The sequence below is a fragment of the Acipenser ruthenus genome, chromosome 11 (genome assembly GCF_902713425.1).
Source record: "Acipenser ruthenus chromosome 11, fAciRut3.2 maternal haplotype, whole genome shotgun sequence".
Taxonomy (NCBI): Eukaryota; Metazoa; Chordata; class Actinopteri; order Acipenseriformes; family Acipenseridae; genus Acipenser; species Acipenser ruthenus.
This window is the reverse complement of record NC_081199.1, coordinates 14,998,212-15,286,569: the sequence shown is the minus strand read 5'-3', so window position 1 is coordinate 15,286,569 and position 288,358 is coordinate 14,998,212. Positions and strand designations below refer to the sequence as shown.

At 42.8% G+C, this 288,358-nt stretch overlaps 1 non-coding gene across 1 annotated transcript; it reads right to left on the bottom strand.

Moving 5' to 3' along the window:
• Positions 1 to 753: 753 nt before the first annotated feature.
• On the bottom strand, positions 754 to 835 carry trnas-gcu (transfer RNA serine (anticodon GCU)). The gene has a single exon. It is a non-coding gene; the product is annotated as a tRNA-Ser (tRNA).
• Positions 836 to 288,358: the final 287,523 nt, after the last annotated feature.

Genomic DNA, 288,358 nt, shown 5'->3' with positions numbered 1-288,358 from the left:
CTGTCCTACTGCCGAGAATCCTCCCTCGCGATGGCTTGGGTACACTGTTCCCATACCTTGATGGTTATTTTCGACTTGAAAGGGAACGATAGGTTGCGGATGCAACCCCGGTTCCCTGAAAGAAAAAATAACCATCAAGCCGCGAGGTCGCTCTGGAAGCCTTCACGGCCTGAAGAGCAAAAGAGGAAGAGAGTCTCTGCGTGCTGCGTATAATAAGCTCTCAGGGGGGCGGGCTTACATGGCAGCTCACGCAGAGGCCTATCGGCAGCTTTGCTATAAAAGCTCAGCCAATCCCTACTGCCTGACGGCAATATCCTATACCTTGATGGTTATTTTCTCTTTCAGGGAACCAGGGTTGCATCCGCAACCTATCGTTTTCAAGTGTTTCAGATTAATTTCAGAAATGTCACACGCTTAATTTTAGTCGTGCATTGTAGTAGAGAATGACAGTAGCGCCAATGTCCCTGATACATTTCATTTCACATGTCTCTGACACGCATGTCATTGCGTGCTGCAGGGTGCCGTGGCTTAGATGGTTAAAGCGCAGAGATCTTGGGTTCAAATCCCAGCGGTGCCTTTGGTTATATTTTTTTTCAGCACCTCAAAGTTTAGGCTGTGTTTGTGTTACATTTTGTTACTGTTGGGAAGCATCTCCAACACAGACCAATACTGTGCTATAGTCGCAGGATAAACACTTTTGTCAAAAGAAAAGAGAACGAGAAACAGTAATAAAATAAAAATAAAAAAAAGCTGTGATGAGGATGGGATTCGAACCCACGCATGCAGAACACAATGGATTAGCAGTCCATCGCATTAACCACTCGACCACCTCGTCCCGTGAGCAATTGTTAGACCCCAGAACGCAGGCAGAGATTTGCTACAGTACAGCACATGGTTATTGAGCATACATTAGTGTTACAAAGTCGATTCAGATGTTTAGATAAATTAGGTCATGTGCTACAGTATACAATAATGTATATATGTGTATGTCAGTATTCAGTTTTTATGTCAGTATTCATACACCTTTGTCTTTATGCTTGTTTTTAATTCTAATGACTGCTTTATCTATTGAAACATAGAAGTCAAAGGAAATCCTGTCCTAATGCTAACAGACTTGTTGTCTTGTGTTCCTCAACATGCCTTCCTTTGAGAAAGGGGTGGAGCAGTGGGAGGTATGCAGTCGGGCTGCAGGAAAAGCACTCTTCAGTTTTACTCACAAGCCTGAGCAGATAAGAGGAGGCTGTGCGCAATCTGTGTGTTCACAATGAAGGAAGGAAGACAATAAGCAAGTTGTGTGTTCTGTTTTCATTTGTCTCATCATTGGTGAGCACATGTTATGGATTTAGATACTTTTGAAGAAATTCCCTCCAGGTTTTTCATATTACACATGTATTGTTATTTGAAGATAGATGTTTAATATTTCCTTGTTAAAGTTTTATAGCATCATTTCAACTAATATGACATTTTCTTTCTTTTGTTTTCAGGTATAGCAAATGGGGACTCAGTGACTCAGCCTCAGACTTCAGTTCCAGTAAAAGAAGATGAGAACACTACAATTCATTGTCAATATGAGACAACAGGCTCTCCGAACCTCTTTTGGTACATTCAGGAACGTAACAAAGCTCCACAACACATGCTTGGTTTATACTCCTCTACAGAGTCAAGATTTAAAGAGCGTTTCTCTGCATCTCATGACAAGAGTGAGAAGACCTTTAATCTGACTCTCTCTGCAGCTGTGCTGTCTGACTCTGCCACATACTTCTGTGCTCTGAGTCCCACACTGTGTCAGTCTGTATCTCACTCCATACAAAAACATCCTTCTACACTAGATTCCCCTGAGACAGATGGAAACACAGCTTGTGTCTGATAGTAAACTCTACCACAGGGCAGCAGTGACCCTTTCTATTCCACATTACAGGACATAGTTACTTTGCACAGTTCAGGTTTCAGGATTCAGATTATGAGAGGAATTTACACACCTATGACTGTACAGAATTATTTCATGCAATGTTCAAGGCAGAAGATACGTTTTGTAGAGTCTACAAGTCTATTCCAAACAGGTGAGTTTTGAGGAGGTGTCGGAAGTGCTGATGCTCATAGGCAATTGATTCAACCACTGAGGGGCAAGACAGGAAAAGGAGCGAACTTGAGGAGTAGAGCACCTGAGGAAAGGCATGACCAGCTGACCAGAACAGGAGGAACGGAGAGGGCAAGAGGGATAGAGGGAGAGACGAGAGATTGAACAGAGAGGACAAGAGGGATAGAGGGAGAGATGAGAGATTGAACAGAGAGGGCAAGAGGGATAGAGGGAGAGACGAGAGATTGAACAGAGAGGGCAAGAGGGATAGAGGGAGAGACGAGAGATTGAACAGAGAGGGCGATAGGGATAGAGGGAGAGACAAGAGATTGAACAGAGAGGGTGAGAGGGGATATAGGGAGAGATGAGAGATTGAACAGAGAGGGCAAGAGGGATAGAGGGACAGACGAGAGATTGAACAGAGAGGGCGATAGGGATGAGAGATTGAACAGAGAGGGCAAGAGGGATAGAGGGAGAGACGAGAGATTGAACAGAGAGGGCAAGAGGGATAGAGGAAGAGACGAGAGATTGAACAGAGAGGGCAAGAGGGATAGAGGGAGAGACGAGAGATTGAACAGAGAGGGTGAGAGGGGATATAGGGAGAGATGAGAGATTGAACAGAGAGGGCAAGAGGGATAGAGGGAGAGACGAGAGATTGAACAGATAGGGCAAAAGGGATAGAGGGAGAGACGAGAGATTGAACAGAGAGGGCAAGAGGGATAGAGGGAGAGACGAGAGTTTGAACAGAGAGGGTGAGAGGGGATATAGGGAGAGATGAGAGATTTAACACAGAGGGCAAGAGGGATAGAGGGAGAGACGAGAGATTGAACAGAGAGGGCAAGAGGGATAGAGAGAGAGACGAGAGATTGAACAGAGGGTGAGAGGGGATATAGGGAGAGATGAGAGATTGAACAGAGAGGGCAAGAGGGATAGAGGGAGAGACGAGAGATTGAACAGAGGGCAAGAGGGAGAGACGAGAGATTGGAGGTAGGAAGGAACAGATTGTTGAAGAGAGCGGTGGTACATTTGATAAGGGCAGGGATAGGCAGCCAATGTAGAGGACGAGAGAGAGGAGTAGCATGAGAGAAGCGAAGCAGAGAAAATATAAAGTGAGCAGCAGCATTCTGAATAAGTCAAAGTGAATGGCACAAGCAGAGAGGCCAGCTGGAATAGAGTAGCAGTAGTCCAATCTCAACAGATCTTCATCAAACACAATATTTAATTCAGCCTCTTTAACACAATCAAAGCACCCAAAAGTGTTAAACTTGTGATGTCCCATAAGTCCAAGGGCACCATAAACTCACCACATGTGCAGTTTGCATTGTTACACCTCTGAAACAAGAAGCACAATGCCATGACTCCACACCGCTGTGACAGAAGGGGGGCTGTTGAAAAGAAGACACTTAAATGTCATGAACTGAGAAACTAAACATACATTACATTTGCAAGCCATGTTTTGCCCTACAGAACACATTTAGAAATTCTGAAGCAGATCCTTTCAGAGATTTCCTGTTCAGTTCTATTTCAGTGGAAGGAAACAACTGTGGTGCTTTGCTGCCACCTAGTGGATTAAATAAACATCATCTTCCATCTTCATTTCTGTGATCAATTTTTTATTAGAACATGAAACAACAATACAACAATAAAGTGTATTTCTTTCATCTTAGAAATATTTTATAAACTAGTATTGGTGGCAGAGCTTTCAGTTACAGGCCCCTAAATTATGGAACGATTTGCCCATTTCTGTTGCAGCTTTTAAAATAAGACTGAAGACACATTTTTATAATCTTTGTTATCTTAAAATGATCGTTTTCTTTTATCGTCTCTGGTTTTATTGTTTCACTCCTCTTGTTTTTATTGATATGGTTTATCCTCTTATTTATGCATTTAATTGCATTGCATTCTTATTGTTTTATTGATCTCGTTTTTATTTACTTCTGTTTTATCTATTCATTTATGCATTTACTCTCCTGCTCATGTATTTTCATTTACTGTGATTACACTATGTAACACAATTTTTGTTCCTGGGTAGTAAGTGTTATTTCCTAATTGCTTATGCCTCAAAAGTACAGAAAATGGCTATTATTCCCCACAAACTTTGCTTTTGTGACCAGGACAGTGATATTTTGAAATTTACCTATTTCCAATGAGAAAACGGGCGAATTTGTGTCTTTTCGTTCACATAAAGTCAGAAAAAAACAACATATGAATCCAAATTAACATGTATTTATACTAAAGTAATACAAAAATGACTACAAAAGATTTAGAAGTGAGTAGTTTTTCGAGATTTACGATTATACTGTAAATCACTTTCACGAATCAGCCCCCAAATGTAGTCTCCCATCATGTTCTCGTTATACTGTCCTTGGTAGCGGCGTTCAAAGTCCAGTATATCCTGGTGGAAGCGCTCGCCTTGCTCCTCCGAATACGCTCCCATGTTCTCCTTGAATTTATCAAGATGAGCATCAAGGATATGGACTTTGAGGGACATCCTACAGCCCATTGTGCCGTAGTTCTTCACCAGAGTCTCAACCAGCTCCACATAGTTTTCGGCCTTGTGATTGCCCAGGAAGCCCCGAACCACTGCGACAAAGCTGTTCCAAGCCACTTTCTCCTTACTAGTGAGCTTCTTGGGGAATTCATTGCACTCCAGGATCTTCTTTATCTGTGGTCCGACGAAGACACCGGCTTTGGCCTTTGCCTCAGACAGCTTAGGGAAGAAGTCTTGAAGGTACTTGAAGGCTGCCGACTCCTTATCTAGAGCTCTGACAAATTGTTTCATAAGGCCCAATTTGATGTGCAGTGGTGGCATCAGCACCTTCCGGGGGTCCACCAGTGGCTCCCACTTGACGTTGTTCCTCCCCACAGAGAACTCGGTCCGCTGTGGCCAGTCCCGCCTGTGGTAGTGCGCCTTGGTGTCCCTCCTGTCCCAAAGGCAAAGATAGCAGGGAAACTTGGTAAAACCGCCTTGGAGACCCATCAGGAATGCCACCATTTTGAAGTCTCCTATGACCTTGATGCCATCTCAGAAAAATGCAGATATGTATCCACTTAGGCAGCTGGAACTAAACTGAACTGGTGGGCTTAAAGCCCCTGTATTTATACTACTATTTATATTACTGGAAAGTTCTAGAAAGTTCTAGAAGTTACTCCAAGTTTACTAGGCACTGAATCTATCTGGAATTTTCTGGAAAATAGGTAAATTTCAAAATATCACTGTCCTGGTCACAAAAGCAAAGTTTGTGGGGAATAATAGCCATTTTCTATACTTTTGAGGCATAAGCAATTAGGAAATAACACTTACTACCCAGGAACCAAAAAAAAAAAAAAATTTGTTACACGGTGTTATTGTATTTCCTGCTTGTCTTTTCTGTTTTAGCCATGTAAAGCGCTTGGAGGCATTGCTTTGTGAAAGGCGCTATATTAAATAAAGGTTGATTGATTGATTGATTGATTGATTGATTGATTGAACAATACAATACAAAAGAAAATTCCCCATGTTCTCCATTCCCGATTATAGTGAGACATCTTCCTGTAGGGGGCGACATTGTAACAAGCACACTGTGAAAGTACTGTGACACGCCGACAGATCTGTGAGGAGACTCAGGGAGAGACTTGAATAGTTTCAGTCCTCTGTAAAAAGAACATTGCTAAGCATTGCTGGAGGGTGAACACACTGTTGAACTGTATATAATGACTTGTAATATTCTGTTTATTGTGACTATACTACCTTGGATTGGTAAGATATTTCATGTATATTTTTATTTATTTAATAATTGATTTGTTTCATTTCTGAGCATTCTTTCTTTTCAGGTTTCATCGCTGCAGACATGGTGACTCAGTCTCCCGACAATCTGAACGTTACGAGGGGAAAACAACTGAACTTGGCTGCTGTTACAGCACTAGTAGCAATTCACTTGACTTTTTCTGGTACATACAATACCCAAATGATTCTCCAAGGTACATGCTTCAAAGGGATCTGTTTGGTTACAAGAATAATGCTGTCAGATTCAAACAGCGATTTAACGCCACTGTCGACAAAACATCCCAAACCGTCCCTTTAACAATCCAGCAGACAGAGCTGTGTGACTCTGCCGTGTACTGCTGTGCGCTGAGGCCCACAGTGACAATGAACAACTGCAGAGCCTCACAAACACACAGCAGACATATGATGTACTGGTTCATTTGTTTACAAATATATAACTAATAACTAGGGGTTCTGATTTTAGGGTTTTACCCAAAAGCTTATCTCTGCATTTGGGTTAAACCCAAAAACCCCCCAAATAGGCAGGACTGTATATGAATAAACGCATGCGCAATAGTCTATGATTTAAATGCAATCATCTTTATCTTTATATAACGTCTTTCATAGTGGACCACCATCACAGAGCACTTTACAGAGGTAGGATGTGTAAACAGCTGTTTTAACGTCAATGTGTTAAAATTCTCATTGAAATAGTAACTCATTTGTAAATAAGACAGGAAACACAGCTCTGAATCTTCACTGCACACTGGTGGAGGGGTTACTGTACTGCACTGGCACAATAAGAAGCTGCTTCACAGCTCTGAATCTTCACTGCACACTGGTGGGAGGGGTTACTGTACTGCACTGTCACAATAAGAAGCTGCTTCACAGCTGCTTTAATCTGTTTTTCTTTCTGATCACTCCAACAGCCCCCATCATGAGCACAGAGTCTGGATTCTTATACCTCCTGATAAACACACTGGTTTATTTACACTGTGAGTATCTGAGGATTTATTACTGTTCATTTCCCCTGTACCAGGTTCTGTACATTTGTATCTAGGACTTGTCATTATGTCAAAATACTGCTCAATTCTGATATAAAGGTAATATGCATGTAATACGTAATTACCAATATCATTATACTATGACATATGAGATGTGAAAGAAACCAGACAAAATGTACAGGAAATTCCACAGCTGACTCTTCAAGTTGTCTCTTCTTTTTAAACGTGTTTCTGCAGGTGTGAGATCTCAGGCTCAAGTATCTCAGACAGCACCATCACTGACTGTGAGTGAAGGGGAGACTGCAACCCTTCACTGCAACTACACAGCTTCTGCTGTCAGGAGTCTTCAGTGGTACAGACAGAGGCCAAACAGAAGCCCAGAGAATGTGATGATCTTGGTTTCAGACCCAATGAAAGACTCACAGTTCAGTGGGTCGCTGGACAAGGGGAAGAGCTCTGGGGTTTTTAATGTGAGCAATTCACAAGCAGAAGACTCTGTGACCTATTACTGTGCAGTGGAGGCACAGTGTTTGAAAGCTGTGAGAGGACCTGACAGAAACACAGAGTGGAGTTAACAGAACTGAACAGCCTGCATCTGGTGGATCTGCACATGAAACAGGACAACAGCCCTTTAATTGGACATTAGACTCTACTGACATACATTCTGTAAAAAAAAAAGTAAATAATAATAAAAAACATGTTCATTTAAATTGTTTATACAACTATTTGCTATTAGCATGGTTTGGTAATTTGCTTGAAAGACTCAGACAATGCTTAAATGTTCAGACAATGTTTGCTATTTTTGAAAGGTTTATAGTGTATTCTGTGTTCAATAAACCCAGCTGTTGAGGCTGCATTTGTAGACACAGTGAATCTTCTTGTCTGCCTCTGAGTGCAGCACTGCCCTGTCTGGCTGCTAGGCTTCTCTTTACCATTGTTCCTTGCTACTGTTTAAGTCATCTTGTTCTGGGACTAGTTATCTCATTCACTGTCTATTATTAACACATTGTGTTTGATTTTTGTATTCCTACTATCTCTTCTTAAATAAAAGCATCACCCATATTATTAAATGCATATCCCATAGCCCATCCCTTTGTTTCTTACACAACACAATGAGAGAAGGGAGTCTTGATGTCTATTTATTTATTGATTGATTTATTATTATCCAGTCTGCTATTTCTCCTCATCCTTCCCCTTTGCAATATTCCATTTGGCCGGATACAGTGCGATTAAACCCATCATACACTGTCCCATGTGATTACAGTGCAATTAAACCCATCATACACTGCCCCATGTGGATACAGTGCGATTAAACCCATCATACACTGTCTGATGTGATTACAGTGCAATTAAACCCATCATACACTGTCCGATGTGATTACAGTGCGATTAAACCCATCATACACTGTCCCATGTGATTACAGTGCGATTAAACCCATCACACACTGTCCCATGTGATTACAGTGCGATTAAACCCATCATACACTGTCCCATGTGATTACAGTGCGATTAAACCCATCATACACTGTCCCATGTGGATACAGTGCGATTAAACCCATCATACACTGTCTGATGTGATTACAGTGCGATTAAACCCATCATACACTGTCCCATGTGGATACAGTGTGATTAAACCCATCATACACTGTCTGATGTGATTACAGTGCGATTAAACCCATCATACACTGTCTGATGTGATTACAGTGCAATTAAACCCATCATACACTGTCCCATGTGATTACAGTGTGATTAAACCCATCATACACTGTCTGATGTGATTACAGTGCGATTAAACCCATCATACACTGTCTGATGTGATTACAGTGTGATTAAACCCATCATACACTGTCCCATGTGATTACAGTGCGATTAAACCCATCATACACTGTCTGATGTGATTACAGTGCAATTAAACCCATCATACACTGTCCCATGTGATTACAGTGTGATTAAACCCATCATACACTGTCTGATGTGATTACAGTGCGATTAAACCCATCATACACTGTCTGATGTGATTACAGTGTGATTAAACCCATCATACACTGTCCCATGTGATTACAGTGCGATTAAACCCATCATACACTGTCCCATGTGGATACAGTGTGATTAAACCCATCATACACTGTCCCATGTGATTGCAGTGTGATTAAACCCATCATACACTGTCCCATGTGGATACAGTGTGATTAAACCCACCATACACTGTCCCATGTGATTACAGTGTGATTAAACCCATCATACACTGTCCCATGTGGATACAGTGTGATTAAACCCATCATACACTGTCCCATGTGATTACAGTGTGATTAAACCCATCATACACTGTCCCATGTGGATACAGTGTGATTAAACCCATCATACACTGTCTGATGTGATTACAGTGCGATTAAACCCATCATACACTGTCCCATGTGGATACAGTGTGATTAAACCCATCATACACTGTCTGATGTGATTACAGTGCAATTAAACCCATCATACACTGTCCCATGTGGATACAGTGTGATTAAACCCATCATACACTGTCCCATGTGATTACAGTGTGATTGAACCCATCATACACTGTCCCATGTGGATACAGTGCGATTAAACCCATCATACACTGTCTGATGTGATTACAGTGCAATTAAACCCATCATACACTGTCCCATGTGATTACAGTGCGATTAAACCCATCATACACTGTCTGATGTGATTACAGTGTGATTAAACCCATCATACACTGTCCCATGTGATTACAGTGCGATTAAACCCATCATACACTGTCCCATGTGGATACAGTGTGATTAAACCCATCATACACTGTCTGATGTGATTACAGTGTGATTAAACCCATCATACACTGTCTGATGTGATTACAGTGTGATTAAACCCATCATACACTGTCCCATGTGATTACAGTGCGATTAAACCCATCATACACTGTCCCATGTGGATACAGTGTGATTAAACCCATCATACACTGTCCCATGTGATTACAGTGTGATTGAACCCATCATACACTGTCCCATGTGGATACAGTGCGATTAAACCCATCATACACTGTCTGATGTGATTACAGTGTGATTAAACCCATCATACACTGTCCCATGTGATTACAGTGCGATTAAACCCATCATACACTGTCCCATGTGGATACAGTGTGATTAAACCCATCATACACTGTCTGATGTGATTACAGTGTGATTAAACCCATCATACACTGTCCCATGTGATTACAGTGTGATTAAACCCATCATACACTGTCCCATGTGATTACAGTGCGATTAAACCCATCATACACTGTCCCATGTGGATACAGTGTGATTAAACCCATCATACACTGTCCCATGTGATTACAGTGTGATTGAACCCATCATACACTGTCCCATGTGGATACAGTGCGATTAAACCCATCATACACTGTCCCATGTGATTACTCACATTTTTTCAGTCGCCTCGGGCAGCGAGTATATGATACTCCGAGATGCGATTTGGATTGAGTCGGTCGATCGATTTCAGTCGGCTCACAAGGTTTAAACTTGTTTAAGTGTGATACCCAAATTGTTTCTCAAATGACCGCATGGGACAGTGTATGACAGCCTATAATGATGCGAATGATTGCATGCAATTGGTCTCGATGGGACGGAAAGTGCGTGTCTCGGCCTTCAAACCTTAAGTTCTTAGTGCATACTCAATGATCTTCTGAGCTCTGTGCAATACTAATACACAATCAATGATATTCTGAGCTCTGTGCAATACTAATACATAATCAATGATCTTCTGAGCTCTGTGCAATACTAATACATAATCAATGATCCAGTGGGGGACACTGCTGTTGTACCCTTGAGCAAGGTACTTTACCTAGATTGCTCCAGTAAAAACCCAACTGTATAAATGGGTAATTGTATGTAAAATAATGTGATATAATGTATAATGTGAGATCTTGTAACAATTGTAAGTCGCCCTGGATAAGGGCGTCTGCTAAGAAATAAATAATAAATAATAATAATCATCGAGCTCTGTGCAATACTAATACATAATCAATGATATTCTGAGCTCTGTGCAATACTAATACATAATCAATGATCTTCTGAGCTCTGTGCAATACTAATACATAATCAATGATCTTCTGAGCTCTGTGCAATACTAATACATAATCAATGATCTTCTGAGCTCTGTGCAATACTAATACATAATCAATGATCTTCTAAGCTCTGTGCAATACTAATACATAATCAATGATCTTCCCAGCTCTGTGCAATACTAATACATAATCAATGATCTTCTGAGCTCTGTGCAATACTAATACATAGTCAATGATCTTCCCAGCTCTGTGCAATACTAATACACAATCAATGATCTTCTGAGCTCTGTGCAATACTAATACATAATCAATGATCTTCTAAGCTCTGTGCAATACTAATACATAATCAATGATCTTCCCAGCTCTGTGCAATACTAATACATAATCAATGATCTTCTGAGCTCTGTGCAATACTAATACATAGTCAATGATCTTCCCAGCTCTGTGCAATACTAATACATAGTCAATGATCTTCTGAGCTCTGTGCAATACTAATACATAATCAATGATCTTCTAAGCTCTGTGCAATACTAATACATAATCAATGATCTTCCCAGCTCTGTGCAATACTAATACATAATCAATGATCTTCCCAGCTCTGTGCAATACTAATACATAATCAATGATCTTCTGAGCTCTGTGCAATACTAATACATAATCAATCATCTTCTGAGCTCTGTGCAATACTAATACATAATCAATGATCTTCTAAGCTCTGTGCAATACTAATACATAATCAATGATCTTCTGAGCTCTGTGCAATACTAATACATAGTCAATGATCTTCCCAGCTCTGTGCAATACTAATACATAGTCAATGATCTTCTGAGCTCTGTGCAATACTAATACATAATCAATGATCTTCTAAGCTCTGTGCAATACTAATACATAATCAATGATCTTCCCAGCTCTGTGCGATACTAATACATAATCAATGATCTTCCCAGCTCTGTGCAATACTAATACATAATCAATGATCTTCTGAGCTCTGTGCAATACTAATACATAATCATTGATCTTCTGAGCTCTGTGCAATACTAATACATAATCAATGATCTTCTAAGCTCTGTGCAATACTAATACATAATCAATGATCTTCTGAGCTCTGTGCAATACTAATACATAATCAATGATCTTCTGAGCTCTGTGCAATACACATTGGATTCCCATTAACACTTTCCTCCCATCAGCTTAGATACAATCTTTGAGAAACGGTTTGCCGGAATAGTTTGTCAGCGTGGAGAACAACCTTAAGAGGAACTAGAACAGAACCACAGACAACTCTGCAAAAAGACAGAATTCAAGAGAAATGAGTCTCTGGGTTAATAGCATGGGGAAGGCAGATTGATACAGTATATTACTCAGAAGGTTTTTACTCCTTGTCACCCCCGGTCAGAAACAGATGTGTGAACAGCAGTGTGGAGCACAGTAGTGGTCAGGGCTCTGCACTCCTGACCGGAGGGTCATGGGTACATATCCCAGGTGGGGACCCTGCTGCTGTACCTTTCAGCAAGGTACTTTACCTAGGCTACTCCAGTAAAAAAACACAGCTGTATAAATGGGTACCAGAATTTGTATGTAAACATAATGTGATTGTTTTGTAACAATTGTACTGTAAGTCACCCTGGATTATTATTATTATTATTATTTATTTCTTAGCAGACGCCCTTATCCAGGGCGACTTACAATCGTAAGCAAATACATTTCAAGTGTTACAATACAAGTAATACAATAATAACATGAGCAGTCACTCCCACCACAGGATGACTGACAGGCATTGCCAAAGGGTATAGAGAGGCTCTTCACTGCTCTGGTTTGACACTTCAGTGTAGGAGAGAGGGCAGTCACAGCTACTTCAACCTGCACACAATGATGCTTCAAGGAGGAAAGGCTCACCTAGTCAATATCATACTGGTGTGTGTCGTAGGTAAGTAGACATAACATGATGGAACACAGGGGCTTTCTGGTTCATTTAAACATTACCTTTCTATTTTCAACTAACAATAGAACTGCTCTGTTATTTTGAAATGTACATTTTACAAAGTAAAGAGTTATTGTTCTCTCCAATTAATTCTTCTGGTGTTATTGTTAAAAAAAAAAAAAAAAAAAACATGATGTAAAATTGTAGGAAATATCATTTTGTTTGTTTATTTATTTATTTATTTATCTATTTATTTATTTATTTATTTATTTATTTTTTACTACTAATAATTATATTTCTTCAATATTTCATTCTATTGTTTATCAGGTATGACACAAGGAGACGCAGTCCATCAATTACCTTCAATTCACTTGACAGAAAATGAGAAAAGAATATTATTTTGCCAGTATGAAACTTCAGGCAGCACGGACCTCTTCTGGTACATCCAGGAACACAATAAAGCTCCAGAGCGCTTGCTCAATGAGTACCTAAATGATAATCCAATATTTAAAGAGCGTTTCTCTGCATCTCATGACAAGAGTGAGAAGACCTTTAATCTGACTCTCTCTGCAGCTGTGCTGTCTGACTCTGCCACATACTTCTGTGCTCTGAGGCCCACACTGTGTCAGTCTGTATCTCACCTATACAAAAACTTCATGCTGCTTCCTCTTGTACTGGACTATAATCCAGCAAGGCACCCTTATAGCAAGACACCCTTATTGCGATTTATACACACTTACTAATCATATTAATGTTACACTCATTTAATCACACCATGTGTCTGTATCAAGTAGGACACGTTATGTCCTTGCTGACAGTGATGTTGTAAACACCAAATAATACACCCGTATCCCCATGCATTTCTAATCAATGTCAGGCTATTTAGTTTCTGCATTCAAACCTGACTCTCGGTTGCCATGCCATGGGTGACTTCTGTCACCTTTAGCTTCCTTATACTTTACTGTGAAAAGGAGGTGTACCGATATTTAGGAATGACTAGAGAAGGGAGGAGGAGTCACTCACAACTCGAGAAGGAGGGGCGCGCGCCTCAAAGAGGAGTGAGGGGTGACAAGAGGAGTGTTGTGTGCAAAGAGGCGTTTTTTTGACAGATTGCTCTTGGACGTCATCTTGCTCTGGCAGTAAAAGAGTTAAAGGAACAATTCTTTATTACAATATACATGTGGTCTTGTGTTGCTTTTTAATTGTATATTTCTGTACACTGTATTCTAAACTATAACCACTAGATGGCAGAAGACAACAAGTTTTGATACACAGAGCAATTGTAAAAGTTACAAATAATAATGATAAGCATAACAGCACAACGACTGTCATTATTATTGTATTGCCAATGTATTGTTATTGTTCTATACTTTTAATAGTGCATGAGGCAAATAGGGTACAAATCTAAATTGTTCAAACATCAATTTTTCTTTTTGAAATCCCTGTAGAACTGCATTACTAATTTTTATATAATTATGTCCCAGATTTCCATCTTTTCACACAACTTTTTTTAATTGCCTTCAGTAATTTAGTAATGCAAATGAATTATGACAAAGTGTGTTTATAGTGTCACTGAATGTATGAAGAAATGCACATTTATGTAGCACCTTTCTGCCATCCCCAATGAGGCCAAGTTACTTTGCTCCAGTTCAACAAGCGATTGTACAGTGAAGTGCAGATCTCTTCATTTTAAAATACTGTAATTGTGAAGATTTCATGGAGTGGTTCAAGTTTAAATATTTGTTTGTAAAGTCACACTTTATTGAACAGACCATCTGGGACATTGTATCCACTCTTGTGATCGTAGCTACTGTGTGTAGCATACACTGGTCAACTGTAAGAGAAAACAGTGCTTGTACTTTTTCAAGATATACATTCTGTACAACATAAACAATACTTCTAAATGGAAATGAAGTGCCCAACTCACAGGAAGTAACAACAACAGAAACTGCTCATCAAATGATCTGCTCGTGCCTCAGGCTGTGGTGATTGGATGAGGGAAAGGGGCGTGTCTTCTACGCTGATGAAGTGAAGCACTCTTATGAGCTCTACATCATTCCCTCAGTAGATGCTGGTTGGTTGAACACAAACTTAAACACTGACTGTGTTATTTCTGAACTGAAGAACGCTGATCACAATGGTTCTCGTTGTCTTGTTTAGTCTTTATTTTGGTAATTATTTATTTACAATGCATTATTTTCCTATTCCATACTCTGTGATGCTCCCAGTGAACTGCTCCTAACCACTGTGCTTCATTTCCAGGGCTGAGTTATGGAGATGAGGTGCGTCCATGGAAGGATCTCTAAACATCTGAGGAGACCCAGGAAACCAAGATCTACTGCAATTACTCTCTGTCGAACAACGCATACACTGAGTATCTGTTCTGGTACCAGCAGACACCAGGGAGGAATCTCAGATATATTCTCCATCGCTATAAAGCAAGTGGTGGCAGTGAGGAGCTCAGATCTGAAGAATCTGACAGAAGGTTTATAGGACACTTGAATACTTCAACAAAGATGACTTATTTGTCAATCTCAAACACACAGCTGTCTGACTCTGCACTCTACTACTGTGCACTGGAGACCACAGTGATGCTGATTAAAGTGCAGCTGCTTTCAAAAACCTCTGTGGAAACCCTACGAATCACACCTCTGTGTGCAGAAAAGCCGTGGATGTTCATGTTTATGCCATGTCTAGAAGCAGATCTTTACCAAGCAATGAAAACTTTCATTCCCTGGGCATGCTTCAATCTGGTCAACACTCACATTGTGTTGCCAGTCAGATGGGTGTTCATCAATCCGCAATACCCCCCACTCCCCCAGCCTCCCACCCCTCCATTACAGCAACTGTCAGCGTGACCCAAATTACCCTGAGGGGGCTTGCTGTGAGCGAAACCACCTTGCAAAACAGAAACAAAATCAACTGCAAACTGTAGACAACATGTCACTATATTACAAACAAAGAAATGCAGCGTACATTATTCTATTATACATCCATTATCAGGCAATGATTCAGCAGGGACAAGGCCAAAGTGACCAAAGTAAGAGCGCTAAGAAAAATGCTAAACATCAAACAGGGTCATTTTAATGAACACAGTTGTAGATCTTGAAGGGAAATAGTTCCCATTTACCAATAAAGAATCAAACTTAAGGACAAAGTCTAATTAAAGGAAAGATTATCATCAAAATAAATACAGCCACGTATCCAAATCATTAATAATGAACCGCAGCAGTATTCCTGACAGGGTTGTCATACCCTCTGCAGTGTAGCAATCCCTTTGAGGTCCTTGAGGTCCTTGCTTAATAGCTAGAAATAACCAATAGAAGTCAGGTTTAGATTTCCGTAACTTATTGTCTTTATAGTTATACCAGGAATCAACAATTGAAAATGTGTAAACCTGACGGGTCACAAACAGAAAGACCTTTCCACTTCCATCCACTGAAGGTACGAAAAATAGTAAGCCGGACAAAGATTAGTTCATTGGTACAGATGTTACGTAGAATTCAGTGCCCATGGAAATCAGTTTCCCTGCTTATTGTACTGCATGCAATCAGGTGGTCTGGAGATTCATCTTCTGCACTTTCGCCAGGGTTTGTTTGGGCCGAATCCCAAACACCTTTTTTTTCTAAGGTTAAGGTGAGGGTGAGGGTGAGGGTTAGTCTATATGCGGCCGATTACGCGACACACACACACACACACACACACACACAAACAAACAAAAACAAAAAAACGAGGGATCAATAGACAAAAACGTATCCTGAAACCGTTGAGCAAAAAAGAAATTCAGGATTGCTGAAAGACAGACACTCCCCCACCTTGATTTTCAAGACAGCTGAAAAAAGACAAATCTAAACAAACATGTTTTTTTCCCCACACTGCATTATGTCAAAGTGCAAATTGAATCATATGCCAAATGATTATGGGACAGTTAAGTATATTTCAACTGCCCCTAAGCTGCATAAAACAAAAAAAAATCAACATTGACCAATCTTCTGTTAATTTCTGAAGCCAATGGGCTTCAGTCCTGACATATTTTTCTCCCAACAGCAGCACAAATTTCTGTGGTGTCATACCATAATAGGACTGTAGATGTCACTATTACTATGGTTGTATTTACTAGTATAGCCTGAATTACAGAGAGGTACTGGACTGCCATGACTGTTGCTGTTTGGGTTCAGGTTGCTCTGCTAGTAACCCTAAAATGTCTCCTTCAACTCCCCCTGCACATGAAGTTCACAGTTGAAAAGACCACAGTGTGGATTGATCCCATGAATCACACCTACATTAGCTGTTGATCAGTGATATTGGTTTGATTAAGATCATAAGAAAGGATTGCAAACCAGAGGCAGCTGTAAAGCTCAGCCTGTTCATTTTGCTGTAGCAGCTTGTTAAATTAAAAAAAAAAAACTAATCAAATTGTTTCTTAAAAGATCTTACTTTAACACAGTTTTTGCAATTAATATGTGTGTGTGTGTGTGTGTGTGTGTGTGTGTGTGTGTGTGTGTGTGTGTGCGTGCGTGTCCGTGCGTGCGTCTGTGCGTGCGTCCGTGCGTGTGTGTGTTATTATGAAGAATTATGAATTGCCTCAAATGTTAAACGTTCGCACTCATTATACACACTGAACAGTCAGCGCTAAATCTATATTTAAAGTGAACTTGACAATTGAACTGATAGTCGATGTAAACTGTACTTTCTTCCTGTAGGAGGAGACACTGCATGAAACATTCCTCTCCATTTCTGAAATACATTAACCAATAATAAGATATGAAATACATTAACCAATAGAAAGCAGAACTCATCCACTCGACATGCGCCTTCCAGCCCCCTGAAACAATCATTACTAAATGGTTTAACCCAAGCGTAGGCTATTTACAGCAGCGGCACTAAAGAATATGGGACAGGGCCTTCTGCTCATCGCTGCTACTGCATTGATTTTTGATATGCATTTACTTATTCACACATTTAGCGCGTTTTTATTTTACTGTCGTTAGAAAGTACATTGAAATCATCGATATATTCATTTATTTTCAGGATGCAGCACGGAAGACTCGGTGACTCAGTCTCCAATCAAACTGAACGTTGTTGAAGGACACGCGTTGAATCTAAACTGTTGCTATGATACAGCGTCTTCAACCCCGTACCACTTCTGGTGTATTCAACACCTGACTGGATCTCCCGAGAATATGATTCGTATAGTTTTATAGGTAACAAGGATAATGCTGATGAATACGGGAAAAGATGTGACGCCACTCTCAACACAACTTCCCAAACCGTCCCTTTAACAATCCAGCAGACAGAGCGGTGTGACTCTGCCGTGCACTGCTGTGCGCTGAGGCCCACTGTGACAATGAACAACTGCAGAGCCTCACAAACACAGAGCAGACAGAGGCCGAGGGGCGTCAGCTCGACTGCTTGATAAACTACACGAGATAACCAGACTTAATAAAGGAGATTTAAAAATAAATCAGAATGAACAACACTGCCCTCCCTCCGTACATCAGCTATTACCAGCGTCCCGAATCAGAATGAACAACACTGCCCTCCCCCCGTACATCAGCTATTACCAGCGTCCCGAATCAGAATGAACAACACTGCCCTCCCCCCGTACATCAGCTATTACCAGCGTCCCGAATCAGAATGAACAACACTGCCCTCCCCCCGTACATCAGCTATTACCAGCGTCCCGAATCAGAATGAACAACACTGCCCTCCCCCCGTACATCAGCTATTACCAGCGTCCCGAATCAGAATGAACAACACTGCCCTCATGTATGTATGTATGTACAGTATGTATGTATTTATGCATCAACTACCTTTCCCCAAGTTAAACGTTTTTCTGGGTTTTGTCCCACTTGAGATCTTAATAACCCAATTGAACAAATTACCCAACTGAACTAAGTATTTACCAATTGATCAAATTGAACTCACTTTATCCCTGAAATCTTTGCAATCATCAACTGTAAAGCACATTGAACATAAATAAATAAATGTCTAGCTGAGGAATATGATCAATAAAATGAATTGACATCTTAAGCTGTAATGAAAACGAGAAGACCCTGCGGCTCTCGATACAGCTACACTGCGGTCTGGCGTTTCTGTCACACAGTGAATTACAGAACTGTACTGGCGTCTCTTGCTGTTCTAGCGGAGCTGTCCACAAGTGGATGGTTCTGAAAGCATTCGAAACGTTACTGGATCTCACTGAACATATTGGGGAGCACCAGGAAATAGGAACGACTAAAGGGATCAATTATGCATTTCCCATTTAAATTGAGCATGACACAAGCTATTACACACTGACATATTCAGATATGACGTAATAAACCAAGAATCCGAATATACTGATTTAATAACACCGTAAAAATAATACTAATAATTATCTAGCATTTTCCTTAACAAGAATGCGAAATGTACTACGTGATGAAACTGTCACTTACAAGTACACGTATTAATGTATTTATCTATTTCTTTTAGAACTGCTGTCTTTTTTGTTCTAATTCACTAATCGTGTTCTGCTCTAATAAATAAATACATAAATAACAGATACAAATACAAATAGTGAACAATGTAAAATGTCAGGTTACACAAGATGGAAGATCTTCCCAAGGGGGGCGCTAGTGTAACATTGATACGGGTTCTGATAAGCAGGTGAAATGACATCACATCATGTAGAAACTTCTGATGACAGTATAAGAGGTAACAAGGCACTCTGAGGGTTTAAATCTTCTGAAAAGAGTTCACTGCTGCATGACGCTGAAACATTGTGCTACGCTAGCATGGCATATACACGGAGCATTCTCATTATCTGTGCTATAGTTTGTTTTGGTATGTATATGTATGTATGTATGTATGTGTGTGTGTATTTGTGTATGTATGTATGTATGTATTTGTTTATTATTGCTGTTTGTTTTGTTTGTTTTAAAAATATTTTTTTTTCTTTATTTGTTTTCCAGAATGCAGAGCAGAAGACACGGTGACTCAGACTCCAGGCAATATGAGCGCTGTTGAAGGACAATCAGTTACACTCCACTGTAAATACAGTACTAGCAGTTCTTCGCAGTATCTATTCTGGTACATACAGTACCCGAATGATTTCCCGAGGTATGTGCTGAGAAGAGATACTTTTGGAGCACGAGAGAACGCTGATGAATTCAAAGGCAGATTTGATGCATTTCTCAACAAAACTCTAAAAACCGTCCCTTTAACAATCCAGCAGACAGAGCTGTCTGACTCTACCGTGTATTACTGTGCGCTGAGACCCACAGTGACAATGAGATATTGAAGAGCTTCACAAAAACACAGCACCCCGAGAATACACGGAGACACTTTACATCAAAAGGAATATGAAAAATGGTTTTATATAGAAACGTTTTTTTTTTTAACTTGGTGGTGATTCTTTCGTTTTATTATCCTTATTATCATAAAGATCACATTTCACAATAATATATTTCTAACAGTTTTTACAAAAAATACTGTATCAGTAGAATTCCTTCCTGTGTGTTAGAGGATCTTTATTATGAGTTACACACAGAAACACTTTGATATCAGAAGAAAAAAAAAATAAACAAACTTTTTTTTTTATCTTGTTAGTGATGAGTTCTTCCGTTTTCATAGTAATATAAAATACAAATATATAAATACATGCATACATACATACATACAATACTAATCAATATACTGCCAACATTGGCAAAATGACACAATTCAACAATTAAGCAATCAAAAAGACTATCTCTAATTATGTCATGCTTAAGAGGAGGCTGTGTGGTCCAGTGGTTAAAGAAAAGGGCTTGTAACCAGGAGGTCCCCGGTTCAAATCTCACCTCAGCCACTGACTCAATGTATGACCCTGAGCAAGTCACTTAACCTCCTTGTGCTCCGTCTTTCGGGTGAGACGTAATTGTAAGTGACTCTGCAGCTGATGCATAGTTCACACACCCTAGTCTCTGTAAGTCGCCTTGGATAAAGGCGTCTACTAAATAAACAAATAATAATAATAATAATTTGTTTTGCCTCTCCGTCATTCCGTTATCCTTTACTCGTTAACAACTTGATCAGTGTTTTCTTATACAATACTGCTGTGAAACAAGTCACCTCTGATCATGAACATATAACAGTGTTTAAGAGGGAGTGCGTGTGTGTAACCGTGTTATGTGTGTTCACAAAGGAAATGATACGTCAATCTCTATGACTATGACAGAGCGGGGTGTGTACTGGAGCTTCATATGTTACCATGACACGAATATTCAGTGCAGTCCGTTAAAGAAGAGAAGCCACGACTGCAGAAGAACAACATGGAACAAACACTTCGCGCGCTGGTGCATATTATTACACTGTTCTGCTGTTTAATAGGTAATCTTCTTTTTAAATTAACAATTTATTTCACATAAGTGTGTGTTTATTTATTAAAATATATTTAAACACACGGTTTATAATGACACTATTTTTCTTTCTTTCTTTCTTTCTTTCTTTCTTTCTTTCTTTCTTTCTTTCTTTCTTTAGAAATCACACAGGGACAGTTCGTGAATCAATCTGAATCCTCAGTCACAGTAAAAGAGAAGGAAAATGCAACTTTACTCTGTTCTTATAAAGAACCTCCCGCAAATTTCTACATGTTCTCGTACATTCAAACTGGCAGCCAAGCTCCGTGTGCAATTTACAGTGAGCTGGTTGGTGACAGCAACTTTCCTTCAAAGTTGCAAAACCGTCTTTCTGCATCTCACGACAAGACAGGAAAAACATTTCATCTCAGCATCAGTTCAGCGGATCTTTCAGACTCTTCAGTTTATTTCTGTGCGCTGCAGCCCACAGCGAGAGAATCTGCACCAAGCGCCATACAATACCCTCACTGCCACTTCCAGCATGACTTTACTGTTTACTTAAAATAACAATACATGCACTTAAAACGCGTAGAATAACATCTTCACCACAAGTTTATTTATTTATGGTATTATAATAATTAACAATCATGGCATGGTGCTAAATAAACACACGTACACGTTTCAATATGGAGCGAGGTAACCAGTGGTGTACCACAGGGATCAGTATTAGGTCCTCTGCTATTCCTAATCTACATTAATGATTTAGATTCTGGTATAGTAAGCAAACTTGTTAAATTTGCAGACGACACAAAAATAGGAGGAGTGGCAAATACTGTTGCAGCAGCAAAGGTCATTCAAAATGATCTAGACAGCATTCAGAACTGGGCAGACACATGGCAAATGACATTTAATAGAGAAAAGTGTACGGTACTGCACGCAGGCAATAAAAATGTGCATTTTAAATATCATATGGGAGATACTGAAATTGAAGAAGGAATTATGAAAAAGACCTAGGAGTTTATGTTGACTCAGAAATGTCCTCATCTAGACAATGTGGGGAAGCTATAAAAAAGGCCAACAAGATGCTCAGATATATTGTGGAAAGTGTTGAATTTAAATCAAGGGAAGTAATGGTAAAACTTTACAATGCATTAGTAAGACCTCTTCTAGAATATTGTGTTCAGTTCTGGTCACCTCGTTACAAAAAGGATATTGCTGCTCTAGAAAGAGTGCAAAGAAGAGCAACCAGAATGATCCCGGGTTTAAAAGGCATGTCGTTTGCAGACAGGATAAAAGAATTTAATCTATTCAGTCTTGAACAAAGAAGACTACGCGATGATCTGATTCAAGCATTCAAAATCCTAAAAGGTATAGACAATGTCGACCCAGGGGACTTTTTCGACCTGAAAAAAGAAACAAGGACCAGGGGTCACAAATGTAGATTAGATAAAGGGGCATTCAGAACAGAAAATAGGAGGCACTTTTTCACACAGAGAATTGTGAGGGTCTGGAACCAACTCCCCAGAAACCCTGGGATCCTTCAAGAAGCTGCTTATGTTTATTTATGTTCTAACACAGTATACCTATAGCCCGTTTTACCCATTCCCATGCCACCGTATTCAAACAGATACTACTATGCACCATGTACACCTGAGCCCAAACACCAGCCTAGCGCTATTCATTAAGTTGTTTGTAATCCCTAAAAAAAGTTTATATCATATTCTTTCACTATTTATAGACACAGACACTATGTTTGCATGAGGGTAAATCTGAGCTGTAAGTCTCCCTCCAGACTAGAGAGGGCGCCAGGTAAAAGAAGGTCATGTGACTTTGCCAGGGCTGGCCGGCATCATAGGAAGGGCGGAAACGGAAGTCAGACATCTTGGTGAAGTCGGAGGTTGCAGTACTTTTGGATGATATGCGAGCCTACAGCAGCAAGCGATGGTGAAGAGGCGATGGTGACCCCAAAGTCAAAATTGCAAAAGATGACAGCAGAGGACAATCACGGGGCCTACCTGCTCACTTCTGAACACTTTTGAATACCCCAATGTAACTTCTTCAGAAACTAACACTAGAATACATTTGAAATTCACATCTATTTTCTTTGAATGTCCCTCTGCAATGTTTGACTGTAGAGTCCAATGTTGGTACCCATGCATTCCATATTGAGTGTCCTTCGTAATTGTAAATGTTGGTGCTGTATAATGAAGTAAAGTGATGAAGCAAACTCCCAATCAATGCTGAGTTTTATTAAACAGATAAAAGGCTGATAAAGAAAACAAAAAAAGAACAAATATCATGTACTGGTGGTTAATAGTCTAGATTGCCAATGGGGAATGTGATTGTAAAGCTTCCATAAATACAAAATAATATGAATAATCCAATCTCAATAGTTACTTTTTATTCTTGATTAACAGGTATCTTTGTCTTGATCTGGTTATACCACATAACCCCTGTCTGCTCCTCCAATCATGTGAGCTGAATGAGTGACACGTTCAGAGCTGCACGTGACCACAGAGCATGTTTGTTCTGCAGCATCATCACTGTTACTGGCACTTCAGATTCATTTCCAGCACAGGAGCTTCACTGAAGCCTTCGAGCGGCTCTAACCAGACGATACTTACTCTTGAGTATTAAAAGACAAGCAGCATGTTTAAAAGGCAAAGCTACTGCTGGGCAACTGCAGCATGTCTGCCATGTAAGTATAGATCAAAAAGAAAGACAAAACCTCACACATTAAAGACACACTCAGATGGATGCATGCAATCTACTTGCCATGATAGAATTGTGTTCTTGTCTCTTTCAGTGCTGATACTTGGAAACACAATTCAATCAGAACACTCAGAGGTCTCTGTTGAAGAAGGATCTTCAGTAACTCTGAAGTGCACTTACTCAACCACTGATAATGGAGCATATTTATACTGGTACAGACAGTTTCCTAACAGGGCTCCTCAATACATGGTGATGAGAGGAGCTGGAACATCGAGAACAGTGAAGACTGAGAGTGGATTATTCACAGAGAGACACTCAGCAGGTGCTGATAAGGAATCTACAAACCTGACAATCTCCAGACTGGAAGCAGGCAATGCAGCGGCTTATCACTGTGCACAGCTGAACAGAAACTCACCTCACCCTCTACTGCCAGCTGACACAGACACACACAATGTATCTCTGAATGCACTGCATGCAGCCAAATAGAAGCAATCATGAATACAGGTCAATATTTGACATATAATGCATTGTTTCCCAGTCTACCAAATTCTATCTATATATAAATTGGGTGAATTATTAAAGGAAGCCTCACAATTCATAATGTTGCCTGAATTACCTTATTGATGCTTTCTCAATCCATTGTATACAACATGATATCAAACGTTAGTTAATTAGCTATTTTCCCACTAAATATCACGCAAACATACTAATAATCATTATTATATGCTCTCCTATTTAGGCTCTTTGCTTATGAATTTATATCAACTTGCACTCATAGACTAGCAATGATGCACTCAAATTTGAACCACTAGATGGCAGTGTTTACACACAAACTTGATTTGTATTTCTTCAGTGTCTCAGTATGATTCCTCACACAGCCATCCCCTCTGTAGACCCAGGAGCTCTATGCTGGTGAGACTCTGGAGTACAAAGGCCAGCCCAGCAGGAGTCCATAAACCAGCAGAGTTACTGTCATGAGATGAAGTGAAGAAGTCCTTCCTCATTATACCTCCCTGCCCCAATTCAGTGCTCCCTGTAGGATCCCTGGAGCAGACCAGCAACTGGGCACAGCCAGGACTCAACCCTGCCCTGCCCTGACTGAACCCCTCCCCTGTGCACCATGTGCACTTTACTCTATCAAGTGAACACTTCTCTTTCTTTTTCATTGCAGAGCAGCTGATCAAATATATCCACACCACACTTTGAATAGGAAAACGGTAACTATGAACCATACAACATCATTTACATTTTCACAGAACTCATTTAATAATACTGGTACTAGAGGAAACTTTGATAAAACTTTTCAACAGGAAGTGAGTGGCAATGTTCTATTTAAACAACAACAACAATAAAACCAATAAATGTTCTAACTATTGATGATGAGATGTTAGTTTTCATATCATCAAACCAGTGGTTCCCTGTGCTTCAGACAGATCAGCCAATCACTGCCTCATTGTGAGGTGACGTTGTGCATGGCTTTACCCACAGCTCAGGCTGTCTGTCTGTCACAAGCACTTCTACCACTGGATGGAACAATTCAAGAATGATTAACATGTGTGGATCTTTTCTTCTGCTTGTCTTTAGTCTGGGTGAGTGATATTCACAAACACACTGGAGATGCACCATTGAAAACAGGGTCTCAATGGGGGCTAGCACAGAGACATCATTATTATTGAGAAACACAAGAATCATTCTTTACTCTTCTTTTCTTACAGCTGTCTATGGAGATTCACAGATTCATCAGACTCCACGTGTTTATTCAATTGAAGGAGAGACCATTGAAATGAACTGCAATCACAGTGTTACTAACTACCAGAGCATGCAGTGGTATAAACAGCCACATGGTCAAAACCCAGGCATAATACTGACTGCTTACAATACAAATGAAACCTCGGGACGATTCAACATGACTGTGAATAAAGAGAAGCTCTCCAGCACTCTAACCATCAGTGCTGTTGAGCTGCTGGATTGTGAAGCTGTGTATTATTGTGCAGTGAGAGCACAGTGAGAGAGGGAGTGGAGACACCTGCACAATATCCTGCTCTCAGGGGCAGCACCACTCAGCTGCACATGTGCTTTATGTTATATAATGTAACTTTGGGGCAGGACTGTAGCATTGAAAATGATGTACAAAAGTTAATATTGATCAATTTGTGTATACCATGAATCAGAAACAGATGCACATATTTAACATTCATTATTGATAAATATGAACTGTATATATGTAATAATCTAGAGCTTTCAAACCCCAGTTCCCATCTCAAATAGACTGCACTGTGCATAATATACACCGCTGTAGAGCCTGTGTCTCATCTCAATAATATTACAAACATTTCATCCAACAGTAGACATGATACAAGCTTCATCACCAACACATTATATATAGGCTTAAGATGATTATCCATTAAACATATTACTGTAGCTGCAAGTAAATGTAACCTTGTGATAATGAAGCTGACTGGAGCAAAGATAGCCAATCATGAGAGTGTTGTTTTGTAGTGACAACGAGGGTCTATGAGAATGATCTTATACTCGTGACATGAAGAATAATGTCCTTGATTTCAATATCAGTCATTTCATTTGAAAAGCATTATAGATTCCTGTGACAAAGACGGCCAGAGTGGGTTGCGTCAGACCAGAAAGGAATTCAAACACAGACAGAGACAGTGGTTGTGATGAGCTGAGTGCAATGGCTGCACTCAGCGTTTATTAACAAATAAAAGGTTTGAAAACAGCACAAAACAGGACACGGCACTTGACGCCAAAATAAACAGACAGACAAAACGACTAAACACTTAACAAACGGTGCACGGAGACAAACAAACACGGTGAGTACAAAACACTTATAATTATTATTATCACTTATTTTAACTCCTTTCTCTCTCACCCGTTCTCCTCTTCCGAACACCCAACCCCGAGTGACTAAAAATGTGCCTATTTATACTGTTGTGCTGGGATTCAATTACTAATTAATTATTCACTTGAATCCCAGCACGTGAATTAATTCTGTGCAACCCCGTGCTCACATATTACATTTAACCAGCACGTGAAGTGATTTGTGCCCTCCTCGTGCCTAAATACAAATCTACACTTTTTAAATACACGTGAAACACAGACCCGTTTATATCCCGTGTACCAATCTATACACCAACATTAACACACGCACGCAACATACAACACATAACACACAAAATACACACAGGGGCGGGCACTTTGCCACATATACCCCCCCTGTGCAAAGCACACATGGCCTCAACGGCCACCTCCCCCCTTAAATACCCAGCAGTCCAGGCCAAAGTCTCGGGCTGGGAAGGGAGGCTTCAGTGGGCCCATGGCTGGAAATGCTGTCAGCTCCCCTGCCGGTAGTGGCACGGCTGACAGCATGCTGGTCCCGTCCTGCAGCGAAAAAGCTGCGGGGGCAGGTGGTCCCTCGACCTCCCCCTTCTTCGTAGCCGGCAGCTCCCTCCTGTGGGGCTCCGGCCACAAGAACTCCTGCAGCGAAACTGCTGCTGGGGAAAGTGGTCTCCAGACCTCGTCCCCCTTCTTCGTGGCCGGCAGCTCCCCTTTCTGGGGCTCCGGCCACCGTACTCCCTGTGGAGGTACGGGCAGCAGAGGCAGCTCCTGCTCCTCTGCTCCGGGCGGTGGCGGAAGCAGAGGCAGCTCCAGCTCCTCTGCTCCTGGCGGTGGTGGAGGCAGAGGCAGCTCCAGCTCCTCTGCTCCTGGCGGGGGTGGAGGCAGAGGCAGCTCCAGCTCCTCTGCTCCTGGCGGTGGTGGAGGCAGAGGCAGCTCCAGCTCCTCTGCTCCTGGCGGTGGTGGAGGCAGAGGCAGCTCCAGCTCCTCTGCTCCTGGCGGCGCTGGCTCCCTCCGCTGTGGCGGCTGGGCTGGTGCGCGCCGTGCTGCCCTCATCAGCATGAATAGAGGCTGCTGGGGAACACCAGCCTCCTGCCCCTCTCCCCCCCAAAAATTTTCAGGGGGTTGAGCCTGTAACTCCTCCCCTTCCGGCTCTTGGGGCTGAACCAGCAGGCATTTTCCCTCTGCTGGTGGCTTGGGTCCCAGGGCTGTGGAAGCCCCGACTTGCCTCCCTTTGGGCTGTGGACGCACCGACTCCTCCCTTTTGGGCTGTGGATGCACCGACTCCTCCCTTTTGGGCTGTGGACCCCCCGACTCCTCCCTGTTGGGCTGTGGATGCCCCGACTCCTCCCTGTTGGGCTGTGGACGCCCCGACTCCTCCCTGTTGGGCTGTGGACGCCCCGACTCCTCCCTTTTGGGCTGTGGACGTTCGGGCTCCCCCCACTCAGGCGTAGGACGTTCGGGCTCCTCCCACTCAGGCGTAGGACGTTCGGGCTCCTCCCACACAGGTGTAGGACGTTCGGGCTCCTCCCACTCAGGCGTAGGACATTCGGGCTCCTCCCACTTGGGCTGTGGAGGCAAAACCAGCAGGCATTCACCCTCTGCTGGTGGAGATGGGGACAGCAGGTACTCACCCTCTGCTGGTGGAGATGGGGACAGCAGGTACTCCTCTGCTGGTGGTCCTGCTACCTGGGCTGCTGTTCCGTTTATGGTTGCCTCCAGGTAGCTGAGGACAAACTCCACACCTTCCTCCAAGGTGTTTGGGGTGTGTTCCTCCTGATATGCCTCCCATCTCTCACTGTCCATCATCCACAGGGCCCGGACGACTATGGGTAGAGACTGGGCCTCCAGCCCAGCATTCTCCAGGAACCAGCCCCGCAGTTTGATGGCGTCTTCTGCCATTGACTTTTTTTTTTTTTTTTTTTCCCAAAACAATATTTGTAATCCTTTATTTTTTTATTTATTTATTTATTTATTTATTTATTTATTTTTAATCCAGACCCCTCCTGGTCTGACGCTTGGAGGCGCGGCTATCCCACGAAGACACCACGTGTCACAAAGACGGCCAGAGTGGGTTGCGTCAGACCAGAAAGGAATTCAAACACAGACAGAGACAGTGGTTGTGATGAGCTGAGTGCAATGGCTGCACTCAGCGTTTATTAACAAATAAAAGGTTTGAAAACAGCACAAAACAGGACACGGCACTTGACGCCAAAATAAACAGACAGACAAAACGACTAAACACTTAACAAACGGTGCACGGAGACAAACAAACACGGTGAGTACAAAACACTTATAATTATTATTATCACTTATTTTAACTCCTTTCTCTCTCACCCGTTCTCCTCTTCCGAACACCCAACCCCGAGTGACTAAAAATGTGCCTATTTATACTGTTGTGCTGGGATTCAATTACTAATTAATTATTCACTTGAATCCCAGCACGTGAATTAATTCTGTGCAACCCCGTGCTCACATATTACATTTAACCAGCACGTGAAGTGATTTGTGCCCTCCTCGTGCCTAAATACAAATCTACACTTTTTAAATACACGTGAAACACAGACCCGTTTATATCCCGTGTACCAATCTATACACCAACATTAACACACGCACACAACATACAACACATAACACACAAAATACACACAGGGGCGGGCACTTTGCCACAATTCCCTATCACTACAATAAACAGCTGAATCTAGAACAAGGGGGGTGCTTTGTAACCACAAGTTGCTGCAGCACATATACTTTGAAGAACAGGAAATAGCTGTGACATAAGAACATAAGAACATAATAAAGTTTACAAACGAGAGGAGGCCATTCAGCCCATCTTGCTCGCTTGGTTGTTAGTAGCTTATTGATCCCAGAATCTCATCAAGCAGCTTCTTGAAGGATCCCAGGGTGCCAGCTTCAACAACATTACTGGGGAGTTGGTTCCAGACCCTCACAATTCTCTGTGTAAAAAAGTGCCTCCTATTTTCTGTTCTGAATGCCCCTTTATCTAATCTCCATTTGTGACCCCTGATCCTTGTTTCTTTTTTCAGGTCAAAGAAGTCCCCTGGGTCGACATTGTCTATACCTTTTAGGATTTTGAATGTTTGAATCAGATCGCCGCGTAGTCTTCTTTGTTCAAGACTGAATAGATTCAATTCTTTTAGCCTGTCTGCATACAACATGCCTTTGAAACCCGGGATAATTCTGGTTGCTCTTCTTTGCACTCTTTCTACAGCAGCAATATCCTTTTTGTAACGAGGTGACCAGAACTGAACACAATATTTTAGATGAGGTCTTACTAATGCATTGTAAAGTTTTAACATTACTTCCCTTGATTTAAATTCAACACTTCTCACAATATATCCGAGCATCTTGTTGGCCTTTTCCACCACTGTGGATTCATTCACGTGATCTCAAGGGTAGGCGGGTTCAGTATGAAGAGAAACTTTCATATCCATTCTCTTTTGTTCCTTTCTTCAAATGCACACGACTTACTCTAGAGTACTAATATGACAAGACTGAGATGTTTCATTCTTTGCTTGATTCTATCAGGTGTGTTCTTCCAAGGAGCCATGATTATGATTATTATTTATTTATTAGCAGACAACCTTATCCAGGGCGACTTACAGTCGTAAACAAAAAATACATTTCAAGAATCACAGTAGAAGTATTAATAAAGAGCAAGATAAAATACAATGACTTCAGTTCAAGTAAGTACAAGTATATGACAAAATACGAATCAATATCGGAGCAGATAACACAGTGTCAGTGATAGTTACCTCAGGATACGATTAAATGCAAAATACTACAGATTGAATAACACTTGTGGCAGATTACAGTACAGTGCTCTGAAGTACAGGATTAAATGCAGTAAAATAGGGGGCAGTTAAGGAAGAGTGAAAGTGTCCAGAGGGAAAATAGGAGTTCTACAGGTGCTGTCTGAAGAAGTGAGTCTTGAGGAGGTGCCAAAAGGTGGGCAGTCCTGACATATGTAGGAAGGTCATTCCACCACTGTGGGGTGAGGGTGGAGAAGGAGCGGGCTCTGGAGGCAGGGGAGCGTAGAGGAGGCACAGACAGTCTTCTAGTGCAGGAGGAGCAGAGAGGTCGAGTGGGGGTATAGGGAGAGTTGAAGGTCTGGAGGTAGTCTGGTCAAAGCATCTGTAGGCGAGTACAAGAGTCTTGAACTGGATAGAAGCAGTGATCAGGAGCCAGTGGAGTGAGCAGAGCAGTGGAGTTGAGTGGGAGAAGCGAGGAAGAGAGAACACCAGGCGAGCAGCGGAGTTCTGGATGAGCTGGAGCGGACGGGTGGCGGACGCAGGGAGGACAGCCAGGAGGGAGTTGCAGTAGCCTAGGCGGGAGAGTACCAGGACGTGGGCAAGGAGCTCGGTGGTGCAGTTGGACCCTTGGGGGACTCCTCTTGAGAGAGGGAGAGGTGTGGAGGTTGCTCCACGCTAGGTTACCTGGTAAGTGCGGTTGGAGAGGTAGGAGGAGAACCAAGCCAGAGCAGTGCCAGAGATTCCCAGGTCACCGAGAGAGGATAGTAGAATAGAGTGATCGACAGTGTCAAAGGCAGCAGAGAGGTCGAGGAGAATTAGGACAGAGGAGAGAGAGGCAGCTCGGGCACACTTAAGTGAGTTAGTGACAGACAGGAGGGCGGTTTCAGTGGAGTGAGCAGAGCGGAAGCCAGATTGGAGAGGGTCGAGCAGAGAGTGGTTGGACAGGAAAGTAGAGAGCTGGCGGTGTACAGTCCGCTCGAGGGTTTTGGAGAGGAAGGTTAGGAGGGAGACAGGACGGTAGCTCTGGAGGGAGGTAGGGTTGAGGGTAGGTTTTTTGAGGAGGGGAGTGATAGAGGCTTGTTTGAAGGCAGAGGGAAAGAGACCAGAAAGGAAAGAGGTGTTGAGAAGGGAGGAGATGAAGGGAAGTAGAGCAGGAGCAGCAGCTTGAAAGAGGTGAGTGGGGAGGGGGTCCAGGGCACACGTGGTGGGTTTGTGTCCCTGGAGCAGGGAGGAGAGGTCAGAGTCTGAGAGGGGCGAGAAGGTGCAGAAGGAGGGTGAGGTAGTAGGGGATGCAGTGGGTGTATGAGTTGGTGCGGGAGGGGGTGCAGGGGAGGGAGAGGTGTTAAAGAGTTTGCGGATATCTGAGATTTTAGAAGAGAAGAAAGAGGCAAAGTTATCAGAGGAGATAGAGGAGGGAGGAGGAGGGGGAGGGTTTAGGAGGGAGGAGAAGGTAGAGAATCATTTACGTGGGTTGTTAGTGGAGGCTTGGATTATAGATTGGAAATAAGAACATTTAGCAGAGGAGAGAGTAGAGGAGAAGGAGGAGAGAAGGAGCGGTAGAGGTCTATGGGCAGCAGGGAGATTGGTTCTCTTCCATTTTTCAGCAGATCGCAGTGTGGTTCTTGCTGAGCGGAGCACAGAGGACAGCCAGGGTTGGGGAGGGGAGGGGCGAGCAGGTTGGGAGGTGAGGGGACAGAGGGAGTCGAGGGAGGAGAAGAGGGTGGAGGTAGCAGAGTCTACAGAGAGTTGGGAGAATGAGTTGATAGGAGGGATGTGAGAGAGAGCAGTGGAGGCAAGGACAGAGGGGGAGAGAGAGCGGAGGTTACGGCAAGAGGTGACAGTGGGGGTAGGAGGAGCAGGAAGAGATGGGAGAGACAGAGAAAAAGAGATTAAATAGTGATCAGAGAGGTCCAGGGGGGGGTGACAGAGAGGGTGGAGGGGCAGCAGGCCCTGGAGAAGGTGAGGTCCAGTTGACAGCCAGCTTTGTGGGTAGGAGGGGATGGAGAGAGACAGAAGTTGAAGGAGTGAAGGAGAGGGAGGAATCCGGCAGAGTGGCTGGGGTTGAAGAGATGGATATTGAAATCACCTAACAGGACAGCTGGGGTAGACAGAGAGGGGAGGGAGGAGAGTAGATAGTCGAGTTCATCGAGAAAGTGAGCGAGAGGTCCAGGGGGGACGGCGTGAAATTCAAAGGTGTTAACAGAGAGTGAGGAGAGGTCAGTGGGGACAGAAAAGAGTAAGGAGGAAGAAAGGAGAAGACCAGTCCCACCTCCCCGTCCAGTGAGATGTTGAGTATGGGACAGGACGTGGAGAGAGGATAAAGCAGCAGGAGTTACAGTGTTATCAGGAGAGAGCAAGGTTTCAGTGAGAGCAAGGAAATCGAGAGAGATGTGGGTGGCAAAGGCAGAGATGAAATCAGCATTGTTAGCAGAAGAGTGACAGTTCCAGAGTGCACCAGAGGGTGTGCGGGAGGGGGGGAGAGGGGGGAGAGGACGAGAGTGAGAGGACAGAATAACAGGGATGTGAGAGACAGTCATATCAGGACATGCGAGACAAATAGGCACAGTGGCAGTGGGAGCGGTGGGGGGGGGGGGGGGGGAGGGTACAGACCTGGCTAGTAGATGTCTTCTTCCAGAGCGCTGCTAGGTTCGGATCTTTTCCAACAGCCTCTCTATGCAGGCCTCCCCTCGCTGGACTCCGACAGCTAGACTCCCACAGCTAGACTCCCGGCTCTTTTGTTGTGAGGCTCTTTGGTTGACTGGTGCTTCGTGCTAGTACACAAATAGCCTAACTGACTATTATAACAACTAGGTGGATAAAAGCTGTGTGTAAACCAGTCAAATAGCAAATCAACCTCTATTCAATTTAACCACACTCACCTGGTACGAATCAAACACTAGATCACCTAATTAAAACAGCACCTTTATAATGTTACTTAGCTAATGTTATTTACTTGAAGCAGGATCAGTTACCTATCTGTCTCAGACTCTGGTTACCTGTAGACTCTAACAGTAGGAATTCTTTATGTATTTGATGTATGTTTTACTTATATCATCTAAAAAACGTTATATTTGATTTACGGATCTCAAAAGTTCCCGCGGAAAAATGAAAAAGGAGATATTACTATTTGTTTTCAGTATTGCCACAACCTCCGAGGCATACTAGTTACGTCTTATCCTTGACAACCAAACCACGCCCACTCTTGACTGCTCATGAATATGCATAACAGTAGCAGTTTCTGACAGCACTTCGGCGGTAAAGAGCTCTTGTCAGGCCAGGTGAAAACATAGATCGTAGAAATAATAACACGTGTGTGTTAAGGAGGGGTGTCTCTAAATAAATCTAAGTGAATCGTGTTTAAAAATGCAATCATTTTAAAAAGAGAAGGCTTGGAATAGGAAATTAGGCAGATTTTACTTAATACAGATAGGGGATAAGTCGCTCCCGTAACTTTTTGGATTCCCATGATGCATTGGCTCGACAGGGACGGAAGAAAAGGCGGGGTTGACTATCTTGTGTTTATAGAAGATCTTTGGTTTAACCGTGAGATCTGTGCGACGGTTCAAGGCAATCCCACCAGGTGGCGGTGTAGGACAATCATTTGTTCAATGCTCTTTCACAGTCAGCTCCCACTCCCAGCGCTCGACAGAAATCACAGTGTTACTGTGTTACTGTGCAATCCAAACGCAATCCCTGCTTGGATCTGTCTGTGTGTCTGTCTTAAACAGTATTGGAACACAACTCATGACACGAAAGAACAGTGTTCTGGTGCTTCACTGTGTAATGAAGAAGACAGAGCGCAGCGCGGGTTCATGGGTTGTGATTGGACATCAGAGAAACATCCCGACACACCGAAGAAACGCCCACTGATCCGCTCGGTGGTGCGGCTGCAGACTGGCATTTAGTACTGAGCAGAAACCAACAGAACAGAGACACAGAACTAATTCAAACTGAATGAACAGCGATAACCATGCTGTATGCAGGTCTTCTCACTGCAGTCTTCTATTTAACCTTTGGTAAAGATGTATTTTTATTGTAATAACAATTTCGTGGATTCAGCTGCATAACTTTTTTTTTTTTTTGTTCACAGACTGCAGTCGTGGAGATGAAATTATTCAACTCAATGACACAATTACCTCGAAAGTTAGCAGCGACACGAAGATATTCTGCAATTACACCCTGAGCAGTAGCATTAGCAATGAGAATCTGTTCTGGTACAAGCAGACTCCAGGCAGCTCCCCTCGATATCTGCTTCATCGCATGAAAGGTTCCACTGATGAACTCCGATCAGATGAAACTGAGGCCAGGTTTTCCAGTCAGTTGGACACATCGCAGAAGATGACTAGTTTAACAATCGTGAACACGCAGATGTGTGATTCTGAAGTGTACCTGTGTGCGCTGAGTACCACGGTGCTGTCTTTACATTACTGCCTTCTACAATAACACAGCGCATTCAGTGCGCACTAATTAACCCCTTCACTGGAAAAACACACAAACAACATCACGTGTCTGTTTTATTTGTGCTGTTGCGGTTTAAACATCTCAGTTACAATGTGTATGTACAGCATGTTATTATTAGGTACTTAGGAGAGTGAGGGGTTTAAAAAATCAGTCGAATTACAGGAAATATTTGATTAAAAAAAAGTTCAATATAATAAAACTAATGTCTAATTTCTTAAGTTAAATGTAATGTTTTATTAATATTTATGTTATTCGTATTTATTAATTGTATGTATTGTTTAGCTTGTTGCTGTAGTGTTGTTGTTGTGTAGTTTAGAAGCTCACTGTGTTTTGTCAAACAGCACTGCTTGGAATCTTCTTCCAGATTTGAGAGCTTTGATCAACATTACAAGCCACATTACAATGTGCTGTTGGTCCTGTCATATCAAACAGCACTGCTTGGAATCTTCTTCCAGATTTGAGAGCTTTGATCGACATTACAAGCCACATTACAATGTGCTGTTGGTCCTGTCATATCAAACAGCACTGCTAGGTTATAAGCAATACATAAATAAACAAATACATCTTTATTGAGTAAACGTTGTTTGGGCATTTTTTTTAAATATTGTATATATGTATTTACTGTGCTCTCTAATAAAGACCTTTTCACAAACACACATCTAACCCACAATAATAAATATTACATTGTACAGGAAACTCAACATGTACAACATCTAGTAAACAACCAAACAATGCGCACACACCTGCGCTTCAATATGAAGTCAGACAAGGACGTGCTTGATATCAATATAAATGGATTCGATTAAAGTTTAATCACAGGTACGGATATCCGGGGATTCAAAGAGTTTTACACGCTGGGATGTGTTTGCACGTGTTTTATTCAAACGTTATATTAGGTTCATTAAAATATTTTAAATGTCTGTTTAGGATGATTACATACAATATAAGATATTTTCATAAAGCATTTACCACCGTGCAGTTGGTTTGACATTGCCCTTCTTTCTGATCTTTTTAAAATAAACGAATAAATAAAGAAATAATCACTCAGCCTTCGATAAGAGACGCAGCGCTAAACTTCACTGGTAAAGTTACAATACAGACCGGTACTCCCTGCCCTGCCCCTCAGCCCTCGATAAGAGACGCAGCGCTGAACTACACTGGTAAAGTTACAATACAGGCCGGTACTCCTTGCCCTGCTTAACCCTCAGCCCTCGATAAGAGACGCAGCGCTGAACTACACTGGTAAAGTTACAATACAGTCCGGCAATCCCTGTCCTGCTTAACCCTCAGCCCTCGATAAGAGACGCAGCGCTGAACTACACTGGTAAAGTTACAATACAGTCCGGTACATACATGTCATGCGAGAGTGAGATGCGAGATAAATCCCTATACCGTGTCCTGTATTGTGTTTAGAAACTACCCGCATTAAACAGCACACATTGTTCTGTAAACTGCTTGATAAACTCAGTCAATATACCATGACAACAAATAAGCAAAGAATGCATTCAATTCAGAGACATTTTTCAGTTGCGTTTCGTATCTGACACATTCAGAACCGCGGACAGCGTCAACTTTATCCGCATTGAATTTGATCAAGTATCGAAAATACAAACCTTTACTTACTCATATCTAGAGATTACATGGAACAAATAGCTGAATGGAAAAGTATTGCATGTGCCAGGTACCTTTATTCAGCAGAACCCTGCTCACTGCACCTCTCACACAGGTCAGCACAGTGAGCTCTATTCACAGGACCCTGCTCACTGCACCTCTCACACAGGTCAGCACAGTGAGCTCTATTCATAGGACCCTGCTCACTGCACCTCTCACACAGGTCAGCACAGTGAGCTCTATTCATAGGACCCTGCTCACTGCACCTCTCACACAGGTCAGCACAGTGAGCTCTATTCATAGGACCCTGCTCACTGCACCTCTCACACAGGTCAGCACAGTGAGCTCCATTCATCAATGTGTCTGACCCAACATTCCGTATTAAGGGAGGGCTTACATATTTTCCCCGAAGGTTTATGATACATCAAAGCCTTCTTTTCCTTTTTTGACTGCAGTGTCGAGTGTTTTGAGAATACAGAAGGTTTTCAAAACTCCAAAGAAATTCTAAAAAAATGCATGTTTTCCTAGTTTACACATCATTAACTCTGCCAATTAGTAGTTAGCTGTGATTCAACATTGTTTAGTACATTTTAATGGAAACTTTTCCATGACATATTGTCACAGGAGTTTTCCTAAACCCTTCCCAGAGATAATTGATTGACGAGAAAATGACTTTCTGTATCTCGGTTTTTGAAAAAGAAAAAATTATGAATCGCTTGCACTGTTCGAAAGAAACCTACACATTGATGAATGCAGCCCATTGTAACTTCAACACGCCCTCTACAGAATATGCGAGGTACTACTGAGCACTGGTGCTCTCAGTAATTCATTCAGGACCCTGTTCTCATCTGGTTTAAGCCCTTCTTCCAGTGAGTAAATAACGTGTAAACCAAGTGAGAATAGTGCCCTTAAACATCAGCCTGCACAAAATCTGAACTGCAAAGCGCAGCTCAACATCATCCGAATGCAGATGAACTGAACAACCACCAGGTGGCAATGAAGGACAGCAACCACACGGTGTAGGGGAGGGGCACTGGTTTCCATGACATCTCCTCTATAGAAACACATGGTTCACAGTTCCAGCTTCAGATTGCACCAGACAGCAGAGGGAGGTTTGTCGTGTTGAGAATGGAACAAGAACGTACTTGGGTTACTGTGCTACTGTTCTGTTTAAGCATAAGTAGGTCCATGTATACATACTGGTTATGCAATTTGTCAAACATGTGTGTCCAACTATTATACAATATCGTACAAGTAAAATACAGGACTTTCTCTTTTTTTATTAAAACCTTAAAACCAATTGTTCTTTAATCATTATTCGGTGCAAGTATGAAACAGCAGTCACTGTTCTTCATATCTCTTCTGGTATATTCAGGATCCCAATCAAGCCCCACAGCTCATACTGAATGAATATTCTAAGCAGGAGGACAGTCCTCCATGGTTTCGAAATCGTGTTTCTGTATCTCATGACAAGACAGAGAAGACCTTTCATCTTAATATCACTGCAGCTGTGCTGTCTGACTCTGCCACGTACTTCTGTGCTCTGAGGCCCATACTCTGAGAGTCTCTATATCACTTCATACAAAAACCTCCTGCTGCCTGCCGAGTGAACATCTTGTTGGCCTTTTTTATAGCTTCCCCACATTGTCTAGATGAATCTTATTATAGTTTTCATAAGTTTACATATAATAGAAGCCAGGCTTATTGGTCTGTAGTTACCTGGTTAGGTTTTGTCTCCCTTTTTGTGGATCAGTATTACGTTTGCAATTTTCCATTTTGCAATTTTATTTTTTGCTAATCTATGCATTTACTTTCATAATCTATAGATTACTCCACTATGGTCTCGAGAGCTCGTGTATTTTATAGACATTTTCAACGATCAGAAGGAATCTTTATTGCATTCTGAGATGGAACAGACTGGCCGTGAACGAAACAGAGTGATGACGCAATAAAGGCGTGCACTGTGTGGGGGCGGGGCACTGGTTTCATGACATCACTGCTATAGAAACGCATTCTTCACAGTTTCAGCTGCAGATTGAAGCAGACGCTGGAGGGAAGTTTGTCGTTTGAAAGTTTTGACGATGGAACAGGAATGCGCTGTTTTTACTTTGATACTTCTCTGTTTAATCATAGGTAAATAAACTGTTACACAATTAGACACAACTTTTGGCAATGTCTTTCGTGTTACTTTATCTGTAGTCTGTTCCAGCATTTTACAGTTTGTCAACATATAGGCAGCACAACTGTGTTTTTCCTTTGTGGTTGTAATGATTATTAATCTGTCTATTTACTGTAAGGCAACTTGTATCTGCAGTCTTTTTCATTCTAATTTCACAGTGATTATCTTTCTGTCTCCTCTTTTAGAAATGATCCAGGGAGATACAGTGACTCAAACTTCAAATTCAACCCTCGTTAAAGAAACAGGAATCACCGCTATACACTGTAAATATGAAATAGCAGCCGGCGTTGCCCCCAATGCTCTCTCCTGGTACATTCAGGATCCCAATCAAGCCCCACAGCTCATACGCAGTGACTATTCTAAGCAGGAGGACATTCCACCAAGGTTTCGAAATCGTTTCTCTCCATCTCATAACAACGCAGAGAAGACCTTTCATCTGAATATCACTGCGGCTGTGCTGTCTGACTCTGCCACATACTTCTGTGCTCTGAGTCCCACACTGTGGGAGTCTCTATATCACTATACAAAAACCTCCTGCTGCCTGCCGAGTGAGTCTCGCTGGTGAAGATGGCAGTGCAGTCTGTGTTCTGTGTAGAAGCTACTCAGAGACATTCTTCTTAACTATCCCCCTGCACTCTCTTACGGTCTGGTAGTGTAATACTAATACATATTACAACATGTAAATTTGTATGATGTTTGATATTAATAAAAAATGAACTTTCATAGAATTAATTTACAAAGAAACAACAATGTGCTCGATGTTTACATGTATTTAATGCGTTAAAAAAACAAACAACTTTTAATAAGCCTGTACATAAAGCGTTAAAATACATTCATTTTTTAAACGAAATATCTGCACACAACACTTGCAACTCACCATTAACAACTTTGACATTATTTTTAGGAAAACAGCTGCCTTGCCACCTCAGTGTTTTCAGATACTGCGTCAAGATTGATGGATTGTTTTTTGCATCTTATTTCATACGACTGCTAATTTCTAGGCTTCGTTAACTATTATATATTCTTTATTACATTGCAATTCAAATGAACCCCCAATAGGTGGCAGTGTACGGCAATGAATTGTCAGTGTTTGAAGTTCAATATTCACAATCACACAATGCTTCCCTCAATAAACAACAAGGCACATACCAGGCAATAAGGAGATGACAATACATTAATAGCACAGAATGTGAAATACATTCAGAGATACATCCCTTAAGCCCTTTAGCCCAATGCAGTTCCATGTCAGACCAGTTCAGTCCCATGAACAGTGACCAGCGCAGCTCCCTTCTGAAAGCACTCAATGTGAATCTATTGAACCCTCCTAGTATGTTCAGAATGTAGGTACAGCTGGTATGTTTCGGGTCATATTGATCCACTGCAATTTCAAATCAAAATGTGTTCATTAGATAGCTTTTACTCTTTAATGTAAAATATTTTAAATTAATGTAAACTCTTAAAAAAGTGGGTATATACAAACATAGCACATAAAGGGGCTCATGTAAGGATACGGGCAAAGTGATTTGCAGCTGCAAAACACCCATATCGTGTCCAAAATCTGCATTTTCCACACGCAAACCATGTTTAGTGACAACTAAAAATGCGGCGTACAGTGCCTTGCGAAAGTATTCGGCCCCCTTGAACTTTGCGACCTTTTGCCACATTTCAGGCTTCAAACATAAAGATATGAAACTGTAATTTTTTGTGAAGAATCAACAACAAGTGGGACACAATCATGAAGTGGAACGAAATTTATTGGATATTTCAAACTTTTTTAACAAATAAAAAACTGAAAAATTGGGCGTGCAAAATTATTCAGCCCCTTTACTTTCAGTGCAGCAAACTCTCTCCAGAAGTTCAGTGAGGATCTCTGAATGACCCAATGTTGACCTAAATGACTAATGATGATAAATAGAATCCACCTGTGTGTAATCAAGTCTCCGTATAAATGCACCTGCACTGTGATAGTCTCAGAGGTCCGTTTAAAGCGCAGAGAGCATCATGAAGAACAAGGAACACACCAGGCAGGTCCGAGATACTGTTGTGGAGAAGTTTAAAGCCGGATTTGGATACAAAAAGATTTCCCAAGCTTTAAACATCCCAAGGAGCACTGTGCAAGCGATAATATTGAAATGGAAGGAGTATCAGACCACTGCAAATCTACCAAGACCTGGCCGTCCCTCTAAACTTTCAGCTCATACAAGGAGAAGACTGATCAGAGATGCAGCCAAGAGGCCCATGATCACTCTGGATGAACTGCAGAGATCTACAGCTGAGGTGGGAGACTCTGTCCATAGGACAACAATCAGTCGTATACTGCACAAATCTGGCCTTTATGGAAGAGTGGCAAGAAGAAAGCCATTTCTTAAAGATATCCATAAAAAGTGTCGTTTACAGTTTGCCACAAGCCACCTGGGAGACACACCAAACATGTGGAAGATGGTGCTCTGGTCAGATGAAACCAAAATCGAACTTTTTGGCAACAATGCAAAACGTTATGTTTTGCGTAAAAGCAACACAGCTCATCACCTTGAACACACCATCCCCACTGTCAAACATGGTGGTGGCAGCATCATGGTTTGGGCCTGCTTTTCTTCAGCAGGGACAGGGAAGATGGTTAAAATTGATGGGAAGATGGATGGAGCCAAATACAGGACCATTCTGGAAGAAAACCTGATGGAGTCTGCAAAAGACCTGAGACTGGGACGGAGATTTGTCTTCCAACAAGACAATGATCCAAAACATAAAGCAAAATCTACAATGGAATGGTTCACAAATAAACATATCCAGGTGTTAGAATGGCCAAGTCAAAGTCCAGACCTGAATCCAATCGAGAATCTGTGGAAAGAACTGAAAACTGCTGTTCACAAATGCTCTCCATCCAACCTCACTGAGCTCGAGCTGTTTTGCAAGGAGGAATGGGCAAAAATTTCAGTCTCTCGATGTGCAAAACTGATAGAGACATACCCCAAGCGACTTACAGCTGTAATCGCAGCAAAAGGTGGCGCTACAAAGTATTAACTTAAGGGGGCTGAATAATTTTGCACGCCCAATTTTTCAGTTTTTTATTTGTTAAAAAAGTTTGAAATATCCAATAAATTTCGTTCCACTTCATGATTGTGTCCCACTTGTTGTTGATTCTTCACAAAAAATTACAGTTTCATATCTTTATGTTTGAAGCCTGAAATGTGGCAAAAGGTCGCAAAGTTCAAGGGGGCCGAATACTTTCGCAAGGCACTGTATGTAAAGAACGATTTTCACCTGGTGTTCTGCACCCACTATTAAATTAGCACTTTGCCATCATTAATCAATTTAAATTATAGTGAAATGTATTCAAGTGAAGAAACGAGCATGGAATTGGGCAGGGATCTGGAATACTAAGCAGGCGCAAAACATTTTGAGGTTTCTCCTTTAATCAGTACTTTCTGTTTTCTACATGTTAACCACTCCCTAATCCATGTGCATGCATTTCCTTGAATCCCTACTGCATTCACTTTGAGAATTAATCTTTTATGCGGGACTTTGTCAAAAGCTTTCTGGAAATCTAAATAAACCATGTCGTATGCTTTACAATTATCCATTGTCGATGTTGCATCCTCAAAAAATTCAAGCAGGTTAGTTAGACACGAACTCCCTTTCCTAAAACCATGCTGACTGTCTCCCAGGATACTGTTACCATATAGGTAATTTTCCATTTTGGATCGTATTATAGTTTCCATAAGTTTACATATAATAAAAGTCAGGGTTATTGGTCTGTAGTTACCTGGTTCGGGTTTGTCTCCCTTTTTGTGGATCGGTATTACGTTTGCAATTTTCCAGTCTGTCGGTACAATCCTTGAGTCAAGAGACTGTTGCATGGTCTTGGTTAGCGGTTTGTAAATAACTTATTTCATTTCTTTGAGTACTATTTGGAGGATCTCATCCGGCCCAGGGGATTTGTTTATTTTAAGAGCTCCTAGTCCCTTTAACACTTCTGTCTCTGTTATGTTAAAGTTATTTAAAACTGGATAGGAACAGGTCAACATGTGGGGCATGTTGTCCATGTCCTCCTTTGTAAAAACCTGTGAAAAGTAATCATTTAACATATTTGCTATTTTTTTTCTTCATCTATGATTTTGCCATTTGTGTCTCTTAGACATTTAACCTCCTCTTTGAATGTTCTCTTGCTGTTATAATATTGGAAAAACATTTTGGAATTGGTTTTAGCCCCCTTAGCAATATTGATTTCTATCTCTCTCTTGGCCTTTCTAACTTCCTTTTTGACTTGTGTTTGCAGTTTCAAGTACTCTTTCTGTGTACTTTGCTTTTGGTCCCTTTTAAATGCTCTGTAAAGTGCCTTTTTTCGCTGAATTGTTTTTTAATTGATCTATTAAACCATTTTGGCCATTTTGTTTTAGATTGAGATTTGTCTACTTTTGGATTATAATTGTTTTGCGCCTCTAGTACTACATTTAAAAAACAAACAAAAAAAAAAAAACAGCCATCCTTTTTCTGTGGATGTTTTCTCTATTTTACTCCAATCTACTTCTGTTAGTCATGCCTTCATTGTTTGCTTTTCTGAAATTGTAAACCTTAGCTTTAGTCATTACTTTTGGGGTTTTAAAAAACACTTCAAATGAGACCATGTTGTGGTCTGAGTTTGCCAATAGCTCTCCGACCTCTGTTTTACTTATTCTGTCTTCGTTATTTGAAAAGACTAAATTAAGGCATGTCTCCCCTCTAGTCGGTGCCTTGACAAATTGCGTTAGGAAGCAGTCATTTGTCATTTCCACCATTTCAATTTCATCTGTCGTGCTCCCCACCGGGTTCTCCCATTTTATACGGGGGAAGTTGAAATCCCCCATTAGTATGGCTTCTCCTTTTCTACACACATTTCTAATGTCATTGTATAACAGTTTATTTTGCTCGGCATCTGAATTTGGCGGTCTATAGCATGCTCCTATTATTATGCCCTTTGAATTTGTGTCCATTATTCTGACCCATATTGATTCGCCATTGTTTTCTTTGTCCTGATTTAACACCTGGGCTTCAAGACTATTTCTTATGTATAGCACTACCCCTTCGCCTCTTCTGTCCTGCCTGTCTTTCCTATACAGTGTGTACCCACTAATATTATATTCGTCTCCATCACTCTCATACAACCAAGTTTCTGTAACACCTATCACATAGTTACTTGTTAGTGCAGTAGCTTCAAGTTCTAACATTTTGTTTCTGAGACTTCTAGCATTAAGATAAATACATTTAATGGCTGTCTTACCTGAGTTGTTGCCTTTGTTTTGATGTGGCCTCCCTTCTGTTTTTTTGTTGTTTTTCCCCCCTTCCTTTCTAGTTTAAATGCTTCTGCACCTCCTCAAGGATCCTTTCTCCGAGTAGGTTGGCCAAGTGCAAGGATTTTGCCTTGCACTTGGGCAATTGCTGACCCTCCAAAAACATTGCACCTCCTTTTACATGGTGCAAACCACATAGAAGCGAGTAATTAACAGCTGTATAAAAGCACAGACCTGCAGAGACCTGTCATTGGCTTCAGGATGGCTGCTGTTTGCACTTCCTGATGTGGCAACACTTGGCTCTTGTTGAGGACAGAGAAGAGCAAGACGGAGCAGACCCGCATATTCAAACCCAGGGTCACTTTGTTTGTGATGCCAGAGAATGTGGTGGCGCTATCATCTCACTCTGCAGGCCATCCTAGACCTAATAGCTGAATTTCACCTTTTCATCACCTGGTTGACTGTCCTCCTGGTAACACCGAAAGCATTGACTTTCTCCACTGCAGAGGACCACGTGGCCTCTTTGGTAGCATAACTGATGTTGGCTGAGGCTTTTCCAAAAAACTCATGCTGAGACCTCAGCCATAAGGACTCTCAGCTGCTCCTCAGAAAACTTTTTTTTTTCTTTTCCTTGCACCAAGAGGACTTTGCTGCCTTTCCTCTGACATATATATATTTTTGGTGTCTCGTTTGATTTTCGTGCTCCACAAATCTCATACAGCACCTACTGCTCTCTGTACTCTGAACTCACCTCACCTCTGGGCTGTCAGTGCGGCTGCTAAATAGCCCGATACACAGGCAGCGGCCACTGCAACCCTCATTATCATAATTGCAGATCATTATTTGTGTGTGTTGAGTAATTTGCATTGCTCTTAGCTTACATAGCCTGTAGTGCAAAATAATTGCCTGGCCGCTTGTTAATTTGGATTTTGCAGCCGCAACTGTTTGCACAACGCCTATCCTTACATCAGCCACAATGTACAGAAAATGAAAAAAAAAAGATTGCTTGCTTGTTTCTTTTTTCAGTGTCTTATTCTGACGTGACATTGTGCAGGGCTCCACCCACAGCTCAGACTGTCTGTCTGTCACAAGCATTTCTACTTGTGGATGGAACAATTCAAGAATGAGGAACACATGTGGAACTTCTGCTTTGCTTTTGTCTTGGTGAGTGATATTCACAAACACACTTGAGAACAAACAGGTTTTCAATGTCATTATCATTCATAAACAAAGTAATAATGATATCATCTTGTTTTCAACAGGCCAGGATTGCCAGTCAGTCAGCTCATTCTGTGATGCTGCTGCACTGTCCAATAATACATTCTCTGCAATTCAATCACAACAAATAAAACATCATTACAAACACACATACAGCTCTGCAGTATTAGCTATTGCTAGACATATAATCGCAACTTTTTAATTCAAACAACCTCTTTTCAAAATAAACAGTCATGACTAGTCTATGACTAGTTTACAATGGTCCATATGTGTCTCCAGAACGTATATATCAGCAAATGAGTAGAAATTAAACTGTTAAAAGACTTTAAATACTATTAAGTAAATTAATACATTATAGTTTAGAAACTAATTGAATATTCTACTGCACAAAAACATTGACCTTGTATTATCTTTCCCATGAAACCAAGAGGCTTCCATTAGCAAACGTGAAGAACTCAAAGGTTTGGACAGCACCTGGATTGCCACAGTCTGCACTATCAGCTCCTCCTCACTTACCTTCCAATGGAAGCTATTACTGGAGAATGAAAAAGGGATCTTCAATACCACTCAGAATGATTACACATGTCATACAATGGAAAGGAAAGGGTCCATAGAAATACATTTGAATCTACTTATTAATTAATACAATAAAATATTCCATCTCAACCTTCCCTCTCTGTCTCTCGCTCTCTCTGAGTTTAAAAAGGAGCTTCTGTGCTGCTGTGTGTCTGTCTCTGATCACATGACCTTGAGGTAATGTGAGGATGAAAGAACTGTGATGATTGGTGTGAGAGTTACCACAGGAAGTATACTGTGGAATACAAACAAGAGTATTTCATGTCAATCATTTAGAAAGCACAAGACTTCACAAACTATCTAATGATATATTGTTTCCATGTGTTACAATGTTTAAATATTTAGCTGTTTGCCTAATTATGTCAGGTATGTAAAACTTGATAAAAGCAATAGAATGAATTCATGAATTAATGTATTTCATTCACAAGCTTCTCTTTCGTATCAGGTGTGCACAGTGAAGACCAAGTGACTCAAAGCCCTGCTTCACAGCGAGTTTCAGAAGGAGAATCAGTTCAGATAAACTGTCACTATCAGACAAGCAGCTTTGGTGCAATGCAATGGTACAAACAAGCTCCTAACCAGGGTTTAAAATACACCAGCAAAGCCTGGGGCTCAGGAACACATGGAGATGATTCTGGGAAATATAAACCAGCAGTAGATACCTCATCTAAAACTGGCTCCCTGACAATACAGCCTTCAGTGTCTGATTCTGCCATCTACTACTGTGCAATAGAACCAGCACAGTGATACAAAGCAGCGCCCTATCCATACAAAAAACCCTGGAGTGTACAGAGGCTAGTGATTACAATGCTGATGGCATTTCCTGTGACAGCTCTTCTGTGTAGAAGGGGAACCGCAGTGCACAATATAATGTGGTGAGTTCTGGGAAGGTTCATTGGAAAGTGGGTAGGGAGACTGCAGTTAGTCAATGAAGAACTGAAACCTCTTTGACTTGCATCCGGTTAACTGCTAATGAAGGTGTTGATAAAACAAGATGGTAACCACAACTATGAACCGCAGTTACATGATTACATCACATTTACATCACATGTTTCTGTTTCTCTTTGCTGATTGGTTACAGACATTTGACGTTCTAAACCTCTAAGCAGAATATTTCAGAGCAGCATTGTGAAGAGAAAAGCACCAGAATCAACACAGAGACAGAACCTTTCTATTCTGTTCTTAAAGAAATCAGCACTGAGCTAAAATGGATCCATTAATCATGTGTATGTTTATTATCCTGCCAGGTAATTTCAACATAACAAGAATTATTATTATTATTATTATTATTATTATTATTGTGATGACTTGCCCCCACTTAGGTTCGTTGCCCCTTTACAGATTGACCCAGACACAGAAATTGGGGGTTCAGCGCTTCCGCGCACTTTTAGTAATACAACCAATAAACAAAATACAAAACAAAAACAAATACCTAGCTCCTTCGGAGCGCTAACTAAAACTCAGGAACACCTTTACTATCAAGTGGGACGGCTAAGCCGTTTCCCCACAACACAAAACACACAGTATTGCCACCCCTGACGACTGCTTGGAAGCAGAGCACACCTTCCTGCCTCCTTCTAGACAGCAGCCCAGAGCAGACTGACTGCACCTCTTATATACCCTGCACCTGGTCCTAATTTACAATCACTACCAGGTGCAGGGGATCATTAACAATAAAACAATTAAACAATTAAACAATCAAATGTGCATTCTCACATGTTTCTTTCATGCAGGGAGGATTAACCCCCTCCCTGCTGTGTTACATTATTATTATTATTATTATTATTATTATTATTATTATTATTATTATTATTATTATTATTATTATTTCTGCCTGTCTATTAAATGTTCTTTTTCTTCCTCAATGTTCAGTCATGACAAGCGGGGATTCCATCAGTCCTCGACAGACAGCAGAGTCCAGAACAGAAGGAGAGTCAGTAACGCTCCGCTGCTCTTATACTGCAAGTAGCAGCAATGTTTATCTCTACTGGTATCGGCTGAATACAAACCGAGCCCTGGAATACATACTGTATAAAGGAACTGGTTCAGTGAGTAGCTATTCTCACACTGCAGACTTTGCTAAAAGCCGGTTCACTTCTACAGCAGAAAGCTCTTCTACTACAATCACCATTTCCAAACTTGCTCTGCGCGACACAACAATCTATCACTGTGCTCTGAGGATAGCACAGTGTGAAAACTCATTGGGACGCTGTACAAAAACTCTCTCAGCACTAACTGGCACAGGCCCATTACCTGGTAAAAGATGAAAGAAAGTCGTGTTGAACTGCTTCCACACACTATCATTGGCATGAGTCCATTATAAAGGAAGTGGTTTCAGTGCAGGCAAACTGTTTGCATTTTGATTCACTTTCTTCTCTGCACTCTCTGGAAATGTGTTCCCTGTTCATAGAATTGGAATAAGAGAGCAGGTTATGGTGAACCACAATGAACAATATAATATAATAAACACGTGTTTGATACAGGACTTCATTAACATATCAAAGTGCTGTGAAGGCACCGGATGTGAAGACTCCACTGAACACACCCCTGAGCTGAACACTCTGCAAACGCTCCACCTCAATCATTCCCTGACTTGTGATCTTAGTTCTAAGAATAGCAAGAGCAAGAAACTATATATCATGGCTTACCACATCACAATGGATACACAAATAGAATGTGCTGTGCCAGTAAATAAAGAGAACAAACACATCAATCTTATTGCCAACACTGATGATTTTATTTTCTTCAGTTTATTTTCTGTTGTAGTGGAGGGGTTGTTCTCGTGGAAGATATTTTGTCAAGTTATTTTTTCTTCACTTTTCATTCAACCAAATCAGCATGCAAGAACATCTCTGACACTCCACTTTGAAGACAATCCTGACCCCTACAGGCATGACAGTGAAACTACTGCTATTTTTCCTTGTGATCCTTCATTTGAGATAATATATACAGGGGGGCATAGCCCTTTACAATGCAGTGTAAAACATTCACAGAAGAGCAGACAAGCTGTATCAATACAACAATAATGCATTGATCCTTTCATTCAATGTTGTGAGGCTGGGCCCTCACTCGCACTGCAGCCTGTGGACTTGTCTGTGTGACGAGCTGTTAACTGATCACTTGAATACTTACCTGTCCCTGAAAACAAAGATGTAAAGAACTAAAATTAAATATTGTACTTCCCTGTATCACAATGTTCCGCAGCCAGGAATTGTTGTTAAATCGTCAGCTGATGAGAGAAAAGAAAAAAATAGAATTATTGTTAACTTTTCAATTTTGATAATTAGTGTGTTGTTAATTATGTTAAATTGACAAGTGTTTCGGAAATATATATATATATATATATATATATATATATATATATATATATATATATATATATATATATATTCAAGGTTGGAATGCCAAATATAAATAAAGCGTGACTTCACTCAGAGTGAATCAGATTGCGATCAAAATTAGTACCGCATGGAGCTGGACTCACACAATCAACACAATGACATTTTATTATCATTCTACTAATTATAAATAGCAGTATTATTTGGTAAAGTATTCCTGCTTCACACTACAGCTGCTTCAAGTACACATCACTCGTGTCGTTTCATATCATCATGTCTCCAGTGAACACTCCAGTGTGGAATAGTTCTCACCTGCATCATCGGTCACGTGTGCAGCTTCTGTCTCATCTTCCAACACTGCAGTTCTTGAGCTTTCCTCATTCTGCACTCACACAGGCACCGAGCATGGGGCGAGGAAATCAGCAGCGCAGTGTTCTCACTACAACTCTTCTGCTGATTCTGATAGGTGTGTATGCAGGGCTTGGGTTTAATTCAAATACTCGCATTATTCACATAGGAGCACACACATATTCTATATCTTTAACATGGATTTATTGAACTGTATTTCAGAGAGAAGTCTTAGAGATTCAGTGGCACAGTCTCCAGCTGAGATATTGACACCTGAAGGAAATGAAACAATATTTACCTGTCAATATAATAGAACAGACAGCAGCCCTGATCTGTACTGGTATAAACAAAACCCTGAGGAATCTCCTGAATATATACTGCACACCAGCCAGTATCTGAGTGATCCCTCAAGTGAGTTTCCAGCCAGTTTCTCAGATGAGCTGAACCCCAGCAGCCGAACAGTGCCTTTGAGAATACAGCAGTGTGAGCTCACTGACTCTGCAGTGTATTACTGTGCTCTGAGGCCCACAGTCACAGGAACTCTACACCTCACCCTGCAACAACCACCTGCTGCTCTTTGCACTTCAGCATTGCATTGGAAATGTGAATGCTTTAAACTGTGGCAAGCAGCTGTGATATTTAATGTTTTATTGTGTTAAATAAACCTTTCCCAGGCTGCATGGTAAAGCTAACATTGTCTGTGCCTCATTGCAGTATTGCTAAATCTGTAGATACCAATAGAGACAAGAAAACTATTTAAAGCAACATATTGAAGAATGTATTTATTATATTGTTCAGACATGATTGTTCAAGTTGTCTCTTGAATTTGATGCATTTTGACCCATGGAACAATGTTAATTGTACCAAACTGCCACTGGCCTACCCCCTCCAGGTGTTCCATGCTTGGAACGTACATTTCCAAAATCTAGAACACTATAGTTCAGTGATGGTATGATGACATCTACATTCTAGAAAATGAACGTTCCATTCTGGGGTCAAACGTTTTTGTAAGCAGAGCCATTGTAACAAGTATTCAACAGGGGTTATGTTTACAAAGACTATTGTGAGACTATTCATGAAAAGACACAACACTAGATCTGTGTCTCTGATAGTTACACTTCTTAAACACCAGGCATCACATAAAAGGCCATCCCATAAATGAAGTCCCTCCTCAAAATGTTATCCATTTTCTAGGAATACAGCTTGAGTAGAGTTTTGATACTTATAGCACATTAACTCCACTCAGACAACCTGTTAACTAAATATCTTGGTATGGATTATATATGTATTATATTGTTCAAACATGATTCTTCAGTTTGTCTCTTAAACTCGATGCATTTTGACCCATGGGAGGATGGTAGTTCAATGATGGTAAGATGACATCTACATTCTAGAAAATGAACATTCCATTCTGGGGTCAAACGTCTTTGTAAACAGAGCCATTGTAACAAGTATTCAACTGGGGGTTATGTTTACCAAGACTATTGGCACCAGAGAGCAAGTACACATGTGGGCAATAATAATAATACATGTTCTCAGTTTTCCTCTACAGACAGAACTACTCTATGCATTATGTATCTCTCAAATTTCACCCCACGTTTTATTGAAAATATGTTTTATTTTAATGATAGAAAACCTCTTTGTTCTGAATGTTCTAAAGTGCAGTCCAGTAACATTAGACATTAAACTTTTTTTTTTTTTAGATACTCTAGTACATTTTTTTTTGGGCTAGGAACACAGCTAATCCAATAATAATAATAATAATAATAATAATAATAATAATAATAATAATAATAATAATAATAATACTGATGGCCTTTGTCGACCAGTGGGCTCTAAATGGCGTGCTCTGTACTGTGCGTTTAATTTGGGGGCTCCCTATTAATCTAGTCTGTCTGGTACTTGGCAGTCATAACTTTTTTTTTCCTTAGAGATGTTTAGCGAAGGACAAACACAGTGACATTGAAGGGAAAGCAGAGGTGCCTGTCCAGTATGTGATATTGAGAGTAGATACGTGGAGACACAATACACCAAGTTTCAGGTCATGTACAGTGGTTCTTATGCGTTGCAGAATGTACATTATTGTTCTTACTGGATCTGAATATGTACTGTTTCATTTTTGTTTGCTATGAGTCACAGAATGAAATTATGGTTACTTTAATTAAGGGTGAACTGTTTGACAAATGTCTATACTGCCCTCTTGTGGACACGACTATATTGGCAGCCTCATCATCTAAATATTGTACTGTATATTACTGTGTAGAGCAAACACAACCATTGCAACATGTAATGTCAGGCTTACAGTACAGCTGAATAATACAACACCAGACCCAAACTTAATGAAACAGGTGAATGAATAAACCTGCTCATTATTAACTGCTCAGAGTTTATAGTTCTGTAGAGCTGAATAACTGAGTCACAGGAGCAGATTCATGAGGAGGTCTCTCTTCGTGCTGGAGCCACTGACAGGGTGCCCGAAAATTAGGAGGGTGGGGGAGATATGCATCCAGAGCTGCAGCAGGAGGTTCTTCAGGAGCAGGAAGAATGGCTGCAGCCTGGAGCACGAAAAATAAATGTGACTTACCGACTCGGACCGACCGCAGAAAGGGCATGCGGCGTCCGAGTCGGTAACGTGATGCAGGATCTCTCCTGACGCGAGCGCTCCGTGCAGGACCCTCCATCCCAAGTCCCCAGCTCCTCTGGGGACCAGCGGGGTGTATAGATCCTCCCACTGGGGACTCTCGCCCTCCTGGGGTCGGAGGGGCTCCTGCCAAGCGGTGTCTTAGCGGGAGACGAGGGCTGGGAAGTGGAGGGTGTGGAGCGTCATCGCGTACAGGGTCCTCCTCGACGCGGCTCGGAGAGGGGTCGAGGAGAACTGAGAGATCCTGCTCAGGTTGTTCTCGAGGGGAGGCCGAGGGGGGGCTCGTGCCTTGGGTTCGATCAGCAGGACCGGAGAGCAGGGGGTAGGGGGGGAAGTTGGCTCCCTGGTCCTGAGAACTCCCTCGAGATACCTGACAGAGTCTGGGTGAAATGCTGCTTTGCACTCCCGGAGCCCTGGCGACCAGCGACTCGGGAGTCAGCCACTCCGAGCGTTGGTGATCCAGGAGATTCCAGACTCTGGTCACCTTGGCCGAGATCAGCGCGCGCCGCACCGAGGAGGATTCCAACACCTCCGCACCTAGGTGGGGGTTGTGCAGCAGGGGCTCCAGAAGGAGTCCTTCGCTCTCGGTCGGAACGGCGTCTCGGCCGACGTTGAACATGCTGCGGGTCCTGAGTAGGTCCTGGTAAAAGACTGTCGTAGCCCAGGTCGTGCAGCTGGTGCAAAAGGAGGGATGCCAGCGTGCACCACCGCGGGGCCGGGACTGCGTACAGGTATCTCTGCAGGGCCTGGAGGCGGAAGGTGTGCACCTGGCTCCTGATGCACACCAACCCTTGCCCTCCCTCGGCAAGAGAAAGGCACAGAGCCGCCGCAGAGACCCAGTGCTTTCCGGCCCAGAAGAAGTCCATCAGCTTCCTCTGGACCCTGGCCACAAACTCAAGGTGCGGGCTCAGGACGGTGAGTCGATGCCAGAGCATCAACGCCACCAGTTGGTTTATCACCAGAGCCCTGCACCTGAAGGAAAGCAGTTTCAACAGACCGACCACGACCTCAGTCTAGCAACAACTTTATTATTATTATTATTATTATTATTATTATTATTTATTTCTTAGCAGACGCCCTTATCCAGGGCGACTTACAATCGTAAGCAAATACATTTCAAGTCATACAATACAAGTAATACAATAAGAGCAAGAAATACAATAACTTTTGTTCAAGCAAAGTACAAGTGTGACAAACCACAATTCAATAAACAGCAGATAATAGTGATAGTTACATCAGGATATGATTAAATACAAAGTACTACAGGTTAAACACTTGGCAGATTACAGTATTCTGAAGTACAGGATTAAATGCAGTAAAATAGGGGGCAGATAAGAGCAAAATAAAGCACATTTACATGAAGGGTGATAGTGTCCCAGGATACAAACAGAGGAGTTCTACAGGTGCTGTTTGAAGAGGTGAGTCTTAAGGAGGCGCCGGAATGTGGTCAGGGACTGGGCAGTCCTGACATCTGTAGGAAGGTTATTCCACCACTGCGGAGCAAGGGTGGAGAAGGAGCGGGCTCTGGAGGCAGGGGAGCGTAGCGGAGGTAGAGCTAGTCTTCTAGTGCAGGCGGAGCGGAGAGGTTGAGTGGGGGTGTAGGGAGAGATGAGGGTCTGGAGGTAGCTGGGTGCAGTCTGGTCAAGGCATCTGTAGGCTAGTACAAGAGTCTTGAAATGGATGCGAGCAGTGATCGGGAGCCAGTGGAGCGAGCGGAGTAGTGGAGTAGCGTGGGCGAAGCAAGGCAGAGAGAACACCAGGCGGGCAGCAGAGTTCTGAATGAGCTGGAGCGGACGGGTGGCGGACGCAGGGAGGCCAGCCAGGAGGGAGTTGCAGTAGTCTAGGCAGGAGAGTACCAGGGCCTGGACCAGGAGCTGGGTAGCATAGTTGGTGATGAAGGGTCGGATTCTTCAGATGTTGCTCAGGAAGAATCGGCAAGTGCGTGTGTGGCAAAGTGCCCCGCCCCTGTGTGCATTTGTGTGTTGTGTGTATGTTGCGTGTGTAAATGTTGGTGTATAGTCATTGGTACACGGGATATAAACGGGTCTGTGTTTCACGTGTATTTAAAGTGTAGATTTGTATTTAGGCACGAGGAGAGCACAAATCACTTCACGTGCTGGTTAAATGTAATATGTGAGCACGGGGTTGCACAGAATTAATTCACGTGCTGGGATTCAAGTGAATAATTAATTTAGTAATTGAATCCCAGCACAACAGTGTATATAGAGACACGTAGCACTCAGTCGGGGGTTGGGTGTTCGAGAGTGGAGAACGGGTGAGGAGAAGGAGGAAAGTAAAGGAAAGTAAAGTGAAATCTAAAAGTGTTTGTACTCACCGTGTTTGTTTGTCTCTCCGTGCACCGTTTGTTTAGTGTTAGTCCGTTTTGTATGTCTCTTTATTTTGGCGTATAGTGCCGTGTCCCGTGTTTTTGTTGTTGCAAACCTTTTATTTGTTAATAAACGCTGAGTGCAGCCATTGCACTCAGCTCATCACAACCACCGTCTCTGTGTTTGAAATCCTTTCTGGTCTGACGCAACCCACTCTGGCCGTCTTTGTGACACGTGGTGTCAGAAGAGGGATAGCCGCGCCTCCAAGCGTCAGACCAGGAGGGGTCTGGGAAAAAAAAAAAAAAAAAAAAAAAAAAAAGGTCAATGGCAGAAGACGCCATCAAACTGCGGGGCTGGTTCCTAGAAAATGCTGGGCTGGAGGCCCAGTCTCTGCCCATAATCGTCCGGGCCCTGTGGATGATGGACAGTGAGAGATGGGAGGCCTATCAGGAGGAACACACCCCAAACACCTTGGAGGAAGGTGTGGAGTTTCTCCTCAGCTACCTGGAGGCAACGATAAAAGGAACAGCAGCCCAGGTAGCAGGCCCACCAGCAGAGGGTGAATGCCTGCTGTCCCCATCTCCACCAGCAGAGGGTGAGTACCTGCTGTCCCCATCTCCACCAGCAGAGGGTGAATGCCTGCTGGTTTTGCCTCCACAGCCCAAATGGGAGGAGCCTGAGCGTCCACAGCCCAAATGGGAGGAGCCTGAGCGTCCACAGCCCAAACGGGAGGAGCCTGAGCGTCCACAGCCCAAGCGGAAGGAGCCCGAACGTCCTACGCCTGAGTGGGAGGAGCCCGAACGTCCTACGCCTGAGTGGGAGGAGCCCGAACGTCCTACGCCTGAGTGGGAGGAGCCCGAACGTCCTACGCCTGAGTGGGAGGAGCCCGAACGTCCTACGCCTGAGTGGGAGGAGCCCGAACGTCCTACGCCTGAGTGGGAGGAGCCCGAACGTCCTACGCCTGAGTGGGGGGAGCCCGAACGTCCACAGCCCAAGAGGGGGGAGTCGGTGCGTCCACAGCCCAAAAGGGAGGAGTCGGTGCGTCCACAGCCCAAAAGGGAGGAGTCGGTGCGTCCACAGCCCAAAAGGGAGGAGTCGGTGCGTCCACAGCCCAAAAGGGAGGAGTCGGTGCGTCCACAGCCCAAAGGGAGGCAAGTCGGGGCTTCCACAGCTCTGGGACCCAAGCCACCAGCAGAGGGGAAATGCCTGCTGGTTCAGCCCCAAGAGCCGGAAGGGGAGGGGTTACAGGCTCAACCCCCTGAAAATTTTTGGGGGGGAGAAGGGCAGGATGCTGGTGTCCCCCAGCAGCCTCTCGCTATGCTGCTGAAGGCAGCACGGCGTGCACATGCCCAGCCGCCACAGCAGAGGGAGCCAGCACCGCCAGGAGCAGAGGAGCTGGAGCTGCCTCTGCCTCCACCACCTCCAGGAGCAGAGGAGCAGGAGCTGCCTCTGCCTCCGCCACCACCACCGCCAGGAGCAGAGGAGCTGGAGCTGCCTCTGCCTCCACCACCTCCAGGAGCAGAGGAGCAGGAGCTGCCTCTGCCTCCGCCACCACCGCAAGGAGCAGAGGAGCAGGAGCTGCCTCTGCCTCCGCCACCACCACCGCAAGGAGCAGAGGAGCAGGAGCTGCCTCTGCCTCCACCACCGCCCGGAGCAGAGGAGCAGGAGCTGCCTCTGCTGCCCGTACCTCCGCAGGGAGTACGGTGGCCGGAGCCCCAGAAAGGGGAGCTGCCGGCCACGAAGGGGGAGGAGGTCTGGAGACCACCAACCCCAGCAGCAGTTTCGCTGCCGGAGATCGTGGGGGAGGTCCGGAGACCTGCTCCCATTGCAGATTTTTCGCTGCAGGAGTTCTTGTGGCCGGAGCCCCACAGGAGGGAGCTGCCGGCTACGAAGAAGGGGGAGGTCGGGGGACCACCTGCCCCCGCAGCTTTTTCGCTGCAGGACGGGACCAACAGGCTGTCAGCCGTGCCACTACCGGCAGGGGTGCTGACAGCATGGCCAGCCATGGGCCCACTGAAGCCTCCCTTCCCAGCCCGAGACTTTGTCCTGGACTGCTGGGTTTTTAAGGGGGGAGGTGGCCGTTGAGGCCATGTGTGCTGCGCACAAGGGGGGGTATATGTGGCAAAGTGCCCCGCCCCTGTGTGCATTTGTGTGTTGTGTGTATGTTGCGTGTGTAAATGTTGGTGTATAGTCATTGGTACACGGGATATAAACGGGTCTGTGTTTCACGTGTATTTAAAGTGTAGATTTGTATTTAGGCACGAGGAGAGCACAAATCACTTCACGTGCTGGTTAAATGTAATATGTGAGCACGGGGTTGCACAGAATTAATTCACGTGCTGGGATTCAAGTGAATAATTAATTTAGTAATTGAATCCCAGCACAACAGTGTATATAGAGACACGTAGCACTCAGTCGGGGGTTGGGTGTTCGAGAGTGGAGAACGGGTGAGGAGAAGGAGGAAAGTAAAGGAAAGTAAAGTGAAATCTAAAAGTGTTTGTACTCACCGTGTTTGTTTGTCTCTCCGTGCACCGTTTGTTTAGTGTTAGTCCGTTTTGTATGTCTCTTTATTTTGGCGTATAGTGCCGTGTCCCGTGTTTTTGTTGTTGCAAACCTTTTATTTGTTAATAAACGCTGAGTGCAGCCATTGCACTCAGCTCATCACAACCACCGTCTCTGTGTTTGAAATCCTTTCTGGTCTGACGCAACCCACTCTGGCCGTCTTTGTGACAGCGTGCCAGAGTGGAGATTTGCTGGGAATAAGAGAGGCAGGGGTCCAGGGTGACTCCAAGGTTCTTAGCTGAGGAAGAGGGAAAGAGTGTGGTAGATTCCAGAGGAACAGAGATAGAGAGATCAGAGGAGGGGGAGGAGGAGGAGGGAAAGAAAAGGAGGTCAGATTTAGAGAGGTTGAGTTTGAGGTGATGCGAGTGCATCCAGGAGGAAATAGCAGACAGACAGGTAGAGATACGGGAGGAGATGGTGGAGTCAGAGGTGGGGAAGGAGAGGAAAATCTGAGCATCATCAGCATAGAAATGGTATGAGAAACCATAGGATGCGATGAGGGGGCCCAGGGAGCGGGTGTAGAGAGAGAACAGGAGAGGACCCAAGACTGACCCTTGGGGGACTCCAGTTAAGAGAGGGTGAGGTGTGGAGGTTGCTCCACGCCAGGTTACCTGGTAAGTGCGGTTGGAGAGGTAGGAGGAGAACCAGGCCAGAGCAGTGCCAGAGATCCCCAGGTCAGCAAGAGATGATAGTAGAATAGAGTGATCAACAGTGTCAAAGGCAGCAGAGAGGTCGAGGAGAATTAGGACAGAGGAGAGAGAGGCAGCTCGGGCACACTTAAGTGAGTTGGTGACAGACAGGAGGGCGGTTTCAGTGGAGTGAGCAGAGCGGAAGCCAGATTGGAGAGGGTCAAGCAGAGAGTGGTTGGACAGGAAAGCAGAGAGCTGGCGGTGTACAGTCCGCTCGGGGGTTTTGGAGAGGAAGGGTAGGCGGGAGACAGGACGGTAGCTCTGGTGGGAGGTGAGGTCGAGGGTAGGTTTTTTGAGGAGGGGAGTGATAGAGGCTTTTTTGAAGGCAGAGGGAAAGATACCAGAAAGTATAGAGGTGTTGAGGAGGGAGGAGATGAAGGGGAGTAGAGCAGGAGCAGCAGCTTGAAAGAGGTGAGTGGGGAGGGGGTCCAAGGCACACGTGGTGGGTTTGTGACCCTGGAGCAGGGAGGAGAGGTCAGAGTCTGAGAGGGGCAAGAAGGTGGAGAAGGAGGGCGAGTAAGTAGGGGATGTAGTGGGTGTAGGGGTTGGAGCAGGAGGGGGTGCGGGGGAGGGAGAGGTGTTAAAGAGTTTGCGGATATCTGAGATTTTAGAAGAGAAGAAGGAGGCAAAGTCATCAGGGGAGATAGAGGAGGGAGGAGGAGGGGGGAAGGGTTTAGGAGGGAGGAGAAGGTAGAGAATAGTTTACGTGGGTTGTTAGAGGAGGCTTGGATTACAGATTGGAAATAAGCACTTTATCTCCAACTCCACCCAGTTGGCTGCGACCGAGGTCTCCGCGGGGCTCAGGTGGACTCCCAGGTACTTGAAGCTGTCGGCGCTCCACTGGAACTGCTGGAGCTCGACAGGGAGGGAGTCCACCTGCCAGGGATCTTCCAACAACCCGGAGCACTTGTTCCAGTTGATCCTGGCAGAGGAAGCGTCAGAGTATACGCTCTGACAGCTCCGCATCCTCTCCAGGTCAACAGGATCGGAGGCCACCAGGAGCATGTCGTGTCCGACCACCCTCGTGTCCGACGCGCCGAGCGCCAACCCCGTCAGCTTCCTGCGATGGAGGCAGAGGAAGGGCTCAATGCGTACAGTTGTCCGGACAGAGGGCAGCCCTGACGCACTCCTCTGAACTCGAGGGGTGCGATCAGGGATCAGTTGACTTTCAACAGGCACTCGGCAGAGGTGTACAGCATCTGGAACAGGCTGACGAAGTGAGGCCCGAAACTGAATGCTCGCAGGGTTCCGAAGAGATACTCGTGATCCACCCGGTTGAATGCCTTCTCCTGATCCAGCGACAGGAAGGCAGTAGTGCAGGAGGTCCCGAACCAGGAAGATGTTGTTGAAGATCGTCCAGTTTGGGACCGTGTAGGACTGGTCGGGGTGGATCGTGTCAGCCAGCACGGACTTGAGCTTCAGGGAGGCGGCCTTGGCCACGATTTTGTAGTCCGTGCACAGCATCGAGACTGGGCACCAGTTCTTCAGGCAACGGAGATCCCCTTTCTTGGGCAGCAGCGTGATCACCGCCCATCTCATCGAAAGGGGCATCTTCCCGGTCTCGTAGGCTTCCGCCAGGACCCGCACAAAGGTGTCACAGCAAGTCCAAAAACTTCTTGTGGAACTCCATGGTCAGCCCATCGATGCTCGGCGATTTGTTGTAGGGCATCTGACCGAGGGCGTTGGAGAGCTCGGCCAGGGTCAGCTGGCCCTCGAACTTGTCCCGCACGCCCTCACCGACCGTGGGAAGCCCGTCCCAAAGAACCCTGCACGCGTCGGAGTCGACGGGATCCGGAGAGAAGAGGGCAGCGTAGAAGGCCCTGGCCCTCTCATTCACGCTCTCCGGATCCGTCAGAAGGGAGCCGTCGTCCGGCAGGAGGCAGGTGATGTTCTTGCGATCTCCCTTCTTTTTCTCCAACGCGTAGAAGAAGTGTGTGCCGTGGTCCATCTCCCGGAGGAACTGGGACGCGCAAGCGCACAAACGCCCCCCGGGACCGTTGGAGCTGCAGGTCCCCCAGAGTGCTCTTCTTCTCCTCGTACGCGCTCTGCTCGAGTTGGTAGAACCTGTCGATCCGGGACTGAGACACTCGCCCCTCCCTCACCCGGGTGTAGGTGAAGGCGGAGGCGTCTGGGTGTTGCCACCGCCAGATGTCGACCAGAGAGAGCTGAGCGATCAGCCCTCTCAGGGCGGCCGACCCAGTCCGCGGCCTCGAGGGTGCAGTTGAAGTCCCCCCCGAGGACCACAAGCTCATCGGCGCCGATGGTTTTCAAATGGTCCGACATCCGGCGGAAAAGGTGGACCCTCGCCGGACCCGAAGACGGAGCGTACGAGTTCACCAGGTGAACCGTAGCGTCCCTGTCCCGGATCCGGTGGTGCAACAGACAGCCCGGCACGACGTTGACCACATCGAGCACCGTGGGAACTAAGGACCCGGAGAAGACCCACACGAAGATTTGGTGAGGTGGATGAACGACACTCTCCCCCCCCCACTCCAGCAGCCAGTTGGCCTCGGCCTGCGGAGTGGAGTGGGTTTCCTGCAGAAAGCACACAGAGTAACCCCCTATTTTCAGGAAGGAGATTACCTGGGCCCTGCGGAAATGGTCCTTACACCCGTTGATGTTCACGGTCCCGATGTGATACATGATCCTCTGTCAAGGTTAGTTGTTCACACTCACGGGAGATCCTGAGATCTCCCAAAGTTCACCAACTGGTCATGTAACTTTCGGGCAAGAATGTGCACGCTCGTGCCCGAAGTTTTGCTGGCGTGGCTGGCCCTGAGGAAGGATCTCACAGAGTTTAGGATCCTCTGGAAATCCCCCCATTTGTCCAGGGCCAGCTGGACCTTGTCCCTGCGGTGGATGGTGGCCTCCAAGAAATCCAGGAGCTCCGCCGCAGGGATGTCCGGAGAAGGGGCGGACAGACTCTCCGAGCCCACGCTGCACGCGGACTCCGAGTCCTCCTCCTGCTACTCCGGTTCTCCACCGCCCCCCTCGCGACGGAGAAGCACAACGCACTCCCATTGGTGGGTGAGCGTGTTGCATCTGATCTTGATTTTGACAGAGTCTCCCCGCGCCCCACCCCCAGGGGACGTGGCGGGAGAATCTGGCGAAAGGACCCTCGCGGGGACCGTCTGCTGCAGCCGGCCCCTCGATGGTAGAGTCGGGGCCGGCTTCCGAGGTCTTTTGTGTGACGGGGAGGGGATCTACTCGAAGGGCTCCTTCTGCCCTTTCAGGTTCCTCCCTTCCCTTTAGCCCCTCAGTGTGAGCCTCTTCCATGGGCTCCGCCTCTTCTGCGGAGCCCTGGACCACCTCGAGGGATGGATACTTCTCCCCGTCTGTGGCAGCGCGAGGGCCAGGGTCCTCGTTGCCAGTAGAGGGGGGATGCCGAGGTGGTCGCTTTTGTTTTGGGGGACCCTCACCAAGAGGCCGGTATGTGTGCACTTGTGTGCACACGTGGGAAGGTGCGCTTGCGCCTTCCTCTTCCCCCTGATGCTGCCGGAGGCGGTCCCCTGCCTTGTCACGGTGACGGGGAGTTCACCTCCGGCAGCTCCTCTCTTCTCACCCCCGGGGATGAGATGTTTGGTTTTTCGGGCTGCTTTGCCGCCCTGCCTCGCGGGGGGTGCCGTCGAGGGAGTCCCTTTCTCTGGGACTCCCCCTGACGCACCACCAGATGGTGTGGCGGTAGGCTTCGTCGCCCCCTGCTTGGCTGCCCCGGTTGACCTGGCGGCCGCCTTCTTCTTCCGGCGGGCGACCACGGTCCATTCAGCGGCCTTCTCCCCGACGCGCTTTCGGGAGGCGCGGAGGGTCCGGCCTCCTCGGGGGCCTTCTCTCCCTTCCCCCCCCCGGATGTTACTGGGAGGGGGGCGGGTACTTTTTTGCCCCCCACTGCGGGCCTCTTTGAGGGCCCCGGGGGCAAGTTGGACTCGGAGGGGCGAGGTGCGGGCGCTGGTGGCTTTGCGCCCTGCTGGAGCTTGGGGCACCTCTTTTTCTGGTGCCCCAGCTCCTTGCAGTGAAAGCACCGCACCTCCTCCAAGGAAAAAAAGATGACATAGTTGGTCCACTCGAAGGGGACCACGAAGCTACCCTCCACCTTTTCCCGACCAGCCAGGTGGATGGTCACCTGGCGGCGGAATGACAGGACGTGGCGGAGGGCCTGGTCTTTGCAGCCCAGGGGGGTCGGGTGGATGGCCGTTTTAAGTTCCCCCAGGGCTTGCAGATGGGGCGTGAGCAGGGCATCCTCTATAAAAGGTGGCACATTAGACAGGATGACCCTGCTGCCCAGCCCCGTGAGGGGCTCAATGGGGACAAACATGCCCCCCACGCTGAGACCCCTCTCGATCGCAGTGTTCGCGGCAGTCTCAGATTTTAGGAAAAATAAGGCTTTCCCCTACATTTTAGAGGCCGCCATGATTGCTGTTGGTCCCACCGCCTTCGCCATGGCCTTGACGAAGGCCTCGATCGAGAGGGAGTCTCGTAGGAGGCACCTGACCCCGTGCCTCCTGGTGATGTTCTTGAATGGGGGAGCTGCGTTGCTCGCAGCCGCCTTTGCCCATTGTTTGGGGGGCTGTGGTGTTTGCCCACTCATTTTATTCATTTTATGTATTATTTTTATTTATTTTAAGTGTTTGTTTAGTCTATTTTTTATTTTTCTAAATAGAAAAACAAAACACACACACACACACAAGACAGACACACCACTGCACTGCAAACAGTTACCAGCGCAGGGGTACACAAAAAGACAAACAACCACCTACATAATCAAAATTATTTATTTATTTTTAAATAAAGAAATAAAATAAAAATGCACACATGCACCCCTGCACTCCAGTAGCACAGGGGCACAAAATAAAAATAAAAACCAAACAAACAGAAAAAGTTTTTTTTTTTTTTTTTTTTTTAATCAAAACAAAAAGTAGTTTATTTTTTTTAAAACTTGAAAGAAAAATCAAAAATCAAACTAAGGTCAAACAAAGGAGCACACGGCCTGTGCTCCCTGCCTGCCCTCCCCCCACTCTGCACACAGCAGACATGGGGGATTTTTTAAAACAAAATGATTTTTAAACAAAAATCAAAAACAGCTATTTACATAAAAATAATTTTCCTAAAAACACAAAAATATAAGCTTTAAAATAAAATTAACAAATCAATAAAAGAAGTGTTTTAAAAAGAAAGAAAAATCAAAGAAGGAAAAATCTCTCCTGCACTTGCTGACAAGCACAAGTGCAGGGAGAGAAAGAAAAACTAAAAAAAAAAATATTTAAAAATAAAACCACTAAATCAAAATGTTTTAACAAAAAAGGTGCACTATTGCTTTAGATAAACTAAATTGTAAAAAGATTTAAAAAAATAAAGAGTTTAAATAACTGTTTTTAATGTTTTTAATACACAGCTGCAGGAGCTCCACAAATGTGTGACCTGCCAGTAGTCGTAGTAGTACAAAGGTCATCAGTATTATTATTATTATTATTATTATTATTATTATTATTATTATTATTATTATTATAAAATCCCATGTATATTACATTTTTTGTTGATGTACTAACATGGATTATCCTATTCTACACAGAACGTATATATATATATATATATATATATATATATATATATATATATATATATATATAGAACGGGATTGACTAGAGATATTGAGATACTGAGATAATAACTGGCGACTCGATCTTTTAATCAAATCATCCGCAATAGAACTTATTAGCACATAGCCTTCTTCATACGACCACTGACACATGACTCGATTTACTCCTTATCGTGAAGACTTTCATTGGGTAAAACAGCATTCTCCTGCGAGTTAGTCTTCAAGGTGTATATGGTGTATGACGGACCACTGTATAATGTAAAGGGCATACATATTTTTTTTCTTCATGATAAATCAGGATAAATAACTCACACATCATGAAACTTGACTCAAATTATTCCTCAAATTATTGACTCAAATTATTTCAGAAAGTAATAGAATACAAATGGGTGCAATAATCGTATGTACCTTAAAAGAGCATGAGTCTAAAACCACACCAGTTTTGCATGGTTTGTTGTGCCATGAGCAGGAGAATACTGCCATTGTCTCCTAACCGATCCACTGGGAACACCGGGTGTGCTGCAGTCCACAAGATATGACGTCCTGCGCACGAGATGATAAGTCCGCTCACGAGATCCTATGTCGTGCTCACGTATTGTACGTTAATATTTGGAGAAGTGAATTAATGAAGATTGAGCATAGCAGTGCAGAAAAACTAAAACAAAAGCGTTTAATAAAGTAAAATCTCTGATAACGTTTTCATCAACAGTTCTTTATAAATGTTCTAATACAGTTGGATATTTACACAAATAGGGCATAACGTGTTGTAAATACTGATATGTACTATCAGGTTCCTTTGTAAATGCAGTTTACAAAGTTTACATAACATTTGAAGTTTACAGAGTGATGACGCAATAAAGGCGTGCCCTGTGTAGGGGGCGGGGCACTGGATTCCATGACATCACTGCTATAGAAACGCATTCTTCACCGATTCAGCTGCAGATTGAAGCAGACGGTGGAGGGATTTGTCGTTTGAAAGTTTTGAGAATGGAACAACAATATGGTGCATTTATTGTGCTACTTTGCTTAATCATAGGTAGGTTTAGTTGTACTTTAATACAGCAATACATATATAAATACATTTAGTCATATTTTGCAATGCATTTCATGTTACTGTAACTGCTGTCTGTCGTATAAGAAATTTTACATTTCTCAGTAAAAGTACATAAAACATTATCGTTCATCCAGTAGTATGCATGTATGTATGCATGTATGTATGTATGTATGTATGTATGTATGTATGTTTTTGGCTGCATAACTATTATATAATTGAGTTTTTTTGTTTTTTATTTTCCTTAGAAATGACCCAAGCAGACTCAGTGACTCAACATTTCAAATCCATAGTCGTTAAAGAAACACACAACAGCACGATACACTGCCAGTATGAGACAGCAAGCTCTCCGACTCTCTTCTGGTATATCCAGGATCCCAATCAAGCTCCTCAACTCATCCTCGGCGAATTTACGCAAAATGACAACATTCCATTGAGGTTTCGAAATCGTTTCTCGGTATCTCATGACAAGAAGAACGAGAACAAGACCTTTCATCTGAATATCAATGCAGCTGTGCTGTCTGACTCTGCCACGTACTTCTGTGCTCTGAGGCCCACACTGTGAGAGTCTCTATATCACTTCATACAAAAACCTCCTGCTGCCTGCCGAGTGGTGAAGATGGCAGTGCAGCCTGTGTTCTGTGTAGAAGCTACTCAGAGACATTCTTCTTAATTACCCCCCTGCACCCTCTTACGGTCTGGTAGTGTAATACTGATACATATTACAACATGTAGGGGAGACCGGGGTTGGTCGTCACACGGGTTGGTTGTCTCAGTGCTCATAACTATGACACTAGATAGTGCAGGCAGGTGACACGAACACTGAAATGTGTGTTCTATTGTCTGGAACTTAACCATATTGTAATTTGAGGCCAATTCAAAACATAAAGGTTAGCGCATGTTTCATTTTTTTCATACCCAAAGTAAAAAAATATCTTGTTATTTATGTTATAACTCTTAGTAGTATTGGAGTTTGTTTGAACCGATGGCCATGTTAATAGAACCAGATACTGGCTATCTTTTGGTGTAAAAACAAACCCAGTAGGTTCTCCCAGTAGTACTGAGAGAATTAAATTGTCATGTAAAGTCAGGTTGGGGCAGGTTGTCACATAGTTTTGGGGTTGGTTGTCACATGTAAATCCTATAGGAAGAAGTCTTATATTTTTTCTTTCTACTTTTTTTACACCAGCATGTGGGATATGTCACCATATGATGCTTATTTAAGTTATTCACTGTTTGTTCTCCGGTTCTGTGGAGGCTGTGGTATTATTTTGTAGCATGGGTCAACATTTCAAATATATATAGGTCTATATTTTTTATGTTCACATAAAAAGTAAAAATACAACTTTTTTCTGTTATTGTACACAGTAGAAACTGTATGTTATTTTTTTTTTTAAAAAATGTTGCATTATTGTCTACTGTAAAACCAAGAACATACTTTATGACAGCCAACCCCATATCGTGTGACACCCAACCCCAGTATGGGGCAGGTTGTCACAGGTGACCGGCGCATTTTCAACTGTCTAAATATCATATTTGGAATAAAGTTATGCTGAAATAAAAAAAAAAAAAAACATCAATTTGTTCGTGAAGAGTTATTCTTCAATATAACGAGGAACAGAACCTCGCAGAATGTCACCAGATTGAGGAAAATAATAAAGAGTAAAAAGTGTGACAACCAGCCCCGGTCTCCCCTAATTTTTATGATGTTTGCTATTGAACTTTCATAGAATTCATTTACAAAGAAACAACAATGTGTTCGATGTTTACATGTATTTAATGCATAAAAAAAAACAACTTTTAATAAACATGTATATAAAGCGTTAAATAAATTAATTTTTACACGAACTATCTAGTCCCCATATCCAAGTGCTCAATATTCACAATCACACAATGCTTCCCTCATTAAACAACAAGGCACATACCAGGCATTAAGGAGATGACAATACATTAATAGCACAGAATGTGAAATACATTCAGAGATACATCCATTAAAACATTATTAGCACCTCCTCACTTACCTTCCAATGGGAGATATTACTTGAGAATGAAAAAGTGATCTTTAATACCACTCAGAATGATTACACATGTCATACAATGGAAATGAAAGGGTCCATAGAAATACATTTTAATCTACTTATTAATTAATACAATAAAATATTTCATCTCAACCTTCCATCTCTGTCTCTTGCTCTCTCTGAGTTTAAAAAGGAGCTTCTGTGTTGCTGTGTGTCTGTCTCTGATCACATGACCTTGTGGTAATGTGAGGGTGAAAGAACTGTGATGATTGGTGTGAGAGTTACCACAGGAAGTATACTGTGGAATACAAACAAGAGCATTAATGTCAAACATTCAGAAAGCACAAGACTTCACAAACTATCTAATGATATATTGTTTTCATGTGTTACAATGTTTAAATATTTAGTTGTTTGCCTAATTATGTCAGGTACGTAAAACTGAATATAGCAAGATAATGAATTAATTAATTAATGTATTTAATTCACAAGCTTCTCTTTCGTTTCAGGTGCACACAGTCAAGACAAAGTGACTCAAAGCCCTGATTCACAGCAAGTTTCAGAAGGAGAATTAGTTCAGATAATCTGTCGCTATCAGACAAGCAGCTTTTATGCAATGTACTGGTACAAACAAGATCTCAACCAGGCTTTAAAATACACCAGCAAAGCCTGGGGTTCAGGAACACATGCATACGATTCTGGGAAATATAAACCAGCAGTAGATACCTCATCTAAAACTGGCTCCCTGACAATACAGCCTTCAGTTTCTGATTCTGCCATCTATTACTGTGCAATAGAACCAGCACAGTGATACAAATTAGCGCCCTACCCATACAAAAACCCGGGAGTGTACAGAGACAAGTGATTACAATGCTGATGGCATTTCCAGTGACAGCTCTTCTGTGTAGAAGGGTAACCGCAGTGCACATTATAATGTGGTGAGTGCTGGATTTCCTGAGTTCTGGGAAGGTTCATTGAAAAGTGGGTAGTGCGAATGCAGTTAGTCAATGAAGAATTGAAACCTCTTTGACTTGTATCCAGTTAACTGCTAATGAAGGTGTTGATAAAACAAGATGTTAACCACAAGTATGAACCACAGAGTTACATCACATGTTTCTGTTTCTCTTTGCTGATTGGTTACAGACATTTATCATTCAAAACCTCTGAGCAGAATATTTCAGAGCAGCATTGTGAAGAGAAAAGCACCAGAATCAACACAGAGACAAAACCTTTCTATTCTGTTCATAAAGAAATCAGCACTGAGCTAAAATGGATCCATTAATCATGTGTATGTTTATTATCCTGCCAGGTAATTTCAACACAACAAGAAACATTATTATTATTATTATTATTATTATTATTATTATTATTATTATTATTATTATTATTTCTGACTGTCTATTAAATGTTCTTTTTCTTCCTCAATGTTCAGTCATGACAAGCGGGAATTCCATCAGTCCTCAACAGGCAGCAGAGTCCAGAACAGAAGGAGAGTCAGTAACGCTCAGCTGCTCTTATACTGCAAGTAGCAGCAATGTTCTTCTCTACTGGTATCGGCAGAACTCAAACCAAGCCCTGGAATACATACTGCAGAAAGGAGCCCGCTTAAGGAGTAGCTATTCTCACACTGCAGACTTTGCTAAAAGCCGGTTCACTTCTACAGCAGACAGATCTTCTACTACAATCACCATTTCCAAACTTGCTCTGAGTGACACAGCAATCTATCACTGTGCTCTGAAGATAGCACAGTGTGAAAACTCATTGGGACGCTGTACAAAATCTGTCAGCACTAACTGGCACAGGCCCATTACCTGGTAAATGATGAAAGAAAGCTGTGTTGAACTGCTTCCACACACTATCATTGGCATGAGTCCATTATAAAGGAAGTGGTTTCAGTGCAGACAAACTGTTTGCATTTTGATGCTTTTTCTTCTCTGAAATCTTTGAAAACGTGTTCTGTGTTCATAGAAATGAAATTAGAAAGCAGGGTGTGGTTAACCACAATGAACTGTAGAAATATAATGAATACATGCTTGAACAGGGACTTTCTTAATGTGTGAAACCAGAGCAAACATTAGAACTCAATCATTATCTGACATGTTATTATTATTATTATTATTTATTTATTAGCAGACGCCCTTATCCAGGGTGACTTACAATTGTTACAAGATATCACATTATTTTTACATACAATTACCCATTTATACAGTTGGGTTTTTACTGGAGCAATCTAGGTAAAGTACCTTGCTCAAGGGTACAGCAGCAGTGTCTTCCACCAGGGATTGAACCCACAACCCTCTGGTCAAGAGTCCAAAGCCCTAACCACTACTCCACACTGCTGCCCTAAGTATTATAGTTTAAATTATGATTTCACACAAAGACAATGACTTGGTATGTGTGTGGCAGCTTTAGTAATGAATTATGTTGTCTTCTTTTAATGACATTTTCACACAACAGCTTCTCTGTAGCTCCCAGTGATGCTCTGAAACACTCAGCAGTGACCTCTGCAATAATGGGAGAGTGAAAAGCAGATGGGGATAGCGTTTGAATTGATCTCTTTAAAGGACAGAAAGGATGAGACAGAAAGAATGTGGAAATGTTTTTCATTCTAATATATATATAAGGTGGTTAGGGCTCTGGACTCTTGACCGGAGGGTCGTGGGTTCAATCCCCAGTGGGGGACACTGCTGTTGTACCCTTGAGCAAGGTACTTTACCTAGATTGCTCCAGTAAACACCCAACTGTATAAATGGGTAATTGTATGTAAAAATAATGTGATATCTGTATAATGTGAAATAATGTATAATGTGATACCTTGTAACAATTGTAAGTCGCCCTGGATAAGGGCGTCTGCTAAGAAATAAATAATAATAATAATAATTCTAAAGAATAAGATGATCTATGTTCTGGAATGGCCTTCTCAGTCTCCAGATCTTAACTTTATTGAAATGATGTGGACTGATTTAAAAAGAAAGGTAGCAGAACACAATCCAACCAGCCTGTCCAATCTGTAGGAAATCTGCAAGCAGGACTGGTCAAGAATACCATAAGAAAGATCTGAATACCTCGTAAACATGACCCAAATCGACTTAAAGCTGTGATTAATGGTAAAGGTGTCCATACTAGGCATTAAACATGGTGGTGCAATACTTCAGTCACAGAGTGGTTACATTTAAGACATATTGTTTGTTAAACTATATCTATTTGTTCAATGGTACCTCTTCTAAGTTATTTCAACACTCATTCTTACAGGAATATAAAGGTTAAGATGTTCCAGTGCATTTACAAATTGCAGGTACAGGGTGTCAATCCCTGTGTCTACACATGTATAGAATATGTGGATGACTGTGACAAGCAGGCTGTAGTGGATGACGTCAGGCCAGAAAAAAAATCACACAAGCAGTACTTGTGTTGAAACTGAGTCACTGCTGCCCTCAGTATGTTTATTAAACAAACAAAATTAAACGGTTGAACAAAACACAGGACACAGCACTTGAGGCCAAATAAAACACACACACAAAATGGATTAACACTAAACAAACTGGACGAACCGACAAACAAACACGGTGAGTCTAAACACGTATTTAGTTTACGTTTTACTTCCTCCTCTCCACACCCGTTCTCCACTCACCGAACACACAACCCTGAGTGAGTGAAACTTGCATCTATATATACTGTTGTGCTGGGATTCAATTACCAATTAATTATTCACTTGAATCCCAGCACGTGAACTAAATCTGTGCAACCCCGTGCTCACATATTATTAACTACTTTAAATGCACGTGAAGTGAAGTGCAACCCCGGTCCCTAAATACAATTATACATTTTAAATAACTCGTGCTGCACACACCCATTTATATCCCGTGCAGCCATATCTATACGCCAACATTAGCACATGCAACATACAACATAAAACACAAAAATGCAGACAAGGGCGGGGCACATTGCCACAATGACTGTGTAACAGGGCGAGCAGCCCTGTACGTATTTATTTATTTATTTTTAGAACGGGGTTTCCCCCTCCGCCCCTGTTCAGATTATTGTTTTGTGTTTGTTTGTTTTATTATTGTATTTATATTTATTGACGGTGAAGTGCCGTGTGTTTTGTTGTTTTAAAATACATCGTGGGAATGCGTGACTGTCAGCTAGTTATTATTGAATTAGCTGGCAGTCACACATAATAATTGTACCCGTGCAGATTGTGGCCGAGGGGTAATAGAATAATTGCCAACTAGTTAAACCCCTCGGCCACGATATAAAAAGCCTGCAGCTCTCTGCTTTCAGGGTGGAGTACTGAGTGGGTGGAGAGAGGGGGGAGGGGAGAGGGGAGAGGGGAGAGGGGAGAACTAAAAGAAAACATACAGGAACAGTGAAGGCGATTGCCCAGCCTGATCTGTGTAATTTTTGTGTTCGAGATTTGTTTTGTTTGACTGTTTTGTTTTGCTCTGTGAGAACACAGTGTTTTTGTTTAAATATTTTATTTATTTTTGTTTAATAAAAACGGCGCCGCCACGTCTTTATTATTTTGAAATCTGCAGTATTGGTGTCAGTATTTTTACTACCTGCATCTGTCCTGACATCACCGCCCAGCCATCCTGTCACAGACTGATAATTTTTTTTTATTACAATTAATAAAAACCAGCACCACTGCCCCTAATAAATATTACTGTAGTGAACACATTGACAAAGGCTTCCCCAAAATCAAAAGCATGTGTAAAGTTTTAAAATGATCAGTATAGACAACCCAATCAAATGCTTCCTCTTGGACCAGAGAAATAAAACAAACATTGACAATAAACCGTTTAACCACAATTACTTCACTGAAAAACATAATTAAAAAAAAAACAGATCTGTTTGTAATACAGTGAGACTGATCTACATGTCCTAACTGAATTGATCCAGCCTCTCTATTGTCATGCCAAGGTTAGTGAGAAAGCTACATATTCACACACAGAATTGCAATAGGTCACCATATTTTAGGACTAATTTACATCAATCAGCCTTCCTAGGATACAGAGTTACACAAATCAATGGCAGTTCTTCAAAGTAAACTATTTGCTCTGCTTACCAATACAGTTCTATAGGGGCTACACCCCTCGAACACTACAGCACCTTTGAGGTCAATTATATTTAATTTGGGAGTCCTATTAATCCAGCCTGTCTGGGACTTTACTTTTTTCTGTATTGATTTTTTACAGAAGGACTATCACACTGAACCTGAAGGGATTGAGGGGCTTGTCCAGTATGTGACACTGAGATTGAACGTGTGGAGACACAGGACACCACGTTTCAGGACATGTATAGTGGCATCTACACATTAATGCTCTTAATAACTTTGTGTAAGAAATTTCATTTTTGGTTGAGTCTCAATTAGATTATGGTTACTTTTAGTGTAAACTGTTTGACAAATGTCATGCTTCCATCTTGTGGACAAAAATATGTTGACGGCATTTAGGCTTAATATTGAGGAAAACAGCCAGTGTGCTTGTGATTCAATTCTCAGAGTCATGAATCCAGTAAAACATAGATTATTATTATTATTATTATTATTATTATTATTATTATTATTATTATTATTATTATTATTATTAATTCCCATTTTTATGTACTAACATGGTTTATCTTTTTCTTTACCGTATACTGTATGTTAATGATAAATATACCATCTACCTCACCATTACACACAACAATCTACTGACAAATCAAGATGATATTATCCAGTTTGGACAAAAATATATATACTTTAGTCATAGATATATGCAGGCAATAAAAATGTGTATTATAAGTACCATATGGGAGAAATTGAAGAAGGAATCTATGAAAAAGACCTAGGAGTTTATGTTGACTCAGAAATGTCTTCATCTAGACAATGTGGAGAAGCTATCAAAAAGGCCAACAAGATGCTTGGATATATAATGAAAAGTGTTGAATTTAAATCAAGGGAAGTAATGTTAAAACTTGTTCATTTCTGGTCAACTCGCTACAAAAAGGATATTGCTGCTTTAGAAAGAGTGCAAGGAAGAGCAACAAGAATTATCCCGGGTTTAAAAGGCATGTCGTATGCACACAGGCTAAAATAATTGAATCTATTCAGTCTTGAACAAAGAAGACTACAAAGTTATCTGACTCAAGCATTCAAAATTCTAAAAGGTATTGACAATGTCGACCCAGGGGACTTTTTCGACCTGAAAAAAGAAACAAGGACCAGGGGTCACATGTGGAGGTTAGATAAAGGGGCATTCAGAACAGAAAATAGGAGGCACTTTTTTACACAGAGAATTGATGTAAACTGGAACCAATTCCCCAGTAATGTTGTTGAAGCTGACACCCTAGGATCCTTCAAGAAGTTGCTTGATGAGATTCTGGGATCAATAAGCTAATAACAACCAAACGAGCAAGATGGGCTGAATGGCCTCCTCTCATTTGTAAACTTTTTATATTATCTTAATAATTTGAAAGGATGTCTTTAGCAAGCTGTCTCATCACAATCAGATACCTAGTTCTCTTCAAATCTGTTAAAATGCAAGTGGGACAAGCAACCCGGAAATCATGATGCTGCTAAACCAGTTATAACGTATTAATCTGTTATCTACACTCGAAACCGTGTCAAGTATGTACTTTGTACTCTCGTCTATTTATTCTCTGTCATTAGGTGGCAATACAGCACACTCATTCACGGATCACAGATACAGTACACTCATTCACGGATTTTCCTCGTAGCCGGGGTTAAGTCATAAGTCAATGCTGAATGTTGTTTTGATAACCGCAATTCTTCTCCACGTTACACAGGTTCCAGTTCTGCAGCTCAATATTCTGTCACAGAATGGCCCGCGGCATTGCATACACAAGTAGACCAGTCGGTTACAATACACTGTGATTTTACCCTTTCAACAGCTTCCAATAACATCTATCTCTAGTGGTACCGTCAGGACCCGGGAGAGCGGCTCAGATACATTCTCCAGAGGTACAAACTGCCCGGAGTGCCTGAAGATGGGAATAAAGCAGCGGGTGTTGAGGATCGATTCTCGGCTTTTCTTGACGCGCCGAGTAAATACACGCATTTAAACACCAGCAGGATACAGATGCGCGACTCTGCAGTTTTCTATTGCGCTCTGAGTCCTACAGTGAAGTTTGTCGTGTTGATGACAAAGAGACGCCTGTAGTCTGCTGATCGTTCTATTCGATAGAGCCTCCGCTTGTTTGTAAACACTACAGCAAAGCAACAATAACTATATGTAATAAAAGAGAGTTACATTGTATTTATCTGAAGCATATTTAAAGTATAAATAAGAAAACAAACACAAAGGCAAAAGAAAAAAAAAACAGCAATCATGATTATGTTCCTGTGAAGACATTGCTAGTATCGATGAGCTAATAGTTTAAAAGACAGCTGGTTTGAAAGTCTTCTCATCTTTTACTTGTTTTTAAGGACGGTTCAGCACTGCGGACAGCGACCACCGCAGCTCCTTGCTTGGTGCGCGCGCTCTGCATAATCGTCTGTGTGCCCGTCGGGCAGCGTCATAAACATGCACGCATCTTATATGAAAATGATCACATCGCAAATTTAGATTTCCAATTAGAGACCTTTAAGGTCTTCAAAGTTGGTACCTGTGTATATCAGTATTCATCTACTCGTATCTATTAGCAGTGTGGAGTAGTGGTTAGGGCCCTGGACTCTTGACCGGAGGGTCGTGGGTTCAGTCTCACGTGGGGGACACTGCTGCTGTACCCTTGAGCAAGGTACTTTACCTAGCTTGCTCTAGTAAAAACCCAAATGTATAAATGGGTAATTGTATGTAAAAATAATGTGATATCTTGTAACAATTGTAAGTCACCCTGAATAAGGGCGTCGGCTAAGAAATAAATAATAATATCACGGTTACTGTAATTTCATTAACATGCAGTAATCTATTTTGAAATGAAAACTTTCCTGGCACTAAGAATAATGCATGTGAGTTGTGCTCTTTCTAATTTCCAGAGACTGAACTAACTTGAATGAGTGTCTTCTTTACGTCTGATTTCCTTCGTTGTCTCAAAAGCTGGCATATTTTAACGGTATATTCAAATGATCAAAAGGGAACATTGGTTGCATTTATGAGATGTAAAAGACTAGCCATGATCCAAACAGAGTGATGACACAGTATGGGGTTCCACTGTGTAGGAGGCGGGGCACTGGTTTCTATGACATCACTGCTATAGAAACACATTCTTCACAGGTTCAGCGACAGTGTTGACGGTGGAGGTTTGTCGTTTAAAAGTTTTGAGAATGGAAGAGGAATACGCAGTTTTTACATTGATACTGTTCTGTTTAATCATAGGTAAATAAATAGTTATCAATTAAGCAATTGTTTTGACAAGATTTGGCAATATATGTGTTGCTTTTCTTAGCTGTTGTAATGTTTATTTATCAGTGTATTGTTATGCAATGTGTTCCTGCAATCTATTTCCTTCTATTTTCACCCTGATTATCTTTCTGTCTACTCTTTTAGAAATTTCAACTCTCGTTAAAGAATCTCAGGATATCATAATACATTGTAAATATGATATAGCAGCCGGCTATACCCCAAATCTCTTCTGGTACATTCAGGATCCCAATCAAGCCCCGCATCTCATACTCAGTGACTATTCTAAGCAGGAGGACATTCCACCAAGGTTTAAAAATCGTTTCTTTGCATCTCATGACAAGACAGAGAAGACCTTTCATCTGAATATCATTGCGGCTGTGCTGTCTGACTCTGCCACGTACTTCTGTGCTCTGAGTCCCACACTGTGAGAGTCTCTATATCACTTCATACAAAAACCTCCTGCTGCCTGCCGAGTGAGTCTCGCTGGTGAAGATGGCAGTGCAGCCTGTGTGTTTTTTTCCCCACAGTGGTTTCATCTCAGTGGAACAATCAGAAAGATAATAATATGTTAGTACTTCAAAAATGAGAATGGGAATTAAAGCAAAATGATTATATCAATTATTATAGCAATTATTATTATTTCAACGACTATAGCCATTCACTGACTTATCTGAGTTAATACTGAGCTGGTTAATTAATTCTCTATTTCATCAAGTTTGAGTGTTGTGTTGTGCTTTTCAATTACACCTTAAGACTAACATTAAATGCCACAATGTCTGTTTTCCTATCCTCAGTATTACACAGCACTGTATAGAGAATTACAAGCTGGTCTGCTTCATGTTGTCCACAAGATAGCAGCTGACACATTTTAAAAAAGTTCACACTAAAGGTAGGGTAGCAGCTCAAATACTGTACTGTGTATGAACTGCCATTGAATTGTGTCACTCTGTATCCTAGGAAAGGTTTAATAGCAATGATTCATTTTGCCAATAATAATAACAATAATAATAATAATAATATACATATACAGTATATTGATAGTGATCTATAGCAATGATGTGTGCCGATGGTGAAGCTTTCTGAAATGCCTTAGCTAACCAAGTGAGAGACTCCATCACTTCAACTGCATCAAATCAAGTAGGACATGTTGGTCAGGCTCATTGCATTTCAAAGAGGTCTTTTATTCTTCTTTTAAATGAAATAACTGTGGCTAAATGCTTCATTGTCAATGGTGGTTTTACTTCTCCAGTCCAAGTGAAAGCATTTGAATGGGTTGTTTATACTGATCACTTTAAAACTGTCCATGTTTTGGTTTTGGGGAGCCTTCATCAATAGGTTTACCAACAGCGATATATCAGAGCTTTTATTATCTCTATATAGAGGCATTCTGCAGAGCTCTGCTCTGAGAAAAACAGCTTCTTCAGGGGCCTGACAAACATTCCCATCCAAATCAAGCCCCAGAGCTCACACTCAATAATACTGTATCCTCATTCTGTCAAGGTTTCAATAGCGCTTCTCTGCATCTCATGAGAAACTACTCCAAAGAAAGGAGTTTGTATTCTTCTGCATCCCCGGCATCCTCCTGCAGACTCACAGTGTAACACTCATTATTACAAAATGCAACATTTACACGAGATTTACATTAGGGCTGTTTTTATTAAAAATACATTGTTCTAGAATAGGGTTAAAATGTAAGCAGTCTTTTAATGTATGTTTATCTTGATCAATGAATAAAAACAGTTTTAAAAATAATAAATACAATATGTAAAGGATTTAAAACAAATCCATTTTAAAAGGAACTATCCTGCCCCAATACCCACGTACCCACCCCACCTCATCACAGACACCTGCAGGGTATAAAACACAGCAACAAGCAGCACATCACTTCCTGTGCAGAGCGCAGAGCACAGACTGAGAGCCCAGCACACAATGGAGAAGAATCTGCTGCTGCCCATACTCATGGGTGCCTTGCTAAGATGTACAAGCTAAGGGTTTATTTAACTAACCTGCATTGTTTGGGCTCCACACAACTTCTCCTTTGCATGTTGTCTTGTGTCTGTGTCTTCAGATATTTCAGAGGCTTCTTAAGGAAGTGCATGCCTGGGCTATCCATGATTTGTTATGAGAAACTCCTTGAATGGATATAATGTGTTATGTGATTGCATAAGTTTCTATTTAAATTAGATTGTTTCTGAGTGTTGCTTGCAGCCTCCTGCTTGCTGCTGCTGCTTCTCTGCCCTCCTTTTTAACAAGGTATTTAATCTCCTATTTCAAAACACCTTTTTTATCTGCAGCATTTTGCTTCAATCCTTGCAGATTCTTATGGGAAGGAGTCAGTGACATCACTGTCTGCCCATATCAGCACCACTGAGGGAGAAACAGCCACAATACAGTGTGCATACACTGCAAGGAAGGGTGCTGATATTTACCTGCAATTGTACAAGCAGAATGGGAATTCATCTCCACAATATTTGCTACAAACCTATTCCATTGCTGGAGACACAGTCAATACAGACAAGCCTGAAGCCACTGACCCCAGACTGTCTGCTTCTTTAAACCCTGAAGCTAATTCAGCTAACCTCTGTGAACAATGCCAATGCGAGGTACTACTGTGCACTGAAGCCCACAGCGATGCATTCACTGATGAGCCTGAACAAAAATCTAATTATGCAACTTCATGACTCCACCGGCAGATGGCAGTGTTGAACTGTACAAAACTTTCCCCCAATTTAGTATCATGTGAGAGCCGTGCAGTACCATGGAGAGCGACCTGTGTCCCTCCTGCTCAGCGCCAGAGACAAACCGCATCCTCAACTCAAACGAACTTGATTGATCCAAGTGTAGTACCTTCAAAACACTTACGCAATATATATATATATATATATATATATATATATATATATATATATATATATATATATATATATATATATGTTGAACGTATGTTCGAAACACTAACGGCCTCATTCATCATACCGCTTTCGGGTCAGTTAAATATAATTAATGATGTTAGTGGATGGAAATGTATGTACATTAGATCAAAAATACCGCGAGGAAGGTATTTGATATGCAAGCCATTATTCACTAAAGAGTGCTAAAATTTTATGGTCCTCAGCATGTGTTAAAAATACTGTGTTTGGAAACCAGGTGGTATATTCAACATTCAGTAAATAGGGCAGACCACTGGTGATGCTGTGTCACAGAGCAGAAATTCAATTTGGATTTGCAAATAATCGAGAAGAAAGCATTAGTTGATTGATTTAAATGTTAGCCATTTGGCGAAGGTTCAGGGGGCGGGTACTGGGGGACATCTCCCCTTCCTGTCAATTATCTCTGTTTCCTATTTAACCCTAATTCTCTCGCACCCTTTTCATCTAGCGTTTTTGTTTTTTAGACTTGGTCGTGTAGTTTTCTACTCTGCCTGCTGTTTACTACTTAAATATATATATATATATATATATATATATATATATATATATATATATATATATATATATATATATATATATATATATTACTTTCAGTGTTTGTTGTTTAAAAAAAAAAACATTTATTGCTACTTTACTTTCCCTGCAACCTTTCTTTAAACCATTTTGTTTTCTCTATGGTTAGCAGCCCTTTGTCTACTCGGTCCAAACCATCAATGCTCTGCTCAACAAACTGGAAAACCCCACCACCCCTTCAGCGCCAGCCTGTTACCACCCCTCCTGCTCCAGCTTCTGGTATGTCATCCATCATTTCCCATCCTGCTGTTCCACACTGTTTAAACACATTTTCAGTGGCTTTCTGGCTAATGCTTGCAGTGTCTGTGCCTCCACCGTGCATTCCACCCTGCTGTACTAGAAGGCGGCAGCATCCTCCTTCAAACCAGGTCACCGCTCCATCCCTCCACTGTGTGGTGCAAGATCTGCTCTGAATCCCATTCACGCTTCAGCCCTCCCCTCCAGATCCTCATCTGTCGATCTGTACGGCCGCCCCATCAAGTAAGAATTTTAATAATTCCATTTGGGGTGAATCATATCAATCCTGTCCCATTCAACCAGCAATGGATTCTTGCATTCATTGTGTATGCAAAAGACTAACTTCATCTCACCCACCCCGGCAACTCTTTACAAATAATTAGAGCAAACCGTTGCAACTTCAGTGATACAAAAACTGGGGATGTTTGTAAGGTCTACATTTGAACTGCATTTCCCCCTGCAATCTGCAGGTCTCTGTTTTACAATAGCCGTTTAAGATTGCACACAGCTACTGCTACAGCTGTTGGTCCCAACTGAATCACTGGTACTTGAGATGAAAAGGTTGAAAAGCACTGTGCTGTATCATAAGAAAATAAACAAGCATCATTTTAAACCATTTATTGAAAAGCATAACATAGGCTATTTTCATTTATATAAATATTTACCATTTACTTATATATAGTATTTACCTGTTCCATCCATATATATCTATATATATATATATATATACACACACACACACACACAAATGAACAAAATGAACTATTTACACTTTAAAGAAAAAACATGTTTGTTTATACTGTATGTCATTTACATTGTCAGAACGCAAATGTATTAGTCCCAGTTAATTGGGTTCCCTCATGTAATTATACAAACATACCTGCCTAGTCTCCCAATATCAGTCTCCTTCAGCACCCCTCCAACCCCGTTCGATCTCCACATGCTTACTAATAAACACAACCACCCTCACCACTACTACTAATAATAATAATAATCACCCAACTGGACATAAGAATATTCCATCAATTGATGTCATATCAAAAACAAACCTGAAACTGAATTGCATTATTTTATGTACATGATTTATGTATGACAAGTAGAATAGGCCTAAGCATAATCATTAATCTCAGAGTTTGAAGTAGAACAAAGAGTGGCCCACTGACACCTGTATAGATAATATATTTGGTAACAGGAAGCATTGCCACTCCAGATTAATGTACACATGGTGTGTGATGCGAAACTGAGGATTCTCGATGTGCTCGCCAGCTATCCTGGCACAGCACACGACTCCTACATCCTCAGACAGTCCGGGATATATGCAGTTTATGAGACAGGTGTATGTGCATATTATGGAGCAGGTTGGCAAGTCATGTATAATCCGTGTTTCATAGAGTGGTGACAGGAAGCATGGGCAGTTTGCTCAGATTGTCAATGCTTGTCATGTAGGTGATGCTGCTTAGGGGATCAGACCCTGGCTGCTAACACCGCTGTCAGACCCCAGAACGCAGGCAGAGATTTGCTACAGTACAGCACACATGGTTATTGAGCATACATTAGAGTGTTACAAAGTCAATTCAGATGTTTAGATAAATGAGGTGATGTGCTACAGTATATGATAATGTATATATGTGTATGTCAGTATTCAGTTTTTATGTCAGTATTCATACACCTTTGTCTTTATGCTTGTTTTTAATTCTAATGGCTGCTTTATCTATTGAAACATAAAAGTCAGTGGAAAGCCTGTCCTAATGCTAACAGACTTGTTGTCTTGTGTTCCTCAACATGCCTTCCTTTGAGAAAGGGGTGGAGCAGTGGGAGGTATGCAGTCGGGCTGCAGGAAAAGCTCTCTTCAGTTTTACTCACAAGCCTGAGCAGATAAGAGGAGGCTGTGCGCAATCTGTGTGTTCACAATGAAGGAAGGAAGACAAAAGCAAGCTGTGTGTTCTGTTTTCATTTGTCTCATCATTGGTGAGCACATGTTATGGATTTAGATACTTTTGAAGAAATTCCCTCCAGGTGTTTCATATTACACATGTATTGTTATTTGAAGATAGATGTTTAATATTTCCTTGTTAAAGTTTCATAGCATCATTTCAACTAATATGACATTTTCTTTCTTTTTCAGGGATATCAAATGGGGACTCAGTGACTCAGTCTCAGACTTCAGTTCCAGTAAAAGAAGATGAGAACACTACAATTCATTGTCAATATGAGACAACAGGCTCTCTGAACCTCTTCTGGTACATTCAGGAACGTAACAAAGCTCCACAACACATGCTTGGTTTATACTCCTCTACAGATTCAAGATTTAAAGAGCGTTTCTCTGCATCTCATGACAAGAGTGAGAAGGCCTTTAATCTGACTCTCTCTGCAGCTGTGCTGTCTGACTCTGCCACATACTTCTGTGCTCTGAGTCCCACACTGTGTCAGTCTGTATCTCACCCCATACAAAAACTTCCTTCTACACTAGATTCCCCCGAGACAGATGGAAACACAGCTTGTGTCTGATAGTAAACTCTACCACAGGGCAGCAGTGACCCTTTCTATTCCACATTACAGGACATGGTTACTTTGCACAGTTCAGGTTTCAGGATTCAGATTATGAGAGGAATTTACACACCTAAGACTACAGAATTATTTCATGCAAAGTTCAAGGCAGAAGATACGTTTTGTAGAGTCTACAAGTCTATTCCAAACAGGTTAGTTTTGAGGAGGCGTCAGAAGGTGGCAAGACACAGGATAATGAGCGAGCTTGGGAAGTAGAGCACCTGAGGAAAGGCATGACCAGCTGGCCAGCAGAGGAGGAACGGAGAGGGCAAGAGGGATAGAGGGAGAGACGAGAGATTGAACAGAGAGGGCAAGAGGGATAGAGGGAGAGACGAGAGATTGAACAGAGAGGGCAAGATGGATAGAGGGAGAGACGAGAGATTGAACAGAGAGGGTGAGAGGGATAGAGGGAGAGACGAGAGATTGAACAGAGAGGGCAAGATGGATAGAGGGAGAGATGAGAGATTGAACAGAGAGGGCAAGAGGGATAGAGGGAGAGACGAGAGATTGAACAGAGAGGGCAAGATGGATAGAGGGAGAGACGAGAGATTGAACAGAGAGGGCAAGAGGGATAGAGGGAGAGACGAGAGATTGAACAGAGAGGGCAAGATGGATAGAGGGAGAGATGAGAGATTGGAGGAAGGAAGGAACAGAATGTTGAAGAGGGCGGTGGTACATTTGATAAAGGCAGGGATAGGCAGCCAATGTAGAGGATGGGAGAGAGGAGTAGCATGAGAGAAGCGAAGCAGAGAAAATATAAAGTGAGCAGCAGCATTATGAATAAGTCAAAGAGGCTGAATGGCACAAGCAGAGAGGCCAGCTGGAATATCTTTTTTATCTTAAAATGATAGTTTTCTTTTATCGTCTATGGTTTTATTGTTTCACTGATCTTGTTTTTATTGATATGGTTTATCCTCTTATTTATGCATTTAATTGCATTGCATTCTTATTGTTTAATTGATCTTGTTTTTATTTACTTCTGTTTTATCTATTTATTGATGCATTTACTCTCCTGCTCATGTATTTTCATTTACTGTGATTATTGTATTTCCTGCTTGTATTTTCTGTTTTAGTCATGTAAAGTGCTTGGAGGCATTGCTTTGTGAAAGGCACTATATTAAATAAAGGTTGATTGATTGATTGATTGATTGATTGAACAATACAATACAAAAGAAAACTCCCCATGTTCTCCATTCCCGAGTATAGACTGACATCTTCCTGTAGGGGGCGACATTCTAACAAGCACACTGTGAAAGTACTGAGACACGCCGACAGATCTGTGAGGAGACTCAGGGAGAGACTTGAAGAGTTTCAGTCCTCTGTAAAAAGAACATTGCTAAGCATTGCTGGAGGGTGAGCACACTGTTCAACTGTATATAATGGCTTGTAATATTCTGTTTATTGTGAGTATACTACCTTGGATTGGTAAGATATGTCATGTATTTATTTATTTATTTAATAATTGATTTGTTTCATTTCTGACCATTCTTTCTTTTTTTAGGTTGCATCGCTGCAGACATGGTGACTCAGTCTCCCGACAATCTGAACGCTACTGAGGGAAAAACAATTGAACTTGGCTGCCATTACAGCGCTAGTAGCAATTCGCTTGATTTTTTCTGGTACATACTATACCCAAATGATTCTCCAAGGTACATGCTTCAAAGGGATCTGTTTGGTTACAAGAATAATGCTGTTTAACGCCACTGTCGACAAAACTTCCCAAACCGTCCCTTTAACAATCCAGCAGACAGAGCTGTGTGACTCTGCCGTGTACTGCTGTGCGCTGAGGCCCACAGTGACAATGAACAACTGCAGAGCTTCACAAACACACAGCAGACATATGATGTCCTGGTTCATTTGTTTACAAACATATAACTAATAACAAGGGTTCTGATTTTAGTGTTTTACCCCCCCCCCAATCATTCGTATCATTATAATGATGCGAATGATTGCATGCAATTCGTCTCGATGGGACGGAAAGTGCGTGTCTCGGCCTTCAGACCTTAAGTTCTTAGTGCATACTCAATGATCTTCTGAGCTCTGTGCAATACTAATACATAATCAATGATCTTCCCAGATCTGTGCAATACTAATACATAATCAATGATCTTCCCAGATCTGTGCAATACTAATACATAATCAATGATCTTCCCAGCTCTCTGCAATACTAATACATAATCAATGATCTTCTGAGCTCTGTGCAATACTGATACATAATCAATGGTGTTCCCAGCTCTGTGCAATACACATTGGATTCCCATTAACACTTCCTCCCATCAGCTTAGAGACAATCTTTGAGAAGTGGTTTACTGGAATAGTTTGTCAGCGTGGAGAACAACCTTAAGAGGAACTAGAACAGAACCACAGACAACTCTGCAAAAAGACAGAATTCAAGAGAAATGAGTCTCTGGGTTAATAGCATGGGGAAGGCAGATTGATACAGTATATTACTTAGAAGGGTTTTACTCCTTGTCACCCCTGGTCAGAAACAGATGTGTGAACAGCAGTGTGGAGCACAGTAGTGGTCAGGGCTCTGCACTCCTGACCGGAGGGTGATGGGTCAGATGCCAGGTGGGCACCCTGCTGCTGTATCCTTCAGCAAGGTACTTTACCTAGGCTACTCCAGTAAAAAAACAAAGCTGTATAAATGGGTACCAGAATTTGTATGTAAACGTAATGTGATTGTTTTGTAACAATTATACTGTAAGTCGCCCTGGATAAGGGTGTCTGCTAATAAATCTAATAATAATAATACAATAATAACATGAGCAGTCACTCCTACCACAGGATGACTGACAGGCATTGCCAAAGGGTATAGAGAGGCTCTTCACTGCTCTGGTTTGACACTTCAGTGCAGGAGAGAGGGCAGTCACAGCTACTTCAACCTGCACACAATGATGCTTCAAGGAGGAAAGGCTCACCTAGTCAATATCATACTGGTGTGTGTCGTAGGTAAGTAGACATAACATGATGGAACACAGGGGGGTTCTGGTTCATTTAAACATTACCTTTCTATTTTCAACTAACAATAGAACTGCTCTGTTAAGAAAATGAGAAAAGAATATTATTTTGCCAGTATGAAACTTCAGGCAGCCCGGACCTCTTCTGGTACATCCAGGAACACAATAAAGCTCCAGAGCGCTTGCTCAATGAGTACCTCAACGATAATCCAAGATTTAAAGAGCGTTTCTCTGCATCTCATGACAAGAGTGAGAAGACCTTTAATCTGACTCTCTCTGCAGCTGTGCTGTCTGACTCTGCCACATACTTCTGTGCTCTGAAGCCCACACTGTGTCAGTCTGTATCTCACCTATACAAAAACTTCCTTCTGCTTCCTCTTGTACTGGACTATAATCCAGCAAGGCACCCTTATAGCAAGCCACCCTTATAGCAAGACACCCTTATTGCGATTTATACACACTTACTAATCATATTAATGTTACACTCATGTGTCTTTATCAAGTAGGACACGTTATGTCCTTGCTGACAGTGATGTTGTAAACCCCAAATAATACACCCGTATCTCCATGCATTTCTAATCAATGTCAGGCTATTTAGATTCTGCATTCAAACCTGACTCTCGGTTGCCATGCCATGGGTGACTTCTGTCACCTTTAGCTTCCTTATACTTTACTGTGAAAAGGAGGTGTACCGATATTTAGGAATGACTAGAGAAGGGAGGAGGAGTCACTCACAACTCGAGAAGGAGGGGCGCGTGCCTCAAAGAGGAGTGAGGCGTGACAAGAGGAGTGTTGTGTGCGAAAGGGGTGTTTTTTTGACAGATTGCTCTTGGACGTCATCTTGCTCTGGCAGTAAAAGAGTTAAAGGAACAATTCTTTATTACAATATACATGTGGTCTTGTGTTGCTTTTTAATTGCATATTTCTGTACACTGTATTCTAAACTATAACCACTAGATGGCAGAAGACAACAAGTTTTGATACACAGAGCAGAGTAATAGTTACAAATAATAATGATAAGCATAACAGCACAACGACTGTCATTATTATTGAATTGCCAATGTATTGTTATTGTTCTATACTTTTTAATAGTGCATGAGGCAATTAGGGTACAAATCTAAATTGTTCAAATTTATCAATTTTTCTTTTTGAAATCCCTGTAGAACTGCATTACTAATTTTTATATAATGATGTCCCAGATTTCCATCTTTTCACACAACTTAACTTTTTTTAATTGCCTTCAGTAATTTAGTAATGCAAATGAATTATGACAAAGTGTGTTTATAGTGTCACTGAATGTATGAACAAATGCACATTTATGTAGCACCTTTCTGCCATCCCCAATGAGGCCAAGTTACTTTGCTCCAGTTCAACAAGCGATTGTACAGTGAAGTGCAGATCTCTTCATTTTAAAACACTGTAATTGTGAAGATTTCATGAAGTGGTTCAAGTTTAAATATATGTTTGTAAAGTCACACTTTATTGAAGAGACCATCTGGGACATTATATCCACTCTTGTGATCGTAGCTACTGTGTGTAGCATACACTGGTCAACTGTACCAGAAAACAGTGCTTGTGCTTTTTCAAGATATACATTCTGTACAACATAAACAATACTTCTAAATGGAAATGAAATGCCCAACTCACAATAAGTAACAACAACAGAAACTGCTCATCAAATGATCTGCTTTTGCCTCAGGCTGTGGTGATTGGATGAGGGAAAGGGGCGTGTCTTCTACGCTGAAGAAGTGAAGCACTGTTATGAGCTCTACATCATTCCCTCAGTAGATGCTGACTGGTTGAACACAAACCTAAACACTGTCTGTGTTCTTTCTGAACTGAAGAACGCTGATCACAATGGTTCTCATTGTCTTGTTTAGTCTTTATTTTGGTAATTATTTATTTACAATGCATTATTTTCCTATTCCATACGCTGTGATGCTCCCAGTGAACTGCTCCTAACCACTGTGCTTCATTTCCAGGGCTGAGTTATGGAGATGAGGTGCGTCCATGGAAGGATCTCCAAACATCTGAGGAAACCCAGGAAACCAAGATCTACTGCAATTACTCTCTGTCGAACAACGCATACACTGAGTATCTGTTCTGGTACCAGCAGACACCAGGGAGGAATCCCAGATATATTCTCCATCGCTATAAAGCAAGTGGTGGCAGTGAGGAGCTCAGATCTGAAGAATCTGACAGAAGGTTTATTGGACACTTGAATACTTCAACAAAGATGACTTATTTGTCAATCTCAAACACACAGCTGTCTGACTCCGCACTCTACTACTGTGCACTGGGGACCAAAGTGATGCTGATTAAAGTGCAGCTGCTTACAAAAACCTCTGTGGAAACCCTATGAATCACACCTCTGTGTGCAGAAAAGCCGTGGATGTTCATGCTTATGCCATGTCTAGAAGCAGATCTTTACCAATCAATGAAAACTGTCATTCCCTGGGCATGCTTCAATCTGGTCAACACTCACATTGCGTTGCCAGTCAGGTGGGTGTTCATCAATCCGCAATACCCCCCCCCCCCCCCCCCCCCCCAATACAACAACTGTCAGCGTGACCCAAATTACCCTGAGGGGGCTTGCTGTGAGCGAAACCATCTTGCAAAACAGAAACAAAATCAACTGCAAACTGTAGACAACATGTCACTATATTACAAACAAAGAAATGCAGCGTACATTATTCTATTATACATCCATTACCAGGCAATGATTCAGCAGGGACAAGGACAAAGTGACCGAAGTAAGAGCTCTAAGAAAAATGCTAAACATCAAACAGGGTCATTTTAATGAACACGGTAGTAGATCTTGAAGGGAAATAGTTTCCATTTACCAATAAAGTCTCAAACTTAAGGACTATGTCTCTAATTAGAGGAAAGATTATCATCAACTATAACATTAGTACCACAGATAGTAATATAGAGTGTATTAATAAATACAGCCACGTATCCAAATCATTAATAATGACCCGCAGCAGTATTCCTTACAGGGTTATCATACCCTCTGCAGTGTAGTGATCCCTTTGAGGTCCTTGCGTAATAACTAGATCAATATCAAATAACCAATAGAAGCCATGTTTAGATTTCCCTAACTTACTGTCTTTATAGTTATATCAGGAAACAACAAGTGAAAATGTGCAAACCTGACGGGTCACAAACAGAAAGACCTTTCCACTTCCATCCACTGAAGGTATGAAAAATAGTAAGCCGGAGCAAAGCTAGTTCATCGGCACAGATGTTAGGTAGAGTTCAGTGCCCATGGAAATCAGTTTCCCTGCTTATTGTACTGCATGCAATCAGGTGGTCTGGAGATTCGTCTTCCGCACTTTCGCCAGGGTTTGTTTGGGCCGAATCCCGAGGTGAACCCTTTTTTTCCTAAGGTTAAGGTGAGGGTGAGGGTGAGGGCGAGGGCGAGGGTGAGGGTGAGGGTGAGGGTGAGGGTGAGGTTGAGGGTTAGTCTATATGCGGCAGATTACGCGACACACACACACACACACACACACACACACACACTCACACACTCACACACACACTCACACACACACAGTCACACACACACACACACACACACACACACACACTCACACACACACACACACACACTCACACACACACACTCACACACACACACTCACACACACACACACACTCACACACACACACACACTCACACACACACACACACTCACACACACACACACACACGCGCACACACACACTCTCACACACACACACACACACTCACACACACACACACACACACACACACACACACACACACACACACACACAACAGGGATCAATAGACACCAACGTATCCTGAAACCGTTGAGCAAAAAAGAAAGCGGCCTCATCAGGATTGCTGAAAGACAGACGCTCCCCACCAGGGTTGATTTTCAAGACAGCTGAAAAAAGACAAATCTAAACAAACATGTTTAACCCCACAATGCATTATGTCGAAGTGCAAATTGAATCATATTAAAATTGAATATCTTCTGGCAAATGATTATGGGACAGTTAAGTATATTTCAACTGCCCCAAAGCTACATAAAACAAAAAATCAACATTGACCAATCTTCTGTTAATTTCTGAAGCCAATGTGCTTCAGTACTGACATATTTTTCTCCCAACAGCAGCACACATTTCTGTGGTGTCATACCATAAAAGGACTGTAGATGTCACTATTACTATGGTTGTATTTACTAGTATAGCCTGAATTACAGAGGTACTGGGCTGCCATGACTGTTGCTGTTTGTGTTCAGGTTGCTCTGCTAGTAACCCTAACATGTCTCCTTCAACTCCCCCTACACATGAAGCTCACAGCTGAAAAGACAACAGTGTGGATTGATCCCATGAATCACACCTACATTAGCTGTTGATCAGTGATATTGGTTTGAACTAATCAAACTGTTTCTTAAAGGATCTTACTTTAACACAGCTTTTGCAATTAACATATATGTGTGTGTGTGTGTGCGTGCGTGCGTGTGTGCGTGTATGGGTGCGTGTGTGTGTGTATGTGTGTGTGTGTGTGTGTGCGTGTGCGTGTCCCTGCGTGCGTGCGTCCGTGCGTGTGTGTTATTATGAAGAATTATGAATTGGCTCAAATGATAAACAATCGCACTCATTATACACACTGAACAGTCAGCGCTAACTCTATATTTAAAGTGAACTTGACAATTGAACTGATAGTGAATGTAAACTGTACTTTCTTCCTGTAGGAAGAGACACTGCATGAAACATTCCTCTCCATTTCTGAGTTTTTACTGGAGCAATCTAGGTAAAAGTACCTTGCTCAAGGGTACAGCAGCAGCAGCAGTGTCCCCCACCTGAGATTGAACCCATGACCCTCCGGTCAAGAGTCCAGAGCCCTAACCACTACTCCACACTGCTGCCCGTCTATATGTGACTTTGAAGCAACGTCATATTTTAGCTGAATGTTGGTTGCGTCAGACAACCAAAATATAACCAAGATTCAACGGCAATTTAGAAACATAGCAACAACATCTATATCTGATGTTAAAAATACAAACCCTCACATATAGTGTCTTCGGGAAGCATTTGTTGTGTGATTTGTCATATGTGATGTCATACATATGAATAACGGTGCAGAGTTAAGGTTGTGTGTCAAATACATTAACCAATAATAAGATATGAAATACATTAACCAATAATAAGATATGAAATACATTAACCAATAGAAAGCAGAACTCATCCACTCGACATGCGCCTTCCAGCCCCCTGAAACAATCATTACTAAATGGTTTAACCCAAGCGTAGGCTATTACAGAAGCGGCACTACAGAACATGGAACAGGGCCTTCTGCTCATCGCTGCTACTGCATTAATCTTTGCTATGCATTTACTTATTCACACATTTAGCGCGTTTTTATTTTATTGTCGTTAGAAAGTACATTGAAATCATCTATATATTCATTTATCTTCAGGATGCAGCGCGGAAGACTCGGTGACTCAGTCTCCAATCAAACTGAAAGTTGTTGAAGGACACGCGTTGAATCTAAACTGTTGCTATGATACAGCGTCTTCAACCCCGTACCTCTTCTGGTATATTCAACACCTGAATGGATCGTCCAAGAAAATGATTCGTAGAGTTTTATAGGTAACAAGGATAATGCTGATGGATACAGGAAAAGATGTGACGCCACTCTCAACACAACTTCCCAAACCGTCCCTTTAACAATCCAGCAGACAGAGCTGTGTGACTCTGCCGTGTACTGCTGTGCGCTGAGGCCCACAGTGACAATGAACAACTGCAGACCCTCACAAACACACAGCAGACAGAGGCCGAGGGGCGCCAGCTCGACTGTTTGATCAACTACACGAGATAACCAGACTTAATAAAGGAGGTTTAAAAGTAAATCAGAATGAACAACACTGCCCTCCCCCCGTACATCAGCTATTACCAGCGTCCCGAATCAGAATGAACAACACTGCCCTCCCCCCGTACATCAGCTATTACCAGCGTCCCGAATCAGAATCAACAACACTGCCCCCCCCGTACATCAGCTATTACCAGCGTCCCGAATCAGAATGAACAACACTGCCCTCCCCCGTACATCAGCTATTACCAGCGTCCCGAATCAGAATGAACAACACTGCCCTCCCCCCGTAAATCAGCTATTACCAGCGTCCCGAATCAGAATGAACAACACTGCCTCCCCCCGTACATCAGCTATTACCAGCATCCCGAATCAGAATGAACAACACTGCCCTCACCCCGTACATCAGCTATTACCAGCGTCCCGAATCAGAATGAACAACACTGCCCTCCCCCGTACATCAGCTATTACCAGCGTCCTGAATCAGAATGAACAACACTGCCCTCCCCCCGTACTTCAGCTATTACCAGTGTCCCGAATCAGAATGAACAACACTGCCCTCACCCCGTACATCAGCTATTACCAGCGTCCCTAATCAGAATGAACAACACTGCCCTCCCCCTGTAAATCAGCTATTACCAGCGTCCCGAATCAGTATGAACAACACTGCCCTCCCCCCGTACATCAGCTATTTCCAGCGTCCCGGGAGACCGAAGTTCGCACCGCACCTAGTTTGACTTTTAGTGTGTATGTATAAACTATTTGCTCTGAGGTAAGAGTATTTATGTATTTATTCATCGACTGTCTTTCCCCACGGTTCTATAAAACCATGTGTTCTAAGAGTGTAAACAGTCTTCTGGGTTTTGTCCCACTTGAGATCTTAATAACCCAATTGAACAAATTACCCAACTGAACTAAGTTCACCAATTGATCCCATTGAACACACTTTATCCCTGAAATCTTTGCAATCATCAACTGTAAACACATTGAACATAAATAAATAAATAAATATCTAGCTGAGGAATATGATCAATAAAATGAATTGACATCTTAAGCTGTAATGAAAACGAGAAGACCCTGCGGCTCTCGATACAGCTACACTACGGTCTGGCGTTTCTGTCACACAATGAATTCCAGAACTGTACTGGCGTCTCTTGCTGTTCTAGCGGAGCTGTCCACAAGTGGATGGTTCTGAAAGCATTCGAAACGTTACTGGATCTCCCCTGAACATATTGGGGAGCACCACGAAGGAGGAAAGACTAAAGGGATCCGTTATGTATTGCTCATTTAAATTGCAGCATGACACACGCTATTACACACTGACATATTCAGATATGATGTAATAAACCAAGAATCAGAATATACTGGTTTAATAACATAAACATAAAATAATAATAATAATAATAATAATAATAATAATAATAATAATAATAATAATAATAATAATAATAATAATTAACTAGCATTTTCCTTAACAAGAATGCAAAATATACTATGGTGATGAAACTTTCTCTAATAAGTACACGTATTAATGTAGTTGTGTATTTATTGTCTGTGTTGTAAAACGCAGACCTTGTTTTCTCTCGGTTTCTTTATTATTGTCTGCGTTGTAAAACGCAGATATTGTTTTCTCTCGGTTTCTTTATTATTATTATTATTCCAGTTTCTGACTAAAATTCTGCATGCATCTCCTCCTAGAGCTTTGAACTGATCAACTCAAAACTTCGCACAAGTACTGCACTCTATCTCTTTTGAGTTGCTATTACTTTTGGTGGTGATCGGACTGTTGGATTTGGGGGTAACAGGTCATGACCCCCAAAAATTAAACAGTTAATAACTCCTTTTAGGAGCAAGATAGGGTCATAGTTACAATTGAACATGTATAAAACCTATTGGTTCTCTAAAAGTCAGCGTGGGTTCCGTTCACCTGGGACCTTCACAGAGCCAGATATGGACAATTTGCCATTTCTGAAATGACCGCTAAATATTGGACATCTTCTCCTCCTACAGTTTTCAACAGATCAACTCGATTTTTTTTCGCTCAGCTCTTCCAATGTGTTTGACTTTAGTTGGTATTAATTTTTGTAGTGATCGGATTTGAAATGTGGGCGCAGTGCCCTGAAAAATGCCACATTCCAACTTTCTCTGTCTGCCCTCTGGTGGCCAAATCTTGTAACTGCAGATTTGACAATACAGTGCTCCTGAAACACTGCAGATAGTCATGTTTACAAAAGAACCTGTATAGAAAACCAAGTATGCCATATCCAATAAATGACGTTGACCTGTCGTGTTTTACAACGCAGACAAAGTTTCTCCAGAAACTTCCATTCTAGTTATTATTATTATTATTATTATTATTATTCCATTTTCCAACAAAATTCCGCACGCATCTCCTCCTAGAGCTTTGAACTGATCAACTCAAAACTTTGCACAACTACTGCACTCAATCTCACTTGAGTTGCTATTACTTTTGGTGGCGATCGGACTGGTGGATTTGGGGGTAACAGGTCATGACCCCCAAAAATTAAACGGCTTATAACTCCTTTTAAGAGCAAGATAGGGTCATAGTTACAATTGAACATGTATAGAAACCCATTGGTTCTCTAAAAGTCACCATGGGATTCGTTGACCGTTGACCTTCCCAGAGCTAGATATGGACATTTATCTGTTTCAAGAATGACAGCTAAAAACTGGACAGCTCCTACTCCTACAGTTTTCATCCGATCAACTCGATTTCTTCACTCCACTCTTCCAATATGTTTGAATTTAGTTGCTATTAATTTTTGTGGTAATAACTCCTTTTAGGAGCAAGATAGGGTCATAGTTACAATAGAACATGTATAGAAACGTATTTATTCTCTATCACTATACGCAAGATTCCTTGACCTTCGACCTTTCCAGAGCCAGATATGTACATTTGGCTGTTTCAAGAATGACAGCTAAAAACTGGACAGCTCCTACTCCTACAGTTTTCAACCAATCAACTCGATTCTTTCGCTCAGCTCTTCCAAAATGTTTGAATTTGGTTGGCATTAATTTTTGTAGTGATCGGATTTGAAATGTGGGCGCAGTGCCCAGAAAAATGCCAAATTCCAACTTTCTCTGTCTGCCCTCTGGTGGCCAAATCTTGTAACTGCAAATTTGACAGTATAATGCTCCTTAAACACTGCAGATAGTCATGTTAACTATAGAACCTGTATAGAAAACCAAGTATGCCATATCCAAAAAATGACCTTGACCTGTCGTGTTTTACAACGCACACGAAGTTTCTCCAGAAACTTCCATTCTAGTTATTACACTATGTAACCCAATTTTTGTTCCTGGGTAGTAAGTGTTATTTCCTAATTGCTTATGCCTCAAAAGTATAGAAAATGGCTATTATTCCCCACAAACTTTGCTTTTGTGACCAGGACAGTGATATTTTGAAATTTACCTATTTCCAATGAGAAAACGGGCAAATTTGTGTCTTTTCGTTCACATAAAGTCAGAAAAAAACAACATATGAATCCAAATTAACATGTATTTATACTAAAGTAATACAAAAATGAATACAAAAGATTTAGAAGTGAGTAGTTTTTCGAGATTTACGATTATACTGTAAATCACTTTCACGAATCAGCCCCCAAATGTAGTCTCCCATCATGTTCTCGTTATACTGTCCTTGGTAGCGGCGTTCAAAGTCCAGTATAATCTGGTGGAAGCGCTCACCTTGCTCCTCCGAGTACGCTCCCATGTTCTCCTTGAATTTATCAAGATGAGCATCAAGGATATGGACTTTGAGGGACATCCTACAGCCTATTGTGCCGTAGTTCTTCACCAGAGTCTCAACCAGCTCCACATAGTTTTCGGCCTTGTGATTGCCCAGGAAGCCCCGAACCACTGCGACAAAGCTGTTCCAAGCCGCTTTCTCCTTACTAGTGACCTTCTTGGGGAATTCATTGCAAAATACTGCAGATAAGCTCATATGTAGTATTGGACATGTATAAGAAACCAACTAACAGCTTTCTAGAAATGTTTTGGACTTTGACCTTTGACCTCTCATGGTCAAACTGGACAATAGACTGTTTTAACAGCTGGTATCTCCTTAAATACTGCACATATGCTCATATATACTATTGGACACTTATAGGAAACCAACTAAGAGCTTTCTAAAAATGTGTTGGACTTTGACCTTTGACCTCTCGTTCATGGTCAAACTGGACAATAGACTGCATTTACAGCTTCAATTTCCCTAAATACTGCAAATAGGCTCATATATACTATTGGACACTTATAGGAAATCAACTAAGAGTTTTCTAAAAACGTGTTGGACTTTGACCTTTGACCTCTCATGGTCAAACTGGACAATACAGCTGTTATCTCCTTAAATACAGCACATATGCTCATATATACTATTCTACACTTATATGAAACCAACTAAGAGCTTTGTAAAAATGTATTGGACTTTGACCTTTGACCTCTCGTTATTCGCCAAACTGGACAATAGACTGCATTTACAGCTTATACCTCTTTAAATACTGCACACAGGCTCATATGTACTATTGCAAACTTATAGGAAACCAACTAAGAGCTTTCTAAACATGTCTTGGACTTTGACCTTTGACCTCTCGTTCATGGTCAAACTGGACTATAGACTTTTTTAACAGATTACATTTCCTTAAATACTGCACATATGCTCATAAGCACAATTGGACATGTATAAGACACCATTAAGACCTTTCTCAAAATGTTTTGGACTTTGAGCTTTAGCCTCTCGTTTAAAGTCAAATGCTAAATAACAGGATATGAATGCTTATGAAACAAATTTCTCTATTGAAACCACTTCTACCGCATTATTAAAATTACACGCTCTCCCAAACAACTTACAACGCAGACGAAGTTTCTTTAGAAACTTCCATTCTAGTTATTATTATTATTATTATTATTATTATTATTATTATTATTATTATTATTATTATTCCAGTTTCCAACAAAATTCTGCACGCATCTCCTCCTAGAGCTTTGAACTGATCAACTCAAAACTTTGCACAACTACTGCACTCAATCTCACTTGAGCTGCTATTACTTTTGGTGGCGATCGGACTGGTGGATTTGGGGGTAACAGGTCATGACCCCCAAAAATCAAACAGCTTATAACTCCTTTTAAGAGCAAGATAGGGTCATAGTTACAATTGAACATGTATAGAAACCCATTGGTTCCCTAAAATTCAACGTGAGATTTGTTGACCTTTGACCTTCCCAGAGCTAGATATGGACATTTATCTGTTTCAAGAATGACAGCTAAAAACTGGACAGCTCCTACTCCTACAGTTTTCATCCGATCAACTCGATTTCTTCGCTTCGCTCTTACAATATGTTTGAATTTAGTTGCTATTAATTTTTGTGGTGATCGGATTTGAAATGTGGGCGCAGTGCCCACAAAAATGCCACATTCCAACTTTCTCGGTCTGCACGCATCTCCTCCTAGAGCTTTAAACTAATCAACTCAAAACTTCGCACAAGTACTGCACTCTATCTCTTTTGAGTTGCTATTACTTTTGGTGGTGATCGGACTGTTGGATTTGGGGGTAACAGGTAATGACCCCCCAAAATTACACAGCTTATAACTCCTTTTAGGAGCAAGATAGGGTCATAGTTACAATTGAACATGTATAGAAACCTATTGGTTCTCTATCACTATCCTTGAGTTTCGTTGACCTACGACCTTCCCAGAGCCAGATATGGACATTTGGCTCTTTCAAGAATGACAGCTAAAAACTGGACAGCTCCTACTCCTACAGTTTTCAACCAATTAACACGATTCTTTTGCTCAGCTCTTCCAATATGTTTGAATTTGGTTGGTATTAAATTTTTTAGTGATCGGATTTGAAATGTAGGCGCAGTGCCCAGAAAAATGCCATATTCCAACTTTCTCTTTCTGCCCTCTAGTGGCCAAAACTTGTAACTGCAGATTTGACAGTATAGTGCTCCTTAAACACTGCAGATAGTCATGTTTACTATAGAACCTGTAACGAAAACCAAGTATGCCATATGCACAAATGACCATGACCTGTTGTGTTTTACAACGCAGACAAAGTTTCTCCAGAAACTTCCATTCTAGTTTTACAACTGCTGTCTTTTCAAGTGCACTAATCGTCTTCTGCTCTAATAAATAAATACATAAATAACAGTTAGCCTGTTTGTCTGAACTTACTGTGACATGAACGAAAAACAAATACAACTAGAGTTGCGAGCAACTTATACGGCTTCCAAGCAATCGTGAAATTTAAGCGCATTGGTTATTATAGATGAAACGTTATCATCACAACTGTAACGTATACCCAAGATTCACGTCAATCGGCCAAAGGGTTCATGAGGAGTTGTCGTTTAAGCGTTTCACGCAAAATCCAACATAACTGCCACACCATGTGACCGATCAATTTTTCCTGAAGTAGAATCAGTTGTGGACATGAGCGCACTATGTACAAAAATGTTCACAGCTGTACTATTTACCGTTCATGAGAAGAAAACTTTTGCATATTGTCCAAACTTTTCATTAAATCCAAGATGGCTGCCACACCATGTGACCAAAGGCCACCATATTGACCACGACACAACATCCCATAGTCCTCTACATCCGTGTCAAATTTCGTGCTTTTTGGTGCAGCCGATAAGACGTTATAGGCAGCTTTATAGCCAGTTGCGTATGTTGATGATGTCATGCAGCGTGGACGCCATGATTTTCACAGTAGCAACTTCCCTTGAACAAGCGTAACAGATGACCATACTGAGATGTTTTATTCCAATTTTTGTTTCAATCGGATAAGCGGTTTCAGAGAAGAAGATGTTTGAATTTTGATAATTTCATATTTTTATGTCATTAATCGATGTGGTTGCCAAACCACATAACCAATCAGCTTCATATTAACAACAGTTAATCATGGACTATCCCTCAACATGTATAGCAATTTTCAGAACTCTGCAGTAAGCGGTTTCCGATACATAGGCGTTTTAACAAATCCCGCAAAATCCAATATGGCTGCCAAACCATGTGACTTGCGCAAGTTTGGACACCAGACCTGTTATCTGCATAGCTACCTACCTACATACCCGATTTCATAAGCCTGCGATGAGGTCTTGGAAGAAAGAATAATAATAATAATAATAATAATAATAATAATAATAATAATAATAATAATAATAATAATAATAATAATAATCATCTTAACAGAAACAATAGGCTTCCCCAGCCTGTGGCTTGGAAGCCATCCTAACAAAAACAATAGGCTTCCCCAGCCTACGGCTTGGAAGCCTAAACAGTGAACATTGTAAAATGTCAGGTTTACAGATGATGGAAGATCTTCCTACAGGAGGCGCTAGTGTAACATCGATACGGGTTCTGATCAAAGGAATATGTCAAATTGTTTTATATAGAAACGCTTTTTTTTAACTTGGTGGTGGTGTGTTCTTTCGTTTTATTATCCTTATTATCATAAATATCACATTTCACAATAATATATTTCTAACAGTTTTTACAAAAGATACTGTATCAGTAGAATTCCTTCCTGTGTGTTAGAGGATCTTTATTATGAGTTACACACACACACACTTTGATATCAGAAGAAAAAAAATTAAACACACTTTTATTTTTCTTTTTTTATCTTGTTAGTGGTGAGTTCTTCCGTTTTAATATTTTATTATCATAAAGACCACATTTCACAGTAATATATTTCAATCAGTATTTAAATAAATAAAGATGTATAAATACATACATACATACATACAATACTAATCAATATACTGCCAACATTGGCAAAATGACACAATTCAGCAATTAAACATGATCGATGTTCTTCTCAAAACTATCAAAAAGACTATATCTAATTATCAAGATCAATTTGGTTTGCCTCTCCGTCATTCCGTTATCCTTTACTCGTTAACACCTTGATCAGTGTTTTCTTCTACAATACTGCTGTGAAACAAGTCACCTCTGATCATGAACATATAACAGTGTTTAAGAGGGAGTGCGTGTGTGTAACCGTGTTATGTGTGTTCACAAAGGAAATGAAACGTCAGTCTCTATGACTATGACACAGCGGGGTGTGTTCTGGAGCTTCATATGTTACCATGACACGGATATTCAGTTCAGTCCGTTAAAGAAGAGAAGCCACGACTGCAGAAGAACAACATGGAACAAACACTGCGCGCGCTGGTGCATATTATTACACTGTTCTGCTGTTTAATAGGTAATCGTCATTTTAAATTAACAATTTATTTCACATACGTGTGTGTTTATTTATTAAAATATATTTAAACACACGGTTTATAATGACACTGTTTTTCTTTCTTTCTTTCTTTCTTTCTTTCTTTCTTTCTTTCTTTCTTTAGAAATCACACAGGGACAGTTCGTGAATCAATCTGAATCCTCAGTCACAGTAAAAGAGAAGGAAAATGCAACGTTACCCTGTTCTTATAAAGACCCTCCCACAATTTTCTACATGTTCTGGTACATTCAAACTGGCAGCCAAGCTCCGTGTGCAATTTACAGTGAGCTGGTTGGTGACAGCAACCTTCCTTCAAAGTTACAAAACCGTATTTCTGCATCTCACGACAAGACAGGAAAAACATTTCATCTCATCATCAGTTCAGTGGATCTTTCAGACTCTTCAGTTTTCTTCTGTGCGCTGCAGCCCACAGCGAGAGAATCTGCAGCAAGCTCCATACAATAACCTCACTGCCACTTCCCGCATGGCTTTACTGTTTACTTAAAATAACAATACATGCGCTTAAAACGCTCAGGATAACATCTTCACCACAAGTTTATTTATTTATGGTATTATAATAAATAACAATCATGACATGGTGCTAAATAAACACACGTACACGTTTCAAAATGGAGCGAGGTAACCAGTAGTGTACCACAGGGATCAGTATTAGGTCCTCTGCTATTCCTAATCTACATTAATGATTTAGATTCTGGTATAGTAAGCAAACTTGTTAAATTTGCAGACGACACAAAAATAGGAGGCGTGGCAAATAGTGTTGCAGCAGCAAAGTTCATTCAAAGACACATGGCAAATGACATTTAATAGAGAAAAATGTAAGGTACTGCACACAGGCAATAAAAATATGCATTATACATATCATATGGGAGATACTGAAGTTGGAGGAGGAATCTATGAAAATACCTAGGAGTTTATGCTGACTCAGAAATGTCTTCATCTAGACAATGTGTGGCTGTGTGGTCCAGTGGTTAAAGAAAAGAGCTTGTAACCAGGAGGTCCCTGGTTCAAATCCCACCTCAGCCACTGACTCATTGTGTGACCCTGAGCAAGTCACTTAACCTCCTTGTGCTCCGTCTTTCGGGTGAGACGTAGTTGTAAGTGACTCTGCAGCTGATGCATAGTTCACACGCCCTAGTCTCTGTAAGTCACCTTGGATAAAGGTGTCTGCTAAATAAACAAATAATAACAATGTGGGGAAGCTATAAAAAAGGCCAACAAGATGCTCGGATATATTGTGACAAGTGTTGAATTTAAATCAAAGGAAGTAATGTTAAAACTTTACAATGCATTAGTAAGACCTAACCTAGAATATCGTGTTCAGTTCTGGTCACCTCCTTACAAAAAGGATATTGCTGCTCTAGAGAGAGTGCAAAGAAGAGCAACCAGAATTATCCTGGGTTTAAAAGGCATGTTGTATGCAGTCAGGCTAAAAGAATTAAATCTATTCAGTCTTGAACAAAGAAGACTACGCGGCGATCTCATTCAAAATTCTAAAAGCTATAGACAATGTCGACCCAGGGGACTTTTTTGACCTGAAAAAAGAAACAAGGACCAGGGGTCACAAATGGAGATTAGATAAAGGGGCATTCAGAACAGAAAATAGGAGGCACTTTTTTACACAGGGTCTGGAACCAACTCCCCAGTAATGTTGAAGCTGACACCCTGGGATCCTTCAAGAAGCTGCTTATGTTTATTTATGTTCTAACACAGTATACCTATATCCTGTTTTACCCATTCCCATGCCGCCGTATTCAAACAGATACTACTATGCACCATGTACACCTGAGCCCAAACACCAGCCTAGCGCTATTCATTAAGTTGTTTGTAATCCCTAAAGAAAGTTTGTATCATATTCTCTCACTATTTATAGACACAGACACTACGCTTGCACACCCATCTTTTTATAGTAAACCCTGCAAAAATCAAACAAACTCTCCTTGTTTCCACACCATGTGTTTCACAAGCAGGCCACCATGAGGGAGTGGTCACGTGGGGTGGCTGTATCATTTACACTCACTGCCGGCAGATGGCTCGAAATAAATTGATCAGAGACATAGTCAAAACATTAGGCATGCCAAAATCAACTGGCACATCATTAAGAAGAAAGAAAGCACTAGTGACTCAGCAATGGCAAACAACCTGGTAGACCAAGGAAGACCACTATAGTGGATGACTGAAGAATACTTTCAATGGTGAAGAAAAACCCCTTAAAAACAGTCTAACAGATCAGGAACACTCTCCAGGAGGTAGGCATAGATGTGTCAAAGACTACCATACGCAGAAGAGTACACCAGCAGAATTTCAGAGGGGACACCATAAGATGCAAACCACTAATAAGCCTCAAGAACAGAACGGCCAGGTTACAGTTTGCTAAAAAGTACCTAAAAGAGCCTGTAGAGTTCTGGATCAAAGTCTTATGGACAGATGAGACGAAGATTAACCTGTACCAGAGTGATGGAAAGAGGAAAGGAACTGCCCATGATCCAAAGTATACCACCTCATCTGTGAAACATGGTGGAGGTAGTGTTATAGCTTGGGCATGTATGGCTGCAACTGGAACTGGCTCACTTGTCTTCATTGATGATGTGACTGCTGACGGCAGCAGCAGGATGAATTCTGAAGTGTACAGAAACATCTTGTCTGCTCAGATACAACCAAATGCCTCCAAACTCATTGGATGGCGCTTCATCATGCAGCAGGACAATGACCCCAAACACACTGCCATAGCAACCAAGGAGTTTTTCAGGGCCAAAAAGTGGAAAATTCTTGACCTGCCAAGTCAATCACCCGATCTGAATCCAATTGAGCATGCATTTCACATGATGAAGACAAGACTGAAGGCAAAAAGCCCCCGAAACAAGTCACAGACTACAGGAAATTATTGCAAGCAAAGGATATGCAACCAAGTACTAAACATGACTACTTTATTGTACATAATGTTAATCTGTCCAAATACTGTTAATCTGTCCAAAAACGTGCTGTAATTTCTAAACGGTTCATCCGATATGGATGAAAATACCCTCAAATTAAAGCTGACAGTCTGCACTTTAACATAGTCATTGTATCATTTCAAATCCAAAGTGCTGGAATACAGAGCCAAAACAACAAAAAATGTGTCACTGTCCAAATACTTTTGGAGTTCACTATATATATATATATATATATATATATATATATATATATATATATATATATATATATATAGATAGATAGATAGATAGATAGATAGATAGATCGATAGATAGATAGATAGATAGATAGATATATAGTGAACTCCAAAAGTATTTGGACAGTGACACATTTTTTGTCTATATATATTAGCTCAAAGAGCCAGCTGCACAATGTTTCGATATGTTGTACATATCTTTATCAAGGGAGCCTGTGTTTGAATCAATCAAAACATTGGAGGTATTTGTAGGTTTTTGACGGCATGATAACGATTTGTTATTGTTTACATTCAAATCCATGATTTACTCTTACATGATGTAATAGTGTTCCATATATATATATATATATATATTTTTAGTCGTCGCCAATTATTTTTTACCCCGGTTTTCACCCCAATTTAGCTTGCCCAATTATTATCTGTATCCCCGGCTCACCGCTCGCAACCCCCCCGCCGACTCGGGAAACGGAGGCTGGAATACGCGTCCTCCAAAACGTGCTCCTGCCAAGCCGTCATTTTTCGCACTGCAGATCCACAGCAATGCCACCAGATCTATAGTGCCGGAGGACAACACAGATCTGGCGGCTCCGCTGCAGAGCCACAGGCGCCCTATCGGCCACAGGGGTCGCTGATGCGCGGTGAGCTGTGGATTCCCCTGCCGACCTAAGCCCTCCCTACCCGGGCAGCGCTCAGCCAATTGTGCGCCGCCCCCTAGGAACTCCCGGTCACGGTCAGCTGTGACATAGCCTGGATTCGAACCTGCGATCTCCAGGCTATAGGGCACATCCTGCACTCCGCGTGGAGCGCCTTTACCGGATGCGCCACTCAGGAGCCCCTTCATATATTGTTTTACTTCTAACTCGTAATCTGTATTAATTCTAATTAACATTATTTTATATAAACTTATATTTATATTATCATGCAATGCTGGCTCTGAGGATCAGCCTTGATTTGGCCTCCCCAGTGCATCAGCATGCACAACTTTCATGAATTTTATTTATTTATTTATTTAAATTTTATATATTTACTGGATTAATTAGTTCATTCTTTTCTGTTGAGTCCTGCTGGCATAATCGTGTTCAGTCTATTTATCCAATTATTTTCTTTTATTCTTCTATATTTCGCTGTGGCAAAGTGGTTTGCAGTGCGCAGGTGCAGAGGTGATGTGATACGTAACAGAAGACAGACAACAAAGTTTACGGTGCAAACAGATCTTTATTTGTAATCCGTGGTTGTTGCCACTGTAAATAATAATACCAGGCAATGTACAGCAATGTACACAGCAATGTACACAGCAATGTGCACAGCAATGTGCACAGCAATGTACACAGCAATGTGCACAGCAATGTGTATTGCACTGTTCTAAATAAAGGGTTTGCAGACCCAAATAATAAACACAGTGTAAACACACACAGAGACACAGACACGATCACATGTCCAGAGGGAGTGCTGTGTGCACTGGTGAAATACAATTTATTAGTGCACAGTTGTGAAGTGTTGTCCGGGTTGGTGCTGGCCTTAAGTGACAGCTCCCGATACATGTTAGCCGTCTAATAACAACAAACGAGTATAATTAGACACGACAGAACAAACAAACACTAAACACTCACGGGACGTTTTGGTTCTCCTTTTATTGGTTCGCTTGCAACCATAACAAAGGAACAGATCACTTAGCCACAGCCCCTTTTGTATCGTCAGTCATGCCCCCTTGGTTAGCGAGTTTTTCCTCCAATCCGCAGTTGCCACATCGTTTCCCTTCTGGGGCGATGACTTGGTGTACTGTGGCACCGCCCCCTTTTTAGATGGCCAACTTCCCCTTTCCCTGGAATGAATTGTCAGACCATCCAGTCCGGGGCTCTCTGTTCCCTTTACACAGCGCCCTCACAGGTCGGGAGGGAGATTTATTACCAAGATTCATTCTTTCTCTGTCATTGTCTAATTTTAGCTGTTCCAATACCACAGGCTTTAAGTCATTTATGTCCTTGTTCGCTCTTATATATATAAAAAGAAATAATGTTCCTGTCTTCAACTCCAGCTTAAAACTTGAATACAAGTGGCACAAACACAGTGGTTTGTGTATTATTGTATATGGACATTATACATCTTGTGTATAAATGCACGGGATGACATTTATACACAAGATAAGAGGTATAGGAATGATGGGAAATGCTGCTCTGTGATTAGCTGGTTTCTCATATGGGATTTATTAGGTTAAACTCGATTGCAACTATAATGTTTCAACTTATTCTTAACAGTGTGTCACACGGCTGGCTGAGTGGTGCCGTCAGATCCAGGAAATGAATAACACACAGGACAGATGAAATGAAATGATGAAGGCGTTTGCTTGCGCCGGTTTATTATAAATAAAAAGGTTTGAACAAAACACAGGACACGGCACTTTACGACAAAATAAATAGACAAACAAAACGCACAGACACTAACAAACAGGGACGAACACTAAACAAACACTTACCACGTAGCAATTGCTGTTTCACTTTAATTATCTCCTCACTCTCTCCCGTTCTTTCGCCCTGAACACACAACCCCGAGTGAATGAAATGTGCATCTATATACAGTATACTGTTGTGCCAGGATTCAACTACTAATTAATTATTCACTTGAATCCCAGAACGTGAATTAATTATGTGCAACCTCGTGCTCGCATATTAATTACTTTAAATGCACGTGAAGTGATATGCAATCCTCGTGCCTAAATACAATTATACATTTTAAATAACTTGTGCTGCACACACCCATTTATATCCTCTGTACCAACTACAATACACAACATTAACACACGCAACATACAACATATAACACACAAATGCGCACAGGGGCGGGGCACATTGCCACACAGTGGTATCAGCAATATCCCAGACAATCACTGGAATACATTGTTTTGATATTAGAAACGGGAGGGGGGGGGGGGGGTGTGACGGGGAGAGGGTAAATCTGAGCTGCAAGTCTCCCTCCAGACGAGAGAGGGCGCCAGGTAAGAGAAGGTCGTGTGACTTTGCCAGGGCTGGCCGGCATCATAGGAAGGGCGGAAACGGAAGCCGGACATCTTGGTGAAGTTGGAGGTACTGTTGGATGATTCCCGAGCAACTGGCAAGGTGGCGCGAGGTGATTGGCCAATCAGTGCTGAGTTTTATTAAACAGTTACAAGGCTGATAAGAAAGAAAACAAAAAAAGAACAAATGTTATGTATTGGTTGTTAATAGTCTAGATTGCCAATGGGGAATGTGATTGTAAAGCTTCCATAAAAACAAAATAAAATGAATAATCCAATCTCAATAGTTCCTTTTTATTCTTGATTAACAGGTATCTTTGTCTTGATCTGGTTATACCACATAACCCCTGTCTGCTCCTCCAATCATGTGAGCTGAATGAGTGACACGTTCAGAGCTGCACATGACCACAGAGCATGTTTGCTCTGCAGCATCATCACTGTTACTGGCACTTCAGATTCACTTCCAGCACAGGAGCGTCACTGAAGCCTTCGAGCGGCTCTAACCAGACGAAACTTACTCTTGAGTATTAAAAGACAAGCAGCATGTTTATAGAACAAAAAAAAGACAAAACCTCACACATTAAAGACACACTCAGATGGATGCATGAAATCTACTTGCCATGATAGAATTGTATTCTTGTCTCTTTCAGTGATGATACTTGGAAACACAATTCAATCAGAACACTCAGAGGTCTCTGGTGAAGAAGGATCTTCAGTAACTCTGAAGTGCACTTACTCAACCACTGATAATGGAGCATATTTATACTGGTACAGACAGTTTCCTAAAAGTGCTCCTCAATACATGGTGATGAGAGGAGCTGGAACATCGAGAACAGTGAAGACTGAAAGTGGATTATTCACAGAGAGACACTCTGCAGGTGCTGATAAGGAATCTACCAACCTGACAATCTCCAGACTGGAAGCAGGCGATGCAGCGACTTATCACTGTGCACTGCAGCCTCACAGTGCTTCAGTACCACGGCACAGCTGAACAGAAACTCACCTCAGCCTCTACTGCCAGCTGACACAGACACACACAATGTATCTCTGAATGCACTGCATGCAGCCACATAGAAGCAATCATGAATACAGGTCAGTATTTCAAATATAGTGCATTGTTTATCAGTCCATCAAAATCAATCTATATATAAATTGGGTGAATTATTAAAGCAAGCCTCACAATTCATAATGTTGCCTGAATTACCTTATCGATGCCTTCTCAATCCATTGTATACAACATGATATCAAACGTTAGTTAATTAGTTATTTTCCCACTAAATATCAAGCAAACATACTAATAATCATTATTATATGCTCTCCTGTTTAGGCTCTTTACTGTCCAGTAATGATGCACTCAAATTTGAACCACTAGATGGAAGTGTTTACACACAAACTTGATTTGTATTTCTTCATACACCATCATTTACATTTTCACAGAACTCATTTAATAATACTGGTACTAGGGGAAACTTTGTTAAAACTTTTCAACAAGAAGTGAGTGGCAATGTTCTATTTAAACAACAACAATAACAATAAAACCAATATATGTTCTAACTATTGATGATGAGCTGTTAGTTTTCATATCACCAAACCAGTGATTCCCTGTGCTTCAGACAGATCAACCAATCACTGCCTCATTGTGAGGTGACGTTGTGCATGGCTTTACCCACAGCTCAGGCTGTCTGTCTGTCACAAGCACTTCTACCACTGGATGGAACAATTCAAGAATGATTAACATGTGTGGATCTTTTCTTCTGCTTGTCTTTAGTCTGGGTGAGTGATATTCACAAACACACTGGAGATGCACCATTGAAAACAGGGTCTCAATGGGGGCTAGCACAGAGACATCATTATTATTGAGAAACACAAGAATCATTCTTTACTCTTCTTTTCTTACAGCTGTCTATGGAGATTCACAGATTCATCAGACTCCACGTGTTTATTCAATTGAAGGAGAGACCATTGAAATGAACTGTAATCACAGTGTTAAAAACTATGGCAGCATGCAGTGGTATAAACAGCAACATGGTCAAAGTCCTGACATCATACTGTCTGCTTACAATACAAATGAAACCTCGGGACTATTCAACATGACTGTGAATAAAGAGAAGCTCTCCACCACTCTAACCATTAGTGCTGTTGAGCTGCTGGATTGTGAAGCTGTGTATTATTGTGCAGTGAGAGCACAGTGAGAGAGGGAGTGGAGACACCTGCACAATATCCTGCTCTCAGGGGCAGCATCACTCAGCTGCACATGTGCTTTATGATATATAATGTAACTTTGGGGCAGGATTGTAGCATTGAAAATGATGTACCAAAGTTAATATTGAACAATCAGTGTATACCATGAATCAGAAACAGATGCACATATTTAACATTCATTATTGATAAAGATGAACTGTATATATGTAAAGTGAGATACCCGTTCTTTACCACCAGGGGGTGCAGTGTGATTAAGATTAATCACCATTTCCCCATAGAGAGGAGGCAGGATTACACTCATCTTTCAACTACAGGACAGTGTAAAAGCACAACACTTACATGACACTAACTGGTTGTGTCTAAACTCACAAACCCCATGGCTGTAACTGCAGCCTTGCCTCCGGGCATTGGCTTGTGTGAGGATTCATCCACAGTATACAGCACACATGACATTATGTTACTTTTTAATTTGTATTGTAAACATAATCTAGAGCTTTCAAATCCCACTTCCCATCTCGAATAGACTGCACTGTGCATAATATACAGCGCTGCAGAGCCTGTGTTTGCTGTGCGTGTGTCTCATCTCAATAATATTACAAACATTTCATCCAACAGTAGACATGATACAAGCTTCATCACCAACACATTATATATAGGCTTAAGATGATTATCCATTAAACATATTACTGTAGCTGCAAGTAAATGTAACCTTCTGATAATGAAGCTTACTGGAGCAAAGATAGCCAATCATGAGAGTGTTGTTTTGTAGTGACAACGAGGGTCTGTGAGAATGATCTTATACTCGTGACATGAAGAATAATGTCCTTGATTTTAATATCAGTCATTTCATGTGAAAAGCATTATATATTCCCTATCACTACAATAAACAGTTGAATCTAGAACAAGGGGGGTGCTTTGTTACCACAAGTTGCTGCAGCACATATACTTTGAAGAACAGGAAATAGCTGTGACAAACACCACTGTGGATTCATTCACGTGATCTCAAGGGTAGGCTGGTTCAGCATGAAGAGAAACTTTCATAGCCATCCTCATTTGTTTCTTTCTTCAAATGCACACGACTTACTCTAGAGTACTAATATGACAAGACTGAGATGTTTCATTCTTTGCTTGATTCTATCAGGTGTGTTCTTCCAAGGAGCCATGATCATCACTTTGCTTGTTAGTTTGTTTGTGTGTTTCTGATTTATCTGTGTACATTATTTTGTGTTGTTTTGTTTCAGGTGCACACAGTCAAGAGCAGGTGACTCAAAGCCCTGATTCACAGCGAGTTTCAGAAGGAGATTCAATCCGTATAAACTGTCAATATACAACAAGCAGCTTTTATTCAATGCAGTGGTACAAGCAGGAGCCTCACCAGGGTTTAAAATACATAAATCAAGCCACAAGCTCAGGAACACATGGAGACGATTCTGGGAAATATAAACCAGCAGTAGACACCTCATCTAAAACGGGCTCCCTGACAATACAGCCTTCAGTGTCTGATTCTGCCATCTACTACTGTGCAATACAACCAGCACAGTGATACAAAGCAGCACCCTACCCATACAAAAACCCTGGAGTGTACAGAGGCTAGTGATTACAATGCTGATGGCATTTCCAGTGACAGCTCTTCTGTGTAGAAGGGTAACCGCAGTGCACATTATAATGTGGTGAGGGCTGGATTTCCTTTTTAGAGTTCTGGGAAAGTGGGCTGGAGGACTGCACTCAATGAAGAATTGAAACCTCTTTGAGTTGCATACAGTTAACTGCTAATGAAGGTGTTTATTAAACCAGATGGTAACCACAATGATGAAACACAGAGTTTAATATCCTGATGCACCACATTTCCACAGCATGTTTTATGTGTCTGTGTTTGCTGATTGGTTAAAAATATTTGACATACATACCTCTAACCAGATTATTCAGAGCGGCATTGTGGACAGAAACAGAGACTGAAACTTTCTATTCTGTTCTTAATAAAATCAGCTCTAATTAAGAGTTCCTTATTCCAATTCCAATTCCCTTTGAAGTAGATTTCCACAGACTTTACTTTTGAGCAGCTCGTAGTGATTCTTGTAACAGCAAGTGGAATTGATTCAATACATTAGTATTGTAATTATTATATAACTGCATGAGATGCTGACAAGCTGTACAAATGTTTGCTCAATAAAGCCCATGTCATGAAAGGAATTGGGAATGATTCAAAGGGAATGGGCTTTGGGATTGGAAACTGACTTCAAGAGGAATTGAAAAAGGAATTGGAAATGAAAAAGGGATCAACTCCAACCCTGGTATGAAGCACAACTGATACATTTATCATTCTGTGTGTCTAAAATACTGGCAGGTAATTTCATCATAACAAGAAGCATTATATCTACATGGGATTGTGTCATCCTCAATGTTCAGCCACAAGCCTGGATTCATCAGTCCTCAGCAAAGTCTCTAGTGAAGAAGGAGAGTCAGTAACGCTTCTGGATTCAACAGAACTCAACCCGAGCCCCAGAATACACACTGTTTAAAGGAGCCTGCTCATGGAGTAGCTCTACTGATAATCAAGACTTTGCCAATGATGGATTACTTCTACAAAAGACATGGAGACTGATTGATGTTAATGTGAGACCCAGCAACAATGCTGCCACACACCACCTTGTAACAGTCTGTATGTTCAGGAAGGACAGAGAGCTTCTTCGATTGCCTATTATCTCTGCCCAGGATTTGATACAATGTTATAGCAGAACTCTCAGGGAAGGGCTGAAGGAGGCATGACTCCCAGGAATGAGAAAAACAGAGAAAAGATGAACAGAAAGACAATGACTTCAGATGATGTAAAAGTCAAGTTTCTTATATCATTGCCTTACTGTCGACCCAACACATACTGCAGCCGATACACACAGCAGCTGTATTGAAATCTTTTATTCAAGTGTTTGCTCATTGGGTTAGAAATATGTGACGTCTGAAACCACAAATGTAACCACCCACCCAGAGTGGCACCAGCATCAGAATAAACATCTTCACACAGATAGTAACCTTCAATCCTGTCCTCATACAAACAGTGAACTACAATGGCAAAACTAAGAGGATTCTTCATTGCATTCATTACACTGCCAGGTATTATTATTATTATTATTATCTACTGTGTGTCCTTCATCAGCTATTACTTTAAGGTTGCCATTTAATTTATTAGGACTCTTTTATTATTTCAATATGTTCTGTGTCAGACCAGCAGGTAGTAATGTTGTCTCACCAAGAACTGTTTTTGTGGTTATGAGTTGGCTTCAATGACGAGTGTATCTCTGTTTAAATATATTATTATTTATTACTGACTATCTTGTATTTTCATTTTCATGTTCAGCCCTGACAAGAGGGGATTCCATCAGTCCTCAGCAGACAGCAGAGTCCAGAACAGAAGGAGAGTCAGTAACACTCAGCTGCTCTTATACTACAGATAGTGAATACGTTTATCTCTACTGGTATCGGCAGAACTCAAACCAAGCCCTGGAATACATACTGCGGAAAGGAGCCCGCTCATGGAGTAGTGATTCTCACACTGCAGACTTTGCTAAAAGCCGGTTCACTTCTACAGCAGACAGCTCTTCTACTACAATCACTATTTCCAAACTTGCTCTGAGCGACACAGCAATCTATCACTGTGCTCTGAGGATAGCACAGTGTGAAAACTCATTGGGACGCTGTACAAAAACTCTCTCAGCACTAACTGGCACAGGCCCATTACCTGGTAAAAGATGAAAGAAATTCGTGTTGAACTGCTTCCACACATTATCATTGGCATGAGTCCATTATAAAGGAAGTGGTTTCAGTGCAGGCAAACTGTTTGCACTTTAATGCTTTTTCTTCTGTGAAATCTTTAAAAACATGTTCTGTGTTCATAGAAATGAAATTAGAAAGCAGGGTCTGGTTAACCACAATGAACTGTAGAAATATAATGCATACATGCTTGAACAGGGACTTCCTTAATGTGTGAAACCAGAGCAAACATTAGAACTCAATCATTACCTGACATGTGGTCCTAGTTCTAAGTATTATAGTTTAAATGATGTTTTCACACAAAGACACTGTAGACATCTAAAATATAACACTAAAGAAGTGCACCAGTAAGGAAAACAACATATGACAATGACTTGGTATGTGTGTGGCAGCTTTAGTAATGAATTATGTTGTCTTCTTTTAATGACATTTTCACACAACAGCTTCTCTGCAGCTCCCAGTGATGCTCTGAAACACTCAGCAGTGACCTCTGCAATAATGGGAGAGTGAAAAGCAGATGGTGATAGCATTTGAATTGACCTCTTGTGACAGAGATCGAATGAGTCTTGGTGTTAGATCTCCCTCTCGACCTGTTTGGGCACGGTGCACGAGGAACAGAGTACCCTTAATGAAATGGCACGACAATTTATTCCGTAGGGTAGATGGAAGTCGGTCATTTCGGAAGGGGGCGGAGCCATGGCACCCGAGCTCAGTGACCCGGACGGTAAGCGGCGTGGCATCCGAGGACTGGAGGAGCGGATGCGCTCGTTAACCTCGGGGTCATGGGCGAGGGTATAAATAGGGGGCATGGCTTGAGTGATCTGTTCCTTTGTATATGGTTAAACAAACTAACCGAGAAGGAGCCCGTAGCGTGAAGAACTGTGAGTGTTTTCGTGTCTGTGTCTAACCTCTGTGTGTCTTGTGTATTGTTTAGCCACTGAAGGATACTGAGCACGATCCGGAGCTGCAGCCGCAGGCCAGCGACAAAACCGGACTTCACCATTCACGCTTTGCACTATCCGAACTGTCTTTGTTTTCACCACTAGCACTATAATCACGCACTGTCAAAACTGTGTCTGTGTTTTGTGTTTTGTGTGGGTGACTGAACGGGACTTTGGGGTTACGGGTCAAACCCGTGGATTACAAATCAGAAGTGATACACGCCGCTGTATCACTTCCAACACTATTATTATTTGCAGGTTTGCCTTAAGGCTCTGGACATTTATTGAATTAAATAAACACCCTTGCACCTGTACCAACGTTGTCTGTGTGATTACTCTGCACTGCACTCACCTGCACGTCTTTACCACTTTGCCACACCTCTTTAAAGAACAGAAAGGATGAGACAGAAAGAATTTGGAAATGTTTTTCATTCTAAAGAAGAAGATGATCTATGTACTGGAATGGCCTTCTCAGTCTCCAGATCTTAACGTTATTGAAATGCTGTGGACTGATTTAAAAAGAAAGGCAGCAGAACACAATCCAACCAGCCTGTCCAATCTGTAGGAAATCTGCAAGCAGAACTGGTCCAGAATACCATGAGAAAGATCTGAATACCTCGTAAACATGACCCAAATCAACTTAAAGCTGTGATTAATGGTAAAGGTGTCCATACTAGGCATTAAACTTGGTGGTGCAATACTGTATTGACAATGTTGATCCAAGGGACTTTTTCGACCGGAAAAAAGAAACAAGGACCAGGGGTCACAAGTGGAGGTTAGATAAAGGGGCATTCAGAACAGAAAATAGGAGGCACTTTTTTACACAGAGAATCGTGGTAAACTGGAACCAATTCCCCAGTAATGTTGTTGAAGCTGACACCCTGGGATCCTTCAAGAAGTTGCTTGATGAGATTCTGGGATCAATAAGCACAGAAGTGGGATGGATTACGCAACACTGTCGGCGCTGCTGGAGCAGCTGGACAGCAGACGGGAGGTGGAGGAGAGACGGAGAGAGGAGAGGTACACCGCGCTGATCGAGAGGGTCGGGCTGGCAATACCTCCCACAGCGTCAGCGGAACGCAGCTTCGTAGCGCCCAAAGCGAGGACGCACAAAATGACGGTGGAAGATGACCCAGAAGCATACCTGGTGGCATTTGAGCGGCTGGCTACCACCGCTTCATGGCCCCGACAGTTCTGGGCAAGCCAGCTGGGACCCTGCCTGATTGGGGAAGCGCAGGCAGCATACCAGGCGATGGGGGATGACGACGCCGCTCAATATGACCTGGTAAAACTGGCTATTCTCCGCCGTCTGAATATTACGGAGGAAACACACCGAGTGAGGTTCAGGGAGTACAAGAGGTCCCCGAACGTACGCCCCAGGGTGGTCGCGCAGAAGCTCTGTGACCACATAATCCACTGGCTCACCCCGGCGCTAAAAACAACTGCCCAGATGGGGGAGGCCATCGTTATTGAGCAGTTTTGTCATGTGGTCGGCGCCGAGACGCAAGCATGGATACGGCCCCACAACCCCGACACCCTGGAACAGGCAGTAAAACTCGCTGAGGACTTTGAGGACTCCCTGGTATCCGCCCAGACGGGGCTACTCACCCCGCCATCTCAACGGAGTGGCCGAGCCCCACCTCCTCTCTCTGCTCCACCAGCCCCACCACCGGGACCGGTTCAACGACCTCCAAGAGCACCGACCCCAATGGGCGACCTTGCCTCCTCTTCATGGAGACCAAGGTTGGCCCCCAGCTGGGGTAGAGGTGCTACCCCTGCCCCGTTGCCATACCAGCAGCGGGACAGACCATTTAACACTGTACCCTCCTTTCCCCCTACCTGTTTTAGGTGCCGCCAGCCGGGACATCAGGCTAGGTCATGCCCATCTGCGATGGAGTGTGACGTGGCCGTCTGTAATCTGGCATCTGAAGAGGGTAAGCGAGGGAAAAATGGTCGGGAGGGGCCTTGTATTGTTAAAGTGATTTTTGGAAATGTGAAAACCCATGCATTAGTGGACACAGGGTGTGGTCAGACCTTAATTATAGCATCTCTCTTAGGCGGTATGGTGTGGCAGCCACAAGGTCAGGTGGCGATCTCCTGTATCCATGGAGACACGGCAACATACCCCACAGTAAAAGCATATTTATCGGTCGGTCCGATTAAACGTCACCTGGTAGTTGGGGTGGCGGAAAGGCTACCACATCCCGTTATTCTGGGTCGGGACTGGCCCAACTATAAAGATTTGTTGAAATTAAGGGCAGTCCCGGCCATACACGCAAATGTGGCAGAAAAAGTAGAAGGGGAAATGATTGGTAATGTTTTTCCCTTTCAAGTGGAAATGTTCTCTCCTCTGTTCCGGCCGAAAAAAACAAACAAAGAGAGAAGGCTGCGGAAATGGGAGGGAGCGTTAATGAGACAAGGCTGGGGGCTGGTGGGAGCCTGTTATAACGGTGAAAAACGTCAGTCAAAGGGGGTCGGAACGCAGTGTGACCGAGAGGGCGAGGTTACTGGGCCATCAAGGGCAGATGTTACTCCCGCCCCGCTCAAGGTACCGGACATGTGGCACTCAAATGTGAACCTAGTGTGGGAGCAGAAAAATGACCCATCACTGGTGCACATTTGGGGACAGGTCCGGTCCATTGAAGGTAAGGATGTTGAAGGCGCTGGGGCACTAGTATTTCCACACTTCATTATCAAGGGGCAATTACTATATAGGGTAAACCTGGCCACGGGCACAGGACATCCTGTAACACAATTATTGGTTCCCCCGTCTTGTCGACTGGAGGTCATGAGGCTGGCGCATGATATCCCTTTTGCGGGGCACCTCGGGGTTGACAAGACAAGGGAACGGATATTGGCTTGATTTTTTTGGCTAGGTCTTTATAAGGAAGTGTCGAAATATGTAGCCACATGCCCAGACTGCCAGCGAGTAGCGCCGGGTCGAGTGCGCCCCGCCCCTTTGGTCCCACTGCCGATTATTTCCACCCCCTTTGAACGCATCGCAGTGGACATAGTCGGCCCTTTGCTACCTTCTGACTCCGGGTATATGCATATCTTAGTGGTGGTAGATTACGCAACGCGATACCCGGAGGCAGTTCCATTGAGGTCCACTAGTGCTGCTGCGATAGCCAAAGAACTAGTGCAGATTATGGCAAGAGTAGGGATCCCCAACGAGATATTGACTGATCATGGAACTAATTTCTTGTCAAATACGCTACAGCAGGTATATAAATTACTAAAAATACGTCCCATCAGAACGTCGGTTTATCATCCACAGACGGACGGATTGGTGGAACGTTTCAATCAGACTCTAAAGGCGATGCTGAGATGATTTGTGAATCAAGAGCAAAAACATTGGGCATCGCTTCTTCCCTACCTCCTTTTTGCAGTGAGAGAGGTGCCGCAGAGTTCGACAGGGTTCTCCCCCTTCGAGATCTTGTACGGCCGACAGCCTCGCGGCATTCTCGATCTGTTGAGAGAGGGGTGGGAGGAGCACAAAGGCTCGTCCAAAAATGTAGTGCAGCATGTGCTCCTACTTAGAGATCGCCTAGATTTGGTCGGTCGTTTGGCCCAAGACAATCTCAGATCGGCTCAGCATCGACAACAGCAGCATTACAATCAAAATGCATTAATCTGAACTTTTCGGCCTGGAGACAAGATAATGCTGCTACTTCCCTCATCAGAATCCAAACTATGTGCTAAATGGCAAGGGCCATATGAGGTGATTCGGGCTATAGGAAAGGTGAATTACGAAATTAGACAGCCCGATCGCCGTAATAAAAAAGAAATTTATCACATAAATTTATTAAAGCCCTGGCAGGCAAGAGAGGTTTTATTCATAGCCCCAGGTAATATAGAGGATGATTTAGGGCCCGAGCTAGAACCCTCTGGCACAAAGAACATTTCGATGGGGGAACAGTTACTTCCTGATCAGCAACGTGAACTACGCAGGTTAATTGAGGAATTTAGCGATGTTTTTTCTAACACGCCCGGTAGAACTAACCTTGCTGAATATGACATTATCTCTCCCCCAGGTGTCACAGTGCGAGAGAGACCTTACCGGATCCCGGAAAGTCGACGGAGTGGCATTCGCAAAGAGGTATGGGACATGCTCGAACTTGGGGTGATTGAGCCTTCCAGGAGCGAGTGGTGCAGTCCAATTGTGATAGTGGCCAAAAAGGACGGCAGCAACCGCTTCTGCGTTGATTTCCGCAAGGTAAACGCTATTGCCAAGTTTGATGCGTATCCCATGCCTCGGGTCGACGAACTTCTAGATAGACTGGGGACGGCGAGGTTTATTTCCACTCTGGATCTGATGAAGGGATAGTGGCAGATCCCGTTAACTCGTAGTTCTAGAGAGAAAACCGCATTTTCAACACCAGAGGGGCTGTTTCATTTTACAACCATGCCGTTTGGGTTACATGGTGCGCCTGCTGCCTTCCAGAGACTGATGGACCAGGTTTTACACCCACATCGTGAATATGCGGCAGCGTATATTGATGATGTGGTTATTTACAGCTCCACCTGGCGAGAGCTTTTGGCTAGGATCACAGCCGTCCTTCAGTCTCTAAGGGCAGCCCGGCTGACAGCTAACTTGCGAAAATGTGCGTTTGCCAAGAAAGAAACACAATATTTGGGATTTGTAATGGGGAATGGCAGGGTGAAACCCGTTGTCTCCAAGGTCCAGGCCTTGGTAGACGCGGCAATCCCCAAAACCAAGGCTCAAGTGAGGTCGCTACTGGGGTTAGCCGGTTATTACCGCCGCTTTATCCCCGAGTATGCCACAGTGGTTAATCCCTTAGTTGACCTCACCAAAAAGAGCGCACCAAATTCAATTAAATGGTCAGAAGAATGTCAGGGGGCGTTTAATATTGTTAAGCAGAGACTTTGCCAGGCCCCTGCTCTCATTACTCCAGACTTCACTAAGAGATTCATCCTCCACACCGATGCTTCGGATGTCGGTTTGGGTGCAGTCCTGTCTCAAATGGTAGGCGGAGTAGAACACCCTGTTCTGTACATAAGTAAAAAAATGCTCCCTCGGGAGCGCAACTACTCCGTCGTCGAAAAAGAGTGTTTGGCCATTAAATGGGCTACTCACTCTTTAAGATACTACCTGCTGGGACACTCATTTGATCTTGTCACTGACCACGCCCCACTCAAGTGGTTAAGCACAATGAAGGACAGCAATGCCCGGATAACTCGGTGGTATCTGGCATTGCAGCCCTTCATGTACCATATGGTACACCGTGCAGGGAAAGACCACCAAAATGCGGATTATTTTTCCCGGGAGGGGGGAGTAATGGGAAAGGTAGGTTCAGCCGAGTGTTCCTTCGGCTCCACTCTGAGCGGTGGGATATGTGACAGAGATCAAATGAGTCTTGGTGTTAGATCTCCCTCTCGACCTGTGAGGGCACGGTGCACGAGGAACAGAGTACCCTTAATGAAATGGCACGACAATTTATTCCGTAGGGTAGATGGAAGTCGGTCATTTCGGAAGGGGGCGGAGCCATGGCACCCGAGCTCAGTGACCTGGACGGTAAGCGGCGTGGCATCCGAGGACTGGAGGAGCGGATGCGCTCGTTAACCTCGGGGTCATGGGCGAGGGTATAAATAGGGGGCATGGCTTGAGTGATCTGTTCCTTTATATATGGTTAAACAAACTAACCGAGAAGGAGCCCGTAGCGTGAAGAACTGTGAGTGTTTTCGTGTCTGTGTCTAACCTCTGTGTGTCTTGTGTATTGTTTAGCCACTGAAGGATACTGAGCACGATCCGGAGCTGCAGCCGCAGGCCAGCGACAAAACCGGACTTCACCATTCACGCTTTGCACTATCCGAACTGTCTTTGTTTTCACCACTAGCACTATAATCACACACTGTCAAAACTGTGTCTGTGTTTTGTGTTTTGTGTGGGTGACTGAACGGGACTTTGGGGTTACGGGTCAAACCCGTGGATTACAAATCAGAAGTGATACACGCCGCTGTATCACTTCCAACACTATTATTATTTGCAGGTTTGCCTTAAGGCTCTGGACATTTATTGAATTAAATAAACACCCTTGCACCTGTACCAACGTTGTCTGTGTGATTACTCTGCACTGCACTCACCTGCACGTCTTTACCACTTTGCCACACCTCTTTAAAGAACAGAAAGGATGAGACAGAAAGAATTTGGAAATGTTTTTCATTCTAAAGAAGAAGATGATCTATGTACTGGAATGGCCTTCTCAGTCTCCAGATCTTAACGTTATTGAAATGCTGTGGACTGATTTAAAAAGAAAGGCAGCAGAACACAATCCAACCAGCCTGTCCAATCTGTAGGAAATCTGCAAGCAGAACTGGTCCAGAATACCATGAGAAAGATCTGAATACCTCGTAAACATGACCCAAATCAACTTAAAGCTGTGATTAATGGTAAAGGTGTCCATACTAGGCATTAAACTTGGTGGTGCAATACTGTATTGACAATGTTGATCCAAGGGACTTTTTCGACCGGAAAAAAGAAACAAGGACCAGGGGTCACAAGTGGAGGTTAGATAAAGGGGCATTCAGAACAGAAAATAGGAGGCACTTTTTTACACAGAGAATCGTGGTAAACTGGAACCAATTCCCCAGTAATGTTGTTGAAGCTGACATCCTGGGATCCTTCAAGAAGTTGCTTGATGAGATTCTGGGATCAATAAGCTACTAACAACCAAACGAGCAAGATGGGCTGAATGGCCTCCTCTCGTTTGTAAACTATCTTATATTGTTAATAACTTGAAAGGATGTCTTTAGCAAGCTGTCTCATCACAATCCCAGTTCTCTTCAAATCTGTTAAAATGCAAGTGGGACAGGCAACCCGGAAATCATTATGCTGCTAAACCAGTTTTAACGTATTAATCTGTCATCTACACTCGAAACCGTGTCAAGTATTTACTTTGTACGCTCGTCTATTTATTCTCTGCCATTAGGTGGCAATACAGCACACTCATTCAAGGAAGATCACAGAGTTTGCCTCGTAGCCGGGGTTAAGTCAATGCTCAGTGTTGTATTGATAACCGCAATTCTTCTCCTCGTTACACAGGTTCCAGTTCTGCAGCTCAAGACTCTGTCACAGAATGTCCCGTGGCATTGCATACACAAGAAGACCAGTCGGTTACAATACACTGTGATTTTACCCTTTCAACAGCTTCCAATAACATCTATCTCCAGTGGTACCGTCAGGACCCGGGAGAGCGGCTCACATACATTCTCCAGAGGTACACAATGCACGGAGTGCCTGAGGATGGGAATAAAGCAGCGGGTGTTGAGGATCGATTCTCGGCTTTTCTTGACGCGTCGAATAAATACTCGCATTTAAACACCAGCAGGATACAGATGCGCGACTCTGCAGTTTTCTATCGCGCTCTGAGTCCCACAGTGAAGTCTGTCGTGTTGATGACAAAGAGACTCCTGTAGTCTGCTGGTCGTTCTATTCGATAGAGCCTCCGCTTGGTTGTAAACACTACAGCAAAGCAACGATAACTATATGTAATAAAAGAGAGTTACGTTTTATTTCTCTGAAGCAATCTTGATACCCGTATTTAAAGTACAAATAAGAAAACACAAAGACAAAAGAAAAAAAAAACAGCAATCTTGATTATGTTCCTGTGAAGACATTGCCAGTGTCGATGAGCTAATAGTTTAAAAGACAGCTGGTTTGAAAGTCTTCTCATCTTGATGCTTGTTTTCAAGGACGATTCAGCACTACGGACAGCGACGCTCGCAGCTCCTTGCTTGGTGCGCGTGCTCTGCAAATTCGTCTGGGTGCCCGTCGGGCAGCGTCATAAACATACACGCATCTTTTATGAAAATGTTCACATCGCAACTTTAGATTTCCAATTAAAGACGACCTTTATGGTCTTCAAAGCTGGTACCTGTGTATATCACTATTCATCTACTTGTATCTATTAGCACTGTGGAGTAGCGGTTAGGGCTCTGGACTCTTGACCGGAGGGTCGTGGGTTCAATCCCAAGTGGGGACTCTGCTGCTGTACCCTTGAGCAAGGTACTTTACCTAGATTGCTCTAGTAAAAACCCAACTGTATAAATGGGGAATTGTATGTAAAAATAATGTGATATCTTGTCACAATTGTAAGTCGCCATGGATATTTTATTATTTGTTTATTTAGCAGACGCCTTTATCCAAGGCGACTTACAGAGACTCGGGTGTGTGAACTATGCATCAGCTGCAGAGTCACTTACAATTACGTCTCACCCGAAAGACGGAGCACAAGGAGGTTAAGTGACTTGCTCAGGGTCACACAATGAGTCAGTGGCTGAGGCGGGATTTGAACCGGGGACCTTCTGGTTACAAGCCCTTTTCTTTAACCACTGATAAGGGCGTCTACAAAAAAATCAATAATAATAATATCACGGTTACTGTAATTTCATTAACATGCAGCAATCTATTTTGAAATGAAAACTTTCCTGGCACTAAGAATAATGCATGTGAGTTGTGTTCTTTCTAATTTCCCGAGACTGAACTAACTTGAATGAGTGTCTTATTTACGTCTCGTTTCCTTCGTTGTCTCAAAAGCTGGCATATTTTAGCGGTATATTCAGATGATCAAAAGCGAACCTTGGTTTCATTTATGAGATGTAAAAGACTAGCCATGATCCAAACAGAGTGACGACACAGTATGGGGTTCCACTGTATGGGGGCGGGGCACTGGTTTCTATGACATCACTGCTATAGAAACACATTCTTCACAGGTTCAGCGGCAGTGTTGACGGTGGTGGTTTGTCGTTTAAAAGTTTTGAGAATGGGACAGGAAAATGTAGTTTTTACTTTGATACTGTTCTGTTTAATCATAGGTAAATAAATCAATTAAGCAATTGTTTTGACAAGATTTGGCAGTGTCTTTCGTGTTTTTCAACGAATATATATATATATATATATATATATATATATATATATATATATATATATATATGTGTGTGTGTGTGTGTGTGTGTGTATGTGTGTATGTGTGTGTGTGTGTTGCTTTTCTTAGCGGTTGTAATGTTTATTTATCAGTTTATTGTTATGCAATGTGTTCCTGCAATCTATTTCTTTCTATTTTCACCCTGATTATCTTTCTGTCTACTCTTTTAGAAATGACCTGAGCAGACTCAGTGACTCAACCTTCAAATTCAATTGTCCTCAAACAGAGAGAGAGAGCTCCATTATTCAGTGCAAGTATGAAACAGCAGGCACTGCTAAAGGTCTCTTCTGGTACATTCAGGACCCCAAACAAGCCCCACAGCTTTACTGAATGAATATTCTCAGGCAGAGGACATTCCACCAAGGTTTCGAAATCGTTTCTCTGCATCTCATAACAACACAGAGAAGACCTTTCATCTGAATATCACTGCGGCTGTGCTGTCTGACTCTGCCACGTACTTCTGTGCTCTGAGTCCCACACTGTGAGATTCTCTATATCACTTCATACAAAAACCTCCTGCTGCCTGCCGAGTGAGTCTCGCTGGTGAAGATGGCAGTGCAGCCTGTGTTCTGTGTAGAAGCTACTATTGAAAACAGCTCACATTGATCTATACAGTTTCTCTGCGCAACTCTCCTACTCTCTGATGGTGTAATACAAATGTTAATTGCGCAATTACAAATTGCAATCTATATTGAAAAATACTGGGTCAAATCCACAGAGATTTATGTTTTTAAGTCTTTTCCGAATAAGTATTTTGTGAATAACTATATGATGACTGATATCAATTAAATAAAAACATTTCTACATACTTGTTGTTGGTTGTTTGATTTTCCAAGATGCCTTCTGCAAAACTATGGAAATTCAATGGCAAAAACTTCATTAAAATAACGTTAAGGTTTGTTTGCAAATGTCCAAAAGGTTAGGAAATTGCAAGTTAAAGTAGCCACGCAACCTTAACTCTGCACTCTTATGTGTATGTTTCCTGTCACACTTGACATCACATATGACATCACATATGACATGGGCAATGACATCACTAAGCACATGACAAATTCTCCCCGAAGACTGACCATACTGAAGTCATTGTGATTGGTAACATGCTCAGTAACTGCATTATCTTTGCTGTTGAAATGTGCTTTAACCAACAACAGATTTCCATGTACTCAGAAATGTGTAATTCATGTTGAGGTATGTAGTGATAAGTATTTGATGTTTGGAAAGGAGTGCCTGAAAATGGATGGGACCTGCAATATGTGAAACCCTACATGTAAGATAACACTCTCCATTTAATTTCACTCAGAAGACGCAAGTGAAATAGAAAAGGAATCTTCTGTAGTACTGTATGGTGTACTGCTGCTCCATGTATACTGTGGTACACAAAGCAGTGTTTTATGTTTCTTGGAAGCATAAAATCCATGCATTACAATCCACTTCTGCTTTATGTACTTCATTGAACCTCAGAAATCTGTAATTGTACTGTGACAGAAATACAATGAGTTCTGGTGATAAATCTTCCTCCCGACCTGTGAGGGCGCTAAAGAACGGGAGGAGAAGTATCTGGAAGGGCTGGCCTGACAGTTCGTTTCCGGGACCGGGAAGTGGGTCAGCCTGGAAAGAAGCGAGACTCTGTTGTAAGACCGTATTGATTTGACAGGTAAACGAGGGGCAGCTGCAAGTAATAAGGCAGCTGCAACCGTTCACCTAGATATCATGCGGGATTACATATAGGGGCCAGGGTAACGCTGTTCTTTTCCTTCGTTTGGGTTAGCGTTTGGAGAGAGAAGGATCGAGAGAGGAGCTCTAGTTGTTAAAATAAAGGGATAGCATTACGTGTTGTGTTTTGTTGTGTTTGTCTGTGTAATTGTCTGTGTTTTTCACCACCAGACAGTTAAAGCATTACTCCGGAGCTGTCGACAAGGGTCAGCACGGTCCCGGAGCACCACTGCACACCGCACTATCTGTGTTTGCACAAAACCACCATCACAACTGCACGCACCCAGGACTGGTGACCGCCTGTTTGTTTTGTTCGGGACTGTGCCCTGTTTATTGTTATCCCCGTGCGTTACACATTGTTGTGTATCGCCAGGGATTTGTTTATTTTTCGGTCACCAGACCTGGAAAAGAAATAAAGCACCTTTTTTCACTGGAGTACCGTTGTCTGCCTGTCACTCCTGCACCGCATCACCGCTACCTCTGTTCCCCTTACCAGCCACTTTGCCACATGTACCTAAACATTTCAATGGCATAATTGGCTTCCAGCCATAAGATTATGTTAGCAAGAATTCTTACTGAACTGTAAAGTTTGAAAGAAGAATGGGTAAGAGTGCAAAAATAAAATGAATAATAATACTGTAGAAAATGCAGTGACTCCTTTTGCCATGTGAAAAAGAGTAGTTCATACAAGAAAGCCAATGTTGTGGATTCCAATATTAGTTTGGAGAAATATTGCCTGTGGAAGGTCCCAACTAATTAATTAGCTCTACTGTATTCTGAGTTCATTGGTTTTATTTAGAACACTGGTGAAATAATGAGCTTGACAGCAAAGATTGTGGGAATGCAGTTACTGAGCATGTTACCAATCACAATGACTTCCGTATGGTCAGTCTTCGGGGAGAATTTGTCATGTGCTTAGTGATGTCATTGCCCATGTCATTGATGTTGTCATATGTGATGTCAAGTGTGACAGGGAACATACACATAAGGGTGCAGAGTTAAGGTTGCGTGTATATATGTATGTATGTATGTATATATATATATATATATATATATATATATATATATATATATATATATATATATATTCTTCATTTGATTAATTAAAACAAACATTATTTAAATAAATATTTAGCAATATAAAATAGCAATGCATATACATGTGTCTAAAGTGCTTTTTAACAATACATACCCAGCACTCCTGACAGTGAGGAGAGAGATATCTCGATTTTAAAACAATGAAGTTGCTTACAGACTGCATCACATTGCCTCCTGAGTTGTGGATCACTGTAAAGTAGACAGATGGGTTTTGAGAAGTGAACAGAAAACAGAAAAATAAAAAAAATAAAAAATAGTAGACGCTGTTTTCAGTTTCAAACACATTTTCTAGCTATCAGTATACATTATGCTCTTTAGTTCTGCATTTCAGATTTTTCCCGCCAGGGGGCAGTGTAGGACAGTTATTTGTCGCTGTTCTAAGCTCATTATTCATTCAGACTCTCCTGCTCTCCTCCTGTAGAGTTTCCGCTCTCTCAACACTGTTTTCAGCACCCGGGCACTACTAAAACCCCAGCAACAATAGCAGTGACGATAAATCTGGCACAACCAACCTAATGTTCTATTCACTATGAGTCTGTTCATTACATTTCACCTCCCTTTTACTGAGTTACAATCCCTAATTTTTTCAAGAATGGCTGAAATACACAACCTACCAGCTAACATGTCATGTTTTCAGCACCCGGGCACTACGAAAACCCCAGCAAAAATAGCAGTGACGTAAATCTGGCACAACCAACCCCATTTTCTATTCACTCTGAGTCTGTTCATTACATTTCACCCCCTTTTACTGAGTTACAATCCTTATTTTTTTCAGGAATGTATGAAATATACACATGACAGATTTTTACTTACAAAATATATAATATAATAGAAATATAAACAAATATAAAAAAATAAGCAATATAAACAAATATAAATACAATAAGCAATATAAACAAAAATAAAGATAAATACAATAAGGCATTTTTTAGCAGATATTTGAGACTTTTATTTTGAAATACGCTTTCGACCCTCTCCGACTGACTTACCGGAAGTTGCATAATGTTGCCAGCAAATGTTGCTCGCTCCACACAGGTGACTCGCTCTCCTGCAGCTTGCTTTCTAGCACTGCCTGTATGAAAGCAATTCAAGAGCAGCACCAGCATCGCTACAGCATGAAGACATTGTGTTAAATTCCCTTAAATATTTTGCAGATTTATTTCAGGCATTAAGAACACGTTTTCTGCCATGAAGAGCTCATGGAACTTGTAATTGAAATATAATCAGTTAATTTATATCGACAATATTAATACTTAGAAACACCCCTCTCTAGCATTTCTACCAGTTTAATTTCCAGTCAAAGCAGTTCAGTACCCTGGAGAGCGTCCAGCACTCATCTGTGCCAGACACAGATCACAGCAAATGAACACTCCTGCCTTAATACAGGGATCAATGAACCTCTTAACAAGGTGTAGATTGATCTCACGCGTGGATTGGAATCTTACAGGTAGTACATTCTAAACGACTTCTCACAATGTGAATGCATTAGAAAACGGATACAATATAGAACAATATTCATTACAACATAGTTATGGTTTCAGCTTGAAGCCACAGAAGTCAGGACATTTCTTATCAAATAAATGACAATATAATGAACTTCACTGCTGCAGCTTGAAGCCACAGCGTTATTAACACTCGGAGCGATACTGTTGTCCTCACTAGATAATATAAGCCGTGCCTGATCATTAGGGTGTAATATAATGAAAGAATGGTCACGCGTACGTGTGTAGAACTGATTGTCTCAAGTTTCAGCTACTCTGCTTCAGTGGATACCGTGTCCATTATCACTGACATTGAAATCCCAGCAGGAGTCAGGCTGGGGCAACAGTGACTGTACTGAATATATAGAGGATACAGGAAGCATACAGCACATAGAGGATACACCATGGACTCCCGTAGAGTACTGTAGTTATTCTACGAATGAGGACAGAGAATAATAATTACAGTATCTATGGACGTTCCTGGAGTATTTGGTAAAGATCACAGTGCAGCCTGTGTTCTGTGTAGAAACTACCTCGGATAAAACAGCACACGTTCTTCTGTACCTGCTGTCAATTCCTCTGGCAACCTGCTATAGTCTCACTGTGTAATACTAATAGATATTACAATATATAACACTGGCTTAAACTTCTAATTTAAAAACAACGATTTGATGAATGTCTAACTTTATAAAATGGTATGTAAAACATAAAAAAAAGAAAACACAATTATTAAAGGAACTATCTAGCCCCAATATCCACGTGCACACAACACCTCTCACCACATGCACACAACACCTCTCACCACGTGCACAGACACCTGCAGGGTATAAAACACAGCAACAAGCAGCACATCACTTCCTGTGCAGAGCGCAGAGCACAGACTGGGAGCCCCGCGCACAATGGAGAAGAATCTACTGCTACACATACTCATGGGCGCCTTCATACAATGTACGAGATAAGAGTTCATTTAACGAACCTTCACTGGTTGAGCTCTATACAGCTTCTCATTGCATCTCATCTTGTGTCTCTATGAAACTCACATGTTATCTGAAGACATTTCAGATCCTTGTTAAGGACATGGCTGCCTGGCTATATCAGTGAATTGTTATGCGATCCTGTTTGAATGGATGGCGTGTGTTATGTGATTGCCTGGGTTTCTATTCTAATGGGATTGTTTGTGTGTGAGTGTTGTTTGCATCTTACTGCTTGCTTACAGCTTGCTGCTTCTGCTTCTATGGGCTCCCTTGTTAACAAGGTATTTCATCTCCTATTTCAAGACACCTTTTTTAACTGCAGCATTTTGCTTCAATCCTTGCAGATTCTTATGGGAAGGAGTCAGTGACATCACTGTCTGCCCATATCAGCACCACTGATGGAGAAACAGCCACAATACAGTGTGCATACACTGCAACCAAGGGTGCTAGTGTTTACCTGCAATGGTACAAGCAGAATGGGAATACATCTCCACAATATTTACTACAAACCTATTCCCTTGCTGGAGGCAAAGTCAATACAGACAAGCCTGAAGCCACTGACCCCAGACTGTCTGCTTCTTTAAACCCTGAAGCTAATTCAGCTAACCTGACTGTGAACAATGCCAATGCGTTGGACTCTGCGAGGTACTACTGTGCACTGAAGCCCACAGCGATGCATTCACTAATGAGCCTGAACAAAAACCTTTCTACTGCAAGATAATGTGTTGTTAATGCAGTTTCGCTGCAACACCGCTAGATGGCAGTGTAGAACTGCACGTTACTTTTCCACAATGAAGTATCTTGTCAGACCCGTGCAGTGTCACTCTCAGCGACCAGAGTCCCTTCCTGCTCAGCGCTCGACACAAACCACATTCTCCATACAGATGAACTCGACTGATTCCAGTTGCCGATAATTGCTGTCTTTCACAGAACTATCTTTTGTTGTCGTAACAAAGTGTATTGTTTTGATAGGCAATAATAGAAATAAGCAGATGAAGAAAACTAAACATCGAAACGATGGAAACCGAAAGTTAGTTCTTTAACTTGTGTTTTCTTTGTGGTCACGAAAGTTGATTTTTTATTACAATTTATAGACATATTCATCAAAACTAAGTGTGAGATGGCAGAGAGGGGGTTAAAAACCTCTCTGCAGAAAAAACATGTGCGGAATGCACATTTGTCTTGTGTAATTGTTTAATTGTGTTTTGTCAATTGTTTTATTGATTAATCATTACCTGCACCTGGCTTCTATTGAAAATTTGAGCCAGGTGCAGGGCTTAAAAGGAGAGCAGTCAGTCTGCTCTAGGCAGTTGCTGAAGAGGGTAGAAGCCCGACTGTGCTGGTGTGTGGGTACAGTCGTAAAATTAAGGAAAAAAAAAAAAGGTAGAATGAAGCCTTTTTGTGTGTGTGCTGTTTTGTTTTGTTTGTTCTGTTACAGGTAAACAGCTTAGCTGTCCTGTTTTAGTTTAGGTTCCTGTTCTGTTTAGTTATTGCTCAAAGAGAGCTAGGTGTTTGTTTTGTTTATTTTGTTTTTGTGTTTATTAAAAATTGCGCAACCGCGCTTCAAAAATCCATTTGTGTGTTGGGTCAGTGTTTTTAAAGGGGCAACGAACCGAAGTGAGTGTGATCCTTTTACATAAGCTTCTGATATACAAGCTGCTGACATCAAACTTGCGAGCTGAGTGACGACACAATAAAGGCTTGGACCGTGTGGGGGGCGGGGTACTGGTTACCGTGACATTACGTACCAGAGTTCTTTGGTTCTTTGGTACCATGTCACTATGCAGGCTGGCCCGAATTAATTACGAGCAGAAAATACGTCACTAATCATGGAATCTGTGTAGAAGGTAACCGCAGTGCACATTATAATGTGGTGAGAGCTGGATTTCCTGAGCTCTGGGAAGGTTCATTGGAAAGTGGGTAGGGTGACTGCAGTTAGTCAATGAAGAATTGAAACCTCTTTGACTTGCATCCAGTTAACTGCTAATGAAGGTGTTGATAAAACAAGATGGTAACCACAACTATGAACCACAGAGTTACATGATTACATCACATTTACATCACATGTTTCTGTTTCTCTCCTCTGATTGGTTACAGACATTTGACGGTCTAAACCTCTGAGCAGAATATTTCAGAGCAGCATTGTGAACAGAAAGCACCAGAATCAACACAGACACAAAACCTTTATATTCTGTTTATAAAGAAATCAGCACTGAGCTAAAATGGATACATTAATCATGTGTATGTTTATTATCCTGCCAGGTAATTCCAACACAACAAGAAAGATTATTATTATTATTATTATTATTATTATTATTATTTCTGACTGTCTATTAAATGTTCTTTTCCTTCCTCAATGTTCAGTCATGACAAGCGGGGATTCCATCAGTCCTCGACAGACAGCAGTCTCCAGAACAGAAGGAGAGTCAGTAACGCTCCGCTGCTCTTATACTGCAAGTAGCAACAATGTTCTTCTCTACTGGTATCGGCAGAACTCAAACCGAGCCCTGGAATACATACTGCGGAAAGGAGTTGGTTCATGGAGTAGCCTGAGTGACACTGCAGACTTTGCTAAAAGCCGGTTCACTTCTACAGCAGACAGCTCTTCTACTACAATCATCATTTCCAAACTTGCTCTGAGCGACACAGCAATCTATCAATGTGCTCTGAGGGTAGCACAGTGTGAAAACTCATTGGGAGGCTGTACAAAAACTCTCTCAGCACTAACTGGCACAGGCCCATTACCTGGTAAAAGATGAAAGAAAGTCTTGTTGAACTGCTTCCTCACACTATCATTGGCATGAGTCCATTATAAAGGAAGTGGTTTCAGTGCAGGCAAACTGTTTGCATTCTGAGTCACTTTCTTCTCTGCACTCTTTGGAAATGTGTTCCCTGTTCATAGAATTGGAATTAGAGAGCAGGTTATGGTGAACCACAATGAACAATATAATATAATAAACATGTGTTTGATACAGGACTTCATTAACGTATCAAAGTGCTGTGAAGGCACCGGATGTGAAGACTCCACTGAACACACCCCTGAGCTGAACACTCTGCAAACGCTCCACCTCAATCATTCCCTGACTTGTGATCTTAGTTCTAAGAATAACAAGAGCAAGAAACCATATATCATGGCTTACCACATCACAATGGATATACACAAATAGAATGTGCTGTACCAGTAAATAAAGAGAACAAACACTTCAATCTTATTGTCAACACAGATGTTTTTTGTTCTTCAGTTTATTTTCTGTTGTAGTGACGTCACTCAGAGTGAATCAGATTGCGATCAAAATTAGTACCGCATGGAGCTGGACTCACACAATCAACACAATGGCATTTTATTATCAATCTACTAATTACAAATAGCGGTATTATTTGGTAAAGTATTCCTTCTTCACACTGCAGCTGCTTCAAGTACACATCACTCGTGTCGTTTCATATCATCAGAGAAGGAGCGGGCTCTGGAGGCAGGGGAGCGTAGAGGAGGTAAAGCCAGTCTTCTAGTGCAGGCGGAGCGGAGAGGTCGAGTGGGGGTGTAGGGAGAGATGAGGGTCTGGAGGTATCTGGGTGCAGTCTGGTCAAGGCATCTGTAGGCTAGTACAAGAGTCTTGAACTGGATGCGAGCGGTGATCGGTAGCCAGTGGAGTGAGCGGAGTAGTGGAGTTGCGTGGGAGAAGCGAGGCAGAGAGAACACCAGGTGGGCAGCAGAATTCTGGATGAGCTGGATCGTATGAGTGGCGGACGCAGGGAGGCCAGCCAGGAGGGAGTTGCAGTAGTCTAGGCGGGAGAGTACCAAGGCCTGGACCAGGAGCTGGGTGGCGTAGTTGGTGAGGAAGGGTCGGATTCTTCGGATGTTGCTCAGGAAGAATCGGCAAGTGCGTGCCAGAGTGGAGATGTGCTGGGAATAAGAGAGGCAGGGGTCCAGGGTGACTCCGAGGTTCTTAGCGGAGGAAGAGGGAGAGAGTGTGGTAGATTCAAGAGGAACAGAGATAGAGAGATCAGAGGAGGGGGAGGAGGAGGGAAAGAAAAGGAGGTCAGATTTAGAGAGGTTGAGTTTGAGGTGATGCGAGTGCATCCAGGAGGAAATAGCAGACAGACAAGTAGAGATACGGGAGGAGATGGTGGAGTCAGAGGTGGGGAAGGAGAGGAAAATCTGAGCATCATCAGCATAGAAATGGTATGAGAAACCATAGGATGCGATGAGGGGGCCCAGGGAGCGGGTGTAGAGAGAGAACAGGAGAGGACCCAAGACTGACCCTTGGGGGACTCCTGTTAAAAGAGGGTGAGGTGTGGAGGTTGCTCCACGCCAGGTTACCTGGTAAGTGCGGTTGGAGAGGTAGGAGGAGAACCAGGCCAGAGCAGTGCCAGAGATCCCCAGGTCAGCGAGAGATGATAGTAGAATAGAGTGATCAACAGTGTCAAAAGCAGCAGAGAGGTCGAGGAGAATTAGGACAGAGGAGAGAGAGGCAGCTCGGGCAGACTTAAGTGAGTTGGTGACAGACAGGAGGGCGGTTTCAGTGGAGTGAGCAGAGCAGAAGCCAGATTGGAGAGGGTCGAGCAGAGAGTGGTTGGACAGGAAACCAGAGAGCTGGCGGTGTACAGTCCGCTCGAGGGTTTTGGAGAGGAAGGGTAGGAGGGAGACAGGACGGTAGCTCTGGAGGGAGGTGGGGTCGAGGGTAGGTTTTTTGAGGAGGGGAGTGATAGAGGCTTTTTTGAAGGCAGAGGGAAAGAGACCAGAAAGTAGAAAGGTGTTGAGAAGGGAGGAGATGAAGGGAAGTAGAGCAGGAGCAGCAGCTTGAAAGAGGTGAGTGGGGAGGGGGTCCAGGGCACACGTGGTGGGTTTGTGACCCTGGAGCAGGGAGGAGAGGTCAGAGTCTGAGAGGGGCAAGAAGGTGGAGAAGGAGGGTGAGTTAGTAGGGGATGCAGTGGGTGTAGGGGTTGGAACAGGAGGGGGTGCGGGGGAGGGAGAGGTGTTAAAGAGTTTGCGGATATCTGAGATTTTAGAAGAGAAGAAGGAGGCAAAGTCATCAGGGGAGATAGAGGAGGGAAGAGGAGGGGGGGAGGGTTTAGGAGGGAGGAGAAGGTAGAGAATAGTTTACGTGGGTTGTTAGTGGAGGCTTGGATTACAGATTGGAAATAAGTACATTTAGCAGAGGAGAGAGTAGAGGAGAAGGAGGAGAGGAGAGTGCGGTAAAGGTCTAGGGCAGCAGGGAGTTTGGTTCTCTTCCATTTCTTTTCAGCAGATCGCAGTGTGATTCTTGCCGAGCGGAGCGCAGAGGAGAGCCTGGGATGGGGAGGGGAGGGGCGAGCAGGTCAGGAGGTGAGGGGACAGAGGGAGTCGAGGGAGGAGGTGAGGGAGGAGAAGAGGGTGGAGGTAGCAGAGTCTACGGAGAGTTGTGAAAAGGAGTCGATAGGAGGGAGGTGAGAGAGAGCAGTGGAGTCAAGGACAGAGGGGGAGAGAGAGCGGAGGTTACAAGCGAGAGGTGACAGTGGGGGTAGGAGGAGCAGGGAGAGGGGGGAGAGACAGAGAAAAAAAGATGAAATAGTGATCAGAGAGGTCCAGGGGGGTGACAGAGAGGGTGGAGGGGCAGCAGGCCCTGGAGAAGGTGAGGTCCAGTTGATGGCCAGCTTTGTGGGTAGGAGGGGATGGAGAGAGACAGAAGTCGAAGGAGTGAAGGAGAGGGAGGAATCCGGCAGAGTGGCTGGGGTTGGAGAGATGGATGTTGAAGTCACCTAACAGGACAGTTGGGGTAGACAGAGAGGGGAGGGAGGAGAGTAGAAAGTCGAGTTCATCCAGAAAGTGAGCGAGAGGCCCAGGGGGGCGGTACAGTATAATGAGCAGGAGTTGACAGGGAGAGGTTAGTTGGACTGCATGAAATTCAAAGGTATTAACAGAGAGTGAGGAGAGATCGGAGGGGACAGAAAAGAGTAGGGAGGGAGAGAGGAGAAGACCAGTCCCACCTCCCCGTCCAGTGAGACACGGGGTATGGGACAGGACATAGAGAGAGGACAGGGCAGCAGGAGTTACAGTGTTATCAGGGGACAGCCAGGTTTCAGTGAGAGCAAGGAAATCGAGAGAGAGGTGGGAGGCAAAGGCAGAGATGAAATCAGCTTTGTTAGCAGAAGAGTGACAGTTCCAGAGTGCACCAGAGAGTGTGTGGGAGGGGGGGAGAGGCAGAGGGATGAGGTTAGAAGGGTTGGAGGAGCAGCAGCGGAGAGAGGGCAGAGGACGAGGACGAGAGGACAGAACAGGGATGTGAGAGACAGTCATAGCAGGACAGGCAGGACAAAAGGCACAGAAGGAGCAGTGGGGTGGAGGGTACAGACCTGACTAGCAGATGGCTTCTTCCAGAGCGCTGTTAGGTTTGTATCTATTCGACCAGTGTGTCAGCGCAGGCCTCCCCTTGCTGGACTCCCACAGCTAGACTCCCGGCTCTTTTGTTGAGGCTCTTCAGTTTGCTGGCGCTTCTTGCTGGCGCCGAAATAGGCTGCTTGATTAAATGTTACAACTGCTTGGCAAAAGCAGTTGTAACAAAAACAAGGCAAAAACAGTTGTAACAAAAACTTGGCAAAAAAATTATAGGTACAATATCTCGCTGTAGTGCTACATTGTAGGCCATGTGCTGAGATAGACTTGTATACAGCGAGACTCACAGCTCTCATGTGTTGAGATAGACTTGTACACAGCGAGACTCACAACTCTCATGTGTGGAGGTAGACGTGTACACAGCGAGACTCACAACTCTCATGTGTTGAGATAGACGTGTACACAGCGAGACTCACAACTCTCATGTGTTGAGGTAGACGTGTACACAGCGAGACTCACAGTTCTCATGTGTTGAGATAGACTTGTACACAGCGAGACTCACAGTTCTCATGTGTTGAGATAGACTTGTACACAGCGAGACTCACAACTCATGTGTTGAGATAGACTTGTACACAGCGAGACTCACAGCTCTCATGTGTTGAGGTAGACGTGTACACAGCGAGACTCACAGTTCTCATGTGTTGAGATAGACTTGTACACAGCGAGACTCACAACTCATGTGTTGAGATAGACTTGTACACAGCGAGACTCACAGCTCTCATGTGTTGAGGTAGACTTGTACACAGCTAGACTCACAGTTCTCATGTGTTGAGATAGACTTGTACACAGCGAGACTCACAACTCTCATGTGTGGAGGTAGACGTGTACACAGCGAGACTCACAACTCTCATGTGTTGAGATAGACGTGTACACAGCGAGACTCACAACTCTCATGTGTTGAGGTAGACGTGTACACAGCGAGACTCACAGTTCTCATGTGTTGAGATAGACTTGTACACAGCGAGACTCACAGTTCTCATGTGTTGAGATAGACTTGTACACAGCGAGACTCACAACTCATGTGTTGAGATAGACTTGTACACAGCGAGACTCACAGCTCTCATGTGTTGAGGTAGACGTGTACACAGCTAGACTCACAGTTCTCATGTGTTGAGATAGACTTGTACACAGCGAGACTCACAACTCATGTGTTGAGATAGACTTGTACACAGCGAGACTCACAGCTCTCATGTGTTGAGGTAGACTTGTACACAGCTAGACTCACAGTTCTCATGTGTTGAGATAGACTTGTACACAGCGACACTCACAGCTCTCAGACCAATACAACCGCACCCGTCCTGCACGCACAGTGAAGATGAAGATTTAACATCTGCTTGTGTTTTGCTTTTTAATATGTTCAGGTATTGTAGACCTATATTTATATGAACAAATCTTAATACACAATATCATCATTTATTAAGACAGACGTGTTGGGAAGCTGATAGGAAAAATATTGAGCTCAAACGGAATACAGATTTCGAAATGTCACATTTTTCAATTTTTGTCAGTTTTTTGTTAAGTAGGTTATATGGAAAATTACAAAGTGGTATGTAATTCAACTTGTTAAAGTAAAATTATGCAGCAGATTTCATTCGACTTTCTGAAACAAATTGTTAATTGCAAACGTTTTATTGGTCATAGCTGTAGTCATATCTTTTCCCCTTTGCATAAAATAGATTTTTTTTTGCTCTACAGTTAATTCATCCATAAAACACTTAATGTAGTAATATTAAAAAAAAAACTTTTAAAATCCAGCGACCATTTTAAACACACACAAAGCATGTGAAATGAACAGCGGCTAACTTCATTGTAATCCCACTCTTCAGCAGAGTGTCGTTTTTCAGGTTTTATTTTGTTCTGATTAAACCAATTCATGGTTTACGGTTAGTAGATGTCTAGTCACATTTCAGCACCACAGGTGGCTCATGACTGTCTTCCCGCATTGCTCATCTCAGACTTAAAGTTCGCTCAGTGTTAGGCACAAGGCAATTAAACAGTTATTTAAGATACAAAATAAATCTGTATGCCAAAGGCAGGCCAACCGTACAAACTACACAAGGTAGGGACATAATATTTGTATGGCCAAGTCTAAATAGTTTAAGAAATATGTTAACTGCTGTACATATGCTAACTTGGAAAGGGGTGTGTCATTGAGCAAAGTAAAACACAGGTTTAGAAACGAGCCCTTTCATTCCCACCCGTTATCTAGAGAGGGGTTCATCAGACACGAGTGGAGCATGGAGAATGCAATGATGCACCGAGTCCTATACACAGCCCTGCTTCTCTGGGTCTCAACGGGTATTATGATTGATTCAGATACATTATTTACTGCTTCATAAACACGTATTATTAATTGTTTTTTTGTGTTTTCATTTAGAAACATCTCAGGGACAGTCAGTGAGCCAGTCTTCAGTTCTAATAGTAAAAGAAGAAGGAAATACCGCTATACCCTGTTCTTATAAAGACGCTACGCAGCCAAATCTGTTCTGGTATATTCAAAATCACATCCAAGCTCCCCAAATCCTATATTATGAAAACATGGATGCTACAAGTGTTCCAGCAAGTTTCAGAAATCGAATTTCAGTGAAGCATGATAAGGACAAGAAGACATTCGATCTGCAGATAACCCGAGTGCTGCTTTCAGACTCTTCGATGTTCCTCTGTGCGCTGAACCCCACAGTGTGAGAATCTACACACAGCTTCATACAGAAACATCCTGCCAACTTCACATAGCCTGCTACCATGTTTCCACAGCGAGCCTTCAATAGAAAAGATGAATAAACCCTATAGAACAAGGGAGTAGTAATTACCCGATTTCAAAATATTCTTTAAAGCAAATTCAGTTATACAGGACAGGGGAGATCAAGTAAAAACGGACGAAACCCCAAAATCTATACTTCTCTTTGTTAAAAAATATTCCCTGTATCGACCACGACTATAACTTAAAAACAGACCAATTTAATCACTTTAAATGATATTAAGAGCAAGATCGTACCCCGCTGTGAGGCACCCGAGCACGGGCCTCGGTTAAAAATCATACTAATAGTTATTTATTTAGGCTCTTTTACACGTTGCTTTGCCGCAGTTAAAAGCGCATTTCATCCCTCGTTGTGTGTGCGCACATTAATTCCCAAGTCCCGCTGAAATCTCTGGGCTCTTCAGAATCCTTACTGTAGAAATCTTTTTTTCCTCCTTACTGTAGAAATCTTTTATTTATCCCTACACAGGTTCTTTTTGATCCCCGGGATTCCGCACACACAACAACAGTAACAAGTTTAAAATTAAATTAAACCAATGTTATCAATTCTCCACAGGGTTAGGTACACTTTAAAAAAATGCACACAAGGAAGCTTCCACTAAACAAACAAAATACAATACTTAAAAATCCTAATTGGAGCTACGCTCCCGCGGGTTAAAACACTCAATTACTTATCACAACAAATCCAACAAAGAAGACCAGATGCAATACTAATGCAGTTCTTAATTAGTAGTCCAGAATCCTGCAAAGGAATTGAAAAGTTCGAATAATCCAAAGGGGAGGTGTTGCGCTCACCCACACCGTCCCTGCCTCAGATCGTCGTCCTCCAGGAGGCGCCACACCCGCCGGTACCGTTCTCCAATCCACCGCCGACCTAGAGAGGGGAGATCCCAGGAAACCTGGGAAAGGTCAAAAGTAGCTTTCAGGGAGAGGAAATACAGACAAACCAGTTCACAATTCCTCCTCAATACAGTAAAGCTGGTTACTTCCCTTTAGCTGAACTTGCGCCCCTACGTGTCTCCACCTCCACCCACACAGCGATTGTGACGAGCCAGTTCATACTGGTGCAAAGTACGGTCTACTTGGGTCTCCGGTTGGATTCCAATACAATTTGAGCCTACCTGTCGGACGACAGAGTAGCTGCCATTCACAACTGTCTGGCCCTGTTCAACAAGGGGTCACAGTATAATTGGTATTGTGTTAAACTATTGGGTCTGATGGCTGCAGCTTCATCAGCCACCCAACTAGGGTTACTCCACATACACCTGATCCAAGTGTGGCTCAGTGCCTTCAGCTGCACCCCAATTGCGACAGACAAAATCGGCTGATCATGTCTCGCCTATGCTGGGAAGCTCTACGCTGGTGGAGGCAAGACTCTTACCTGAACAAAGGGATAATGATGGGAGTGATACACAACAATTAATTGGTGATGACGGACACATCCAACTCTGGCTGGGGGGCGGTCTAGGCAGGCAGAGGAGTTTGCAGACCCTGGTCGGATCGCGTTATGTACACTTTCCCGCCAATACCGCTGCACCATGCCTTCTTCGAGGAGGTCAGAAGAGACAAGGCGACAGTTCTCCTGGTGGCCCCTAGATGGCCGAGGAGATTCTGGTTTTCAAACCTCTGCTAGCTGCTGCAAGGCCAGCCCTTGGGGATCCTGCTGCACATGGATCTCCTCAGTCATGTGCAAGGCACCCTCTGTCACCCAGGACCAGGCAGACTCCAACTGTGGGTCTGGACCCTGAACGGGACCGTGAGTCTACGTTGAAAGTGTACCTAGCAGCCATATCTGCAAGCCATGTCCCCATTGACTCATTGTCCTGCGTGCTTATATACTAGTGACCTGTTTTTTGAAGGGTGCTCAGTGGCTACGCCCTCCCAGGAGGGCCATTCTCCTCAAATGGAGCCTTGATGTACTGGAGGCTCTCACGAAGGCCCCGTTTGAGCCCATACACTCCATACAGTTGAAGTATCTGTCTATGAAGACAGTCTTCCTCTTGGCTATCACCTCCGAAAAGTGGGTCAGTGAGCTGCAGGCACTGATGGTGCACAGCTCCTGTATGCGTATTTGGGACGATGACAGCAGGGTGTCTCTGCGTACCAACCCTGCTTTCCTCCCCAAGGTGACCACAGCCTTCCACATTAATCAGTCTGTGGAACTGCAGTCCTTCCATCCACCCCGGTTTGCTTCGGAGGAGGATAGGAGATTGAATTTCCTCTGCTCAGTGTGGGCATTGAGGTTTTACGTGGATAAGAAAGAGTTCTGCCTCATACTGACAAGCTCTTTGTCTATCACGGTATACAGACCCTAGGAAAGCCCCTCTCAAAGCAGCATCTGTCACATTGGATTGTGGACACAATCTTGACAGCGTATGATGGTGCTGGGTTGCCCCCACCTGGAAGGGTAGCCGCACACTCCACTAGAGGGTTGGCTACATCTTGGGCCCTCTTCAGAGGGGCCTCGCTGTACGATATTTGTACTGCAGCTAGCTGGGCTAAGCCGCATACTTTCTCCAGGTTCTACCACCTTAATGTGGTAGACCCTGTCCTGCCTTCATTAGGCACAAGGGTACTTGAGGGTGTAAGCTCACACCGCTAACCTCTGGGTTAGACAGTGCTAGTGTGTCCCTCATATGCTGCTGTTCCTTCTCCCTCGCGACTGCTCTGGTATACATTATCCCATACATAATGTCATTCATAATGGCATCCGACCCTTCCTCACCAACTATGCTACCCAGCTCCTGGTCCAGGCCCTGGTACTCTCCCGCCTAGACTACTGCAACTCCCTCCTGGCTGGCCTCCCTGCGTCCGCCACCCGTCCACTCCAGCTCATCCAGAACTCTGCTGCCCGCCTGGTGTTCTCTCTGCCTCACTTCACCCACGCTACTCCACTACTCCGCTCGCTCCACTGGCTCCCGATCACCGCTCGCATCCAGTTCAAGACTCTTGTACTAGCCTACAGATGCCTTGACCAGACTGCACCCAGCTACCTCCAGAACCTCATCTCTCCCTACACCCCCACTCGACCTCTCCGCTCCGCCTGCACTAGAAGACTGGCTCTACCTCCGCTATGCTCCCCTGCCTCCAGAGCCCGCTCCTTCTCCACCCTTGCTCCGCAGTGGTGGAATGACCTTCCTACAGATGTCAGGACTGCCCAGTCCCTGACCACATTCCGGCGCCTCCTTAAGACTCACCTCTTAAAACAGCACCTGTAGAACTCCTCTGTTTGTATCCTGGGACACTATCACCCTTCATTTAAATGTGCTTTATTTTGCTCTTATCTGCCCCCTATTTTACTGCATTTAATCCTGTACTTCAGAATACTGTAATCTGCCAACTGTTTAACCTGTAGTATTTTGTATTTAATCATATCCTGATGTAACTATCACTATTTAATCATATCCTGATGTAACTATCACTATTATCTGCTGTATTATTGAATTGTGGTTTGTCACACTTGAACAAAAGTTATTGTATTTCTTGCTCTTATTGTATTACTTGTATTGCAACACTTGACATGTATTTGCTTACGATTGTAAGTCGCCCTGGATAAGGGCGTCTGCTAAGAAATAAATAAATAATAATAATAATAATAATAATAATAATGTCGTTGGTGGTCATCTTCGAATTGAAATGGAACGTTAGGTTACCAACCGTAACCCTGGTTCACTGAAGGGTTCGATGGAAAAAGAGAAAAGGCTTCCTTAGGATGACAGTTTTTATCCCTCGGTGGGCGGGACCGAATGCATCAGCCCAGGAAGGGGCCTATCGGCAACTCTGGTATAGAGAGCTTAGCGATACCTACCCAATGGGTAGGCATATCCCATACATATTGTTGTTGGTGGTCATCTTCTCTTTCAGGGAACCATGGTTACGGTAAGTAACCTAACGTTCTTCTGCTTGTTCATTTTCCAACGTTTTGAATGTCCTTGTTTACCTAATATATGTATATATATATATACACACTTGTGTTTATACTTGGGGGTGTACAATACAAACTGTTATTACGCACTAACACAACCTTTAAAGACGTTGCTGGAATGTTGTAATTATCTTATATTGTTTCTATAATGTTGTGCGCAGGCAGTTTTTTCATGATTGCATCTGAAGTTTTTGCAGATGTTCGTGTTCTTACATAATAAACACTGAGTCTCAAATAGTTGCCAGTCTCCAATAGGCGCCGGGACTATTGACAAATACTGTAAATAAAAGCGGGGGCGTTTATTTAAAGTTTTATGGTAAGCAAAGGATACATTTAGTCTCATTTGTGTTTCATATCTGACCAGTTCAGGACCGCGGACAGCTTTGACTTTATCCTCGTTGAATTTGATCAATTATCGATAATACAAACATTTATTTACACAGAGATTGGTCAGCACAGTGAGCTCTATTCATAGGACCCTGCTCACTGCACCTCTCACAGAGGTCAGCACAATGAGCTCTATTCACAGGACCCTGCTCACTGCACCTCTCACACAGGTCAGCACAGTGAGCTCTATTCACAGGACCCTGCTCACTGCACCTCTCACACAGGTCAGCACAGTGAGCTCTATTCATCAATGTATCCGACCCAACATTACGTATTAAGGGAGGGCTTACAGATTTTCACCGAAGGTTTATGATACAGTACTGTGCAAAAGTTTTAGGCAGGTGTGAAAAAATGCTGTAAAGTAAGAATGCTTTCAAAAATAGACATGTTAATAGTTTATATTTATCAATTAACAAAATGCAAAGTAAATGAACAGAAGAAAAATCTACATCAAATCAATATTTGGTGTGACCACCCTTTGCCTTCAAAACAGCATCAATTCTTCAAGGTACACTTGCACACAGTTTTTGAAGGAACTCGGCAGGTAGGTTGGCCCAAACATCTTGGAGAACTAACCACAGTTCTTCTGTGGATTTAGGCAGCCTCAGTTGCTTCTCTCTCTTCATGTAATCCCAGACAGACTCGATGATGTTGAGATCAGGGCTCTGTGGGGGCCATACCATCACTTCCAGGACTCCTTGTTCTTCTTTACACTGAAGATAGTTCTTAATGACTTTCGCTGTATGTTTGGGGTCGTTGTCATGCTGCAGAATAAATCTGGGGCCAATCAGATGCCTCCCTGATGGTATTGCATGATGGATAAGTATCTGCCTGTACTTCTCAGCATTGAGGAGACCATTAATTCTGACCAAATCCCCAACTCCATTTGCAGAAATGCAGCCCCAAACTTGCAAGGAACCTCCACCATGCTTCACTGTTGCCTGCAGACACTCATTCGTGTACCGCTCTCCAGCCCTTCGGCGAACAAACTGCCTCATCAGTCCAGAGCACCTGCTGCCATTTTTCTGCACCCCAGTTCCTGTGTTTTCATGCATAGTTGAGTCACTTTGCCTTGTTTCCACGTCGGAGGTATGGCTTTTTGGCCACAAGTCTTCCATGAAGGCCACTTCTGACCAGACGTCTCCGGACAGTAGATGGGTGTACCAGGGTCCCACTGTTTTCTGCCAATTCTGAGCTGATGGCACTGCTGGACATCTTCCGATTGCGAAGGGAAGTAAGCATGATGTGTCTTTCATCTGCTGCAGTAAGTTTCCTTGGCCGACCACTGCGTCTACGGTCCTCAACGTTGCCCGTTTCTTTGTGCTTCTTCAAAAGAGCTTGGACAGCACATCTGGAAACCCCTGTCTGCCTTGAAATTTCTGCCTGGGAGAGACCTTGCTGATGCAGTATAAATACCTTGTGTCTTGTTGCTGTGCTCAGTCTTGCCATGGTGTATGACTTTTGACAGTAAACTGTCTTCAGCAACCTCACCTTGTTAGCTGAGTTTGGCTGTTCCTCACCCAGTTTTATTCCTCCTACACAGCTGTTTCTGTTTCAGTTAATGATTGTGTTTCAACCTACACATTGAATTGATGATCATTAGCACCTGTTTGGTATAATTGTTTAATCATACACCTGACTATATGCCTACAAAATCCCTGACTTTCTGCAAGTGTACCTAGAAGAATTGATGTTGTTTTGAAGGCAAAGGGTGGTCACACCAAATATGGATTTGATTTAGATTTTTCTTCTGTTCACTCACTTTGCATTTAGTTAATTGATAAATATAATCTATTAACATGTCTATTTTTGAAAGCATTCTTACTTTACAGCATTTTTTCACACCTGCCTAAAACTTTTGCACAGTACTGTACATCAAAGCCTTCTTTTCCTTTTTTGACTGCAGTGTCGAGTCTTTTGAGACGAAATACCGAAGGTTTTCAAAACTCCAAAGAATTACTAAAAAAACGCATTTTTCCAAGTTTACACATCATTAACTCTGCCAATTAGTAGGTAGCTGTGATTCATCATTGTTTAGTACATTTTAATGGAAACTTTTCCATGACATATTTTCACAGGAGTTTTCCTAAACCCTTCCCATAGATAATTGATTGACGAGAAAATGACTTTGTGTATCTCTTTTTTTGAAAAAGGAAAAATTATTTTCACTTCGACACGCCCTCTACAGAATATGCGAGGTACTACTGAGCACTGATGCTCTCAGTAATTCATTCAGGGCCCTGTTCTCATCTGGTTTAAGCCCTTCTTCCAGTGAGTAAATAACGCGTAAACCAAGAGAGAATAGGGCCCTTAAACAACCTGAACTGCAACGTGCAGCTCAAAACCATCCGAATGCAGATGGATTACTGTGCTGCTGTTCTGTTTAAGCATAAGTAGGTCCATGTATACATACTGGTTATGCAATTTGTCAAACACGTGTGTCAGTCTATTATACTATATAGTACAAGTAAAATACAGGACTTTCTCTCTTTTTTTAAAAAAACTTAAAATTAAATGGAGTTTAAAGTCTTAGAGGTTAGGAATAAATTGCAAATAGAAATAGTGATTTATATTATACAGTAAACAGTGCAATTGGTTGCAATTGATTATTGGAAAATGCAAAGTGAGTTCAAATCATTGACACACATATAGAAGGGAGTTCACATTATCTATAGGTGTATGTTATCATGTCATGTTTTATATGTTTGTAAGTATGCTTTCATATAATCTTATTCATTATTTTCTGTCTTTTCTTTTAGAAATGACTCAAGCAGACTGAGTGACTCAACATTCAAATTCAATTGTTCTTAAACAGAGAGAGAGCTCCATTATTCAGTGCATGTATGAAACAGCAGGCACTGCTAACGGTCTCTTCTGGTACATTCAGGATCCCGGTCAAGCCCCACAGCTCATACTGAATGAATATTCTAAGGAGGAGGACATTCCACCAAGGTTTTGAAATCGTTTCTCTGTGAGAGACTCTATATCACTTCATACAAAAACCTCCTGCTTCCTGCCGAGTGAGCATCTTGTTGGCCTTTTTTATAGCTTCCCCACATTGTCTAGATGAAGACATTTCTGAGTCAACATAAACTCCTAGATCTTTTTCATAAATTCCTTCTTTAATTTCAGTATCTCCCATATGATATTAATAATGCACATTTGTACTGCCTGCATGCAGTACCTTACACTTCTCTATTAAATGTCATTTGCCATGTGTCTGCCCAGTTCTAAATGCTGTCTAGATCATTTTGAATGACCTTTGCTGCTGCAACAGTGTTTGACGCTCCTCCTACTTTTGTGTCATCTGCAAATTTAACAATTTTGCTTACTATACCAGAATCTAAATCATTAATGTAGATTAGGAATAGCAGAGGACCTAATACTGATCCCTGTGGTACACCACTGGTTACCTCGCTCCATTTTGAGGTTTTTCCTCTAATCGGTACTTTCTGTTTTCTACATGTTAACTGGAATCCCTACTGCATTCAGTTTGAGAATTAATCTTTTATGCTGTTCTTTGTCAAAAGCTTTCTGGAAATCTAAATAAACCATGTTGTATGCTTTGCAATTATCCATTGTTGATGTTTCATCCTCCAAAAATATCAAGCAGGTTAGTTAGACACGATCTCCCTTTCCTAAAACCATGCTGACTGTCTCCCAGGATATTGTTACCATATAGGTAATTTTCCATTTTAGATCTTATTATAGTTTCCATAAGTTTACATATAATAGAAGTCAGGCTTATTGGTCTGTAGTTACCTGGTTCGGTTTTGTCTCCCTTTTTGTGGAACGGTATTACGTTTGCAATTTTCCATTTTGCAATTTTATTTTTTTGCTAATCTATGCATTTACTTTCATAATCTATAGATTACTCTTACATAAAAACCTGAGACATGCTTCAATGTAAATGTGAGTACAATATTTCCAATCCAATTGAAAGCAATGGTCCTCATTACAATAGAATGCTATGACAACACCTCTGTGATACAATGTTGTTTTATACATTCCTTTGTATGGGAGTTGTGTTCTTTTTAACTGTCTGAGACTGAACTAACATTAACGAGGATCTTTCTTTACCTTCAGTTTCCACTGTGGTCTCGAGAGCTTGTGTATTTTATAGACATTTTCAGCTGATCAGAAGGACTCTTTGTTGCATTCTGAGATGGAACAGACTAACAGTGAACGAAACAGAGTGATGACGCAATAAAGGCGTGCACTGTGTAGGGGGCGGGGCACTGGTTTCATGACATCACTGTTATAGAAACGCATTCTTCACAGTTTCAGCTGCAGATTGAAGCAGACGCTGGAGGGAGGTTTGTCGTTTGAAAGTTTTGACAATGGAACAGGAATGCGCTGTTTTAACTTTGATACTTCTCTGTTTAATCATAGGTAAATAAACTGCTACACAATTAGACACAACTTTTGCCTAGATTTTGGCAATGTCTTTCGTGTTACTTTATCTGTAGTCTGTTCCAGCATTTTACAGTTTGTCAACATATAGGCAGCATAACTATGTATTTCCTTTGTGGTTGTAATGATTATTTATCTGTCTATTTACTGTAAGGCAACTTGTATCTGCAGTCTATTTCATTCTAATTTCACAGTGATTATCTTACTGTCGTCTCTTATAGAAATGATCCAGGGAGATACAGTGACTCAACCTTCAAATTCAACCCTCGTTAAAGAAACAGAGAACACCGCTATACACTGTAAATATGATATAGCAGCCGGCTTTGCCCCTGTGTTCTGTTCGCCCTTGACAATAACAAAACGAGATGCACATTACATACACTCACATTTACACACTATACACATCAACAATACATCACACCCGTCACCATAAAAATAATACACATATTTACACTAATAATCCCCCTATTTACATACTCAATACCACAATACTTAGAATAATATATGCAAAATAATACAATAATAATAATAGTAAATAATACAAAGGAGTGGGGCTCCCCGTCACACTCGCCCCCCTAACCCCCCCCCCCACCTTTTGTGTAGCACACATGACCTTAATGGCCACCTCCCCCTTAAAGTTCCAAACATCCTGGGCATAGTCTCGGGTCAAAAACAGAGGCTTCAAGGGTCCCATGGGCGGCACTGTTGCCAGTGGCACCCCTGACAGCTTTCTAGCTGACAGTGGAAATGCTGTCACCCTCCCAGCTGACAGTGGAAATGCTCTGGACACAACAGGTCTTCAGGTTCATCCCCCTCCCCTCTTCCACATGCCCGTACCGATAGTACTCAGTGCACTCAACACTCCTCCTCCTGTTGCAACTGGTGTTGCTGCTGCTTTCGCTGCTTCCTTCGGCTGCTTCTTCCCTTCTTCCTTCTCTGGGTTGCTTCCACCTTCCTCATTCCCTGGAAGACCTTGCCTGGTTGTTGGGCAGGCAGCTGGCCCGGGGCTTCCACTCCTCTGTGGTCATCCCGATTGAAGGCTTCCATGAAGAGGGGGTCTTCCCAGGGGCAGATATCCAGGAGGAGTCCATGCTCCAGGCATGCAAGGCACCACGGAGCTCCTTCAGCTTCTAACTGCCCCTAACGTCCATTCCACCTCTCCATATATTCTTCCATTAAAAAAAAAACACTATTAAAAAAATAGTAAAAATAAAAAACACACCCACACTACTCCTGGTCTGACACGTGGAGGCTCTGTTATCCCACTCTGACAGTATATGTCACAGGACAGCTGTAGTGGGCATGGTCAGACCAGGAAGTAAACACTCAGGAACATTAGTGCAGGGTGCCCAATGAGCCTCAGCGGCGCTCAGTTTATTAAATAAACAAAACAAAACACACTGTTAAACAAAACACAAAACAAACGGCACTTTGGCCAAAACAACAAACACTAATCTAATACAAACAAGTAGTGTGCTGGGGTGACAGGCACACATAGCAATTGCTTATTTTAATTAAACTCACTCTCTTTCTCTCACTCACGACCCTCCAACTCCCAGCTCTGACTCACACACAACTAAAACAAACTGTGCCCTCGTCCCCTTAAATACACCGTGACTATAATTATACAATTACCCTGAATCTCCCAAACCGCACGTGAACTATTATTATTATTATTATTATTATTATTATTATTATTATTATTATTATTATTATTATTATTAGTATTATTTCTTAGCAGACACCTTACCCAGGGCGACTTACAGTTGTATACAAAAAATACATATCAAGAATCACAGTACAATTAAGAGCAAGATACAAAATACTTTAGAGTACTGTAATCTGTCAAGTGTCATTTAATCTGTAGTATTTTGTATTTAATTATATCTTGATGTAACTATCACTAACACTGTTATCTGCTCCGTTATTGAATCGTATTTTGTCATATACTTGTACTTGCTAGAACCAAAGTCATTGCATTTTATCTTGCTCTTAATTGTATTAATACTTGTACTGTGATTCTTGAAATGTATTTTTGTTTACGACTGTAAGTCGCCCTGGATAACAATAACAATAATAATAAAATACAATGACTTCAGTCCTAATAAGAGCAAATACAAAACACAAAATGATTTGATATCGGGGCAGTTCAAGAGCAGATAACAGTGTTGATAGTTACATCAGGGTTAGATACGAGTGTAAGTGAAATACAAAATACTACAGATTGGGTTAAGTGCAGGATTAAATACAGTAAAATAGGGAGGAGATAAGTGCAAGTTAAAGTGCATTAAAGGCAGAGTGCTATATTGTCCAGAAGGGAAGAGTTGAGTTTTACAGGTGTTGTCTGAAGAGGTGTGTCTTGAGGAGGCGCTGGAAGGTGGTCAGGGACTGGGCAGTGTGTGCTTACTCAACGCAGATGTGTGCTTACTCAACGCAGGTGTGTGCTTACTCAACGCAGCACACACACGTGGGATTTCATTCACACACGCATTCTTACAAAGATCAACTAACATGCATTCATTCTCACGTGAACACAGCATTGCAAACAAACACCAGGGAACGGGTTGTTCTGTTTACCCTTGACAATAACAAAACAAGACACACATTACATACACTCACATTTACACTCTATACACACCAACAATACATCACACCCATCACCATCACACCCATCACCATATTCCCATGACAGAATTCCATGACGCTCAGCAACCCACCAGCTCTTCACTGACCCTTTCAGCACAGAGGATAAGATAAGGTCTTCAAAGCTGATACATGTATATCACTATTAATCTACTTGTATCTATTATCATGGGTACCTTCATTAACACTGCAATCTCTTTTTAAAATGGCATTTTCCAGACACCAATATACTGCATGTGAGTTGTGTTCTTTTTAAGTTCCTGAGACTGAACTAACTTGAGTGTCTTCTTTACGTCTCGTTTCCATTCTGGTCTCAAGAGCCTGTACATTCTAATGCTATATTCAGCTGATCAAAGCATTTCTGCATTCATGAGATGTAAAAGACAAGCCATGATCCAAACAGGGTCCCAGGAAACATGTCTGAATTGACCCAATACTGGACCAATGTTGGCAAACTGTTTTTGCGGGCAGGCCAATTTGACAGTATTGGTCCAATTACGTGCCAGAATTGGGTCGGTATAGTTTGCACATGGGCCCAGTACATGGCCCAGTTTGGCTAGGAACTGGCACAGTACTGGTCCATTAACACTAGAACCGCTGAGGGATGTAAGTGGGATTCAAAATTTAAACAACTCTGCGTTTGTGAATGTGATGTGTTTGTGTGTCGTCCGTTTTTTTTAAACGAAAAAAAGAAAAAAAGGACAACCGCATTGCATTTACAAATGCTGAGTCATTTAAATTTTAAACCCAAAACACATCACATTGATGCGCGTGGCGGTTCTAGTGTTAAGAAACACCATTACTGGGTTTAAATTGGTGCCATAATGGATTCATTATGGTAATATGAACACTGCCCCCTACTGGACCATTTCATAACCACAGACATAGTGACAGGATTGAGGGAGACAGAATCAAATCCACTCACAGTGTGTTACAAGGGCAGTGTATTGCCTTCAGTGACCCAAAGGGTGTACAACAATACAGTGGAACATCGCAAATCCGACCATCACATAACCATCCTGATCAATTAACCACCTCGCTAAATAAATAAATAAATAAATATTAAATGTAGACTACGAGAATAATGGCATTGGCAGCAAATGCAGCTTCCGTGATGGAAACAGAAAGAAAGTGTTACAGCAATCATTCTTTTGGTGCGTTCCCCTTTAAGAGAGGCAGGCTGTGTGCGTGTGTCAGTCAGCTGCGTGTAGCAGTGACCTTTTAATACACCAGTCAAGAAATTTTTTTTTGTGCAATGTGTTTATATGATGGAGCGCACACTTGCAGATATGGGCAGTGTGTTGTTGTAGCTTTTAAATACATTTGATTAAACAAAGCAAGCTTCATAAACACAATGCTTACCGGCCATTTGTTTAAAATAGCTGAAACAATATTCAAACCCAGCTGCTTATCAGCTGTTGGCAATATCAAGAAAGAGCACAAAGTACAGTGACAGAGATATTAAGAAAGCAGAACCAGGGAGGCAGGGACTTCTAGAGTTAAGAAAGAAGCTGCAGGTTACTGTACATTAACCGTTTTTTTTTGTATATTTTTTTTTTAAAAGCTTTGCGTGGAGATGGCTTATAGCAAACCACATAGCAACACTGTGTATTTGTAGCCGAATTAATCTCGTTTACATTTACTTACTTTAAAAGCAAAAAATGTCCCCATGTTTAAAGCAGTTTGCATGCTTTTTTTGTTCACTAACCTATTTATGGATGTGTAAATGCTTTTTCTATAGATGTTCGCAAATCCGACTTTTTCACATATCTGCCTAAACCAGTCCACAGGGGGTCGGATATGCGACGTTGTACGGCACAAGTAAAACTCAGGGTGTTCACTCCACAAGCATGACCACAAGCAAGGGTTACCAAACCATCCCCCTGCAGACCCTCAGCACCCAGTGTCCGTGCAAGGACACCCCCTCCCTAGGGCCCCCCTCAGCGTTCCCATTCCCCCATGCCATGTCGCTATTCATACACATATGTGTTTTAACCTCTAATGACTGCTTTATCTATTGAAACATAAAAGTCAATGGAAAGCCTGTCCTAATGCTAACAGACTTGTTGTCTTGTGTTCCTCAACTTGCCTTCCTTTGAGAAAGGGGTGGAGCAGTGGGAGGAATCAGTCAGGCTGCAGGAAAAGCACTCTTCAGTTTTACTCACAAGCCTGATCAGATAAGAGGAGGCTGTGCGCAATCTGTGTGTTCACAATGAAGGAAGGAAGACAAAAGCAAGCTGTGTGTTCTGTTTTCATTTGTCTCATCATTGGTGAGCACATGTTATGGATTTAGATACTTTTGAAAAAATTCCCTCCAGGTTTTTCATATTACACATGTATTGTTATTTGAAGATAGATGTTTAATATTTCCTTGTTAAAGTTTCATAGCATCATTTCAACTAATATGACATTTTCTTTCTTTTGTTTTCAGGTTTATCAAACGGGGACTCAGTGACTCAGTCTCAGACTTCAGTTCCAGTAAAAGAAGATGAGAACACTACAATTCATTGTCAATATGAGGCAACAGGCTCTATAAACCTCTTTTGGTACATTCAGGAACGTAACAAAGCTCCACAACACATGCTTGGTTTATACTCCTCTACAGAGTCAAGATTTAAGGAGCGTTTCTCTGCATCTCATGACAAGACTGAGAAGACCTTTGATCTGACTCTCTCTGCAGCTGTGCTGTCTGACTCTGCCACATACTTCTGTGCTCTGAGTCCCACACTGTGTCAGTCTGTATCTCACCCCATACAAAAACCTCCTTCTACACTAGATTCTCCCGAGACAGATGGAAACACAGCTTGTGTCTGATAGTAAACTCTACCACAGGGCAGCAGTGACCCTTTCTATTCCATCATCCCTGATTTTATAGATTTTTATTTCTATACTTTGTTTCACACATAAGAAAACAATATTAATTTACTTATGGATGCCAACTTGTAGGCGTATTTCACACCATGTATTGGTGACCAATAACAAACATTACTGATGAAAGTTACATTGTATACTGTAGGACACAGATGAAAGATCAGGCACATTTTGAGAGGCAGGTAAAAGGAAATTGTTTCAAAAGGACTATTAGATTAGATTTCTATTACACATCTTTCTACAGCATGTGTGTCTGCATCATATTTCTGTGACCAGGGAAACAAATGTGGCTCAGCACTGACACCTGGTGGATAACAACAGCAACAGCACAGCAACAATAAAACCAGACTTGTCATTTAGAAAATGGTACCCTCTCAGATTGAGTTTTTGAATCACGATATGGAGGGTGTTTTACAGTTATATGTTAACCACAGTTAATGCATGTACCATTTTCTTATGAGTGCTGTACTGCTCTCTAACAGCTATAAATATCATATGGGAGAAATTAGGAGTTTATGTTGACTAAGAAATGTACACATGTATAAATGTAGAGTCATAAATCAGGAGGATGTATTCCAAACCTTTTCCTGGATTCTGTCGATGCCATTGGAAGTTGTTCACTACACCGGTGTAACTGAATGAGAGGCGAACACTCTCTCCCTCTCTCACTTGTTCATCATTTTCACATGATGGAGTAATTGAGTTTGCAAAGCTTCGGCCTGTCGATGTAAAAGACAAGGTATTTTAATTTCAAAACAAGCATTCAAATTGATGGATTTTCTCCACTGAAATGTCTGGGTCTTCAATCAGCTCATGTGTGTTTGATATTTGATTCTGCAGTACAATATGGAATGTGATCAATCACATTATAAACCACTGGAAAGCCAGGCTTTACATGCCAATAGGGGATATGCAAAAATGATTTAAAAAAAAAAAACTATATTGTATTAGCTACGTTTTTCTCAATTTATCTGGTGCTCTGGCAAACTAAATATAACAGGCTGGTTTAATTGTATTCTTCAAATAATCTTAAATAAGTCAATACAAAGTTTCCAGCTTTCTAAAGTGGTATATATGACTCTTCAGGACTTACCTGACAGAAGTGCAATGATAAGGAATGTGATGAGCAACAACATGACTCTGTGAAGGATAGCAACTCCAGTTTGAGTTAAACTAACGACTGCATGTAGATTGATTCCTTCTGTGACTCTCTCTGTTAGGATCATGTCTCACAATACACACAGCAGGCTGGTGCTGTTTCAAAGGAAGTCAGAGACGTGAAGTTAAAGGTGTTTGCATTTGACATCATTGAGCACACTTCAGATAACCCAAACCCTCATGTGACTGCTATACATAAATACAGAACGAATAGGTGCTGTATGTCTAAGCTGATGAAAACACTGTAACCCTAACCCTAACCCTCATGTGACTACTATACATAAATACAGAAAGAATAGGTGCTGTATGTCTAAGCTGATCAAAACACTGTAACCCTAACCCTAACCCTCATGTGACTGCTATACATAAATACAGAACAAATAGGTGCTGTATGTCTAAGCTGATGAAAACACTGTAACCCTAACCCTAACCCTCATGTGACTACTATACATAAATACAGAAAGAATAGGTGCTGTATGTCTAAGCTGATCAAAACACTGTAACCCTAACCCTAACCCTTATCTGACTACTATACATAAATACAGAAAGAATAGGTGCTGTATGTCTAAGCTGATCAAAACACTGTAACCTTAACCCTAACCCTCATCTGACTACTATACATACAGACGTGCTCAAATTTGTTGGTACCCTTACAGCTCATTGAAATAATGCTTCATTCCTCCTGAAAAGTGATGAAATTAAAAGCTATTTTATCATGTATACTTGCATGCCTTTGGTATGTCATAGAATAAAGCAAAGAAGCTGTTTAAAGAGATGAATTATTGCTTATTCTACCAAGATATTCTAAAATGGCCTGGACACATTTGTTGGTACCCCTTAGAAAAGATAATAAATAATTGGATTATAGTGATATTTCAAACTAATTAGTTTCTTTAATTAGCATCACACATGTCTCCAATCTTGTAATCAGTCATTCAGCCTATTTAAATGGAGAAAAGTAGCCACTGTGCTGTTTGGTATCATTGTGTGCACCACACTGAACATGGACCAGAGAAAGCAAAGGAGAGAGTTGTCTGAGGAGATCAGAAAGAAAATAATAGACAAGCATGGTAAAGGTAAAGGCTACAAGACCATCTCCAAGCAGCTTGATGTTCCTGTGACAACAGTTGCAAATATTATTAAGACGTTTAAGGTCCATGGAACTGTAGCCAACCTCCGAACGCGCGGCCGCAAGAGGAAAATCGACCCCAAATTGAACAGAAGGATAGTGCGAATGGTAGAAAAAGAACCAAGGATAACTGCCAAAGAGATACAAGCTGAACTCCAAGGTGAAGGTACGTCAGTTTCTGATCGCACCATGGAAGAAGACCCAGGAGGACTCCACTTTTGACAGAAAAACATAAAAAAGCCAGACTGGAATTTGCTAAAATGCATATTGACAAGCCACAATCCTTCTGGGAGAATGTCCTTTGGACAGATGAGTCAAAACTGGAGCTTTTTGGCAAGTCACATCAGCTCTATGTTCACAGACGAAAAAATGAAGCTTTCAAAGAAAAGAACACCATACCTACAGTGAAACATGGAGGAGGCTCGGTTATGTTTTGGGGCTGTTTTGCTGCGCCTGGCACAAGGTGCCTTGAATCTGTGCAGGGCACAATGAAATCTCAAGACTATCAAGGCATTCTGGAGCGAAACGTACTGCCCAGTGTCAGAAAGCTCTGTCTCAGTCGCAGGTCATGGGTCCTCCAACAGGATAATGACCCAAAACACACAGCTAAAAGCACCCAAGAATGGATAAGAACAAAACATTGGACTATTCTGAAGTGGCCTTCTATGAGTCCTGATCTGAATCCTATCGAACATCTATGGAAAGAGCTGAAACTTGCAGTCTGGAGAAGGCACCCATCAAACCTGAGACAGCTGGAGCAGTTTGCTCAGGAAGAGTGGGCCAAACTACCTGTTAACAGGTGCAGAAGTCTCACTGAGAGCTACAGAAAACGTTTGATTGCAGTGATTGCCTCTAAAGGTTGTGCAACAAAATATTAGGTTAGCGGTCCCATCATTTTTGTCCATGCCATTTTCATTTGTTTTCTTATTTACACTATTATGTTGAATAAAAAATCAAAAGCAAAGTCTGATTTCTATTAAATATGGAATAAACAATGGTGGATGCCAATTACTTTTGTCAGTTTCAAGTTATTTCAGAGAAAATTGTGCATTCTTCGTTTTTTGTGGAGGGGTACCAACAAATTTGAGCACGTCTGTAAATACAGAAAGAATAGGTGCTTTATGTCTAAGCTGATCAAAACATTGTAAAGGTATTTTCCACATACAGGAAAGACCAATCAGAAACTATTACCTGACTACAGCTGAATAGAAGTGTTTGAAAAGTGGTTTTAATAGAAATGTACCACTTTCTGACAACAGCAGAAAACAAAAAATGTTGTGTGCATAAGCTATACATGTAAAGTTAAGAACATAAGAAGAACATAGGAAAGTTTACAGATGAGAGGAGGCCATTCGGCCCATCTTGCTCGTTTGGTTGTTAGTAGCTTATTGATCCCAGAATCTCATCAAGCAGCTTCTTGAAGGATCCCAGGGTGTCAGCTTCAACAACATTACTGGGGAGTTGGTTCCAGACCCTCACAATTCTCTGTGTAAAAAAGTGCCTCCTAATTTCTGTTCTGAATGCCCCTTTATCTAATCTCCATTTATGACCCCTGGTCCTTGTTTCTTTTTACAGGTCAAAAAAGTCCCCTGGGTCGACATTGTCTATACCTTTTAAGATTTTGAATGCTTGAATCAGATCACTGCGTAGTCTTCTTTGTTCAAGACTGAATAGATTAAATTCTTTTAGCCTGTCTGCATACATGCCTTCTAAAGACAGGATAATTCTGGTTGCTCTTCTTTGCACTCTTTCTAGTGCAGCAGTATCCTTTTTGTAACGAGGTGACCAGAACTGAACACAATATTCTAGGTGAGGTCTTACTAATGCATTGTAAAGTTTTAACATTACTTCTCTTGATTTAAATTCAACACTTCTCACAATATATCCAAGCATCATGTTGGCCTTTTTTGTAGCTTCCCCACGTTGTCTAGATGAAGACATTTCTTAGTCAACATAAACTCCTAGGTCTTTTTCATAGATTCCTTCTTCAATGTCAGTACAAATGGGTACAAATGAGCTTACAGCTACACCCCTGCTGGTCATATCATTAATTGCAGTGTTCTAGAATGTATTGCTTTATTTAAATGAAAGAGTAATCATTTCTACCAATTTTGCACTTAATATCCTTGCTTTTTTCCTTGTCTTTAAAATGAACATGCTCTTAAAAAAAGAAAGAAACGACATGCCATGAATTGTGAAGTGGTATTAATATGAAATATTCCTGTATAACTTCAGATACTCCTGTATAGCTTCCCTACAGAACATGCCAACAGTAGTGTGTTTGTCCAGATCTCATCAATAGAGCAGTTACTGTAACAGGAGCTGATTGAGTCCTACAGTTTGAGCACACAATTGTATGACACTGTATAATCATGATGCACAGCCCTCACTAACACCTTTCAGAGACATTCGCCTCTAGAGTACTCTTAACCAATGCTACATCACTGCAGTCCAGGAGGTTTATACCTATATCTAAATCATCAATATCTAAAGGCCTGTAATATTAATGATTAAATGGTTCATTAAGCTAGTTCAGTAACTGAAGGCTCAGACAAAAACCCAATCTGACCACTTATTGTGTATAGAGACTGACACCAAACCACAGGCAACTGAGGAGTAGTGGTTCAGGCTCTGGACCCATTATCACAGGGTCATGGGTTCAAGTCCCCAATAAAGTAATTGAGAGCTCAGCTGGACCAAAACCAGCAGACACAGGGGGTCCCCAGAACCAGGACTGAGATCCACAGCTATAAGCCACTTTGGCTTGTAAAGGACTATAACCTTTATAGTACCGAGAGTTACACCAAAACACAAGCACGTTCATGCATCTCACAAAATAAATGCAGTGAATCCATTCTAACACTAGATGGCAGTGTTTGACTCGTGTAATTAAACAGCGCTAGTTGCACAGCTTGAGAGGTTGCTGCAATGCTCACCTGGGTCTGTGGTCTGTGTGTTTGTGTCTCATCACAGGCTGTCTTCAGAGAGGAGAATCAACACTGCTTATAAACAGAGCTGAGTGAAGATTAGAGAGGACAGCACACTGAACAATGTGTGGAATGTCATCAAGAGCTGTACAAATGTTCTTCATGACAATAATACAACTGGTGTATTTTATATGTAGGTGGATTTGATGTATACCACACTGTATTTTATGTATAGCACACACTGTATATATCTGCACAACCATATGGGACATTTCTAGCTGTTTTCAGTTCTTTCTAATTTTATTCTATGCTTCTCTTGCTAGGTAACACAAAGCCTGTTGAAATCGATCAGCCCATCACTGTATTTTCATACACAGGAGAGAAGACTGCCCTGAGATGTAACCACAGCATTGCAAACTTTCAGAATATGTACTGGTATCTACAGCGACCCAGTAAGACACCTGAAGTTCTGATTTACGGATACATTTCGGCTGAACCTAAGGGCCGTTTCTCAATGGTTTTCTACAGAGATAATCGCTCAACTGAACTTCACATCAGTAACACTGAGATGGCAGATGCTGTGATGTATTACTGTGCTGTGGAGCCCACAGTGGGGAAGACTGTGAGTGCCTCAATACAAAAACACAGTGAAGTGTTCACACCCAGTTAAACAGGATACTGTCAAAGAGCTGATCTGTATTAGATGAAAGGTGCTTCAATAACGTTCCCTTTCTTTACATGGAAAACAATTCAAGCAGCAAGTCTACAAAATGGTTCAATTGCAATATATAAAATGTATGTCATGATTGTTTTATATAAAATGTATGTCATGATTGTTTTACACACACACACACACACACACACGCACACACACACACACACACACACACACACACACACACACACAAACTAACAAACCAAAAAAGCAGTTCCTTATCCGACTAGACATATATATGCTTCCTGTGTTCCTTCTTATTCTGCTTTATTAAATATATAACAGAATGGTTTGAAGATCTGTTCTCTAGTTTCCAGAGGCCTCCAGGATGGATTCCATCAGGCCCCGGCGATTTGTTCATTTTAGGTGATGCTAGTTCCCTCAGTACTTCGTTCTCTTTTATAACACACTCTGGTAGCGATGTTTGTGTGTTTTCTGTTACTTTAGGACTGAATGTGGATGTAAAGCTTCCATAAATACAAAATAATATGAATAATCCAATCTCAATAGTTCCTTTTTATTCTTGATTAACAGGTATCTTTGTCTTGATCTGGTTATACCACATAACACCTGTCTGCTCCTCCAATCATGTGAGTTGAATGAGTGACACATTCAGAGCTGCACGTGACCACAGAGCATGTTTGTTCTGTTTGTTCTGCAGCATCATCACTGTTACTGGCACTTCAGATTCACTTCCAGCACAGGAGCTTCACTGAAGCCTGCGGCTCTAACCAGACGATACTTACTCTTGAGTATCAAAAGACAAGCAGCATGTTTAAAAGGCAAATCTACTGCTGGGCAACTGCAGCATGTCTGCCATGTAAGTATAGAACAAAAAGAAAGACAAAGCCTTACACATTAAAGACACACTCAGATGGATGCATGCAATCTACTTGCCATGATAGAATTGTATTCTTGTCTCTTTCAGTGCTGATACTTGGAAACACAATTCAATCAGAACACTCAGAGGTCTCTGGTGAAGAAGGATCTTCAGTAACTCTGAAGTGCACTTACTCAACCACTGATAATGGAGCATATTTATACTGGTACAGACAGTTTCCTAACAGGGCTCCTCAATACATGGTGATGAGAGGAGCTGGAACATCGAGAACAGTGAAGACTGAGAGTGGATTATTCGCAGAGAGACACTCAGCAGGTGCTGATAAGGAATCTACCAACCTGACAATCTCCAGACTGGAAGCAGGCGATGCAGCGACTTATCACTGTGCACTGCAGCCTCACAGTGCTTCAGTACCATGGCACAGCTGAACAGAAACTCACCTCACCCTCTACTGCCAGCTGACACAGACACACACAATGTATCTCTGAATGCACTGCATGCAGCCATATAGAAGCAATCATGAATACAGGTCAGTATTTCAAAAATAATGCATTGTTTCTCAATCTATCAAAATCAATCTATATATAAATTGGGTGAATTATTAAAGCAAGCCTCACAATTCATAATGTTGCCTGAATTACCTTATTGATGCCTTCTCAATCCATTGTATACAACATGATATCAAACATTAGTTAATTAGTTATTTTCCCACTAAATATCAAGCAAATATACTAATAATTATTATTATATGCTCTCCTATTTAGGCTCTTTGCTTATGAATTTATATCAAATTGCACTCATAGACTAGCAATGATGCACTCAAATTTGAACCTCTAGATGGCAGTGTTTACACACAAACTTGATTTGTATTTCTTCAGAGTCTCAGTATGATTCCTCACACAGCCATCCCCTCTGCAGACCCAGGAGCTCTATGCTGGTGAGACTCTGGAGTACAAAGGCCAGCCCAGCGGGAGTGCATAAACCAGCAGAGTCATGAGATGAAGTGAAGAAGTCCTTCCTGATTATACCTCCCTGCCCCAATTCAGTGCTCCCTGTAGGATCCCTGGAGCAGACCAGCAACTGGGCACAGCCAGGACTCAACCCTGCCCTGCCCTGACTGAACCCCTCCCCTGCGCACCATGTGCACTTTACTCTATCAAGTGAACACTTCTCTTTCTTTTTCATTGCAGAGCAGCTGATCAAATATATCCACACCACAATTTGAATGGGAAAAAGGGTAACTATGAGCCACACCATCATTTACATTTTCACAGAACTCATTTAATAATACTGATACTAGAGGAAACTTTGATAAAACTTTTCAACAAGAAGTGAGTGGCAATGTTCTATTTAAACAACAACAATAAAACCAATATATGTTCTAACTATTGATGATGAGCTGTTAGTTTTCATATCACCAAACCAGTAGTTCCCTGTGCTTCAGACAGATCAGCCAATCACTGCCTCATTGTGAGGTGATGTTGTGCATGGCTTTACCCACAGCTCAGGCTGTCTGTCCGTCACAAGCACTTCTACCACTGGATGGAACAATTCAAGAATGATTAACATGAGTGGATCTTTTCTTCTGCTTGTCTTTAGTCTGGGTGAGTGAGTGATATTCACAAACACACTGGAGATGCACCATTGAAAACAGGGTCTCAATGGGGGCTGGCACAGAGACATCATTATTATTGAGAAACACAAGAATCATTCTTAACTCTTCTTTTCTTACAGCTGTCTATGGAGATTCACAGATTCATCAGACTCTACGTGTTTATTCAATTGAAGGAGAGACCATTGAAATGAACTGTAATCACAGTGATACTAACTACTAGAGCATGCAGTGGTATAAACAGCAACATGGTCAAAGTCCTGACATCATACTGTCTGCTTACATTACAAATGAAACCTTGGGACGATTCAACATGACTGTGAATAAAGAGAAGCTCTCCACCACTCTAACCATCAGTGCTGTTGAGCTGCTGGATTGTGAAGCTGTGTATTATTGTGCAGTGAGAGCACAGTGCGAGAGAGAGTGGAGACACCTGCACAATATCCTGCTCTCAGGGGCAGCACCACTCAGCTGCACATGTGCTTTATGTTACATAATGTAACTTTGGGGCAGGATTGTAGCATTGAAAATGATGTACAAAAGTTAGTATTGATCAATCAGTGTATGCCATGAATCAGAAACAGATGCACATATTTAACATTCATTATTGATAAAGATGAACTGTATATATGTAACGTGAGATACCCGTTCTTTACCACCAGGGGGTGCAGTGTGATTAAGATTAATCACCATTTCCCCATAGAGGGGAGGCAGGATTACACTCATCTTTCAACTACAGGACAGTGTAAAAGCACAACACTTACTTGACACTAACTGGGTTGTGTCTAAACTCACAAACCCCATGGCTGTAACTGCAGCCTTGCCTTCGGGCATTGGCTTGTGAGAGGATTCATCCACAGTATACAGCACACATGACATTAGTATATAGTAATTAAGACTATTTTCTAAACTCTCCTGCTCGCCTACAATGCCCTTCATCACACAGGTCTGAGTACCTCAACCTACTGACCTGCTATGTCCCTGCCTGCAGGCTGAGGTCCTCCGACTCTGGCCTGCTTGTTGTCCCCAAGCAAAAGTGCACCACACTTGGAGAGCGCTTGTTTAGCTTCATGGCTCTGACTCTTTGGAACTCTCTCCCATCTTTGGTGCGTGATGCTCCCACTGTCGCTTGCTTGTCCCACCTGTTCTCTCTTGCGTTCCATGCTCTATGCGTGATATCTTCTATTAGCTGCTGTGTTGCTGCTACTATTTCATGTTGTATGCACTTTCCAATGTATTTAATGTACTATTTCATGTACAGTGCTGAGAAAAAGTTTGTGTACCCCAATGATAATTATGGAAATTCCATAGTTTTACCATGATAGCCTTATTGATAGCCTTTCTTAAATATCCAATAGGGTTTATATTAACCAATTCATGTCTTTTGAAACAAAATGATGTATGAATTAGACAAACAATGAGTAATTAAGATTCAGGGTATGTGAAAATGTAAGTGAACCCCTGGTTTTATCAGCTCCGTTAAGGGGATAATTAGAATCAGGTGTTTAAATAATTACATAGATCTTCAGGGGTGAGTTTGGGAGGCCCCACACTATATAAAGATCAGAAACTTTGTGAGTTTCCTGTGGAACTCGACTTTGCTCAATCACCCTCTGGCACAGTTCTTTTCTCCGTTACACCCAAATAGAGGCTTGGTCTCTGTGCTTTACAAATATTTTATTATTTGTATAACAGACCCCCTACCAATTACCAGCATATGGAATAGAGAGTTAGCAAAATCTGATTTTACTCCAGACTGGGAACAAAATATGCGATAATATTTTTACATCCTCAAGAAATATGGCACATCAATTAATAGATTTTAAATTTGCCCATAGAGCTTATGCAACACCACACAGAAGATAACAAATGAAAATATTGGGAGACCCCCTCTGTCATGGGTGTACACGGGGTGCAGTTGGCACTTATCTTCATATGTTCTGGGAGTTCCCCAAGGCCCAGCCCCTCTGGAAATTTGTAGTGTTAGTACTGTCTGGTCTGATTGATGTTCAGGTGCCGTTGTGCCGAGGAGTACTCCTTCTGGGTGACGATTCGCAACTTGAAATTCACAGAATGTCAAAACGCTTGTTTGTTGCTGGATTGACTCAACGGCAGTTGATGTCATAGCTGAGCACATTCTCAACAGGGTTTCCCATTAGGCAAATTGCTCTACACACTGCTTTAGTATATATTGTATTAATTTCTGTATGTCTGTATGCAATTGTTTATTTATTTTTGTCGTCATTTATTTTATTTTATTTTTTTCGTTTCTTACTGTGTGTTTTTTTTACAATTGTGTCTATGTTCTTTGTCATTATGCTAATATTGAAACAATAAAAAATTGTTCACAAAAAAAACTATCAGAAAAAGACTGAACAAGAATGGTGTTCATGGAAGGATAGCCAGGAGGAAACCACTGCTCTCTAAAAAGAACATTGCTGCCCATCTGAAGGTCGCCAAAGAGCACATAGATGATCCACAAGACTTCTGGAACAATGTTCTATGAACAGACGAGTCAAAGGTAGAAATTTTTGGCCTCAATGAGAAACGTTATGTTTGGCGAAAACCAAACACTGCGTTCGAGCAGAAGAACCTCATCCCAACCGTCAAGCATGGTGGTGGGTGTGTGATGGTTTGGCGCTGCTTGGCTGCCTCAGGACCTGGACGGCTTGCCATCATTGACACAACCATGAATTCTGCATTGTATCAGAAGATTCTAGAGGAGAATGTCAGGCCATCCGTCCGTGAGCTGAAGCTGAACCGAAAGTGGGTCATGCAGCAAGACAATGATCCTAAACATACAAGCAGATCTACAAAAGAATGGCTGCAGAAGAAGAAATTCTGCATTTTAGAATGGCCAAGTCAAAGTCCAGACCTAAACCCCATCAAAATGTTGTGGCAGGACCTGAAGCGAGCTGTCCATGCAAGGAAGCCCTCAAATGTCACCGAGTTGAAGCAGTTCTGTAAGGAGGAATGGGCCAAAATTCCTCAAAACCGATGTGAGAGACTGACCAACAGTTACAGGAAACGCTTAGTTGAAGTCATTGCTGCTCAAGGGTGTGCCACCAGTTACTGAATCTAAAGGTTCACATACTTTTTCACAGATGGATATTGAATGTTGAATCATTTGTGGATAAATAAATGTTGAAAAAGTATCATGTTTTTGTGTCATTTGTTTAATCATGTTATCTTTATCTATTATTAGGACTTAGATTAAGATCTAATAATATTTTAGGTTTGAAATATGTGAAATATGTGAAAATCCTAAGGGGTTCACAAACTTTTTCTCGGCACTGTTTTATGCTGCTATCATGTATTGTGCACTTTCCACTGTATTTAATGTATTATCTATTTTTTTTATTACTGTATATCATGTATTATGAATTTCTCTGTATTTAAAGTATTATGGATTTTCTTGTTGTTACTGCATCTTGTAAAGCACTTTGTGATGGTGGTCCACTATGAAAGGCACTATTTAAAAAAAAGATTGATTGATTGTTACTTTTTAATTTGTACTGTAAACATAATCTGGAGCTTTCAAACCCCAGTTCCCATCTCGAATAGACTGCACTGTGCATAATACACAGCGCTGCAGAGCCTGTGTTTGCTGTGCGTGTGTCTCATCTCAATAATATTACAAACATTTCATCCAACAGTAGACATGATACAAGCTTCATCACCAACACATTATATATAGGTTTAAGATGATTATCCATTAAACATATTACTGTAGCTGCAAGTAAATGTATCCTTGTGATAATGAAGCTTACTGGAGCAAAGATAGCCAATCATGAGAGTGTTGTTTTGTATGACAACGAGGGTCTGTGAGAATGATCTTATACTCGTGACATGAAGAATAATGTCCTTGATTTTAATATCAGTCATTTCATTTGAAAAGCATTATAGATTCCCTATCACTACAATAAACAGCTGAATCTAGAACAAGGGGGGTGCTTTGTTACCACAAGTTGCTGCAGCACATATAGTTTCATTTCCTGATGCACCACATTTACACAGCATGTTTTATGTTTCTCTGTTTGCTGATTGGTTCAGAATATTTGACATACAATACCTCTAACCAGATTATTCAGAGCAGCATTGTGGATAGAAACAGAGACTGAAACTTTCTATTCTGTTCTTAATGAAATCAGCACTAATTAAGAGTTCCTTATTCCAATTCCAATTCCCTTTGAAGTAGATTTCCACAGACTCTACATCTGAGCAGCTCGTGGTCATTCTTGTAACAGCAAGTGGAATTGATTCAATACATTAATATTGTAATTATTATGTAACTGCATGAGATGCTGACAAGCTGTACAAATGTTTGCTCAATAAAGCCCATGTCATGAAAGGAATTGGGATTGATTCAAAGGGAATGGGCTTTGGGATTGGAAACTGACTTCAAGAAGAATTGAAAACGGAATTGGAAATGAAAAAGGGATCAACTCCAACCCTGGTATGAAGCACAACTGATACATTTATCATTCTGTGAGTCTAAAATGCTGGCAGCTAATTTCATCATAACAAGAAGCATTCTATCAACATGGGATTGTGTCCTCCTCAATGTTCAGCCACAACAAGCCTGGATTCATCAGTCCTCAGCAGACAGGAGTCTCTGGTGAAGAAGGAGAGTCAGTAACACTTCTGGATTCAACAGAACTCAAACCGAGCCCCAGAATACACACTGTTTAAAGAAGCCTGCTCATGGAGTATCTCTACTGATAATCAAGACTTTGCCAATGATGGTTTACTTCTACAAAAGACATGGAGATTGATTGATGTTAATGTGAGACCCAGCAACAATGCTGCCTCACAGCACCTTGTAACAGTCAGTATTTTCAGGTAGGACAGAGAGCTTCTTTGATTGCCTATTATCTGTGCCCAGAATTTGATACAATGTTATAGCAGAACTCCCAGGGAAGGGCTGAAGGAGGCATTTCTCCCAGGAATGAGAAAAACAGAGAAATGATGATCAGAAAGACAATGACTTCAGATGATGTAAAAGCCAAGTTTCTTATAGCATTGCCTTACTGTCGACTCAACACATATTGCAGCCGAAACACACAGCAGCTGTATTGAAATCTTTTATTAAAGTGTTTGCTCATTGGGTTAGAAATATGTGACGTCTGAAACCACAAATGTAACCACCCACCCAGAGTGGCACCAGCATCAGAATAAACATCTTCACACAGATAGTAACCTTCAATCCTGTCCTCATACAAACAGTGAACTACAATGGCAAAACTAAGAGGATTCTTCATTGCATTCATTACACTGCCAGGTGTTATTATTATTATTATTATTATTATTATTATTATTATTATTATTATTATTATTATCTACTGTCTGTCCTTCATCAGCTATTCCTTTAAGATTGTCAGTTAATTTATTAAGTATTTCAATATGTTCTGTGTCAGACCAGCAGGTAATAATGTTGTCTCACCAGGAACTGTTTTTGTGGTTATGAGTTGGCTTCAATGACAAGTGTATCTCTGTTTAAATATACTATTATTTATTATTGACTATCTTGTATTTTCATTTTCCTCCTCAATGTTCAGCCCTGACAAGAGGGGATTCCATCAGTCCTCAGCAGACAGCAGAGTCCAGAGCAGAAGGAGAACGCTCAGCTGCTCTTATACTGCAGATAAAACATTTGGCTCTACTGGTATCGGCAGAACTCAAACCAAGCCCTGGAATACATACTGCTCAAAGGAGCCAGATCATGGAGTAGTGATTCTCACACTGCAGACTTTGCTAAAAGCCGATTCACTTCTACAGCAGACAGCTCTTCTACTACAATCACCATTTCCAAACTTGCTCTGAGTGACGCAGCAATCTATCACTGTGCTCTGAGGATAGCACAGTGTGAAAACTCATTGGGACGCTGTACAAAAACTCTCTCAGCACTAACTGGCACAGGCCCATTACCTTGTAAAAGATGAAAGAAAGTCGTGTTGAACTGCTTCCACACACTATCATTGGCATGAGTCCATTATAAAGGAAGTGGTTTCAATGCAGGCAAACTGTTTGCATTTTGATGCTTTTTCTTCTGTGAAATCTTTGAAAACGTGATCTGTGTTCATAGAAATGAAATAAGAAAGCAGGGTCTGGTTAACCACAATGAACTGTAGAAATATAATGAATACATACTTGAACAGGGACTTCCTTAATGTGTGAAACCAGAGCAAACTTTAGAACTCAATCATTACCTGACATGTGGTCCTAGTTCTAAGTATTATAGTTTAAATGATGTTTTCACACAAAGACACTGTAGAAATCTAAAATATAACACTAAAGAACTGCAACAGTAAGGAAAACAACATATGACAATGACTTGGTATGTGGGTGCCAGCTTTAGTAGTTAATTATGTTGTCTTCTTTCAATGACATTTTCACACAACAGCTTCTCTGTAGCTCCCAGTGATGCTCTGAAACACTCAGCAGTGACCTCTGCAATAATGGGAGTGTGAAAAGCAGATATGGATAGCGTTTGTATTGATCTCTTTAAAGGACGGAAAGGATGAGACAGAAAGAATGTGGAAATGTTTTCCATTCTAAAGAAGAAGATGATCTATGTTCTGGAATAGCATTCTCAGTCTCCAGATCTTAACTTTATTGAAATGCTGTGGACTGATTTAAAAAGAAAGGTAGCAGAACACAATCCAACCAGCCTGTCCAATCTGTAGGAAATCTGCAAGCAGGACTGGTCCAGAATACCATAAGAAAGATCTGAATACCTCATAAACATGACCCAAATCAACTTAAAGCTGTGATTAATGGTAAAGGTGTCCATACTAGGCATTAAACATGGTGGTGCAATACCTCAGTCACAGAGTGGTTACATTTAAGACATATTGTTTGTTAAACTATATCTATTTGTTCAATGGTACCTCTTCTAAGTTATTTCAACACTCATCCTTACAGGAATATAAAGGTTAAGATGTTCCAGTGCATTTACTAATTACAGGTACAGGGTGTCAATCCCTGTGTCTACACATGTACAGAATATGTGGATGAATGATAATTATTTTTATTGCAATTAATACAAACCAGCACCACTGCCTCTAATAAATATTACTGTAGTGAACACATTGACAAAGGCTTCCCCAAAATCAAAAGCATGTGTAAAGTTTTAAAATGATCAGTATAAACAACCCAATCAAATGCTTCCTCTTGGACCAGAGAAATAAAACACACATTGACAATAAACCATTTAGACACAGTTACTTCACTGAAAAACATAATTAAGAAAAAAAAGATCTGTTTGTAATACAGTGAGACTGAACTACATGTCCTAACTGAATTGATCCAGTCTCTCGATTGTCACGCCAAGGTTAGTGAGAAAGCTACATATTCACACACACAATTGCAATAGGTCACCATATTTTAGGACTAATTTACATCAATCACCCTTCCTAGGATACAGAGTTACACAAATGAATGGCAGTTCTTCCATAGTAAACTATTTGTTCTGCTTACCAATACAGTTCTATAGGGGCCACACCCCTTGAACACTACAGCACCTTTGATGTCAGTTATAGGGGCTTGTCCAGTATGTGACACTGAGATTCAACGTGTGGAGACACAGTGCACCACGTTTCCAGACATGTATAGTGGGGTCTACAGGTAGTGGACAAAAAAATGGAAACACCAATGTAAAGTCACTTAATAGGGTTTTGGTCCACTATGGTATCCTGCTCTGTGGAGTTCTCGGGGAACCATTTTTGATGAAACTGGCTGCTCGCGCCCCAGGTTGAAATTTGCAGTCAATTGATCTGCAGTTGCTCGCCTGTTTTGCCTTGTGCTTTGAATTAATGCATGGATATCACAATCCTGGAGTATGCGCTTCCACCCACTGTTGTCCTTTGCTGATGATGTCTTTCACTTGGAGTTCCATGCCGACATCACCTTAGACACCGTTGCTCATGAAACATCAGCAAGTTGAGCTGTCTTGGTCACTGAAGCTCCTGCCAAACACGCCCCAACAATCACCCCTCTTCCAAAGTCACTGAGGTCTCCTCTTGCAGCCATGCTAGCCATAATTATAGGCAACCAGGCCTATCCAGCATATTTATACATGACCCTAAGCATGCTGGGATGTTATTTGCTTAATTAATGCATGAGCCACACCTGTGTGGAAGCCCTTGCTTTCAATATACTTGGTGTCCCTCATTTACCCAGGTGTTTCCATTGTTTTGTCCACTACTTGTATGTGTTGCTGCATCCAAATTAATAACTTTGTGTAAGAAATTTCATTTTTGGTTGAGTCTCATAATTAAATTATGGTTACTTTTAGTGTAAACTGTTTGAAAAAATGTCATGCTTCCATCTTGTGGACAACAATATGTTGACAGCATATAAATTTAATATTGAGGAAAACAGCAAGTGTGCTTGTGATTCAATTATCAGAGTTCCGAATCCAGTAAAACAGAGATTATTATTATTATTATTATTATTATTATTATTATTATTATTATTATTATTATTATTATTATTATTTATTTATTTATTTATTTATTTATTTATTTATTTATTTACTAACATGGATTATCCTTTTCTGTACTGTATAATGTATATTAATGATAAATATACCATCTACCTCATCATTACACACAACAATCTACTGACAAATCAAGAGGATATTACCCAGTTTGAACAAATATATATACTTTAGTCATAGATATTTCACAGAATGATATGTTGAATTTCTCGCAGTCAGTCTCCTGCAAGAGGGACAGGCAACCCCGAAATAACGATGCTGCTAAACCAGTCATATAGAAATAAGTCATATCTACACTCGAAAGTGTATCGTATTTACATTAGTACGAACGTTTATATATTCTCAGCAACTAGGTGGCAATTCAGCACACTCATTCAAGGAAGATCACGGAGCTTTCCTCGTATCAGTTGTTAAGACGGCATAACTCTGGACCCCACCCAGTAGGTAGAATGCCTGGTTTAAATAGACACTATCCAACTCTATTCTGTGTCGTTCACTGCGCCGGTTGAGTTGTGTACTGTGACTGCATACATGGATCTGCTTCTTTTTCTATGCATAATAACTGGAATTATAGTCACCCTGTCTCATTATAGTGCAGCATTAGAATACACCTAGAGTCCATTAAAAAAGTCAATGCTGAATGTTGTTTTGATAACCGCAGATCTTCTCCCAGTTACACAGGTTCCAGTTCTGCAGCTCAAGACTCTGTCACAGAATGTCCCGCGGCATTGCATACACAAGACGACCAGTCGGTTACAATACACTGTGATTTTACCCTTTCAACAGCTTCCAATAACATCTATCTTCAGTGGTACCGTCAGGACCCGGGAGAGCGGCTCACATACATTCTCCAGAGGTACAAACTGCCCGGAGTACCTGAGGATGGGAATAAAGCAGTGGCTGTTGAGGATCGCTTCTCGGCTTTTCTTGACGCGTCGAGTAAATACACGCATTAAACACCAGCAGGATACAGATGCGAGACTCTGCAGTTTTCTATTGCGCTCTGAGTCCCAAAGTGAAGTTTGTCGTGTTGATGACAAACAGACTCCTGTAGTCTGCTGGTCGTTCTATTCGACAGAGCCTCCGCTTGTTTGTAAACACTACAGCAAAGCAACGATAACTATATGTAATAAAAGAGAGTTACATTTTATTTCTTTGAAGCAATCTTGATACCCGTATTTAAAGTATAAATAAGAAAACACAAAGAAAAAAGAAAAAAAAGCAGCAATCTTGATTATGTTGCTGTGAAGACATTGCCATTATCGATGAGCTAATAGTTTTAAAGACAGCTGGTTTGAAAGTCTTCTCATCTTGTTGCTTGTTTTCAAGGACGATTCAGCACTGCGGACAGCGACGCTCGCAGCTCCTTGCTTGGTGCGCGCGCTTTGCATATTTGTCTGGGTCCGTCGGGCAGCGTCATAAACATACACGCATCTTATATGAAAATGTCCACATCACAATTTTAGATTTCCAATTAAAGAAGAGGCCTTTAAGGTCTTCAAAGCTGGTACCTGTGTATATCACTATTCATCTACTCGTATCTATTATCACGGTTACTGTAATTTCATTAACACGCAGCAATCTATTTTGAAATGAAAACTTTCCTGGCACAAAGTATAATGCATGTGAGTTGTGTTGTTTTTAATTTCCCGAGTCTCAACTAACTTGAATGAATGTCTTCTTTACGTCTCGTTTCCTTCGTTGTCAAAAGCTGGTATATTTTAACGGTATATTCAAATGATCAAAAGCGAACCTTGGTTTCATTTATGGGATGTAGAAGACTAGCCATGATCCAAACAGAGTGACGATACAGTATGGGGTTCCACTGTGTAGGAGGCGGGGCACTGGTTTCTATGACATCACTGCTATAGAAACACATTCTTCACAGGTTCAGCGGCAGTGTTGACGGTGGAGGTTTGTCGTTTAAAAGTTTTGAGAATGGGACAGGAAAACGCAGTTTTTACTTTGATACTGTTCTGTTTAATCATAGGTAAATGAATCAATTAAGCAATTGTTTTGACAAGATTTGGCAATATATGTGTTGCTTTTCTTAGAGGTTGTAATGTTTATTTATCAGTTTATTGTGTTCCTGCAATCTATTTCCTTCTATTTTCACCCTGATTATCTTTCTGTCTGCTCTTTTAGAAATTACCCGGGGAGATACAGTGACTCAACCTTCGATTTCAACTCTCGTTAAAGAATCTCAGGATATGATAATACATTGTAGATATGATATAGCAGCCGGCTATACCCCAAATCTCTTCTGGTACATTCAGGATCGCAATCAAGCCCCACAGCTCATACTCAGTGACTATTCTAAGCAGGAGGACATTCCACCAAGGTTTAAAAATCGTTTCTCTGTATCTCATAACAACACAGAGAAGACCTTTCATCTGAATATCACTGCGGCTGTGCTGTCTGACTCTGCCACATACTTCTGTGTTCTGAGTCCCACACTGTGAGAGTCTCTATATCACTTCATACAAAAACCTCCTGCTGCCTGCCGAGTGAGTCTCGCTGGTGAAGATGGCAGTGCAGCCTGTGTGTTTTTTTCCCCACAGTGGTTTCATCTCAGTGGAACAATCAGAAAGATAATAATATGTTAGTACTTCAAAAATGAGAATGGGAATTAAAGCAAAATGATTATATCAATTATTATATCAATTATTATTATTATTATTATTTCAATGACTATAGCCATTCACTGACTTATCTGATTTAATAATGGGCTGGTTAATTAATTCTCTGTTTCATCAAGTTTGAGTGTTGTGTTGTGATTTTCAATTACACCTTAAGCCTAACATTAAATGCCACAATGTCTGTTTTCCTATCCTCAGTATTACACAGCACTGTATAGAGAATTACAAGCCGGTCAGCTTCATGTTGTCCACAAGATAGCAGCTTACACATTTTAAAAAAGTTCACACTAAAGGTAGGGTAGCAGCTCAAATGCTGTACTGTGTATGAACTGCCATTGAATTGTGTCACTCTGTATCCTAGGAAAGGTTTAATAGCAATGATTCATTTTACCAATAATAATAACAATAATAATAATAATAATAATATACATATACAGTATATTGATAGTGATCTATAGCAATGATGTGTGCTGATGGTGAAGCTTTCTGAAATGCCTTAGCTAACCAAGTGAGAGACTCCATCACTTCAACTGCATCAAATCAAGTAGGACATGTAGGTCAGGCTCATTGCATTTCAAAGAGGTCTTTTATTCTTCTTTTAAATGAAATAACTGTGGCTAAATGCTTCATTGTCAATGGTGGTTTTACCTCTAGAGTCCAAGTGAAAGCATTTGAATGGGTTGTTTATACTGATCACTTTAACACTGTCCATGTTTTGGTTTTGGGGAGCCTTCATCAACAGCGATATATCATAGCTTTTATTATCTCTATATAGAGGCATTGTGCAGAGCTCTGCTCTGAGAAAAACAGTTTCTTCAGGGGCCTGACAAACATTCCCATCCAAATCAAGCCCCAGAGCTCACACTCAATAATACTGTATCCTCATTCTGTCAAGGTTTCAATAGCGCTTCTCTGCATCTCATGAGAAACTAATCCAAAGAAAGGAGTTTGTATTCTTCTGCATCCCCGGCATCCTCCACAGACTCACAGTATAACACTCATTATTACAAAATGCAACATTTACACGAGATTTACATTAGGATTGCTTTTATTAAAAAGACATTGTTCTAGAATAGGGTTAAAATGTAAGCAGTCTTTTAATGTATGTTTATCTTGATCAATGAATTAAAACAGTCTTAAAAATAATAAATACAATATGTAAAGGATTTAAAACAAATCCATTTTAAAAGGAACTATCCTGCCCCAATACCCACGTACCCACCCCACCTCATCACAGACACCTGCAGGGTATAAAACACAGCAACAAGCAGCACATCACTTCCTGTGCAGAGTGCAGAGCACAGACTGAGAGCTCAGCACACAATGGAGAAGAATCTGCTGCTGCCCATACTCATGGGTGCCTTGCTAAGATGTACGAGCTAAGGGTTTATTTAACTAACCTGCACTGGTTGATCTCCACACAACTTCTCCTTTGCATGTTGTCTTGTGTCTGTATCTTCAGATATTTCAGAGGCTTCTTAAGGAAGTGCATGCCTGGGCTATCCATGATTTGTTATGAGAAACTCCTTGAATGGATATAATGTGTTATGTGATTGCATAAGTTTCTATTTCTGAGTGTTGCTTGCAGCCTCCTGCTTGCTGCTGCTGCTTCTCTGCCCCCCTTGTTAACAAGGTATTTAATCTCCTATTTCAAGACACCTTTTTTAACTGCAGCATTTTGCTTCAATCCTTGCAGATTCTTATGGGAAGGAGTCAGTGACATCACTGTCTGCAGATATCAGCACCACTGAAGGAGAAACAGCCACAATACAGTGTGCATACACTGAAGCCAAGGGTGCTGATATTTACCTGCAATGGTACAAGCAGAATGGGAATTCATCTCCACAATATTTACTACAAACCTATTCCATTGCTGAAGGCACAGTCGATACAGACAAGCCTGAAGCCACTGACCCCAGACTGTCTGCTTCTTTAAACCCTGAAGCTAATTCAGCTAACCTGACTGTGAACAATGCCAATGCGCTGGACTCGGCGAGGTACGACTGTGCACTGAAGCCCAAAGCTATGCATTCACTGATGAGCCTGAACAAAAATCTAATTACACAACTTCATGACTCCACCGGCAGATGGCAGTGTTGAACTGTACGAAACTTTCCCCCAATTTAGTATTATGTGCGAGCCGTGCAGTACAATTGAGAGCGACCTGCATCCCTCCTGCTCAGCGCCAGAGACAAACCGCATCCTCAACTCAAACGAACTTGATTGATCTAGGTGTAGTACCTTCAAAACACTTACACAACTCTTTCACAACTCTTTGAGCTAATATATATATATATATATATATATATATATATATATATATATATATATATATATATATATATATGTTGAACGTATGTTCGAAACACTAACGGCCTTATTCATCGTACCGCTTTCGGGTCAGTTAAATATAATTAATGATGTTAGTGGATGGAAATGTATGTACATTAGATAAAAAAAAACGCGAGTAAGGTATTTGATATGCAAGCCATTAGTCACTAAAGAGTGCTAAAATTTTATGGTCCTCAGCATGTGTTAAAAATACTGTGTTTGGAAACCAGGTGGTATATTCAACATTCAGTAAATAGGGCAGACCACTGGTGATGCTGTGTCACAGAGCAGAAATTCAATTTGGATTTGCAAATAATCGAGAAGAAAGCATTAGTTGATTGATTTAAATGTTAGCCATTTGGCGAAGGTTCAGGGGGCGGGTACTGGGGGGCATCTCCCCTTCCTGTCAATTATCTCTGTTTCCTATTTAACCCTAATTCTCTCGCACCCTTTTCATCTAACGTTTTTGTTTTTTAGACTTGGTCGTGTAGTTTTCTACTCTGCCTGCTGTTTACTACTTAAAAAAAAAAATATATTACTTTCAGTGTTTGTTGTTTAAAAAAACAAACATTTATTGCTACTTTACTTTCTCTGCAACCTTTCTTTAAACCATTTTGTTTTCTCTATGGTTAGCAGCCCTTTGTCTACTCTGGGAAAACCCCACCACCCCTTCAGCGCCAGCCTGTTACCACCCCTCCTGCTCCAGCTTCTGGTATGTCATCCATCTTTTCCCATCCTGCTGTTCCACACTGTTTAACCACAGCTTTCTGGCTAATGCTTGCAGTGTCTGTGCCTCCACCGTGCATTCCACCCTGTTGTACTAGAAGGCGGCAGCATCCTCCTTCAAACCAGGTCACCGCTCCATCCCTCCACTGTATGGTGCAAGATCTGCTCCGAATCCCATTCACACTTCAGCCCTCCCCTCCAGATCCTCATCTGTCGATCTATACAGCCGCCCCATCAAGTAAGAATTTTAATAATTCCATTTGGGGTGTTCGAGCCTGCAGATTTCTACACATGTGCAGCTTCTGCAGCGACGCCCACTCAAAACTAATCTGTCTTCTCTCTTCTAAATAATAGTCGATCTTTCTAATGGTCTCCACTCCCATGAATGCCCCTGCCCTCGCCGAAGCACTTCAACCCCACCTCCTACCTCATCGACAGACTTTCTAACAGGTTCTTCACCGCTCTCTCTGAAATTCCTGCTTCTTCATTTTCAGAACCTCCGCTCTGCCCTTTCCGAGTCTCAGGTCATCAGTTCACTCATTCAATCCAAACTTGACAAAGGCTTCATAGCCGACCCCTTCTCAGCACTCCCTTTCACCAAATTTCGCATTAACCCCATCGGTGCTGCCACCTGGAAATATTCAGGAAAAAAAATCGCCTCATCATTGATCTCTCAGCACCCAGGGGCTCCAGTACAAGCATCATTAATTCCCTCATTCCCCCTCATTATATTCAGATTTCTACGCTAGAGGCTGGGCGGCTTTCTCCACCTTCTGTGCCCAGAATCATATCAATCCTGTCCCATTCAACCAGCAATGGATTCTTGCATTCATTGTGTATGCAAAAGACTCACTTCATCTCTCCCACCCCGGCAACCACCAGGTACTACCATTCTGGAATTCAGTACCACCACCGCCTCTTGTCTGTGCCCTCCCCTCCTCACTTTCCACCTGACACTTCGCGGAATTCTGAAATGCTCCCCCCGTTCCCGACAAGTGGCATCCGTTTCCGTGGCCTCTCCTTCATCCTAGAATCCCACTTTATTATTCGGCTTCGCACGTCCAAGACCGACCAGTTCCACAGAGGTCAGCTCCTTCATATTTCAAAAATCAACTCCACCATTTGCCCATTCTCATCGTTAACCTATCCTGCAGAAACCCTCCCTTCCTCTACACCCCTTATTTACTGACCTCTCCCATTCAGTTGTCACCCAACACTGGTTTTTGTTCCACTTCGCCACACTGATTTCCAGAGCAGGCTTCCCTTCCCAGTTTTTCACACCCCACTCATGATGAATAGGCACAGCCACCTGCGCTGCCAAGGCCAATATCAACCTCAGCCTGATTAATAACATGGGGTGCTGGGCCTCTTCAGCAGCTGATTTATACATCCGCTCATCCTCCTCTGACATTGCAACAGCGCATCAAAAAATCACTAGCATGCCCATAGTGGGGGCTATATGACCACCATGGTGTCGGGGCTTTGTGGGGAACCGGGGGTCCATCCTTTGAGTCTCACTCCCTCGACCTGCAGCAGCAGCCTCCACCTTTCGCAGCTCCTGCGCTCTTCTTACCTCAGCGTGTGAGGTCCTGCACTTTCCTCGCTCTCCTTCGGGACGTTGCCTGCTTTATGCTTTCAAACACTCTTCCGCTGACAACACTCTACAGGAAACTTGATCAAGTTCAAAGCATTGTGCTGCTTTTTACAAGAGCTGTAATACTTTGTATTTTCCCCACATGTTCCTCTGTTGAAGCTAATTGAATTAAGCCAGATAACAATATATAGTATCTTGAAAAACTAAAACGTGTTTATGAATTTTAGGTTATAACTGTAATTGAACAAATGTACTGTGTGTCTGTATTAGTTGAAATATTTGATTTGCAAACCATGTACTATATCAGTGGTTTTCAGCCTGTGGTTCGTGACAGGCTTGCCACTGGTACACAGCAGCAGTTGTATTAATGACCATGTGCGTTCTCAACCACAATATCTCTATCACAATGTATCAATCTGTTTGTACCACAGACAAAGAAAATGACCTACAAGTCTGAGAAGTCATGATGAGAGGTATTTACTGTGAACATGTCAAGTTACTGATGATGGGGAGCCTGAGCAGTTTGTGGCAAACTCTTTACAAATAATTAGAGCAAGCTGTTGCAACTTCAGTGATTCACAAACTGGGGATGTTTGTAAGGTCTACATTTGAACTGCATTTCCCCCTGCAATCTGCAGGTCTCTGTTTTACAATAGCCGTTTAAGATTGCACACAGCTACTGCTATAGCTGATGGTCCCAACTGAATCACTGGTACTTGAGATGAAAAGGTTGAAAAGCACTGTGCTGTATCATAAGAAAATAAACAAGCATCATTTTAAACCATTTATTGAAAAGCATAACATAGGCTATTTTCATTTATATAAATATTTACCATTTACTTATATATAGTATTTACCTGTTCCATCCATATCTATCTATCTATATATTATTATTATTTATTTCTTAGCAGACGCCCTTATCCAGGGCGACTTACAATTGTTACAAGATATCACATTATACATTATTTCACATACAATTACCCATTTATACAGTTGGGTTTTTACTGGAGCAATCTAGGTAAAGTACCTTGCTCAAGGGTACAACAGCAGTGTCCCCCACTGGGGATTGAACCCACAACCCTCCGGTCAAGAGTCCAGAGCCGTAACCACTACTCCACACTGCTGTGTATATACACACAGACACACACAAATGAACAAAATGAACAATTTACACATTAAAGAAAAAACATGTTTGTTTATACTGTATGTCATTTACATTGTCAGAACGCAAATGTATTAGTCCCAGTTAATTGGGTTCCCTCATGTAAATATACAAACATACCTGCCAAGTCTCCCAGTATCGGTCTCCTTCAGCACCCCTACAACCCCGTTCGATCTCCATATGCTTACTAATAAACACAACCACCCTCACCACCACTACTACTACTAATAATAATCACCCAACTGGACATAAGAATATTCCATCAATTGATGTCATATCAAAAACAAACCTGAAACTGAATTGCATTATTTTATGTACAAGATTTATGTATGACAAGTAGAATAGGCCTAAGCATAATCATTAATCTCAGAGTTTGAAGTTGAACAAAGAGTGGCCCACTGACACCTGTATAGAGAATATATTTGATAACAGGAAGCATTGCCACTCCAGATTAATGTACACATGGTGTGTGATGTGAAACTGAGGATTCTCGATGTGCTCGTCAGCTATCCTGGCACGGCACATGACTCCTACATCCTCAGACAGTCTGGGATATATGCAGTTTATGAGACAGGTGTATGTGCATATTATGGAGCAGGTTGGCAAGTCATGTATAATCCATGTTTCATAGAGTGGTGATAGGAAGCATGGGCAGTTTGCTCAGATTGTCAATGCTTGTCATGTCGGTGATGCTGCTTATGGGATCAGACCCTGGCTGCTAACACCGCTGTCAGACCCCAGAACACAGGAAGAGATTTGCTACAGTACAGCACACATGGTTATTGAGCATACATTAGAGTGTTACAAAGTCGATTCAGATGTTTAGATAAATGAGGTGATGTGCTACAGTATACAATAATGTATATATGTGTATGTCAGTATTCAGTTTTTATGTCAGTATTCATACACCTTTGTCTTTATGCTTGTTTTTAATTCTAATGACTGCTTTATCTATTGAAACATAAAAGTCAATGGAAAGCCTGTCCTAATGCTAACAGACTTGTTGTCTTGTGTTCCTCAACATGCCTTCCTTTGAGAAAGGGGTGGAGCAGTGGGAGGTATGCAGTCAGGCTGCAGGAAAAGCACTCTTCAGTTTTACTCACAAGCCTGAGCAGATAAGAGGAGGCTGTGCGCAATCTGTGTGTTCACAATGAAGGAAGGAAGACAAAAGCAAGCTGTGTGTTCTGTTTTCATTTGTCTCATCATTGGTGAGCACATGTTATGGATTTAGATACTTTTGAAGAAATTCCCTCCAGGTGTTTCATATTATACATGTATTGTTATTTGAAGATAGATGTTTAATATTTCCTTGTTAAAGTTTCATAGCATCATTTCAGTAAAAGAAGATGAGAACACTACAATTCATTGTCAATATGAGACAACAGACTCTCTGAACCTCTTTTGGTACATTCAGGAACGTAACAAAGCTCCACAACACATGCTTGGTTTATACTCCTCTACAGAGTCAAGATTTAAAGAGCGTTTCTCTGCATCTCATTTAAAGAGTAAGAAGACCTTTAATCTGACTCTCTCTGCAGCTGTGCTGTCTGACTCTGCCACATACTTCTGTGCTCTGAGTCCCACACTGTGTCAGTCTGTATCTAACCCCATACAAAAACTTCCTTCTACACTAGATTCCCCCGAGACAGATGGAAACACAGCTTGTGTCTGATAGTAAACTCTACCACAGGGCAGCAGTGACCCTTTTTATTCCACATTACAGGACATGGTTACTTTGCACAGTTCAGGTTTCAGGATTCAGATTATGAGACTACAGAATTAAGACTACAGAATTATTTCATGCAATGTTCAAGGCAGAAGATACGTTTTGTAGAGTCTACAAGTCTATTCCAAACAGGTTAGTTTTGAGGAGACGTCGGAAGGTGGCGAGACACAGGATAATGAGCGAGCTTGGGAAGTAGAGCACCTGAGGAAAGGCATGATGAGATGGCCAGCAGAGGAGGAACGGAGAGGGCAAGAGGGATAGAGGGAGAGATGAGAGATTGAACAGAGAGGGCAAGAGGGATACAGGGAGAGACGAGAGATTGAACAGAGGGCAAGAGGGATAGAGGGAGAGACGAGAGATTGGAGGAAGGAAGGAACAGATTGTTGAAGAGGGCGGTGGTACATTTGATAAGGGAAGGGATAGGCAGCCAATGTAGAGGACAGGAACGAGGAGTAGCATGAGAGAAGTGAAGCAGAGACAATATAAAGTGAGCAGCAGCATTCTGAATAAGTCAAACAGGCTGAATGGCACAAGCTGAGAGGCCAGCTGGAATATCTTTTTTTATCTTAAAATGATAGTTTTCTTTTATCATCTATGGTTTTATTGTTTCACTGATCTTGTTTTTATTTATATGTTTTATCCTCTTATTTATGCATTTAATTGCATTGCATTCTTATTGTTTTATTGATCTCGTTTTTATTTACTTCTGTTTGATCTATTTATTGATGCATTTACTCTCCTGCTCATGTATTTTCATTTACTGTGATTATTGTATTTCCTGCTTGTATTTTCTGTTTTAGTCATGTAAAGCGCTTGGAGGCATTGCTTTGTGAAAGGCGCTATATTAAATAAAGGTTGATTGATTGATTGATTAATTGATTGATTGATTGATTGATTGGTTGATTGATTGTTTGAACAATACAACACAAAAGAAAATTCCCCATGTTCTCCATTCCCGATTATAGTGTGACATCTTCCTGTAGGGGGCGACATTGTAACAAGCACACTGTGAAAGTACTGTGACAAGCCGACAGATCTGTGAGGAGACTCAGGGAGAGACTTCAAGAGTTTCAGAGCATTGCTAAGCATTGCTGGAGGGTGAACACACTGTTCAATTGTATATAATGGCTTGTAATATTCTGTTTATTGTGACTATACCTCCTTGGATTGGTAAGCTATGTCATGTATTTATTTATTTATTCATTTAATAATTGATTTGTTTCATTTCTGACCATGATTTCTTTTTTTAGGTTGCATCGCTGCAGACATAGTGACTCAGTCTCCCGACAATCTGAACGTTATTGAGGGGGAAATAATTGAACTTGGCTGCCGTTACAGCGCTAGTAGCAATTCGTCTGACTTTTTCTGGTACATACAATACCCAAAAGAGTTTCCAAGGTACATGCTTCAAATGGATCTGTTTGGTTAAAAGAATAATGCTGTCAGATTCAAACAGCGATGTAACGCCACTGTCGACAAAACTTCCCAAACCGTCCCTTTAACAATCCAGCAGACAGAGCTATGTGACTCTGCCGTGATAATGAACAACTGCAGAGCCTCACAAACACACAGCAGACAGAGGCCAAGGGGCGCCAGCTCGACTGCTTGATAAACTACACGAGATAACCAGACTTAATAAAGGAGGTTTAAAAGCAAATCAGAATGAACAACACTGCCCTCACCCCGTACATCAGCTATTACCAGCGTCCCGAATCAGAATGAACAACACAGCGTCCCGAATCAGAATGAACAACATTGCCCTCCCCCCGTACATCAGCTATTACCAGCGTCCCGAATCAGAATGAACAACACTGCCCTCACCCCGTACATCAGCTATTACCAGCGTCCCGAATCAGAATGAAAAACACAGCGTCCCGAATCAGAATGAACAACACTGCCCTCCCCCCCGTACTCAGCTATTATCAGCATCCCGAATCAGAATGAACAACACTGCCCTCCCCCCGTACATCAGCTATTATCAGCGTCCCGAATCAGAATGAACAACACTGTCCTCACCCCGTACATCAGCTATTACCAGCGTCTCGGGAGACCGAAGTTCACACCGCACCTAGTTTGACTTTTAGTGTGTATGTATAAACTATTTGCTCTGAGGTAAGAGTATTTGTTTATTTATTCATCAACTGTCTTTCCCCAGGGTTCTATAGAACCATGTGTTCTAAGAGTGTAAACGGTCTTCTGGGTTTTGTCCCACTTGAGATCTTAATAACCCAATTGAACAAATTACCCAACTGAACGAAGTATTTAACAACTGATCCAATTGAACACACTTTATCCCTGAAATCTTTGCAATCATCAACTGTAAAGCACATTGAACATAAATAAATAAATGTCTAGCTGAGGAATATGATCAATAAAATGAATTGACATCTTAAGCTGTAATGAAAACGCGAAGACCCTGCGGCTCTCGATACAGCTACACTGCGATCTGGGGTTTCTGTCACACAGTGAATTCCAGAACTGTACTGGCGTCTCTTGCTGTTCTAGCGGAGCTGTCCACAAGTGGATGGTTCTGAAAACATTCCAAACGTTGCTGGATCTCCCCTGAACATATTGGGGAGCACCATGAAGGAGGAAAGACTAAAGGGATCAATTATGTATTGCTCATTTAAATTGCAGCATGACACAAGCTATTACCCACTGACATATTCAGATATGACGTAATAAGCCAAGAATCAGAATATACTGATTTAATGACACAAACGTAAAAATAATTCTAATAATTATCTAGCATTTTCCTTAACAAGAATGCGAAATGTACTACGATGATGAAACTGTCACTTAAAAGTACACGTAGTAATGTATTTATGTATTTCTTTTAGAACTGCTGTCTTTTTTTCTAATGCACTAATCGTGTTCTGCTCTAATAAATTCATACATAAATAACAGTTAGTCTGTCTGTCTGAATTTACTGTGAAATGAACGAAAAACAAATACAAACAGTGAACACTGTAAAATGTCAAGTTACAGATGATGGAAGATCTTCCTACAGGAGGCGCTAGTGTAACATCGATACGGGTTCTGATAAGCAGGTGAAATGACATCACATCATGTAGAAACTCCTGATGACAGTATAAGAGGTAACAAGGCACTCTGAGGGTTTAAATCTTCTGAAAAGAGTTCACTGCTGCATGACGCTGAAACATTGTGCTACGCTGTATAGCATGGCATATACACGGAGCATTCTCATTATCTGTGCTATAGTTTGTTTTGGTATGTATATGTGTGTGTGTCTATGTATGTATGTATGTATGTTGTATGTCTTTATTTATTATTGCTGTTTGTTTTGTGTGTTTGTTTTTAAAATATGTTTTCTTTATTTGTTTTCCAGAATGCAGAGCAGAAGACACGGTGACTCAGACTCCAGGCAATATGAACGCTGTTGAAGGACAATCAGTTACACTCGACTGTAAATACAGTACTAGCAGTTCTTCGCCGTATCTATTCTGGTACATACAGTACCCGAATGATTTTCCGAGGTATGTGCTGAGAAGATAATTTTGGAGCCGATGAGATCGCTGATGAATTCAAAGGCAGATTTGATGCATTTCTCAACAAAGCTTCAAAAACCGTCCCTTTAACAATCCAGCAGACAGAGCTGTGTGACTCTGCCGTGTATTACAGTGCGCTGAGGCCCACAGTGACAATGAGATATTGAAGAGCTTCACAAAAACACAGCACCCCGAGAATACACGGAGACACTTTACATCAAAAGGAATATGTCAAATTGTTTTATATAGAAACTTTTTTTTTGAACTTGGTGGTGGTGAGTTCTTCCGTTTTTATATTTTATTATCATAATTATTATTTATTTCTTAGCAGACGCCCTTATCCAGGGCGACTTACAATTGTTACAAAATATCTAATTTTTACATACAATTACCCATTTATACAGTTGGGTTTTTACTGGAGCAATCTAGGTAAAGTACTTTGTTCAAGGGTACAGCAGCAGTGTCCCCTACCAGGGATTGAACCCACAACCCTCCGGTCAAGAGTCCAAAGCCCTAACCACTACCACATTTCACAGTAATATATTTCAACCAGTATTTAAATAAATAAACATATATAAATACATGCATACATTCATACATACATACAATACTAATCAATGTAGCGCCATCATTGGCAAAATGACACAATTCAACAATTAAACATGATCGGTGTTCTTCTCAAAACTATCAAAAAGACTATCTCTAATTACCAAGATCAATTTGTTTTGCCTCTCCGTCATTCCGTTATCCTTTACTCGTTAACACCTTGATCAGTGTTTTCTTCTACAATACTTCTGTGAAACAAGTCACCTCTGATCATGAACATATAACAGTGTTTAAGAGGGAGTGCGTGTGTGTAACCGTGTTATGTGTGTTCACAAAGGAAATGATACGTCAGTCTCTATGACTATGACACAGCGGGGTGTGTACTGGAGCTTCATATGTTACCATGACACGAATATTCAGTTCAGTCCGTTAAAGAAGAGAAGCCACGACTGCAGAAGAACAACATTGAACAAATTATTGCATATTATTACACTGTTCTGCTGTTTAATAGGTATCCATCGTATTCATTATCAATTCAATTCCCTCACAGGTGTGGTTCTTAAATGTAGCCTATACTTGAACACACTATTTATAATGACACTAATAACCGGTCTTTTTTCTTTCTGTCTTCTTTCTCTTCTTTCACTCTTTCTTTCTTTAGAAAATACACAGGGACAGTCTGTGAATCAAAATGCTTCCTCAGTCACAGTAGAAGAAGAGGAAAATGTGACTCTACCCTGTTATAAGGACGCTGCAGCAACAGACGTTTACTTGTTCTGGTACATTCAAACTGGCAGCCGAACTCCACCCCCAATATACAGTGATCTTCTTGGTGACAGCAACTTTCCTTCAAAGTTACAAAACCGGCTTTCTGCATCTCACGACAAGACAGGAAAAACATTTCATCTCATCCTCAGTTCAGTGGATCTTTCAGACTCTTCAGTTTACTTCTGTGCGCTGCAGCCCACAGCGAGAGAATCTGCACCAAGCGCCATACAATAACCTCACTGCCACATCCCCGCATGACTTCATGCGTTTATTTCCTTTAAAATTTATACTTTTTAAAATATTTAAAAGTAATACGACAGTGCAAACAAACGTCTAAATTTACATGACTAAAATATGCTACAAAATATTCTCAGATTAAATCGATCCAAGTATGGTTTATTGATTTATGTGAATACTAATGATAATGGAATGGTGCTGAATGTACCCACTATTATTATTATTTATTTCTTAGCAGACGCCCTTATCCAGGGCGACTTACAATCGTAAGCAAATACATTTCAAGTGTTACAATACAAGTAATAGAATAAGAGCAAGAAATACAATAACTTTTGTTCAAGCAAAGTACAAGTGTGACAAACCACAATTCAATAATACAGCAGATAATAGTGATAGTTACATCAAAATAGTGATAGTTACATCAGGATATGATCAAATACAAAGTACTACAGGTTAAACACTTGGCAGATTACAGTTTTCTGAAGTACAGGATTAAATGCAGTAAAATAGGGGGCAGATAAGAGCAAAATAAAGCACAATTACATGAAGGGTGATAGTGTCCCAGGATACAAACAGAGGAGTTCTACAGGTGCTGTTTGAAGAGGTGAGTCTTAAACACTAAGATGTTTCATTATTGTTCAGTTTCATCACTGAATGTCCGCGTAGATGCACAAGAAATTGTTAAGAGTTACACGTGGGAACATTCCACAAAGGCAGTCACATTATTCAACACAATTAAACTGCAATGAAAACAGAAGCGTTCTTCTTTAGTGAGAGAGGGAGTGAGGGAGTTAGTTTATAAACCACTTTTCCCTTAAAATAACCTCTAGATCCTTCCACATGGCTGCGCTCAAAGACTAAGTGAGTGAGGTTGGCTGAAGGCTGTGATCTAACAGATATGTTCAGACTCGTGGTCTGTTTTTCCTTCAGTAAGGTGATTTGTAATTTACGGGACCTACATTTTTTAGGCATAAGAAACGGCAACAAAATCACATATTGAACTATTCAATTTACCTGATGTTATTGACATTTAATTCAGCTGCACTTATCAAAATAAGTTTCAATGTATAAAAAATAAAGATGATGTGATCTCACTGGAATACTCTAATCATGTTTCTTATTTGGGAAGCCGTTTAATATCTTTTTACACGTACAGGTCTAGTTCTTTATACAGATAGCGATTAAACACTCTAACATGGCTGGTCGAGTCAGGAGAAAATCTTTTTATTAATCAAAATGCATGTGGTTGATGCGTGTTGCATTTTCTCTTGGGTCAAATGGAAATAAAAACAAAGTATTACAGAAATAAGGGAAATGATAAAATGTATCCTGTATGATAAATACAGTAATGTGCACGAATACAATAAAAATATCTATTTTCATAAATCCTTATAGCCTGTGTTATTAATTATATGGTAACAGTTTATATTTAGGTTCTGCTTATTGTTTGTTTTACTAAGATGTTATAGCTTAATTAATTAACAGATGCTTAATAATGAAGTTATAAAGTTTATTACAGTATTATACAAATACTATTACAATGTGATAATCATACTTACAGAGACACATTTTAGTCATCTGTTTTACTTTGTGCTATTCAAAGTCATTTTAATAATCTACCTATAACAATTTAATAATGCTCTATAACACAATTATTAACCATCTTTTACTTGTTTATAACACATTAATAAAACATCAATCTAGCAATTCTCCTACAAACTGTGACTGCCCTTCAGTGCTCCCCAGCACATCTGTCTCTGTCCTTATCTCTGAGTGAGACCTGAACTGTGACTGCCCTTCAGTGCTCCCCAGCACATCTGTCTCTGTCCTTTCTCTGAGTGAGTCCTGAACTGTGACTGTCCTTCAGTGCTCCCCAACACATCTGTCTCTGTCCTTATCTCTGAGTAACACCTGAACTGTGACTGCCCTTCAGTGCTCCCCAGCACATCTGTCTCTGTCCTTTCTCTGAGTGACACTGAAAACTGTGACTGCCCTTCAATGCTCCCCAGCACATCTGTCTCTGTCCTTTCTCTGAGTGACACCTGAACTGTGACTGCCCTTCAGTGCTCCCCACCTGATGAGAGATTGAACAGAGAGGGTGAGAGGGGATATAGGGAGAGATAAGAGATTGAACAGAGAGGGTGAGAGGGGATATAAGGAGAGATGAGAGATTGAACAGAGAGGGTGAGAGGGGATATAGGGAGAGATGAGAGATAGAACAGAGAGGGTGAGAGGGGATATAGGGAGAGATGAGAGATTGAACAGAGAGGGTGAGAGGGGATATAGGGAGAGATGAGAGATTGAACAGAGAGGGTAAGAGGGGATATAGGGAGAAATTGGAGGTAGGAAGGAGCAGATTGGTGAAGAGAGCAGTGGGTAAGGATAAGGGTCTTAAATTTGATATGAGCAGGGGTAGGAATCCAGTGAAGAGTATGAGAGAGAGGAGCAGCCTGTATTCTAATACTACACACTTTGCTCAAGGCTGTTTCAGCTCTGCTACAGACAGACTCCACCACACTCACCATTACAGTTGTTAAAGTGGGGTTACTGGGGCTTTCTTCTTGAAATGAACAGGGAATAAAAACACAAATGGATGTTTAAAGATGAAGCCAATTCCCTGCAAGCTGCCTTAATGTCTTCTCAGTGCAGTTTCATATTAAAAGATATGATTTCAATATTGGCAAACAGAACACATTCTCAAAACCCAACATCCTCTCTTGACTGCTTGGTGTTGATGAACAGCAGAACAGAAGGCAGCTGCTTGTGTAAAAAAACAAAGATGAATTAAAAGAAACAACAAAAAACTTGCACTAACTTCGATTTGTGTGTATCTATTGCCAATATTCCACATTTCCTCAACATATTTTAACTCTAGCCTCAACTTAATATTAATTGTGACCTCTTTGTGACAGACTCAATCATGCCTGATCAGGGTCATTGATGTGTGACTACAGAATGCTCTTGTTTTGCAGCAGTCATGACTTTGCTGATTGATTATTGGCCTGAACTGATTTTATTGGTCTATTTAGTAACTGGGTGGAGTCACTACTGCTTCTCTTCCCTCCCCTCCCACCCTTCTCTATATTCTGGTGCAAGGTGTTTCTCTTCCAGTGAGCTGGATGTCACATTTCTGAAGATGTATCTCTATGTAGGGCTGTTGTTAAGCATTGCATTCTGTAAGTAATCTTGTCAATCTGATGGACAGCTATGTATTCATCATTTTATCCATCCCACTTTCATCTTCACTGAAGTCAGTAAATATGTCATTCTATTATTTTCAATTGCTGTTATTATTTTAACAGGTATTTCCTCTGGAGACCAGATCAGCCAGAAGGAAGCGTCAGTGTTAAAGACAGAAGAGGAGACGGCTACACTGGAATGCACCTTCAGCACAAGCAGCACCAGATACTGGCTCCACTGGTACCGCCAGTATCCCGGGACAGCACCTCAGTTTATACTGTTCAGTGGATCAGACAGCTTCACTGCAGATTATGCCAAAGAACGATTCTCCTCCACTGCAGACAAAAGCAGCGGTTTAACAATGTTAACCATTTCTAGAGTGCTCCTGGAAGACAGCGCTGTGTATTACTGTGCACTGCAGCACACAGTGATACAGTACTGGGGACACTCGTACAAAAACCTGCTGTGCGCTCAGAGCACTAATTACACTTGTTCTTATATTGTTTATAAACCAGGAATGATACTGAGGTTAGCCTCAACAGGAAGACAGTTGACATATTATAATTTAACACACATTTCATTTGATGCGCTGTAATTGTTTGGCTTAAGTTTCAAAGAAGTGTGGTCAGATTGCATTTCAGATTTAGAAATGTTGGTTCCTCTTACAGTAAACTGTCATTTATTTCCACTTATTTATGTTTTATCATTAAAGTCATGGTGAAGGATGTATGTGTTTTATTTATTAATTGTTATACTTTTTTTCTGCTATAGTAGATTGTGGCAAAGTGCCCGCCCCTGTGTGCATTTGTGTGTTCTGTGTATGTATGTTGCGTGTGTATGTTAATGTTGGTGTATAGATTGGTACACGGGATATAAACGGGTCTGTGTTTCACGTGTATTTAGAAAGTGTATATTTGTATTTAGGCACGGGATTGCACATCACGCACGTGCATTTAAAATATAATGTGTGGCACGGGGTTGCACGTAATGAATTCACGTGCTGGGATTCAAGTGAGTAATTAATTAGTAATTGAATCCCAGCACAACAGTATATATAGATGCACAGTTTCACTCAGTCGGGGTTGGTGTTCGGTGAGTGGAGAACGGGAGAGAGAGAAGGAGAAAATAAAACAAAGTAAGAACGTAAATTAGAAGTGTTTTCACTCACCGTGTTTGTTCGTCTCCGTTTCACCTGTGTGTTAGTGTTTAGTCGTTTTGTTTGTCTCTTTATTTTGGCGTATAGTGCCGTGTCCCGTGTTTTTGTGTTTCAAACCTTTTATTTTCTGTTTATTAAATGCTGAGCGCGATCACGCGCCCAGCTTATACCAAACCACATCTCTCTGTGTATTCCTTCCTGCTTCCGGTCTGACGCCACCCACTCTGGCCGTCTTTGTGACACGTGGTGTCATCGTGGGATAGCCGCGCCTCCAAGCGTCAGACCAGGAGGGGTCTGGAAAAAAAAAAAAAAAAAAAAAAAAAAAGGTCAATGGCAGAAGACGCCATCAAACTGCGGGGCTGGTTCCTAGAGAATGCTGGGCTGGAGGCCCAGTCTCTGCCCATAATCGTCCGGGCCCTGTGGATGATGGACAGTGAGAGATGGGAGGCCTATCAGGAGGAACACACCCCAAACACCTTGGAGGAAGGTGTGGAGTTTCTCCTCAGCTACCTGGAGGCAACGATAAAAGGAACAGCAGCCCAGGTAGCAGGCCCACCAGCAGAGGGTGAGTACCTGCTGTCCCCATCTCCACCAGCAGAGGGTGAATGCCTGCTGGTTTTGCCTCCACAGCCCAAATGGGAGGAGCCTGAGCGTCCACAGCCCAAATGGGAGGAGCCTGAGCGTCCACAGCCCAAGCGGGAGGAGCCTGAGCGTCCACAGCCCAAGCGGGAGGAGCCTGAGCGTCCTACGCCTGAGTGGGAGGAGCCCGAACATCCTACGCCTGAGTGGGAGGAGCCCGAACGTCCTACGCCTGAGTGGGAGGAGCCCGAACGTCCTACGCCTGAGTGGGAGGAGCCCGAACGTCCTACGCCTGAGTGGGAGGAGCCCGAACGTCCTACGCCTGAGTGGGGGGAGCCCGAACGTCCACAGCCCAAGAGGGGGGAGTCGGTGCGTCCACAGCCCAAAAGGGAGGAGTCGGTGCGTCCACAGCCCAAAAGGGAGGAGTCGGTGCGTCCACAGCCCAAAAGGGAGGAGTCAGTGCGTCCACAGCCCAAAGGGAGGCAAGTCGGGGCTTCCACAGCCCTGGGACCCAAGCCACCAGCAGAGGGAAAATGCCTGCTGGTTCAGCCCCAAGAGCCGGAAGGGGAGGGGTTACAGGCTCAACCCCCTGAAAATTTTTGGGGGGGAGAAGGGCAGGATGCTGGTGTCCCCCAGCAGCCTCTCGCTATGCTGCTGAAGGCAGCATGGCGCGCACATGCCCAGCCGCCACAGCAGAGGGAGCCAGCACCGCCAGGAGCAGAGGAGCAGGAGCTGCCTCTGCCTCCGCCACCACCACCGCAAGGAGCAGAGGAGCAGGAGCTGCCTCTGCCTCCGCCACCACCACCGCAAGGAGCAGAGGAGCAGGAGCTGCCTCTGCCTCCGCCACCACCACCGCAAGGAGCAGAGGAGCAGGAGCTGCCTCTGCCTCCGCCACCACCACCGCAAGGAGCAGAGGAGCAGGAGCTGCCTCTGCCTCCGCCACCACCACCGCAAGGAGCAGAGGAGCAGGAGCTGCCTCTGCCTCCGCCACCACCACCGCCAGGAGCAGAGGAGCTGGAGCTGCCTCTGCCTCCACCACCGCCAGGAGCAGAGGAGCTGGAGCTGCCTCTGCCTCCACCACCGCCAGGAGCAGAGGAGCTGGAGCTGCCTCTGCCTCCGCCACCGCCTGGAGCAGAGGAGCTGGAGCTGCCTCTGCTGCCCGTACCTCCGCAGGGAGTACGGTGGCCGGAGCCCCAGAAAGGGGAGCTGCCGGCCACGAAGAAGGGGGAGGAGGTCTGGAGACCACTTTCCCCAGCAGCAGTTTCGCTGCAGGAGTTCTTGTGGCCGGAGCCCCACAGGAGGGAGCTGCCGGCTACGAAGAAGGGGGAGGTCGGGGGACCACCTGCCCCCGCAGCTTTTTCGCTGCAGGACGGGACCAACAGGCTGTCAGCCGTGCCACTACCGGCAGGGGTGCTGACAGCATGGCCAGCCATGGGCCCACTGAAGCCTCCCTTCCCAGCCCGAGACTTTGTCCTGGACTGCTGGGTTTTTAAGGGGGGAGGTGGCCGTTGAGGCCATGTGTGCTGCGCACAAGGGGGGGTATATGTGGCAAAGTGCCCGCCCCTGTGTGCATTTGTGTGTTCTGTGTATGTATGTTGCGTGTGTATGTTAATGTTGGTGTATAGATTGGTACACGGGATATAAACGGGTCTGTGTTTCACGTGTATTTAGAAAGTGTATATTTGTATTTAGGCACGGGATTGCACATCACGCACGTGCATTTAAAATATAATGTGTGGCACGGGGTTGCACGTAATGAATTCACGTGCTGGGATTCAAGTGAGTAATTAATTAGTAATTGAATCCCAGCACAACAGTATATATAGATGCACAGTTTCACTCAGTCGGGGTTGGTGTTCGGTGAGTGGAGAACGGGAGAGAGAGAAGGAGAAAATAAAACAAAGTAAGAACGTAAATTAGAAGTGTTTTCACTCACCGTGTTTGTTCGTCTCCGTTTCACCTGTGTGTTAGTGTTTAGTCGTTTTGTTTGTCTCTTTATTTTGGCGTATAGTGCCGTGTCCCGTGTTTTTGTGTTTCAAACCTTTTATTTTCTGTTTATTAAATGCTGAGCGCGATCACGCGCCCAGCTTATACCAAACCACATCTCTCTGTGTATTCCTTCCTGCTTCCGGTCTGACGCCACCCACTCTGGCCGTCTTTGTGACATAGATAAAAAGGTGATATCAGTAATTTACAGAAATGTCAGTAGCTACATTATCTCCAGCTGCTACTGAAAGATCATATTTACTCTGCAAAGGGGAATGAAGTTACTGATGTTTGCTGTACCAAACAAATTCAATGTAATGTTCAGGAAGTCCCTGTTGAACTCAATACAGTTCATTTATCTATGCATTATAAGACAATCATTAAATTGCCTTCAGATTCAATTTAAGTCTATGCTACCATAGTATTTAGTAAATGATAAAAGCACACACTGCTCAATAAGAAAGCTTTTTGTTAATCAAAGTGGAACTCAGCTCCTTGTGCTAGCAGATCATAGGCTTCAGTTAAAAGTGAAGGGTGTTCTGACAGTCCACAGCACAGGGGCCTCCTGAGTGGGGTTCAGAGCTGTGACGTGAATGTGTACTGGCACGTTTATTTGAATTACACAGCAGCACAGAATGTCCATAAGGTATTATAGCAGTAGCAGGCAAGCCACTCTCCCTCCTCTCTTCTCCATGTTGCTGTCATCCTTTAATGCACAGTGTAGCGTTGAGTGCTGTGAAGGTGATGGTGGCAAATGCCTGTGGTGGTGTCTTCTCCCAGTGCTAGTGAACAGAGACTTCATCTGTGTTCAATGTAAATCTGTTATACAATTACATTAGAAATGCATGTAGCAAAGGAGAAGCCATACTAATGGGGGATTTTAACTTCCCCCATATAAAATGGGAAAACCTGGTGGGGAGCACGACAGACAAAATTGAAATGGTGGAAATGACAAATGACTGCTTCCTAACGCAATTTGTCAAGGCATCGACTAGAAGGGAGGCATGCCTTGATTTAGTCTTTTCAAATAACGAAGACAGAATAACTAAAACAGATGTCAGAGAACCACTGGCAAACTCAGACCACAACATGGTCTCATTTGAAGTGATTTTTAAAACCCCAAAAGTAATGACTAAAGCTAAGGTTTACAATTTTAGACAAGCAAACTATGAAGGTATGAAACAGAGACTAACACAAGTAGATTGGAGTAAAATAGAGAAAACATCCACAGAAAAAGGATGGCTGTTTTTTAAAAATGTAGTACTAGAGGAGCAAAGCAATTACATCCCAAAGTAGACAAATCTAAATCTAAAACAAAATGGCCAAAATGGTTTAATGGATCAATTGAAAAAAAATATTGAGCGAAAAAAGTCACTTTACAGAGCGTTTAAAAGGGACCAAAAACAAAGTACACAGAAAGAGTACTTGGAACTGCAAAAGCATGTCAAAAAGGAAGTTAGAAAGGCCAAGAGAGAGAAAGAAATGAACATTGTTCAGGGGGCTAAAACCAATTCCAAAATGTTTTTCTGCAATGCCTGCCCCATCAACTGTCACTTCCCATATACTTACCTTGCATTCACATTATCCCTTGCACCGTTGCCATTATTGGTCTTGTTCATCATCTTTCATTGTTGCTTCATGCTCTTTGTGGTATGCTTGTGGGCTAAATGTCTGTCCATGTGTGCCCTGATCTACCTGTGCCTTACCTGCATGTTGTCCGTGTGTCTTCTCAAAGCATACTTGTCTGCACCTGTGATGACGCCTCTCCCATTCCCTGTCTGTCTTTCTCTCTGTAGTAGTGCTTGTAAGGATAACCAAGAACACTTCAGTCTGTGTTGAGCACTTTCCTTGTCACATGTGTCTCAACATCTTTATTCTGGTTACAACCCAGCTGATAAGGAAATGAGCATTTCAATGTAAAGTGGAGCGATCAAAAAAAGAAGCCAAGTGAGAAGCAAGTGTTGTGTGAATCTTGAGCCCCAGCACCTTTCCAATTGTGCCTATTTGCTTGATGCTTGATAAGGTTACCACAATTGCCTCTCCAAACATGGGTTTTTGTGTTTAATATCACCACTTTAAATGGCCGTTGCGTTTTTCTAACTTGTTTTTTTACATTGACAATATTTTTGTTATAGATCAATATAACAATAATGCCTTGATCCTTTCATTCAATGTTGTGAGGCTGGACCCCCACTCGCACTGCAGCCCGTGGACTTGTCTGTGTGATAAGCTGTTGTCCATTCACTTGAATGCTTACCTTTCCCTGAATACAAAGATGTAAAGAACTCAAATTAAATATTGTACTTCTCTGTATCACAATGTTCCACAGCCAGGAAGTGCTGTTAAATCGTCAGGTGATGAGAGAAAAGAAAAAAAGAGAATTATTGTTAACTTTTCAATTCTGATAATGTCTGTGTTGTTTACTATGTTAAATTGACAAGGGTTTAGTAAATATGGCTAATATATATTGTGAGCAGGGAGAAGGTTAAATTCCTCCGTGCTGAAGAAAAACATGTGCAAATGCACATTGGTTTAATTTAATTGTTTTGTTATATAGTTTAATTATATTAGTTAATTGTTTTATTATTAATTATCCCCTGCACCTGGTGATCATTATAAATTAGAGCCAGGTGCCGGGTATTTGTAGGAAGTAGCCAGTCTGTTCAGGGCTGCTGTTGTGTATAGAAGCCCGCTTGATAGTGTGCTCAAGTGTAAAGGAAAAAAAAAAATAAAATAAAAAATAAGGTTGTATAAAACCCTGGTTGGGATGCCAAATATAAATAAAATGTGACACCACTCAGAGTGGATCAGATTGCGATCAAAATTAGTACCGCATGGAGCTGGACTCACACAATCAACACAATGGCATTTTATTATCATTCTACTAATTACAAATAGCAGTATTATTTGGTAAAGTATTCCTGCTTCACACTGCAGCTGCTTCAAGTACACATCACTCGTGTTGTTTCATATCATCATGTCTCCAGTGAACACTCCAGTGTGGAATAGTTCTCACCTGCATCATCGGTCACGTGTGCAGCTTCTGTCTCATCTTCCAACACTGCAGTTCTTGAGCTCTCCTCATTCTGCACTCACACAGGCACCGAGCATGGGGCGAGGAAATCAGCAGCGCAGTGTTCTCACTACAGCTCTTCTGCTGATTCTGATAGGTGTGTATGCAGGGCTTGGGTTCAATTCAAATACTTGCATTATTCACATAGGAGCACACACATATTCTATATCTTTAACATGGATTTATTGAACTGTATTTCAGAGAGAAGTCTTGGAGATTCAGTGGCACAGTCTCCAGCTGAGATATTGACACCTGAAGGAAATGAAACAATATTAACCTGTCAATATAATACAACAGACAGCAGCCCTGATCTATACTGGTATAAACAAATCCCTGGGGAATCTCCTGAATATATACTGCACACCAACCAGTATCTGAGTGATCCCTCAAGTGAGTTTCCAGCCCGTTTCTCAGCTGAGCTGAACCCCAGCAGCCGAACAGTGCCTTTGCGAATACAGCAGTGTGAGCTCACTGACTGCAGTGTATTACTGTGCTCTGAGGCCCACAGTCACAGGAACTCTACACCTCGCCCTGCAACAACCACCTGCTGCTCTTTGCACTTCAGCATTGCATTAGAAATGTGAATGCTTTAAACTGTGGCAAGCAGCTGTGATGTTTAAAGTTTTAATTGATCCTTTCCCAGACCCCATGGTAAAACTAGCACTGTCTGTACCTCATTGCAGTATTACTAATTCTGCAGATACCAACATGAACAAGAAAACTATTTTAAGCAGCAACCCCAAGTTTCAGGTCATGTGTAGTGGTCATCATGTGTTGCAGCATACACACCATTGTTATTACTGGCTGTAATATTTCATTTGTGGTTGATACAAGTCACAGAATGTAATTATGGTTACTGTAAAGGTCTATGCTGCCATCTTGTGGACAATAGTATGTTGGCAGCTCATTATTGTAAATACTGTATCACAATGGGTAAGAGCAAACACAGTCATTGCAACATTTAATGCTAGTCCAACACTGAATACAACAACAGCACTCCCACACATGTGTATTGCGTTTTCAAAACATCTTCTGATGTACTAACACAGCTTATCCTATTTTATACAGCACATGTTATTAAAAATACACTGCTGTGCTGAGCAGATCCATCTGTAGCCTTGTTCATACGACCAGCCCCTATATATAGAACGGGCTTGACCAGAGTAGAACCTGAGGTATTGAGATCATAATAAACTGGAGACTCAATCTTTTAACCAAGTGCTCTGGAGTAGAACTTATTAGCACATGTAGTTTTATTTTCAGCCAGTAGGTGGCGGTACAGTACACTCATTTCAGTAAAATCAGGTCAGCCCAGCAAAAGGAGATGAGACAGCATACACATGCAGTGCACTGAGTATCTCAGTTAGAATAACAGTACAGCTGATGAGCAAAAGTATTGTGCATTTCATGATTAAAGCATGAAATATTCTACAGTGTTTCTACACACCCTGAGGTTTATTTTCAGATGTGGAGACATCTTGGATTTGACCTCAGACGACCGTGAGAGGTCAATGACCTCAGACAATGGTAATTTGATATTTTAGAACCATGTGTCATAATAACACTATCATCAACTCCCTAAATGACCACCCTTGGAGAGGACCACTTTGAGATTAAACACACAACATTAAGCAAAGATGGTTAAGCAATGATAGAAGATTCCTGTCTGTCTTATGTACAAACCAGTAAGAACTGCAACAACCTATATCTGCAGCAACAACATTAATGATGCTTTGATAAAACATACTCATTCATTTTATATTTGCATGTACTGGGAGACTGGCTAGATGATAGCGGATGGACAAGGGCTCTAGTGCAGGCTGACATGGCAAGCTCTGGTACAGCAGATTCCTTTACCAGAGCCAGCCATGTTACGAAGACCCGGCGTGCACACCAAGTCACAGCTGCAAGTATCCAAACACTACTGCACCGAGCATATGCTGAATACACATCTGCAGCAACTGCAGCAGAGACAGATGCTGTGTCCTTGGAAAATGGTGTGCAATGCGAGCTTCCAAGCCTGTCAGACTGGGGCTGAAGGAAGGACACCACAGGGTGGCAACCACTGTGGACCACCCTTCCAGAAGCATCACAGTCATGCTATGAACTCATTCACTGTGGCTGTAGGAAGGGATGCACTGGGCAATACAAATGTGTCAAGGCTGCCCTCAAGTGCATTGCCCTCTGCTCCTGTTCTGGAGAATGTTAGCACTAAGCATGTACAAAAATCATTACTCAGACCTATCAGTTCCTCAGCTCTCTGCATCTAATAAGTATCTGTGTGACATCTAATGTTAAATTTGCAGACGACACAAAAATAGGAGGAGTGGCAATCTCTGTTGCAGCAGCAAAGGTCATTCAAAATGATCTAGACAGCATTGAGAACTGGGCAGACACATGGCAAATGAAATTTAATAGAGAAAAGTGTAAGGTACTGTACGCAGGCAATAAAAATGTGCATTATAAATATCATATGGGAGATACTGAAATTGAAGAAGGAATCTATGAAAAAGACCTAGGAGTTTATGTTGACTCAGAAATGTCTTCATCTAGACAATGTGGGGAAGCAATAAAAAAGGCCAACAAGATGCTCGGATATATTGTGAAAAGTGTTGAATTTAAATCAAGTGAAGTAATGTTAAAACTTTACAATGCATTAGTAAGACCTCATTTAGAATATTATGTTCAGTTCTGGTCACCTCGTTACAAAAAGGATATTGCTGCTCTAGAAAGAGTGCAAAGAAGAGCAACCAAAATTATCCCTGGTTTAAAAGGCATGTCGTATGCAGACAGGCTAAAAGAATTGAATCTGTTCAGTCTTGAACAAAGAAGACTACGCGGCGATCTGATTCAAACATTCAAAATTCTAAAAGGTATGGACAATGTCAACCCAGGGGACTTTTTTGGCCTGAAAAAAGAAAGAAGGACCAGGGGTCACAAATGGAGATTAGATAAAGGGGCATTCAAAACAGAAAATAGGAGGCATTTTTTTATACAGAGAATTGTGAGGGCCTGGAACCAACTCCAGTAATTCAAGAAGCTGCTTGATGAGATTCTGGGATCAATAAGCTACTAACAACCAAACGAGCAAGATGGGCCAATTGGCCTCCTCTCGTTTGTAAACTTTCTTATGTTCTTATGTTCTTATGATAGTGAGATTGAGGGAGTTTTGTGGTTGAGGAATCACATCGTCATAAAGAAGTGTCGGTGTGTACCAGTTGCAAGCCTGCCACGTACCAGTACTGGTACATGTACCACAACATATTAAACAAAGAGGTTATTGTGTTCAATGAATAAAGCATTGAGTTAAACATCATTTTGAATCAAACAACATACATTGACATTCATTTCAATTCCGTCCATTATAACTGCTGGAAAAGAAAAACACACATGTTACATGATTTAAAGGTTTCATTTTACACTGGAAAAGCCTGTCTGGCGGATATCATTGCTGCGACTAAAACAAACACAGTTATAAAATGTGATGTTGAACCGTTTAAAAATCTAAAAACAGCAATTCTAGTTGAGCTATGCAGTACCAGAATGCAGCGCTCCTCTTACTCTCCTGCCCCGCCCCCACTCACTGCCATTTCCCACACGAAGTAGAAATGAGCAGTTTAACCCTGTGGTCTGTACGACGGCCAATCGGTGTGAATGCAGCCTGTGTACCGAGGTACAGGCAGGCGATATATGTTGACAATGTCTACACTGTACACAAGATCAAATACATTGAGACACTGGGCCATGTCAATGTTAAAAAAAAACTGAGCACAGTAAGAGTGCTTAAGATGACTTGAAAACATGGCCCTTAGTTTCCCCAGTGTAGTTTATTTTTAGCCCGTTCCCAGCGCTCGACAGAAATCACTGTGTTACTGTGTAATCCAAACGCAATCCCTGCTTGGATCTGTCTGTCTGTCTTAAACAGTATTGGAACACAACTCATGACACGAAAGAACCCCGTTCTGGTGCTTCACTGTGTAATGAAGAAGACAGAGTGCGGCGCGGGTTCATGGGTTTTGATTGGACATCAGAGAAACATCCCGACACACGGAAGAAACGCCCACTGATCCGCTCGGTGGTGCGGCTGCAGACTGGCATTCAGTACTGAGCAGAAACCAACAGAACAGAGACAGAGAACTCATTCAAACTGAATGAACAGCGATCACCATGTTGTATGCAGGTCTTCTCACTGCAGTCTTCTATTTAACCTTTGGTAAAGATGTATTTTTATTGTAATAACAATTTCGTGGATTCAGCTGGAGTTACCACATTGTACATAACTATTTTTTAAATTTATTTTACAGACTGCAGTCGTGGAGAAGAAATTAATCAACTCAATGACACGATTACCTCGAAAGTTAGCAGAGATGCGAGGATATTCTGCAATTACTCCATGAGCAGTAGCATTAGCAATGAGAATCTGTTCTGGTACAAGCAGACTCCAGGCAGCTCCCCTCGATATCTGCTTCATCGCATGAAAGTTTCCACTGATGAACTCCCATCAGATGAAACTGAGGCCAGGTTTTCCAGTCAGTTGGACACATTGCAGAAGATGACTAGTTTAACAATCGTGAACACGCAGCTGTGTGACTCTGCAGTGTACCTGTGTGCGCTGAGTACCACGGTGCTGTCTTTACATTACTGCCTTCTACAATAACACAGCGCATTCAGTGCGCACTAATTAACCCCTTCACTGGAATAACACACAAACAACATCACGTGTCTGTTTTATTTGTGCTGTTGCGGTTTAAACATCTCAGTTACAATGTGTATGTACAGCATGTTATTATTATGGTATATAAGAGAGCGAGAAGCTTAAAAAAGCAATCAGATTACAGTGAAGCTTTGATAAAAACTACACTGCAATAAAAAGAATGTCTTATTTCTTAAGTTAAATGTAATGTTTTATTATTATTTATGTTATTTGTATTTATTAATTGTATGTATTGTTTAGCGTGTTGCTGTAGTGTTGTTGTTGTTGTTGTTGTTGTGTAGTTTAGAAGTTCACTGTGTGTTTTGTCAAACAGCACTGCTTGGAGTCTTCTTCCAGATTTGAGAGCTTTGATCAGCATTACAAGCCACATTACAATGTGCTGTTGGTCCTGTCATATCAAACAGCACTGCTTGGAGTCTTCTTCCAGATTTGAGAGCTTTGATCAACATTACAAGCCGCATTACAATGTGCTGTTGGTCCTGTCATATCAAACAGCACTGCTTGGAATCGTGTTCCAGATTTGAGAGCTTTGATCAACATTACAAGCCACATTACAATGTGCTGTTGTTCCTGTCATATCAAACAGCACTGCTAGGTTATAAGCAATACATAAATAAACAAATGCATCTTTATTGAATAAATGTTGTTTGGGCATTTTTTTAAATACTGTATATACAGCTCTGGAAAAAATTAAGAGACCACTGCAAAATTATCAGTTTCTCTGTGTGATAAAGAGAGAAAGTATCGATGCTGCAAATCTCCCTCCCGATTAGAAAGGGCGCTGTGTAAGGGGGAAGGTAAGCTGCCTCCTAGATCTGCCACCTCGATGGTAGGTGGAAACCGGAAGGTGACCATATTAGGAGGGGCGCGTAGCTGCAAGTACTCAGGACGATTCCATTGCAGTCAGCTGCGGGGCAGCCCTCTATTGGAGAAATCATGGCGACGCGTGGGCTGCAGGGAGGAGTTTGCTGGGTACAAAGGGGAAGCAGCTATGTCAAAACCTCCCCTTGCGCTGATAATGAAAGGCAAACGGCCGGAGCCTGTATTGTTTTTATGATTTTGGTTTACGTGTGTTTTGTGTTGCAGAGGAGGAGTGAGCCGCGGACCGGCGGTTTATAAAGAGCACGTCCTTGCACTGCACAGCACAGCACAGCACAGCACCGCACCACTCACGGCACCACGCTTCTCTGGAGCGAGAGCACTGCGCGCACAGAGAACGCGGGGACGGACAAAGTCCCGTTGTTGTTTATTTTTAGAAAAGCTGCCGTGTACCCCCCAATACCATCGCTGGTAAAGGGGTGGACTTATTTTGTGTTCTTTGTTATTATTTTTATTATTATTAAAGTCCACAGACTGTTTTTGGGAGAAAAGGATTGTGTGGACTGGATTTATTTACTGCACCACTGCACATGATCACACTCTGGTTTTACTATTTATAGGTATGTGTTTGGGTAAAATGAACATTTTTGTTTTATTCTATAAACTACTGACAACATTTCTCCCAAATTCCAAATAAAAATATTGTCATTTAGAGCATTTATTTGCAGAAAATGACAACTGGTCAAAATAACAAAAAAGATGCAGTGTTGTCAGACCTCGAATAATGCACAGAAAATAAGTTCATATTCATTTTTAAACAACACAATATTAATGTTTTAACTTAGGAAGAGTTCAGAAATCAATATTTGGTGGAATAACCCTGATTTTCAAGCACAGCTTTCATGCGTCTTGGCATGCTCTCCACCAGTCTTTCACATTGATGTTGGGTGACTTTATGCCACTCCTGGAACAAAAATTCAAGCAGCTCGGCTTTGTTTGATGGCTTGTGACCATCCATCTTCCTCTTGATCACATTCCAGAGGTTTTCAATGGGGTTTAGGTCTGGAGATTGGGCTGGCCATGACAGGGTCTTGATCTGGTGGTCCTCCATCCACACCTTGATTGACCTGGCTGTGTGGCATGGAGCATTGTCCTGCTGGAAAAACCAATCCTCAGAGTTGGGGAACATTGTCAGAGCAGAAGGAAGGAAGTTTTCTTCCAGGACAACCTTGTACTTGGCTTGATTCATGCCAAAGCTGCCCGATTCCAGCCTTGCTGAAGCACCCCCAGATCATCACCAATCCTCCACCACATTTCACAGTGGGTGCGAGACACTGTGGCTTGTAGGCCTCTCCAGGTCTCCGTCTAACCATTAGACGACCAGGTGTTGGGCAAAGCTGAAAATTGGACTCATCTGGGGGTGCTTCAGCAAGGCTGGAATCGGGCAGATTTGTCTTTGTGAAGGACGCATGAATCAAGCCAAGTACAAGGTTGTCCTGGAAGAAAACTTGCTTCCTTCTGCTCTGACAATGTTCCCCAACTCTGAGGATTGGTTTTTCCAGCAGGACAATGCTCCATGCCACACAGCCAGGTCAATCAAAGTGTGGATGGAGGACCACCAGATCAAGACCCTGTCATGGCCAGCCCAATCTCCAGACCTGAACCCCACTGAAAACCTCTGGAATGTGATCAAGAGGAAGATGGATGGTCACAAGCCATCAAACAAAGCCGAGCTGCTTGAATTTTTGCGCCAGGAGTGGCATAAAGTCACCCAACATCAATGTGAAAGACCGGTGGAGAGCATGTCAAGACGCATGAAAGCTGTGCTTGAAAATCAGGGTTATTCCACCAAATATTGATTTCTGAACTCTTCCTAAGTTAAAACATTAGTATTGTGTTGTTTAAAAATGAATATGAACTTATTTTCTTTGCATTATTCGAGGTCTGACAACACTGCATCTTTTTTGTTATTTTGACCAGTTGTCATTTTCTGCAAATAAATGCTCTAAATGGCAATATTTTTATTTGGAATTTGGGAGAAATGTTGTCAGTAGTTTATAGAATAAAACAAAAATGTTCATTTTACCCAAACACATACCTATAAATAGTAAAACCAGAGAAACTGATAATTTTGCAGTGGTCTCTTAATTTTTTCCAGAGCTGTATATATATATATATATATATATATATATATATATATATATATATATATATATATATATATATATATATTACTGTGCTCTCTAATAAAGACCTTTTCACAAACACACATCTAAACTACAATAATAAATATTACATTGCACAGGAAACTCAACATGTACAACATCTAGTAAACAACCAAACAATGTGCACACACCTGCGCTTCAATATGAAGTCAGACAAGGACGTGCTTGATATCAATATAAAGGGAATCGATTCACGTTTAATCACAGGTACGGATATCCCGGATTCAAAGAGTTTTTCGTTGTGTTAATTTTATACAAGCTGGGGTGCGTTTGCATGTGTTTTATTAAAACGATATATTAGGGTTATTAAAATATGTTAAATGTCTGTTTAGGATGATTATATAAGTATGGGATATTTTGATAAAGCATTTACCTCCGTGTTTTTTTTTTTTTCGAAAGTGCAGTTGGTTTGACATTGCCCTTCTTTATGATCTTTTTAAAATAAATGAACAAATAAATGAATAATCCCTTTACTGCTTAACCCTCAGCCCTCGATAAGAGACGCAGCGCTGAACTACACTGGTAAAGTTACAATACAGTCCGGTACTCCCTGCCCTGCTTAACCACCAGACCTCGATAAGAGACGCAGCGCTGAACTACACTGGTAAAGTTACAATACAGTCCCATACATACATGTCTTGCGAGAGCCATCACAAGTAACAGAAAACTCCAATTCTGTGCGAGCTGCAGGTTTGTGTAAGGGACGGGTCGACTCTTTCTCTGCTACAGATGCATTCTTCACATTGTTTTCAGATGCAAATGTAACCAAAGGGTGGAGCGAGGTTTGAGGTTAAAATCGACGAACATAAAAAAGAAAAGCGGAGTGAATATCGTGTTGTGGGTATAATTACTACAAGGATCTCCTATAGCAGCCAGGAGATTGTGTTCCTCTGAATCTGCTGTTTGTTTCTTGTTTTTCATTAGAAATGTCCCAAGCAGATGTAATAACTCGGTCTTAAAAGAACAATATGCTTAATAAATCCCTTTACACTGTCCTGTGTTGTGTTTAGAAACTACCAGCATTACATAGCACACATTGTTCTGTAAACTGCTTGATAAACTCAGACAATATACCATGACAACAAATAAGCAAAGTATACATTCAATTCAGAGGCACCTTTCATTTGCGTTTCGTATCTGACACATTCAGAACCGCGGACAGCATCAATTTTATCCGAATTATCCGAATTTGATCAAGTATCGGTAATACAAAACTTTATTTACCCGTATCATAGAGATTACATGGGACAAATGGCTGAATGGAAAAGTATTGCATGTCCTAGGTACCTTGATTCAGCAGGACCCTACTCACTGCACCTCTCACACAGGTCAGCACAGTGAGCTCTATTCACAGGACCCTGCTCACTGCACCTCTCACACGGGTCAGCACAGTGAGCTCTATTCATAGGACCCTGCTCACTGCACCTCTCACACAGGTCAGCACAGTGAGCTCTATTCATAGGACCCTGCTCACTGCACCTCTCACACAGGTCAGCACAGTGAGCTCTATTCATAGGACCCTGCTCACTGCACCTCTCACACAGGTCTGCACGGTGAGCTCTATTCATAGGACCCTGCTCACTGCACCTCTCACACAGGTCAGCACAGTGAGCTCTATTCAGCAGAACCCTGCTCACTGCACCTCTCACACAGGTCAGCACAGTGAGCTCTATTCACAGGACCCTGCTCACTGCACCCCTCACACAGGTCAGCACAGTGAGCTCTATTCATCAATGTGTCGGTCCCAGCATTCCTTATTAATGGAGGGCTTACAGATTTTCCCCAAATGTTTATGATACATCAAAGCCTTCTTATCCTTTTTTGACTGCAGTATCGAGTCTTTTGAGAAGAAATACCGAAGGTTTTCAAAACTGCAAATAATTAATTTAAAAAAAGCATTTTCTCTAGTTTACACATCATTAACTCTGCCAATTAGTAGTTAGCTGTGATTCATCATTGTTTAGTACATTTTAATGGAAACTTTTCCATGACATATTGTGACAGAGATCAAATAATTTTTTGGTGTTAGATCTCCCTCTCGACCTGTGAGGGCTCTGTGTAAGAGGAACATAGTACCCTTAACTAAATGGCACGACAATTTATTCTGTAGGGTAGGTGGAAGTCGGTCATTTAGGAAAGGGGCGCAGCAAAGGTATCCAAACTCAATGACCCAGACGGTAAACGGTGTGGCATCTGAGGACTGGAGGAGCAGATGCGCTCGTTAACCTAGGGGTCATGAGAGAGGATATAAATAGGGGTCATAGCTGACATGATCTGTTCCTTGGTAAATGGTTAGAGACAACCTACAAGGAGCCTGTGTTACCGTCCTGTAAACCGTGAGTTTGGTTAGTGTTTGTTATAACTGTCTGTTTGTTTTAAACCAGACTACCTATAACACGATCCGGAGCTGTAGCAGAAGCCAGCATAAACCCGGACATCACTTTCACTCCTGTATTTCACGGAGAACTGTAATACACCACTGGCACTTACTCACTATCACTAGGAACTGTGTTTGTGTTTTGTGTTTAGTGTGGGTGTGTAAAACTGGACTTTTGTTTGCGGGTCAAACCCGGGGATTTACAAATACCAAGTGATACACGCCGCTGTATCACTCCATCGTTATTATTTACAGGGGTTTGCTATAGGCTCTGGACATTGTTAATTAAATCAATAAACACCATTGCACCTGGAAATCATTGTCTGTCTGTTTTGTATCCTCTCTGCACTGCACGCACCTGTATTCACTCACCAAATACAAAATTACTTTCTGTATCCCGCTTTTTGAAAAAGGAAGAATTATGACTTGCTTTCACTGTTCGAAAAAGAAACCTACACATTGATGAATATTGATTGATTGTCACCTCAACACGCCCTTTACAGAATATGCGAGGTACTGCTGAGCACTGATGCTCTCAGTAATTCATTTAATGATCAGCCTGCAATAAATCTGAACTGCAACGTGCAGCTCAACATCATCCGAATGCAGATGAACTGAACAACCACCAGGTGGCAATGAAGGACAGCAACTACACGGTGTAGGGGAGGGGCACTGGTTTCCATGACACCGCCTCTATAGAAACACATGGTTCACAGGTCCAGCTTCAGATTGCACCAGACAGCAGAGGGAGGTTTGTCGTGTTGAGAATGGAACAAGAACGTACTTGGGTTACTGTGCTACTGTTCTGTTTAAGCATAAGTAGGTCCATGTATACATGCAATGGTTATGCAATTTGTCAAACACGTGTGTCAGTCTATTATATGATATTGTTCAAGTAAAATATGTGACTTTCTCTCTTTTTTAAGCCTTAAAATGAAATGAAGTTTAAAATCGCAAAGTTTAATAATAAATGACAAACAGAAATAATGATTTATATTATACAGTAAACAGTGCAATTGGTTGCAATTGGTTATTCGAAAATGCAAAGTGAGTTCAAATCATTGACACACATATAGAAGGGAGTTCACATTAACTATAGGTATGCTATCATGTCATGTTTTATATGTTTGTAAGTATGATTTCATGTAATCTTATTCATTATTTTTTGTCTTTTCTTTTAGAAATGACCCGAGCAGACTCAGTGACTCAACCTTCAAATTCAATTGTTGTTAAACTGAGAGAGAGCTCCATTATTCAGTGCAAGTATGAAACAGCAGTCACTGCTCCCGGTGTCTTCTGGTACATTCAGGATCCCAATCAAGCCCCACAGCTCATACTCAGTGTATATTCTGAGAAGGAGGACATTCCACCAAGGTTTCAACATCGTTTCTCTGCATCTCATGAGAAGACAGAGAAGACTTTTCATCTGAATATCACTGCAGCTGTGCTGTCTGACTCTGCCACATACTTCTGTGCTCTGAGTCCCACACTGTGAGAGTCTCAATATCACTTCATACAAAAACCTCCTGCTGCCTGCCGAGTGAGTCTCACTGGTGAAGATGGCAGTGCAGCCTGTGTTCTGTGTAGAAACTACTGGAGAAAACAGCACACATGAATCTGTACCTGCTGGTAACTATCCCCCTGCACTCTACTAGAGAAAACAGCACACATGAATCTGTACCTGCTGGTAACAATCCCCCTGCACTCTACTAGAGAAAACAGCACACATGAATCTGTATTTGCTGGTATTGTACTGTATATAGCCTCAATATCCACAGGCACACCCCACCTGCTGCACAGACACCTGCAGGGTATAAAACACAGCAACAAGCAGCACATCACTTCCTGTGCAGAGCGCAGAGCACAGACTGGGAGCCCCGTGCACAATGGAGAAGAATCTACTGCTACACATACTCATGGGCGCCTTCATACAATGTACGAGATAAGAGTTCATTTAACGAACCTGCACTGGTTGAGCTCCATACAACAGCATCTCAGCTTGTCTCTATATCCGGCTTAAACTCACACTATTAACAAGTACGGTAGCTTTGCTATTTATATAAGGGGCAGCAGTGTGGAGTAGTGGTTAGGGCTCTGGACTCTTGACCGGAGGATCGTGGGTTCAATCTCACGTGGGGGATACTGCTGCTGTACCCTTGAGCAAGGTACTTTACCCAGATTGCTCCAGTAAAATTCCAACTGTATAAATGGGTAATTGTATGTAAAAATAATGTGATATGTTGCAACAATTGTAAGTCGCCCTGGATAAGAAATAAATAATAATAATATAAACCAGTAGCATGGAACTAGAGGCAGACAATTAGGTTCAGCTCTTATTATCTAACAACAATTAGGGATCCGACATCAACCATATCTCAGAATAAAAAACAAGACCTTTTTATTTTTAAATACATTTGTTTTAGTTTAGTTTTTGCTAATCTATAAAAAATGACTTTCATAATTTATAGATTATCCTGACATAAAAAAAAAAAACAACAAAACGTTACACACTTCAATATAAATGTGAGTACAATATTTCCAATCCAATTGAAAGCAATGGTCCTCATTACAATAGAATGCTATGACAACACCTCTGTGATACAATGTTGTTTTACACATTCCTTTGTATGTGAGTTGTGTTCTTTTTAATGGTCTGAGACTGATCTAACCTGAACGAGGATCTTTCTTTACCTTCAGTCTCCACTGTGGTCTCGAAAGCTTGTGTATTTTATAGACATATTCAGCTGATCAAAATAAATCTTTGTTGCACTTCTGAGATGGAACAGACTAACCGTGAACGAAACGAGTTGCGAGTGATGACGCAATAAAGGCGTGCACTGTGTAGGGGCGGGGCACTGGTTTCATGACATCACTGCTATAGAAACGCATTCTTCACAGTTTCAGCTGCAGATTGAAGCAGACGCTGGAGGGAGGTTTGTCGTTTGAAAGTTTTGACAATGGAACAGGAATGCGCTGTTTTTACTTTGACACTTCTCTGTTTAATCATAGGTAAATAAACTGCTACACAATTAGACACAATTAGTGTTACTTTATCTAACGTCTGTTCCGTCATACAACATAAATATTGTATTTCATATTAGACACACATTTTGTCCGGATTTTGCAATGCTTTCATGTTACTTTATCTGTAGTCTGTTACAGCATTTAGCGATTATTTATTTATCACTCTATTTACTGTAAGGAAGCTTGTACCTGTAGTCTGTTTCATTCTAATTTCACAGTGATTATCTTTCTGTCTCCTCTTTTAGAAATGATCCAGGGAGATACAGTGACTCAACCTTCCAATAAAACTCTCGTTAAAGAAACAGAGAACACCACTATACACTGTAATTATGATGGCAGTACTCCATATCTCTTCTGGTACATTCAGGATCCGAATCAAGCCCCAAAGCTCATACTGAATGCATATTCTAAGCAGGAGGACATTCCACAGAGGTTTCGAAATCGTTTCTCTGCATCTCATGACAACGCAGAGAAGACCTTTCATCTGAATATCACTGCGGCTGTGCTGTCTGACTCTGCCACGTACTTCTGTGCTCTGAGTCCCACACTGTGAGAGTCTCTATATCACTTCATACAAAAACCTCCTGCTGCCTGCCGAGTGAGTCTCGCTGGTGAAGATGGCAGTGCAGCCTGTGTTCCGTGTAGAAAACAGCACACATTAATCTGAAAAAGCAACGCATTTTTGAATATCTAATTGTATTTGATTAATTAAGAGACATCCTTCAAATAACTATGTAGCAATGAAAACACCAATGCACAGATATATGCTTAAAGTGTTGTTTTTTAACAATACATACACAGGAGTCGTGACAGTAAGGAGAGATATCTCGATTTTAAAGCAATGAAGTCGCTTACAGACTGCATCATGTTTGCCTCCTAAGTTGGGGATCGCTGTGATGCAGACAGTAGGCTTTTAAGAAGTTGGCAGAAAACCTCAAAGAAATAGTAGACGCTGCTTTCAGTTTCAAACACATGTTCTAGCTATCAGTATACATCATTTTCCTTAGCTCTGCATTTCAGATTATTCCCGCCAAGGGGCAGTGTAGGACAGTTATTTGTCTCTGTTCTAAGCTCATTTTTCATTCAGACTCTCCTGCTCTCCTCCTGTAGAGTTTCCGCTCACAACACTGTTTCACTGTGACTCGCTCTCCTGCAGCTTGCTTTCTAGCGCTGCCTGTATGAAAGCAATTCAAGTGCAGCACCAGCATCGCTACAGCATGAAGACATTGCGTTAAAGGGCGCTGTATTGACTCCTGACTGTCATGTGATATAATTTGTAAATATTTTGAAGTTTTTTTTTAAGAATTAAGAACACTTTTTCTGCTACGAAAAGATCATGGAACTTTGAATTGAAATATAATCAATTAATTTACATCGACAATATCAATACTTAGAAACACCTCTCTAGAATTGCCCTCAGTTTAATTTCGAGTCAAACCAGTTCAGTACCCTGGAGAGCGTCCAGCACGGAGCGCACTCATCTGCGCCAGACACAGACCGCTGCTCCGAAGCAAAGGAACTCACCTGCCTTAATACAGGGACCAATCAACCTCTTAACAAGGTGTAGATTGATTTTACAGATTCAATTTAATTATTTACTGTATTCTTTATTTTGCTCTTATTTGAATTTGATCTTATTTTCTACTGATTTTACCGTACTTTATAACTGCTCGGGCAACAGTGACTGTACTGAATATATAGAGGATACAGCAAGCATACAGCACATAGACGATACACCATGGACTCCAGTAGAGTACTGTAGTTATTCTACGAATGAGAACAGAGAATAATAACTACAGAATCTATGGACGTTCCTGGAGTATTTGGTGAAGATCGCAGTGCAGCCTGTGTTCTGTGTAGAAACTACTCCGGATAAAACAGCACACGTTCTTCTGGTCTCGCCGTGTGATACTAATAGATATTATTAGTGGTTATATAACAGTGGTTTAAACATCTAATTTAAATATTTATTACACACATCATCACAGACTCTTCTGGAAAACAGGTTGGTTGTCACAATATCCCTTCAATGAATCCCAAGACACAGGGTTTATGGGTATTCAGGTACACCTTGGTTTTATTTCAGTCACAGCTGTACCACAAGGGGAGGGTGGCTGGAGACGCAGCTCTGTCCAACCCACAGGGAAAGTGCAAACAAGAAAAATAAATCTAGTGCCACAGAAATCACTCAAATAAATAAAACTATAAATCTTATGTAATGTAAAATAATCAAATAAACCAAGAAAATACACCACGCAAACTCAACCAGATAATTAATCACAATAACTAAGGAAACAGAAAATACTATTACTAATAAATAAAGTGTACTGTGAAGTGGTCAGGGGTGCAGTACCAGCCCAAACCACCGGTGGGACAGCCTGCAACGGATCGGACACAGCTGCAGTAAATTAGGTTTATACTTTAAACACAAACAGCAATAAGCAAACCAGAAAACCAGTCTTCCAATATATATATATATATATATATTGTGAGCCAGCTCACAGATTCACCAGCAGGAGGCGTTCATGGCAGGCTAGGAACAAGCCCACAGGTGTGACAGATAATACAATGATAGACCTGTGGTCAGCATACTTGCCTGCCATGACGTCAAGGAGTTAACGGGTAAACAGGCTGCAGGTGTGGTTAGGTAGGGGACCAAGGATGTATCTTGGTTAATTCCCATTAGCATAAATTGCCCGCACCTGTAGCCTGTAACCGTCCCATTACCAGATGATGCAGCACCCTTTAAAAGAAAGCCTTCACAGCCAGTCAAGGTTGGCTTCTAACCAGGGAGCAGCGTGAGGTTATCCACAACATAGACGGACCGTCAATATAAAACAGAAGCTAAAAGAACTGCCTTTGCAACTAACACCTTCTTTCCTTTCGCTGTGGGAAGGGAATACAGCAACGGGGAAATAGATGCCGCTGGTTTTTACAAGCTGGAGACAAACTGAAGCCAACAACCAACCTGGTAAAACCCTGGAACCAAGTAATTTAACTGGATGTGGGGAACTGTCCAGTTAGTTTACATTTTGGTTGTGTTTTTTTTGGTAATACAAATCCTGTTTGAACTGTTTATTTTCTTTACATTGCATCTCACAACCAGGATGGTATTTTCTGTTGTGAAGTAAGCGAGCAAGTTTATTTTTTTGTGTTTTTGTGAAGTTTAATAAACCAACTTGGATTGGAAACTACTGTCTGCTTGGTCTGTGTGCACCCACACGCCCACAATATATATATTATATATATATATATATATATATGGGATTGTTTGTGTGTGAGTGTTGGTTGCATCTTACTGCTTGCTTACAGTTTGCTGCTTCTGCTTCTATGGGCTCCCTTGTTAACAAGGTATTTCATCTCCTATTTCAAGACACCTTTTTAACTGCAGCATTTTGCTTCAATCCTTGCATTCTTATGGGAAGGAGTCAGTGACATCACTGTCTGCCCACATCAGCACCACTGAAGGGAAAACAGCCACAATACAGTGTGCATACACTGCAAGCAAGGGTGATAGGATTTACCTGCAATGGTACAAGCAGAATGGGAATACATCTCCACAATATTTACTACAAACCTATTCCATTGCTGGAGGCACAATCAATACAGACAAGCCTGAAGCCACTGACCCCAGACTGTCTGCTTCTTTAAACCCTGAAGCTAATTCACCTAACCTGACTGTGAACAATGCCAATGCGCTGGACTCTGTGAGGTACTACTGTGCACTGAAGCCCACAGCGATGCATTCACTGATGAGCCTGAACACAAACCTTTCTACTGCAAGAGAATGTGTTGTCAATGCAGTTTTACCGCAACACCGCTATATGGCAGTGTAGAACTGCATGTCACTTTTCCACAAAGAATTATCTTGTCAGACACATTCAGTGTCACAAAGAGCGACCAGAGTCTGTCCCTGCTCAGCGCTCGATACAAACCACATTCTCTACACAGATGAACCTGATTGATCCCAGTTGGTGATAGTTTCTGTCTTTCACAGAACTAATAATAATAATAACAATAATAATAATAACATTTATTTTGTATACGCTTTTCATTACAATTATCTCAATGCGCTTTCCAGGTAAAATAAAAACAATTCACACATATTAAAACAACAACATACTATAAAAAAGCCAATTGAGAAAAATGAGTCTTTAGAGCAGATTTAAAAGCCTCAAGTCATTCCAGATGTGAGGGACCACAGAGCAAAATGCCCGATCGCCCGTCTTGCACAGCCTTGTCCAGGGCACAATTAGTTTGGCACTACTGGCAGATCTCAAACTGCGCTGGGGCACATAGTGGCAAACCATAGCCTTCAAGGAAGCTGGACCCAGGCCATGTAAACACTTGAAAATAAGCAGCAAAGAGAGATGCTAAGATTGGTGATACATGGTTCTACAGGGTAACGGAGCGGTCTTTTCAGACCTCCCAGGGTCCACACACCTCTGCCAGCACCGGATCGAGACCGAACCGGGAGTAAAGGTACAGCAAAGGTACATTAGGGTACCAGGGGCTAAACGGGAAGTCATGCGCAATGAGGTGCGTAAAATGCTGGACTTGGGGGTTATCCGGGAGTCACGCAGTAAGTGGTGCAGCCCTGTGGTCATGGTGGAAAAACCAGATGGTTCAGTTCGATTTTGCATAGATTTCAGGAAACTGAATATGGTATCTAAATTCGATGCTTATCCCATGCCCCGGGTGGATGAGTTACTGGAGTGGTTGGGGACCGCCCAGTATATCTCTACCCTGGATTTAACCAAGGGATACTGGCAGGTAACGTTGTCCCCAAGCTCCTGCGAAAAGACGGCGTTTGCCACCCCTAACGGCTTATTTGAGTTTGTGGTTCTGCCTTTCGGTCTTCACGGAGCCCCTGCTACTTTTCAGCGATTAATGGATCAGGTGCTGCGTCCTCACACTGCATATGCCGGAGCCTATTTGGATGATGTTGTCATCTTTAGTGATGACTGGCAGACTCACCTACAAAGGCTTCAAGCAGTACTGGACTCCATACGTGAGGCCGGATTGACAGCGAACCCAAAGAAATGTAGGTTAGCCTTCTCTGAAACACAATATCTGGGGTATACTATGGGGCAGGGCTGGCTGAAGCCACAAGAAAAGAAGGTGGAGGTCCTTCACAGTTACCCTCGGCCCAAAACTCAAAAGCAGGTTCGAGCATTCCTGGGGTTAGCGGGGTATTATAGGAGGTTCATACCACAATTCTCCACTCGCGCTACACCCCTCACAGAGCTCACAAGAGGTAGGAAAAATCAACCCATTGTGTGGTCAGACCAGTGTGAAGTGGCATTTCAGGACCTAAAGCAGGCTTTAGCCTCGCACCCCGTTTTGCGTAATCCTGATTTTTCAAAACCGTTCCTCTTACAGACTGATGCGTCCAATGTTGGCTTGGGAGCAGTCTTGGCACAGGAGGTTGGGGGGGAGGAGCATCCGATTATGTATCTAAGTAGGAAGCTCCTTCCCCGTGAGCGTAATTATGCAACTATTGAGAAAGAATGCCTGGCCATAAGATGGGCTGTGGAAAGTCTCAGGTATTACTTATGGGGCCGCCGTTTCACACTCGTCACCGACCATTCCCCTATTAGATGGTTGTATAGTCAGAAAGATAGCAATCCGCGTCTCACTCGCTGGTTCTTGACCCTCCAGCCTTACTGTTTCGATATAAAACACCGGGCTGGGAAGGAACATGTGAATGCTGATGTGCTGTCCAGACTGCATGATGACTCTGTTTTTTTTCCAGGAATATGCAGTCGCAAAGGGGGAGGGAATGTGAGCCAGCTCACAGATTCACCAGCAGGAGGCGTTCATGGCAGGCTAGGAACAAGCCCACAGGTGTGGCAGATAATACAATGATAGACCTGTGGTCAGCATACTTGCCTGCCATGACATCAAGGAGTTAACGGGTAAACAGGCTGCAGGTGTGGTTAGGTAGGGGACCAAGGATGTATCTTGGTTAATTCCCATTAGCATAAATTGCCCGCACCTGTAGCCTGTAACCGTCCCATTACCAGATGATGCAGCACCCTTTAAAAGAAAGCCTTCACAGCCAGTCAAGGTTGGCTTCTAACCAGGGAGCAGCGTGAGGTTATCCACAACATAGACGGACCGTCAATATAAAACAGAAGCTAAAAGAACTGCCTTTGCAACTAACACCTTCTTTCCTTTCGCTGTGGGAAGGGAATACAGCAACGGGGAAATAGATGCCGCTGGTTTTTACAAGCTGGAGACAAACTGAAGCCAACAACCAACCTGGTAAAACCCTGGAACCAAGTAATTTAACTGGATGTGGGGAACTGTCCAGTTAGTTTACATTTTGGTTGTGTTTTTTTTTGGTAATACAAATCCTGTTTGAACTGTTTATTTTCTTTACATTGCATCTCACAACCAGGATGGTATTTTCTGTTGTGAAGTAAGCGAGCAAGTTTATTTTTTTGTGTTTTTGTGAAGTTTAATAAACCAACTTGGATTGGAAACTACTGTCTGCTTGGTCTGTGTGCACCCACACGCCCACAATATATATTATATATATATATATATATATGGGATTGTTTGTGTGTGAGTGTTGGTTGCATCTTACTGCTTGCTTACAGTTTGCTGCTTCTGCTTCTATGGGCTCCCTTGTTAACAAGGTATTTCATCTCCTATTTCAAGACACCTTTTTAACTGCAGCATTTTGCTTCAATCCTTGCATTCTTATGGGAAGGAGTCAGTGACATCACTGTCTGCCCACATCAGCACCACTGAAGGGAAAACAGCCACAATACAGTGTGCATACACTGCAAGCAAGGGTGATAGGATTTACCTGCAATGGTACAAGCAGAATGGGAATACATCTCCACAATATTTACTACAAACCTATTCCATTGCTGGAGGCACAATCAATACAGACAAGCCTGAAGCCACTGACCCCAGACTGTCTGCTTCTTTAAACCCTGAAGCTAATTCACCTAACCTGACTGTGAACAATGCCAATGCGCTGGACTCTGTGAGGTACTACTGTGCACTGAAGCCCACAGCGATGCATTCACTGATGAGCCTGAACACAAACCTTTCTACTGCAAGAGAATGTGTTGTCAATGCAGTTTTACCGCAACACCGCTATATGGCAGTGTAGAACTGCATGTCACTTTTCCACAAAGAATTATCTTGTCAGACACATTCAGTGTCACAAAGAGCGACCAGAGTCTGTCCCTGCTCAGCGCTCGATACAAACCACATTCTCTACACAGATGAACCTGATTGATCCCAGTTGGTGATAGTTTCTGTCTTTCACAGAACTAATAATAATAATAACAATAATAATAATAACATTTATTTTGTATACGCTTTTCATTACAATTATCTCAATGCGCTTTCCAGGTAAAATAAAAACAATTCACACATATTAAAACAACAACATACTATAAAAAAGCCAATTGAGAAAAATGAGTCTTTAGAGCAGATTTAAAAGCCTCAAGTCATTCCAGATGTGAGGGACCACAGAGCAAAATGCCCGATCGCCCGTCTTGCACAGCCTTGTCCAGGGCACAATTAGTTTGGCACTACTGGCAGATCTCAAACTGCGCTGGGGCACATAGTGGCAAACCATAGCCTTCAAGGAAGCTGGACCCAGGCCATGTAAACACTTGAAAATAAGCAGCAAAGAGAGATGCTAAGATTGGTGATACATGGTTCTACAGGGTAACGGAGCGGTCTTTTCAGACCTCCCAGGGTCCACACACCTCTGCCAGCACCGGATCGAGACCGAACCGGGAGTAAAGGTACAGCAAAGGTACATTAGGGTACCAGGGGCTAAACGGGAAGTCATGCGCAATGAGGTGCGTAAAATGCTGGACTTGGGGGTTATCCGGGAGTCACGCAGTAAGTGGTGCAGCCCTGTGGTCATGGTGGAAAAACCAGATGGTTCAGTTCGATTTTGCATAGATTTCAGGAAACTGAATATGGTATCTAAATTCGATGCTTATCCCATGCCCCGGGTGGATGAGTTACTGGAGTGGTTGGGGACCGCCCAGTATATCTCTACCCTGGATTTAACCAAGGGATACTGGCAGGTAACGTTGTCCCCAAGCTCCTGCGAAAAGACGGCGTTTGCCACCCCTAACAGCTTATTTGAGTTTGTGGTTCTGCCTTTCGGTCTTCACGGAGCCCCTGCTACTTTTCAGCGGTTAATGGATCAGGTGCTGCGTCCTCACACTGCATATGCCGGAGCCTATTTGGATGATGTTGTCATCTTTAGTGATGACTGGCAGACTCACCTACAAAGGCTTCAAGCAGTACTGGACTCCATACGTGAGGCCGGATTGACAGCGAACCCAAAGAAATGTAGGTTAGCCTTCTCTGAAACACAATATCTGGGGTATACTATGGGGCAGGGCTGGCTGAAGCCACAAGAAAAGAAGGTGGAGGTCCTTCACAGTTACCCTCGGCCCAAAACTCAAAAGCAGGTTCGAGCATTCCTGGGGTTAGCGGGGTATTATAGGAGGTTCATACCACAATTCTCCACTCGCGCTACACCCCTCACAGAGCTCACAAGAGGTAGGAAAAATCAACCCATTGTGTGGTCAGACCAGTGTGAAGTGGCATTTCAGGACCTAAAGCAGGCTTTAGCCTCGCACCCCGTTTTGCGTAATCCTGATTTTTCAAAACCGTTCCTCTTACAGACTGATGCGTCCAATGTTGGCTTGGGAGCAGTCTTGGCACAGGAGGTTGGGGGGGAGGAGCATCCGATTATGTATCTAAGTAGGAAGCTCCTTCCCCGTGAGCGTAATTATGCAACTATTGAGAAAGAATGCCTGGCCATAAGATGGGCTGTGGAAAGTCTCAGGTATTACTTATGGGGCCGCCGTTTCACACTCGTCACCGACCATTCCCCTATTAGATGGTTGTATAGTCAGAAAGATAGCAATCCGCGTCTCACTCGCTGGTTCTTGACCCTCCAGCCTTACTGTTTCGATATAAAACACCGGGCTGGGAAGGAACATGTGAATGCTGATGTGCTGTCCAGACTGCATGATGACTCTGTTTTTTTTCCAGGAATATGCAGTCGCAAAGGGGGAGGGAATGTGAGCCAGCTCACAGATTCACCAGCAGGAGGCGTTCATGGCAGGCTAGGAACAAGCCCACAGGTGTGGCAGATAATACAATGATAGACCTGTGGTCAGCATACTTGCCTGCCATGACATCAAGGAGTTAACGGGTAAACAGGCTGCAGGTGTGGTTAGGTAGGGGACCAAGGATGTATCTTGGTTAATTCCCATTAGCATAAATTGCCCGCACCTGTAGCCTGTAACCGTCCCATTACCAGATGATGCAGCACCCTTTAAAAGAAAGCCTTCACAGCCAGTCAAGGTTGGCTTCTAACCAGGGAGCAGCGTGAGGTTATCCACAACATAGACGGACCGTCAATATAAAACAGAAGCTAAAAGAACTGCCTTTGCAACTAACACCTTCTTTCCTTTCGCTGTGGGAAGGGAATACAGCAACGGGGAAATAGATGCCGCTGGTTTTTACAAGCTGGAGACAAACTGAAGCCAACAACCAGCCTGGTAAAACCCTGGAACCAAGTAATTTAACTGGATGTGGGGAACTGTCCAGTTAGTTTACATTTTGGTTGTGTTTTTTTTTGGTAATACAAATCCTGTTTGAACTGTTTATTTTCTTTACATTGCATCTCACAACCAGGATGGTATTTTCTGTTGTGAAGTAAGCGAGCAAGTTTATTTTTTTGTGTTTTTGTGAAGTTTAATAAACCAACTTGGATTGGAAACTACTGTCTGCTTGGTCTGTGTGCACCCACACGCCCACAATATATATTATATATATATATATATATATGGGATTGTTTGTGTGTGAGTGTTGGTTGCATCTTACTGCTTGCTTACAGTTTGCTGCTTCTGCTTCTATGGGCTCCCTTGTTAACAAGGTATTTCATCTCCTATTTCAAGACACCTTTTTAACTGCAGCATTTTGCTTCAATCCTTGCATTCTTATGGGAAGGAGTCAGTGACATCACTGTCTGCCCACATCAGCACCACTGAAGGGAAAACAGCCACAATACAGTGTGCATACACTGCAAGCAAGGGTGATAGGATTTACCTGCAATGGTACAAGCAGAATGGGAATACATCTCCACAATATTTACTACAAACCTATTCCATTGCTGGAGGCACAATCAATACAGACAAGCCTGAAGCCACTGACCCCAGACTGTCTGCTTCTTTAAACCCTGAAGCTAATTCACCTAACCTGACTGTGAACAATGCCAATGCGCTGGACTCTGTGAGGTACTACTGTGCACTGAAGCCCACAGCGATGCATTCACTGATGAGCCTGAACACAAACCTTTCTACTGCAAGAGAATGTGTTGTCAATGCAGTTTTACCGCAACACCGCTATATGGCAGTGTAGAACTGCATGTCACTTTTCCACAAAGAATTATCTTGTCAGACACATTCAGTGTCACAAAGAGCGACCAGAGTCTGTCCCTGCTCAGCGCTCGATACAAACCACATTCTCTACACAGATGAACCTGATTGATCCCAGTTGGTGATAGTTTCTGTCTTTCACAGAACTAATAATAATAATAACAATAATAATAATAACATTTATTTTGTATACGCTTTTCATTACAATTATCTCAATGCGCTTTCCAGGTAAAATAAAAACAATTCACACATATTAAAACAACAACATACTATAAAAAAGCCAATTGAGAAAAATGAGTCTTTAGAGCAGATTTAAAAGCCTCAAGTCATTCCAGATGTGAGGGACCACAGAGCAAAATGCCCGATCGCCCGTCTTGCACAGCCTTGTCCAGGGCACAATTAGTTTGGCACTACTGGCAGATCTCAAACTGCGCTGGGGCACATAGTGGCAAAGCATAGCCTTCAAGGAAGCTGGACCCAGGCCATGTAAACACTTGAAAATAAGCAGCAAAGAGAGATGCTAAGATTGGTGATACATGGTTCCCTTTCAAGTCGAAAATAACCATCAAGGTATGGGACATTGCCGTCAGGCAGTAGGGATTGGCTGAGCTTTATGTCAAAGCTGCCGATAGGCCTCCGCGCAAACTGCCGTGTAAGCCCGCCCCCTTGGGAGCTTACTATACGCAGCGCGCGGAGAGTCACTTCCTCTTTTGCCTTCAGCATCAGTAGCGGTAGGACTTAGAGCTATTTTAACTGATTGTACTCACTAAACTTAGGCTTGAGAAGCTGGTTTATCCCCTTCTCCGAGTTTATTTCAGTTATTATTGTTATTATTGTGTATTGTATTATTTTAGGATATATTTTGTTTTTACATTATATATTCCTTCTCGCTTTGCTTCGGCATTGCGTTCTCCGTGGTCTCCCCGTCTTTCCTCTGTTCCTTTATTATTACTGTGTCGGTTTTTTGTATATATATATTCTATATATATTATATTTATTGTGTAATTATATATCGTTATATATTTACATTGTGTGTCGGACGCGTGTTGCGTTGGCCTTGGCCACGCGCAATTGCATCCTCGGTCTAGCTTAGGCTAAACCGTGTGTGTGTGCGGGTAGTCTGCTCTGCAGTGTCCCCCCCGCGGCGCGTTCCCGCCACGTGGTATTGCACTACACTCCCTTTCCTTCTACAGCGTCCACAAAAAAAAAAAAAAAAAAAAGTTTTTCCCTTCACTATACAGAGGAAGACAACCACCAACGTGCAAAATCCCCAGCACCTTCAGGTAAGTATTGCACAGCATCAGACACTGTACCAGCACTTTGCGTCTCCGCTTGGCGGGTCAGCTGACGCTTAGGCGTCTGTGCTTGCGTTCCACGCTCGGTACTCGCGCTTCGGCGCTCGCGCTCCGGCGCTTTTGGTGTCAGCGCTTGTGCGCTTGGTGCAGCGCTTCGGCGCTTTGTGCAGCGCTTCTGCGCTTGGTGCTTAGTGCTTCTGCACTTGGGGCTCAGTGCTCGACGCTTCGGCGCTCGGTGCTCGACGCTCGGTGCACGTTCCATCAACGTCGGTGCTCGACGCTCGGTGCACGCACCCTCGACGCACCTCGGTGCTCGGTGCTCGACGCTCGACGCTTCGGCGCTCGACGCTCGGTGCTCGGCGCTTGGCGCCTCGACGCACGCACCCTCGACGCACCTCGGTGCTCGACGCTCGGTGCTCGACGCTCGACGCTTCGGCGCTCGACGCTCGGTGCTCGGCGCTTGGCGCCTCGACGCACGCACCCTCGACACTCGACGCACGCGCTCGACGCTCGACGCTCGACGCTCGACGCTTCGGCGCTCGGTGCTCGACGCCTCAACGCGCGCACCCTTGACGTCGACGCACGCACCTCGGTGCTCGACGCTTCGGCGCTCGGTGCTCGACGCACGCACCCTCGACGCCTCGGCGCTCGACGCGGCGGCGCTCGACGCACGCACTTCAGGTGCTTGACGCTTGGTGCCCAGCGCTTCGGCGCTCGACGCGCGCACCTCGGCTCTTCGTCATTGACGTCAATATGTCTGGGTTCCACCGTTGTGTGACCTGTCAGGCCAAGTTGCCTGCCAGTGACCCTCACGAGGACTGCGTCACATGTTTAGGGCCGGACCATGCAGCATCTGCCCTGGCAGACAGGGCATACTGCCAGCTATGTGCAAGGTTTCAAACACGCACCCTGCGCCAGAGAGCTAGGAAGGCGGTGGGAGGTCGTTCCCCATCCTCGGGCTCGTCCCACACCGTCTCGGCCCCACCATCGTCTATCGTGTCGCTGCCGGCGACGTCTCAGCCTATGAGCCCATCTTCCCAGCTTACAGCTGGTCAAAGGTCTCCAATTAGGCGTGCTCGGGAACGTTCCCGCAGTCCCTCCTCTCGCGGGGCTCGCCCCCGTCGGGAGTCGCGATCCAGATCTCGATCGCCTCGCCGGAGAAGGCACTCCCGCTCCCCTCGAAGGGGTAGACGGCATCAGGACACATCTGGGGTGGCTGAGCTCACCTCCAAGATGTCGCAGTTTATGGAGCTCATGATGGGACAACAATCCCTCCTCATGACTCTAGCGAATGTGGCGCCTCGGGCCCCAGAGATGGTTACCGGACCCAGCGCTAGTCAGCCGATGGTTCCTCCACCAGTTCCCCAGGAAGTAGAGTGGGACGCCGATGCTGTCTCAAGGGACGCATCTGATGCAGACCCGCTCTTTGAAGACACAGAGCCTGAGGTGGCATCCCAGCACTCTGGGCAGGACGACCCTGAAGTGCTGGATACTAATGACCCTATCTGGTCAGTGGTGGAGAGGGCAGCCCGTCATCTGGGCGTGGACTGGCCTGCATCAGAGCCAACACGTCGCTCTCTATTTGAATTGCCATCGGCTCCGCCCCTTCAGTCCAGGATGCTCCCGGCATTCCCGGATTTTATTAAGGAGGTGCAGTCCACCTGGGGAGCACCGGCCTCCGCCCCTGCGACTTCTCGCAAGGCTTCGGCCTTCACCATGCACGGGGCGAGCGAAGCTGGGCTGGCGTTGTTTCCGCCAGTGGGCGCCGCGTTCGCCACGCTAGTAAAGACGCCGACACTTTCGGGGCTGGCTAAGGACCCTTCCTGCCCTAACAGGCAGTGTAGGATTACGGAGGCCCACCTAAAAAAGGGTTATGCCGCGGCTACAGAGGCAGTTAGACTGTCCAACGTGGCCAGCCTCCTGACAGTCTACCAGGCGGCGCTGATTCGCGACCTGCCTGAGTCCCCATCCGTCGGGCTCAGAACCGAGCTGGGTGCAGTTGCACAGCTTTTGGTCAGGCTGGCTCAGCTAAATGCGCGAGCACAGGGCAGGAGCATTGCTTCCCTCGTAGTAGCAAGGAGGCAGCTATGGCTCTCACAGGCCAGGGTACAGGAGCCTGATAAGGCCCCATTGCTAGATGCTCCTATATCCCCGGGGCACACGTTTGGCCCAGCGGTGGAGGAGATGCTGCAACGCTCCGTCAAGGCGCGTGAGGCGTCGCAGCAGTTGGCTAAGATGTGGCCAAGCAAGCCTTTCCAGCCAAGGCGGCCGCAGGAGCACCAATGGCGCAGGGCGCCGCCGCAGCAGCAGGCGCACCCACAGGGCAGTAAAACCGCCCCTTCGGGGGTTGCAGCACGCAGTCAACCCGCGTTTGCAAGACCGCAGCGCGGAGGGTGGCGCCCCAGAGGAGGTAGCAGACCACGCCCTCGTGGCTCTGGTCAGGCCCCTCGTGAGCGAGCGCAGCCTAAGCAGCCCTGAGAAACCCCGGCAGCCGTTAACCCACCCCTACACTGTTCCACAGCTCCTGTTCTGGCAACAATGCACCAACGACATCTGGGTGCGCAAAACTATACTCACCGGGTACACCCTTCAATTCCGGTTAAACCCCCCCCCCTTCAGGGGAGTGGTGGTAACTGCAGTGAAGGACTCGGTTCAGTCCTCAGCTCTAAATGCAGAAATACAGGCATTGCTCAAGAAGCGTGCCATTCAACTAGTAGACCCTGCTCTGACCGACCAGGGGTTCTACTCCAAATACTTCCTTGTGCCAAAGAAGGACGGCGGGCTCCGCCCTATTCTAGACCTGCGTGTACTGAACAAATACCTACGGGTGTTGTCGTTCAAGATGCTCACGCACAGGCACATTGTCCAGTCTGTCCGGCAGGGCGACTGGTTTACCACCGTAGACCTCACAGATGCGTACTTTCACGTTCCCATCTGTCCGGGTCACAGGAAGTACCTACGTTTCGCATTTCAGAGCAAGGTCTACGAGTTTTGTGTCCTGCCATTCGGCCTGTCTCTAGCTCCTCGAACCTTTTCGAAGTGTATGGACGCCATTTTAGCCCCCTTGCGGGTTCAAGGCGTACGACTGCTGAATTATCTGGACGACTGGCTCGTCTGCGCGCAGTCAAAGGAGCAGTTGGCACAGCACACAGTGATGGTTACAGACCATCTTCAGCGGCTAGGTCTGAAGGTCAATCCAGACAAGAGCCGCCTCGTGCCCAGCCAACAGACCGAGTTTTTGGGTCTGCATCTGGACTCAGTGTCCATGGAAGCGACCCTATCGACACAAAGAGTTGCCTCATTAGAGCGGTGTCTCTCCCTATTCAGGTTGAGAGAAACAGTCAGCATGGAGCTCTGTCAGCGCATGCTGGGGTTGATGGCTGCCGCCTCGCAAGCCCTTCCTTTGGGCTTACTACACCAGAGACCTCTGCAGGCCTGGTTCAATGCCTTCGCGTTGCACCCGCAGAGAGACAAGCACCGCAGGCTGAGGGTATCCCGAACCTGCTGGGAAGCATTACGCTTGTGGAAAGTTCAGTCGAACATCCGCCAGGGCGTGCGCTTGGGTCCCATCTTCCGAAGGGAAGTTATCACAACCGACGCTTCCAACCAAGGTTGGGGAGCAGTCTGGAACGGGACAGGGACCCGTGGAGTGTGGTCAGGACCCTGGAGGTCAGCCCACATCAACGCTCTGGAACTCAGAGCAGTGGACCTCGCCCTTCGGCACTTCTTGCCAGTGCTTCTAGACAAGCACGTGTTAGTGCGGTCAGACAACACCACAGTAGTGGCGTATATCAATCGCCAGGGCGGATTGCGGTCCCCAGGTCTTCACCGGATGGTAACGCGGCTGTTGCTCTGGGCTCAACCGCGGTTAGCCACTCTGCGTGCAGTTCATCTGCCGGGCAGAGTCAATTACGCAGCGGATCTCCTGTCCAGAGGAGGTCCTCTTGCGGGCGAATGGCGTCTTCACCCTCAGGTGGTAGAGCGCATTTGGGACTGGTTCGGCACAGCGCAGGTCGATCTCTTCGCTTCGCGAGAGACCACGCACTGCCCCCTATGGTTCTCGGTGAAGGACCTCGACAGCCCCCTAGGAGTCGATGCACTGGCTCACGAATGGCCGCCAGGGCTCCTGTACGCATTTCCACCGATTTCGATGCTCCCCGCCTTCTTGGAGAAGGTCAGGGTAGAGCAAGCGACAGTGATTCTGATCGCTCCTCAGTGGCCTCGGAGGATATGGTTCCCGAGTCTAGTGCAGTTGTTGCACGGTCGCCCGAGGGAGCTCCCTCTGCGAGCGGACCTGTTGTCCCAAGCCCAAGGAGGGCTATGGCATCCGAACCCCAAGCTCATGCAGCTATGGGCTTGGCCCCTGAGCGGGAGCGCCTGTCAGCCTTAGGGCTTTCGACGGCGGTTATATCCACTATTCAGAGTGCGAGAGCGCCCTCTACTCGGTCGCAATATGCGTATAAGTGGCAATTATTTCAGAGTTGGTGTCTGGCTGAGGGCCATGACCCGGTCTCCTGCCCTATGGCAGTGATATTACAGTTTCTGCAGAAGCTGTTAGACGAGGGTAAGTCTCCCTCTACACTTAAAGTGTATTTGGCCGCTATTTCGGCTTGCCACGTACGCTTTGACGGGTTATCACCTGGTTGCCATTTTTTGGCATCTCAGTTTCTGAAAGGCGCAAGACGCTTGCGGCCTCCAAGAACGACCAGTTTACCGTCGTGGAGCCTTGATGTGGTGCTGGAAGCCCTTGCCAAGGCACCGTTTGAGCCTCTCCACAGCGTAGATATGAAGCTCATATCTATTAAGACTGCGTTTTTGCTGGCTGTAGTATCAGCAAAACGCGTGAGCGAGTTACATGCACTGTCAGTGCATCCTTCTTGTACTCGTTTTGCAGGAGACGGTTCTAAGGTCTCCATGCGCCCTAATCCGGCCTTTTTACCAAAGGTTATATCCCCGTTCCACATGAACCAGTCAGTCGAGTTGATGGCGTTCCATCCTCCTCCTTTTTCTTCCCCAGAGGAAGAGCGGTTACACATGCTCTGCCCTGTGAGGGCATTGAGGTGTTATATTGACCGCACAAGGACTGTGAGGCAGACAGAACAGTTGTTCATATGCCATGGTTCTAGATCTTTGGGTCAGCCGCTGTCTAAACAGCGCCTTTCCCACTGGATAGTGGATGCTATTAAATTAGCGTATGAATCTGCAGGCCTTCCACCACCAGGGCAGTTGAAGGCGCATTCTACCAGGGGTATGGCGACATCCTGGGCCCTCTTTCGAGGGGTGCCGGTGTCTGATATTTGCGCGGCAGCCAGTTGGGCTACGCCGCATACTTTCATGAGGTTTTACAGGCTAAATGTGCTGGAATCCTCTGCTCCGTCATTTGGAGCATCTGTGTTGCACTCTATGACGCCTCAGGTTGCGGACGTCTAGAGTAGGTGACAATATGGTGTGACTATTCCACCTTGGGACAGGTGTCATTGCGAGCATAGACGCTGAGGCGCAGCTCCGCATATGTGTAGATGTACTGCCTACGCAGTTGTGTTATGACGTAAGTCTGTCCTACTGCCGAGAATCCTCCCTCGCGACGGCTTGGGTACACTGTTCCCATACCTTGATGGTTATTTTCGACTTGAAAGGGAACGATAGGTTGCGGATGCAACCCCGGTTCCCTGAAAGAGAAAATAACCATCAAGCCGCGAGGTCGCTCTGGAGGCCTTCACGGCCTGAAGGGCAAAAGAGGAAGTGACTCTCCGCGCGCTGTGTATAGTAAGCTCCCAAGGGGGCGGGCTTACACGGCAGCTTGCGCGGAGGCCTATCGGCAGCTTTGACATAAAGCTCAGCCAATCCCTACTGCCTGACGGCAATGTCCCATACCTTGATGGTTATTTTCTCTTTCAGGGAACCGGGGTTGCATCCGCAACCTATCGTTCTGCTTTCGTGCAGCACTATTTTGTACATATTGCAGCCTTTGAATTGTTTTTTAGAAACTCCAGCAAACAAAGCATTATAATAGTCCAATCTAGATGAGATGAAGGCATGTATTAGCTTCTCTGCATCAGACAATGATAAGGATGATCTCCGGTGAGCAATGTTTCGCAGATGTAAAAAGCCTAACCTCACACCTAAGTGGGTCACTTCAGGGTTTGGACTGATCCCACATCCATCAATAAACACCCGGAAATTATCAACTATACTATCCGTTTAACTACAGTTTAATTTCTACATTTTTCTGCATCCAAATTTGTATGTCTGTCAAATTGAATTCCATAACAACTGATTATTTGACCAAGAGGGAACATATAAATATTGAATAGAAGCAGTCCCAGAACAGAACCCTGGGGGACACCAGATGTAACAGAACTGATATCATAGTTAAAACCACCGAAGGTGACAAACTGTTTTCAATTGGACAGGTAGGTAGTAAACCACTTAAGTACAGCACCAGAAAGACCAAATATGTCCTTTAAACCATGTAACAGAATATCATGGTTGATGGGATCAAAGGCAGCACTCAAGTCCAACAGAACAAGAATAGATGGAGAACCTGAGTCTGCGGAAATCAATAAAGTATTTAACACCTTAACAAGGCAGTTTCTGTGCTATGATCTAAAACCAGACTGAAAAGGTTCATAAAGCTGATTAAGCACTAAATGGAACTGAAGCTGTGACACTACCACCCGTTCTAATTTTTTTGCCAGAAAAGGTAAGTTTGAGATTTCTATGTAATTACAGACCACATTGAAATCTAGGATTTCTCTTTTTCAGCAACAGAGTAACAGCAGCCAGTTTGCAAGGTGAGGGGACCACACCAGATCTCAGTGATTCATTAATTAAACTAATTACAAATGGGCACAGGGATTGTAAAGAGGATTTAAATAAACAGGTGGGAAAACTATATTTTGTTGTGATAAAAAGTGCGTTATTTTGATAGCCAATAATATAAATAAGCAGATCAAGAAAACTAAATATCATAACAATGGAAACAAACAGTTAGTTCTTTAACATCAGTGTGACAAAGAGAGAGTGAACTCTTGTTTTAGATCTCCCTTCCGACCGGTGAGGACACTGGGGAGGAGGAGCAGACAGAGCCGCGGTGCGCAACGTCACAGACCCGGTCGGGAAGCGCGGTGGCAATCGCGCATTGGCTGACGGCGGTTGCCCTCGCTGACCAATGGGGACGAGACGGGGCGTACAAAAGGGGGCGTGGCCCAGGGTTCTGTTCCTTCTGGCAAGGTACAGTGTGTGTGAGAGAGAGAGAGAGAGAGGCGAGCGAGAGCGCATTTTTACTGCAGTGTATACGAGCAGGGGAATAACTAAACGGAATCAGGAGAGTTCGTATTGTGTTTGAATATACCTGCTAACCCCTTCACCCTTTGTCTGTCCATAGAGCACTGACGGGACGCTCCGGGAATACTTTGGAGGAGCGCGGACCCGGAAGTGCCGGACTGTGTGCAGTACTTCATCTCGGGGGGAGTGAGGAAGGACGGACTGTGTTTTTGTTTGATTGTCCTTGCGTTTTGGTTTCATTTTCATTTGGGACTGCAACCCCTTTCTTTCCCTTTGTTTGTCGGGTTACACATTGTTGTGTATCCCGGCGCTGTTATTATTATTATTATTATTATTATTATTATTATTATTATTATTATTGTTGTTTGACCGGGTTACACATTGCTGTGTATCCCGGCGTTATTATTGTTGGATTTTTCCCGTGTTGTGGATTAAAACCCGGAGTTTACCAACAAACCTGGACTGGTCTAGCGATCTTTTACACCACACCCTCAGCCAACCTGTCACACGTGGCGTCAGAAGCGGGATGGATCCAGCCAGTTTTGCGGCGGTGTTGGAGGCTTTGGACAGCCGAAGGGAGGTTGAGGAATGGAGGAGGGAGGAGCGATACATGGCCCTTATCGAGAGGGTCGGGATGGGGATGACGTCAGCAGCAACAACGGGCCCCGTGATGGTTGCCCCGAAGGCCCGGGCCCAGAAAATGACGGTGGAGGATGACCCCGAAGCCTACCTTGTGGCATTCGAGCGGCTGGCCACCACCGCAGCCTGGCCCCGGGAGTACTGGGCGAGCCAACTGGGCCCTTGCTTGATTGGGGAGGCGCAAGCCGCATATCGGGCTATGACTGATGAAGACGCGGCCCAGTACGACTTGGTGAAGCAGGCTATCCTCCGCCGTCTGAACATCACGGGGGAGACCCACCGGGTCAGATTCAGGGAGTTCCGGCGGCCACCAAACACACGACCCAGGGTGGTGGCCCAACGGCTATGCGACCACATGGCGCAATGGCTAAACCCCAGCCAGAAAACTGGGGTTCAGATGGGGGAAGCCATTGTCATGGATCAGTTTTGCCATGTGGTCGGAGGCGAAACGCAGGCCTGGATACGCCGGCACAACCCCACCACCCTGGACCAGGCCGTAGCACTGGCCGAGAACTTCGAGGACTCCCTCATGTCCGCCCAGACCACCTTGCTGAACTACCCCTCCTCCTCCGTTACTAAGGGACCACCACCAAACCCCCCCGGACCAAGACCTGCCAGACCACCGGCCCCGTTGGGCCATCCAAGCTCCTTACCATGGAGGCAGAGGTTGGCTCCCAGCTGGGGTAGAATGGTTTCCCCCGCCCCGCTGTCATACCAGCAGCGGGACAAGTATGTACCGCCCTTGCCCTCTGCCCCACCAGTCTGTTTTAGGTGCCAGCAGCCGGGACACATCGCCAGATACTGCCCGGCCGCCATGGAGTGCGACGTGGCTGCGTGTCATCTGGCATCAGAGACAGGTAAGGAATGGGGAAATGGTCGGGAGGGCCCGTGTGTTGTTGATGTTGTGCTGGGGAAGGTGAAAACCCACGCGTTAGTGGACACCGGGTGTGAGCAGACTTTGATTCAGACAGCTCTCCTTGGCGGTATGTCGTGGCAGCCACGAGGTCAGGTGGCGATCTCCTGTATCCATGGAGATACGGCGACATACCCCACCCTAAAAGTATATCTGTCGGTAGGACCGATAAAGCGCCACCTAGTAGTGGGGGTGGCCGAAAAGTTGCCACACCCAATCATTCTGGGCCGAGACTGGCCGCGATACAAGGATTTAGTAAAAATATCGGCAGCCTCGACCACACGTGTAGGCACGGCAGACCCCCGGGAAAAGGAAGTAATTGGCACCATGTTCCCTTTCCATGCAGAACTGTTTTCTCCACTTTTTCGTCCTAGGAAAACGCACAAGGAGAGACGGAGGGAAAAGTGGGAGGGCGCATCGATCCGACACGGTTGGGGCCTGGCGGGGGAAGGTTGTGATGGTCCCAAACGCCAATCGAAGGGGGTGGGCACCCAGTGTGACCGGACGGGCGAGGTTACTGGACCCTTGAGGGTAGAGACTGCTCCAGCCCCTGTCAATATCCCGGACGTGTGGGCCTCAAGCGCGGACCTAGTGTGGGAGCAGAACAACGATCCCACACTGGTGCACGCTTGGGAACAGGTTCGGTCTATTGAGGGTAAGGATGTTGACGGCATCGGGACGCTGGTATATCCCCATTTTGTGGTGGAGGGGCACTTACTGTATAGGGTAAACCCAGCCCCGGGCACAGGACAGCCTGTCAAACAGTTGATGGTTCCCCCGTCTTGTCGACCAGAGGTCATGAGGCTGGCGCATGACGTCCCCTTTGCAGGACACCTTGGTGTTGACAAGACGAGGGACCGGATACTGGCTCGATTTTATTGGGCCGGACTCTACACCGAAGTGGCGAAATATGTAGCTACCTGCCCGGAATGCCAGAGAATAGCACCGGGTCGAGTGCGCCCCGCCCCTTTGGTCCCACTGCCTATTGTCTCCACTCCCTTCGAACGCGTTGCAATGGACATAGTTGGGCCAGTGCTGCCTTCTGATTCTGGGTACACGCACATATTAGTGATGGTGGATTATGCGACGCGGTACCCGGAAGCAGTTCCTTTGCGGTCCACTAGTGCCACTGCAATTGCGAAAGAATTAAGTCAGATTATGGCTAGAGTAGGGATCCCAAAAGAAATATTAACTGATCACGGAACAAACTTTTTGTCCAAAACGCTACAGCAGGTGTATAAAATTCTAAAAATACGTCCCATCAGGACGTCCGTTTATCATCCCCAAACGGATGGTCTGGTGGAACGTTTTAACCAAACATTGAAGCACATGTTGAGACGGTTTGTGAGTCAGGAGCAAAAACATTGGGCTACTCTTCTTCCTTACCTACTCTTCGCAGTGAGAGAGGTGCCTCAGAGCTCAACGGGATTTTCCCCCTTTGAGCTGTTATATGGCCGGCAGCCACGGGGCATCCTCGATCTGTTGAGAGAAGGGTGGGAAGAACATAAAAGCTCCTCTAAAAATGTAGTGCAGCATGTGCTCCTACTGCGGGATCGCCTTGATTTAATCGGTCGGTTGGCTCAAGACAACCTTAGATCGGCTCAACATCGGCAACAGCAGCATTACAATACTAATGCACGAATTCGAACTTTTCGGCCAGGAGATAAGGTAATGCTGCTTCTTCCGTCGTTGGAGTCAAAGCTGTGTGCTAAATGGCAGGGGCCATATGAAGTGATACGGGCAGTAGGATTAGTGAATTACGAAATTAGACAGCCTGATCGCCGAAATAAAACGGAAATTTACCATGTCAACTTATTAAAGCCCTGGAAGGCAAGGGAGGTCTTATTCATAGCCCCAGGCGAGATGGAGGATGACTTAGGACCCTGCATAGAGGCCCCTAGCCCCAGCCAGATTTCAATGGGGGAACAGTTACTTCCGGATCAGCAGGTGGAATTGCGTAAGTTGATTGGGAAATTTGGGGATGTGTTTTCTGACGTGCCCGGCAGAACTAACCTTACTGAATATGCTGTTATTACTCCGCCAGGGGTCACTGTTCGGGAGAGGCCCTACCGGATCCCAGAAAGCCGGCGGAGTGGCGTCCAGAACGAGGTGAGGGTGATGCTTGAACTTGGGGTCATTGAGACTTCCAGAAGCGAGTGGTGCAGTCCCATTGTTATAGTGGCTAAGAAGGACGGCACTAATCGCTTCTGTGTGGACTTTCGAAAGGTCAATGCTATCGCCAAGTTCGATGCCTACCCCATGCCTCGGATCGACGAACTCCTCGACCGACTGGGAACGGCCAGGTTTATCTCAACTCTGGACCTGACGAAGGGATATTGGCAGATCCCTTTGACCCGCAATTCCTGTGAAAAAACGGCATTTTCAACTCCGGATGGGCTGTTCCATTTTAAAACCATGCCGTTTGGGCTACATGGTGCGCCCGCCGCCTTTCAGAGACTGATGGACGAGGTGTTACATCCCCATCGTGAGTATGCAGCAGCGTATATTGACGATGTGGTTATATATAGCTCCACCTGGAGAGAGCATGTAATTCGACTTACAGCCGTCCTTCAGTCTCTAAGGGCGGCCCGGCTGACAGCCAACCTAAGGAAATGTGCGTTTGCTAAATTAGAGACCCAGTACCTAGGATTTATCATGGGAAATGGACGGGTGAAACCCGTGGCCACCAAAGTCCAGGCTTTGGTGGACGCGGCGGTCCCCAAAACCAAGTCCCAGGTGAGGTCACTATTGGGATTGGCTGGTTATTACCGCCGCTTTATCCCCGAGTATGCCACCGTGGTCAATCCCCTGGTAGACCTCACTAAAAAGTGTGCACCAAATTTAGTTAAGTGGTCAGCAGAGTGTCAGGGAGCGTTTGAGACCATTAAACAAAAACTGTGTCAGGCTCCTGCGCTAATATCACCAGATTTTAGCAAGAGATTCTTCCTCCATACCGACGCGTCAGAGGTTGGTTTGGGGGCGGTCTTGTCTCAGCGAGTTAACGGGGTGGAGCACCCGATTCTTTACATTAGTAAGAAAATGCTTCCTCGGGAGCGCAATTACTCGGTGGTAGAGAAAGAGTGCCTAGCCATTAAATGGGCCACCCACTCCCTCAGATATTACTTGCTGGGACATTCATTTGATCTGGTCACGGACCACGCCCCACTCAGATGGTTAAGCACTATGAAGGATAGCAATGCCCGAATAACTCGGTGGTATTTGGCATTGCAGCCTTATATGTATCATATGGTACATCGTGCAGGGAAAGATCACCAAAATGCGGATTATTTTTCCCGGGAGGGGGGAGTAATGGGAATGGTAGATTTGGCCGAGTGTTCCTTCGGCTCCACTCTGAGCGGTGGGATATGTGACAAAGAGAGAGTGAACTCTTGTTTTAGATCTCCCTTCCGACCGGTGAGGACACTGGGGAGGAGGAGCAGACAGAGCCGCGGTGCGCAACGTCACAGACCCGGTCGGGAAGCGCGGTGGCAATCGCGCATTGGCTGACGGCGGTTGCCCTCGCTGACCAATGGGGACGAGACGGGGCGTACAAAAGGGGGTGTGGCCCAGGGTTCTGTTCCTTCTGGCAAGGTACAGTGTGTGTGAGAGAGAGAGAGAGAGAGGCGAGCGAGAGCGCATTTTTACTGCAGTGTATACGAGCAGGGGAATAACTAAACGGAATCAGGAGAGTTCGTATTGTGTTTGAATATACCTGCTAACCCCTTCACCCTTTGTCTGTCCATAGAGCACTGACGGGACGCTCCGGGAATACTTTGGAGGAGCGCGGACCCGGAAGTGCCGGACTGTGTGCAGTACTTCATCTCGGGGGGAGTGAGGAAGGACGGACTGTGTTTTTGTTTGATTGTCCTTGCGTTTTGGTTTCATTTTCATTTGGGACTGCAACCCCTTTCTTTCCCTTTGTTTGTCGGGTTACACATTGTTGTGTATCCCGGCGCTGTTATTATTATTATTATTATTATTATTATTATTATTATTATTATTATTATTATTGTTGTTTGACCGGGTTACACATTGCTGTGTATCCCGGCGTTATTATTGTTGGATTTTTCCCGTGTTGTGGATTAAAACCCGGAGTTTACCAACAAACCTGGACTGGTCTAGCGATCTTTTACACCACACCCTCAGCCAACCTGTCACAATCAGTTAGTTCATTAACATTTTTCTTTGTGGTCACGAAAACGGGCTCAATATTCTAACTCTTTGTCCTTGCAATTCAAATGAACCCCCACTAGGGGGCAGTGTATGACAATGAATTGTCAGTGTTTGAAGTTCAATATTCACAATCAGACAATGCTTCCCTTATTAAACAAGGCACATACCCGGCAATAAGGAGATGACAATACATTAATAGCACAGAATGTGAAATACATTCAGAGATACATCCCTTAAGCCCTTTAGCCCAATGCAGTTCCATGTCAGACCAGTTCAGTCCCATGAACAGCGACCAGCGCAGCTCCCTGCTGAAAGCACTCAATGTGAATCTATTGAACCCTCCCAGTATGTTCAGAATGTAGGTACAGCTGGTATGTTTCGGGTCATATTGACCCACTGCAATTTCAAATCAACATGTGTTCATTAGATAGCTTTTACTCTTTAATGGAAAATATTTTAAATTAATGTAAACTCTTATAATAAATTCAAATAAATACATTGCATCATAATGTTATATAACCATGTTTATTACACAGAAACAAATTATATTGAAGCTTAATATTTGGATAAGGGAATGAAGCTTTAGTATAATATAATAGAACTATGGTACATTAACTACACCGTGTAACAATTTTTTTTTTGTTTTTTTTGTTCCTGGGTAGTAAGTGTTATTTCCTAATTGCTTATGCCTCAAAAGTATAGAAAATGGCTATTATTCCCCACAAACTTTGCTTTTGTGACCAGGACAGTGATATTTTGAAATTTACCTATTTTCCAGAACATTCCAGATAGATTCAGTGCTGAGTAAACTTGGATTAACTGCTAGAACTTTCTAGAACTTTCCAGTAATATAAATAGTAGTATAAATACAGGGGCCTTAAGCCCACCAGTTCAGTTTATTTCCAGCTACCTAAGTGGATACATATCTGCATTTTTCTGAGATGGCATCAAGAGGCTGCAAGCATCCGGCAGACGCATTTTGCTATGTCTGCGGCCAATTTATCAAGACAAGAGCGAAAAAGTACTCCGTGGAAGCATCTGCTAAGATGTGTGAGGCCTACAAGGCATATTTCGGCATGCCTATCGGGGATCAAGACAAACCCTGGGCACCTCATTTCACCTGCGAGCACTGCAAAAAAACTCTGGAAGGTAAGATGGACAATTGTTGCTCGGAATTTTATGTTATAAAATTTGTTAATTTTTTAAATTGTAAAAGTTTTTAATTTTAAAATGTTTTACAATTTTCAATGTTATTGAAAAAATATATCATATATGAAAAATGTTGCGAGAATCTCTTACACATTAGTCATGGGTGAAATAAATGTATTTTTGTAGGATGGTACAGAGGGGAAAAGAGAGCCATGAAGTTCGCTATCCCAAGAATTAGGCGGGAACCCACTGACCACTCAAGCAACTGCTACTTCTGCATGGTGGACCCTTCCAAACGTCGGACTGGCAAGAATGCACCTGCTATCACGTATCCGGACCTTAATTCATCCATCGCCCTGGTGCCACACTGCCATGAGCTCCCCGTACCCACTCCTCCGGAGAGAGAGCAGCCATCTTTAGAAGAGAGCAGCAAGTCAGAGAGCGAGGAAGATGTTGTAGATCCAGATGACAATTTCAGAGGTGGAGCTGAGGAGAGAAACCCATACTACCCCAACCAAAAAGACCTCAACGACTTGATTAGAGATCTTGGTCTCACCAAGTCCAGTGCCGAGCTTTTGACGTCTAGGCTCAAGCAGTGGAACTTGTTGGATGAAAGTGTGCAAGTCGCAGATCAGAGGAAGCGTCACCAACCTTTTTCCAGCTTCTTCACCCGTCAAGATGGGCTCTGCTTCTGCCACAATGTGACCAGTCTGTTCGAGGCAATCAGAATCGCCTGTAACCAGAATGAGTGGCGCCTCTTCATTGACAGCTCATCCAGGAGCCTCAAAGCCGTGCTGCTCCATAATGGTAACAAGTACCCGTCTCTTCCCCTGGCTCACAAGGTGCACCTCAAAGAGGATTACAACAGCATCAAGACCTTGCTGGACACCTTGAAGTATGATGAGTACGGCTGGGAGGTCATAGGAGACTTCAAAATGGTGGCATTCCTGATGGGTCTCCAAGGCGGTTTTACCAAGATTCCCTGCTATCTTTGCCTTTGGGACAGCAGGGACACCAAGGCGCACTACCACAGGTGGGACTGGCCACAGCGGACCGAGTTCTCTGTGGGGAGGAACAACGTCAACTGGGAGCCACTGGTGGACCCCCAGAAGGTGCTGATGCCACCACTGCACATCAAATTGGGCCTTATGAAACAATTTGTCAGAGCTCTAGATAAGGAGTCGGCAGCCTTCAAGTACCTTCAAGACTTCTTCCCTAAGCTGTCTGAGGCAAATGTCAAAGCCGGTGTCTTCGACGGACCACAGATAAAGAAGATCCTGGAGTGCAATGAATTCCCCAAGAAGCTCACTAGTAAGGAGAAAGCGGCTTGGAACAGCTTTGTCGCAGTGGTTCGGGGCTTCCTGGGCAATCACAAGGCCGAAAACTATGTGGAGCTGGTTGAGACTCTGGTGAAGAACTACGGCACAATGGGCTGTAGGATGTCCCTCAAAGTCCATATCCTTGATGCTCATCTTGATAAATTCAAGGAGAACATGGGAGCGTACTCGGAGGAGCAAGGCGAGCGCTTCCACCAGGATATACTGGACTTTGAACGCCGCTACCAAGGACAGTATAACGAGAACATGATGGGAGACTACATTGGGGGCTGATTCGTGAAAGTGATTGTGGCGGAGTGTCCCGCCCCTATTTATTATTATTTGTATTTTTGTTTGCGGCGCGGGTAAAAGCGCCGCGTCTTTTATTGTTATATTTAAAAACCTCGTGAGGATGCATGGCTGATCAGCTACTGATTATTTAACTAGCTGACAGTCATGCATCCTTACCAAACGCGTGCAGACTCTGGCCGGGGGATAATAAGATAATTACCAACTAGTTAAATCCCTCGGCCAGAGTATATAAACCAGCAGCACTATGCACTCGGGGTGTGGAGTGTTCGAGAGTGGAGAACGGGAGAGAGAGAGGAAGAAAACAATTGCTAAAACGTGCTGGAGTATCCAGCACGAAACTTACTTGTTTGTTTATTCGTTCGGCCCTCGTGCCCTTTTGTTTGGTGTTCTGTTAAATCTTTTGTTTTTGTTTTGTTTATTAAATACGCTGAGTGCACCAGCACTCAGCTTCAACCGCCCATCCACTGTTTTGGTTTGAGTTACTTCCTGGTCCGTGACGTCATCCACATCACCACTGCGAGCCAGACTGCCACATATGGTGGCAGCGGTGGGATAAACAACGCCTCCAACAGCCGGACCAGGAACAGCAAAGGAAGTTTTTTTCGTGTTCGTTTTTTCAAATAGTGTTTTTTGTGTTTGAAAAAAAAAAAAAAAAAAAAAAAATGGATGAAGTGGACGCCTATATGGAGAGGTGGCATGCGCATCAGAGGGAGTTGAAGGAAGGAGGGGCTACATGGTGCCTCGCCTGCCTGGAGTATGGGCACCTCCCTGAGGTGTGCCCATATGAAGACCCCCTCTTTGTGCAGGCCTTTGATCGAGGTGAGGTGGAGACTGCGGAGGAGTGGATCCACCTGAAGGCCATACCATCGCCGCAGGTGGATCAGGAAACCTGCCTCACCTGCCTCAAAGGGGAGGAGTGGTGCTTTGCCGTCGGCAAGGTCGGGCACAAAGCACCCGACCAACCCCCTCCATGGCAGGAGGTGGAATTGCTGGTCCCGAAGAAGGGAAGGAGGGGCGGTGCTAAGAAGGCAAAGAAGCCCGCACGTCCTGCGCCTGAGTGGGAGGAGCCCGAACGTCCTGCGCCTGAGTGGGAGGAGCCCGAACGTCCTGCGCCTGAGTGGGAGGAGCCCGAACGTCCTAAGCCCAAGAGGGGGGAGTCGGTGCATCCACAGCCCAAAAGGGAGGAGTCGGTGCGTCCACAGCCCAAAAGGGAGGAGTCGGTGTGTCCACGGCCCGAAGAGAGGGAAGTCGGGGCTTCCACAGCCCTAGGACCCAAGCTGCAGTCCCAAGAGCCAGAAGGGGAGGAGTTACAGGCTCAACCCCCTGAATTTTTCTGGGGGGGAGAAGGGCAGGATGCTGGTGTTCCCCAGCAGCCTCTATTTATGCTGCTGAAGGGAGCACGGCACACACCAGCCCAGCCGCCACAGCAGAGGGAGCCAGCACCGCCACAGCCTCCCTCTGAGTGGCCAGCATCCGCCCCATCGCCTCTGCCTCCACCACCACCAGGAGCAGAGCAGCAGGAGCTGCCTCTGTCTCCACCACCACCAGGAGCAGAGCAGCAGGAGCTGCTTCTGTCTCCACCATCACCAGGAGCAGAGCAGCAAGAGCTGCCTCTGCCTCCGCCGCCTCCACCGTCGTGGGAGGACTGCTTGCCCCTCCCACCTCCACCAGCAGAGGGTGAATGCCTGCTGGTTCCGCCTCCACCGTCGTGGGAGGACTGCTTGCCCCTCCCACCTCCACCAGCAGAGGGTGAATGCCTGCTGGTTCTGCCTCAACCGCCGTGGGAGGACTGCTTGCCCCTCCCACCTCCACCAGCAGAGGGTGAATGCCTGCTGGTTCCGCCTCCACCGTCGTGGGAGGACTGCTTGCCCCTCCCACCTCCACCAGCAGAGGATGAATGCCTGCTGGTTCTGCCTCAACCGTCGTGGGAGGACTGCTTGCCCCTCCCACCTCCACCAGCAGAGGATGAATGCCTGCTGGTTCTGCCTCAACCGTCGTGGGAGGACTGCTTGCCCCTCCCACCTCCACCAGCAGAGGATGAATACCTGCTGGTTCCGCCTCAGCCGCCGTGGGAGGACTGCTTGCCCCTCCCAGCTCCACCAGCAGAGGGTGAATACCTGCTGGTTCCGTCTCAGCCGCCGTGGGAGGACTGCTTTCCCCTCCCACCTCCACCAGCAGAGGGTGAATACCTGCTGGTTCCACATCCACCGTCATGGGAAGGACTGCTCCTGCCCTGCCTCGCACCACCCAGGGATGCCTGCTTCGCATCGCCTGGGGCTGCCTGTTGCTCCGCATCACCTGGAGAGCCACCAGCTACAGAGAACGAGGGAGAAGTGGAGCTCCCGCTGCCGCCTCCATGGCCAGGGGCTCCCCTCCCGAGTTCACCTCCCGAGGGTCCGCTGCCGCTGCAGTCGCCTGGGGTCGCCAGGGATCCTGCTTCGCCTGGGGTCACTACACTGTGGTCGGAGCCCCACGGAGGGGAGCTGCCGGCCATGAAGAAAGGGGGGGAGGTCAGGAGACCAGCTCCCCCAGCCGCACTTTCGCGGCAGGAGTTTGGGTGGTCAGAGCCCCACGGAGGGGAACTGCTGGCCATGAAGAGGAAGGGGAAGGTCAGGAGACCAGCTCCCCCAGCCGCACTTTCGCGGCCGGAGATCATGTGGTCAGAGCCCCACGGAGGGGAACTGCTGGCCGTGAAGAGGAGGGGGGAGGTCAGGAGACCAGCTCCCCCAGCCGCACTTTCGCGGCAGGAAATACTGTGGCTGGAGCCCCATGAAGGGCAGCTGCCAGCCATGAAGAAGGGGGGGGGAGGTCAGGAGACCAGCTTCCCCCGCAGCAATTTCGCTGCAGGAGAAAGGGTGGCCGGCCATGAAGAAGGGGGGGCAGGTCTGGAGACCACCCCCAAAATTTTTTTGGCCAGAGGAGCCGGCCGGTGCGCGGGCCATTGGAACACTACGGCTGTTTGGGTGGGAGGAGGACATCCCACCGTGGCCGCCACCTTTGGTCCGCTGCTGCCCCTGTTCCTGCGCCGGGACTGCTAACCGGGACTTTGGGGACTAAGGGGGGAGGTGGCCGAAAAGGCCATGTGTGCTGCGCACAAGGGGGGGCATGTGTGGCGGAGTGTCCCGCCCCTATTTATTATTATTTGTATTTTTGTTTGCGGCGCGGGTAAAAGCGCCGCGTCTTTTATTGTTATATTTAAAAACCTCGTGAGGATGCATGGCTGATCAGCTACTGATTATTTAACTAGCTGACAGTCATGCATCCTTACCAAACGCGTGCAGACTCTGGCCGGGGGATAATAAGATAATTACCAACTAGTTAAATCCCTCGGCCAGAGTATATAAACCAGCAGCACTATGCACTCGGGGTGTGGAGTGTTCGAGAGTGGAGAACGGGAGAGAGAGAGGAAGAAAACAATTGCTAAAACGTGCTGGAGTATCCAGCACGAAACTTACTTGTTTGTTTATTCGTTCGGCCCTCGTGCCCTTTTGTTTGGTGTTCTGTTAAATCTTTTGTTTTTGTTTTGTTTATTAAATACGCTGAGTGCACCAGCACTCAGCTTCAACCGCCCATCCACTGTTTTGGTTTGAGTTACTTCCTGGTCCGTGACGTCATCCACATCACCACTGCGAGCCAGACTGCCACATGATTTACAGTATAATCGTAAATCTCGAAAAACTACTCACTTCTAAATCTTTTGTAGTCATTTTTGTATTACTTTAGTATAAATACATGTTAATTTGGATTCATATGTTGTTTTTTTCTGACTTTATGTGAACGAAAAGACACAAATTCGCCTGTTTTCTCATTGGAAATAGGTAAATTTCAAAATATCACTGTCCTGGTCACAAAAGCAAAGTTTGTGGGGAATAATAGCCATTTTCTATACTTTTGAGGCATAAGCAATTAGGAAATAACACTTACTACCCAGGAACCAAAATTGTGTTACTAACTTTCAGTAGCTTTCATACATATTGTAACGGTCACCCTGCACAGTTGATAGGCAACTGTACTGTCCTCCCTTAGGAGATACTACTGGCCAAATAATTAAAACTAAATAATTCAGTAAGGGTGACTGACAGTAAAACAGGGTCATCACAATGTGTCAATTTAACTAAACAAACACCAGTTTATTCCATGGAACACAAAGCTTGACAAAGAGAATCAGACTAAACAATTACAGTCGAAAACAACTAAATTAGGGACAGAGTGACAAGGAAGAAAATAGAGTGAAAACAAACCCAGGAAAACAGATTAGAAATGAACACACAACAGAGCTTATAGAATATATCCACAACAAATTAACAATTACTGACACAGAGGATAATGAATATACAGAATGAATGAACAATGCAACACAAAAATATAAATCAACAAAATACTATGGAAGTCCCAAAAAGTAACAAAAGAAAAAAAAAACAACAACGATGATCAAGTCAATGGAAAGAGCTCACCAAACCGGTATTGATGTCCAGTTAATTACTTGGGATGAACGTGAACGATGATGTAGATGACTTCATGAGATGGAAAACATTGAGAGTGATGAAATGGAGGTTTGATGAAAACTGAGGTTGCAAACAGATGCACAAAAACATACAAACACACCCTTCAGCAAAACACACAAAAGAAACTACCCTACCTAATTAAGCAAAAAACTGTAACTAGACAATAAACTAAAGCAGCAGACAACAAGAAAAACAAAGGCTAAAGAATAATATCTAGCTAACAGTATAAAGATTAGGTAGTATAAACAACAGTTAACAGTATAAACAAAAGGTAGACAGACTCTCCCACCAGGGTGCTAGCTACAGGAGAAAAAAAAACACACTCCCATCCCCCCACAATCAGAGAAATAAGCGACAGGTGAAGATTGACTGTGTGAGAGGATTGGTGGATGAAAATTTGAATGGACCAATGGGGTGAAAGAAAGAAAGAAATGGACACTGGGAAATGTAGGTTTTATAGGTTGGCCTGGCCAGGCTACTACATTTACTTAAAGAGGCAGGTGGGTGAAAATTACTGCAGTGCTACAATATACAGTGTCTCTTGTGACCCCACTACCAAGCCATTCCCCTGTGTAGACCCAGAAGCTCTATGTTGGTGAGATACCGGACCCTGCAGTACATAGACCAGCCCAGCAGGAGTCCATAAACCAGTGAGTCCACTGTCATGAGATGAAGTGAGGAAGTGCTTCAAGATTAGAAGGATGTTCAGCACTATTACACTACAGGTATGTTCTAACTATTGATATTCTGTTGCTGACATTCAGTAGCTTTAAACCAATGGTTCCCTGGGCTCCAGACAGATCAACCAATCATTGCCTTATTCTGACGTGACATTGTGCAGGGCTCCACCCACAGCTCAGGCTGTCTGTCTGTCAGAAGCATTTCTACTTGTGGATGGAACAATTCAAGAATGAGGAACACGTGTGGAACTTTTCTTCTGCTTTGCTTTTGTCTTGGTGAGTGATATTCACAAACACACTTGAGAACAAACAGGTTTTCAATGTCATTATCATTCATAAACAAAGTAATAATGATATCATCTTGTTATCTTACAGTTGTCTATGGAAGTTCACAGATTCATCAGACTCCACATGTTTATTCAACTGAAGGAGGGAGCGCTGAAATGAATTGCAATCACAGTGTTTCTAACTACCAGAGCATGCAGTGGTATAAACAGCAACATGGTCAAAGTCCTGACATCATACTGACTGGTTACACTACAAATGAAACCTTAGGACGATTCAACATGACTGTGAATAAAGAGAAGCTCTCCAGCACTCTAACCATCAGTGCTGTTGAGCTGCTGGATTGTGAAGCTGTGTATTATTGTGCAGTGAGAGCACAGTGAGAGAGGGAGTGGAGACACCTGCACAATATCCTGCTCTCAGGGGCAGCACCACTCAGCTGCACATGTGCTTTATGTTATATAATGTAACTTTGAGGCAGGATCTTGACACTGAAAATGATGTTTTACCAGCAGGTGGGGCAGTGTGATTAAGATTAAACACCATTACCCAGCAGATACTGTAGGAGGTACGATTACACTCATCTTTCAACTACGATGTAAATGCTGCACAACTCCTGCATCACACTAACTGGGATGTATCTAAACTCACAAACCCTAGCGTTGTAACTGCAGCCTCGCCTCAGGGCAGTGGCTTGTGAGAGGATTCATCCACAGTATACACACTCCTGGCATTGTGTTCTTTTGTATTTCTATTGTAAACATCACTCAGAACTTTGAACCCCCAGTTCCCATCTAGAATACACTGTGCCATACATGATATATACCAGTGTAGTGACATCTGTGCCATTAAATGAATTGCAGTAAAGTATCAGTGATTTTGATATCAATCATTCCATATTGAAAGCATTACAGATTCACGATCACTACAATGAACAGCTTAAGCTATAACAAGCAAGGTGGTTACTTTGTTACCAGAACATGCTACATCACATATATTTTAAACAACAGGAAATAGCTGTGACAACCACCACTGTGAATGAATGCACGTGATCTCAAGGGTAGATTGGTATGAAGAGAAAGGTGCATATTCACCCACGTGTGTTTCTCTCTTCAAATTAACACACTGGATTACTACAATGACAAGATTGAAATGTGTCATTTTGTGCTTGATTTTATCAGGTATGAACTCCAAGAAGCCATGATCCTCGCTTTGCTTGTTAGTGTGTTTGTGTGTTTATGATTTGTTTATCTGTGTTTTTATTTTGTGTTATTTTGATTCAGGTGCGCACAGTGAAGACCAGGTGACTCAAAGCCCTGATTCACAGCGAGTTTCAGAAGGAGAATCAGTTCAGATAAACTGTCACTATCAGACAAGCAGCTTTAATACAATGCAATGGTACAAACAAGCTCCTAACCAGGGTTTAAAATACATCAACCAAGCCTGGGGCTCAGGAACACAAGCCTTCAGTTTCTGATTCTGCCATCTACTACGGTGCAAAAACCCTGGAGTGTACAGAGGCTAGTGATTCCAATGCTGATGGCATTTCCAGTGACAGCTCTTCTGTGTAGAAGGGTAACCGCAGTGCACATTATAATGTGGTGAGTGCTGGATTTCCTGAGCTCTGGGAAGGTTCATTGGAAAGTGGGTAGGGCGACTGCAGTTAGTCAATGAAGAATTGAAACCTCTTTGACTAGCATCCAGTTATTATTATTATTATTATTTATTTCTTAGCAGACGCCCTTATCCAGGGCAACTTACAATCGTAAGCAAAAACATTTCAAGCGTTACAATACAAGTAATACAATAAGGGCAAGAAATACAATAACTTTTGTTCAAGTAAAGTACAAGTTTGACAAACCACAATTCAATAATACAGCAGGTAATAGTGATAGTTACATCAGGATATGATTAAATAGTGATAGTTACATCAGGATGTGATTAAATACAAAGTACTACAGGTTAAAAACTTGGCAGATTACAGTATTCTGAAGTACAGGATTAGATGCAGTAAAATAGGGGCTGATAAGAGCAAAATAAAGCACATTTACATGAAGGGTGATAGTGTCCCAGGATACAAACAGAGGAGTTCTACAGGTGCTCTTTGAAGAGGTGAGTCTTAAGGAGGCGCCGGAATGTGGTCAGGGACTGGGCAGTCCTGACATCTGTAGGAAGGTCATTCCACCACTGCGGAGCAAGGGTGGAGAAGGAGCGGGCTTTGGAGGCAGGGGAGCGTAGCGGTGGTAGAGCTAGTCTTCTAGTACAGGCAGAGCGGAGAGGTCGAGTGGGGGTGTAGGGAGAGATGAGGGTCTGGAGGTAGCTGGGTGCAGACTGGTCAAGGCATCTGTAGGCTAGTACAAGAGTCTTGAACTGGATGCGAGCGGTGATCGGGAGCCAGTGGAGCGAGCGGAGTAGTGGAGTAGCGTGGGCGAAGCGAGGCAGAGAGAACACCAGGCGGGCAGCAGAGTTCTGGATGAGCTGGAGCGGACGGGTGGCGGACGCAGGGAGGCCAGCCAGGAGGGAGTTGCAGTAGTCTAGGCGGGAGAGTACCAGGGCCTGGACCAGGAGCTGGGTAGCATAGTTGGTGAGGAAGGGACGGATTCTTCGGATGTTGCTCAGGAAGAATCGGCAAGTGCGTGCCAGAGTGGAGATGTGCTGGGAATAAGAGAGGCAGGGGTCCAGGGTGACTCCAAGGTTCTTAGCTGAGGAAGAGGGAGAGAGTGTGGTAGATTCCAGAGGAACAGAGATAGAGAGATCAGAGGAGGGGGAGGAGGAGGGAAAGAAAAGGAGGTCAGATTTAGAGAGGTTGAGTTTGAGGTGATGCGAGTGCATCCAGGAGGAAATACCAGACAGACAGGTAGAGATACGGGAGGAGATGGTGGAGTCAGAGGTGGGGAAGGAGAGGAAAATCTGAGCATCATCAGCATAGAAATGGTATGAGAAACCATAGGATGCGATGAGGGGGCCCAGGGAGCGGGTGTAGAGAGAGAACAGGAGAGGACCCAAGACTGACCCTTGGGGGACTCCAGTTAAGAGAGGGTGAGGTGTGGAGGTTGCTCCACGCCAGGTTACCTGGTAAGTGCGGTTGGAGAGGTAGGAGGAGAACCAGGCCAGAGCAGTGCCAGAGATCCCCAGGTCAGCAAGAGATGATAGTAGAATAGAGTGATCAACAGTGTCAAAGGCAGCAGAGAGGTCGAGGAGAATTAGGACAGAGGAGAGAGAGGCAGCTCGGGCACATTTAAGTGAGTTGGTGACAGACAGGAGGGCGGTTTCAGTGGAGTGAGCAGAGCGGAAGCCAGATTGGAGAGGGTCAAGCAGAGAGTGGTTGGACAGGAAAGCAGAGAGCTGGCGGTGTACAGTCCGCTCGATGGTTTTGGAGAGGAAGCGTAGGAGGGAGACAGGACGGTAGCTCTGGAGGGAGGTGGGGTCGAGGGTAGGTTTTTTGAGGAGGGGAGTGATAGAGGCTTTTTTGAAGGCAGAGGGAAAGAGACCAGAAAGGAGAGAGGTGTTGAGGAGGGAGGAGATGAAGGGGAGTAGAGCAGGAGCAGCAGCTTGAAAGAGGTGAGTGGGGAGGGGGTCCAAGGCACACGTGGTGGGTTTGTGACCCTGGAGCAGGAAGGAGAGGTCAGAGTCTGAGAGGGGAGAGAAGGTGGAGAAGGAGGGTGAGTTAGTAGGGGATGTAGTGGGTGTAGGGGTTGGAGTGGGAGGGGGTGCGGGGGAGGGAGAGGTGTTAAAGAGTTTGCGGATATCTGAGATTTTAGAAGAGAAGAAGGAGGCAAAGTCATCAGGGGAGATAGAGGAGGGAGGAGGAGGGGGGGAGGGTTTATGAGGGAGGAGAAGGTAGAGAATAGTTTACGTGGGTTGTTAGTGGAGGCTTGGATTACAGATTGGAAATAAGCACATTTAGCAGAGGAGAGAGTAGAGGAGAAGGAGGAGAGGAGAGTGCGGTAAAGGTCTAGGGCAGCAGGGAGTTTGGTTCTCTTCCATTTCTTTTCAGCAGATCGCAGTGTGATTCTTGCCGAGCAGAGCGCAGAGGAGAGCCAGGGATGGGGAGGGGAGGGGCGAGCAGGACGGGAGGTGAGGGGACAGAGGGAGTCGAGGGAGGAGGTGAGCGAGGAGAAGAGGGTGGAGGTAGCAGAGTCTACGGAGAGTTGTGAGAAGGAGTCGATAGGAGGGAGGTGAGAGAGAGCAGTGGAGGCAAGGACAGAGGGGGAGAGAGAGCGGAGGTTACGGCGAGAGGTGACAGTGGGGGTAGGAGGAGCAGGGAGAGGGGGGAGAGACAGAGAAAAAGAGATGAAATAGTGATCAGAGAGGTCCAGGGGGGTGACAGAGAGGGTGGAGGGGCAGCAGGCCCTGGAGAAGGTGAGGTCCAGTTGACGGCCAGCTTTGTGGGTAGGAGGGGACGGAGAGAGACAGAAGTCGAAGGAGTGCAGGAGAGGGAGGAATCCAGCAGAGTGGCTGGGGTTGGAGAGATGGATGTTGAAGTCACCCAACAGGACAGTCGGGGTAGACAGGGAGGGGAGGGAGGAGAGTAGATAGTCGAGTTCATCCAGAAAGTGAGTGAGAGGCCCAGGGGGGCTGTAAAGAACAATGAGCAGGAGTTGACAGGGAAAGGTTAGTTGGACTGCTTGAAATTCAAAGGTACTGACAGAGAGTGAGATGAGATCGGAGGGGACAGAAAAGAGTAAGGAGGGAGAGAGGAGAAGACCCGTCCCACCTCCCCGTCCAGTGAGGCGCGGAGTATGGGACAGGACGTAGAGAGAGGACAGGGCAGCAGGAGTAACAGTGTTATCAGGGGACAGCCAGGTTTCAGTGAGAGCAAGGAAATCCAGCGAGAGGTGGGAGGCAAAGGCAGATATGAAATCAGCTTTGTTAGCAGAAGAGTGACAGTTCCAGAGTGCACCAGAGAGTGTGCTAACGAAGGTGTTGATAAAACAAGATGGTAACCATAACTATGAACCACAGAGTTACATGATTACATCACATTTACATCACATGCTTCTGTTTCTCTATGCTGATTGGTTACAGACATTTGACGTTCAAAACCTCTAAGCAGAATATTTCAGAGCAGCATTGTGAAGAGAAAAGCACCAGAATCAACACAGAGACAGAACCTTTCTATTCTGTTCTAAAAGAAATCAGCACAGAGCTAAAATGGATACATTAATCATGTGTATGTTTACTATCCTGCCAGGTAATTTCAACACAACAAGAAACATTATTATTATTATTATTATTATTATTATTATTATTATTATTATTATTATTATTATTATTATTACTGACTGTCTATTAAATGTTATTTTTCTCCTCAATGTTCAGTCATGACAAGCGGGGATTCCATCCGTCCTCAACAGACAGCAGAGTCCAGAACAGAAGGAGAGTCAGTAACGCTCAGCTGCTCTTATACTGCAAGTAGCAACAATGTTCTTCTCTACTGGTATCGGCAGAACTCAAACCGAGCCCTGGAATACATACTGTACAGAGGAGCCTAGGGGAGCAGAGGGGCCAATCATAATGCTGCATTTGCCATACACAGATTTTCTTCAGAAGCAGACAGTGATAAAACACAGCTCACCATTTCCAAACTTGCTCTGTGCGACACAGCAATCTATCACTGTGCTCTGAGGATAGCACAGTGTGAAAACTCATTGGGACGCTGTACAAAAACTCTCTCAGCACTAACTGGCACAGGCCCGTTACCGGTAAAAGATGAAAGAAAGTCGTGTTGAACTGCTTCCACACACTATCATTGGCATGAGTCCATTATAAAGGAAGTGGTTTCAGTGCAGGCAAACTGTTTGCATTTTGATTCACTTCTCTGCACTCTTTGGAAATGTGTTCCCTGTTCATAGAATTGGAATAAGAGAGCAGGTTATGGTGAACCACAATGAACAATATAATATAATAAACACGTGTTTGATGCAGGACTTCATTAACGTATCAAAGTGCTGTGAAGGCACCGGATGTGAAGACTCCACTGAACACACCCCTGAGCTGAACACTCTGCAAACACTCCACCTCAATCCACCCTGACTTGTGATCTTAGTTCTAAGAATAACAAGAGCAAGAAACCATATATCATGGCTTACCACATCACAATGGATACACACAAATAGAATGTGCTGTACCAGTAAATAAAGAGAACAAACACTTCAATCTTATTGCCAACACTGATGATTTTTTCTTCGTTTTTTCTGTTGTAGTGGAGAGGTTGTTTTTGTGGAAGTTATTTTGTCAACAGTTATTTTTTCTTCACTCTTCATTCAACCAAATCAGCATGCAATAACGTCTCTGCCACTCCACTTTGAAGACAATCCTGACCCCTACAGACACGACAGTGAAACTACTGCTATTGTTGCCTTGTGATCCTTCATTTGAAATCGAGTTATCATCAGCGAATTGCAAGAACTGCCTGACTCTGTACAGCAATGATAGTTTACGTGTTTTAGGGGACTGGCGCAGCAAAAGTAAATTAGCCAAAAGCAACATTTCACTTTTAATTTGTAGTTCACAACACTCTTGAGTGAAATGTAGAAAACAAATGTCAATACCTGTCATACAGTAAGATAAATAAGTCACCAAGGCAAGGTTAAAATGTCCTTCTCCTTTTTCTTCTTCCGCTGTATTTTTGCAGACCCCAGGCACTTTCATCCCTCCACGGTTCTCCTCAGGTCTTTTCAGCCAATCCGACCGTCTTGCAGATGCTACTGTCTCTTTAACAATAGCCGTTCGCTGAAATCCAAGGAACACATTGACATGCTAGCAAAAGAAAATCCTGACTCAACCGACATCTACTTTCCTTCCTGGATTGACTCATACTACCCAATACATCCGGAGGCTCTGCAAGAAATGAGCCTCTATGATTTCATTGCATGGCATGATGTGGTGACAGAGAAGCCCAAAATTGAAAACATCCCTTGTTACATGTTTCTCTTTGGATACATCAAAAAGAGAAGCATGCCCTACTTAATCAATCATTACCATTATAGTGTACAAGACTACCTAGAGAACTACGTCTATGCTATCCTCCTACTTTTCAAGCCATGGAAAGACAGAACAGACCTTCTTCCTAAAGGGTGTCATTCATTCAAAAAGCTATGGCCTATCATGACCAACGACAACAAATAGCTGCAGCTGATGAGGAGTTAACTCGACTAGTAGAGCAAAAACAAAAGGAAATAGAGGCTGAAGAGGACAATGGGCTTGAAACAGAAGGACCTGAAAATCAAGTTCATTTTGGTCCTCTGCGGGCTGCTGAGGCAATGGCTGAATTCAGAGTTGTGGGGGCACAACCTCTTCTACAAAATGTACAAGACATGCTGAAGCACCCTAATAAAGATCAGCAGAGAGTGTTTGACCACATTGCCAAAACTTTGCAACAACAACAAGCAAACTTGTTAAATTTGCAGACGACACAAAAATAGGAGGAGTGGCAAACACTGTTGCAGCAGCAAAGGTCATTCAAAATGATCTGGACAGCATTCAGAACTGGGCAGACATATGGCAAATGACATTTAATAGAGAAAAGTGTAAAGTATTGCATGCAGGCAATAAAAATGTGCATTATAAATATCATATGGGAGATACTGAAATTGAAGAAGGGAACTATGAAAAAGACCTAGGAGTTTATGTTGACTCAGAAATGTCTTTATCTAGACAATGTGGGGAAGCTATAAAAAAGGCCAACACGATGCTTGGATATATTGTGAGAAGTGTTGAATTTAAATCAAGGGAAGTAATGTTAAAACTTTACAATGCATTAGTAAGACCTCACCTAGAATATTGTGTTCAGTTCTGGTCACCTCGTTACAAAAAGGATATTGCTGCTCTAGAAAGAGTGCAAAGAAGAGTAGCCAGAATTATCCCAGGTTTAAAAGGCATGTCGTATGCAGACAGGCTAAAATAATTGAATCTATTCAGTCTTGAACAAAGAAGACTACGCGGCGTTCTGATTCAAACAATCAAAATCCAAAAAGGTATAGACAAAGTCGACCCAGGGGACTTTTTTGACCTGAAAAAAGAAACAAGGACCAGGGGTCACAAATGGAGATTAGATAAAGGGGCATTCAGAACAGAAAATAGGAGGCACTTTTTTAAACAGAGAATTGTGAGGGTCTGGAACCAACTCCCCAGTAATGTTATTGAAGCTGACACCCTGGGATCCTTCAAGAAGCTGCTTGATGAGATTCTGGGATCAATAAGCTACTAACAGCCAAACAAGGAAGATGGGCTGAATGGCCTCCTCTCGTTTGTAAACTTTCTTATGTTATTATGTTCTTATGAAACAAACACCCCCATCCTCTGCATGTTTGTGAGAGGCACTGGAGGCACAGGGAAGAGTTTTCTCATTCAAACTGTCACAGCATGGGTGAGACAAAGCCTGGGAAAAGAAGTGGCAATCACAGCACCCACTGGAGTTGCAGCTCACAGTATCAATGGGATGATGTGGCGGAGTGTCCCGCCCCTATATATATTTGTGCAGTGTTTTATTATTATTTGTATTATTGTTTGCGGCGCAGATAAAAGTGCAGTGTATTTGTTATTGTTTTTGTGTTTTTAAAAACCTCATGAGGATGCGTGACTGATCAGCTAGTGATTTATTTAGCAAGCTGACAGTCACACCTCCTTATTAAACTCGTGAAGACGGTGACCATCTCCCGAGTTAATTCATTGATTAATTGTTGCTAATCGGGAAATGGTCACTGTATATAAACCTGCAGTTCTCTACCCTCGGGGAGAGTGTGAGGAGAGTACGGGAGAGCGAGCAAGGAGAGCGGAAAAAACAACTTTTAAAAACAACTCCTAAGCGACTTATTTGTTTATTTGTTTGGCCCTTGTGCCTTTTTTGATGTTTGTTTAAATCTTTTGTTTGTTTGTTCATTTAATAAAATAGCTGAGCGCCGTAGCGCTCAGTTTCACCACCGCAATCCATTGTTTGGTTTCTGTTTACTTCCTGCTCCGTGACATCATTACCCACACATCACTGCAACAACAGCTCGGCCACATATGGTATCCTGCGTGGGACAAACAACGTCTCCAGGAGCCGGACCAGGAAAGAAAATGGCGTTTTTTTGTTTGTTTTTTTTCAAATAGTGTTTTTGTGTTTGAAAAAAAAAATAATAAAAAATAATGGAAGGCTGGAGCTGAAGAGACAGCTGTGGGGAACTGGAGGACCTCCTCGATGGTCTGGAGGACCAAAGCTGGTGCCTTTGCTTGCGGGGTTTACGGGCACATGGTGGCGATCTGCCCCTTCCAGGACGAGGAGGAGGAACCGGCCCAGGAGAAGAAGGCAGGGAGAAGGAGCAGGAAGAGAAGGGGGAGAGCTGCAGCAGCAACAGCAAACGCAGCTACAGCAGGAGGAGGTCGGGGATGATGGCTGGGAGGTTTATTTTATGAACCTTGTGGAGGAGTTATGCCCTGGCTGTGGGGCATATGGGCACATGTTGGCCATATGCCCCACACAATATGAAGAGGGGGAGCATGAGCATCCAGCACCCAGAAGGGGGGAGCGCAAGCATCCAGCACCCAGAAGTGGGGAGCCCGTGCGTCCAGCGCCCAGAAGGAGGGAGCCTGTGTGTCCAGCGCCAAGAAGGGGGGAGCCCGTGCGTCCAGAAGAGGGGGATGGGCGGCCACAGCCCAAGGGGGGAAGGCCCACAGGCCCAGAACCTAGGTCTCCAGCAGCAGAGGAAAAATACCTGCTGCCTCTGCCTCCGCCACCTCCACCAGCAGAGGGTGAATACCTGCTGGTTCCGTCTCAACCGCAGTGGGAGGACAGCTTACCCCTCCCACCTCCACCAGCAGAGTTTCCTCTAGTACCAGTATTATTAAATGAGTTCTGTGAAAATGTAAATGATGGTGTGGCTCATAGTTACCCTTTTTCCCATTCAAATCGTGGTTTGGATATATCTGATCAGCTGCTCTGCAGTGAAAAAGAAAGAGCAGTGTTCACTTGATAGAGTAAAGTGCACATGGTGCGCAGGGGAGGGGTTCAGTCAGGGCAAGGCAGGGTTGAGTCCTGCCCAGTTGTTCCTGGGAAAGACCATTGAAATGAACTGTAATCACAGTGTTACTAACTACCAGAGCATGCAGTGGTATAAACAACCACATGGTCAAAACCCAGGCATAATACTGTCTGCTTACATTACAAATGAAACCTCGGGACGATTCAACATGACTGTGAATAAAGAGAAGCTCTCCAGCATTCTAACCATCAGTGCTGTTGAGCTGCTGGATTGTGAAGCTGTGTATTATTGTGCAGTGAGAGCACAGTGAGAGAGGGAGTGGAGACACCTGCACAATATCCTGCTCTCAGGGGCAGCACCACTCAGCTGCACATGGACCTTATGTATTATAATGTAACTTTGGGGCAGGATTGTATGTACAAAAGTTAATTATTATTTATTTCTTAGCAGTCCTGATCCAGGGCGACTTACAATTGTTACAAGTTATCACATTATTGTTTTACATACAATTACATTATTTTTATATACAATTACCCATTTATACAGTTGGGTTTTTACTGGAGCAATCTAGGTAAAGTACCTTGCTCAAGGGTACAGCAGCAGTGTCCCCGATCAGGGATTGAACCCACAACCCTCTGGTCAAGAGTCTAGAGCCCTAACCACTACTCCACACTGCTGACCATTGATCAATCAGTGTATACCATGCACAGATGCACATATTTAACATTCATTATTGATAAAGATGAACTGTATATGTTTAAAGTGAGCTACAGGCTCTTTACCACCAGGGGGTGCAGTGTGATTAAGATTAATCACCATTTCCCCATAGAGAGGAGGCAGGATTACACTCATCTTTCAACTACAGGACAGTGTAAAAGCACAACACTTACATGACACTAACTGGGTTGTGTCTACACTCACAAACCCCATGGCGTAACTGCAGCCTTGCCTCCGGGCATTGGCTTGTGAGAGGATTCATCCACAGTATACAGCACACATGACATTATGTTACTCCTAATTTGTATTGTAAACATAATCTAGAGCTTTCAAACCCCAGTTCCCATCTCGAATAGACTGCTCTGTGCATAATATACAGCGCTGCAGAGTCTGTGTTTGCTGTGCGTGTGTCTCATCTCAATAATATTACAAACATTTCATCCAACAGTAGACATGATACAAGCTTCATCACCAACACATAATATATAGTTTTAAGATGATTATCCATTAAACATATTACTGTAGCTGCAAGTAAATGTAACCTTGTGATAATGAAGCTTACTGGAGCAAAGATAGCCAATCATGAGAGTGTTGTTTTGTAGTGACAACGAGGGTCTGTGAGAATGATCTTATACTCGTGACATGAAGAATAATGTCCTTGATTTTATTATCAGTCATTTCATTTGAAAAGCATTATTGATTCCCTATCACTACAATAAACAGCTGAATCTAGAACAAGGGGGGTGCTTTGTTACCACAAGTTGCTGCAGCACATATACTTTGAAGAACAGGAAATAGCTGTGACAAACACCACTGTGGATTCATTCATGTGATCTCAAGGGTAGGCTGGTTCAGTATGAAATGAAACTTTCATAGCCATCCTCTTTTGTTTCTTTCTTCAAATGCACACGACTTACTCTAGAGTACTAATATGACAAGACTGAGATGTTTCATTCTTTGCTTGATTCTATCAGGTGTGTTCTTCCAAGGAGCCATGATCATCACTTTGCTTGTTAGTTTGTTTGTGTGTTTCTGATTTAACTGTGTACATTATTTTGTGTTGTTTTGTTTCAGGTGCACACAGTCAAGACCAGGTGACTCAAAGCCCTGATTCACAGCGAGTTTCAGAAGGAGATTCAATCCGTATAAACTGTCAATATACAACAAGCAGCTTTTATTCAATGCAGTGGTACAAGCAAGAGCCTCACCAGGGTTTAAAATACATAAATCAAGAGACAAGTTCAGAAACACATGGAGACGATTCTGGGAAATATAAACCAGCAGTAGATACCTCATCTAAAACTGGCTCCCTAACAATACAGCCTTCAGTGTCTGATTCTGCCATCTACTACTGTGCAATAGAACCAGCACAGTGATACAAAGCAGCACCCTATCCATACAAAAACCCTGCAGTGTACAGAGGCTAGTGATTCCAATGCTGATGGCATTTCCAGTGACAGCTCTTCTGTGTAGAAGGGTAACCGCAGTGCACATTATAATGTGGGGAGTGCTGGATTTTCTTTTTAGAGTTCTGGGAAAGTGGGCTGGAGGACTGCACTCAATGAAGAATTGAAACCTCTTTGACTTGCATACAGTTAACTGCTAATGAAGGTGTTTATTAAACCAGATGGTAACCATGTGCCGTATTGAATTCAGCACTAGCCTCTTTGGCTGTCAATCATTTAAAAAATTGTATAAAGACGTCGGGTGGAGGAAGAGAGAGGTTGATCATAGGAAGTGACGTTATAGCTGACGCAGTGAGAGAGAGAGAGAGAGAGAGAGAGAGAGAGAGAGAGAGAGAATGAGAGTATGCAGTATGGCAATAAGTTGTAATAGTTTTTTTTGTTTGTTTTTTTTTGGTGTCTAAGCTTACTGTTAATTAATATATGAAATATAGCTTTGACACCACGGATGTTTTGTGTCTGGGGAAACTCGTTGGGACAGGAATGATGTCAAGTCAACGATTGAGGAATAAAGTGCTGAGTGATTTGAAACGTGCATGACCAGTGAAGACGCCGACACGGTTTGCAACTTCGAATACACACATGGTTATTTAATGCGTGGAGAGCAATCCATATTGAGTTTTTTTTTGGTTCAAACAATTGAAGCTGCGGGTAGTGGTTTGTTGCACGAGTGTGAAAGCAATGTGGATTCTGTTTGTTGTTTTAAACTAGCGAGACTGAAACCTGGAGTTTTCATACTGCTGTATTACTAGCAGGACAAACCTGGAGTTTTCTGCATATTACTGTATTACTAGCGAGACTGAAACCTGGGGTTTTCATACTGCTGTATTACTAGCAGGACAAACCTGGAGTTTTCTGCATATTGCTCTATTACTGGCGAGACTGAAACACGTGTATTTGAGGAGGACGGCTGACAACTGTAGCGGGACTTAACCAGTAATATGGAAGTTCCCGTCGTTTCTTTTTTGGGAAAATGACTGTTTAGATCTATGTCACTTCCTTTCTTACTTTGCTTGATTTTATTATAGCCTCTCGGTCATTATTACTGTTACATATCTTGATGCAAACTGCTTGTTTATTATCTGTATGTTGGTTGTTGGTGTAATGACTTGGAAAATATTGCCTGTTTGAAACCAGGTATATTTATGACCAGATTTAAAGAAAGTGTTTGATTATTTTCATACTAATGTTTTTTTTTTTCTCTCTCCATTTTAAAACTGTATTAACTGAGTTTCTTTGCATATGAATCAGCTAAACTGAATTGCTATTTGCACAACCTGTGATATGAATAGTTTATGAATGTTTGTTGTATTAAGAGCATAAAATTGATTCTTTGCATATGAATCAGTTAAACTGAATTGATACTTGCACAACCTGTGATATGGGTAGTTTCTTTGCATATGAATCAGTTAAACTGAATTGCTATTTGCACAACCTGTGATATGAATAGTTTATGAATGTTTGTTGTATTAAGAGCATAAAATTGATTCTTTGCATATGAATCAGTTAAACTGAATTGATACTTGCACAACCTGTGATATGGATAGTTTCTTTGCATATGAATCAGTTAAACTGAATTGCTATTTGCACAACCTGTGATATGAATAGTTTATGAATGTTTGTTGTATTAATGGTATAAAATTGGTTCTTTGCATATGAATCAGTTAAACTGAATTGCCATTTTCTCAATATGTGATATAGATGGTTTATGAATGTTTGCTGTGTGTAAAGAACTGCATCTGAGGAATAACCATAGTTAATCCGTTAGGAGGGCTCAATATGAGTAATTTAATTCCCATTTAACTATAAAAAAATCTTATTGGCTATTCAGTTTAATTGCTTGTGCTATGCTTAGGATAATGCGGAGACCATGTAAATTGAGAAATATACCATTGTATGTTTCTTAATAGATATGTTATCCGTAATTGGGAACTAATTGAGTACTAAAGGTGTTAAGGAAGAATGCTCTTAAATGTGTGTTTTGTGTAGTGTAAAAAAGAAAAGGAGTGACAGTACTGGTTATGGAATAAATGTTAATTGGTGTTTATTTAAAACCCTATTCTTAAGTTATCAAGAGTCAGTTGCAATTTTTATATTGTAGGGTCACGTAGGTAGAAACTTGGTTTTGCTACAAGGTCCGAGTAACGAGTTTTTTTTTTTTTTTATTGGGAAGTTTATATATACTTTCCTGGCGCCCGAACTTTATTATTAGGCCAATTTCGTTACATAATTTGGCGCCCAAACAGGGACAGAAACAAATGTGAATATTTTGCTTCTGACGGTTTGATTGTTGATAAAATGGCGGAAGAAGTCAATTATGATAACTTTGCATTGATAGGGCAGGATGTATTGTTAGAACCAGTACCTGCTACATGTGGTTCTTCATGGCAGGACCATGATTCATTAAATGTAGGGTCTGATAGTTCATTGTCTACTCCAGGATTAAGACCTTTGCCGACACCCACTCCAAGAGCTAGAAGGGTTGGTAACCACGCTGAATTTCGTACCTTAATTGGTACTATAGAGATAGTTAAAGAGGTATCAAAGGAAACTCAGGCTGCACAGGAACAGTTGTTGGAAAACCAGAAAGAAATACAAGAGCAGATGCACTCTGATCTTGTGAGGCTAGAGTTTAATTTGGAGAAGGAAAGACAAAAGCAGTTAAGTGAGATTATGACTTTTGTGGAGAAGGAATTTCAGAATTTTGGATGGATAATCATTGAGAAAATTGAGGGAGAATCTGCAAAGGTTAAAGAAGGAAATTGGAATATGAAGCAGTTAACTTCAGAAGTGGGTAGTGAACTTCAGCAGGTAATTCAAAATGTGCAGAGTTTAGCTCAGTCAACAGTGGATTACAAAAAAGTGTGGAAGTAAAGCAAGTTGGAAAGCAAGGTGAACAATTACGTTCTCCTATGGTAGTTAAGAGTGGAGATCGTTTGGGAAATGTTGGAAAATTACCAGTTAAATTGTTGTTTCCATCATTTGGAAGGTCTGAAGATGAGCCAGACCCTATTTCATATTTAGAAAAATGTCAGGATTTTTTGGCTTTAAGACCTATGTCTGATGAGGACATTCTTGCTACTTTAAGGAATGTATTATTTGGAACAGCTAGAGCTTGGTGGGAAATTGCTAGAAGTCAAGTTCATACATGGTCAGAATTTAAGTCTCGGTTTATGGCAGCTTTTCTGTCTGAGGACTATGAAGATGAATTGGCAGAGAGGATAAGAACTAGAAGGCAACAGGAAGGAGAGAGTGTGCGTGATTTTGCCTTTGTACTGCAGGTTCTATGTAAAAAATGGAAATCCGATATGTCTGAGTCAGAAGTAGTTAAAATGATTTTGAGTAATATGAATCCTCATTTAACTTCCCAGTTAAGATTAAGAGTACAAACTGTAGAAGAACTAGTACGTCTGGGAGGTCAGTTGGAAAAGGATCAACTCAATCAATATGAGTTTGATCAACGCAGAGCTTTGCAAAGCAAAAGTAAGGATGCAGTTGTGAAGTTGGCTGAGACTAGTAAATATAATGAAAGAAGTATCGTACCTAGTGTAAGTGGTTCTACTGTTTTGTGTTGGAGATGTAATGGGCAACACCTTCCTGGGAATTGCCCACGGTATAAGTCAACCAAACAAATAGAGCCTGGAAATAGGTACATTAGTAATAGAAATTTTAATCAATCTTCAACTACTAAAATGGATTCTTCGGTTTCTACTGTGAGCGGAACACTGCCAGAAGTGGTAAAAAAGCCTCCTGGAAAAAATGTTAAACCATCTGAGAAGCAGACACCTGAAAGCATATTGAAACAACTGGTGGTGTGTGTAACAATCCGGAATTGGGTTGGAAATGCCCTCTTGGATACAGGCTCATCTTTCACTCTATTACAGGAGCAAATGTGGGAGAAATTAAAGCAACCTCAAGAGACACTAAAAAGCTGGGAGGGAGCTCCTTTGTATTTAGCAAATGGAGAGGAGTGTGTGCCAGTAGGAAGCATTCCGCTTTTATATGAAATGCATGGATTTAGATGGACGGTACCCACAGTAGTTTTGCCATCTGGGAAATTAGCGTATGTTCTTGTCTTTGGTCTTGATTTTATCACCAAAAGTGGAATACAAATTGATGTTCGTCATCAGGAGTATGGGTTTTTTTGGGATAAAAACCAAAGAAAATTTCCTTTCCAGGTGGGAAGAGTTGAAGAAGTATCCTGGATTCCCATAGAGAGGAAGGCCTCTTCAGCTGCAAATTTTCTGTATTCAGCTATTAAACCTTCTGATAGTTTCTACTCTTCGTCTAAAGTGGTTTCTCAGGAAAAGCAACGGCAAACGTTGATTGCAGATGCAGTGAGTCAAGCTGATTTATCAGAGGAGGAAGTTGAGTTACTATCAAAACTTATACAAGATTATCCAAAGGTGTGTACTCTAAAGCTGGGTCGAACTTCGGTTTTACAGCATAGAATCCATACTAGAAGTCTGGTGTCCATTAAGCAGAAGTCGTATCGAATGTCTGCAAGTAAACAGCAGATGGTTAAAGAACATATTATGGATATGTTGGAGAAAGGTGTTATTGAACACTCTTTCTCTTCTTGGGCTTTTCCTGTGGTTTTATCTCCAAAGAAAGATGGTTCAAGTAGGTTCTGTGTAGATTATAGGAAACTAAATGCTGAAACTGAAGATGATGCCTTTCCTATGCCTTCCATTAACGAGATTCTTGAATCCTTGTCGGGAGCTATTATTTTTTCTACTTTGGATTTGAATAGTGGATACTGGCAAGTGGAAATGGATGAAGACAGTAAAACCAAGACTGCATTTGTTTCTCCATTTGGCCTTTATCAATTTAAGGTAATGCCCTTTGGTTTAAAGAATGCTCCAGCTACTTTCCAACGCTTAATGGAAAGAGTGTTGGGAGAGTTGCGGCGAAGAACTTGTTTTGTGTATTTGGATGATATTATCATCTATTCGTCGAATGTACAACAACATCTCCAAGATTTGGAAGATGTTTTGAAGAAGTTGGATGAGGCAGGATTAACTATGAACTTAAAGAAATGTCAATTCTGCAAACGCCATATTAAGTTTCTGGGGCATGTGGTGACTGGAGATGGTATCGGAGCTGATCCTGAAAAGATGGAGGCAGTGAAGATCTTTCCAGAACCTAAAACCGTCAAAGATATTCAAAGATTCTTAGGCATGGCTGGGTGGTATCATAGGTTTGTGCCTAATTTTTCACAGATTGCTGAACCTTTGAATGCCTTAAAGAAGAAGAATGCTACGTTTAAGTGGACTGCTGAATGTGATAGAGCTTTTCAGACATTGAAAGACTGCCTGACTTCTCCTCCGATTTTGGGTCATCCGGATCTTCGTCTTCCTTTCATTGTTTATACGGACGCTAGTGGTCATGGTCTGGGAGCAATTTTAGCCCAACAATCGTCTCAGTCATCAGAGAAGGTCATAGCTTATGCTAGTAGGTCTTTAACAGCTCCTGAAATAAACTACTCCACAACTGAACGGGAATGCCTGGCTGTTGTTTGGGCATTGGAGAAGTGGCGACATTACTTGGAGGGAATACGTTTTACTGTTGTTACTGATCATTCTTCTCTCTTGTGGGTGTTCAACACTACTAAACCTAATTCTCGTTTGATTCGTTGGGCGATTCGCCTTCAAGAATTCACATTTGCTGTAGAGTATCGAAAGGGAAAGTTGAACTGTGCACCTGATGCTCTTTCGCGAGCACCTGTTGATTCTGCTAAAAACATCTTGCTGAGTGTGCAGACTAATAAGCAACAAGCATTGTTCGAACCTTTTCCTCTCAGTGACGAGGATATCTGGAAATCTCAGAAAACAGACCTAGAAGTACAGGAATTGTACCAACAACTCCTTGTTGGAGTAGAAGAAAATAATCCAGGAAGTAACAGTTCTATTACTTATGAGATATTGGAGGATAAAGTCTACCGGAAAGTGAAACAATCTGATCAAGGATATCGCTATCAAGTCTTTATTCCTCAAGCTATGCGAAATCAAGTTATATCTGCTTATCATGATAATCCTATGAGTGGTCATTTTGGTAGATATAAAACATTGAAAAGGATAACTGAGGTAGCCTTCTGGCCTAAAATGTGGAAGGATGTGATTAAATATGTGCAGAATTGTGTTACTTGTCAGGTTTACAAACCTGAGAATAGACTTCCAGGAGGGAAGCTTCAACAGACTGAAGTTCATCGGCCATGGAAGATGGTTGGTGTGGATTTGATGGGTCCGTTACCCCGGAGTGTTAAAGGAAACACTCAATTACTTGTAGTAGTAGATTACTACTCTAAGTGGGTGGAGTTATTTCCTTTGCGAAAGGGTACGGCTGATGTTGTGAGTAGGATCTTGGTTAATGAAATTTTCACGAGATGGGGAACTCCTGATTGTGTTCTTTCAGATCGTGGTCCTCAGTTTGTATCACAAATCCTACAGGAAGTGTGTGATCGATGGCTTGTTGTAAAAAAATTCACTACGGCTTATCATCCTCAGACCAATTTAACGGAAAGGGTAAACCGAACTTTAAAACCCATGATTGCTTCTTTTGTAGGGAATCAGCACAAAAAATGGGATCAGTATTTGTCTGAATTTCGCTTTGCTATGAACTCAGCAATTCAAGAATCCACTGGATTTTCGCCGGCTGAGATAAATTTGGGACGGCGTCTCCAAGGTCCCCTAGAGAAGACCCTGCAGTGTGCAGTTAATCCTGATGCTTCTGCTTATGAGGTAGTTTCTAATCTTGATCATATGCGTAAGCATATTTCTGAAAATGTACACAAGGCTAGAATTCGGCAAGAAAGAAACTATAATAAACATCGTAGGGAAGTAAATTATGACCTCAAGGATCGAGTGTGGGTACGAGCGCATGCCCTGTCAAAAGCAAGTATGTCCTACTCTGCAAAGTTAGCTCCTCGATAGGTAGGTCCATACCGAGTTGTTGGTAAACCTGGACCTGTTAACTATCAAGTTGTTCGAGAAGATAATGGAGAAGATTTGAAAACTATCCATGTTGTGAACCTTAAGCCTTGTTATCCTTCTGCTGAAGTCTTGGAGGAACGAGAAAGGTTGGGGATTATGGATATTTTTATTGAGGAAGATAGTCCTGATGAATTTTTAGGGTTTACTCAGGAGGAGATTGATTTAGCTACCCCGTGTAGTGTTAGCTTTTAACAAGGGGGGGAAAATGTGCCGTATTGAATTCAGCACTAGCCTCTTTGGCTGTCAATCATTTTAAAAATTGTATAAAGACGTCGGGTGGAGGAAGAGAGAGGTTGATCATAGGAAGTGACGTTATAGCTGACGCAGTGAGAGAGAGAGAATGAGAGTATGCAGTATGGCAATAAGTTGTAATAGTTTTTTTTGTTTGTTTTTTTTTGGTGTCTAAGCTTACTGTTAATTAATATATGAAATATAGCTTTGACACCACGGATGTTTTGTGTCTGGGGAAACTCATTGGGACAGGAATGATGTCAAGTCAACGATTGAGGAATAAAGTGCTGAGTGATTTGAAACGTGCAGGACAAGTGAAGACGCCGACACGGTTTGCAACTTCGAATACACACATGGTTATTTAATGCGTGGAGAGCAATCCATATTGAGTTTTTTTTTTTTTGGTTCAAACAATTGAAGCTGCGGGTAGTGGTTTGTTGCACGAGTGTGAAAGCAACGTGGATTCTGTTTGTTGTTTTAAACTAGCGAGACTGAAATCTGGAGTTTTCATACTGCTGTATTACTAGCAGGACAAACCTGGAGTTTTATGCATATTACTGTATTACTAGCGAGACTGAAACCTGGGGTTTTCATACTGCTGTATAACTAGCAGGACAAACATGGAGTTTTCTGCATATTGCTCTATTACTGGCGAGACTGAAACACGTGTATTTGAGGAGGACGGCTGACAACTGTAGCGGGACTTAACCAGTAATATGGAAGTTCCCGTCGTTTCTTTTTTGGGAAAATGACTGTTTAGATCTATGTCACTTCCTTTCTTACTTTGCTTGATTTTATTATAGCCTCTCGGTCATTATTACTGTTACATATCTTGATGCAAACTGCTTGTTTATTATCTGTATGTTGGTTGTTGGTGTAATGACTTGGAAAATATTGCCTGTTTGAAACCAGGTATATTTATGACCAGATTTAAAGAAAGTGTTTGATTATTTTCATACTAATGTTTTTTTTTTTCTCTCTCCATTTTAAAACTGTATTAACTGAGTTTCTTTGCATATGAATCAGCTAAACTGAATTGCTATTTGCACAACCTGTGATATGAATAGTTTATGAATGTTTGTTGTATTAAGAGCATAAAATTGATTCTTTGCATATGAATCAGTTAAACTGAATTGATACTTGCACAACCTGTGATATGGGTAGTTTCTTTGCATATGAATCAGTTAAACTGAATTGCTATTTGCACAACCTGTGATATGAATAGTTTATGAATGTTTGTTGTATTAAGAGCATAAAATTGATTCTTTGCATATGAATCAGTTAAACTGAATTGATACTTGCACAACCTGTGATATGGATAGTTTCTTTGCATATGAATCAGTTAAACTGAATTGCTATTTGCACAACCTGTGATATGAATAGTTTATGAATGTTTGTTGTATTAATGGTATAAAATTGGTTCTTTGCATATGAATCAGTTAAACTGAATTGCCATTTTCTCAATATGTGATATAGATGGTTTATGAATGTTTGCTGTGTGTAAAGAACTGCATCTGAGGAATAACCATAGTTAATCCGTTAGGAGGGCTCAATATGAGTAATTTAATTCCCATTTAACTATAAAAAAATCTTATTGGCTATTCAGTTTAATTGCTTGTGCTATGCTTAGGATAATGCGGAGACCATGTAAATTGAGAAATATACCATTGTATGTTTCTTAATAGATATGTTATCCGTAATTGGGAACTAATTGAGTACTAAAGGTGTTAAGGAAGAATGCTCTTAAATGTGTGTTTTGTGTAGTGTAAAAAAGAAAAGGAGTGACAGTACTGGTTATGGAATAAATGTTAATTGGTGTTTATTTAAAACCCTATTCTTAAGTTATCAAGAGTCAGTTGCAATTTTTATATTGTAGGGTCGCATAGGTAGAAACTTGGTTTTGCTACAAGGTCCGAGTAACGAGTTTTTTTTTTTTTTATTGGGAAGTTTATATATACTTTCCTGGCGCCCGAACTTTATTATTAGGCCAATTTCGTTACAACCACAATGATGAAACACAGAGTTTATTTTCCTGATGCACCACATTTCCACAGCATGTTTTATGTGTCTGTGTTTGCTGATTGGTTAAAAATATTTGACATACAATACCTCTACCCAGATTATTCAGAGCAGCATTGTGGATAGAAAAAGAGACAGAAACTTTCTATTCTGTTCTTAATGAAATCGGCACTAATTAAGAGTTCCTTATTCCAATTCCCTTTGAAGTAGATTTCCACAGACTTTACATTTGAGCAGCTTGTGGTGATTCTTGTAACAGCAAGTGGAATTGATTCAATACATTAATATTGTAATTATTATGTAACTGCATGAGATGTTGACAAGCTGTACAAATGTTTGCTCAATAAAGCCCATGTCATGAAAGGAATTGGGATTGATTCAAAGGGAATGGGCTTTGGGATTGGAAACTGATTTCAAGAGGAATTGAAAAAGGAATTGGAAATGAAAAAGGGATCAACTCCAACCTCTGTGAGTCTAAAATACTGGCAGGTAATTTCATCATTACAAGAAGCATGGGATTGTGTCCGCCTCAATGTTCAGCCACAACAAGCCAGGATTCATCAGTCCTCAGCAGACAGGAGTCTCTGGTGAAGAAGGAGAGTCAGTAACGCTTCTGGATTCAACAGAACTCAAACCGAGCCCCAGAATACACACTGTTTAAAGGAGCCTGCTCATGGAGTAGCTCTACTGATAATCAAGACTTTGCCAATGATGGTTTACTTCTACAAAAGACATGGAGACTGATTGATGTTAATGTGAGACCCAGCAACAATGCTGCCACACAGCACCTTGTAAGTGTCAGTATGTTCAGGTAGGACAGAGCTTCTTCGATTGCCTATTATCTGGGCAGCAGTGTGGAGTAGTGGTTAGGGGTCTGGACTCTTGACCGGAGGGTTGTGGGTTCAATCCCTGGTAGGGGACACTGCTGCTGTACCCATGAGCAAAGTACTTTACCTAAATTGCTCCAGTAAAAACCCAACTGTATAAATGGGTAATTGTATGTAAAAATAATGTGATATCTTGTAACAAATGTAAGTCGCCCTGGATAAGGGCGTCTGCTAATAAATAAATAATAATAATAATAATTTGCCCAGGATTTGATACAATGTTATAGCAGAACTCTCAGGGAAGGGCTGAAGGAGGCATGTGTCCCAGGAATGATAAAAACAGAGAAAAGATGATCAGAAAGACAATGACTTCAGATTATGTTAAAGTCAAGTTTCTAATAGCTTTACTGTCGACTCAACACATACTGCAGCCGAAACACACATCAGCTGTATTGAAATCTTTTATTAAGTGTTTGCTCATTGGGTTAGAAATATGTGACGTCTGAAACCACAAATGTAACCACCCACCCAGAGTGGCACTCGCACCAGAATAAACATCTTCACACAGATAGTAACCTTCAATCCTGTCCTCATACAAACAGTGATCTACAATGGCAAAACTAAGAGGATTCTTCATTGCATTCATTACACTGCCAGGTAGTATTATTATTATTATTATTATTATTATTATTATTATTATCTACTGTCTGTCCTTCATCAGCTATTCCTTTAAGATTGTCATTTAATTTAATAGGGCTCTTTTAGTATTTCAATATGTTCTGTGTCAGACCAGCAGGTAGTAATGTTGTCTCACCAGGAACTGTTTTTGTGGTTATGAGTTGGCTTCAATGACGAGTGTATCTCTGTTTAAATATATTATTATTTATTATTGAGTATCTTGTATTTTCATTTTCCTCCTCAATGTTCAGCCCTGACAAGAGGGGATTCCATCAGTCCTCAGCAGACAGCAGAGTCCGGTACAGAAGGAGAGTCAGTAACGCTCAGCTGCTCTTATACTGCAGATAGTCAAAACATTAGGCTCTACTGGTATCGGCAGAACTCAGACCAAGCCCTGGAATACATACTGCTTAAAGGAGCCAGATCAAGGAGTAGCGATTCTCACACTGCAGACTTTGCTAAAAGCCGATTCACTTCTACAGCAGACAGATCTTCTACTACAATCACAATTTCCAAACTTGCTCTGAGTGACACAGCAATCTATCACTGTGCTCTGTGGATAGCACAGTGTGAAAACTCATTGGGACGCTGTACAAAAACTCTCTCAGCACTAACTGGCACAGGCCCATTACCTGGTAAAAGATGAAAGAAAGTCGTGTTGAACTGCTTCCACACACTATCATTGGCATGAGTCCATTATAAAGGAAGTGGTTTCAGTGCAGGCAAACTGTTTGCATTTTGATGCTTTTTCTTCTCTGAAATCTTTGAAAATGTGTTCTGTGTTCATAGAAATGAAATTAGAAAGCAGGGACTGGTTAACCACAATGAACTGTAGAAATATAATGAATACATGCTTGAACAGGGACTTCCTTAATGTGTGAAACCAGAGCAAACATTAGAACTCAATCATTACTTGACATGTGGTCCTAGTTCTAAGTATTATAGTTTAAATTATATTTTCACACAAAGACACTGTAGAATATTACATTAAAGAACTGCACCAGTAAGGAAAACAATATATGACAATTACTTGGTATGTTTGTGCCAGCTTTAGTAATTAATTATTTTTTCACACAACAACTTCTCTGTAGCTCCCAGTGATGCTCTGAAACACTCAGCAGTGACCTCTGAAATAATGGGAGTGTGAAAAGCAGATGGTGATAGCAATTGAATTGACCTCTTTAAAGGACAGAAAGGATGAGACAGAAAGAATGTGGAAATGTTTTTCATTCTAAAGAAGAAGATGATCTATGTTCTGGAATGGCCTTCTCAGTCTCCAGATCTTAACTTTATTGAAATGCTGTGGACTGATTTAAAAAGAAAGGTAGCAGAACACAATCCAACCAGCCTGTCCAATCTGTAGGAAATCTGCAAGCAGGACTGGTCCAGAATACCATAAGAAAGATCTGAATACCTCGTAAACATGACCCAAATCAACTTAAAGCTGTGATTAACGGTAAAGGTGTCCATACTAGGCATTAAACATGGTGGTGCAATACCTCAGTCACAGAGGGGTTACATTTAAGACATATTGTTTGTTAAACTATATCTATTTGTTCAATGGTACCTCTTCTAAGTTATTTCAACACTCATTCTTACAGGAATATAAAGGTTAAGATGTCCCAGTGCATTTGCTAATTACAAGTACAGGGTGCCAATCCCTGTGTCTACACATGTATAGAATATGTGGATGAATGATCATTATTTTTATTACAATTAATACAAACCAGCACCACTGTCCCTAATAAATATTACTGTAGTGAACACATTGACAAAGGCTTCCCCAAAATCAAAAGCATGTGTAAAGTTTTAAAATGATCAGTATAGACAACCCAATGAAATGCTTCCTCTTGGACCAGAGAAATAAAACACACATTGACAATAAACCGTTTATTCACAGTTACTTCACTGAAAAACATAATTAAGAAAAAAACAGATCTGTTTGTAATACAGTGAGACTGATCTACATGTCCTAACTGAATTGATCCAGTCTCTCGATTGTCACACCAAGGTTAGTGAGAAAGCTACATATTCACACACACAATTGCAATAGGTCACCATATTTTAGGACTAATTTACATCAATCACCCTTCCTAGGATACAGAGTTACACAAATCAATGGCAGTTCTTCCACAGTAAACTATTTGTTCTGCTTACCAATACAGTTCTATAGGGGCCACACCCCTTGAACACTACAGCACCTTTGAGGTCAGTTATATTTAATTTGGGAGCCCTATTAATCCAGCCTGCCTGGTACTTTACTTTTTTCTGTATTGATTTTTTAGAGAAGGACTATCACACTGAACCTGAAGGGATTGAGGGGCTTGTCCAGTATGTGACACTGAGATTCAACGTGTGGAGACACAGTACACCACGTTTCTGGACATGTATAATGGCATCTACAGGTAGTGGACAAAAAAATGGAAACACCAATGTGAAGTCACTTAACAGAGCATGGGGCCACTATGGTATCCCACTCTGTGGAGTTCTCGGCGGACCATTTTTGATGAAATTGGCTGCTCGTGCCCCAGGTTGAAATTTGCAGTCAATTGATCTGCAGTTGCTTGCCTGTTTTGCCTTGCACTTCGAATTAATGCACGGATATCACGATCCTGGAGTATGCGCTTCCGTCCACTGTTGCTCTTTGCTGATGATGTCTTTCCCTCGGAGTTCCATGCCGACATCACCTTAGACACCGTTGCTTGTAATACATCAGCAAGTTGAGCTGTCTTGGTCACTGAAGCTCCTGCCAAACACGCCCCAACAATCACCCCTCTTTCAAAGTCACTGAGGTCTCCTCTTGCAGCCATGCTAGCCATAATTATAGGCAGCCAGGCCTGTCCAGCATGTTTATACATGACCCTAAGCATGCTGGGATGTTATTTGCTTAATTAATGCATGAGCCACACCTGTGTGGAAGCCCTTGCTTTCAATATACAGTACTGTGCAAAAGTTTTAGGCAGGTGTGAAAAAATGCTGTAAAGTAAGAATGCTTTCAAAAATAGACATGTTAATAGTTTATATTTATCAATTAACAAAATGCAAAGTGAGTGAACAGAAGAAAAATCTACATCAAATCAATATTTGGTGTGACCACACTTTGCCTTCAAAACAGCATCAATTCTTCTAGGTACACTTGCACAGTTTTTGAAGGAACTCGGCAGGTAGGTTGGCCCAAACATCTTGGAGAACTAACCACAGTTCTTCTCTGGATTTAGGCAGCCTCAGTTGCTTCTCTCTCTTCATGTAATCCCAGACAGACTCGATGATGTTGAGATCAGGGCTCTGTGGGGGTCATACCATCACTTCCAGGACTCCTTGTTCTTCTTTACGCTGAAGATAGTTCTTAATGACTTTCGCTGTATGTTTGGGGTCGTTGTCATGCTGCAGAATAAATTTGGGGCCAATCAGATGCCTCCCTGATGGTATTGCATGATGGATAAGTGTCTGCCTGTACTTCTCAGCATTGAGGAGACCATTAATTCTGAACAAATCCCCAACTCCATTTGCAGAAATGCAGCCCCAAACTTGCAAGGAACCTCCACCATGCTTCACTGTTGCCTGCAGACACTCATTCGTGTACCGCTCTCCAGCCCTTCGGCGAACAAACTGCCTTCTGCTACAGCCAAATATTTCAAATTTTGACTCATCAGTCCAGAGCACCTGCTGCCATTTTTCTGCACCCCAGTTCCTGTGTTTTCGTGCATAGTTGAGTCGCTTGACCTTGTTTCCACGTCGGAGGTATGGCTTTTTGGCCGCAAGTCTTCCATGAAGGCCACTTCTGACCAGAATTCTCTGGACAGTAGATGGGTGTACCAGGGTCCCACCGTTTTCTGAAAATTCTGAGCAGATGGCACTGCTGGACATCTTCCGATTGCGAAGGGAACTAAGCATGATGTGTCTTTCATCTGCTGCAGTAAGTTTCCTTGGCCGACCACTGCGTCTACTGTCCTCAACGTTGCCCATTTCTTTGTGCTTCTTCAAAAGAGCTTGGACAGCACATCTGGAAACCCCTGTCTGCCTTGAAATTTCTGCCTGGGAGAGACCTTGCTGATGCAGTATAACTACCTTGTGTCTTGTTGCTGTGCTCAGTCTTGCCATGGTGTATGACTTTTGACAGTAAACTGTCTTCAGCAACCTCACCTTGTTAGCTGAGTTTGGCTGTTCCTCACCCAGTTTTATTCCTCCTACACAGCTGTTTCTGTTTCAGTTAATGATTGTGTTTCAACCTACATATTGAATTGATGACCATTAGCACCTGTTTGGTATAATTGTTTAATCATACACCTGACTATATGCCTATAAAATCCCTGACTTTGTGCAAGTGTACCTAGAAGAATTGATGCTGTTTTGAAGGCAAAGGGTGGTCACACCAAATACGGAGTTGATTTAGATTTTTCTTCTGTTCACTCACTTTGCATTTAGTTAATTGATAAATATAATCTATTAACATGTCTATTTTTGAAAGCATTCTTACTTTAAGGCATTTTTTCACACCTGCCTAAAGCTTTTGCACAGTACTGTATATATATATATATATTGTAAAATAGCGGGTTATGAGAAACAGCAGGGAGGGGGTTAAAACCTCCCTGCTATAGAAATGCTCTGGTTTATTTGTGTTGCTTTATTGTTTAGTTTAATTGTATTATTGTTAATTATCATCCGCACCTGGGCGTTATTGGAAATTAAGCCCAGGTGCGGGGGTTTAAAAAGAGAACAGGCAGTCTGCTCGAGGCTGCTGAATGGAAGGAGGCAGAAAGGAGTGCTCTGCTTCCTGGCAGTCCCGAGAGAAAGGTACAGTGCAAACCTGGGTGGTTAACTTTTGTGGAACAGGGAAACGGCTTAGCCGTCCTGTGATAGTTAGGTTCCTGCGTGTGTAGTTAATGCTCAGAAGAGCTAGGTGTTTATTTGGTGTACTTTGTTTTGTTTATTTTTGTGTTTATTAAAAAAATAGCGCGTGAGCGCTGAAAAAATCCATTTCTCGTGTCTGGGTCGCATTCTTAAAGGGGCAACGAACCCGAGTGGGTGAGTCAGTTTCACATATGGTGGCAGAGTGTGTGGGCGCCCCTACGACCCTAGAAATGGAAAGCATTGAACAGTTAATTGAGCGAATCAACCGCAATACTGCTGCGCAAATAGAGCAGCTGGAGAGATGGGAGAGAGAGATGGGGTTGGCTCCAGTGAAAAGGAGGGAGCCAACAGAATTGGAGCGGTTAATCCTGGAATGGGAGCAGACTAGCGTAGCTCCACAGTCTCCTGAGCCCAGAAGGGAGGAGACGCTGCTGCCAGAGCCCAGAGGGGAGGAGCCGCCGCTGCCAGAGCCCAGAGGGGAGGAGCCGCCGCTTCCGGAGCCCAGAGGGGAGGAGCCGCCGCTTCCGGAGCCCAGAGAGGAGGAGCCGCCGCTGCCAGAGCCCAGAGGGGAGGAGCCGCCGCTTCCGGAGCCCAGAGGGGAGGAGCCGCCGCTTCCGGAGCCCAGAGGGGAGGAACCGCCGCTTCCGGAGCCCAGAGGGGAGGAGCCGCCGCTTCCGGAGCCCAGGGGGGAGGTGAAAAGTATATCTGAAATGCTCTGGTTTATTTGTGTTGCTTTATTGTTTTGTTTAATTGTATTATTGTTAATTATCATCCGCACCTGGGCTTTATTGGAAATTAAGCCCAGGTGCGGGGGTTTAAAAAGAGAACAGGCAGTCTGCTCGAGGCTGCGGAATGGAAGAAGGAAGAAAGGAGTGCTCTGCTTCCTGGCAGTCCCGAGAGAAAGGTACAGTGCAAACCTGGGTGGTTAACTTTTGTGGAACAGGGAAACGGCTTAGCCGTCCTGTGATAGTTAGGTTCCTGCGTGTGTAGTTAATGCTCAGAAGAGCTAGGTGTTTATTTGGTGTACTTTGTTTTGTTTATTTTTGTGTTTATTAAAAAAATAGCGCATGAGCGCTGAAAAAATCAATTTCTCGTGTCTGGGTCGCATTCTTAAAGGGGCAACGAACCCGAGTGAGGTTGATCCTTTTACAATATATATATATATATATATATATATATATATATATATATACACACACACACAGTATATATTATTTATTTCTTAGCAGACGCCCTTATCCAGGGCGACTTACAATTGTAAGCAAATACATTTCAAGTGTTACAATACAAGTAATACAATAAGAGCAAGAAATACAATAACTTTTGTTCAAGCAAAGTACAAGTGTGACAAAACACAATTCAATAATACAGCAGATAATAGTGATAGTTACATCAGGATATGATTAAATACAAAGTACTACAGGTTAAAAACTTGGCAGATTACAGTATTCTGAAGTACAGGATTAAATGCAGTAAAACAGGGGGAAGATAAGAGCAAAATAAAGCACATTTACATGAAGGGTGATATTGTCCCAGGATACAAACAGAGGAGATCTACAGGTGCTGTTTGAAGAGGTGAGTCTTAAGGAGGCATATATATGGGCATTGCATTTTACAACGTGCATTTTGGCCCTTGGCTAGTTGTCTTTTTCGTGATCTGGCCCTCTGGCCAAAAATAAGGATTGGTGGATTGTTTTTTGTATCTTATTTCATACGACTGCAAATTTCTAGGCTTCGTTAACTATTACATAATCTCTTTTTACCCTGCAATTCAAATGAACCCCCACTAGGGGGCAGTGTAGGACAATGAATTGTCAGTGTTTAAAGTTAAATATTCCTAATCACATAATGCTATCCTCATTAAACAACAAGGCACATACCAGACAATAAGGAGATGACAATACATTAATAACACAGAATGTGAAATACATTCAAAGGTACATCCATTAAACCATTATTAGCACCTCCTCACTTACCTTCCAATGGGAGCTATTACTGGAGAATGAAAAAGGGATCTTTAATACCACTCAGAATGATTACACATGTCATACAATGGAAAGGAAAGGGTCCATAGAAATACATTTGAATCTACTTATTAATACAATAAAATATTTCATCTCAACCTTCCCTCTCTGTCTCTCGCTCGCTCTGAGTTTCAGTGCTGCTGTGTGTCTGTCTCTGATCACATGACCTTGTGGTAATGTGAGGGTGAAAGAACTGTGATGATTGGTGTGAGAGTTACAAATACAAAGAAGAGCAGTTCATGTCAAACATTTAGAAAGCACAAGACTTCACAAACTATCTAATGATATATTGTTTCCATAAGTTACAATGTTTAAATATTTAGCTGTTTGCCTAATTATGTCAGGTAAGTAAAACTGGATAAAAACAATATAATGAATTCATGAATGAATGTATTTCATTCACAAGCTTCTCTTTCATTTCAGGTCCACACACTCAAGACCAGGTGACTCTGTCACCAGTCGTCAAAGCACGAGACTGCTTAATCTAATATGTTATTTATAGTAAACTTTTGGTTTACTAGTAGCCAACTACGCCACCTGGTGATGGTCAGGCACCAGGACCTGGATTTTAAACAAGTGAACACAGGTTCGTTTGTAAATGTAACTAGTTGGGAACCACCACAAAACGCTAACCACACCAAGAGGCAGACACAAATTACACGGTATAAAATGGTTTATTAAAACACCACAATAAATCAATAAGTAAAAATCACAAAACAAAAACCCAAAACATAACACCCACATCAATAGCTAGGGCGTAAAGTAACAAAATAAAAACCCCCACTACAGTGACTAGGGAGCAAAGTAACAAAATAAAATTTATAAAGCCCTCCAGTAATAACTAAAGAGCTATCGCTTCAATTTGCTCAATCTCCACTCGAGTCTTCAGGGGCAGGTAAACAGCGTCTTCCCAGCTCCACAAAAATCCCTGTCTTCCGTACCACAACCAGGACAGTCCCCCATTAACATGTGCCCTCTCCTGGAGAAAAGAGAAGGAAAGAAAACGCAGCAGCAATAATCTGTTCCAACAGCGCTTAGTTCTCAATCGCACCTTGCTAGGTAGAGTGAAACAATGACAATATAAAGGAGGTCAAATAAAACCAAGACATATCTAAAATCCCACAACAAATAGAAGCACCTCCAATCAGAATCAATACAAATAGGAAGAAGGGTACACCAGGGTCCACTGTAACAACTAAAGTTGCTGACAATTATAAAATCACACCGCAATTTCCATCACCCAATGATTTGCTTAATACACCCAGTAATCTAGGTAGCAGACACAATCCAATGCAGCCTCAAACCATAATCCCAGTTCCAGTTCCAGCTCCAGTTCCGGTACTCCAGTATTCCAGTACTTCAATCAGCAATCCCAAGGTGCACCAGAATTCTCCTTCCCAGTTCTCATCCTCTGTATCCATGACATCTGTCTCCTGGTGCGTCTCCTTCTGTATCCTGGTGTGTCTCCTTCTGTATCCTGGTGTGTCTCCTTCTGTATCCTGGTGTGTCTGTACGTTCTATTCATGCTGTGCTGCTTATAAACCCAGTTGGCCACTCCTATTCCTGCTCAAAACCAATCAGACACCCCCAATATCTAATTGGCACTAGCCCAAAAACTACATTTCCCAAATTCTAAAAGGAAATGTCTATATAAGGCGCAGGTTGATGACGTCACACTCCTGCTTCTCCTCAGTCACAGTGCTCCGTGTAATACAAACAAAAAAACGAGGTGAGTAACTTAACTTACAAAAAATAAATAAACGTGCTTCATAACAAAGTAATAAAGTGTTCTCACAACAAAAACAAAAGTTAAATATGTGATAAACCAATAATATAATAATAATAAAAAAACGTTATTTAAAAATACAAACAATACAAAATGAGAGACTGGGCTGGAAACGCTAAATTGTCATTCTGTGACAACTCAAAGCCCTGTTTCACAGCGAGTTCAGAAGGAGAATCAGTTCGGATAAACTGTCACTATCAGACAAGCAGCTTTGATGAAATGCAGTTGTATAAACAAGCTCCTAACCAAGGTTTAAAATATATAAATATAGCCAGAAGAGAAGGTTTAACATATGGAGATGGATCTAAAACTGACTCCCCGATAATACAGCCTTCAGTGTCTGATTCTGCTATCTACTACTGTGCAATAGACCCAGCACAGTGATACAAAGCAGCACCCTACCCATAAAGAAACCCTGGAGTGTACAGAGGCTAGTGATTACAATGCTGATGGCATTTCCAGTGACAGCTCTTCTGTGTAGAAGGGTAACCGCAGTGCACATTATAATGTGGGGAGTTCTGGGAAAGTTCATTGAAGTGGGTAGGGCGACTGCAGTTAGTCTATGAAGAACTGAAACCTCTTTGACTTGCATCCAATTAACTGCTAATGAATGTGTTTTTAAAACAAGATGGTAACCACAACTATGAACCGCAGAGTTACATGATTACATCACATTTACATCACATGTTTCTGATTCTCTTTGCTGATTGGTTACAGACATTTGACGTTCAAAACCTCTGAGCAGAATATTTTAGAGCAGCACTGTGAAGAGAAAAGCACCAGAATCAACACAGAGACAGAACCTTTCTATTCTGTTCTTAAAGAAATCAGCACTGAGCTAAAATGGATCCATTAATCATGTGTATGTTTATTATCCTGCCAGGTAATTTCAACACAACAAGAAAGATTATTATTATTATTATTATTATTACAGGACATTTGCTAGCTAACACTGCTTCAGGTGGGGTGGCGCATGGAGTTGAAGGAACTCTGGAAAGGGCATCATATACCGAATTGAGACTACCTTTCCAGTAAATAACTGTTGGAGGCAGAGAGTCCTTTGAGTCAGTTTGGAGGAAGTTTTCAGGTTATTGAAAGCCCAGGTTAGAGCTGCATGGTCAGTAACCACTTCAAACTCCACTCCCTCTAGATAATGCCTCCACTTCTCAACAGCCCAAACTACTGGTAGGGACTCCTTTTCAGAAGTGGAGTAGTTTTGTTCTGCGGAATTCAGCGTTCTTAAAGCATAAGCAATTACCTTTTCCTCTCCTTGGAGGTCTGCTTGTGGAACAGTTTGGATGAACGAGGACAGGAGGGAGAGTTAACCCTTTGCGATCCTATGTCGGACCTGGTCCGACATTGCAATTTCCCCTTTTCGGCATCATCAAAAAAAGTCTCTCGTCATTTTTTCTCCGGAAAAAGCTGAGAAAACCATTCAATGGCCGAGTGAGACCGATAGGAGCCGAAAGAAAAAAAGGGCCTATCTCATGAATACAGATAGCCCCGACACCACATAGATAACATGTTATCAACAAACAAGATAGCTGCTTCTGCATCCAGCGCTCAAAGAATATCACAGGCATTTGCAGAGCTTTTTTAGATGTTATATTAATAAAATAATGACTTGGATCACATTAGTGAGGAGTTTGGTGATAAAAACGAGTGATCAGGAGATGATTTATCAGTATGCACTACTATGTAGAGGTATGTGAAAAATACAGCGAAAAAAGGGGTGGGGCAGGGCTGGAGATGCAGTACTGAGTGTCCTGTTGATATGCAGTGCCTTTTAAACGTGTTTAACTGTGAAAAAATACTTTTTATTATTATTATTATTATTATTATTATTATTATTATTATTATTATTTATTTCTTAGCAGACGCCCTTATCCAGGGCGACTTACAATCGCAAGAAAATACAAATACATTCAAGTGTTACAATACAAGTAATACAATAAGAGCAAGAAATACAATAATTTTTGTTCAAGTGTGACAAACCACAATTCAGAAATACAGCAGATAATAGTGATAGTTACATCAGGATATGATTAAATAGTGATAGTTACATCAGGATATGATTAATTACAAAATACTACAGGTTAAACACTTGGCAGATTACAATATTCTGAAGTACAGGATTAAATGCAGTAAAATAGGGGGCAGATAAGAGCAAAATAAAGCACATTTAAATGAAGGGTGATAGTGTCCCAGGATACAACAGAGGAGTTCTACAGGTGCTGTTTGAAGAGGTGAGTCTTAAGGAGGTGCCGGAATGTGGTCAGGGACTGGGCAGTCCTGACATCTGTAGGAAGGTCGTTCCACCACTGCGGAGCAAGGGTGGAGAAGGAGCGGGCTCTGGAGGCAGGGGAGCGTAGCGGAGGTAGAGCCAGTCTTCTAGTGCAGGCGGAGCGGAGAGGTCGAGTGGGGGTGTAGGGAGAGATGAGGGTCTGGAGGTAGCTGGGTGCAGTCTGGTCAAGGCATCTGTAGGCTAGTACAAGAGTCTTGAACTGGATGCGAGCGGTGATCGGGAGCCAGTGGAGTGAGCGGAGTAGTGGAGTTGCGTTGGCGAAGCGAGGCAGAGAGAACACCAGGCGGGCAGTAGAGTTCTGGATGAGCTGGAGCGGACGGGTGGCGGACGCAGGGAGGCCAGCCAGGAGGGAGTTGCAGTAGGCTAGGCGGGAGAGTACCAGGGCCTGGACCAGGAGCTGGGTAGCATAGTTGGTGAGGAAGGGTCGGATTCTTCTAAAACAGCGCGTCTAAAATAAACTGCGCATATGAAAATAAATTGGACCTAACGCGCCTGAGATGCGCTGAATAAATAGACTGCTAAGGGTTAAGGCTTCTCTTTAGAGAATGAAGCTTTTTTGAGTTTCCAGCGACCATTTCCATCTTTTTTCTTCAGGTGACTGAGCAGGGCAGCCATGTCTGGAAACTTGGGGATGTATTTGTCATACCATCCAGCCAGTCCAAAAAACCTCTGAACCTCTTTCATGTTAGTAGGCACAGGGTAATCCTGGATGGCTTTCAGTTTGTGAGGATCATCTTCCACTCCTTCTCCTGACACAACATGTCCCAGAAAGGTAAGAGATGACTTGAAAAAATGCCATTTCTTCAAGTTTAGAGTCAGATTGGCTTGATGGAGTTTCTGTAAAACTCTTTCAAGGTCAATGAGGTGCTGTTGTGGGTTTGAAGCGTAGACAATGACATCATCAATATACACAAAGCATACCTGACCTCGGAGATCACCTAAAACCTGTTCCATCAGTCTTTCAAAAGTTGCTGCTGCGTTCTTAAGAACGAAAGGCATCACCTTGAATTGGAAGAGCCCAAAAGGAGTGGTGAACGTGGTCTTCTCTCGACACCCCTCATCCATAGTCACCTGCGAGTACCCTGAGCTCAAGTCCATGGAACTGAAGACAGCTGCACCACGAAGAGACTCAAGGATGTCATGAGCTAGGGGCATAGGGTAAGCATCAAACAGTGTTTTTGAGTTAAGCTTCCTGTAGTCTACACAGAAGAAATAAACTCCATCTTTTTTTCAATTAAGACCACTGGAGATGACCATGGGAAGTTGAAGGCTCAACTGCCCCATCCTGTAGCATGTCCTTCAGATATTTCTAGGTCAGGTCCTTCTTCAGAGGGGACATTCAGTGTGCCCGGCACCTTGTGGGTACTTCATCAGTAGTCTTGATGGAGTGACGGATCACTCAAGTCATCCCTAACTGATCCATACATACAGGTGACCAATTCTTCTGGAGTTCTTCCAGTCTGAAGGGTCCCCTCCCAGGGTCACTACTTTGGCATACTTCTAAGTTGCACTTGATTGGGTGTTGTAGTGGCATCGGGAAGTTCAATCATACATGTGCTGAAATCCTCTTGCAAGCTATATCCCAATCAGTTTCTCTAGAAACGGGTGGAAGGAGTATTGGACTTTTCGAGAAAGTCCAGTCTGTGGACAAGAGGAAAGGTTAGGTGAGATCTTCTTGACATCTTCTTTCAAAGACTCTCTCTCATGAGTGTGAATGTACTTCCAGTATCAAGTACAGCAAGACCATCCCAATCTCTCACACCAATCTGGACAACAAACAAGGAAAGGCTGGAAGCAGGGTGACCACAGCCCTTGTTTTTTCCCCACTTGCTTCATTACGCTTACCTCCACAGGTTTCTTGATGGATGCTTTGCTGGTTTTCTTTTCCAAAACTGTTTTGCTGGAGTTTGCTTTGGACCAATACTCCCTCTGTGCAGCATTATCGCTCTCCACCTGGGCTCCTGCTCTCACCAGTTCTGACACAGTATGGACGCTCCCTTGGAGGCAGCTTGCTAGTTTGGGGTTGCTGTTGTTCAGGATGTGCCTCTTACTACTTTATCCTCACGCAGCTCTGGTTTCCATTTCATGCACAAAGCACGAAAGTCATAAGCAAAGCCTCACATTTTCTCATCCGGCAGTTGTACTCTGGTACAGACACGTTCTTCTACCTCTGTGTGGAAGTCCATTGTCAAGAAGGCTTGGGGAAACTGTCTTTAAAGTTTTCCCATGTCAGGATTCACTGATGTTCAGCAACCCACCAGCTCTTCACTGACCCTTTCAGCACAGAGGATATGATAAGGTCTTCAAAGCTGATACCTGTATATCACTATTAATCTACTTGTATCTATTATCATGGGTACCTTCATTAACACGCTGCATTCTCTTTTTAAAATGACATTTTCCAGACACCAATATACCGCATGTGAGTTGTGTTCTTTTTAAGTTCCTGAGACTGAACTAACTTGAGTGTCTTCTTTACGTCTCGTTTCCATTCTGGTCTCAAGAGCCTGTACATTCTAATGCTATATTCAGCTGATCAAAGCTTTTCTGCATTCATGAGATGTAAAAGACTAGCCATGATCCAAACAGGGTCCCAGGAAACATGTCTGAATTGACCCAAACCGTTTTGCCAGTATTGGTGCAATGCTGGCAGGCCAATTTGACTGTATTGATTCAATTACGTGCCAGAATTGGGTCGGTATAGTTTGCACGTGGCTCCCGTACATGGCCCAGTTTGGCTAGGAACTGGCACAGTACTGGTCCATTAACACTAGAACCGCTGAGGGATGTAAGTGGGATTTAAAACTCTGTGCTTGTGAATGTAATGCGTTTGCTGTTTTTTTTTAAACGAAAAAAGAAAAAAAGGACAGCCGCATTGCATTTACAAATGCTGAGTCATTAAAATTTTAAACCCAAAACACGTCAAATTGATGCGCGTGGCGGTTCTAGTGTTAAGAAACATCATTACTGGGTTTAAATTGGTGCCACAATGGCTTCATTATGGTAATCTGAATAGGTGCACTATTGGTCCCTTTCTGGTCCAACACTTCCCCCTACTGGACCATTTCATAACCACAGACACAGTGACAGGATTGAGGGAGACAGAAACAAATCCACTCACAGTGTGTTACAAGAGCAGTTTATTGCCTTCTATGACCCAAAGGGTGTACAACAATACAGAGGAACATCGCATATCCGACTGTCACATAACCGTCCTGATCAATTAACCGCCTCACTAAATAAATAAATAAATATTAAAAGTAGGCTACGAGAGTAATGGCATTGGCAGCAAATGCAGCTTCCACGATGGGAACAGAAAGAAAGCGTTCCAACAATCATTCTTTTGGTGTGTTCCCCTTTAAGAGAGGTGGGCTGTGCATGTGTCAGTCATCTGCGTGTAGCAGTGACGTTTTAATACACCAGTCAAGAAAGCTTTTTTTTGTGCAATGTGTTTATATGATGGAGCGCACGCTAGCAGATATTGGCAGTGTGTTGTTGTAGCTTTTAAATACATTTGATTAAACAAAGCAAACTTCATAAATGCAATGCTTACCGGTCGTTTGTTTAAAATAGCCGAAACAATATTCAAACCGAGCTGCTTATCAGCTGTTGGCAATATCAAGAAAGAGCGCAAAGTACCGTGACAGAGATATTAAGAAAGCAGAACCAGGGAGGCAGGGACTTCTAGAGTTGAGAAAGAAGCCATCATTTGCAGGTTACTGTACATTTATCGTTTCTTTTTTTGTATATTTTTTTTTAAAAGCTTTGCGTGGAGATGGCTTATAGCAAACCACATAGCAACACTGTGTATTTGTAGCCTAATTAATCTCGTTTATGTTTGCTTACTTTAAAAGCAAAAAATGTTACCCATCTTTAAAGAGGTTTGCGTATTTATGGATGTGTAAATGCTTTTTCTATAGATGTTCGCAAATTCAATTTTATCACATATCAGCCTATACCCCAGTCCAAAGGGGATCGGATATGTGACGTTGTACGGCACAAGTAAAACTCAGGGTGGTCACTCCACAAGCATGACCACAAGCAAGGGTTACCAAACAAACCCCCTGCAGACCTGCACCACCCCGTGTCCGTGCAAGGACACCCCCTCCCTAGGGCCCCCCTCAGCGTTCCTAGCCATCCATGCCATGTCGCAATTCATATACATATGTGTTTTAACCTCTAATGACTGCTTTATCTATTGAAACATAAAAGTCAATGGAAAGCCTGTCCTAATGCTAACAGACTTGTTGTCTTGTGTTCCTCAACATGCCTTCCTTTGAGAAAGGGGTGGAGCAGTGGGAGGTATGCAGTCGGGCTGCAGGAAAAGCACTCTTCAGTTTTACTCACAAGCCTGAGCAGATAAGAGGAGGCTGTGCGCAATCTGTGTGTTCAAAATGAAGGAAGGAAGATAAAAGCAAGCTGTGTGTTCTGTTTTCATTTGTCTCATCATTGGTGAGCACATGTTATGGATTTAGATACTTTTGAAGAAATTCCCTCCAGGTGTTTCATATTACACATGTATTGTTATTTGAAGATAGATGTTTAATATTTCCTTGTTAAAGTTTCATAGCATCTTTTCAACTAATATGACATTTTCTTTCTTTTGTTTTCAGGTATATCAAACGGGGAGTCAGTGAATCAGTCTCAGACTTCAGTTCCAGTAAAAGAAGATGAGAACACTACAATTCATTGTCAATATGAGACAACAGGCTCTCCATACCTCTTTTGGTACATTCAGGAACGTAACAAAGCTCCACAACACATGCTTGGTTTATACTTCTCTACAGAGTCAAGATTTAAAGAGCGTTTCTCTGCATCTCATGACAAGAATGAGAAGACCTTTGATCTGACTCTCTCTGCAGCTGTGCTGTCTGACTCTGCCACATACTTCTGTGCTCTGAGTCCCACACTGTGTCAGTCTGTATCTCACCCCATACAAAAACTTCCTTTTACACTAGATTCCCCTGAGACAGATGGAAACACAGCTTGTGTCTGATAGTAAACTCTACCACAGGGCAGCAGTGACCCTTTCTATTCCACATTACAGGGCATGGTTACTTTGCACAGTTCAGGTTTCAGGATTCAGATTATGAGAGGAATTTACACACCTATGACTGTTCAGAATTATTTCATGCAATGTTCAAGGCAGAAGATATGTTTTGTAGAGTCTACAAGTCTATTCCAAACAGGTGAGTTTTGAGGAGGTGTCGGAAGGTGGCGAGACACAATCTAGTGCTGATGCTCATAGGCAATTGATTCCACCACTGAGTGGCAAGATAGGAAAAGGAGCGAGCTTGAGGAGTACACCTGAGGAAAGGCATGACCAGCTGGCCAGAACAGGAGGAACGGAGAGAGCAAGAATGATAGAGGGAGAGATGAGAGATTGAACAGAGAGGGCAAGAGGGATAGAGGGAGAGATGAGAGATTGAACAGAGAGGGTAAGAGGGATAGAGGGAGAGACGAGAGATTGAACAGAGAGGGCAAGAGGGATACACAAGAGATTTAACAGAGAGGGTGAAAGGGATAGAGGGAGAGATGAGAGATTGAACAGAGAGGGCAAGAGGGATAGAGGGAGAGACGAGAGATTGAACAGAGAGGGTAAGAGGGAGAGACGAGAGATTGAACAGAGAGGGCAAGAGGGACAGAGGGAGAGACGAGAGATTGAACAGAGAGGGCAAGAGGGATAGAGGGAGAGACGAGAGATTGAACAGAGAGGGCAAGAGGGACAGAGGGAGAGATGAGAGATTGAACAGAGAGGGCAAGAGGGATAGACGAGAGATTGAACAGAGAGGTCAAGAGGGATAGAGGGAGAGACGAGAGATTGAACAGAGAGGGCAAGAGGGAGAGACGAGAGATTGAACAGAGGGCAAGAGGGATAGAGGGAGAGATGAGAGATTGAACAGAGAGGGCAAGAGGGATAGAGGGAGAGACGAGAGATTGAAAAGAGAGGGCAAGAGGGAGAGAAGAGAGATTGAACAGAGAGGGCAAGAGGGAGAGACGAGCGATTGAACAGAGAGGGCAAGAGGGATAGAGGGAGAGATGAGAGATTGAACAGAGAGGGTAAGAGGGACAGAGGGAGAGACCAGAGATTGAACAGAGAGGGCAAGAGGGATAGAGGGAGAGACGAGAGATTGAACAGAGAGGGCAAGAGGGAGAGACGAGAGATTGAACAGAGAGGGCAAGAGGGATAGACGAGAGATTGAACAGAGAGGGCAAGAGGGATAGAGGGAGAGACGAGAGATTGAACAGAGAGGGCAAGAGGGAGAGACGAGAGATTGAACAGAGAGGGCAAGAGGGATAGACGAGAGATTGAACAGAGAGGGCAAGAGGGATAGAGGGAGAGATGAGAGATTGAACAGAGAGGGCAAGAGGGATAGAGGGAGAGACGAGAGATTGAAAAGAGAGGGCAAGAGGGATAGAGACGAGAGATTGAACAGAGAGGGCGAGAGGGATAGAGGGAGAGATGAGAGATTGAACAGAGAGGGCAAGAGGGAGAGACGAGAGATTGAACAGAGAGGGTGAAAGGGATAGAGGGAGAGATGAGATATTGAACAGAGAGGGCAAGTGGGATAGAGGGAGAGACGAGAGATTGAACAGAGAGGGCAAGAGGGATAGAGGGAGAGACGAGAGATTGAACAGAGAGGGCAAGAGGGAGACACGAGAGATTTAACAGAGAGGTTGAAAGGGATAGAGGGAGAGACGAGAGATTGAAAAGAGAGGGCAAGAGGGATAGAGAGAGAGACGAGAGATTGAACAGAGAGGGCGAGAGGGATAGAGGGAGAGATGAGAGATTGAACAGAGAGGGCAAGAGGGAGAGACGAGAGATTGAACAGAGAGGGTGAAAGGGATAGAGGGAGAGATGAGAGATTGAACAGAGAGGGCAAGTGGGATAGAGGGAGAGACGAGAGATTGAACAGAGAGGGCAAGAGGGATAGAGGGAGAGACGAGAGATTGAACAGAGAGGGCAAGAGGGAGACACGAGAGATTTAACAGAGAGGTTGAAAGGGATAGAGGGAGAGATGAGAGATTGAACAGAGAGGGCAAGAGGGCAAGAGGGAGAGACGAGAGATTGAACAGAGAGGGCAAGAGGGATAGAGGGAGAGACGAGAGATTGAACAGAGAGGGCAAGAGGGAGAGACGAGAGATTGAACACAGAGGGCAAGAGGGATAGAGGGGGAGACAAGAGATTGAACAGAGGGCAAGAGGGATAGAGGGAGAGACGAGAGATTGAACAGAGAGGGCGAGAGGGATAGAGGGAGAGACGAGAGATTGAACAGAGAGGGCAAGAGGGATAGAGGGAGAGATTGAACAGAGAGGGCGAGAGGGATAGAGAGAGAGACGAGAGATTTAACAGAGAGGGCAAGAGGGATAGAGGGAGAGACGAGAGATTGAACAGAGAGGGCAAGAGGGATACACAAGAGATTTAACAGAGAGGGTGAAAGGGATAGAGGGAGAGATGAGAGATTGAACAGAGAGGGCAAGAGGGCAAGAGGGAGAGACGAGCGATTGAACAGAGAGGACAAGAGGGATAGAGGGAGAGACGAGAGATTGAACAGAGAGGGTAAGAGGGAGAGACGAGAGATTGAACAGAGAGGGCAAGAGGGACAGAGGGAGAGACGAGAGATTGAACAGAGAGGGCAAGAGGGATAGAGGGAGAGACGAGAGATTGAACAGAGAGGGCAAGAGGGACAGAGGGAGAGATGAGAGATTGAACAGAGAGGGCAAGAGGGATAGAGGGAGAGACGAGAGATTGAACAGAGAGGGCAAGAGGGATAGAGGGAGAGACGAGAGATTGAACAGAGGGCGAGAGGGATAGAGGGAGAGACGAGAGATTGAACAGAGAGGGCAAGAGGGATAGAGGGAGAGATGAGAGATTGAACAGAGAGGGCAAGAGGGACAGAGGGAGAGATGAGAGATTGAACAGAGAGGGCAAGAGGGATAGAGGGAGAGACGAGAGATTGAACAGAGAGGGCAAGAGGGATAGAGGGAGAGACGAGAGATTGAACAGAGAGGGCAAGAGGGATAGAGGGAGAGACGAGAGATTGAACAGAGAGGGCAAGAGGGACAGAGGGAGAGATGAGAGATTGAACAGAGAGGGCAAGAGGGATAGAGGGAGAGACGAGAGATTGAACAGAGAGGGCAAGAGGGATAGAGGGAGAGACGAGAGATTGAACAGAGGGCGAGAGGGATAGAGGGAGAGACGAGAGATTGAACAGAGAGGGCAAGAGGGATAGAGGGAGAGATGAGAGATTGAACAGAGGGGAAGAGTGATAGAGGGAGAGACGAGAGATTGAACAGAGAGGGCAAGAGGGATAGAGGGAGAGATGAGAGATTGAACAGAGAGGGCAAGAGGGACAGAGAGAGAGACGAGAGATTGAACAGAGAGTGCGAGAGGGATATAGGGAGAGATGAGAGATTGAACAGAGAGGGCAAGAGGGATAGAGGGAGAGACGAGAGATTGAACAGAGAGGGCAAGAGGGACAGAGGGAGAGATGAGAGATTGAACAGAGAGGGCAAGAGGGATAGAGGGAGAGACGAGAGATTGAACAGAGAGGGCAAGAGGGATAGAGGGAGAGACGAGAGATTGAACAGAGGGCGAGAGGGATAGAGGGAGAGACGAGAGATTGAACAGAGAGGGCAAGAGGGATAGAGGGAGAGATGAGAGATTGAACAGAGAGGGGAAGAGTGATAGAGGGAGAGACGAGAGATTGAACAGAGAGGGCAAGAGGGATAGAGGGAGAGATGAGAGATTGAACAGAGAGGGCAAGAGGGACAGAGAGAGAGACGAGAGATTGAACAGAGAGTGCGAGAGGGATATAGGGAGAGATGAGAGATTGAACAGAGAGGGCGAGAGGGATAGAGGGAGAGATGAGAGATTGGAGGTAGGAAGGAACAGAATGTTGAAGAAGGTGGTGGTACATTTGATGAGGGCATGGATAGGCAGCCAATGTAGAGGACGAGAGAGAGGAATAGCATGAGACAAGCGAAGCAGAGAAAATATAAAGTGAGCAGCAGCATTCTGAATAAGTCAGAGGCTGAATGGCACAAGCAGAGAGGCCAGCTGGAATAGAGTAACAGCAGTCCAATCTCAACAGATCTTCATCAAACACAATATTTAATCCAGCCTCTTTTACACAATCAAAGCACCCAAAAGTGTTAAACTTGTGATGTCCCATAAGTCCAAGGCCACCATAAACTCACCACATGTGCAGTTTACATTGTTACAAGAAACAAGAAGCACAATGCCTCGACTCCACACCGCTGTGACAGAAGGGGGGCTGTTGAAAAGAAGACATTTAAATGTCATGAACTGAGAAATTAAACATACATTACATTTGCAAACCATGTTTTTGCCCTAAAGAACATATTTAGAAATTCTAAAGCAGATCCTTTCAGAGATTTCCAGTTCAGTTTTATTTCAGGGGAAGGAAACAACTGTGATGCTTTGCTGCCACCTAGTGAATTAAATAAACATCATCTTCCATCTTCATTTAAAAAAACAAAACAAAACAAAAAAACACGTGATAACATTTTTATTAGAACATGAAACAATACAACAATAAAGTGTCTTTCTTTCATCTTAGAAATATTTTATAAACTAGTATTGGTGGCAGAGCTTTCAGTTACAGGCCCCTAAATTATAGAACGCTTTGACCATTTCTGTAAGGGAAGCACCAACTGTTGCAGCTTTTAAAATAAGACTGGACACATTTTTTAATCTTAAAATGATAGTTGTCTTTTATCGTCTATGGTTTTATTGATCTTGTTTTTTATTATTTCTTAGCAGACACCCTTATCCAAGGCGACTTACAATTGTTACAAGATATCACATTATTTTTACATACAATTACCCATTTATACAGTTGGGTTTTTACTGGAGCAATCTAGGTAAAGTACCTTGCTCAAGGGTACAGCTGCAGTGTCCCTCACCTGGGATTGAACCCACGACCCTGCGGTCAAGAGTCCAGAGCCCCTAACCACTAATCCACACTGCTGCCCTGTGTGTTTGTTTACTTCTGTTTTATCTATTCATTTATGCATTTACTCTCCTGCTCATGTATTTTCATTTACTGTGATTATTGTATTTCCTGCTTGTATTTTCTGTTTTAGTCATGTAAAGCAATTGGAGGCATTGCTTTGTGAAATGCGCTATATTAAATAAAGGTCGATTGATTGATTGATTGATTGATTGAACAATACAATACAAAAGAAAATACCCCATGTTCTCCATTCCCGATTACAGTGTGACATCTTCCTGTAGGGGGCGACATTGTAACAAGCACACTGAAAGTACTGAGACACGCCGACAGATCTGTGAGGAGACTCAGGGAGAGACCTGAAGAGTTTCAGAACATTGCTAAGCATTGCTGGAGGGTGAACACACTGTTCAACTGTATATAATGGCTTGTAATATTCTATTTATTGTGACTATACTACGTTGGATTGATAAGATATTTCATGTATTTATTTATTTATTTATTTATTTATTTGATAATTGATTTGTTTCATTTCTGACCATGATTTCTTTCTTTTTAGGTTGCATCGCTGCAGACATGGTGACTCAGTCTCCCGACATTCTGAACGTTACTGAGGGGAAAACAACTGAACTTGGCTGCTGTTACAGCACAAGTAGCAATTCGCCTGACTTTTTCTGGTACATACAATACCCAAATGATTCTCCAAGGTACATGCTTCAAAGGGATCTGTTTGGTTACAAGGATAATGCTGCCAGATTCAAAAAGCGATTTAACGCCACTGTCGACAAAACTTCCCAAACCGTACCTTTAACAATCCAGCAGACAGAGCTGTGTGACTCTGTCGTGTACTGCGACCCACAGTGACAATGAAACTGCAGAGCCTCACAAACACACAGCAGACAGAGGCCAAGGGGCGCCAGCTCGACTGCTTGATAAACTACACGAGATAACCAGACTTAATAAAGGAGTTTTTTTAATTTATTTATTTATTTATTTATTTATTTATTTATTTATTTATTTATGTATTTATGTATTTATTATTTGTTTATTTTTTATATATATATATAGAAATTTAGTCGTTGCCAATTATTTTTATTATTTTCTCCCAATTTGGAATGGCTAATTATTATTTGAAGCTCAGCTCACCGCTACCACCCCTGCGCTGACTAGGGAGGGTGAAGTCGAGAGAGCACACACTGTCCTCTGAAGCGTGTGCCGTCAGCCGACCGCTTTTTTTCAAACTGCGGACTCACCATGCAGCCACCCAAGAGCTACAGCGTTGGAGGACAACGCAGCTCTCGGGCAGCTTACAGGCAAGCCCGCTGGCGCCCAGCCAGACTACAGGGGTCGCTGGAGCGTGGTGAGCCGAGGACACTCTGGCCGACCTAACCCTTCCACCCCCCCGGGCGACACTCGGCCAATTGTGCGCAGCCCCTAAAGGAGGTTTCAAAGTAAATCAGAATGAACAACATTGCGCTCACCTCGTACATCAGCTATTACCAGCATCCCGAATAAGAATCAACAACACTGCCCTCCCCCCGTACATCAGCTATTACCAGCGTCCCGAATCAGAATGAACAACACTGCCCTCCCCCGTACATCAGCTATTACCAGCGTCCCGAATCAGAATGAACAACACTGCCCTCCCCCCGTACATCAGCTATTACCAGCGTCCCGAATCAGAATGAACAACACTGCCCTCCCCCCGTACATCAGCTATTACCAGCGTCCCGAATCAGAATGAACAACACTGCCCTCCCCCGTACATCAGCTATTACCAGCGTCCCGAATCAGAATGAACAACACTGCCCTCCCCCCGTACATCAGCTATTACCAGCATCCCGAATCAGAAAGAACAACACTGCCCTCCCCCGTACATCAGCTATTACCAGCGTCCCGAATCAGAATGAACAACACTGCCCTCCCCCCGTACATCAGCTATTACCAGCGTCCCGAATCAGAATGAACAACACTGCCCTCCCCCCGTACATCAGCTATTACCAGCGTCCTGAATCAGAATGAACAACACTGCCCTCACCCTGTACATCAGCTATTACCAGCATCCCGAATCAGAATCAACAACATTGATTATGTATGTATGTATGTATGTATGTATGTATGCATGTATGTATGTGTGTATGTGTGTATGTGTGTATGTATGTATGTATGTATGTATGTATATATGTATGTATGTATGTATGTATGTATGTATGTATGTATTTATTTATGCATCAACTGCCTTTCCCCAAGTTAAACGTTTTTTTCTGGGTTTTGTCCCACTTGAGATCTTAATAACCCAATTGAACAAATTACCCAACTGAACTAAGTATTTACCAGTTGATCCCATTGAACACACTTTATCCCTGAAATCTTTGCAATCATCAACTGTAAAGCACATCGAACATAAATAAATAAATGTCTAGCTGAGGAATATGATCAATAAAATAAATTGACATCTTAAGCTGTAATGAAAACGAGAAGACCCTGCGGCTCTCGATACAGCTACACTGCCGTCTGGCGTTTCTGTCACACAGTGAATTACAGAACTGTACTGGCGTCTCTTGCTTTTCTTGCGGAGCTGTCCAGAAGTGGATGGTTCTGAAAGCATTCGAAACGTTACTGGATCTCCCCTGAACATATTGTGGAGCACCAGGAAGGAGGAAAGACTAAAGGGATCAATTATGTATTGCTCATTTAAATTGCAGCATGACACACGCTATTACACACTGACATATTCAGATATGACGTAATAAACCAAGTACACAGAATATACTGGGAAAATGCGGCCATTTTACAATACATTTTTTTTCAGTTGTACTTGCTGTTGAAATAAGTCCAAGCACCAATATCGTATACCATGATTTAATAAAAGAAACATAAAAACTAAATTATTAGCTAACATTTTCCTTTAGCAAGAATGCAAAACTACGGTGATGAAACTGTCACTTAGAAGAACATGTATTAATGTATTTCTTTTAGAACTGCTGTCTTTTCAAGTGCACTAATCGTCTTCTGCTCTAATAAATAAATACATAAATAACAGTTAGACTGTCTGTCTGAACTTACTATGAAATGAACGAAAAACAAATACAAATAATGAACAGTGTAAAATGTCAGGTTACAGATGATGGAAGATCTTCCTACAGGAGGCGCTAGTGTAACATCGATACGGGTTCTGATAGCAGGTGAAATGACATCACATCATGTAGAAACTCCTGATGACAGTATAAGAGGTAACAAGGCAGTCTGAGGGGTTAAATCTTCTGAAAAGAGTTCACTGCTGCATGACGCGGAAACATTGTGCTACGCTGTATAGCATGGCATATACACGGAGCATTCTCATTATTTGTGCTATAGTTTGTTTTGGTATGTATGTATGTATGTATGTATGTATGTATGTATGTATGTATGTATGTATGTATGTATGTATTTGTTTGTTTATTATTGCTGTTTGTTTTGTGTGTTTGTTTTAAAATATGTTATTCTTTATTTGTTTTCCAGAATGCAGAGCAGAAGACACGGTGACTCAGACTCCAGGCAATATGAACGCTGTTGAAGGACAATCAGTTACACTCCACTGTAAATACAGTACTAGCAGTTCTTTGCAGTATCTATTCTGGTACATACAGTACCCGAATGATTTCCCGAGGTATGTGCTGAGAAGAGATACTTTTGGAGCACGAGAGAACGCTGATGAATTCAAAGGCAGATTTGATGCATTTCTCAACAAAACTCTAAAAACCGTCCCTTTAACAATCCAGCAGACAGAGCTGTCTGACTCTGAGATATTCAAGAGCTTCACAAAAACACAGCACCCCGAGATACACGGAGACACTTTACATCAAAAGGAATATGTCAAATTGTTTTATATAGAAACGTTTTTTTGAACTTGGTGGTGGTGTGTTCTTTCGTTTTATTATCCTTATTATCATAAAGATCACATTTCACAATAATATATTTCTAACAGTTTTTACAAAAGATACTGTATCAGTAGAATTCCTTCCTGTGTGTTAGAGGATCTTTATTATGAGTTACACACACAAACACTTTGATATCAGAAGAAAAAAAAAATAAACAAACTTTTTTTTTATCTTGTTAGTGGTGAGTTCTTCCGTTTTCATAGTAATATAAAATACAAATATATAAATACATACATACATACATACAATACTAATCAATATACTGCCAACATTGGCAAAATGACACAATTCAACAATTAAGCAATCAAAAAGACTATCTCTAATTATGTCATGATCAATTTGTTTTGCCTCTCCGTAATTCCGTTATCCTTTACTCGTTAAGACCTTGATCAATGTTTTCTTCTACAATACTGCTGTGAAACAAGTCACCTCTGATCATGAACATATAACAGTGTTTAAGAGGGAGTGCGTGTGTGTAACCGTGTTATGTGTGTTCACAAAGGAAATGATACGTCAGTCTCTATGACTATGACACAGTGGGGTGTGTTCTGGAGCTTCATATGTTACCATGACACGAATATTCAGTTCAGTCCGTTAAAGAAGAGAAGCCACGACTGCAGAAGAACAACATGGAACAAAGACTGCGCGCGCTGGTGCATGTTATTACACTGTTCTGCTGTTTAATAGGTAATCGTCTTTTTAAATTAACAATTTATTTCACATACGTGTGTGTTTATTGATTAAAATATATTTAAACACACGGTTTATAATGACACTGTTTTTCTTTCTTTCTTTCTTTCTTTCTTTCTTTCTTTAGAAATCACACAGGGACAGTTCGTGAATCAATCTGAATCCTCAGTCACAGTAAAAGAGAAGGAAAATGCAACTTTACCCTGTTCTTATAAAGACCCTCCCGCAAATTTCTACATGTTCTGGTACATTCAAACTGGCAGCCAAGCTCCGTGTGCAATTTACAGTGAGCTGGTTGGTGACAGCAACCTTCCTTCAAAGTTACAAAACCGTCTTTCTGCATCTCACGACAAGACAGGAAAAACATTTCATCTCATCATCAGTTCAGTGGATCTTTCAGACTCTTCAGTTTACTTCTGTGCGCTGCAGCCCACAGCAAGAGAATCTGCAGCAAGCTCCATACCATAACCTCACCGCCACTTCCCGCATGGCTTTACTGTTTATTTAAAATAACTGTTGCAGCAGCAAAGGTCATTTAAAATGATCTAGAAAGCATTCAGAACTGGGCAGACACATGGCAAATGACATTTAATAGATAAAAGTGTAAGGTACTGCACGCAGCCAATAAAAAATGTGCATTATAAATATCATATGGGAGATACTGAAATTGAAGAAGGGAACTATGAAAAAGACCTCGGAGTTTATGTTGATTCAGAAATGTCTTCATCTAGACAATGTGGGGAAGCTATAAAAAAGGCTAACAAGATGTTCGGATATATTATGAAAAGTGTTGAATTTAAATCAAGGAAAGTAATGTTAAAACTTTACAATGCATTAGTAAGACCTCTTCTAGAATATTGTGTTCAGTTCTGGTCACCTCGTTACAAAAAGGATATTGGTGCTCTAGAAAGAGTGCAAAGAAGAGCGACCAGAATTATCCCGGGTTTAAAAGGCATGTCGTATGCAGACAGGATAAAATAATTGAATCTATTCAGTCTTGAACAAAGAAGACTATGCGGTGATCTGATTCAAACATTCAAAATCCTAAAAGGTATAGACAATGTCGACCCAGGGAGCTTTTTCGACCTGATAGAAACAAGGACCAGGGGTCACAAGTACAAGTGGAGATTAGATAAAGGGGCATTCAGAACAGAAAATAGGAGGCACTTTTTTTACACAGAGAATTGTGAGGGTCTGGAACCAACTCCCCAGTAATGTTGTTGAAGCTGACACCCTGGGATCCTTCAAGAAGCTGCTTATGTTTATTTATGTTCTAACACAGTATACCTATATCCTGTTTTACCCATTCCCATGCTGCCGTATTCAAACAGATACTACTATGCACCATGTACACCTGAGCCCAAACACCACCCTAGCGCTATTCATTAAGTTGTTTATAATCCCTAAAAAAAATTGTATCATATTCGCTCACTGTTTATAGACACAGACACTACGTTTGCACACCCATCTTTTTATAGTAAACCCTGCAAAAATCAAACAAACTCACCTCGTTTACACACAATGTGTTTCACAAGCAGGCCACCATGATGGAGTGGTCACGTGGGGTGGCTGTATCATTTACACTCACTGCCAGCAGATGGCTGCAGTTTGCAGGGGTGAAAACATTGGAGTCCCGTTTTATCTGAGTATCCCTTTTTAGGCAACCTTCCCCTAATTATATATATATATATATATATATATATATATATATATATATATATATATATATATATATATATATAGTACTGTGCAAAAGTTTTAGGCAGGTGTGAAAAATGCTGTAAAGTAAGAATGCTTTCAAAAATAGACATGTTAATAGTTTATATTTTATTATTATTATTATTTATTTCTTAGCAGACACCCTTATCCAGGGCGACTTACAATTGTTACAAGATAACACATTATTTTTACATACAATTACCCATTTATACAGTTGGGTTTTTACTGAAGCAATCTAGGTAAAGTACCTTGCTCAAGGGTAAAGCAGCAGTGTCCCCACCGGGTATTGAACCCACGACCCTCCGGTCAAGAGTCCAGAGCCCTAACCACTACTGAACAGAAGAAAAACCTACATCAATATTTGGTGTGACCACCCTTTGCCTTCAAAACAGTATCAATTCATCTAGGTACACTTGCACACAGTTTTTGAAGGAACTCGGCAGGTAGGTTGGCCCAAACATCTTGGAGAACTAACCACAGATCTTCTGTGGATTTAGGCAGCCTCAATTGCTTCTCTCTCTTCATGTAATCCCAGACAGACTCGATGATGTTGAGATCAGGGCTCTGTGGGGGCCATACCATCACTTCCAGGACTCCTTGTTCTTCTTTACGCTGAAGATAGTTCTTAATGACTTTCGCTGTATGTTTGGGGTCGTTGTCATGCTGCAGAATAAATTTGGGGCCAATCAGATGCCTCCCTGATGGTATTGAATGATGGATAAGTATCTGCCTGTACTTTTCAGCATTGAGGAGACGATTAATTCTGACCAAATCCCCAACTCCATTTGCAGAAATGCAGCCCCAAACGTGCAAGGAACCTCCACCATGCTTCACTGTTGCCTGCAAACACTCATTCGTGTACCGCTCTCCAGCCCTTTGTTGAACAAACTGTCTTCTGCTACAGCCAAATATTTCAAATTTTGACTCATCAGTCCGGAGCACCTGCTGCCATTTTTCTGCACCCCAGTTCCTGTGATTTCGTGCATAGTTGAGTCGCTTGGCCTTGTTTCCACGTCGGAGGTATGGCTTTTTGGCCACAAGTCTTCCATGAAGGCCACTTCTGACCAGACTTCTCCGGACAGTAGATGGGTGTACCAGGGTCCCACTGTTTTCTGCCAATTCTGAGCTGATGGCACTGCTGGACATCTTCCGATTGCGAAGGGAAGTAAGCATGATGTGTCTTTCATCTGCTGCAGTAAGTTTCCTTGGCCGACCACTGCGTCTACGGTCCTCAACG